At 43.5% G+C, this 288,358-nt stretch overlaps 2 protein-coding genes across 4 annotated transcripts; one reads left to right on the top strand and one right to left on the bottom strand.

Annotated features, from left to right (window-relative positions):
- The first annotated feature begins 53,208 nt into the window (after window positions 1-53,208).
- Window positions 53,209-106,168, top strand: RGMA (repulsive guidance molecule BMP co-receptor a). 2 transcript variants are annotated; one of them, XM_049905964.1, is made up of 4 exons: window positions 53,209-53,483; window positions 77,118-77,233; window positions 96,456-96,961; window positions 103,799-106,168. In XM_049905964.1, the coding sequence occupies exons 1-4, from the start codon at window positions 53,470-53,472 to the stop codon at window positions 104,513-104,515; spliced, it is 1,353 nt and encodes a 450-aa protein (XP_049761921.1). In that variant the 5' UTR covers window positions 53,209-53,469; the 3' UTR covers window positions 104,516-106,168. The 2 variants fall into 2 exon arrangements, with proteins under 2 accessions (XP_049761921.1, XP_049761922.1); XM_049905965.1 differs by lacking the exon at window positions 53,209-53,483 and adding an exon at window positions 53,839-54,002.
- A 9,593-nt stretch (window positions 106,169-115,761) lies between these two features.
- On the bottom strand, window positions 115,762-253,354 carry CHD2 (chromodomain helicase DNA binding protein 2). 2 transcript variants are annotated; one of them, XM_049852651.1, is made up of 39 exons: window positions 252,769-253,353; window positions 252,294-252,424; window positions 230,756-230,987; window positions 227,995-228,081; window positions 226,255-226,316; window positions 219,104-219,211; window positions 216,658-216,798; window positions 214,423-214,556; window positions 213,313-213,538; window positions 211,701-211,801; window positions 210,662-210,706; window positions 210,310-210,488; window positions 207,936-208,060; window positions 204,541-204,757; window positions 202,612-202,701; window positions 201,583-201,773; window positions 190,836-191,024; window positions 186,315-186,477; window positions 185,674-185,826; window positions 183,550-183,621; window positions 177,535-177,684; window positions 176,705-176,853; window positions 175,587-175,683; window positions 174,598-174,690; window positions 170,072-170,242; window positions 168,913-169,088; window positions 160,584-160,625; window positions 159,079-159,218; window positions 152,457-152,595; window positions 152,107-152,257; window positions 150,890-151,012; window positions 149,545-149,673; window positions 148,320-148,460; window positions 146,264-146,398; window positions 141,637-141,815; window positions 139,234-139,333; window positions 136,331-136,544; window positions 132,441-132,687; window positions 115,762-119,433 (listed from the first exon to the last, which is right to left on the bottom strand). In XM_049852651.1, the coding sequence occupies exons 2-39, from the start codon at window positions 252,353-252,355 to the stop codon at window positions 119,100-119,102; spliced, it is 5,487 nt and encodes a 1,828-aa protein (XP_049708608.1). In that variant the 5' UTR covers window positions 252,356-252,424; window positions 252,769-253,353; the 3' UTR covers window positions 115,762-119,099. The 2 variants fall into 2 exon arrangements, with proteins under 2 accessions (XP_049708608.1, XP_049708609.1); XM_049852652.1 differs by lacking the exon at window positions 219,104-219,211 and having other exon boundaries at window positions 252,769-253,354.
- Window positions 253,355-288,358: the final 35,004 nt, after the last annotated feature.

Genomic DNA, 288,358 nt, shown 5'->3' with positions numbered 1-288,358 from the left:
GGATTTTCCCACTAAACCACAGTCTTACTTATTCAGCTTCCTAACCCCAGTGCCTCTTGTGTTTCCTGGCTCCTCAGTGTTCGTGGAAGGAATGAATTGCTCCCCATGGAAGACACACACAATTTGAAGACACTTTCCCATTATGTACATTAACAATTGAGGAGGTCTGTTTATCCATGATGTCATATATTCCTTCCTTAGAAGTATCCAGCTTGGGAATGATGAGTAAGCTGTTCCTTTAACGAAAAACTCAGGAAAGCCAAGCCATAGAAGGGGAGATGTGAAGGGGAAGTAAAACTCTTCCTATACTCAAACTGGTTCTTAGAGAATTTTCTTGCGTGTCCAGTTTGGAGAGTTTTGCATACCTGCAAGCTTTTCTTCTCAAGGACTATCCAACACCTCTTCTTACAAGATTTAAATCTTGGAGTTTTAAGATTCACCCAGAAAGAGCAGGGAGCAAATTTCTCCTTTGTCTCACCCACCGCAATTAGGCTCGCTCTAAGAGCTGGGCTGTGTGAGTCCAGTGACTTTTGGTTTGCCTGGAATTCAATGTGTATTAGATGTCCCCGCTCCACGTGGCTGACTTCTCGACTTTGGAGTTCGGCAAAACATCCTTAATAATCAAAATAAACACAGGCCTCTGTGCTTTTCTCCCTGAAAAGCCTGATGTGTCACAGAGGGAAGTGGGAAGGTCTGAACGTGTCTGCCCCCCAAAGTAGAGGGCATGAGAAGGGGCATGATTTTCCTGTGACTTTTTTCAAACTGTAGGTAAGAAATTCATTTTTAATTGTGCCCCAGTATATACAAACACATATGGTGATAGTCAGTTTTATGTATCAACTTGGCTAGGCTATTAAAAAAAAAAAAACTCGTTGCCGTCGGGTTGATAACCACTCATAGCGACCCTGTAGGACAGAGTAGAACTGCCCCATAGAGTTTCCAAGGAGTACCTGGTGGATTTGAACTGCCATCCTTTTTGTCAGCTGCTGTAGGCTATAGTCCCCAGTTATTCAAACACTAATCTAGATTTTGCTGTGAAGGTATTTTGTAGATGTGATTAAAGTCTATAATCGGTAAGGAATATTATCCCAGATGAGCTGGCGGGCCTGATTTAATCAGATCAAAGGCTGTAAGAACAGAGTTGAGGCTTCCCTGAAGCAGAAGAAATTCCACCTATGGACGCAGCTTCAGCTTATGCCTGAGAGCTTCCAGCCTGCCCTACCCGACAGCCTGCCTTATGGATTTCCAACTTGCCTAGCCAGTCCTCACAATCACAATAGGCAATTCTTTGTTATAGATATCTCCTACTGGTTCTGTTTCTCTGGTGAAATCTTAATACACATGTACACAAGCACACACACACACATACACAACTAAAACAAAAGATTCAGAGGACAAGACTTACCCTTTGCCATTTACAATGGACTTGTGTTAAGAGCTACTGCTGCTAACCAAAAGGTGGGCAGTTTAAATCCACAAGCTGCTCCTTGGAAACCCTACGGGGCAATCCTATAGGGTCACTATGAGTCGAAATCGACTCAACAGCAATGGGTTTGGTTTTTTGCTTGTTTGCTATTCTTCATATGCAACGTTGACCCAACCCTCTAAATCAATTTCTTATACTAATGTGGGGTCATAAGCTGCAGTTCGAAAAAACTATACAATAGTAGTAAAACTTCCCCCACTCCAACTCCACTTGGAGGTCTGGGGATTAGAAAAGTACAGATGGACACTCTTCTAAGGGGAATTCTGGAAGGGAAATGCACTCAGACTATACCTAGTGGTCCCACCCACATAGCACTGAGCAAGCTCTCCAGGCCAGCTTCTGCAGAAATTTGGACTCTGGACCCCAAGAAAGGGGGAGGGGATGGGTTCAAGGAAACCAAGGTCAATAACCCTAAGTCACCTAAGAGACTCAGAGAAGAAGGTAGACACTGATGGGTTCCCTGGAGAACTGAACACTAGAGGGATCGGTTTGTTCCTTTTTAGAAGCAGAGAGCAAGCCAAGAAAACCCTTGGCAGCAACCCCGGTTGGAGACAGCAGCACAGAGCCGTGAGACAGCATTCCGGCAGTGGGAGCAGCGTGGCTCTCAGGGGCAGGGCTTCCCAGAGAGACATGCAAAAAGGCCTCACCTGGCTGGCTGGGCCAAATGCAGATGAGTTCAACTGATCGCACACACACAGAATGGAGACTTTCCCTAAGAACATTCATGGGAAAAGAAGTCTGTTAGCAGCTTACTATGCACCCAATCTGAACCAATTGTGTTTTTAAAAAACTTCTTTCTAAATATCAGTAACAACAGAAAAACAGCTATGCCTAATTATGTCACCAGGATTCATTTGCAGGTAACATGAAACACTGTCTTAGTCATCCAGTGCTGCTATAACAGAAATACCACAAGTGGATGGCTTTAACAAAGAGAAATTTATTCTCTCATAATAAAGTAGGCTAGAAGTCCAAATTCAGGGAACCAGCTCCAGGGGAAGGCTTTCTTTCTCTGTCAGCTCTGGAGGAAGGTCCCCGTCATCAGTCTTTTCTTGGTCTGGGAGCATCTCAGCGCAGAAACCTCAAGTCCAAATGCCAAGCTCTGCTCCCAGCACTGCTTTCTTGGTGGATGAGGTCCCCATGTCTCTCTGCTCACTTCTTTTATATCTCAAAAGAGATTGACTTATAACACTACCTAATCTTGTAGACCTCATCAATACAGCTGCCGCTAATCCATTTTATGGAAACCCTGGTGGCGTAGTGGTTAAGTGCTACTGCTGCTAACCAAGAGGTCAGCAGTTTGAATCCACCAGGTGCTCCTTGGAAACTCTATAGGGCAGTTCTACTCTGTCCTATAGGGTCACTACGAGTCGGAATCGACTCGACGCCAGTGGGCTGGAATCCATTTTATTTCATCGTAGTGATGGGATTTACAACATTTAGGGAAATCACATCAGAAAATAGAATGACAGACAATTACACAATCATACAAGAGAATCATGACCTAGCCAAGTTAACACATATTTTTGGGGGACCCAATTCAATTCATGACAAACACCCTACCTAGTTTACGTAGAAAGGTATTTAATACAGAGAACTGTGTCCTTACAAAACTGATGGAGGGGCTGGAGAAGCAGGCTGGGAGCTCAGCTTCCAGGAGAGACTCTCAGATGACAAGCTACTGCCTTGGCCATCACCAAAAAGCCAGGTAAGAAGGAATCCACTGTCTCCGCCACTGGCTCCAGGGCCATGCCACACCCTGCTGTGACTCCCATGCCTCACCGACACTGGGGCCTCTGCTACAGATGCTGCAGGAAAACCTAGCACCTCCACAACCACGCTAGCAGCCGAAGCAGTGGAAGTGCACCTGCTTGGGGGAAGCCAGGCTTCAGGAGGGAGTCAAGCTGCAAGGGAATGTGGAAAACGTCTGCACTCTTCTGCCTCTAATAGAGGGCCCGGCAGGTCCCTCTTCAGAAGCCACCCTACCCCACTCCCCATTTATATACCTAGGAACACTGTTATGAATTAAATTGTGCCCCCAAAAATATATGTTGAAGGCCTAACACCTGTACCTGTGAATGTGACCAAATTTGGAAACGGGGTCTTTGAAGATGTTATCTGTTAACATGAGGTCTTTCTGGAGTAGAATGGGCCCTAATCCAATATAGGTGGTCTCCTTATAAAAGAGAAGAGACACAAAAGGAAGACAGTAGTCGTGTGACGATAGAGATGGATTTGGAGTGATGAACTACAAGCCAAGGAATACCAAGGATTGCCAGGAGCCACCAGAAGTTAGGAGAGAGACACGGAACAGATTCTCCGGAAGGATTCGACACAGCCAACACCCTGATTTTGGACTTCTGGCCTCCAGAATTGTGAGAAATGAATTTCTGTTCTTAGAAGCCACCCAGTTTGTGGTTCTTTGTCATGGCAGACCTAGGAAACTAGGACACCACTCCCCCGTCCCCTCAATTCCCTCCCTCCCTCAGTAAGAGGACACACCCAAGGTTGTGGGAGAGTTGATGAGGGGATAAAAGAGGTCAAGTTAAACCAGAACCTTATGTCCTATGTCAGGAACCGTGCCATGGGGAGCTCCACGTGTTTCCCCAAATAACTCCTCTACACGCCCCACCAGATCACCAGCATGTCATGCCCACCACACAGCCCAAAGGGAAAGAGTCACAGAGACCAGGTAAGTAAAAGCAAGCCACTTTCCTCAACCTTCTCCCTGTTCCAAATCCCAACAAACCGGGAGGGGCTGGCCTTGAAAAGGAGGAACAAGTCGGGGAGTCTAAGCCCCAGAGCTGGCCTCCTCCACCTCCTCCTCTCTCAAGCCTGTGCTGCAGAGAGGGTAGTGGGGAAGAGATGGGATTTAAACTGAATTTGAGATGGGAGTGTTACACTGGGCTGAATTCTCATAACTCAGAGGAGCCTGAACATTGCAGAACCTGCCCAAGACACCACTGCGATTTTCCTATGCTACGTAGCAGGAGAGGTAACCTAGAGCAAACCTGGTGAAAACAAGACAGCGTCACGCACGTGCCCTGCTCAGGGGAGGCTGCCCAATACACTGATTCTATTTTTCATCTTTTAATTTTCTGTAAGTTCCTAAGTTTCTGTAAGTATATATGACTTTTATAGAGAGAAAAAAAACGTGTAAGCTTGAAATTGACATTCTGGAGTATATGGAAAAGTGTTCCATATGATGACTGGAGGAGGCTGCGATATGTCACCTAGAGAAAACTTAGAGGAAACATCATCACATGGAGTCCCTGGGTGGTACAAACAGTTACCACACTCCGCTACTAACCAAAGGGTTGGAGGTTCAAGTCCACCCAGAGGCTTCTTGGAAGAAAGGCCTGGTGAGCTGCTTCCGCAATGGTCACAGCCATTGAAAACTCTATGGAGCGCAGTTCTACTCTGACACGCATGGGTTGCCATGAGTCGGAGTCAACTCAGCAGCAACTGGTTAGTTGGTTGGTATCACGTATCTAAAGAGCTGTCCTCTATAACCACCAACTCCATAGAAGCACAAGCTATAAGTAACGATCCTACTCAGAAGAAAAGATAACCTGATTCCGTGGTCTTGCAGGGGCCAGAAGAAAGGCCACTGACTCAAACCTCAGGGAGACAGTTGTCTGTGCTATGTGAGGACAGCCTTTCTGGCCACCGGGGCAGGCCAGTGTGGATAAGCTGTCTGCACGCATCCGACACTGGCTATGTTACCAACTTCCCGAGAGTTGCTTCAGTGGCCCAATGGATCCCAGCGTTCTAGGATATCGAGCCTGCTAGGGCTGACCCAGAGCTTTCTGTTGAAGGCAAAGTCCAGCAGAGAAGGGAAGAACCTCTGCACCTGGAAGTGGTCTCATCAATAAATAGTGTGAACCTTGAGATGGTCTCAAACTCAGGTGCCTGGGGCTGTGTACTCAGATGGCTCACTACAGATACGCTCTCCCAAAAAGCTCACAGGGTGTTGGGGCAGCTGAAGGTGTCTAGCGAAAAGGCAATGAAAACCAGGCTTCGTAGAGCAAACTTTCTCTTCTTTCCAGGGTTGTTGTTGTTGTTAGCCACCGTCAAGTTAGCTCCCACCTCATGGAGACCCCATGCTAAATGGAACGAAACACTAATAGGACCTGCACCATCCCCATGATTTGTTTCAGGTCATCGGATCATTGTAACCCACAGTGTTTTCATTGGCTGATTTTCAGAAGTACATTGCCAGGCCTTTCTTCCTAGTCCCTCTTACTCTGGAAGCTCTGTGAAAACCTGTTCAGCACCATAGCAACATGCAAGCCTCCACTGACACATGGGTAGTGGCTGAACTTGAGGGAAATTGGCTGGGAATTGAATCCAGGTCTCACTCACGGAAGGTTAGAATTCTACCATTGAACCCGCACTAGCCCCTCTCAAAGCCAGCCAATGTGCCTGTGACCAGAGACCCGCCCAAGCCCAGTGGGGCTGGGAGCCCTCCCTTCTGAAGCGATGCTGAGGTCAGCATGCCCCAGTGAGTAGTCCCTTGGTCAAGTCAGAAACCTGGCTCAAGGAGGCCCAGGAATCCTTCCTTTATCAGCACTCAGAAGATGAGAGTCCTAAGTCAGGCCTCAAAGAGCGTTTGGCCAGAGCCGGGCCCCCTTCCAATGAAAAGGTAAGAGAATGGCCCTAAGCACACCTTACCGCAAGCCCCATATCCTCAGGCTTTCAGCTTTCCAACTTTCCCAAGTAAGTACTTCACCGAGGTCACATTTGCACAGGAGACACTTGATTACAAGAGTGTGTAGAGAGGGTAGCACAATTCTCTCTCTCTCTGCTCTTTAAAATAAAATGAGATCATTTCAGGAAGCCAGAGAGGCTGGGGGGAAGTCAGGCTTCACATTTGCCTTAAAAGCAATGGGTTTGGTTGACAACAGTAGAGCCTGATATTGCTAGAACACTCCAACACACCAGCTGACATTAGTTCTATGCATTTTCAGCAACATAAATTTCCTAAAGTAGTAAAAGCATTATGTACATGTTAGAAGGTCAAGTCGCCAGGTTCTCCAAGTTAGAGAGGTACAAATAGATGACCCATTAAGACAGTGATTAGGAAAATGGGCAGAGTCCTTGGCAGCAGGACAGACTCTGCAGGAGCCCCTGCCCAGCTGGCCCACCTCTGCCTCGCCACCCTCTCTCCCCACCATTCTTCCAACCACTCATATTGCCAGTCCTCCAACAAACCCACGTCTATACTTGTGCCCTGAGGTCCCTCCCCTTGCTCTTGTCATCCCACAAGAATAGGCTCAATTCTCCTGAACTTCCCCTTCCCCGCTGTTCTGGAATGAAGCGTGTCCTCCAAAAATAGGCAGGTTAAAGTCCTAATGCCCGGTATCTGTGAATGTGCCTCTGTTTGGAAATAAGGTCTCTGAAGATGTTATCAGGTAACATGACATCATACTGGCATAGGGAGGGACCTAATCCCATATGAGTGGTGTCTTCTAAAAGAGAAGGGGCACAGAGACAGAAAGACGCCGAGGGAAGGATGCCACATGACAATGGAGGGAGAAGTGGAGTTATGCTGCCACAAGCCAAGGAGCACTGGCGGCTTCCAGAAGCTGGAGAGACAGGAACGATTCCTTCTGGGGAGCCTTCAGAGAGAGCACCACCCTGTTGACAGCCGGAATATAGACTTCTAGCCTCCAGAACTGTGAGACCATAAATTTCTGTTCTTATAAGCCACCCAGTTTGTAGCACTCTGTTACAGCAGTCATCGGAGACTGAGACCCCACCCAAGTCAAATTTTGCTGCTCCTTCTCTGCTCTCTTACAACGTCCTCCGCCTGCCTCTATTACAGCGCTTGCCACACTTTAATCGTAATCGCCGGCCTGCCTGCGGGCCCCTGGGGCAGAAGCTCGATCTTCTCAACTCTGCATCTTCGGCTTCTCACACCAGGCCTGGTACACAGCAGGTGCTCGGTGAGGCTGGCTGAATGCTTGAATAAAGGAACCACAACATCCTAGCTGTAGTCTCTTTTTTATACAGGCAATTCTTGTTATTCACAGTACTTATGTTCCATGACCACCACCCATCCGTCATTTTGTCGTACTATGGCGCTCGCATAGGAGCCCTGGTGGCACAGTGGTAAAGCACTCAACTGCGAAAGAAAGGTCGGTGGCTCAAACTCACCAGCCACTCTGTGGGAGAAAGATGTGGCAGTCGGCTTCCATAAAGATTTACAGCCTTGCAAACCCTCTGGGTCAGCTCTACTCAGTCCTACAGGGTCTCTATGATTCGGAACCAACTTGATGGCAACGGGTTTGATTTGGTTTTGGATGGAGCTTGCATGTTGCTGTAATCCTGGAAGCTACGCCACCATTATTTCAAGTAACAGCCAGACCATCCCACAAGGGAAAGGTTTCCGCATAGCTTCCACAATAAGAAAGACTAGGAAGAAAGCCCTGGCAATCTAATTCTAAAAATCAGCCAATGAAAACCCTATGGTTCACTACAGAATGTTGTCATAAATAGCACCGGAAGATGAGCCCTCGAGGTTAAAAGGCACTCAAAACACCCAGTAGCCACAACAGTGGACTTGAGCAAACCAACTATCACAAAGAAGGCTCAGGACTGGGCAACATTTCTTTCTGTTGTATGTGGGGTCACCATGAGTCAGAGCCAAGTGGACGGCAACTAACAACAACAATGTTCTATAAAGTCACTGCGAGCACTGAATTAGTGAACACTGAACCATCGCTCCCAGGAGAAACACGGGGTTGGATTCCTACAAGCCCGTGCTCACAACACTTTCATGAACAGATCAATACACAACCTTACTTTATGTGTGTTTCTGTTTAAAGGCACCTTATTTAATATGTGTTATTGATTCACTAACATCAGACTCACAGCCAACAGCGTTATAACTCATGCGTGAACAAAGCTCATCCAACACACGTTATTTTCTCCGTGAGGTACATCACAGCCTTCTTTTGCACAGGGACGCTAGACAAGAAGCACTTCACCACTACACCTGAGACCATTTTAAACAGCAAAATCACCAACAAAAAGCACAAGAGTGCAAAAACCACGGCTCTCCATAGACTGCAAAAGGACACTTGCTTACAGTATGAGAGCTGAAATAAGAAGGCAGAGCATCGCCTCGTTCAGCGTCAGCTGGGAATCTACGTGTCAGGTACTCAAAGTTTTTGAGGTTCCGTGCATGCCTGTGAAAGACCACAAAAGCACCACGAGTGTTGATATCAATACAAATAACCAAAAACCAAATCATCTGCTGTCGAATCGATTCTGACTCATGGCAACACTGTGTGTGTTGGCATAGAACTTTGCTCCATAAGGTTTTCAATGGCTGCTCTCTTGGAACTAGATCGCCAGGCCTTTCTTATGCTGCACCACTGGGTGGATTTGAACCACCAACCTTTTGGTTGTTAGCTGCAAACAAACCACTTGTGCCCCAGGGGCCTTAAATCCATGAATAATAAGAATCAACTGTGCTTTCAGTGGACCATATTCTAAACCAAACGTGACTGCATTTGGACAGTGCTTAAACCCCTGATCACTCTCTATCCCTTTTGTAATTCTCTACAGCACACGCTATGCCCCATAAATCAATTGAAGTGGACATGAGTATTGTGCACTTTGGTTCATTGCAAACCCAATCAGTTCCAATTAAAAAAACTGGCACTTTCCATAAAATCAAAGCAGGCTGCTTGTTTTTAAAGCACATGTGATGTGGTTTGCCGATGGGCAAGGGAACTTCAGGAAAATATTCGTGGTGCTCACAAATCACATTTTAGCTATCGTCCATGTTCCCATTTACGGCGTCATAAAGATTGCTTTTTACGGCCAGGCTGGCTGACATCTTCATCAAGCCCCCTAATGTGCGTATTCACTGTAGGATCATTTGTGCCAACGAGTAACATTCAACAACATTCAACAAAGGTTTATGGAGTCCTGCTCACCGAGTAATGGGATTTGTCTCCAAAGCTTTCAAATCTGCTAAAAATGTTCTCAATTCCGTGAGCTGTCAGGACAGAAAGTATTTTGCTCCAGTCTCTCCTCTGGGGCCCACTGGGTGAAAACGCACCTAGAGTTGCCCAGGAAAATAAAACCTCTCTTCATGGGCCTTGCAGATCTCCTGAAAGGCTTCAGATCCAGCTGGCTCTGGAGAACTTGCTCATTAAATTCCACGCACAAACTGTGTCTCTAAGTAGCGGAGTGTCTGGGCACACTGCAATCCATCAACCCAAGGAACTTGCCTTAGTCAAGTCCCAGCGACTGGGGGAAGGGCAGATCACCACTACCGCTCCCTCCTTGGGTCAAAATGAAGAGGAAACTTCAGACCTGAGGGAACAAGAACCTCTCTGAGCATCAGTTTCTTCATCTGCAAATGGAGATAATACTGTCTTCTCCTTGTTAGTTGTCGCCAAGCCAGCTCCTAGTCATGGCGACCCCATGTACAATCAAGGAAAATATTGCCTGCATCATCTTCACCACCGTTGGTGTGCTCACTTCCATTGTTGTGGCCAGTGTGTATTTTGAGTGCCTTCCCACCACAGTACAACAAATACTACCTTACCTCTCAGGAATATTACAAAAATTAAAGATAAAATATTTTACCTAGATAGCATAGTACACGTGTCTGTCAGTTTGTTGTACTGTGGGGGTTCGTGTGTTGCTGTGATGCTGGAAGCTATGCCACCAGTATTCAGATACCAGCAGGGTCACCCATGGAGGACAGGTTTCAGCTGAGCTTCCAGACTAAGACAGACTAGGAAGAAGGACCCGGCAGTCTACTTCTGAAAAGCATTAGCCAGTGAATACCTTATGAACAGCAGCGGAACATTGTCTGATATAGTGCTGGAAGATGAGGCCCCCAGGTTAGAAGGCACTCAAAAGATGACTGGGGAAGAGCTGCCTCCTCAAAGTAGAGTCGACCTTAATGACATGGGTGGAGTAAAGCTTTCAGGACCTTCATTTGCTGATGTGGCATGACTCAAAAAGAGAAGAAACAGCTACAAACATCCATTAATAATTGGAGCCTAGAATGTACAAAGTATGAATCTGGGAAAATTGGAAATTGTCAAAAATGAAATGGAATGCATAAACATCGATATCCTAGGCATTAGTGAGCTGAAATGGACTGGTATTTGCCATATTGAATCAGACAATCATATAGTCTACTATGCTGGGAATGACAACTCAGAGAGGAATGGTGTTGCATTCATCGTCAAAAAGATCTATCCTGAAGTACAACGCTGTCAGTGACAGGATAATATCCATACACCTACAAGGAAGATCAGTTAATATGACTATTATTCAAATTTATGCACCAACCACTAGGGCCAAAGATGAAGAAATAGATTTATATCAGCTGCTGAAGTCTGAAATTGATCAAACATGCAATCAAGATGCAGTGATAATTACTGGTGACTGGAATGTGAAAGATGGAAACAAAGAAGGACCAGTAGTTGGAAAATATGGCCTTGGTTATAGAAACAATGCCGGAGACCGAATGATGGAATTTTGCAAGACCAATGACTTCTTCACTGCAAATACCTTCTTTCACCAACATAAACAGCGACTATACACGTGGACCTCGCCAGACAGAACACACAGAAATCAAATTGACAACATCTGTGGAAAGAGACGATGGAAAAGCTCAATATCATCAGTCAGAACAAGGCCAGGGGCCGACTGTGGAACAGACCATCAATTGCTCATATGCAAGTTCAAGCTGAAACTGAAGAAAATCAGAGCAAGTCCATGAGAGCCAAAATATGACCTTCAGTATATCCCACCTGAATTTAGAGACTGTCTCAAGTATAGATTTGACACATTGAACACCAGTGACCGAAGACCAGACGAGTTGTGGAATGACATCAAGGACATCATCCATGAAGAAAGCAAGAGGTCATTGAAGAGACAGAAAAGAAAGAAAAGACCAAGATGGATGTCAGAGGAGACTCTGAAACTTGCTCTTGAGCGTCGAGCAGCTAAAGCAAAAGGAAGAATTGATGAAGTAAAAGAACTGAACAGAAGATTTCAAAGGGCCTCTCAAGAAGACAAAGTAAAGTATTATAATGACATGTGCAAAGAACTGGAGATGGAAAACCAAAAGGGAGGAACACGTTTGGCGTTTCTCAAGTTGAAAGAACTGAAGAAAAAATTCAAGCCTCGAGTTGCAATAGTGAAGGATTCTATGGGGAAAATATTAAATGACACAGGAAGCATCAAAAGAAGATGGAAGGAGTATACAGAGTCATTATACCAAAAAGAATCAGTCGATATTCAGCCGTTTCAAGAGGTGGCACATGAGCAGGAACTGACGGTACTGAAGGAAGAAGTCCAAGCTACTCTGAAGGCATTGGCAAAAAACAAGGCTCCAGGAATTGATGGAATATCAGTTGAGATGTTTCAACAAACAGATGCAGCGCTGGAGGTGCTCACTTATCTATGCCAAGAAATATGGAAGACGGCTTCCTGGCCAAATGACTGGAAGAGATCCATATTTATACCTATTCCTGAGAAAGGTGATCCAACCGCATGTGGAAATTATAAAACAATACCATTAATATCACACTCAAGCAAAATTTTGCTGAAGATCATTCAAAAACGGCTGCAGCAGTATATTGACAGGGAACTCCCAGAAATTCAGGCCAGTTTCAGAAGAGGACATGGAACCAGGGATATCATTGCTAATGTCAGATGGATCCTGGCTGAAAGCAGAGAATACCAGAAGGATGTTTACCTGTGTTTTATTGATTATGCAAAGGCATTCGGCTGTGTGGATCATAACAAACTATGGATAACACTGTGAAGAATGGGAATTCCAGAGCACTTAACTGTGCTCATGAAAAGCCTTTACATGGATCAAGAGGCAGTTGTTCGGACAGAACAAGGGGGTACTGATTGGTTTAAAGTCAGGAAAGGTGTGCGTCAGGGTTGTATTCTTTCACCATACCTATTTAACCTGTATGCTGAACAAATAATACGAGAAGCTGGACTATATGAAGAAGAATGGGGCATCAGGATTGGAGGAAGACTCATTAACAACCTGCATTATGCAGATGACACAATCTTGCTTGCTGAAAGTGAAAAGGACTTGAAGCACTTACTAATGAAGATCAAAGACCACAGCCTTCAGTATGGATTACACCTCAACATAAAGAAAACAAAAATCCTCACAATTGGACCAATGAGCAACATCATGATAAATGGAGAAAAGATTGAAATTGTCAAAGATTTCGTTTTACTTGGATCCACAATCAACAGCCATGGAAGCAGCAGTCAAGAAATCAAAAGACGTATTGCATTGGACAAATCTGCTGCAAAGGACCTCTTCAAAGTGTCGAAGAGCAAAGATGTCACCCTGAAGACTAAGGTGCGCCTGACGTAAGCCATGGTATTTTCAATCACATCATATGCATGTGAAAGCTGGACCATGAATAAGGAAGAACGAAGAAGAGTTGACACCTTTGAATTGTGGTGTTGGTGAAGAATATTGAATATACCATGGACTGCCAAAAGAACGAACAAATCTGTCTCGGAAGAAGTGCAGCCAGAATGCTCCTTAGAGGCAAGGATGGCGAGACTGCATCTTACATACTTTGGACATATTCTCAGGAGGGATCAGTCCCTGGAGAAGGACATCATGCTTGGCAGAGTACAGGGTCAGCGGAAAAGAGGAAGACCCTCAACGAGGTGGATTGACACAGTGGCTGCAACAATGAGCTCAAGCATAACAACAATTGTGAGGATGGAGCAGGACCGGGCAGTGTTTTGTTCTGTTGTGCATAGGGTCGCTATGAGTTGGAACCAATTCGATGGCACCTAACAACAACAACAAGCATGGTACAAAGCATCTAGCCAAAAAGCCCAGCTCCTAGCTACACTATAGGACAGAGTACAACTGCCCCATAGAGTCTCTAAGGAGCACCTGGTGGGTTTTGATTAGCAGACATAGCTCTTAACCAGTATGCCACCAGAGTTCCCAAAGCATCTAGTAGATGTCCCAAAGATGGCAGCTTTGACTGAGGAGAAAGGTGGAGCTCAAACATCCTTCTCCCCCTTCATCTTCCCATGGGCTCAGAGCAATGCAGAAGTTGGAGGCCATCTCTTGCATTTCTTCTGGCTGTGCTGCTATGAGGACCTGGCAGGGGAGACGGATAAGAAGAGACAGCAAGGAGAGTGTCAGATGGGGACTCAACCAGCCTCAGTGCCCAGCCATGCATGGAGAGAAAGAAGAAAGGGGTTGACAATGGTGCCAAAGCTTCTAGCCTGGTGACCATGTGGATGGCGAGGTCATGGACAGCGGCCCAGGAAGACCCAGACTTCACTGTGGCTTTCGCTATCACCTCTGCCCCACTCCACCTCCTTCTTCATTCACCAGCCCCCACTCTCCCCTCCAGCCCCAGTGTTTCCTCCTCTAGGAGGCCTTCCCTGTGAGTAGAGGGCAAGCAATGCCTCTGTCCTTTAGTGGTTTGTTTGTCACATAGATCCAAAACGATGGATCCCATCCCTCACCAAGGGTTTTAAAAAAATCAATATTCATTTGAAAGAGAGGTCAAAACCAAACATCACCATGGACAATGAACCTCTGAAATCTAAAACTAAAAATCAAAGTGTATCAAAAATTAATCCTAATACCTTTTACATTATTAAAATTTTGATAGTCCAATTGTAACGGTTTGATATTACAGGTGAAGAGTTATTAATATGTGTATGTGTACATATATGTTTTTGTGTGTGCATGCATGTACACACACACTGAAGTACATTCAGTTTACTTTCACTGAGGCTAGTAGAAGGGCAAGGTCATTTTCGTCCAGTCCCACCAGAACTGGGTATTACTGATGGTGAGGTCATCATCAAGTTATTGAGTCTTCTTTTCTCTCCCAGTAGCTGACCACATGAAAGGTGTATCTCTTCCTTTCAGAAGTAGATCACCAGGCTTTTCTTCCTCTGTATAGAGAAGAGGAAGGAAGGGTAGGGGAGAAGATGGAGGGCCAGTGGGCATGGAGGGCTCAGTGGAGCTGGGCAACCATGAGCAGAAGAGGAGCCAGCACCCAGGTTATGAAGTTCTGCCACTGCACACAGCAGCCAGTTGCGGAGCACAGGAGGCACAGAGGGCTGCAGGGTGGGGTCCCAGAAGTCCAGGAGCGGAGATGCTTACGACACCAGCAGGAGGAGGATGGTCCTGGAGAAGAGAATGCTGGACGTGGTAGACAGGCACTAGTTTAAACTAGTTGCAGATGTATTTGTCCAGCCTAGGCAAAGCCTGGAGTAACTTGGACACCTTCTGCACACAAGTGCCACTGGACACTGAGCAAGCACTCATGGATCCAGTCAAAGCATGGCGTCCAATTTTTTCCTTAAAATTTATTCAGCGAGGGGTAGTCTCCTCTCACCTGGAAACCAAAATCTGGGTAAAGCCCTTGACTCTTCCACCACTTTTTATAGACAGTTGTGCTCACACATAAAACCACAAACACAGCCTGGATTCAGAAATGTCAATGTCCAGTCCCAACATTGTAACATCAACTCTTCTCCCCAGTCCCAGCTAGGCTGGCTGCTTGGGAGAAAGGAGAGACAGGGTCCTTCTTATCTCTTTCTCATGTCCAGTGTTTCTCTCCTGCCTCCAAGTCATAACTGGGTTAGTGACCTAAATCAGCGAATTTTTAGGGGCTTTTTTTTTTAAACAACTGAATCTTTTCTTCAATTTTGCCTTTTATGCAAAATTCATACAACGTGCGCTCTGGGTGCGGCTGGGTTGGGTGGCCCTGATTCCCCCTGCTCAGAGGCCAGCCCCAGCCTGAGACATATCCACCAGGCTGCCATGACTCTGCGTGTACAGCTAAGTTCACTGCCCTCGAACCAAGTCAAGGTCCACCTTGACTTCCACCTACTCACTGGAAATGCTCAGGCATATCTTCCTGCTGTCCCAGAACCCGTCCAAGGCCAGTGTCCTACACTGAACCCTAATAACTTGGCTGGGGCCCCAAGTCCCACCTCACCCCTGCCAGCTCCTTTCCTAAGACACTAGAGCCCTGCTGTGAACAGAGACCTCACCCAGAATTACATGCTCCTTGAAGCTTGCGCTACCAAGCCCTTCCCTGCCTCGCTGGAAAACATCTGCTGTTTTGCATTCACTGATTCAATTCCTCCAGAACCCTGATATTCCTTGGGGAAACATCCCTCTTCATTCCCATTCCACGTTATCTGAGTGGGGATAAGTCCATCTCTCCCGACCTCAACAGGCGGACACCAACCAAGCCATATCAGTCATCGCATCCACCCTTGTGGTCATAGCAACTGGTTCAGAGAAAGGCAAGTGGTCCAAATGACACCAAGAAATTCAGTCCTGGGGCTTTGCCTGGACTTTCTTTCAACTGACGTTGCTAAGCTATAAGAAAGAAGCCAGAGCTGCTGGTCGCCGCTGTGTGGGAAAAGCCACAACGGACACAAAGTGGCAAAGGAACCACATAACAGAAAGCCAGAAAGAGATGGAGAAAGACATAGCCTGGTATCATCTGAGCATCTGAATCCCATCGTGCCTGATACCAGCCTACTGCTGACTTCCTCAGTAGTGTGAGCCAATAAATATCATTTCCCTTTACTTAAACCAGTTTGATTTGAGGTCTAACATTCGCCCTTGATTTGCCTCTGATTCATGGCAACCCCACGTATGTCAGAGTAGAACTGTGCTTCACAGGGTTTTCGATGGCTGAGTTTTTGAAAGTAGACCACCAGGCCTGTCCTCTGTGGAGCCTCTGGGTGGACTTGAACCACCAAGCTTTAGCTAGCAGCTGAGCACATTAAACATTTTCACCACCCCGGGACTCCAAGTTGGGGTTTATGACAACCAAAAACTAACGAATACAGTTCTTCTAGCTCTGCCGTGGCAGGTAACTATCCCTGACTGTGCTTTGCTCCACACAGTATCAACTGGGCTGCTGCCCGTCCTTGCCCAGGCAGCTGCAGCTGCTTGGTGTCCCCAGCACTGTGCCTCCTGGGCCTCTGTCTCTTGGGGCATTGGAGCGTCTCCTCTGTCCTTTTATCTCCCAAGGGCCATTGTCTCCAGGGAGCTGATGTCTTCCTTCTGCCCAGGCTCCCCTTGCAGTCACCAACACCACCTCTTTTAGCTCGTAACTCAGCGTTATTTGCCTTTGATGAATAAAAAAAAAAAATGAAACTATCAACTAAAAAGCCAATACCAAAGTCCTTTCAACGTGCTTCTTTCTTCTCAATGCCTAACGCACGACCTATCATTCAAATGTAAAAGCATTGTCAGAGCTGAAGGGGCATTTCAGCTGGTGAGAAAAGCTATCGATTGTTGATATACTGCTGGCTCCTTGGGTGTAGGATGTCAACAGCTCATCAATGCCTCCTCCTGTGTGTTTGTGTGTTTAACAACTTGCCTCGTCCCCACTCCAGGTGGAATGAGTGCCGTTCTTACAAAGGGGAAAGAAGAGCTTAGCTACATGAAGTGTGGGAAAGATTTTCACCTAAATACACTCTTTTCAGTTTTTTTCCCTCCAAATACATTTCTTTGTTTTAGATGTCCAGGGTCCCACTGGCTCCAGATTTACCCACCGTGATCTCCTAGCTCAGGTGTTCATTCATACTGCAAATACCCACAATACTAATGGCACTGGATTCAAACCCCTTCCATCCAGCAAGAAGCTGGGCTCCTGCTGACACAGGCATCCTGGAGCATCAGGAGCAGGTGTTCACGCAGGGCCAGAGGCTGACACTTAAAATGAAACAGTGTCTTACCAGGTCACAGGGAATTCTACTGCCTCGCAACATCATCGGGGCACCGGATAAGAGAAACATTAAATGAAATTCTGTCTATTTCTCAAGCCCAGTATCCATTTAGCAATCATCTCCATGGGCAATTTCATTCACTAAGAAGTCCATTTCTACTCAACAGCTAGTATTTCCCAGGCCTGTGTCCATGTCCAATGTGATGATGTCTCTGAGCTCCAAACTGGAATTTTCTACCTACAGGCCATCCTCAGATGGCCTGTAGACACGTCAGACTCAATATGTCCAAAATTTAACTCAGTATCTTCCCCCAAAACCTGGTCCTCTGACTGTACCTCTTATCTCAGTCTACTGAACTACCCATACGCTCGAGCCATCCTTATGAAAATTATTCTCAACGCCTCCTATAACCAACTGCCACCAAAAGCCAGTTGATATGACATGCTTGATATCTTTACCACTCCCTTCACTCCATCTCCACCGCAGCCTTGGCTGGGCCAGAACAAGAGCCGTCTACGTGATCCCCCACCACCCTCAAGTCCGTTTTTCACCCAGTACCCAGAGCAATCTTCTCTAAAACACAAATGTAACCGTGAGCCGCCAGTCTGATCTTCTAGTGCCAACTCTGCTTCAAAGCCTGGTGCTCCAGCCAGAAAGCTGTCTGCCTATAGTGACCCAAAGGCATTTCTGCCACCTCCAGCCCCCTGTTCAGGCCATCCGCTCTGCTAGAAATCCTTCTCCTGTGACACCCTACTGACACCTTTCTGTCTTCTGTGTCCCCTGTGATTACGAACATTCCTCTCACATTGCTCTAGCACATGCCTTGAGGTTCTTCACTTCTGGGTCAGTCACCCCTATTAGGAATGTGAGCTCCATGTTTTACCCCCAGCTGAATCCCCAACAATTCATCAACACTCAGAAAACCCCTTCGTACAAAGGCTTCGAAGGAGAGCTTCTGACTCATTATCATGTTTCCCTTACTTATAGGATGCCACTCAAACTTACCACAGGCCCCTGTGAACAAAGAACCCCATAGGGCAGTTCAGATTGCTGGGCTAGAGGAAGGACGCCCCAAAGCTTGCAGCCAGGGAGCCTACCATTTGGGGGAAAAGATGATGCAAACACCGGCTACCCTCAGCAAGCCCAGCCTGCCCTTGGAAATTCCCCCCCTAGTCACATGCCCAGGCATTTTCTCGGTCACCTAGGAGCACAGCTTGGTATTTATGACAGTAGGGAATGCTGCCATCGCAGGCCATTTAACCTACGAAGGCGGCACTCTGCTATTATTGAGAATAGCTTTTTTCCGTCTATTGCATTAGCCAGGAACAATTTATGGTTAGTGCTTGCTCTTCTTCTCAAATGCAGAAGTGGTAGTGACTCCTTACTGTGCAGACCATTTTTATTCCCAGAGGGTCATTTCACCTGGAAGTAATCTACAGAACAGCGCATTCAACAGCCTTAGCCTGACCTCTGGAACAAACACCAGGACATGGGCCCTCAGACCCCAGAGGCCCCAACCTCAAAGACAAATTAGGTTCCAGATGAAAATAAGAGAGTAAAGGGAAGAGTCAACCCTTTGCAACAAATTCCCAATCGCTTTGTACTGTTTTAGCCTAAGGCATCACAGCACCCATATCGTATCTTTAAATGAATAATTTAGTCACAGAAATCATTGCGCAGCCCTCAGCCTTGACTCTCAGCACTGAAATTCCCTGGGCAGCCAGAGGTCTGCATCCAAGTGGTCAGGAAAGTTAGCAAGGAGTCCAAGGCTGAAGTAGAATCATTTAGTCAGTCAGACAACCAATAGTTACTGATTTCTACTGCGTGCCAGGCACTGCAGGCCCAGTGGCAAACAGGATACAAGGCTCCCTGCCGAAAGAGTTGTTGTTGTGCTGTAAGGAGACAGATAGGCAGACAAGACTGTGAAGTGCCTCGAGACCAAGTAGAGTCAGGATTTCATTCTACAGGCAACCAGAAGTTATCAAGGACTTTCAAGCTGGAAAGTGACATTCTCTGACCTACATTTTGTAAAGAGCATTCTAGCAGTTACGAAGGAACAAGTGGTTGGAGGACAACAGTAGAAGTGGAGAGATCAGTTCAAAGTTATTGTAGTTGTACCAGTTAGTTACCTAGGGATGCAGTAACAAAATACCGCAAACTGAATGGCTTATAAAACAGGAATTTATTGTCTGGCAGCTCTGAAGGCTGAGAGTACAAGATCTTGTTGTTGGCCATGTCAATTCCTTTTGAGATTTGGAGAGAGAATCTGTGGTATGCCTTTGTCCTAGCTTCTGGTGCCTAGGGGTTCCTTGGCTTTCAGCTACAGCTTCACATGAGGTCCTTCCTCTGTCTTCCTGTCTCTGTGTATTTTCTCCTCTTTTGTAAGGACACCATTCACCTTGGATTAAGACCCACACTATTCTAGTACGACCTCATGTTAGCCTGATAACATTTTCAAAGACCTTATTTCCAAATAGGGTCATATTTACAAGTACAGGGGTTAGGACTTCAACGTATCTCTTTGAGGGGACACAACTTAATCCATAGCAGGAGGAGAGTCAGCAACTAAAGAAGAGAATTAGCCTGGGCTGGCTTTGGAGATGGTGGTTTGGGAATGGGTTCCAGGCATACGTTAGTGGTATATCAATGAACGGAATGGTGGGGGAGGGCAAAAGGAAGAGAAGTATCAAGGATGACTCCTCAGTCTTTCCCTTGAACACCTGGATTAATTCTACTTATATGAAGACGGGATGGTGGGAGAATGGTGGTGCCATTTATGAGATGGGCAAGACTGAGTGGCAGGAGGAACCATTTTCGAGGAGGGGAGAATCAGTGTTTTGTTTTGGATATTTTAAGTCTGAGGCAACCATGTGGTGATGTCAAGGAAGCAGTTGAACACACAAGCCTAGAGCTCGGATGAAAAGGTTTGCTGGAAACAGGAAGAGCCTTAGAGACTGTAGAACAGACATAACATGGCATCTTACATTCCAGGAGGAAATACAAGCAGTGGAAGCTTCCAGCTTAGGAGACAGGGTTGTTTCAGAGTAAAAATAAGTAAGAGTTTTGAAGAGAAGGCATCACCCTCTGCAACAAATTCCAGATTTCTTGTGCTTTGGGAGGTGGGCAAAAAATCCATCAGTGAACCTGTCCTTAGCCCTGGTCCAGCACCCTTCTGTGACCTCAGACAAGCCTCTGCACCTCTTTGAAAGGAAAGGACAATATTTCTTTAGGATGAGGGAACTGAGAGTCACGAATCACTGTCATGTGTGCTATCGTCTGTGTTTTGGGCATCACAGAGTTTAAGGGGGATTGAGAGGTTAAAAAAATTAGCCAGTAGGTCCTGGTTCCTTAAGCTCAGAGCTTGACAATAAGATTCAAACTGCTTGTCAATCAGAGTCTGATGCCCACCATCAGGAGGGAAAGGAAGAGAGAAGGGAAGGCGGGAAAAGAGGGAGAGGATGCAGATGCTGAACTAATTGTAATAACTACTGACTGTAAAAATATAGGTATGTATATATGTGTGTGTGTACATGTAGACGTGTATATAAATGTGTATGTACATAAAAAAACACACACATATATATACACACACAGTCTGGGACTCAGCTCCAACTTGAGAAGTGTCAGGGTGAAGAAGAAGGAGTAGGGAGGTAAAAGCCTGCTGAGATGGACCATAAAAAAAGAGTGAAGTACTGATTCATGCTGCAGCTTGGACGGACCTCCAAAACAGCACGCTGAGCCAAAGAAGCCAGAAGCGAAAGGACAAATACGATGTCATTCGATATATATGCAAAGTCTAGAAGAAGCGAATCTATAGAGGCAGAAAGGTTTGTGGCTGCCAGGGGCTAGGAGGGCAAGGGCGTTGGAGAAGGACGGCTAAAGAGCACAAGATTTCTTTTGAAGATGATGAAAACGTTCTGTCATTGATCGTGATGATGGTTTCACAACTTTGTGAATATACTAAAAACCATTGACTTGTCCGCTTTAAATGCGTAAATTATGTGCTGTGTGGATTCTATCCCAATAAAGCTGTTTTATCTACATATTACATAGATATACATTTAAAAGTGCAGTAAGGCTCATGTTCCTATTGTGTGTGTTGGGGAAGGGGCTGCAAAAAAAAGAAAAAATACTGATTAATTCTAAATGATGACAGACGGTTAAGAGCTAGGGCTGCTCACCAAAAGGTCGGCAGTTTGAATCCATCAGGTGCTCCTTGGAAGCCCTATGGCGCATTTCCACTCTTTACTGTAGGGTGGCTATGAGTGGGAATCAACTCAATGGCAACGGGTTTTTTTTTTAATTAATTCACTTACTGAAACACTGACTATTAATTCAGTTACTGAAGTCAGAGCCACTCCTGTGTCACAGAGAGCAGAGACTAATCAAGAAATGCTCCTTTTGAACACCGCTTCCGGGACTCAGTGGGCTAGGAGATTTATCTGGGAGTGGGAAGGAATGTCGCGGTTGGTCGTTTGGGAAATGGGATAGAAGGAAATCCATGTTTTATAATAAATGTCACTTCTGTCAATTCTGACAGTTGCAGTATGTGCAAAAACAGAACTCTCCCCACAGAGTGTGAAAGCGAGGGCTGTGTTGGGTGTGAGGAGGAGCTGTGGAGCAAAGCCAGAGGGACGCGAGCACCGTGGTGCAGAGGGGGCTGGAGGGACACACGAGGAAGCAGCTAGCCAGGGTGCCGGGACTGAACGGGCTCACAACTTGCTATCATGATTTCTGTGCATCACAATAAAGCGGACTGATAGATATTAAAACAGAACTCCGCTTGCACTTTCTGTCATGACCTTTACACTAGGTTTCATCCTACTCCATTGAGTCTCAAACTTGAGCCAGCATCAGAATCACCTGGAGGGTTTGTTGGAACCCAGTTTGCTGGGCTGCAACCCCAGAAATTCTGATTCAGTAGGTCTGGGGTGGGGCCTGAGAATTTGCCTTTCTAACAAGATCCAGATAACACGGACGCTGGCGCTGAAGCTGGCGTTGGCGTTGATGAAGCTGAAGTTGATGTTGATAATGACACCGAAGTTGCTGGCGAAGCACCCAATCCATGGACCACACTTTGAGTAACAACAGGAAGGAAATCTTCCAAATTCACTCCAGGGCTGCTACCACACAGAGAACTCCTCAACAGGCATTGCTTAAGACCGCTCTTGAGATCTTCCCAGAGCAGAAAGAGCTAAAATGGGGAAGGGGGTGGCTCTGCCCCAGGAAGACACAAGGGCTGGGGCCATCTGCAGTACAGATTGGATTCTCGGCTTCTTGCTTGCAATCAGTCGAGTTACCCCTGTGGCAAATTGCCTTAAATTATTGAAATAGTAATAGGCACAGCTGAGTAAACAATGCCCAGGATGGTGCAAGTCTATATGCATTAAGAGGTTGCCCACACCGCATGCGCCCCACTGGATCTGGCTCCAAATGACTTGTTCCCACCAATCTGATATTCCTAGGTGCTTGCCCATCTGCAAACTTTCCACCTGAGGTGATCAAAATCCTTTATACATTTTGCACAGGTCTCCTAACATAGTCTTCAAGGTGTCTCTGCATGTGTCCCCGAAGCGGCCACTCAGGGACATGCATCTTCAGCGTCTTTAAGCTGCTTAGCAGCCTGTATGCTAAGAATGTGCAATATCTTCAGATGATAATGAAACTCATAATTAGGAACAAGTTGCCATCAATTACAGTAACTGCATCAGAGACAAATTAATAAATTGGAACCCAAAATCTTTTGTTTTTAAAATGCAAAAAAAAAAATATTTCTTTTTTTTTTTCCAGTTAAGATTGTGATATTTTGCCCCTGGTAAAACAAACATTAAGAAATACAATCTTTCTTATGAAAACTTTCCCTGAAATGAGATATGGCAGAGACTAGCCATGGTGGGGCTGATGAGGATTAAGATAGGCTCCAGGAAAACATCATGAGACAGAACATGTAAATCACCATGGAAACCGAGTCATGTAATTATTGTATAATAGCTTTGCTAATTATCCTAAAAAGGTAAGACAATCCACTGCCGAAGGGGGACTCAGAGTGGGTATTAATGAGGCATACAGCAAGAAAATGGAGGGATGAGGCAGCCAAGAAAGTCCATCTCTCGCTGACCTTCCAGGCAGGGGTGACATGTGGGACGTGGCAGTAGGTCTCTTGCCATCCTGTTGGATGCAGTAACATAAGGATCCACCTCAGGCGAATGTCCAGCTTCCTGCAGCCTCTGAGGCTTGCTACTGCCTCTCTGATGTTTCCAGTGCTCACGGAGTCTGCCAGATTCTCAGTTTGCAGGCCCCAGACCAGTGACAGCAGATTGCTCTTCGACTGTAGTATCCTGGAAGTCAGCCTGGCACTGTGGTAGTAAACCTGCAGATACGAGGTTGGACCAGTGCACAAAGAAGGAAAATGCCAACCCTCCTAGGCATCTGCGGCAAGCTAGGCCCTGTCCTGGGAACCTTCCACTCACATTAGCTCATTTAATGCTCCCGTAAAACCTGGTCAAGTCAGAACTTAGTCTTTGTCATACACCAATTATGTGCCAACACTAAGCCCTTTTCCTTTTCAGTTTTAACGATCTCAAGCTTAAAGGAATATGAGGTTAAGTTAGATAGCAAGCCTCCAGGTAAATGCAAGCTAGATTCAACATATACGAACTAAAAACTAGCCACATTCATTTCAGACCTTTTTATTTTTTAAATACAACATTTGTGATATAATTGAAGTAAATTTTGAAACACCTGTAGTTGGGTCCATCCTTCTTTCTGTGTTTTTATGCTTTTCCTTTCTGAGAGTATTTCCTTTGTGAAGGTTAAGTTTGTGTTTCAACTTGCCTGGGCTATGATTCTCTGTGGTTTGGCAGTTATGTAATGGTAGAGTTTGGCAGTTATGTAATGACATAGTCATCCTCTCTGATGTGATCAGCCAATCAGTTATAAGGGGAGTTCCTTCCAAAGCGTGGCCTACACTCAATATATTTGTGGATGTTCTGGAGAAGCTCACTTGCTGGCTCTGGATCCTGCATCTGGCTCGTTATCATCTGACCTCTTATTCCTGGGACTTGAGCCAGTTGCCTGCAGTATTGCCTGCTGATCTTGGGATTTGTCAGCCACACAACCTGTGAGCCGGCAGCCTGCTGTCTGACCTGCCAGTCTTGAATTTGTCAGCCTCCCCAGCCCGTGAGCCAGTGCGCGGCCATCTGAGCAGCCAATCTTGAGTTCATCAGCCCCTGCAGCTACATGAGTCAGGAAAAACCTCTAGCTTAACACCTAGTGGCTGCAACAATGGACTGGAGTATACCAACAATTGTGAAGGTGGCATGAGACCAGGCAACATTTCATTCTGTTGTACGTGAGTCAAAGCTGACCCAACAGCAGCTAAAAACAATAACTCTGAACTCGACATTTTAGTTGACCTGATCTCACCCTGCTTTCTTGCAATTTGCCTCACTGGCTTTGGGCTGCTATTACTTTCCCCAGTGTGTGCTACTTCCATGGATGTCCCTCACTCACCAGGCCCTCTAGGCCTTATGTCTACCCTGTCCTACCTGTCAGCACCCGCTGGCCATCAGGTGGCCTAGTACTGGCAGGTTCATAGACTAACAATGAAAACCCAATCCAAAATGGTCTCCCAGCTTTTATGTCTGATTTTGTGCCTGCAACAGTGAATTTACCATGACATTAAAGTAATTTAAGCCCCTTCCAAGGCGCTGGACTTAATTTTGTATCTGCAATTTTGTCTTCCCAATGAGGAATCCAAAAAGTGTATAAATTTCAGGCTGCCCAAAACTTGGATCCACCCCTGCAGAAATGACTTCTTTGTTTTGGAGACTGCCTAGTCAAGTAGTGACGAGTTTTGGGGGAGCTGATAGGTTATAATCCTGGATTAAAGCTGCGATCAGAGGGGCAGGCTGAAGTCTTCTACAGCATCCCCTTCCACTTGTGCCTCAGGCTCAGCGCCTTTCGCCCGCCCCACATGGGATGCGCTGGCCTTGACCAGCCATGCTCCATGGTGGCCTTCAGGCAGGAGGGAAGGCCACAGCTCCCAGCTCAGCAGTCTGCAGGGGCCCCGCCCTGTTCCAGCTGTGTCCACTGGGCTCTTGGGGAAGGGCCAGGCCCAAGCCAGATGATCTGAGATGATGAAAAGGGAAATTCTCAGCATTCTTTCTGCAGAAAACATTTGCCAAATGAAATGCAGTGAGAAGAAGCAGGCTGGGGTTTTCTTGAGTGGCCAGATACATCTGCAACCCTAACGGAGTTCAATGTGAAGAAACTGGGTCACCTCTAATGAAGTCGAGTTCCACGGGGAGCTGAGGTCTGCTGTGGGGCAGGGGCCAGGGAGGGGGGCTACTGGGGAGAACAAAGGAGGGTGCAGAACCAAGCCCTGAGACACTCTCCCAATGCACACGGACTTCCAGTTTTAGAAAAATGTCTTCATTTTCCCAGAAATGACCCAAATGGAACATTCAGATTACATTATTTTCTCCAGTCATCAATGCACAGTGGTGGTTTCAGATGCAAAGGGCCAAAGCCCTGTGTTTAACTCTATCTTGACTCTCAGGCTAACTGGTTATCCCAAAGAGTCTCACAAAGGAAGCTGGCTGGGGAAAATGTCAGTCTGAACCTCCCAAGCCAGCTTTAGCTGGTCAGCTGCCACCAGGGAATTTGAGGACTGTCCAAAAGGCTGGCCGGGAACCTCATTTCCCCCACGGCCAGCAGGACAAGCCATTGCACTTAACGGACCCTGTGCTGTGAGAAGCCTGTGCACTTTAATTAGGTAGAAGTATTAGATGATCTGGTCCTTTAGCAAAGCTAAATTTTCCTTCAGGACTCAGCTCATCACCTCCTCCGTGAAGCCCTGATAGACCACCACCCAACCCAAGGCTGAACGAAGCACCTGCCTCCAAAATCCCTCAACAATAACCATCAGGAACCAATTGCCATAGAATAGACTCCAGCTCATGGTGGCCTCAGGTGTATCGGAGTAGAACGGAGCTCCAGAGGGTTTTCAATGGCTGAGCTTTTGGAAGTAGATCACCAGGCCTTTCTTCCAAGTTGCCGCTGGGTAAACTTAAACATCCAACATTTTTGAGGACTCCTTTCTCAAAATAGCACTTATTATTTTATATAATTTTTTCCAACGATTCTCATGGATCTTCCCTTTGGATCTGGAGGCATCTCATTCCCACATCCCCATCTGTGGTTCCTTGTACTGCTACCATTCCTTATGGTTTACAAAGATGGTTTATTTAGTGTTCATTTCATCCTTGTGATTATGAGCCGCCATTTTACAAACAAAGAAGCTGAGACTTGGAAAGATGAAGTGTTTGTCCAAAGCTCCAGTGCTAGTTATACTTAAACCCAACCTTCTGAGTCTGAGCCTGGTGTCCCTTTCACTGTTCAATGGCTACTGATAACAAGGCCTTAAGGAAATGAAGATATCATTGTTGTTGTTAGATGTGGTGGAGTCGGTTTGGACTCACGGACTTGTACTGACTTTATATACAACAAATACAACAGAGGGTCACAATCCTCACAATCATTGCTATCTTTGAGCCCATTGTTGCAGCTACTACATTAATCCATCTCATTAAGGGTCTTTCTCTTTTTTCGATGATCCCTCTACCTTACAAAGCATGATGTCTTTCTCCAGGGACTGGTCCCTCCTGATAACATGTCCAAAGTACGAGACGAAGTCTCACCACTTTCACTTCTAAGGAGGACTCTGGCTCTATTTCCTTCGAGACAAACTTGTTACTTCCTTGACTACTTCAATATTTTCTCAATTTATCATGATGTTGCTTAGTGGTCCAGTTATGAGGACTTTTGTCCTCTTTATGCTGAGGTGTAATCCATACTGAAGGCTGTAGTATTCATCAGTAAGCCTTTCAAGTCCTCTTAGATTTCAGCAAGCCAGGTAGTGTCATCTGCATATCACAGGTTGTTAATGAGTCTACCTCCAAATCTGAGGCCACGTTCTTCTTCATGTAGTCCAGCTTCTCAGATTATTTGCTCAGCATACAGATCGAATAAGTATGGTGAAATGATACAACCTGACACACACCTTTCCTGATTTTAAACTGCTTCTTTTCGAACAACTGCCCCGTGATCTATGTACAGGTTTCTCGTGAGCACAATAAACTGTTCTGGAATTCCCATTCTTTGCAATGCTATCCATAATTTGTTATGATCCACTCAGTCGAATGCCTTTGCACAGTCAATAAAACACAGGTAAACATCTTTTTTCATATTCTCTGCATTCAGCCAAGATCCATCTAACATCAGCAATGATATTCCTCGTTCCACATCCTCTTCTGAATCTGGCTTGAATTTCTGGCAGCTCCCTGTCCATGTACTCCTGCAACTGTTATTGAATTATCTTCAGCAAAATTTTACTTGCGTGTGATATTAATAATATTGTTCGGTAATTCCCGCACTCTATTGGATCACCTTTCTTTGGAATCAGCACTAATGTGAATCTCTTCCAGTCAGTTCGCCGGGTTTCTGTATTCCAAATTTCTTGAGGTAGACAAGTGCCACATCTATTTGTTGAAACATCTCAATTGATAGTCCATCGATTCCTGGAGCCTTGGTTTTCACCAATGCCTTCATTGCAGCTTGGACTTCCTCCTTCAATACCACCAGTTCTTGATCATATGCTACTTCTTGAAATGGTTGAACATCAAGCAATCCTTTTTGGTACAGTGACTCTGTGTATTCCTTCCATCTTCTTTTGATGCTTCCTGTGTTGTTCAATATTTTGCCCATAGAATCCTTCAAAATTGCAACTAGAGGCTTGAATTTTTCCTTCAATTTTTCCACCTTGAGAAATGCCAAGCATTTTCTTCCCTTTTAGTTTCCTAACCCCAGGCCTTTGCACGTTTCATGATAATACTTCTCTTTGTCTTCTCAAGCCACCCTTTGAAATCTGTTCAGCTCTTTTACTTCATCATTTCTTCCATTCGGTTTAACTGCTCTGCATTCAAGAGAAAGTTTCAGAGCCTCTTCTGATGGATGTCAGAAGAGATGAAGATATTAGGGGGCAAAAATCTGGAACATAGCTTCCCTGCCCTCAAATACAAGATTGAATGACAAATCATGGACATGGGTATAGAAGACATAACATAGTCACAAACTAAAATATCTGAAAAGACCAAGTACCAAAAAGAAAAACCAGTTACCATCAAGTTGACTCCAATTCATGGTGACCCCATGTGTTTCAGAGTAAACTGTGCTCCGTAGCCTTTTCAATGGCTGACCTTTCAGAAGTACATCACCAGGCTTTCTTCTAAGGAATTTCTGGGTGGACTCAAACCTCCTACCCTTCAGTCAGCAGCTGAGTAGGTCAACAGTTTGCACCACTCAGCAACTCCACAGGGTCCAGGCATTGACTATGAATCACTGCAGCAGGCCATGCAGGACCGTGACCACTGGAGAATGCTTGCCCACCATAAGGCCCTGCCTCTATTCAGAGCTAGCAAATAATGCCACACAGGAACACAGGCCCAGAATTCCTTATTTTCTTTTTATAGTTAGAAATCTGGGCTTTAATATAAAATCTTGCATATTTTTAATGTCGGCAATTAATCCAGAAGTTTAAAAAAAAAACCTGAGGGTCACACAAAATATATTCGCAAGCTGAACATGGCCCACAGGCCTCCAGTTTATAACCTCTGATTTGGATCCGCTCTGTGAACATCAGACCAACCAAGGCAGATTAATCCAGCTCAAAGACACAGCTGTCCCTAGAGAACGGCAGGAGGAGAAGCTCTGCCCCAAGAGTCAGGCATCCTCCTACCAGCTCCAACACCCCCACCCACTGCACGTGGTGCCATCTTGCATATAAAAAACGGGGTGGAACATTGTACTTCCTGGCGTGCTGCCTATGCCACCCTGGTTGCAACCTCTTCCTGAAAGGACTTCAGTTTCTAAGGCTTCACATACAGAAATGGCAGCTGACACTGTTACAGACTAAATTGTATTTCCCCAGAATATGTGTTGGAATCCAAATCCCTATACCCATAGATGTAATCTTGTTTGGAAATACGGCTCTCTTTTTTATGTTAATTAGATCATACCCAAGCAGGGTGGGTTCTAAATCTAATCACTTCTGAGTTATAAAAAGAATAGATTAGACATAGCAGACAGGGGAAGACAGATGCCATGTGAGGACCATCTATAAGCCAAGTAACCAAGGAACGCCCGGGGCTACCAGCAAGGAAGGAGTTAACAAGGCCTAGACCCTGGTTTGGACTTTCAGCCTCCAGAAATGTGAGAAAATAAATTTCTGTTCTTTAAAGCTACCTACTTGTGGTATTTGTGTTACAGCAGCACTAGGTAACTGAGACAGTCACCAACAAGACTGCCTGCTTCAACTTCTTGCTCTCCCGTAGGCCCTTCATCCTCACAGCTCAGAGTGGAATAACCTCATTATCTTGGTCAACCAATGGACCATCCTAACATCCTAGCAGTCAGTGGGCTCCAGGGATGGATTAAGCAATAAGCAAGGCACACACGGGTTTACTCGTGCTTAATTACTGATCTGTAGTGCAGACTTTCACTGTTTTTCACCACATTAAAGATGTGGTGAAACGCATGCGAAATTGTGTACTACAGATTAGTAAGTAAACACAAGTAAACCCCTGCGTACCTTGCTTACTGGTGAATCCACACCTAGGTCATTCTCCCAGATGGCAACGATTTTTTAATTTGTGTTTGATTTGGCATTTATGTTGCTTCAGCCAGAACTATAAACCACTTTCTTATAGGCTTCCCTTTAAGATTTTTCTTCCGGTGCCCTGCAGAGCCTCACACAGTCTTTGCACAAGGGTGAACACTCAGCATATGTGAAATAGAAGAACAGACCTTCAAGCCTTCAGTGAACTCTCTTCTTCTGGGCACTTGGCAGGCACTTCCATCTTAAACCAGCTGGAAGGAAAGCTGGCTTTCCCGGGCTGATAGCCCTCTGCTACCCCTCCCATTTCTGAGCCCCTGCCTTATACCAGGCCCTAGGTCTCCTCAAATCCTCACACTAGCCTCTAAAACAGGTCCCAGCTGGGTGCCCATACTACAGATGAGGGCATGGAGGCCCAGAAAAGGAAAAAAATTGCTCAAACTGGCAAGGCCGGGATTTGAATGCCAGTCGATGCAATTCTAGAGTCTATTCTCTTGATAAGAGCAGCAGTATAACGTCGGTGGATGCTGTCATAGCCCCATTTACAGATGGAGAAAGAGGCTCAGAGAGATTACATAACCCTCCCAAAGGTCACGCCGAGCTGGTGAAAAAGCAGAGCTTATATATTTTTTTTTTTTATGATTGCATCAGGCCAACAGTAAGCTGGGATCCTGAGGAACAGTTCTCGTTCCACTCCTGAATTTTAAAATAGGCCTGATTGAAATTAAAAATGATAATAATAAACAGAAGAACAAAGGTTAATGCCGACTTTGCCCTAATTCCTGTTAATCATGCCTTTAATTAAAAAGCTAAAAAAAAGTATACCTGAGCCTAACATTTTATATCTTCCCAGTCATTTGTAAATCTGATTTCGTTCCTGTTCCTTTGTCTCCGAGCCCCACACTCCTCCGAAGCGTGGTCCGTGTACCAGCAGCAGCGGCTGGAAGTTCCTCAGAAACGCAGCATCTCAGGCCTCCCTCCTGCCAGACTGACTGAATCGGAACCTGTGTGTTAACACAGTAACACAGTAAGGCTGGAGAAGAGAAATCTCAAATATCAGCAATTTTATGACCAATTCTTTTTAGCGTACCTATTTTTTTTTTTTAAACACAAAATGGGTTTGGGTTTTTTTTAAAAAAAAAAAAAAACCACAAAATTGAGGCAGTGGTGGTCCAGTCCAGAATTTTTGCCTTCCATGTGAAGGCCTGGATTTAGCTCCCAGCCAGTGCTCCTCAGGCGCAGCCACCAGCCGTCTGTCAGTGGACGCGTAGGGGTTGCTACACTGCTGAACAGGTTGCAGTGGAGCTTCCAGGCTAAGACGGACTAGGAAGAAAGACCTGGGTATCTACTTCCAAATATCTGCAAATAAAAACCCTATGGATCACAATGGTCTGATTCAGTTGATCATAGGGAGGGTGCAGGACCGGGCAGTGTTTCGTTCTGGTGTGCATGGGGTCTCCATGAATTGGGGCCCGACTCTGGCAGATAACAACAAAGACAACAATGACCAGCGAATGCTGGGTCTTCAATACAAAAACTGCACCTAGCACCACTGCCCACCGAGAACAATCTGCATGGCCCACGGTGGGGTGTCTCCAAAACCTCTGAGACCTCAGTTTACGGGTGAATGAGCCTGCTTTCCCGGATTCAGCCTGACACCTGAGCCCTCAGCTCCCTCTGTACCCAGTCGCCAGTGCTGTCTGCCCGGCAACTCTGCCTCTTCACCCTAGAAGCCCACTCACTCTTTTCTAGGGCTATAGGTATCTTATTCCCAGACTCTGACCACTGCAGGGCGGTGTCATGGGTTTATTAAAAAAAAAAAAAATTTTTTTTTAAAGTGGTGCTCAAACTTTGCTAAATGACTAGAGAGTAAAACTGATCCTTTGCCACAGGGAAAAACGCACCCAATGAGGTAATAGGGGAATAACTAGGAACCTTAGGGGCTGTCCAGAAAGCAAACCTAGGAAGGATTTGAAAATGTCCTTATAAAGCCATAGTGGACATGCGTCTGGCGGTTCCTCAGTGACCGAGCTGTGTGGTGTGGGGCTGAGACCAGAATCGTGGAATCCCGGGTTACAGGAAGGTCGGGGCTGTCTCAGTCATCGGCTAAATCTACCATGAGTCCTGTAGGGAGATACACGGAGAAGGACCCAAGCTGGAGCAAGAACCCAGGAAAACCCAGTCCCAGGAAAGCCAGAAGCCTTCTTCAGCAGGCAGTGTTTAGCTTGTCCCAGGGCCTGCTGGAATTTCATTATCCTGTTCAGATGGGAATTTAATAATTAATCAGGAAACAGCTCACCCCAGAGCTCCGTGCAAAGGGGATTTATGCAAATCAACCGAGATTGTGGCAGGGGGCTGAATATTTTATAGTGTGTTTAATTTGCAAATACGACCCCACCGAGAAGGCCCAGGCAGGAAACCTGTCATCGTAATAATTACTATTGCTAACACACAACTGCCTGAGTTTCCATAAAACCTTCTTTCCTTCAGCTACTTTCACCAAACACTTCCCCCAAGAAATTCAGTATTAAGAAAAAATGAAAAAAAAAGAGAAAGACAATGAAGTGCAAAAGAAAATTAGGAATGAAAAGAACCTGTTTGGAAAAAGTAAAAACTAACCTGGACCCTGCCTTTGGCTAGGCCTAAACCTCTTTTAACACTGGAATATCTTCCGTACAGAGAGTTTTCTCTCACGTTCCCTCTGGGTTCCAGCTGAGCTGGGAAGCTGAACCCGTGTGTCTCTTCTTTGTGCGCCTTACACACTACTTAACGTATTAACTAAGCCACCCACTGATTCTGTGAGCACCCCTAATATTCTTCCTGTAAGTTCTCCTTTGCTTAAACAATCCAGAGGAGTTTTCATTGGAGCCCCTGGGTTGGGGGAAATCGTTAAGCGCTTGGCTTCTAAGTGAAAAGTTGGAGGTTCGAGTCCACCCAGAGACATCTCAGAAGAAAGGCCTGGAATCTACTTCTGAAAAATCAACCTCTGAAAACCTGTGAAGTACAATTCTCCTCTGATACGGAGGGGATTGCCAGGAGTCAAAATCAACTCCACAGCTGAAAAATGTAGAACAAAATTCTAACTCAAAGAGAAAGACCAGACTTCTTGGCCTGGCAGAGACTGGAGACACCCTGAGTGTATGGCCCCTGGACACCCTTTCAGCTCAGTAATGAAGTCACTCCCTGAGGTTTACCCTTCGACAAATGATTGGACAGGCCCATAAAACAAAACGAGACTAAAGGGGCACACCAGCTCAGGGGCAGGGACTAGGAGGCAGGAGGGAACAAGAAAGCCGGTAATAGGCAGCCCACGGTTGAAAAGGGAGAGTGTTGACGTGTTGTGGGGTTGTTCATCAAAGTCACAGAACAACGTGTGTACTGCCTTTTTAATGAGAAACTAGTTGTTCTGTAAACCTTCACCTAAAGTGCAGTAAAAAAAAAAATTTTTTTTAAATCCACTGCACAGCAAGTGGTAAACTGGTAGTTTTCCGTTTCCTCCCAGTAAGAACCCTATCTGCTCTAGCTAGCTTGTATGGATAACAGAGGCTGAAGAACCACACACCCAAGGGGCTTCTCCTAATTCCACTCCACCCCACCCTATTCCACCACCACCAGCACCACAGGTAGAAAACTTAATCATCTAGAACAAAGGTCAACAAACTTTTTCTGTAAAGGGTCAGATAATAAATATTTTCAGCTTTGTAGACCATACGGTCTCTGGAGCAACTATTCTGCTCTGTTGTTGCAGCGTGAAAGCAGCAATAGGCAATAGGTAAACAAATGAACGTGGCTGTGTTCTGATAAAACTTTATTTAAAAAAAACAGATGGTGGGCCAGGTTTGGCTGCCAGCCAAACCTTCTGGTGGTTGACATTCTGCTGTAGCATGTTTTTTGAAGACTTTGTTCAATTTTATTCTTTAAAAAAAGAGGTGGGCTCTTTCTGATTCTAAGCATGTATATATGCAGACCTATGTGTACCAGGTTAAACCATTTGTTTTCAGCGAGGAGCTGGTTTCAAGGTGTGTAAGTTGTACAGTCAAGCAGGACACCGTGCTTAGAAGGGCTCCACACTTGGTTTAATGCTCTGAAGTGGCTGTCCGGAAATTCTTAACTTTTAAACAAGAGGCTCTGCATTTTCATTTTGTATTGGGCCCTTCAAATTATGTAGCTGGTCCTGCAGGGGACATAAAAAATAGAGATTGTCATGACTGAGGAGGTACTACTCGCATCTAGTGGGTAGAGGCCAGGGATGCTGCAGACACACTGCAGAGCACAGAGAGACTCGTACAATATTATAAAGAAGTACACAAATGTCAGTGGTGCCACGATGCAGGAACCCTGGGTTAAACTCTATGAAATTGTTGATAATCTACCATTTTTGGTTTACAAATACAGCAATTTTATATAATTCAGTCTTATATCTCTGTAAGACTTATATTTAAGGAGCCCTGGTGGCACAGTGATTAAAGCACTCAGCTGCTACCTAGAGGTGGGTGGTTCGAACCCACCAACCCCTTTGAGGAGAAAGATGTGACAGTCTGTTTCTGTAAAGATTACAACCTTGGAAACCCTATGGGGCAGTTCTGCTCTCTCCTGTAGGGTTGCTGTAAGTCGGAATTTACTGGTCGACAACAGGTTTGGATTTTTTTGGTTTTAAGACTTATATTTACAAACAAAGAGGGGAAGATCCTTTTTGAATCTATGCATCTCAGATTTCTTTTTGTTCACCACAAATATACCCTGCTTAATGTGTCCCCAGTTTGTGTACTCATGTTCTTATCTGTTTACTGGATTGTTTTGTTTGTTTGTTTGTTTGTTTGTGCTTTTGTTTTGTTTTTGGAGATAAGCAATATATGCAAGCAACACAAATGTTTGTGATTCAGGAATATCTTCAGTAAAAGGGGATTTCAGCTCTCCCTGTTCCCCATCTGTGTTCCCCTTCTGAGAGCAATCCCATTATCATTTTCTCATGTGTCTTCCCACAGATGTTTTATGACAGAATTCCCGGCACACTATTACTCTTCTGTTTTCTTTGTTGCTCATGTCAGCTGTCATCAAGTTGACTCCCAACTCGTGGCAACCCACCGCACAACAAAGGAACGCCGCCCAGTCATGTGCCATGCCCGTGATTGGCTGTGGATCAGACCATTGTGATCTTAGGGTTTTCACTGGCTGATTTTCAAAAACAGACAATCATTAGACCTTTCTTCCTAGTCCATCTTAGTCCGGACGCTCCAATGAAACCTGTTCAGCAACACAGCAACATGTAAGCCTCCACTGTCAGACGGGTGGTGGCTGTGCACGAGATATATTGGCCGAGGATCAAATCCGGTCTCACACATGGAAGGCAAGAATCCTACCACTAAACCACCACTGCCCGCCTATTTTCCTCTGGGATGTCCTTTATCTGCTCTCCTGAGATATTTCCAAAAATTCCCTGACCCTGGCCCACCTCTGTTTTCCTTCCCATTTTAGCGGGGCTGTCTTCTTCAGTAACAAGGGCTCCAGTCATTCCAGGGCCTTCTCCTCCAGCAACCCTGTCTTATGGAATTGACTCATTAGATGTCCCCGCTCTTTTGAAGTGCTGGCTGAACAAAAAGTAGTATTCCATTTTCCATTTCCTAATTCCTCTCCCTCAGTGCTCTTTGTCACAGGATGCGTTATTTCTCTGTATAAAGTCTGCTGGGACCCAGCTCCTGTCAAAGTTGTTGAGCAAAATAAAAAGCTATTGCACTTGATTCAGGCCAAACCTCTATACGTAGACTTGACCCTTATTTCAGCTCCAAAAAGAGCAGGAAAGAGACAGTTGGATGTTGGAGGTTTTTACTTCCCAGTATTGATTTTGGCATAAAGAGTGAAGGAGGGGCCCTCCCTCTTTCTTAGTGTCAGCATGGGTGTACATGACCACATATATGCTCATAAATTATGAATATTACCTTTGAATTAAAAAGAGAAAAAGACAAGCAAGAGCAACCAGAAAAACACAAGCAGGCAGAGAACACCTATTCAAAAGAAGGATTAATTATTCAGAGGTATTTAACCACTCTCTTAGTTCAAGGACAACATTCCCAGTCAGGACAAGGGAAAAGCCTACAGGCTCTGACCCCAGGCAGCAGCAGATGGCTGCTGGGAACCCAGCAAGTCTTGAGAGATTGGCCTTCTCTTCCTCTTGACCTTTTGACTCCCACGGCCACCATGCTTCATCTCTCGGGAAGAAGGCTGCAGGCTCCAGTTTTCCCAGCCCTCCAAGGTGGTGGGCATTGAGGTACCAGGGCTGCTGTCCTGGCTACTTGCTTGGTGCCAGGGGGTGAGCTCAGTGCTGAAGAGAAGGCTGGGCCATGTAACTGATGGGGAGGCATGGGCTCAGAAACCTGAGCCTGTCTGGCTTTCATCTCTCCACAGACCCCTGTTGTTACCCTTTAAAGTGACACTGATCGGTAGGGAGGATGCGAGAGGCCAGGTGTAAAATGGCGATAGTTGTAGCATCAGAAGCTGCCAAACACTTCAGGAGGAATAATGAGAATCAAGATCAGCCCAAGGCCGATCTCTGTGAGGTGGAGTGGAAGTCAGACATACCTCCACCCTCCAACCTTTTTACCAGTTCTGACACCAGCCATCCCTCCCACGGCACTCTCTACTTCTCTGCTGGTTTAGATAATCCATTGCGATGGCCACACAGAACTCACAGACCATACTTACAGTTAAGTGATTTATTAAGGAAATAACAGAGAACAGAGCCCTGGTTGCATAGTGGTTAAGAGATTTGGCTGCTAACCAAAAGGTCAGCAGTTCAAATCCAACAGCTGTTCCTTGGAAACCCTATGGGGCAGTTCTACCCTGTCCTATAGGGCTGCTATGAGTCAGAATTGACTCAAAGGCAATGGGTTTGTTTTTCTTTCTTTTTCTTTTTTTTTGTAACAAGTTACCACTTGGGATCAAGATCAGTAGGCTACAACTCAGGATCAGAATCAGAAAGCATGTAGGCAAAGTCTGACAGGCTTCCCCAAAGTATAGAGCACACCCCTCCCTTCTTCAGTGCAGGAGAGCTCTCTTAGTTCCTCCCAACCACGCAAGCAAGCAGGCCATTCTCTTTGCTGTGCTCGCCCCTTCTCGGCCATGCAGGCCCCCTTCTCGGCCGTGCAGGCCTCCCCTCAGCACCATGAGGACAGGCCTCCTCTCAGCCCCCTGACGGCAGGCTTCTCTCAACCCCCTCAGAACAGGCCTCTCAGTTTTCAGCCTCCCTGACATCACCACTTGCTGCAGGGCCCATTCTGGGCCTCTCATTGTCTTCAGTGTTACAGCTGTGGGCTCATGATATAGCTCTCTTAGGAGGTTCCTCCCCTCCTCTCTCTCTCTCTGCTTTTTCTCTCTTCTTGCCTTTTCTCCTTTCTGCTTTTTTCTTATTGCCATCTGCCTCTGTCTTTTTCTTCCTTTGTTTGCCAGCCTCTGTAGGATTGGTTGCATATATGAGCAAACTCATCAATTTCAAGACTTATCCCTCCCACCAGGGCCACGAACTGACCAATGCCCTCTTGGTAGGACACATACACTTCATTTGTATAGTCTATAGTCATTAATTTGCAGGGTATATTGACCAGTGTCTGCAAGGTAGGTACCAATCGCAGGGCAGGCTGCAGCCCAGGGGCAGACAAAAAGTGTCAGACCATAGGTTGTCCTATAGCTTTCCCAGGAAATGTCATCCATCTGGACAAAAGTAACAATCCCTCTGGGGCAGAAAACTAGGGCAAAGGTAACTCCTCAGGGCTTAGGGGAAAAACTTCTTAAATTGTTTTTCCAAATTACCAAGGCAAAAGGCCACATAAAGAAACTCATTTCACCACAAGGGGCAAAAAAAAATAAAAAACAGTACCATGGAGTTGACTCTGACTCACGGTGACCCCATGTGCGTCAGAGCAGAACTGCATTACACAGGGGTTTCAATGGATGACTTTTCAGAAGTAGGTCACCCGGCCTTTCTTCAGAGGCACCTCTGGGTGGACTCAAACCTTCAACACTTTGGTAAACAGCTAAGCATGTTAACCATTTGCACCACCTAGGGACTCTTGAAAGACAGGGTGGGAGTGGGGGCGTGCTATGGCTTGTGAGCAACCCCCTCTGCCCCCCTGCCTGCTCTAGCTGAACCTTTCTGCCTCCCAGTGCTGCTGCTTGTGGTCGCTGTCCTTAGGGAATGTTAGGTCCTCCCTCCCAATTTCAGCCACAATCCCGTCCAAATGGAAGTGCCAGGAAGGGTACAGGATAAGCTAGGGACAAAAGAATAGAAAATAAGTATTTGGCATGAAAGAGGAGTCTCAGTTTTAAGTTCCCAGACTCATTGCGTTAGAATAGCCTGTCGGGCATTTAATAAATCCGTATTCCCAAATCTTACCTTGTGAGACCTGGGAAACAATTTTTAACAAGACCCCAAGGTGATTCTAATTCTGGACCAGGTTTGGGGAGCAAGGATTTAGATCCCTGAACAAGTGAGTGCTAATTGCAGTAGCTGGCCATTTTTGCTGTATCTTTGTATTCAGGTGGTGATAGTTTCCTCTAAGCAAAGAGGGTTTAGGCTCAAGCCACACTTTGTTTTCTAAATTCTTCCCCCAAATCCCACCCCTGATGATAAGAGTAAAAACAGCTTCCATTTTCTGAAAGTCAGCTCTGACAACTTGAACAAGACAGGTTTGCTTATTCTATTTATAATAAGGGAACTGAGACTTAGACACAAGCTCACCTCTCTGCCCCTAAAGACCTTGCTTGTTCTCTCACTGGCTCTATTGCTTAGACTCCACTAAGCAGAAATGGCACTTTGATGACTGAGATGCACTTGACCTAAGCCATGGTCTTTTCAATCGCCTCACGTTCTGTGAAAGCTGCACAATGAAAACAGGAGATAGAAGAAGAACTGGCGCATTTTGAACTGTGTTGTCTGCAAAAAAATACTGAATATACCATGCACTACCAGAAGAGGACACATATGGTATATTACATGTCAGTATTGGAAGAAATACAACTGGAATGCTTCTTAGAAGCGAGGACGTCCAGACTTTGGCTTGCCTACACCCTTTTCAGGATTCGCGGGACATATGATGTCCACCTACATTTTCCTCCTCTCAGATTTGTTGGGAAGCAGAGACCTGTATAACTGTTTGAGATGGGAGAAACAGGCATGTGCAGCAAGTTAGTGTTTTTACAGGGTGTCATACGAGGTGGTGCATCCCAGAGGTGTGATTGCGCAAAACGTTTGTCTCTTTTGGTTTTTGTACAACAAGATAAACCTTGTAAGCATATTTTCGGGTTCCTGTGTGTTGGCTGGGAGTTGTGTTTCTCATGACGATTTCATGCTCACATGAATAGCTCGTTTTCAGGTGCCTTATGCACCTGTCAGGCAACCCTGGTGGCATAGTGGTCAAGTGCTACGGCTGCTAACCAAAAGGTGGGCAGTTCAAATCCACCAGGCACTCCTTGGAAACTCTATGGGGAAGTTCTAGTCTGTCCTATAGGGTTGTTATGAGTCGTCATCCACTCGACGGCAGTGGGTTTTGGGTGGGTACGCACCTGTCAAGGGGTCTAGAAGGTGATACAGAGAATGCATCACTAAGAAGATGAAGACTTGAACCACAATTACGTGCAGCCGTTGCAAGGGGCATTCATGTGTTACCCCAGGTTTTGAAAAGTTTCACCAAATAAAATAAAATTGCTAAGGTAACATGATTTTTTTCTTGCCTTATCCCACCAATCCTACCCCCAAAGTCCAGAGGGACACATATGTCCCACATAATATGTATCAAAACCTACCAAAAGCTCAACACACCCAAAGATTCAACATGCATTTCATTAATGAAAAAACATCACATCAACAAAAAAGTAAAGCAGGAAATAATTCAGTCATGGAAGGGACATGTCATCAGGAAAGACCAATTGCTAGAAAACGATATCGTGTTTGGTAAAGTAGAGGGTCAGAGAAAACAAGGAAAACCCTTAATGATTTTGGGTTCACACAATGGGCTCAAACATATCAAAGATCACGAAGATGGCACAGGACTGGGCAATGTTTCTTTCTGTTTATATATAAGGTCACCGTGAGTCTGATCACCTCCATAGCAAATAACAAGAAGCCTGTGGCAAGTCTCCTGGGTAACCTCTGGGTGATATCAGATGCCAAGGGATACCAGGTAAAAGGAGAGAAAAGGGCAGTGAGCCCCCGGGGCTGCTAGAAGGGTGGGCTTTCCGAGTGGAAACTACAGTGTGTCAGAAGCAGACTTGTGTCTTCGCTACTAAAAAAAGTGCCATTCACAACTTGGAACCAGTGACCATGGCTTGTGCGTTTCTTTTAAAAATGGCACATCAGCATCTTCCTGTCTTTAAGTCAAGGACTAATGCATGGAAGACAAGGGGAAACCTGGAAATGGTCGTTGATGTGTATTACACCGCCATTGCTTGACTTCAAGGCCCTGTTCTTGGTATTTTATCTGCATGAATTTATTTAATCCTCACACCAACCCTTCAGGGAAAGATTCTCTCCACTTTACAAATAAGAAAATGAGAGCTCAGAGAAGTTGTGTAAATTGCTCATGGTCACACAGCTAATGCCAGAGCCAAGATTTAAAAACAAATCTTCTAGTCTGGCAACACGTGTTCTCTCCTCCTCACTCCTCATTTCTCACGCCTCTTTTCCCACCTTCCCTCTCCAAAGCAACCCTGAGGCCTTTGACCTCATCAAGGCAATTCACAGATTTAAAGGGTTTAAAACCACAGGACTTAAAGATATGGTGCCATTAAGTATCCAGAGAAGGAGAAAGTTCTAGTTTTTTAGGACATTCTGCCAACCTCTCATCTTCTAGCTATTGGAGTTGAGACTCTGGAGTTCTCAGAAAAGACTTTTTCATCTAGCCAGACATACAGCGTGCCTCTGAGCTTTTACAACCCTTAAAGCTTTATTGATTAATAATCTTCTACTGGGCATTTTCAGAAAGCCACAGTATGAGTCCACCATGCTCCCCAATTATATTGTGAGTTCCAGGGGAATGAGAGCCACATTTTGTATTTTACAAATTGTGCTGTTCTAGTTGGGTGCCAGCAAGTCGATTCTGGCTCATATTGACCCCACGCAACTACACCCTAATGTTTTCTTGGCTGTAATCTTCATGCAAGGGGATTGCCAGGTCTTTCCCCCTTGGAACAGGTGAGTGGGTTAGAATATTTCAGTTAGAAGCCAAGCACTTAACCATTACACCACCAGGGCTGGATCCATATTAATCTCAATAAATTATTACTGACTAGATGAATAAATGAACACATACATACTACGTATATATGTATACATAGTACTCTTCATATGTCTCAAGTTGACCTGTTTGATAAAGATTTATAAAAATACAAGATACTATGGATACTGCTAAGGGGGAGGAAAATAAAAATTCTCAAGACTGACAATTATTAATGATGAGATGTCTATGAATTTGTAATCACGAAGTCTAGAGTTGGGTCGTTGTTGCTATTTATATTGTGCTTGTTTAAAGAAAATATTTAAAGAATCAGAGAGTCAAGAGCAAAAATCCAAAAATTGTCAAGGGAAATGCAATTATTGAGCTTCACCAAATGTTCCCTCTAGAGGGTAAAAAAATTACGTATTACTTTATCTCTGTCAAGTCATAGAATTTTAGATTATGAGGAAATTCATTTGGAGTCCATTGCTTTATGTAAAAGAAACCCAGGACCAGAGAAACCAGGCCACAAACTCAAAAAAATCCAACCTTTTTTATTGAGTCCCTACCATATGCCACCACCACCCATCTGTCAGTTTATTGTACTGTGGGGGCCTGCATGTTGCTATGATCCTGGAAGCTGTGCCACCGGTATTTCAGATACCAACAGGGTCACCTATGGTAGACAGGTTCCAGTGGAGCTTCCATGCTAACATGACTAGGAAGAAAGGCCTGCTGGTCTACCTTTTTAAAATTAGCCAATGAAAATCTTGTAAATCTCAATAGAACATTGTCCAACGTGTTTGCTTTGGACAGTGTTCTTGGTTTGCTTCTCTCCTCCCCACCAGCCCCCAAGTCTGAGAAAGTGCTAAAATGACTAATATGCCCCCTTTATCAGCTTACCTGAGAGGAAGAGCTGACCACAAGGAGACCCCTTCCTGTCAAACAACCATTGGCCATGCAGTTTTCTCTCTCCGCCTCATCTGACCAACTTCCCCTTGACTGTTCAGCCCTTCTTATCCTATAGAAGGAAAGCCTTTTTCTTTTGGATTTTGAGCTGCTTGGAGATTTCTGAAATCAGAGATTCTGCCTGCTGCAGTAGACTTTTTGAATAAGTGTCCTCCCTACCTAAGTCTGGATTTGTTTTTATTTGACAGTTCTAAGCCCTGGTGGCGCAGTGGTTAAGAGCTCAGGCTGCTAACCAAAAGGTCAGTGGTTCAAATCCACATGCTGATCCTCGGAAACCCTATAGTTCTACTCTGTTCTACTCGGTCCTATAGGGTCACTAGGAGTCGGAATCAACTTGACAGCAATCAGTTTCGTAATGGCTACTGAAAGGAGCCCTGATGGCTCACCAGTTACGTACTCGGCTGCTAACAGAAAGGTTGGCAGTTAGAACTTACCCAGCAGTGCCGCAGGAGAAAGACTTAATAATCTATTCCCATAAAGCCAAGAGAACCCTATGGGGAGTTCTACTCTGTCACATGGGTCACTACGTGACACTATGAGTTGAAATTGACTTCATGGCACCCAACAGCAACAAAAACAATGACTACTGATATTGGACAATTTTTTCATTAGGAGGGGTTTTAAGCAGGGAGTGGCACAGCACGATGGGCGCTTCAGAAAGGTCTTTCATGGGAGGATGGGTTGGAGTGGGACACGACTGGGATGGTTTTAATAGTCCCTGAAATGGACATTGACGTCTCCAACCAGGCTGTGGCACGGAAGCAATGAAGGTGAGGGAGTGGGGAATTCCTGAAATGCTTTAGAAATGTTGGCCAAACATGGTGACCAGTAGGACAGGGAAAGGCACCGCTGAGGGACAGGGAGGAATCCAGGATGACCTCCACGTTTCTAACTGAGATGGAGAAGAATTCAGTTCTGGAAAGTTGGGTTTTTGCCTGCAAGACATCCATGTCACCCACGAGCATTTGGATATAAATGCCCTGGTGGCATAATAGTTAAGCACTTAGCTGCTACCAAAAGGTCCATGGTTGGAATACAGCTTCCGTAAAGATTTACCACCTTGGAAATCCTATGGGACAGTTCTATCCTGTCCTATAGGGTCACAAGGTGTTGGAACAGACTTGATGGCAAGGGTTTAGTTTGGGGGGCTCACAACCCAGGTTGCATCTGAGCTGAAGATATGGATTTGAAAGCTCAGCAATTTCAATCATAAAAGTAGGAGGGAAAGGAGAATGAAGAACATCAAAGTCACACGACAACTAAGAGCCCAAGAGACAGAAAGGGCCACATGAACCAGAGACGTACATCACCCTGAGACCAGAAAAACTAGTTGGTGCCCGGCCACAATCGATGACTGCCCTGACAGGGAGCACAACAGAGAACCCCTGAGGGAGCAGGAGATCAGTGGGATGCAGACCCCAAATTCTCATAAAAAGAGCATACTTAATGGTCTGACTGAGACTAGAGGAATCCCGGCGGTCATGGTCCCCAAACCTTCTGTTGGCACAGGACAGGAACCATCCTCAAAGACAACTCATCAGACATGAAAGGGACTGGACAGTGGGTAGGAGAGAGATGCTGATGAAGAGCGAGCTAATTATATCAGGCTGACACTTGAGACTGTGTTGGCATCTCCTGTCTGGAGGGGGGATTGGAGGATAGAGAGAGTTGGAAGCTGGCAAAAATGTCACGAAAGGAGAGACTGGAAGGGCTGACTCATTAGGGGGAGAGCAAGTGGGTGTACGGAGTAAGATGTATATAAACTTATATGTGACAGTCTGACTTGACAGTCTGACTTGATTTGTAAACGTTCACTTGAAGCTCAATAAAAGTTAATAAAAAAAAAAGTAGGAGGGAAAACTGATTTTTTTTTTTCCTCTTGACATTGTTTACCAACCCCACGACATGTCAATACTCTCCCTTCTCGACCCTGGGTTCCTTATTACCAGCTTTCCTGTCCCCTTCTGCTTTCTAGGCCTTGTCCCTGGCTGGTGTGCCCATTTAGTCTCGTTTTGTTTTATGGGCCTGTCTAATCTTTGGCTGAAGAGTGAACTTCAGGACTGACTTCATTACTGAGCTAAAAGGGTGTCCAGGGGCCATACTCCCGGGGTATCTCCAGTGTCTGGCAGAACAGTAGGCCTGGTTCTTTCTTTTGAGTTAGAATTTCGTTCTACAATTTTTTTTTCCAGCTTTGTTGGGGACCCTCTATTGTGATCCCTGTCAGAGCAGTCAGTGGTGGTAGCTGGGTACCATCTTGTTGTACTGGATTGTGTCCTGTAGCTGTGGTTCATTAGTCCTTTGGACTAATCTTTCCCTTGTGTCTTTGGTTTTCTTCATTCTCTCTTGCTCCAGACAGGGTGAGACCAGTGGAGTATCTTAGATGGCTGCTCACAAGCTTTTAAACCCCAGATGGTACTCACCAAAGTAGAATGTAGAACATTTTCTTTATAAACTATGTTATGCCTATTGAGCTAGATGTTCCCCGAGACCATAGTCCCCACAGTCCCCAGCCCAAAAATTCGGTCCCTCAGGGAGTTTGGGTGTGTCTATGGAGCTTCCATGACCATGCCTTGGACAAGTTGTGCTGGCTTCCCCAGTATTATGTCTTACCCTTCACAAAGTTACCACTTATCTGTTGTCTAGTTGGTGTTTTTCCATCCCCACCTTTACCCTATTGGTTCCGACTTGCAGGCTACGGACCCCTGTCCACACACAGACCAGACATTTTCCAGGGCAGATGCTACACCTCACACACATAAGTGCCATTGTTTAATTGCACACACATTCAGTTATGATTTCACAAATTCTTTTTTTTAATTTCAAGTACAGACTTATCACTATTGTGAATTCCTTAATCAGATAATAACAGTACTGAAACTAGTGTGGAAGTATGCGAAATGTTTCCTCCTTTAAAAGTGGCCGTGACTTCCAGCTAGTCGGTTCTTCCCAGGGACCAGGAGCCTTCACCTTCTAAAGTGCAGGCTCTGGGGACCTCTGGTCTTTTGCAGACAGCCCGTGTCACTCCTGCTCTCCTTCCGGGAGTGTCCTCGCCCTGTCCCCGTAAAAGCCTTCTGCATTCCTTCCCTCTGAACCCGGGAATGCCTTTCCCCCACCCACCCCGTTCGCAGAAATCCACCGGCCCCTCGGGAGTGGGGGCCTCTGCGGAGAGCTGACTGCAGGCCCGCCCCTCCTGGGTCCCTAGGCCCGCGCGCTATCTCCTGTCCCAGCACTTCCAGCGCAGCCCTGGGATTGGGTTTGCAACCTTTCAGATTTTCAAATCACGTTTCCTAAACCCTTCCCAGCTCTAAGTGTACAACGCTCACCCCCCACCGCCAGGTCCCCCGGTATGTGGCAGGAAAACCAGTGCAGCCACGGGGATGGGCAGAAATGCAGACCGCCGGGGGCTGCATGGGGGGCTCTGTGCAGAGTGAGTGCTGCCAGCCCAGCCGCACCCTCACCCCGGGAGCAGCGGCCAAAAAAACGCCCAGGTCTCTGAAGCATGGGCTACGGATTCCAATCTTGCCTCTAATTCATAAGGTTGCTGCTTAAATATAAGGCCAAAGAAATGCAGGTTATTCTTTGAAGACAGGGGAGAGGGAATAAGGGAGAAGGGTAAAGAGAGAGAAAGAAAAGAAAGGCAAAGCTAGCTTGGCCTGTTCTTTTACCAAACTGCAGTCGCTGATCCCTTGAGACATAGAAGTCGTAGGTCAAATGCAAGATCTTACTGCAAATCGGGGGTATTGTTCTCCCAGAAATATGAACCTGGCCGCTAATCTCCTAATAATACTTCTGAACTCTCCTGCACTCAGAATTAGCAGGGAGGAGGACACTGAGACTCCATAATGGGTACTATGCCTTCCCCATGCATCCATTTGATTCTTTAGGCATGGTTTTCAGCTCTGAGCTCCAAAAGCACCAAGCATTTCCCCTACTACAGGGAAAATTGTGAAGTTTCTTTTTACTTAAATTTTTACCTTGTTTTTGGAGTTTTCTAAAACTAAAAATCCAACGTCCAGTCCTTGGTTATTTAAAAACAGGCAAATTCACTTCCGCAACATAAACTGGCCCCTTAAATCATTTCCCTGGAGACCCCGAGATTCCTAAAATGAATCCAGCCTGAGGCAGCTGGGAGATGGGGAGGAAGAGGGAGAGCTAGTAATGGAGGAAACACTGCCTTCACTTTTTCTTCTGGAATTGTCTCCAGCGGATGGGTCACAGGACTTGCCAAGGTGGCTTCTCCAGTAAACTGAGTGGTGCCAGCCATCCACAGTCTACACCCCTGGCCTGGGGAAGGCAGAACCAAGCTGACAGCACTGCCTCCTCCTTGGGGGTGCTGCCAGAGGAGCCCCGGTCCCCACTGTGGGCAAGGAAAAGGCCTTCCAGAATTTGAACTGATTTGGGGGTCAGTCTTTTGGGGCTCACTGCGAAAAATGCCTCAAGCTCCCATCAAACGAGAACATCACAGCCAAAGTTACATGAGACCCTGACATTTAAAGCAATGGATCTAGTGATTTGGGGATTTCACAGAGAAGAATACTAAAATCAGAGAGACAAACATGCATTTGCCAGCTTTTTATTGTGCCAAGAAAGGGCATTTTTAAAGCAACAACTTTCTATCATCACCGTTGTAGCTTTTACGAAAGAATGCTTTAACTCAAGCGCATACATGCACACACAGAAAGATGAAACCTCAGAATAAAGAACAGTCCTTTAGTCGACAACTTGGAGCTTTCTAGAAAACTGACCCCTGTTTGAGATGCCCTGATTTGAAGCATCTATCCCCTCCCTCAGAAACCCTGGTGGCATAGTGGTTAAGAGCTATGGCTGCAAACCTAAAGGCTGGCAGTTCGAATCCACCAGGTGCTCCTTGGAAACTCTGTGGGGCAGTTCTACTCTGTCCTGTAGGGTTGCTATGAGTCGAAGCCGACTCAACGGCAACGGGTTATCCCCTCCCTTTGCAGCATGGAGTGACCTCAGCAGCATCTGCATCTTCTCAAGGCGAAGACTGAAGGGTCTAAGAGCCCCAATTGCCTGTCGTGAACTTCTCTAGCAAGAGTACATGAGAATGAGTCAATCCCCCTGAAAGTTGCCTTCTCCCTGGAGAAAGGAGAGCAGAAAAACAAAGACTAACAACAAAAATATTGTTCCTATTATTTAACCATTGTTAAAATCAAAATCCAAACTGGTGGTTTAGTCACCTTCTAAATAGATGTCTACAATCAGTTTTGTCTGTAGCTTTGATCACATTGCAGTGGTGATGGAGACTTGGCCAGAGCCTAGTATGGCCTGTCCCACAGCAGCTGTAGAAAGAAACGCTGTTTGCCTTAGATTTTAGGATAAGGTGGAGACCCAGGAAGGCAACTCTAGATCCCAACTAGTCTGCAAGGCTTCGAGGCTTGACAACTACTCATCGAATTGAAATTTGGTTAGTTCCAGACAGACCTGTGAATGGAGAAATTGAAACCTTCATTCTGATAAAGTCGCTGATGCCACCGTGGCTTTGCTCCAGGCCAGAGACCCCCACTTTGTCATTCAGAAGCAATTTGTAAGGGATTGGAAGCCTTTGAAACAGTGATGTATATTACCCAGCCTCTTAGTCACACTTGACTTTTCTTCACACATATGTTTCCAAACGTTGCACTGTGCAATTTATATTCTAATGCCGAGAAAGGAGAGGGCCTCTTGGGAGCTTGGAGCGCATGGGAAAAATTAATCTCCCTCATTCCTGCAAATGTCCTCCCACCTGAATTTGGGCCTCTGAGGATAAAAGAAAAAACCATCAACCAAGTGAGAACACATGGAAAGGAACCACTCACTTTGTAAGGGGGCCACGGATATGAACAGGCGATGCGAAAAAGAAGAAAGACATAAATACAGATGGCCAGTAAATAGAAAAAAAAGTTGAACACCACTGGTAATTTTTGTTAATTTCAACTGATACAGTGAAATACCATTTTTAGTCCAGCAAACTGGCAAAATAGAACAAATTATAATATTCCTTGTTTGCTAGAGTCTGGGGAAACTGCACTCTCGCATGCCATAGCAGGGAGTAGGAACGATTACAATTTTCCTGGAAATCAATTTTGTTGTACATATCAAAGCTCAAACACACGCAGATCCTTTGATTTATTTTACCTCTGGACATGTATTCTAGGAAATAATGAAGAACGTGCAAAGATGTCCCTATTTAAGGAGGTCCACTAAATTTTCTTTTTTTTTTTACTAAATACCCAATGTCTACCTGAGTGCCCCTATGGTTCATGAGACTGACCAGAAGCCCCCTAGAAAGACGACCTACCAACAGAGCCTGATCTGTTGACACTGGGTGCCTTTAACTGGCGGTGACAGCGTTACTTACTACTCCACTAGCTTTGGCAGTGCTGCAGAAAGTGAGGCCCAATCCTACTCCCCAGAGTGAGGGGTTAGGGGTGTCTGGCTTAAGCCTAGCAGGAGAGGTGGGGAGAAGGATGGTAAGGAAAACGAGCCCCATGCTTACTGGAAAATGCACTGGTTTTGGACTCAGCTGGACATGTTCCAATCCTGATTCTACCACTTACTAGTCACTCAATTTCTTTGAACCTCAGTTTCCTATAAAATGAGAATACTCACACCTACCTCACAGGTGGTGGTGAGGACTGAGGAAGCAGCTACAGCCTATATAGTACGTGCTGGCAGGAGAGAAGCTCAGTAAATGCTAAGAAAACAAAACCCCAACTGATCCTGCCTCGAGACGAAGAAGTCAATGAGCCTCCCCGCGGCAGCCTCACCCTCTCCGCCAAGTCACCACGAGGGAGTGTGGCGTGCCAGCTGGCCCCAAAGCTTCTAAATTGTCAAGTTTGGGGTTTCTGTGGGTGCTGTTGTGGGGCCTGTGAATGTGCGCACGGACCACATCCCAGCTGTTCTGCAACTGTGGTTGCTCAAGGCCTCCAACTATCTCACGTCTAAGCCAGCCAACAAATCTCTGTCAAAGCCTCACAGAAAAGTCAGCTCTCTGGGCACCGTATTCTATAGTCCAAAGTCATGAAGCAACAGTGAAGAAATGTGTTCTCTGCTTTCGGTTCCTGAGGTGGGTAGTGTTCCTATTTAGCAAACAAAGAACAACCTGCTTACCTTTTGTCTTGATCATGGTCCTTACCATTAGATAGTAAACAACTGGCATTTGTGAAAGAAGGTCAAAGAGAAATAATGAATTGATTTTTACTAGTTGCTATGGGGTTGACTCCAACTTACGGCGACCTCATGTGTGTCAGAGTAGATTCATGCTCCGTAGAGTTTTCAACAGCTGATTTTTCAGAAGTAGATCATCAGGCCTTTCTTATGAGGCATCTCTGGGTTAACAGCCGAATGTGTTAACTGTTTGCTCCACCCAGGGACTCCCATTCATTAATTAGGTCATTCTTTTCTTACGATGGGCACAGTCATTGGGTTTTTAGCTTAAGCTTGTGTACATACTATCAAACACAGTGATCTGCTCAGGACGGTTTCCAGGCTTCCAGCCATGCTGAGACCATACCGGTTGATCTGATAGCCATCCAAGCCCCTTCCAAGCTTCTCGTGCCTCCCCAGTCTCTGTAATGAGCATTGACCACCTCCAACACTTTGATGCTCCTCCCTCTTCTGCAAAGCATTTGGGTCTTCTCTCAGCTTTACACTTCCCCATGTACTCTTAGCACCCCGGGTCATGCTCTCGGTACTATCTTGCCAAGATGAATAGAAGAATCTTCTAGCTGGCCTCCTGCCTCCTGTCTCTCCAAACCATCCTCCACTAACCTACCTGAAGTTACAGTTTCTCTTACATTATTCCTCTGCTTCATAACTTTCTATGGTTCCCTGTTGCTCACTTTGTAACCAAGGTGCTCCACAACATGGCCCTAACTTCCCTTCTCTATCACGTACCTCTTCTCCAGTGCACACGTTGCAACTACTAGACTTAATCACTCCTATTCCACATGCCTGCCTTTCCCAGTCTCTGAGCCTTTGTTCTTGGGATTCCCCTACCTGGAATATTCTCCTTCCCTCCCTATCATCCACACACTAAAATCAACAATGTTGTTATTGTTTAATATCCCTGGGAGGCATTCAACCTGGAGACAAACACAGCTTCTTCCAGTCTGTGCAAAACAAGCATGTCCCCAGCATCCACTCCCACCCAAAACAGTGAAGCCGAGGGTGGGACACCCAGTCCCTCCTTTATTAATAGGCTCCTGTGAGATTTCCTGGCCTGTTTTCTCCTTTAAGCTGCCCTTGAGTTTTACCCAGAATTTACCCAGAAAGATGTAATGGGGGTGGCGCCCAGTGTGAGTTGTTCTGGAACCCCAGCCTGAAAGGACAGCCCTGAATGCCGACCCTACAGAGTCACACCAGTTCCCTCTTGCATTATTTTGTCAGCTGGGAAGAAGTTCTCCTAGATATCACCATGGACCCACCTACTGAGGGTGCACTTGCCTGCGGGCACCATCCCTCATTTGATACAGAGCACATTGCTCCATACCCCGTAACACCGGCTTTCCCTGGGAGGGGCATGGCGCATCAGGAGAGCCTCCTTACACCAGGTTGCAGCCTCACCAGCTCCACCAACACAACACCCCTCTCTGTGATGCTAAAGCTCTTCCCATTAACTGAAGGTTTCTGGAAGTGGCAACAAGGGTGCGTCAGGCAAGCGAGGAGAAAGGACATTTCCCTGCAAAAAGGGAGGAAAGGAAAGAATGGCCAAGGAAAGGTAAAAACTCAGCTCTCCTCCTGCTTTCCTCTATACACATGAGGGCAGATTTTCAACTCTCCCTTGGCAACTCTGCACACTGGACAGGAGAGACACTGATGTAGATACAAGTCTCGAACTACTCTAGACCCTCACTCCCCCACGTTGCTTCTTAATAACCAGGCTCCTTTTTTTTTTTTTTTTTAAGTCTTGTACCAAGGTTAGCCTACTTCTTGTTCATATTCTTAAGGAATTGAGGCCCTTTTTCAGTTTTAAAAAAAAAAAAAAGACAAATATTCCTTGGCGTGTTTTATTATGAATGTTTCTAGGTTGTTGGCTCAAAGCATGCACATTTGCTAATTTGCACCCTAAACACACCCCACGGCCCCATTTAACTCTGAGTGCTCACGTGCGTGTTCCAACTGCCTGTGCATGGTTCCAACTTAATCAAGTACCTAATGAGTGGCATTAATATTCCTTGTCTTCCCTGTGGTCGTCTTCACTCATCAAGGTAAATAGCTGCTGGTCCCCTCCACAGCCCTGTGGTGGAGCTAAGAGTTGTCTGAACTCATCCTAGACAGTGGGCTGTTTGTCCCCCAAAATGGAATAACTCTGCTGGGTACTTTCCAAAGTCTTCATATTAAAATGAGGTGTTTCCACTTAAAGACCTTTTGAAAATGCCCAGTTGTTTGGAAGGACGATAAGAAATCTAGCTTGTGGAGATCATCACTCAGGGATTCTTGTGGAATGCCAGGCACTGTGCTAAGGGCGGGATGCAATGGTGACACCAAGAGGCTCTAGTTCCTGCCCTTGTGGCGCTTACAGTCTAGTGGGACAGGCCAAAACTGAAGGAAGGGTCACCCTAATGAATGCATCATTAGAGTGAGATCCTTGTCAGGAAGGAAAGGCTTCTAGGTTTCTAGGAGAGTCATACTGGAAGGAGTTTCCCTATGGAAATGATGTTGGAGCTGAGCCAGAAAAGATGAATAAGGGAAGAATGGGTTATTCAGTGAAGGTTAGGGCTGGAACACACACACACACACACACACACACACACGACAGCTAGTACAACTCCTCTATCTATAGGTGAGGAAACTGAGGCCCAGCAAAGCTAAATGACTTGTCAAAGGTCAGAGCTAAATATAGACAAAACCACAACCAGAAACCAGTGATCCCAGTACCCTTCCTGCTAAATCACATGGATTTTATTTATATCCCAGCTAAAGCTTATCACAATACACTTGGCCAATAAGCCCAGAATATTCAGTTGAAACCACATCTCTCAAGACAACAAGCACAAATAATGATCATGTTTTAAGGTGGGTAATACCTCTCCATTTTTCAAATCCAAAGAGTTAGCATCATATCAAAATTCAAGGCAGTTTGTTCTCTAAGAATGGGAAGGTCATAGCCCTGTCTAAAATATCCTGGCAAGTTTCTCTACCCGTACAATGCTAATTTGGGCGTAAGCTGTGTCCAAGCTGACTTCATGCCCCAGCTGGGGTTTCAGATCCGTACTTGGCGATTGGGTGTCTGTTTGCTGTCTCACAGATTCTAACAACCAGGGGTCCTTCCCTGGGCTCCGGGAGCCTCCGGGGATTTACCGCCGCGGATGTGGCCCTGTTCTCGCCCCTGGGTGCAAGCGCTGCATGCTGAAACGTTCTTTTGAGAAGTCGGTGGAATCCACTTGCAGTAAGTGCGTGTGCACGTTAATGCGCAGAGCAAGGGCTGGAAAAAACAGCGAGGGAGCACACCCTGACCCGAGGTTACCCCTGGGGAGAGAAAGCCATGCGGGGAGAGTGAGGTATGTCCTCTCCTTTTTACTCTAGATATTCCTGTGTTGTGTAAAATTATACGCAAGAACGCATTGGTGTATTATACATTTAATACACATGTATTAATTTTTAAAAGGAAATTCTTAAACAAAAATAACATCTCAATAGAACAAAGGTGCATTTCTGCAGATCGCAGCACCATTTCCCCTGGATGTAGCTGCCTTCTCCAGAAACCTCAGAGGAGCTCCCCTTCGGGCGCTAAGGAGTCGAAGGCGAAAATCTAGCTCTCACGGCGTTCCAGCGGGGGATTCGGAAAGTTGGAGGCGCCCCGAGGTTGGCCGCACTTGCCGCCCGTACCCCCGTAACCCGTGCGCTTAGGGAAAGTCTTGCCGGTTTATGCACCCTTTCCCGGATCCAAACAACTGGTGCTGATGCGGGAGGGTGGGGCCGCGGCGGGGCGGGGCAACTCGAGCCCGCACCCTATCCCCCCTCTCCCGCCCCCTCCCACCGGCCCCGCCCGCGCTCGCCCCCCGCCCGCGCCCGGGGCGCCCTGCCCGCCCCCTCCCCTCGGCGCGCAAACGAACCTCCCCACGCGGCGCTCGGCGGCTGCGGGCGGGGCCCGGGCGAGGGAGGGGGCCTGCCCGGGCCGCCCCGCTCAGCAGTTGTCTCCCGAGCGCGGGCTGCGCCGCCCGAGCCTTTGGGCCGGGGAAGGCTCCTCCAGGCGCTCGCAGACATGCAGCCCGGGAGCAGCCGACTTGCCCCGGGCAGCTGCTGAGCCGGCCGGGGCGGCGGGGGCGAGTGCTAGCCGAGCCCCTCCCACCTTGCCCCGGGGCAGACGAGCAGCGCCCCGGCACCCCCTCTTAGCCTGCAGCCCCGCCAGCGCCACCCCCCGCGGGCTGCAGGAGCTCATGCAGCCGCCAAGGTAAGCGCGGGTCGGCCGCGGGGCGGACCGGGCAGCTGACATCCCCTAGGCGCGGCGACACTTGCCGGCGCTGTGGCAATGGTTTGGTGCTCCTCTACTTCACTCCGGTTTTACCCCCTGCTTATCGGAATCGACTCGACAGCAATGTGTTTGGGTTTTGCGTGGGTTTGGAGCTTTACTGCACCGCAGTCGCTTTAGCGCTTGGCAGGAAACTTTGTGTGATTTGGCATTTGCGCTTTTTTTTTTTTTTTTTTACCTAAAATGCTCTCCCCCGACAGCCGGCAGCGCGCGAAGTTGGGGAAACCCGGCGCACGTCCCTTCCACTGTGTACTAGCCGGGCGCCCCCTTTCTCCGGCCCTGCCACCTCCTCTTCGGGCGGCCGCTCCGCCCGGGCCGCGGAGCCGCCGACGGAGCCGGCCACCTGTGCTGTCCCGCCGTGAACCGCCATTGGCCTGCGTCGCCCGGGCCCCCGCCTCCTGCTCTGCGCCCGGCCGCGCGGACCAGCTGCGGAGCTGCGGGGTGAGCGCCTGCCCCCGGGGGCGTCGGCTCAGCGCGCGGCGCGGCGCCAAGTCCCAGCGGCCCTCTGCCTGGGCGCTCTGGCGCACGGGGAGGTGCGGGACTTGGGTTGAGCGCTAACGGTTGGGATCCCCGAGAAAGGCTGACGTCCCTAAGGGGACGGGGGTACAGGGCACGGCGACGACTCGGTGCCTGGCTTGCACCGTCGCGCATCCCAGGGAGCCGGCTGGGACACGGGGACAGGTGTATTTAGGGGGAGGTCTGACGTGGGGGAACGCTTGGATGTAATCCCTGATTGCAGCCTGTTAATGTAATTGCATTAGATTTGCTCGGAGGTAGAATCAATTCCCCCAAATTGAGATTTTAATGGGTGCCTGCGAGCTGCTATTATGTGGTGTGGTTTCAGAAGGCGTTGGACTGTATTTATTTTATAAATTGGGTGTATTGAGGACGGATTAGGGGACAGAGCGCCATCTAGCGGAAATGGTGAGCTGCGAATTCCTTTTAAGCAAAGAAGTTGGGTGTTCTCAAAGTAGAAGGCTCCTGAACACGCCGGCTGGGGAGGTGGGGAACTAGCCCCTGCGGCCAGGAAAGAGCTGTTTTCCGTGTATCCACGGCCCCGCCGAGCTCAGCACGCCAGGCTCCAGGGCCAGAATTGTGGGTCCCACTGAGTGGCGGGCTGTCAATCCACGGAGCGCCGTCACTTTCCACATTGGGCTTTCTGTTCCTCGGGCAAAAAACACGTTAGTTGCCATCAGATGATGTCCCTTTTTTGGGTGTCTATGTTAGAGATCCCTCAAAACCTATGCACAGCTCTTGCTCTTCTCCTGCGTGTCACAGAGAGGTGATTTTTCAGTTGGCTCTTGAGCTGTGAACCCTTAGAAAGAGCTTGTCTGTAATCTGGAGGACAGCTGAAGGAGAGCTTGCCAGTTGCTGCAAGGAGAGAATGTATTGTAGAAGGGCTGACTGAAAATGGTATTTTTGCACAAAGAAAGGAAGGATTTCCAGCTGTGCCGCTCCCACACCAGGTGACAAGCAAGCCCCCTTTATAAGGTAAAACCAAAACCCAAACCTACTGCCCTCGAGGCCATTCTGATTCAAAGCGACCCTATAGGACAGAGTAGAACTGTCCCATAGGATTTCCAGTGACCCTATAGGACAGAATAGAAGCAGAGTGGCACATCTTTCTCCTGCAGGGCAGCTGGTGCGTTCGAACCACCAGCCTTTCTGTTAGCAGCCGAGCACTTTAACCACTGTGCCACCAGGGCTCCTTTTTACAGGGAGAGTGATCTCCAATTAACAACTGGGCCAAACTTTGCCGGCGACAAGCAGAAAGGACAAAGGCTCTGTCTGGGTGGGGCGCCCTGTCATTCACTGGGCTCCACGTTTTCTGTAGCTGGTTTTTGCTGCCACCTCTCAGGTCAGAGGATATTAGCAAGGAGCTGAGTTCTTCCTATTCGGAAGGGCACGTTGGTTCCTTGTGTAGGGCAGCATGGTGTTCTCTTGTAATAAAGACCTTTTGCCCCTTAAGATGCTCTGAGCTGTGGGGATTGCTGAGTGGGGTTCCTGCCTCCTTTTCTCAAGTGCTCTGCTCCTATCATTTCCCTACCAGGTGACTGACAGGTGCTTACACTCAGAATAGATACATTGGACGGCGGACAGCTTTTGCCCTTACCACCCACGCTGCCTCACGATCTCCCCATTCACAGGGGTTTATTAAATAACCAGACTTGGGTCGAAAGGGCTCTTACGGTAATCTGGCATCTTCGGCAGGAAGGATGTCTCTGACTTTTGCTAAGAAACCTGTCTGCTTTCTCCCCTTAAACACCCTCCCAATGCATGAACTGCTTAGCGTGTATGATAATATGAAATGGAAGTGTGGGGACCTCCTGTTTAACATCACCCCTTGACTGACTCTCCAGCAGCCCTGCGTGGGGCAAATACAGGAATTCTTAGATGAGGAGGTGCAGAGTGCAGTGACTAGGTACTGAGCATATTAGCATAAATTTTCAAGCCGCCCTCACGGTGAGCCTCGCTGCTCCAGGAAGCGGGCAAGAACATGAGCTATTATTTCCACTTCACAGAAGAGACGGATGACCAGCGAAGCCAGGCATAGGATGCCCGTAGCCAGGGTCCTGCTGGTCTGCAGTGTTTCGCCCCCTACAACCTCACTACCAAATGAATTAAACCCAAGTACTTGCTTTTACCAAGTATAGTGGCAAAATGTGGTCACGCCTTAAAGCATGCAGTGTATGGTGTGTGAGGAGACAGTCACCGATGCATCCAGAAGTCAGGACATACAGAAGGGAAATCAAGCAAAAACAAGCAGTGGGGACTGGAGACTCTCAGAAACCAGTGCAGGCTAATTGGAATCTGTTAGTTAGGTGAAATGAAAAGGCATTACCCCTTAAAGTTAACTGTTCATAACTTGATTTATAATATCTCAAAGATAAGTTCAAATAACTTGTATCTGAGGTGTTCTTGTGGCCTTTAGGAGAACAGCTTTGCTATTTAAACAGCCATTGTTTATTCGTTCGACAGACTTAACTGAACATTAGTTTAACCTGAAGAAGGGAGGCGCCAAGCTTTCCTGCCTATCTTGTATCCAGCCCCATTGAAATGACAAACCAAGACACAAACCAGTTGTTGAGTTGATTCTGAGTCGTGGCAACCCCACGTGTTGCAGAGTAGAACTGCGTTCCATAGGGTTTTCAAGGCTGTGACCTTTGGGAAGCAGATTGCTAGGCCTCTTCCGAATCCAAATGACAGGTGCCTCTTTTTCTTATTTTGACAGAGTGACGGCTCAGTTTCAATGGCTCTTCCCTTAGCAACAGAACTTGGAGGGAGCAATAAACAGGGCAGTGGAAAAATTTTAAGGACTGGCTTAACCAACACACAAGTATACGTACAAGGTCAGACAGAAGTTGTTTTCCTCGGTGACAGATGAATAAGACTTCTTTAAAAAGGATGCCTGGTTTCTTAGCCAGGTCTGTCCTATACATAGAAAATGCTGTATTGTATTAGAACCTAGGAGTCAGGAGGTAAGAATGCCAAAGGAGTGTGAAACTTTAAAATCCTAAGGGCAGGGGAAAGACGAAGAAATTTTGAAATTTGAGCAGGAATAGACAAAGTATACGTAAATATATTTTACAGCCCCATTAAAAATTTTTTTTTGTCACTGCTAATTGACAAACATAAAAATGTGCACTGTACCTACCTGATTTAATAAAATTGTTACATCCAGATTACTGCAGTGAAGAACGAAAGAATACCAAACACAGTTTATATGCAGGGAGTAATTACAGAATTGCCGGTTGAGTTTCTGTCTTGGTTTTCAATTGTTTAAAGCAATGCTATGAGATGCAGAGCTCGCAGGGATCAAGACTCCCTGGATTTGCCAGAGTCTGAAAAGCAGGCCAAAACTTAAAAACAAAAGATCCTGTCAAGAATCTGGTAAGGCAAAACCAAGTCCAGTGGATTCTGTGTCCTTCACGGGACAAAGCAGGTATCAGCACAGCCTCTGAGTAAAAATGCCTCAAAACGTATTGACTTGAGTCATTAGAACATCACTTAGCACTAATCTGTTGTAGTTCTCCTTATTTTTTATTTTTTCATCTTCCTAGGCTGTCACCAGTAACAAACACATGCCTTGCTATCAGGTAGCACCCCAGACCTCTCAAAGAACAGATACAATTTTTGAATTACCTTTCTTACATCAAGTCCTGTTTGGTAACCCAGGGCTCTCTTCAGTTAGGTGTTTAATGCTGAATCTTAGATCCAAGGCCTTGGCAAGAACTTGCCCTGGCTGATGTTGTTGTTAGTGCCGTCAGTTGGATTCCAACTCACGGCAACCCCATGTGTTCAGAGTGGAACTGCACTCCATAGGGTTTTCAGTGCTGACCTTTTGGAAGCAGATCACCAAGCCTTACTTCCAAGGCACTTCTAAGTAGAATTGAACCACCAACCTGTCTGTTAGTAGTCCAGTGCTTAACCATTGGAGCCAGCCAGGGACTCCACCCTGGCAACAATTTGTCCTTTTTCCTAACAGTACTCTGTTCTTCTTCCCTTGTAAACAGAGGTATTCTGCCTAAGTCTTTAGCGTTTCAATTCCGTTACTTTATTCTTAGCGTATTTTTCTTTTTGAGGATGGTGTTAACAATTTTTCTTCTGTATAAGTGTTTTGAATACTGACTTCCTTCCTGATGTGTTTAATTTGTGGGACAAATTAGATCAGGAGATGCAAAATGCAGTGAATAGGTACTCAGCATCCTTGACATCGACATGGAGTTTTAAAGCTGCCCTCACAGTGAGCCTCGCTGCTTCCAGCCAGGTTAGTTAGAAACATACAAACCTATAAAGACCTACCCACTGGGGTGGTTAATTTTGTGTCACCTTGGCTTTTTTTTCTTTTTGGCTAGGCTATGATTCTTAGTGGTTTGGCAGACACTGGACTGGTTGCTTTTCAGTAATGTAATGTAATCACGTTCCACGATGTGATCTGAGGTGATCAACCAGTCAGTTGAAAGGGGAGTTTCCATGGAGATGTGGTCTGCCTCCAGAATATAAATGGATATTGTGGCAAATCTTGCTCTCATTCTCAACCCCACGTTTTTCTCATCTCCTGACTTCTGGATCTTGAGATGTGAGCCTGCAGACGTCTCCAGCCTGCCACCTGACCTGCAGATTTTGAATTCACCAAACCCCGCAATCCCGTGAGCCTGCAGAGGTCTCCAGCCTGCAGCCTGACCTATGGATTTGGGACATGCCATCCCCCACAATTGTGAGAGCCATTCCCTTGAAGTAGATCTCTAGTCTGTGTAGTGTCTGTGTGTGTGTGTGGGTGGGTGTGTGTGTATGCGATTCTAGAGGGTCTGCATTGTGGCCAATGATGTTTATAACATGTTATATATATAACAATGTCTATTGACCAAGAGTGCTTATAATATGGTGTGTGTGTGTATACATATATATAGTTATATATACACAACATAGTATATATATTATATATATACAACGTGGTGTATATGTATACTATGTCAGCCACAATGCAGACCCTCTAGAATTCTCTCTTCCATTAAACTTTATGCATTTCCTGACTTTCTTAGTTTACTAGTGTTGGCATAACAAAATATGCCACAAGTGGATGGCTTTAAAGAACAGGAATTTATTTTCTCCCTGTTTGGGGAACTAGAAGTCCAAACCAGGGCATCAGCTCTAGGGGAGGATTCTTTCTCGTTGGTTGCCCGGAGAGTCCCTTGGTCCTCCTTGGCATCTGTCTTTCCCCTGTGTGTGTATTTGTATCTAGTCTGCTCTTTTTATGACTCAGAAGTGACCCACCCCTAATGAGCATAATAAAGAAAATCCTATTTCCAAACAGGATCATAGATATAGGAAGCAGGACTTTAGCATATATTCTGGGAGGACACAATTCAGTCAGTAACACTAACTGATGTGTACCATGGTGTCTCTCCCCTCCAGACTGTCTATTTAGAAACCATGAAATCAGGTCGTTTAAGGTGCTTTCACAAAGTTTGATTCTCTTCCACGTAAAAGCTTACCCACTTGTAAGGCCCTAAGACCTTGCTGGTTGATTTTCCCTTGCAAGAATTTCATTACCTGTTCAAATTCTGGCTGTCAAAGAGGCTTGATCAAAACACATCTGCTGGACAAATGCTCTTAGTTCCTTGAAAACTTGCCACCCGTGTGCATTTTCAGCTCCTCACAGTGGCACCCTGAAGAATAAATTGTCCTTGCTAGAACATGTCTGTGGGATACTTGCTTCTCCCACACAGGCTTGTGTCTGATCATCTCAAGAGCACTCAGAAATGCATATTTCATTCACCAAAAACCAAATCCGTTGCCGTCAAGTTGATTCCGACTTACAGCAACCCTAAAGGACAGAGTAGAACTGCCCACAGGGCTTCTGAGGAGTGGCTGGTGGATTCGAACTGCAGATCTTTTGGTTCGCAGGCTAGCTCTTAACCACTGTGTCACCAGGGCTCAGTTTCATTCACAGACTCATATAAAAATTACAGGATTTCCTCAAAACAATTGGTAACTTGAAAAGAATAATTAACATTTGTTTGGAAGTTTTTGGTGTATAATGTCCTTTCATTTAAATTTAATTTAATATCCTTTATGGAAGGAGGTGAAGTATAAATAATAAATAGGTTTTTTAAGGCTATTGCATTTTCTCAGATGGGCTTCCATTTATACACAGTAAGCAGAGCAAAAAGCAACGCAGAGCTTAGAGGCCAGACTCCCCTGGAAACATTTGCAGGTTCATGATAACCACTCACTGCTAAGTTTAAAAACAAAACAAAACAAAACAAAACAGACCTGTTGCCATCGAGTCAATTCCAACTCGTAGCAACGATCCTATAGGAAGGACAGAGTAGATCCACCCCATAGGATTTACAAGGAGCGACTGATTCAAACTGCCGACCTTTTGGTTAGCAGCTGAGCCCTTAATCACTGCACCACCAGGGGTCCACTTAGGCAGGTCATTTTTGCCCCAGAACTTGCACTTTGTGAGAATTTCATTTTGTTTGTTATACAACAGTCAGTGTCACTAATATAAGTTTGATACTGAGATGAGATAAAACGCTGACTTCAGACTGCTTCCCTTATATCCTGGAGCATGCCTGGTTTTGCACCTTTGAGTAACTCAAGATCACATGGCAAGGAAGAGTTAAATGCCAGCTTTTTCCATGCTATGAGGGTTTTACATTACTTTTATTTTTCACTGTGGGGGTATTTTGAGAAAGGAGATCCCTAAACTCTAGGTTTCTGATTTTCTCATGAGAAAATGGATTCTATTGACAGGCTCAACTAACTCCAAGCCTGGTAGGAAATATATTGCCCCCATGAGCCTGGGCCAAGAGTCAACCAGGGCAAGACAAGCCCAAGCCAAAATGGTGCTCCAGCCTTCCCTTCCCTGGCCTGTGGTGAACCTCAGGGGTAGAAGCCCACCTGGCCTTGAATTTGACCCATGCTGAGAATGGCTTGTGGACTGCAGCGACTGCAGCGATCTTATACGATAGGTAGATTTACCTAACCATCTTCATGTTGGGTAATACTGAGCTATCATTAAGAGGCTGTCAAGGCCAGATAAGTCCTAAATGAATACTTTGACCTAAAAAATTCTCATTTACCATTAAGATAAAGAAGAATTCTATAATTATTTCAACTTCCTAAGTTTTTAGAAGGAAAGGAGCATCAGGGAAATTTTTTCTTAAGATATTTTTACTTTTTTTTGTTTGTTTCTGGGAAATAGTAGATCTCTAAACATACTCCCTTTCTTAAAGCATGATCAATGATTGTATACATATGGGGCATATTATTTGACTGACAGAAAAATATAAGCCCTGAGTAAAGATAAGAAGCAGCTGTGATTTGGTGGGAAAAGCACTGACTTTGGTATCGCAAAGCCTGGGTTGGAGCCTCTGCGCTGCTGTTTACATTCTTGATGACGTTGGACAAGTCATTTGACCTCCCTGAGTTTCAGTCTCCTCGTTTATGAAATGGAGAGGACCGTTCCCACCATGTGAGCTTGTTGAGAGGACTCTACAGTTACTTGGGAGAACTTTTCACAGAAAGGGGGCTCGACAGGTTTTGAGAATAACTCATAAAGCACTTCGAACCCACCTGGAAGTCAAAATTACCTAGGAGCCCTTGGGGAGTTCTGAAAACGACTCCCCATATCCCACACAGAGACTCTCGATCATATTGACACTGTATTACTATTCAAACAAGTAGTTCTTATCCGTGATAAAATCAAAACCAGTTGCCCTCAAGTCTGCTCCAGCCCATGGCAACTCCAGGTGTGTGTCAAAGTAGAACTGTGCTCCACAGGGTTTCCAGAAGTAGATCACCAAGCCTTTCCTTCGAGGCACCTGTGGGTGGACTGCAACCTCCAACATTTCGGTTAGCAGCCCAGTACGTGAACCATTTGCATTACCCAGGACCTCCTTAACCAGGATATAAAATAAATACTAGCAACAACATATCTTAATGTGTACATTTACTCTGTGCCAGGCATCTGTTCTAAATGATTTATTATTGTATTAACCCGTTTAATACAACAATCCTCTGAGGGGGGTACAAGTATGTTCCCATTTTACAGATGAGGTAACTGAGGTCTTGAGAGTCCATGCTCAGAGTACATGTTTTTAGCCATTGTGCTGTATTGCCTCTAATGCAGAAGTGAAGAAATTCCCTCAGCCTCCCACAAATTTAAAATAAATGATGACGGTAGAGGAGAATGTTGCATAAATTGACACGTTTGTTCTTTCTGGATTGGCGTTCTTCCCCACCTCCCATCGTCTGGAGATCTTCTCTATTTCAGCGTTGTATTAGCCATTCTAAACAATTTTGAACTTGATGAATAACTTGGTTATCTGTTCCTGTTGCTAAATGTCCTTGGTATTTGCACTTGGCACCAGAATTGTTCACTAGTCCCAATGCTCCAGCCTTTGGAACATACTTGAGAGAAAGACACAGACTCGCTGTCAGTTCAGACAGTTGCCATTTGGTGGATAAATGGGTCCAAGCTGGTTCTTCTCCCAAGAACTTACTGGACTGGTGAGAGGTAAAGGCTACACGGTCTTTTGTCTTTCACAAAGAGCTGGTGTCTATTGTGTGGGTATCAAGCTGCTTGAAAATGACAGGACATTACCAAATGCTTTTAAGGTGTGGTTTCAGGTACACAGTAGTATTGTTTGGGGATGATTACTGAGGAATTTCATGCTGACATTCTAAAACATAAAGATATCACTCCTCAAATAATATTTCATACTTGCTCAGCAACATTTTCTCTTGGGGAATCCAGAAACATCACAGATGAGGCCCCAGAATGGGTCCTCCAAGTGAGGTGTGGGCAAGGCCAGTTAAATACAGAGCCAACACCCGTTCTCTGGATCCCTGAAAACATGAGACTGTGCAGTGAGAAGATCCCCAAGGCAGCCAGGCCCATGATTTTGCAGGTTGAGAAGCTGAGGATCCAGAGATAGGACAAGACCACAAAGCTGGAGGCAGAACCAACACCAAATCCCAGGTCTCTTTCTCTGTATTCCCTGCAATGTCTTGAAAGTCTCAACACTGACAATTGAGCGATTCACAAATGCTTATTCCTTTCCTACTGTGTACCCAGAAGAGTAGCGGGCTTTATATGCAGAAGAATTGCAACCTTGTAGACCAGATAGTAGGCCCCTGGATGGTGCAGCAGTTAACCTACTAACTGAAAGGTTGGCTGTTCTAATCTACCCTGCAGCGCAGTGATAGAAAGACTTGGATGTCTTCTTCCATAAGATTACGCCGCTGAAAAACCCTATGGAGCACCGTTTTACTCTGAGACACGTGGGGTCACCATGAATTGGAATTGACTCAACGGCAACAGATTTTGTTTTATTCTGGGGTTTAGACCAGGTGATAAGTGTGATTGGAGTCTAATACAGGAGGCTCACAGGGAGTTGGGGGAAGAGAGACTTTCATACATGAAACTCCGGTTACATGTTCGCCTGTCCTCCCAGTAGGAAGAAACGGGGAAAATATCTAAAGAAAAAACGTGGCTGCTGCAGATGCTTACCGAGCAGCCCAGAGGTCCAGAAGGACAGGTGCAAAAAAGATGGAAAGAGGAGCATAAATCCAAGCACCATAGAAAAGCAGGCCCAGGAGCTAGCAGATCATCTGGGAGGCTCAAGCCCAGCCTGGGCTGCAGCTCACCACCGCCACCACTCACTGCCATCGAGTTGGTTCGCAGTGACCCGATAGGACAGAACAGAACTGCCCCATAGAGTTGCCAAGGAGTGACTGGTGGATTCGAACTGCTACCCTTTGGTTAGCAGACGCAGCATCGAAGCACTACGCCACTGGGCTTTCCAGGCTGCAGCTCAGGGGAATGGAAAGCAAGAAGAGCAGAAAGGGCATCCTTGCATCTGTTCTGAGCAAGAGGATGAGTGTGTACAATGGAGAAGAGTTAGAGTTAACAGAGGCAGAGAGAAAGCCAGAAAACTGCATGCCTGGGAAGGAGCTCGTGGGCTCATTAGAGGTGGCGTGGCAGCAGGTGTCACCCAGACTCGGCCAAAAGCTGCTCCACCCCAAGCCAGCTGGGTGACCAGGCAGATCACTTACCTCCTGCAGTGTAAGTTAGAGTTAAATGTGAGTTGTCTGACTTCCTAACATGAAGGGACAGGATACATGTCTCTAGCCAGGAGTTGACGTCCGAGAAGAGGAGCACACGCAGCTGTTGAAAAGCATCCCTCCCGTGGAATCTCCTGTGTCTGATTCTGTCCGTTCATACGTCTGTACATGCCCTTGGCTGGTGAACTCTGCTCTTCTCTGACTACTTAGGTCCAGCCATGGTGGAGGGTTCACAGGACTATTATCACCCCATGAGAAAATAAAGTGGAAAGTGCTCGCTGGGGAGGGAGCAGTCGCAAACCAGCAAAGGAAGTGGCTCATGGTTTTTGGTGAAATTATCCACTGCTAGATAGAGAGAGGGATACCCTGGTGGCTTAGTGGTTAAGAGCTGTGGCTGCAAACCAAAAGGTCAGCAGTTGATGTCTACCAGGCGCTCCTTGGAAACTCTATGGGGCAGTTCTACTCTGTCCTATAGGGTCGCTATGAGTCGGAATTGACTGTATGGCAACGACTTTGGTTTAGTTTTGGAGATAGGCAGACACATTTTATGTGTGATTATATACACATGGAAATGTCTGGAAAGATGCACCAGAAGCTGTTAGTAGTCTCCCCAGTGACCTGGTTTCATATAACAGGAAACTGATTTTTTAGCGTGTGCCTATAGTACTGTTTGAATTTTTTTAAATAAATTTGAAGCTAGATTGAAGGAAACTGAGAGTCTAGAAAGATTTGTTCTCGTGTTTTCTTTAAAAAAAAAAAAAAAATCCCTTTCTCAGTACCATGAATATATCTGTGCCTGTCAGCAGGGGTGTGCTTCCAGAAGGTTAAGAGGACCACTCCATAATGATGTCCCACACCAAGCTGATCCCCAGCCCTGAAAGTTCTCAGACTCAGTTTCTGAATGTGGACTCATTAGCATGATAGCTAACCCAGGGGGCAGTCTGACGTGGAATGTCCAAGAGGTGAAATTGTGACTGAGGTTGTTTCAGATGATATGAAGCTAATGCCAATAAAGAAGAGCACTGTGGATCACGTAGACGTCACCAAACCAAACCCTGCACGTCTGGTGCTGGTGAGGTCAGGCTTGGCAGTGGTTCAGTTTGCTAAAGAAGTCACCAACAGAGACTTGCGAATTTCGTAAAGGCCTGTGGTGGTGTGTAGTAAATGGAGGATCAGGAGTAAACATGGGGGTGCCCGAGACACCCCATAAACACTCCTCTCAGGGTACTCACTGCACTGCGCTGAGATTATTTGTCTCCATATCTGACTACCCCACTGGCCTTCCCAGAGGGGACTTGGCTGTGGGCCACTCAACCCACAATCCCCAGGACCCATCTCCGAGCCTGGCCCAGAGCAAGTACTCAGCAAGTGCTTGTTCAGTGAGTAGAACAGAAAAAGGATAAATGAAAATAATTTGGCTTGTGTGGGAAAAAATATTACTAATCTTGTAACATACATTTAAAGACATATCCAGGAGCAAACAAAATCTACTAATGTGTTTTAAATCCATTTGAACAAATTCAAATAGAAGGTGAGATACTTCTTCAGTTTCTAGATAGACCAGAACTATGAGAATATCAGGAAATGCGTGTTTCTCAATATGGTTCAAATGTCAGAATAAGGTCTGTATATCCCTCATGGTGGGAGGGAGCACCTAAGAAGCAAAGGAAATCTTCCTCACACACAGAGAAAAAGGAAGCTCTCAGGAAAAAGCTAAGAAAGTGAGATAGGCCAAAAAGGATTCAAAGAACGCTTTGTAAGAATCTCCTAAATCGACAGTGTTGTTGTTGTTGTTAGCAGCCCTCAGGTCACCACAATTCATGGCAACCCCATATAAAATGGGATTGAACCATTATGATCCCTAGGGAGTTCATCGGCGAATTTTCAGGAGTCGATGACCAGCCCTTTCTTCCTAGCCCGACTTTGTCTGAAAGCTCCACTGAAACCCGTTCAGCATCATAGCAACACGAAAGCCTCCACTGACAGACGGGTGGGAGCTGCGTATGAGGTACATTGGCCAAGAACTCGACCTCGGTCTCCCACGTGGAAGATGAGAATCCTACCACTGAACTACCACTGCCCCCCAAATCAACAATAAAGAAGCTCTTAATGGCAGAGTAGGACAGCAAGACTCACAATGCTTTGGAAGAAAACCAGGAAGTTGTCTCCAAATGGTTGTGGAAACAGACAGATCAGGGAAGTTCTATGGACGGCTCTTCCTGGAGCCCCCTGGAGGGGAGTGGTGATACTTAAGGATTGGCAGTGATGTCCTGGTGGCTGAAAGGTACAGCTGTCCTTCCACACACAGGGCCTGTGTCCACAGGCTCGTACACCGTTCTTCCTACCCACGAAAGGAATCGGATGCGTTTCCCGGGTGCCATAACAAAGTTCCACTAACCAGTTGGCTTAAAACAACAGGAATTTATTCTCTGACAGTTCTGGAGGCCAGAAGTCCCAAATCAAGGTGTCAGCAGAATTGGTTCCTTCTGGAAACTCTGAGGGAGAATCTGTTCCATGCCTCTCTCCTAGCTTCTGGTGGTTGCCAGCAATCCTTGGTGCTCCTTGGCTTGCAGCTGTTTGGTTGTTTGGTGCCGTCAAGTCGGATCCGACTCATAGCAACCCTGTGTACAACAGAACGAAACATTGCCCGCTCCTGCGCCATCCTCACAATCGCTGCTATTTTTGAGCCCATTGTTGCGGCCACTGTATCAGTCCATCTCCTTCAGGGTCTTCTTCTTTTTTGCTGACCCTCCACTTTACCAAGCTGACCCTCCACTTTACTGTTCTTCTCCAGGGCTGGTCCCTCCTGATAACAAGTCCACAGTATGTGAGACGAAGTCTTGCCATACTCGCCTCTAAGGAGCATTCTGGTGTACTTCTTCCAAGACAGATTTTGTTCATTCTTCTGGCAGGCCATGGTATGTTTGGTATTCTTTGCCAACATCATAATTCACGTGCATCATTTCTTCTTCAGTCTTCATTATTCCTTGTTCGGCTTTCGCATGCATATGAGGCAATTGAAAATACCATGGCTTGGGTCAGGCGCACCTTAGTCCCCAAAGTGACGTCTTTGCTTTTTAACACTTTGAAGAGGTCTTTTGCAGCAGATTTGCCCAGTGTATTACATTGTTTGATTTCTTGACTGCTGCTTCCATGGGCATTGATTGTGGATCCAAGTAAAATGAAGTCCTTCAGAACTTCGATCTTTTCTCCATTTATCATGATGTTGCTCATTGGTCTAGTTGCTACAGCTGCATCACTCCAGTCTCTGTCTTCATCTTCCTGTGGCATCTCCCTGTGTGTCCCTGTGTCTTCACGTGACCTTCTTAAAAGGACACCAGTCATTGGATTTAGGGCGCATCCTAATCATAATTTGATTATATCTGCAAAGATCCTATGTCCAAATAAGGTCACATTCATAGGTACCAGGGGTTACGACTGAGACATATCATTTTGAGAGACACGATTCAGTGCATAACAGGAACCACCACCACCACCTACCTAGGAAGTATCACTTCCAGTGCCATTTGGGGGGAATGTATAATGAAAAGTCATATCACTGAGCACTTTTTAAAATCCCAGTGATCTGGACGAAGCACAACATACTTTCTGAAAAAAAGAGAACATGAAATCGGACCATCTATTAGCATTCTTTGAGGAGGCAGAAACAAGCCTGGAGACAAGGGAGAAACCCAAGGATGAATTATGTTTAGACTTTCAAAATTCCTTCTAACAAACTTCCACCCCAAAGGTCATTTGCAACATTAAGTCGCCCCAGAATGTGGAGGGAAATCATCACGGAGGAAACAAAATATAGGATAAACAGGTACTTTTCTGGATGAAGAATTATAAACAATGGAGTTCCCCTAGGATGGCCTGTGCGCCTGGACTTAGTTTAAATTTACATAGATTATCTAAAGGAGAGAATGCTCAGATGGTTGCAGGCCTGCGGACGAAATGTAGGCTCTGCAGAGAGATGGCAAACAAACAGCGATTAACTGCAGGATGCACGTGTGAGTTAGCAAGAAAATGCATATTAAGCTTTCACAGGGGCAAGCTTCAGTTAATGCAGTTAAGAGAACAGAATCCAAGTTACAAGCAAATAGACTCTGCCCAGTCTGTTTACAGCCACAAAATGGGATCTTGGGGTCTTTACAGAATGTTTGTTTGCCAAAGGCTATGCAGGACCAAGTGTTCAGAAAAGGCTAAAATGCTTTCAGAAATGGTGTTGGAAACCAAGCCCAAAATAGTATTCCACCCAGGCACTACCCAAACCTGGGAGTTTATTGCCTTCACCTTGAAAAAAAGACCTGAGAACTGCAGAAAGGTGAGCAGGGTAACCACCCAGATAGACGATTCCACAGGAGGCTGGGCTGCCTTGTCCTCAAGGGCTTTAGTGTGGAAAGATGAAGCCAGAAAGTGATAACATCAACCTCTGTAGAACCTGGAAGGTTATGGAGAAGATGAACAGGTCTGGTTCATCAAATCTGAGACAACCAGATCCCAGGAAGGGTCGCTCTTAAAGTCTGAAAGAAGAATTCAAGGGATAAATTAAAAAGAAGGACTAGTTCCCACTCTGGCTTGTAAATTTAAGTAACTCAGTTCCTCAAGACAAAGGATAGGCAAACGTCTTTTAAAAGTGGGTGGCGGGGCGGGGGGAGAGCTATTCAAGAAGCCTTGCCAAATTCTTGGCCAATTAACGAATAATGGATTAAAAGCCATTTGGCAGCATATCCCTGCACTCCCAACGTTGGCAGAAATACCTCTTGGGATCAGGGTTGGGCCATTTGCTTCCTCTGTATTAGTCAGGGGTCTGTTAGTGCAAGGGAGAGAAACCTAAGTCAAACTAGTTTAAGCAAAACAAGGGACTTTGTTGGCTCACATAGCAGGAACAGGTATTATTGTGGCTCAGAGCGTGGAAAGGCTCTTTGGGGAGGGCTAACCCGTAAAACCTCCATCTTCCCCTCCAAGCTCACCAAATAAAATACCAAAACAAACAAACAAAAAAATCCATTGCTGTCGAGTAGATTCCAACTCAAGGCAACCCCGTGTCTTACAGAGTAGAACTGCTCCTTTTCTTTTTTTATTGTGCTTTAGGTAAAAGTCTATAACTCAAGTTAATTTCTCATACAAAAATTTATACACATATTGTTTTGTGACCTTAGTTGCAATCCCCACAACGTGACAACACATTCCCTCGTTCCACTACAGGTTCCGTGTGTCTACTCGACCAGTTCCTCCCCCTTCCTGCCGCCTTATCCTGCTTTTGGACAGGAACTTCCTGTTTGGTCCCGTATATCTGATTGAACTAAGAAGCCCATTCTTCATGTGTATTATTTTTTGTTTTATAGTCCTGTCTAATCTTTGTCTGAAGAGTGGGCTTCGGGAATGGTTTCAGCTCTGGGTTAACAGTACATCTGGGGCCGTTGGGTTTTCTTGGCTGTAATCTTAACAGAAGCAGATCTCCAAGCCTTTCCTCCCTGGCTGGGTTTGAACCGCCAATCTTTAGGTTAATAAATAGTCTAGCACAAACCGTTTGTGTTCCCCAGAGACCCTAGATAAAATACAAACTAAGTAAAAAGTACTGTGCTACAAAAGGACAAATGTTGTTTGACCTCACTTATATGAAAAGAAAAGGCAGATATGTGGAGACCAGGTTTATTAGTGGTTACCAGGGGAAGGAGGGAGGGGGAAAACGGTGATGGAAATAGCGCATTGATTAAAGGTAGGGTTGCTCAGCCAGTTATTGTAGTTGTTGTCAGTAAGTCGTACACCTGTAAAAAGCTGAACTGGCAAACATTGTGTGATGAATGTATTTATAGTAATGACAAAATAAAAAGAGTAGCTCCTGCGGCTGCTTATGCACAACCAAAAACCTCACGCAATTTTGTTTCTTGGTTTGGAGGTTTTGGGTCATGGTCTCATGGGACATCCCAGTTAATTGGCCTAATAACATAGTTAGTGCCTCTGTTCTACCTCCTAGTTTTTTTGCGTAGTGCCTGGGGTCTTAAAAGCTTGCAAGCAGCCATCCAAGTCATGCCATTTGTTCTCAGTTTGCCTGGAACAATCAATGGAGGGAGAAGGAGAGTCAGGAATAGGAGGAAGATTTGGAGTGTGTGGCTCATTGCCTCTATGGACAATTGTCTCCTTTGCCACAAGACCAGAAGAAAGGGATGGTGCCCCGCTACCATTCCTGAACACTTTGTTCAAAGATTCTATAGAAGAATCCTGAGCAAAAGGGGAGAAATACAGAACAGAATTTTAAATTCTCATGGACTCCAGGCTTTCTAGAGCCAAGGAGGCTTGATGAACTCCTGAAACTATCACCCTGAGGTAATCTTTAAAAGTTAAACCAAAAATATCTTATGAAGTCTTCTTAAAACCAAATAGTAACATTCACTTAAAGCTCAATAAATAAAAAGTTTAGCTTAGCTAGTAAAGAAGACCTCCCTTGAGCGTTATGCTCCTTTAAGAACTATATGGGATCAAAGTGACAATAGCAAATCAAAAGATTAGATAGGAAACTTAGGGGACAGTGAGTTTATGTTAATGAGGGAGGAACAACTGAGAAAAGGAGGGTGAGAATGGTTGCACAACTTGAAGAATGTAATCAGTGTCACTGAATTATACCTGTAAAAATGGCTGAATTGGTGATATTTTGCTGTATATATTCTCAATAACAACAACAAAATTAAAAAAAAAAAGTGTGCTACAAAACATCTCATAACATGGATGAATCTGGAAGGCATTATGCGAAGTGAAATTAGTCAATCACAAAAGGACAGATATTGTATGAGACCGCTATTATAAGAACTCAAGAAAAGGTTTAAACACAGAAGAAAACATTCTTTGATGGCTACGAGAGTCGGGAGGGAGCGGGAGGGGAATTCACTAAAAAAAAAAAAAAAACGAGATAGCAGACAAGAATTATCTTAGGTGAAGGGAAGGACAACACACAATACAGGGGAAGTCAGCACCACTGGACTAAATGAAATTCTAAGAAGTTTCTTGAACACTACCAAATACTTCAAGGGACAGTGTAGCTGGGGCGGGGGTCTGGGGATCATGGTTTCGGGGGACATCTAGGTCAATTGGCATAACAAAGTTTATTAAGAAAATGTTCTGCATCCCACTTTGGTGAGTGGCATCTGGGGTCTTAAAACCTAGCGAGCAGCCATCTAAGATGCATCAATTGGTCCCAACCCACCTGGAGCAAAGGAGAATGCAGAACACTAAAGACACAAGGAAGATATTAGCCCAAGAGACAATCATGGGGCCACATAAACCAGAGACTCCATCAGCCTGAGGCCAGAAGAACTAGATGGTACCCAGCTACCACCAATGATCGCCCTAACACAGAACCCAACAGAGAGTCCCTGACAGAGCAGAAGAGTCGGGTGCAGAACTCTAATTCTAGTGAAAAGACCAGAGTTAATGGTCTGACTGAGACTAGAGGAACCCCAGAAGACATGGCCCCCAGACTCGCTGTTAACCCAGAACTAAAACCACTCCCAAAGCCAATTCTTCAGACAAAGAATAAACTGGATTATAAGATAGAAAATGGTACTCGTAAAGAGTGTGCTTCTTAGTTCAAGTAGATACATGAGACTAAAAGGGCAGCTCCTGTCCGGAGGCGAGATGAGAAAGCAGAAAGGGACAGGAGCTGGTTGAAAGGACACTGGAAATCCGGGGTGGGAAGGAGGAATGTTCAGTCACATTATAGGGACAGCAACAAGGGTCACGTCACAATGTGTGTATAAATTTTTGTATGAGAAACTAACTTGAGCTGTAAACTTTCACCTAAAGCACAATTAAAAAAAAAAAAAAAGTGCTAGCTCTACAGATACCTCTTCACACCCCAGAAACACTTACCTCCTCCCCGCAAACTGCTACCCTTAAATTCATCCAACGTAGGAATCAGAGACCAGACTTGCGTCAGCCTCTCCTATAGCAACAGTTTCAGGAAAGATTCTGATTGGTCTATCTTGGGTCACGTGATAGTCACTGCATTCCTGAAAGTTATTGTCTGTTTTGCTGATGAGGGGAGGAGGGCATGGGCCAGATATTGATAGGATTTAGAAACCTAGCAATTCTCTATCTAGGTGGTATTGGTGATTCAGTGGCAAAATTCTCACCTTCCATACAGGAGACTCATGTTCGATTCCTGGCCGTTGTACCTTGTGCACAACCACACCCGACTGTCAGTGGAGGTTTGCGTGTTGCCATGATGCTGAACAGGCTTTAGCGGAGCTTCCAGGCTAAGACAGACTAGGAAGAAAGACCTGGCAATCTACTTCTGAAAAATCAGCCAATGAAAACCCTCTGGATCACAGCGGTGCATGGGGTCGCCGTGAGTCGGGGTCTGACTCGACAGCAGCTGACAACAGCGGTTCTGTACACATTAGTCATCTGAGGGAACTCATAAAAAAATACTGATGGCTAGCCCCCAACCCCAGAGATTCAAACTCAGCTCCACAGTGGTCCCTCAAAAGAATAAATGCCTCCCCTTCTTGAGGCCTTGGGTAGGGCTCCCAGGTGCTAAGTCCCACAGACGTGCAGAGCCTGCCCTGGCGCCCCCCCTCCGGCCCTGCCACACAGGCTTTCCCAGGCTCCTTCTCCCTCCAGCCGCACCTCCCTCTCCTGTCACCATCCTCAAGCTTTTGTAGATCCCCAGCAGGCCGCACCTTTCTTTGTATACGCTATACTCACTGTGCCTTCGACCTGGAATCCTTTCCCGGCTCCCCCGCCCCTGCCCACCGTCTGCCCCTGGCACGCTCCCACACTGGGAACACATCCCTCCCCGGCCCTCAACCCAGACTGGGCTGGCGGCCCTGGCACCTGTGCGTTATGCTTTATTGAAGGCGATTGTTAAGGTATGTGTTGTGCCTTGACTTTAAGCCCCGTGTGGACTTGCTCACTGTCATTGGAGTGACAGGCACGTAGCACGCCAAGCATGGGGCCTGCAGAGCTCAGCTCTGCCGTTTATTAGCCAGCAAATTGGGTGAGTCCTTAAGTGCTCTCAGCCTCAACTTCCTCATCTGGAAAATGAGGATGATAATAGAAGCTACCTTAGCATAAAGAATCTAGAAGTGTAAAGTGCTTGGCCAGCACCTGACATAACGTAAAAGCTCATCAAATCATTAGCCATGATTACCATTCTTACTATAAATGAATCCTCAAGGCACCTCACGAAGATGGCGTTGTCGGTCACGGCTTTCCCAGGCTTAACTACCTGCCTGTCTTTTGCCACCATCTTCCTCTGTTTGTTTCTACCAGTCAGGTGAAGAGAAGGATTGGCTAGTTTACTTCTTTATCCCCCAGGGACTAGTGCAATGCCTGGCACACAGTAAAACCAAAAAAAGAAAACCGAACCCATTGCTGTCGAGTTGATGCCGACTCATAGTGACTCTATAGGACAGAGTAGAACTGCCCCCAGAGGGTTTCCAAGGAGCGCCTGGTGGATTCAAACTGCCGACCTTTAGGTTAGCAGCTGTAGAGCTTAGCCACTACGCCACCAGGGTTTCCGGCACACAGTAGGTGCTGAATAAATGTTGACTGATGACTTGGGCCTTGCCTTTGGGGACACCCTGGGCATACCCAGAGGCAAGCTGGAGACCCTGCCGAGCACTGCCACTCGGGGGGGGGCTTCAGACTCACACAGAACCTTTCCTTTCCAAGGCTTTGACTGTGGAAGTTCTCCCCTGACCGGCCAGCACCTCCATCAGCAGTGGGGCCTCCACAGCCGGGACTGAGGGAAAGGGAGCAGGGACCATACGTGAGAAAAGCTGTCCCAGCGGCCTAGGTGACAACTTCGGGGAGAAAGGGCAGGTGGTCAGACTCTGTGAGGTGATGTGTTTGACATCAACTATCAAAGTAGTTGTCCTTGAGTCATTTCCAATGCACGGCGAGTCTGTGTGTGTCAGAGGAGAACTGTGCACCATAGGATTTTTAATGGCTGAGTTTTTGGAAGTAGATTGTCAGGACTTTCTTCCAAGGGTGGACTCTAATCTCCAGCCCTTCAGTTAGCAGCTGAGTACATTAACCATTTGCTCTACCCAGGGATTCCAAAATCGCCCTACACTTTGAGTTAATGAGTTCCTATGGCAAGTGGATTACTGACTTCCAAAAACCCAACATTATAAGAATTTCTTATCCCTGCAGAAAGTTGGGGAGTTGTCAATAAGCTGGTTGGTTTGGCCAGTATAGACAAGATTCATCGAGGTCAGCACAACCCCATACTGCTCTATTTTAGGCTGGATTGCTCCTGATAGTCTAAACTGTGTCGTGGCCAAATCCCCACTTTGTGAGGTCCAAATTCAGCCTTAGCCAACACACATTTCTCCTCCTGAGAAAAAGTGGCTTTCTATCCTTTTCCCAAATTATTTGCTTATGCCATAAAACTCGATCTCCCCCCAAAATGGTGGCCATTCCCCTAGCAGGAACACTGGGTAATCCCCATGGCAGGCGGCCCCTCCCAAGTTGTATTCGGTTACAGGCCTGGGGTGATGGCTTATCATCCTGCCCCTTACAGATCTGAAGAAACTGAGGTACAGATGTTAAAAAGTCCTGCTCCCCAAGTTTCCCTCTGGTGCAAGGGCAGCTCCGGAGGGGCTTGATTCCAGTTCTTCCGAAGCACGCACCGCCGTGGTGCCTGACCCGGAGATGCTGTGGCTCTGGTAGGTGCTTCATTCACTGTCCACTGTCCTGGTTGGTGGGAATGCTAATGGATCTGTTCTCTCTCATTAGCAAGAGGCTTTTGAACTAGCTTGCGAAAGGCAGAGCCTAGCAAATGGTGTTTATTGGTGGATCTCAGAGATGGAAAGGCCACTGGGTGCCTTAATGCTGGCTGGCTTTGTGCCTGAGTCAGTGTCCCAGGGTTGCAACTGGAATGAATGCTATCTGTCCTGTGAGTCTGCAGAATAAATTGTTGTGAGTCTGCCCAAGGACTGCCAAGCTTCACACAAATGACCACTGGAGACCTGGATTTTGAATTGCTGGCCTTTCACTGGGCAAACCCGTAGCACTTTGATAACTGGTGCCCAAAATGAACACCAGTTTGCGAGAATGATTATTAGAGCCTGTTGATCTTTGTTGTTGTTAGTAGAGTCGGCCCCTGACTCATGGTGACCCGGTGCACAATGGAATGAAACTCTGCCCCACCCTGCGCTGTCCCTGTGATTGGTGGATCGGACCGTTGTGACCCACAGGGTTGTCGTTGGCTGATTTTTGGAAGTAGTCACCAGGCCTTTCTTCCTAGTCCATCTTAGTTTGGAAACTCCGCTGAAACCTGCTCAGCATCATAGCAACACACAGACCACTAACAGACAGGTAGTGGCTCTGCATGAGCTGCACTCAAACCTGGGAATCAAAGCTGGGGCTCCCACACAGAGGCAGGAATTCTGTCACTGAACCATCCCTGGCCACCAGTCAGTCTGAGACCTAAGTATTTGAGGGGAATACAGTGCAAGCCCAGCTGTAACTATTTCCTTCCGTGCATTCTGACCTTTGGACACAACAGCTTCCTGCTGCTCCATTGTACAGGTGTGAGTCCCCCTTTCTCCATTTTGTGGAGGTCAGATCCAGAAGTCTCCACTGGTCTTTAGCTTCACAGACATAGCCCTCTTGCCCTTCTCAACAGCCCGCTCCTCCCTCCACACCCCTCCTGGAAGGCAGAGTTCCTCACACAGGCCCAGCCCGGCTGCCTGTGTGGCCTTCAACAAGTGAGGGCTGCCATAGCGCTTAAATGAAACATCTAAATTGGATACAAACCCAGATTTTTTTTTACCCCAAAGAACCAGATGGTTAGGCTTCGGAGTGGGGGGAGGGGAGCTGAGCGAGGAATTGGTTTGACTGAAAACACTTGCTCTGGCCTATTTGTGTTTCAACTAAAGGTGGTTTCTTGGGGGAAGTTACCACCAGTCCCTGAAACATCCCAATGAGGGCAGATGAGCTGCAGGGTCTAGGGAATCTTGGGGAACAGACATTTTTCAGTTGGAAAAATAGGCGGCCAAGTTGGGGGAGGTCACCATCCCGATCCTCTCCCAGGAAGGGCCTTGTGGGTCTCTTCCAGACAGCGCCAGGCAGCCAGGTCCTGCGCGCCTCAGGGACCGCTGCGTCCACACCTCCGGGGTGTCAGCTGTGCCCTCCGGCAGCCGCCATCAAGCCCGCAGGCCTTCTGCTCGGGAGGATGCAGCCGAGGCAAGTCCTCGGAAAGCAGCTACGGATTTGACAGGGATGCTGGAGGCCGCCCCAGCCCAGGAGGGACAGAAGGCCAGGGGCAGCCCCGAGGTACGTTAGTGGCAGCGATCCAGATTCAGCGAGCCATCCCGCCCAACCCCAGACAACTCGGAAGCGGACTTTTCAGCGTTTGTCACCTCCTGCACGGGGGACATATCTGAGTGCAAGAAGGAGACAGGGCATGTCGGTGGCAGCTTCGAGAATGCAGCCTGGAAAGGGGGCTGAGGCTGCCTCCAAGCACAGCTTCTACTTGGATTGCGGATTTATGGCGAGGATTGGGGGCGCGCTGCCGCCCTTGCTCTCTACGGGGGTTGGCCGACCCGGGAGCCGGGCCTTTCCCGTGTGGGCCGCCTAGGGCTCGGAGAAGGCGCGGGGGTCGAGGAGCCGGGGCGCGCCCTCCGCTCCGGGGCCGGGGCTCCCCAGGTCCAGCGGCAAGCGCAGCCGCCAGGCCGCGTCGGTCCCCGCCGGGCCGCCTCCCCCCGCGGGCGGCGCTGAAACCCGAGCGCACTGGGGTGGGGCGGGGCGCGGCGGCGGGGGCGGCGGGCCGCGTCGACATTGGAAGGGGACCGAGTGATGGATGGCGAGGGAGGGGCGCCGGGCCGGGCGCGGGGGGGCGTCGGGCGCCCGCCGCCGAGGTGGACCGAGCCGCCCGGCTCGCTGCTCCCGCCGGCGGCGCGAGGCGGCCCTTTCTCCGCAGCGTGATTGATTTTCGTCTTCTTTCCTTCTCAACTCTTCTTCCAGGGAGAGGCTAGTGGTAACAGGCCGAGCTGGATGGATGGGTATGGGGAGAGGGGCAGGACGTTCAGCCCTGGGATTCTGGCCGACCCTCGCCTTCCTTCTCTGCAGCTTCCCCGCAGGTAAGTCACTAACCTTGGCCAGCGGGGACAGCCGGCCGGGCGGCTTCCCCGGGCCGTGTGTCCGCGAGTGAGTCGGGGCTGAAGTTTGCTGACCCCCCCGCTCTGGTCCCCACCCCCCATTTGCATGGGTCTTTGTTTCTCCTGCGCCCTGCTGACGGAGCGATGGATGCCTGTGGGGACCCGGGGAGGGACCCCGCTTGGACTGCAGCGAGAAGGAGCCGGGCGGGTTGCTTGCAGGGCCGGGGGCGCCTCCCTTCCTCTCTGCTTTTGAGAATGGGGTCCCGGGGACGCGCCCCGTACGGGCCCCGGAGGAGGGAGAGGAGGGGAGGCACGGACTCGGGGCTGGAGGTACTTGCTCCGGCTCCTCGCCCACCAGTTTGCAAACCCGCCCCATGCCCAGGGGTGGAGCGGGGACGCCCTGAGGTCCCCGAGGCGTCCCTGACCGCCCCTCCTCGGGGACCCCGTCCCGCCCCCACGCGCTTGTCCACGCGGGGAAACCCACGGCCCTGGCTCAAGTGAGTCCAAATTGCTGTTTGATAACATTCCGCGTCGCCCCCTGTTTGTTTTTATTGTGTCAGAAAGGGAGAGAATTTCAGAATTAAAGCTGAAAAAGCCCATCTGTTTCCAATGAATCCCCCATAGTTTTTCACAATGTTTTTGGCAGATCACTGCTTTCAAATTCCTCCGAGCCCGGACCTCTTGTTTTTGTTGGGGGAAGGGAGACCAACTCCACAGAGAAGCATTTGTTCCTTCCCAAACGCTCCAGTTTCTTTACTTTTTTCCCCCCTTTCGCGGAGAGGGGGGAGGCACGAAACTTAAATCCCTGGTCTGTTTTCTTTATAATGTTTCGTAAAACTTTATTTCATTTTTGCCATATGCTGCTCACAGCCGGGAAGCGCCAGTTAAACTTTTTATACCCATCTTTGTCTTGCCAAAAATACAAATAAACAGTGTCATAGGCCACATTGCCCCCCATTGCAAGGCAGGATCTCCTGGCCATTTCCATTGTGTTGCGAGGCTCGGAGGTGTCTTTTTTGCAAAAATGAAGGCTTGCGCGGGGCGCGGCTGTTGCACCGCCAAGTGACGCCAATCTGCCGCCCCAGCGCACAACCGAGTTTTGCAAGAAAGGACTTGAGTTAGACTCGGATTAGGTTTTCTTCTGGTCTTCAGCAACTGGGTTTCAAAGAACTAGCACAACTGGGCAGTCCGAGCTCTCCCTGGCTGAGAGTTGGGGCTCCCGGCGGGCAGACCGCGAAGGCAGTGGTTAGGGGGTAAGGGATCAGTTTACCCGCTCGTCCCAGCCCAGCCCTGGAGACCCCCAGTCGCCTGCCCGGCTCGGCGCGCCGGCTCACTCGGCAGCTGCACGCCCCAGGAGTAGCAACCTGCTCTTCAGCCTGGATTCCACTGGGGAGGCCCCGCCAAGGACAAGTCGAGCGGAGGGTGCCAGTGCACCAATGAGGCTTCGGCCGCTGTGCTCCCTCTTAATAAAACCTCCGCCGAGGGTCAGAGGGCAGTGTGTCCTCCCCCGTCCACCTACTCCTTTTAAAAGGCCCTTTCCACACTTCTGGAAGGGTCTGGTCAAAGGCTGATTTGGTTCCCTCCTCTAAAGTATTAAAAATAAAATACGCATTACAAATTATCCCCTTCTTGATAAAGGAGTGCCCCTTTCAGGGAGGCAGACGCTTGCAATTTGTGTTCATCTTGGTTGGCTAGATAAAGATCCAGCCCATTGGAAGTTTTATCAGATGGGTTGATAAATGGCTTTTGTCCCTGTCCGTGGTGGGGGATGTGATCTCAGCTCCAAGCTGAAATTGAGAAGGGGGCTTAGAGGCCCTTAAAACAACACCTTCCCGCTCTTAAAGTGGCAGCACTTGCTAACTTCTGGGGCCGCAGAGTGAGGAAAGCAAGGGCTGGTGGAAGGCGTTAGGACCTAGGAGGGAGCTGGAAGGGCTGGGTGCTGTTTTCTTGGTTGTTAATTCATTTCTCTGTCTTAAAATCTATATGTATGTGTAGATAGATAGGAATTGACTCTATGGCAACACGTTTAGAGCTATAGATAAATGTGTGTGTGTGAGTGTGTGAGTATACAGGAACCCTGGTGGCATAGTGGTTAACAGCTACTGTTCCTAACCAAAAGGCTGACAGTTCGGATCTACCAAGAGCTCCTTGGAAACTCAGTGGGGCAGTTCTACTCTGTCGTATAGGGTCACTGTGAGTCATAATCAACTCAACAGCAGTGGGTTGGGTTTGGTTTTTTTGTTTTATATATATGTGTATATATATATATACACATTTTTTTAAAAAGTATCCCAGCATAGCCTGAGGAAAACTCGTGGGTTATATAATTCACAACCAGAATTCCATCACTTTTGTTTCCAAGGAACCCATTTCTTGTTGGCCTCGAGACTGGTAACTCAAGCCTGGCAGATAGAACAGATAGCTGCTCTGCTGTCTTGCCAGATGGCTAAGGTTTCTTTTAATTTGAGCCCTTGACAGCTGCCTTTAGTCAAAATTGCCCACCCTACTGAAAACTGAGATTCTAATATCCCAAAACTAAATAAAGGGGTGGGGGGGGGGCCTCCGAACCTTGTGTGCTCAAGAACCCTGGGTCAAAAGACAGTTTCTTAAGGAAGAGAGATGAAATGGGTGATTTCTACCACAAAAAAGCAGACTGTCATATATATGCTCTGACTCCTTGGCCAGGGAGAGGAGCCACTTTGGAATCATGTCAGAGAACCTGCAGGCCCCTAGTGGGGGCAAGGAGAGCGGGTGGGAGCTAGAGCTAGAGAAAAAAAGAGACAAAAAAGGAAATGCGCAGCGCAGAAGATACACTCACGCCCTGGCTTCTCCCAGTGAAGACAGCTGGGACGTGTCTAGAGGGGCTGCGTGAAAGCACAGGTTTGTTCAGTGCTGGTAAACTTGGGAGGCTGCCAAGAGTAAGCCCATAGGGGTACAAATTAAATTAGACATACTCCTGTGAGAAAGATGCCTTAGGCTCTGCGAGACTGAGAGCATGTGTGCTTTCTGAGAGCGTTTGCATCCTCATTCAAGGTGGACGTAAGGTGTATCCAGTAGGTTCCTGACTCAGTGACAGCATGCAGTCCCCATCTGCCTGAGGGCCAGCATCTGCCCTTGGGCAGCTGACAGCCTGGTAAAGAGAAGAGGGCTCTCTGCAGTGCCCCACGGGCTCTGGGGGTGTCTGCTTGGGCAATGAGGGTTCAGAGAAGGGGCAGCCAGAAGTGGTCCCATCTACCTTGGAAGGGGAGGCCCAAAAAGGCTTCTTAGAAGAGTGTTCTACAAACAGCATCAAAACACAATGAATAGCTATTCTTTAAACTTTTAAACCATTGTGACTTATTAAATCAGGCTTCTAAGGAAACTCCATCAAAGGCATGTTATTTTGGACATGTTGCCATGCTTACTGTTCACTGTATATTGATGCTGAACTCCGGCATACTGGTTCTCAAAGTGGGGTTCCTGGGCCGGCAATATCACCATCACCTGGGAACTGATTCGAAATGCAAACTCTGGCTGCACCCCAGGCCTACTGAAGCAGATACCTCGGGGTGGGGCCCGAAGTCTGTTTTAACAGGCCCTCTGGGGGGCTTCTGATTCTGTTCAGGGACCACCACTCTAAGAACTATTGCACTGTGGCCTTTTTTGTTTCCTTGTGTCTTTCCCTTTGCTTTGAAAATGCCGCTGTTTTAGGAATGTTAGTCCTCAGGGGGGAAACTGAGGCTTAGGAAGATCAGCTCTCTCTGCAGTGTCCAAATCCATCTGTGTCATTAGAAATGAGACTATTTCAATCAGAGCTGCTGTCCAAAAATGTGCCAGCAAGTCACCCTGCTCATCCCCACCCCTGCTCCTGCAGTTGGACTTTGTGTCGCAAAAAAAAAACAAAAAACTAAACCCATTGCCATCAAGTCGATTCTGACTCATATAGAAACCCTAGAGGACAGAGTAGAACTGCCCCATAGAGTTTCCAAGGAGCAGCTGGTGGATTTGAACTGCCGACCTCTTGGTTAGCAGCCGAGCTCTTAACCACTGTGCCACCAGGGCTGAAACGATGGCCAGTTGGCAGAGCCAGGCAGCAGCAGAGCCAGCTATCGGATCAGTTGTGTGACAGGCCAGGGGGTCCACAGGGAGCTGGCTGGGCAGAGCTTTAGCTCCCTGGAGAGCAGGGATGTGCAGTTCCCTCAGCTGGAAGGCCCCTTCTACCCTGAGGGTGAGGTCTGAGTAAGGAGAGAATCTCCCCATCTTCCGGTTTGAAGACGGTAAAGCCTGCGCTGTGAGGCTGGAGAAGTTGCTAGCAGTCACCTAGCGCTCAGAGGAGGAGAGTTGGGGACAAGAGGAATGTGGGGAGAGGTGATTAGTAAGTTACTGGTTACAGGTAAGGACACTGTATGAGATGAAGAAAGAGTCTCTGGGTGGGACAAACGCTTAATAACTGAAAGGTTGGTGGTTCAAACCCAGCCAGAGGCAGTTCAGGAGACCTGGTGATCTGCTTCACAAAGATCAGAGCCTTGGAAACTCTATGGAGTGCAGTTCTACTCTGACGCACATGGGATCGCCATGAGGCAGTATCAACTTGACAACAGCTGGTTTAGTTTTTTGTTTTTGGTATGAGATGGGGAAGAGGTGGTCCTGGGATCCTGTGGAGCTGAGAGAATGGGGCTGAGGAGCAGTTTACATGTTGGCAGGAGGAATAAAACCAGTTGCTATCAAGTCAGTTCTGACTCATGGCGACCTCGTGTGTCAGAGTAGAACTGTGATCCCATAGAGTTTTGAATGACCGATTATTCCAAAACAGATCACCAGTCCTTTCTTCCAAGGTACCTCTGGGTGAACTCGACCGCCATCCTTTTGGTTAGCAGCTAAACATGTTAACCATTTGAACCACTCAGGGAGCTGCAGGAGGGGGTAAAAAAAAAAAAAAAACCTTATTCCCATCGAGTCGATTTTGACTTACGGCAACCCTATAGAACAGAGTAGAACTGCCCTGTAAGGTTTCTAAGGAGCATCTGGTGAATTAGAACTACTGACGTCTTAACCAGTGCGCCACCAGGGCTCCTCTCTTGGGTAGAATATGCAAGCTCTAGAATTGGGCAGAGAACCCCGACTCTGTGAATTTGGTTGAGTGCCAGCCAGGTTTTAACGACTAGCTAAATTCAGTCTGTCTCAAACTGAAGACACTGTTTCTTCTAGGGTGACCCACTTGCTTAGTTTGCCTGGGACTTTCCTATTTTTAACACTGAAAGTGCCATGTCCTGAGAACCCGCCCCACCCCTTCCCCCAAGTCCTGGGCACACCAGGATGGTGATCACCTTAGTTTCTCTCCCTGCTTTCCCCTCCACAAGGGCTTCAGCCATGCCCGTTAGAGGCCGCAATGCCCAGAACAAGCAAGTCCTGGGTGTGAAGTGGGCCTCTCGGTGCAGTGCAGTCATCTGGGGCTGGTGTCCTTCCCTCTGTCCTTTCCTGCCTGCCTCCATGGTCACCTTTGTACAGCTGCAACAACAAACCAGTCCTAGGACCTGTCCCCACAGACCCCACCCCCATTGCCAAATGAAGCACTCCAAAACTCCTGTTAGGAAATCCTGGCTCCTCTTGGCCAGCCCTCTTTGGAGCATCTAGAATGGAAAGGCCCCACCCTCCTCTCGTTCCCATGGCTTTCGGCACATGCCCCAGGCCCTAGGTCACCCCTTGCCTCCCCATGTTCCACCACCCGCCGCAAACACGCCACACCAAGCCTTATTGGTGAGCAGCCCCCAGGCCTGGCTCATGGATTCCCCAGCTTGAAATGAAATGCCTGCCACTCTGACTCTCCATCAAGGCCCAAGCTCAGTGCTGTTTCCTGGGGTCCATTGCAGACCCTCAACCAGCAGCCCCAGTGATGCCCTTGGCATGTGTTGCCCCAGCGGCTCCCGTTTGCACTTCCTTCCGGCTTCATTGCTTTGTGGGTTTGGATATTTGTCTCCTAAATTGCTAGTTCTATTCTTGAGAGCAGGAGCCCCATTTTCAGCTTCTTTATGTCCATCTCCACCCCACCCAGCACAGGCGCACCCAAAGCATTCCTGGCACCAACAGGACCCTTCGATTTGGGTGTGTGTCTTTGTTTTGATTCTTCTCAATGTACAGAGACCATAACATTTTTTTCCCCAGATACTTCTATTTTTTTCCAAAATAATTTTTTCTGATTATAAAAACAATACCTCATTTTAAATCTAAAGACCAAAAAGGGATAAATAAGAAAATAAAAATCAGCCTCTGAAGGCTGTCAATGATTAACATTTTCATGAACACGCTTCAAGACGTAATACCGTTACATTGTTCTCTCCAAAGTATGACATTTTGAAGGAGATTATTCTGAGTCCCTCCATTTATTAGTATCAGTGTATCAGGTGCCCCAGTAACTGAACATACCACCTCATAAAATCACCCCATCTCCATGAAAATTATCATTTCCATTTTACCGATGAAGAAAGACAGGGTCAGAGAGGTTCTCCGACATCACACATGGCAGAGTCAGCAGTCGAACCCAGACCCCTCTTCTCTTATAACAGATTTTGAATAAACACAGGCATTAAGTTTGCTTTGCAGTATATCTAAGATTTTATCCATTGCATTCAGGTCAACCCTGACTCATAGCGACCCCGTGGGACAGAGTCTGTAGGGTTTCCAGGGCTGTAATCTTTACTGAAGCAGACTGCCACATCTTTCTCCCACAGAGCGGCTAACTTGCAGTTAGCAGCCGGGCACTTAACCACCATGCCACCAGGCTCTTCCTCAAAGACTTTAAGGAGGGGTGGGGGGAAGAAGAAGAAATGAACTTTGGAGTTACGATTGGATAGTGGAATGAAGCGGAACCATATCTTCCATGGATCTAGCCTTTTTGCTCCTTTGAGAGGTCCTCTCTGCTCCCTAGCCATCCTTTGGCTTAGCATTCCAAAGAGGAAGACGCCACCCAGCCACAGGTTGAGAAGACAAGTTGGTAGGACTGTAATGGTGCAAATTTTCCTAAGTCAGATTTATGTCCGTTGGGTTTTGCTTATTTATTCATTTTGTGCACCATTTCCCCCCAAGCAGTCAGAATACCAAGACGCCTATTAAAGTGCTCCGCGGCTCCCAGGTCCCTGCAGAAAGGAGCCCATTATTGCTCCCTGTGCTGAGGAATGTCCTGTGAGCACAGGCTCCTACACGTGTGTGCGCCAGCCGGGCGTGTGCCCAGCTGGCCTGCGTTTGCCCTGCCACCGCGGGAGGAAGGTGGAGGAGGAAGGCCAGCCTGGGGACGGCGGGTGAGGGAGGAAAGCCACTTCAAAGGGGTTCTGACTTGAAGCAGCCAGGCAGATGAGCCCAGGGTTGCTGGAGGCAGAGCCAGGGTGGAAAATTAGCATCTCTAGAGCTGCCTCAGAGGAAAAGGCCAGGCCTCAGAGCAGGACGCTGAATGGGCCCACCTGCAAGCTTCATTTACATTGAAGAGTGGTGTCGTTGCCCACAACCGTCCGGGGTTCTCTACCCTGAAACAGCCTGCGTGGCAACACAGAATCCTGTGCCTGGCCATTGCCATCCATGGCCCACCCCTCTCAGCCGAAGAGACTCTCGGCCCCCTGACTGGCAGTCCGGCTTGCATCCTTGGGCCTGAGGCTGAAGACACGTGCTTTCCAGCAGTCGTCCTGTCCAGCCTGCCATGGATTTGGCCCTCAGTGTTGGGAGCTGGGGGAGGGTGGCCTGTTTGGAAAGCCGAGGTGTGCCCTCTCCCTTGGCACACTGTGTGGTTTCTTGCAGTGACTTGGTGTGTGTGGAGGCTAGAGCGGGCAGCACCCAGGAATCCTGTACAGGAGAGCAGCTTCCCGGAGTGCGGAGCAGGGCCATGCCTCCTGATGTGGCATTTGCTCTCCTCTGCCACACTGGAGGCAGCAGTGACTTAATCTTCTGCTGCCCCAGCCTCCCCAAAACCCATCCTCCGCTTCTTAGATCAACTAAGATTCTCTGAGAAGCATCCTCCTTCTCCTGTAGCCAGTTCCTGGAGGAAACCTCTTAGAAAATTCCAGTGGATTCAAGGGGTGGGAGGCACAATGAGTCATGGACCGGGTCAGTTCTCTGGTGCATTCCTTGGCCAGACCTGGGGGAGAAGTGCCTTTTAGGAAAGGTGATCAGTTCTGGCTGTGGGTAGGTTAAGTAAGGTAGGGTCTGTTGCACCTGGTGAAAAATCCCATCAGTCACCTGGGTGTGTTCCTATCGGTATCTGCCACCAAGCACCTGGATGTTGACACCAAGATGATGGAGTGAGATTCCTGCTGAAGTGATAGAAGCAGGCAGTCTCAGGCACCTCCCCACTCCCAGAGCTTCCAGAGCCACATTTGTCAAGTACTGGCGCTGGGTCCCTTCCCTGCCCTCGCCTAGTTTCAGCGCTAAGGAACAAGGGACAGGAAAGAGGGATGTCACAGCGTGGGTCCATGCTGACTAAGAGCAGGTTGGCCCCCTAGCCTGATGCCCCCTTCCCCCACCTCCCAGGACCCATAGCGTGGCATGTCACTAGGAGGAGAGTATCAGGGCTCTGCTGCCCGGGGGAGGTGGGCCCTACGTGGTTTCAGGTTGCAGCCTGGTATATTCGCAGAGCCAGTCTTTCTTCCTCCCTTCTTCCACCTGCCTTCGCCCTCACTGAAGCCTCTTCCTCCTTTAAGTGACTCCACTTCCTAAAACGGTGTTCTGATCATGCTGTGTACTAACCAAAAAATAGCCAGGGATTCCCCATGATCGACTGGATAAAGTCTCAGTCCCTTAGGCTGGCTTATCAGTTAGGGTCTGGTCAGAAAAACCAGAACCACATGGGGTATTCCCATAGAGGGAAATTAATAGAGGGGGTTGTTAAATGGGAGTTTAAAAAAAAGTTGCCATGGAAGCAACTTTGATGCATGATGACCCCAAATGTGTCAGAGTTAGAACTGAGCTTCATAGGGTTTTCAATGAATGATATTTTAGAAGTAGATGACCACACCTTTCTTCCCACGTGCCTCTGGGTGGACTCCAACCTCTGACCTTTCAGTTAGCAGCTGAGCATGTTAACGTTTGCACCAAGGATTGAAAAGGCAAAGAGGGACCAGTGAGGCACACAGATAACTAAAGCAACTTCCACCATTGGGGCTGGGTGAGCATGGGGAGGAGGAGCTTGAGGAGGGCCCTGTAAGGTGGGGAGGCAGGCTAGTATAGGTACTTCCGAGGGCATGCTGTGCAGAGATGCTGGAGGCTGACACCAAATGCTGCTTTGGACAACGAGGGCCATTGATGGGATAAAAACAGCCATCAGACAGAGGGTGATCTGGTCTCCCTCCTCCAGCCTGGCATTCTCTGCCTAGTGCCCCCTGGTGGTGGAATCTTAACAGGGCACCAGAGACAAAGAAGAAGTGTGGTTTTCTGAGGCCAAGCCCCACAGAGCATAGGAAAGTGGCTTGAAGCTGAGGGACAATTGCTTCATAATGGGCACAGCTGGCATTCAAGGCCTTCATGTCTGGCCCCAAACTCTTGGCCACACCCTCTAAACCAGCACTTCCCGCGACCAGCCCATTTCATTTGTTCTGGAGGCCCCTTGTGCATCCCTGTCCCTGCACCTCTGCCTCATGGCCACACTTCCTGCCCCTGCCATGTCACCTGTCAAATCCTACCTGTCCTTTAAGGCCGGTTGAAATACTACTTCCTGGGTACCCTCCCATCACCTCATTCTTATATGTCTATTATTGTTGTTTACAATTGTTTTGCATTCTAGAAGTTTGTAGACTGACTTGCCGTTAGCTGCCGTCTGGTTGGTCCTCGGCTCGTGGTGATCCCGTATGTTACAGAGCAGAACTGTGCCATAGGGTCTTCTTGGCTGTAATCTTTATGAAAGCAGATCGCCAGGGCTTTATTCCGCAGAGCTACTGGAAGGATTCGAACCTTTGGGTCGGCAGCCGATTGTAAACCACCTGCACCACCCAGGCTCCTCTGGGCTGACTCGACCGGAGCACAAAGACTAACTGGGGCTTGATCTAGGGACAGCCTCAAGCATAGTACCCATCATGTAGTAGAGAGTCCAGAACTTTCTACGAATGACTAAATGCAGGCAGTTACTATGCAAGCCACAGAGCTGCACAAAAACAATGTGGCCCTGGGCCTTGTACTCAAAATGAGCCTTACCCCTTTAAGAGGAGGCAGGTTTGTCTCCCTCCTGGCATACCCCCACCTCTTACCTCCACTCTCTCCCACAAGGCAACCGAAACCTGATCTAATCCCTTTGCACATGGGTAATTTATTGGTCTATTGGGCTTTTCTTGGTGGCAAATTGCATTGTCTTTATTCCAGGGTTCAGGCTCTGGAGCGGCTCACTGCATTCCTAAGACTCCTTTCTCTGGCCGACCGTTCACACCCCCTCGGAGAACATCAAAATAAGTTTTATTGGGCTTCTTTGTTATGCAAACAGGGCGGTGATAATCAGGCTATTATTTGGAAAGATTGGGCTTGATTAACAATTTAAAGGAGGTCTGCAAAAGCAGCAAATGCTGTTCTGGTGCATAAATATTCTCCCCCTGCCTGGGTTGGTGGCGTAGTGGTTAAGTGCTACTAGGGCTGCCAGCCAAGAGGTCGGCAGTTCGAATCCACCAGGCGCTCCTTGGAAACTCTATGGGGCGGTTCTGCTCATAGCAGGTGGTTAACTGGTATGGCCTGGGAGAAGAGCCAAGGCCCAGGCTGTGTGTGGGGCGCGGGGAGTGGGGAGTCCCTGGGAGGTGCAGAGGTGGGGGTACTTAGGACTGAGCTGCCTGAATTGGGAGGGGCCAGCCCTGCCCTGGCAGAGTTTCCGTGCAGTGAAGGCTGGACACCTACCTGTCAGGAGTGCTACAGGGATATGTCCTGCCAGGGGGCCATCCAGAGGTGGATATTGGTGACCTCCTGTGTCCCTCAGTGCTGAGGTTCTAAAATTCCGTGGCACGCTTTGAGAAGGGAAGGTTGTATAGTCGCAGAGTCTAGGGGCCTTGGTGAAGGGGGTTACACAGAGAAGCAGCAAGGTCTGGCCCTCCTTCCACGAGTCAGGAGCAAATGGGGGCATGATTGCCAGGGGCCCCATCTGAACACGGGCACCTTTCACCCTGTGAGGCCTGGGAGCCCCTCCTGTCCTGTAGCCATCGCTAGGACCCCACCTCATGAGCCAGGGCTGGACAGCCCCCAAGAGGCAGTGATCAGAGGGGCCCGCGACCCCCACAGGGTCATCCCACCCCCTCCATGTCCACTCCACTAAATCTCTTGTGGATTTAGAGGGAAGGAGACTCTGGAGGAAGTTCAGAGGTTCCTATTAGTGAGTCCGGGGCCAGGCCACTGTCTGTGTGGGCCTCTGGATTCTCTGTTTCACAGCAGCTCGTCCTGAAAGTGGTAGGCCCCAAGAGGCCTTGGTCAATCCAAACCATGCAGGGACACAGTACCTCATCTCAGCTCTGTTCTAAGGAACATAAAGCTCTCTGCAGACACCTTTGCGCTTTCCTGGGGTGCCTGTGAGGAGAGTGCCTGTGTGATACAGTTAATGCACTTGGATGCTAACAGAAAGGTTGGAGATTCCAGACGTGTCTCGGAAGAAAGGCCTGGTGGTCTGCTTCAGAAGGGTCGCAGCCCTTAAATTCCTGTGGAGCTGTCTGCTCTGAAGCGTGGGGCTGCCATGTGTCAGAATCGACTCGATGGCAGCTGTTTTTTTTCTGTGAAGTGGCGCTCTGGGCAGAGGCAGATTATCCAATAAGCAAGGTAAACACAGGCTTATTGTGCTTACTTACTAATCACATCAAAGTGAAACCCATGTGAAATTTTTCACTACAGATTAGTAAGCAAGCACAGGTAAGCCCGTGTTTACCTTACTTATTGGATAATCCACCCCTGGCTCCAGGTGGCAAGAGTGAGCAGAGGCTGAGAGGCACCTGGCCCAAGGACGTGATCAGTGGGTGAGGTGGAAATGGAAGTTCAAGAGAGCTCAGATTCTCATCAGGTTCTTCAGTCCCTGGGCTCCAAGCACACTGGCTGTCTTGAATCAATCCGGAGGTGGCTGAGGGGCTAGAAGGGGCCTATTTCCCGTCTGCGGTAACCAGGCAGGAGTCATCAGTGTCCACCTGGCAGGGAGGTTGGCTGCCTTTCCGCAAGTCACGTCCCAGCTGACAGGGTGGCTCCCTGTGGGAGGCTGGCTTCCTCTTCCTGCTTGCATGAGGGCCGTGAGATCTATTTCACCTCTCAAACTTTCCTCTTCTTTCTTCCTTGGACACTTGCATCAGAACAGTCCAAGGTTTACTGCCAGGAATTCAAGTCGCATGTTTTTTTTTTAAGGCAATGGCACATAAAAACAAGCCCCTCTGGGATCTCTTTGGCAGGTGACACCACGGCCAACGGGCTTTTCCTTTTGATGCAGGACCAGGTTACATTCAGGTCCCTGACCTCAGGGGGGACTGGGGCCAGTGATTTAGTGGAATGGGTATGGAGGGGACAGGATAACTCTGCGGGGGCCATGAGCCCCTCGGTTCACTGCCCCTTGGGGACTGTCCAGCTCTGGACCCTGAGACCGCTCCCTGTGGTCCCTGAGAAATGACTTTAGGCCAACAGGGCTGGGAGAGCCACATTAGCTCTAAAGAGATGACAGTGGGGACAGGCACACTCAGTTCTGTTTCTCGCTCTGCCCACAGTCCTTGCCTCTTGCAAGCCATCCACCACCCCCACCCCATGATGGGCATCCCTGGGCTTCCTCTTTAACTTTTAGAAAGATTTGAAAGGCCGGGTGGCTGCAAAGTCCCCAAGTGTTTTGGTCAGCTGGGGATACCTGCTGGGTGGGCGGGAAATCGGGGTGGGCCAGTTAGCAGCCTCACCTGCTCTTGGTGGGCTCCAGGCCGGAGGGCTGGGAAGGGATTTGGCGTGTGTGCGTTGCTGAGACCACTGCTGCATCCCTGGAACTGGGCATGGGAAGAGAAACCTCATTAAGCCTTTGGGGGTTGTGGGAGCTGGGTCCTTCTCAGCTGGTGTCCTGGGAGAAAAGCTTGTTGTAAGCACTTTGAGAAGTACAAAAGCAGCCCCAAGGCTGGCGCATTTGAGCCCCAGCTCTGTGGTGGAGGGATCCGGGCTGGCCGCCCCCTCTCAGGGCCTCTGTTTTTGCATCTGTAAAGATGAAGATGAAAATTTCTGCCAGTCCACTCTGGGTAGTTGGTGGGGATCCAATGTTAAAGCAGTTAGTAACCCGCGCAGGGCTCGGCGAGTGCGGGGTGTTGTTCCTGTTATCGTTATTTCTTCTTTGGAGGCCAGGCCGGGCCCATGTGCCTGCTGCCCATGTCGCCTCCACTCCACTCCCCAGACCCGTGTCCCAGTGCAGTCGGGGTTGGAACCCCCTTCCACCATAAGCCCTCGAGGGCAGAGCTCTTGTCTTTGTCCAACTTAGTGTCCCCCGAGAACACCCGGGCTGGGCCTGGTGTGGAGTATGTGGAACCATAGCGAAGGGAGAGGAGAAAACAGCTTGGGGTTGGAGAGCTGGGGTTTGCATCCTGCCTCTATCAGGGCACCGGGGGGTGCTATTGAGTGCCTCTAGGCCTTAGTTCCCCCGTCTGTTGAATGGGAATAACAAGTCGTAAGGCTGTCACAGGGGCTGAAGGAGACACATGTGAAATGTCTGGCCCATAGTAAGTACTTAGCCCACATACCCCCCCAGCCCCACGACTACCAGTTGCTGCTGTGAGTCAACTGTAGCTCACAGCGACCCCGTGTGTCAGTAGAACTGTGCTCCACAGGGTTCTCAATGGCTGATTTCTTGAAAGTAGATCACCTGGCCTTTCTTCAGAGGCACCTCTGAGTGGACTCAAACCTCCAACCTTTTAGTTGGCAGCTGAGCACTTGAACTGTTGGCAGCACCCCGGACCTCCAAGATGGGAAATGGAGTTCATGAAGTTGAGTAAACCTGGCTCTTTGGCCTCCAGCCAAATGAACCTCTCCTTGGAGGCTGTCAGCTTTTGTAGAGGAGACTTGGGAGGGCCCTGAGCGGGGAGAGGCAAAGCTTTTCCCTCCCATGAAAGTGAGGTGGAGGGTGAGATGGTGGGGTGAAACCATCCTGGGTGCCCCAGACAGGTCCTGACCCTGATCTCCAGTGAGCTGCATGTAGGGACAGGGCATGTGCCTGTGGTGGTCAGTGGATTGAAGGAGCTGCCCATAAGCCACTGATCAGGGAGGCAGAGGGGGACTTCCTGGGCTGGAGCTCCCACCCACACTCTCTTCCCACCCTTATCTGTGACATCTAACCTCGGAACTCACAGGGGCTGGTGAGCACTTGTTTCCCTTTGAGACCTTTGTCAGGGACCCCATTTGTTGAGGGCCCACTGGGCCTCAGGCCTGCTGCATACTTATCCTCAGCAACCCTAGGAGGTGGAGCTTCTGTCTCTACGGATAAGGAAACTGAATGACGCCAGGTGGGCAAGCGATTTGCCCAAGTACCTACAGCTATTAGTTGGTGACAGAGTGAGACTTGGAACCAGATCCCTCCCTTTAGTGCCCACTCCACCCACCACCCCATGCAGTGGCCCTCTCCATGGTCAATGTCTTCTTTGAACCTCTTTGTTTTTGACCCGGTCCTGAATGATAACATCAGAACATTCTCCAGACAGCTGAGAATGGGATCAGCAGACCTTAGGAGACATAGGTGGAGAAAGGAGGTCACCTCTTGGCTGGAGGCTGGGGAGGGAAGGCCCTGGTCTCAGAGTACAAGGGAGCCAGAAGGGTGGCCTCTGTTGCCCCCTGTGGCTGGTGGGCGGAGCTGCCATGCCTGGCCTGGTGCATGGCCTTCTTCCTACCTGTGGACTCTGACGGAGGGGAGATCGGTGGAAAAGCCTTGTCCCTGAGCATTGGCCGTAAGGCAGCTGTGTCCCCGCAGGGTTTGCTCCTGGGGAGAGCTGTCTCCTCTCACCATCCATTCCACCTGCAGCCCCCTCCTCCTCTGACCCATCACCACCAGCCTCCTTCCCACCCCAGAGGGAATTTCTGTCTATCTGCCAGGGATGTACACACTCCAGACTGGCTGGGCTCCAGGAGATCCTAACTTGTGACTACTGAAAAGAAATGACTTGAACTCGAAAGCTTCACTACTCAAAGTGTGGTCTGTGGGCCGTACAGGGGCCTCCCCTGGGAGCTTGATAGAAACACAGACTCTCAGGCCCACCAGGACTGGCTGAGTCAGAACCACCTGCCTTTTAATAAGATCACAGGAAACATTGACGCTGAGAAGTGCTGAGTGTTAACAGCCACGTCTGTGTGCGGGCAGATCCTGCTCATGACCCCAGGGCATGGGAAGGACCCCTTTGGGCACCTGGGTGTGATTTCAGTTGTGCCCTTCAGACTCATGGGCTGCAGAAGCTGGGGCGCTGCTGCGAGCCAGTTTTCAAGGCCTTGAAGATAGAAATCGCAGCTATGCCTCCCCCGTGAAAGTGTAAGGACCTGTGGAGTCGCCCACTTGGGGGATACAGCCACACACGGGGTCAGGAGTGGGACACCCCGTATATCCTATATCCTGTGTGTAGGCTGACCCTGTCCTGCACACCACTGCAGACCCTGGCTTTCAAGTCTTCTCTCCACCCTGTGAGCTCCACCTGGAGAGATGACTGCTGGGAACCAGGCCCCTGGAGTCTAAGCCAGAGGGACGGTGTGTGTGCACACCACAGGCCTCCTGGGTGATAGGGGCTCTCAGTGTTGCTGGGTTGAGGGGGGCAGTCTGCAGGGAAAGGTTGAGCTCACCTGTCATGGAGTCTGCCCTGGAACCAAGCACAGGATGGCCAGCAGAGGGAACCGGAAATGCTGTAGATTGGTCTTGCTGGCTCTTGGGTCCCAGGGGCTGGATTTGAATCCTGCCTGAGCTCCTTCCTAGCAGTGAGGCCTTGGGCAAGGAAGTTAGCTCTTCTGAGCCTGGCTGCCCTCCTCTGAGATGTGGGAACGGCAGTAGTGTCTGCCCACTGGGTACTGGGAGGATTGCATGCCCGTAGCACGGTGCCTGGAACAGAGTGAGCGAGCCGTGATGCAGGTACGGTGACCCCACATTGGCACCAGGGGAGTTGGAAGGCCAGTGCAGCTTGGGCTTGTGTTGCACAGAGTTCAGTGTACATGGACAGGAAAGTCCTCTCTCTTCATATGGCCCTCGTGGGGGCTGGAGGTAGGCCAGAGCCAGGGTACAAACAGGGTTCCCCCTGCTGGTGGGCCAGGGGCAGAGCAGAGGAGGCCGGCCAATTAGCACAAGGCCTGTGTTCCTTCTGGGCGATTCTCTTTGATATCCATTATCTCCATAATCCTAAGAAAGCTGAATCGCAGGTCAGCACATACCGCTCCCAGCGTTAATGGGGCTGCCAGAATGGGCATTGTGTGAAGGCCGCTGGCCCCAGAGAGGAGGGGTGGATAGCCACAGCCGCGAGTCCCTTAGTACTTTGTTCTTGCTGTTGTTGGGTGCCGTCGAGTGGATTTTTGACTCATAGTGACCCCATGTGACAGAGTAGAAGTGCCTCATAGGGCCTTTCTAGGCTGTAATCTTTATGGAAGCAGATGGCCTACAAGAGTTTATTCAGCACAGTGCCCCCTCACGTCATGTACACCACCTCCCCCCGAGGGGCTTCCTTCCTCACCCAGACCACACTCACCATTTGGTAGCCCACAGGCAAGTAGGGCTCTTGGGTGTCTTCTTTCAGTTGGGGAACCTGAAGACCCAGGGCAAGAGGAGCTTGTAGCTGCCTTGTGAGGGAGACGTGTACTCGAGAGCAGCCTCTGGGTGAGGCGGCCTCAAGGCACTCCCCCCACAGCCACACGAGTGACCTGCAGAACTGTCACCCTCTGACTCTTCTTCACGTGCTCCAGTTCTTTAAGTCACACACGGCTTCACTTTGAAAAAACGTATGAAAAGGGAACATGTGTGACACTTCTATCCCATCTGTTTTCTTCTAATACACGTTTTCATTGTTGGGAGCTAATAAGTGCTCACAAGTGATACCACAAGCCAAATACTTGTTTGGGCTTTTTTTGTTTTTTACTTACGAAGAATTTGAAAAGCAAGCAGAATGGTCTGATCAACCTCCAAGTAGCTGTCACCCAGACCCAGCAGTTATCAGCTCAGCTAGTTGATAATTATCAACTAGTCTTGTCTCATTCACACCCCCACAACCCCATTTTGTTTAACAGCTTTATAGAAGTATAGTTGTTTTTTTTTTAAATTGTGGTAAAATACATAAAACAAAAAAATCTAACCATTTCTAAGTATACAATTCACTGATATTAATTACATTCTGGAAACCCTGGCAGTATAGTGGTTAAGAGCTACGGCTGCTAACCAAAACGTCGGCAGTCCAAATCCACCAGGTGCTCCTTGGAAACCCTATGGGGCAATTCTGCTCCATCGTATAGGGTTACTATGAGTCGGAATCGACTCAACAACAGTGGGGTAATGGGTAATTACATTCTTCATTTTGTGCAGCCATCACCTCTGTCCCTTTCCAAATGGTTTTCACCACCTGGAACTCAGCGCCCCTTAAACAATAACTCCATTCCCCCACCCCTCAGCCCCTGGTAACCGCTGATCGACTTTTGCCTCTCTGCACATTTGCCTATTCTAGCTATTTTCTAATACACATTTAAATAAATAACTTCTTAAATTAAAATATATATATATATATTCACCAGTTACCACCTGAAATGACCGTGTTTGCTCACAGTGTTACAAACACAAGTTGTGTTTCAGGAAGTGCAGCCATAGGGGAAAAGCCTGGATTTCAGAACAAGGCCAGCCTAAGGCCTGGCTTCCCTAGACATGGTGTGGACTCAGGCAGGCATTTCAGCTCCCTCAGGTGTATTCAGGAGAGCGCTGCCTGCCCACCTGTGGAGGCAGGAGAGCACCATGAGACTACCCAGCACAGACCCCACAGCCCCCAGCAGGGCTTCCACAGGGCAGCCGTTGGATGGTGAAGTGCTCTAGTGCTCTTTTGTTGGCCTGCCCTCAAATGGTTCTCTCTGGCTTTACTTTTAACTCAGTTTTATAGATAAAAAGCCAGTGCCAGAGAAACAGTTTGGTTTGTCCAAGGTCACAAGCCTTCTGGCCCAGCCAATAGCAGCAGGGGTTGCGGCCTCAGAGCCTGGGCCTCCCAGCGGGTCCTCCAGCCCCTTTGCTCCTCAACCTGTACAAAAACCTGCTTCTCCTGCCCATCTGCCTGCCTAGCCACTTGTGGTCATTATGGGCTGTGCCGAAGAATCCAGAAGGCCAGGAAAGGGTAGGCTCCACGTGCCTAGGTACAAGATTTGGGTTGTGTTACAGCCCAGTGTTCTCCGTCACAGTCATTTTGGCTAATTATCATGAAGGTTTCAAAGCTTGTGAATGGCTTTTTGAAAAAACACAATTTAAAGGAGATCTGAGGTTGCTTCCCAGTTTGCTTTCCTGAACAGGTTAGAGAGCTACAGGAACGAAGAGAGAAGCCAGCCACACTCCACAGACGAGGTGACTGGAGCCAGGCCCTTGTGACGAGTGCTAATATAATAATCATAGCAGCCAGCATTCATTGAGCTGTCGCTGTGTGCCAGGTGCTGTCCTCAGTCCCTTAGATGTGATAACTAATTTAACACTCAACCACCTTGTATGGTAAAAATGGTAGGTACCATTAAAAAAAAAAAAACCCAGTGCCGTCGAGTCGATTCCGACTCATAGTGACCCTATAGGACAGACTAGAACTGTACTATTACCATCCGATTTTCCAGATGAGTACAGTGTGGCACAGACGAGTTTAAGTAATTTACACAGGGTCACACAGTGGCAGAGCTATGGACACACACATAAAAATGGGGCTTGGCTTCAGTGCCAGAGGTTTGTTGGTTTTGCCAAAATTCTCAAGGGTGGCCCCAAAAGTGTCAACAGACATAGAAAGCCTGAGAGTGGCCTGTCAGATCCCTCAGCCGAGCTTCCCTGAAGCACTGACCCGCACCTCTTCCTCGCAGGTGGGGAGCTGCTGGAGGGCCCACGGCTAGCCCTTTCAGCACCTTTGATTAGAGAAGGGCGCCCTGTCCGCAGTTCACCTGCAGGAAACGTCTCACATCCAATATGCAGACATGTGGCTGGGGCCACCTTAGATGAGGGGCCCTGTTGTCACGCACGCCTGCAACCCTGGTCCGTGGAGGGGCACAAGAGCTCTGGGGTGACGCTGTCGTGACGCTGTGTCTGTGCCTCTCTCCACAGCCACCTTGCCGTGCAAGATCCTCAAGTGCAACTCTGATTTCTGGAGTGCCACATCAGGCGGCCACTCGGAGGACGCCCCCGAGTTCTGCACGGCCCTGCGCGCGTACGCCTACTGCACGCGGCGCACGGCCCGCACCTGCCGGGGCGACCTGGCCTACCACTCGGCAGTCCATGGCATAGAGGACCTCATGAGCCAGCACAACTGCTCCAAGGATGGCCCGACCTCGCAGCCGCGCCTGCGCACGCTCCCGCCGGCGGGGGACAGCCAGGAGCGCTCTGACAGCCCCGAGATCTGCCACTATGAGAAGAGCTTCCACAAGCACTCAGCTGCCCCCAACTACACGCACTGTGGCCTCTTCGGGGATCCGCACCTCAGGACTTTCACAGACCGCTTCCAGACCTGCAAGGTGCAGGGCGCCTGGCCGCTCATCGACAACAATTACCTGAACGTGCAGGTTACCAACACACCCGTGCTGCCCGGTTCCGCCGCCACCGCCACCAGCAAGGTAAGCGTGAGGGTGACGCTGGGCAGCCCTGCAGGTCACAGCACCCAGGCGTTGCTGTCACAAGGGCCCAGTCACAGCCCCCGGGTGCCTTCTGCACCTACTATGTTTGTATTTCTCAGTAAATAGGAAAATTATTCAGAAAGGAATGTTCTGGAAATTCTGCCATGGGATAAACCAACCTGGAGCCACCTCTACATGTTGGGTGTTTTTCAATTTACTGGACACAGCCAACTAAAGGATTATGAAATCAATATTCTGGTGCCAGAAACGTGCATGTGTATGTGTGTTTATGTGTATGTGTATATTCCTTTGTTTTTTGTTTGTTATAGTAGGACAAGATAGCATAGGAGTCCCTGGGTGGATTTAGCACTCAGCTACTAACCGAAAGTTTGTGGTTTGAATCTACCCAGAGGTGCCTCAGAAGAAAGGCCTGGCCATCTGCTTCTGAAAGGTCACAGCCACGAAAACCTTAAGTCGTGCAGTTCTACTCTGAAACACATGGGGTCACCACAGGTTGGGATGCTTCGATCATTGCCCTCGAAGACCTTACTGTCTAGTTGGAGCGAATGCCATGCTTGGAAGTGGCCCAGCCTTCCTGCTGGGTACTGTAGTGCTGCCTGGTAGCTCTTACTTTTGGCTGCACATTTAAAAACCGAAGGAGGTTTTAGAGTATAGTGATTCTGGGTCCTACCCCCCAGACTGTTTGAAACCAAATCTCGGGGGGGGGGGGGGTCAGCCTTGTGTTATCTAAGCCCCCAGTGGTTCTGCTGCTTTGTGGGTTGGGAAAGACCAGTCCAAGGCCCAGGCTGCAGGGACCAGTCTGATTCTTCGTCTCTTTGATGTGCACAGGCACTTGAGAGGAGGCAGCCCCAAAGCAGAGAGGGCTGTGGGTGTCTGGGGATGGGGGAAGATGGAATGGAGGAGAGACGGAGAAGCACCTTGACTGAGCACCTCCAGGGCCGCCCACGCACCTCCCTCCTTCTCCCTCGGAGCAGCCTGGCCTGGCTCAGGCAGCACCATTTGTGACAGATGCAGAGCCTGAGGCTCCGAGGGGCGCAGCAACCTGCCCAAGGTGCAGTCAGCCAGCAGCGTTGAGCTAGGGCTCAGCCTGGGGCTCTGTGAGTCCAAGCCCGGTGCCTTCTCATGCATCACCTGGCAGTTCAGTTCTGGAGCCCTAGGTGCTGCTGAGAGCCTGCCATTTTGTAATCCCAGAGGCTTCAGCGTCTGGGCAGCAGGAATCAAGTCCTCACGGGGCCACAGCAGGAGGCAGCCGTGGCCCGCAACCCAGGCAGTGGGGCCTCTCCAGGCCTTTGCCCATCCACTTCTGAGGAAGGGTCCCCACTGACCTCATATTCAGACCCACCCAGAGGAGGCTGGTGGGCTCCAGAGTCCAGGCGATGAGGACACGTCTCCCTCCTCAGTGCACCCCTAGCCCTGCCCACCACAGTCCATGGGTTCCAGGCTGGCAAGAGGGAAGGTGCAGCCCATCCACAGCCACTAGTGGCCCTGGGCTTATTTTCCACGGACCAGCGTGTTAGAAGGCAGTGTGTCACCAGTGCCAGTCTGGTCCACGAGGGTGTTTCCATCTCTTCCTGACCCTCCACACCTCAAAGTACACTGTGAAATGGACCTGCCAGCAAGGAAAATGCTCAAGTCCCTGCTGCTTCTCTCTGTTCCGATGGCCCTCACATACACCCAGGGGGTCTCTCTCCTAGGCCGCCCAGCTTGGGAGAAAATAAGCAGGCTCTTTGTCCAGTGGACGCCCTCACAGGCCCTCAGCGCCCGGCTGCATGTGGGGCCTGCCCAGGGCAGCAGACGTGTGGCCAGCACCTCTCCACCTGCTGCCCCTCCTAGCCCTCCACAGTCCAAGGGGCCTGCTACAAGGACCCAGCCTCCTTCCCTGAGGGTCCTGCACCTACCTACCCTCCCCCCCTAGAGCCAAGGTAAATGAATATAGGGAGCCTGAGGCTGCAGCTTCTAAAGCCAGCAGCAGACTCTGCTTGGGAAGTGCCCTGGCCTCCCGTGACATCCTGAGGGCTGGCAAGGGAGGGGAGTCTGAGGGCGGGAGAGGGACCTGGACCCCAGGTGGCCTGCCCCTCCCAACCCAGGGCGGCATGGGCACCTAATGTGCCCAAAGAGCCAGGCCACGTGTCTGTGTGGAGTTGCGATTTGCTGGTCAGCAAGGCAGGGCTGCTGCCCGTTGACTGGGGGTCACAGGTCGAGCGGGAGCCTCCCCACTTCCTGGGCAGCACAGTGTTGGGCCCTGCAGCTTGCGCCTGCACTTAGGACACCTGCCATACCCCAGCCCCCCGCAGACCACACCAGGCCCATAAGCCCAGGGATGCTGTCAAAAATCCAAGTGAATTAACCATTCACTCATTGACTCGGGTGTGTCACTCATTTCACTTGGCCAGCATTTTTGGAACACCTGCTCTGTTCAGCTCACTGCTGGGTACTGTGGGAGGCAGAGGATGGCAGAACCTGCCCTCTGAGCAGGGTGGCCGGCAGGGAGTGGGTTCCAGAAGGATGCAGGGTGCATAGCAGAGCCTGGCTGGCCCAATCCCTCTCAGCGCAGACCGTGGACGACCTCTGCTGCTCTTTGCTGAGAGCTCAGTGGCCTGCCATCATCCGATCAACCAGGAGGCAGGTGCGGCCCTACCAGAGGCCAGAACTGAGGCCAGACGCGGGGCCCATGGTACACCCTTGGCCTGCCCCTGCCTGTTCTTTCAGGCCATACTCAGGTGTCTCTGTTGGTTCAGCAACTTACACACGTGTCCATCTCTGTGCTGGCCATTGTGCTCCCTTCCCGCAGCCCTCGGGCAAATGGACAACAAAGACCAGCTAAGGGGTGTGCTGTGAGTCACATCAAAGATGTGCTGAAACCCGTGTGAAATTGTGCACTACAGATAGTAAATAAACACCCACCAGTGAGCTCATGCATACCTTGCTTACTGGTTGATCTGCCCCTGGCTGTGACAGGTGCTGTTTGACAGATGCTGAGATCCTTCCGGGGCCCCAGTTCTGCCAGGGCACTGGGGAAGGCTCCTAGGAGTTCTTCATGGAGCTCGGCCCTGAAGGACATGGGCCAGCAGGGGCCCCAGGTAGAAGAGATGGGAGGAGGCAGCAGGGAGCCAGGCAGGGCGTTAGAGAGCAGCCCAGAGCCTCGGGGAGCAAGGAGCTGGTGTGCCTGGGGCAGTGGGCCCAGGACCCACAGGCAGGGCCCAGGAAGCCAAGGGGCTTTTATCTCCAAGGTGATAGTGCTGCTATGGCTTTTGTCACCCCCACGGGGTGCCCAGACTCCTGTGCTCACCTGACTGCCCCCCGCTTCATTCCCGTCAGCTGGGCAGACCCCACCTCCACCCTGCCTGCAGGGCTCCACTGCATGCCGGCCCCTTCCCGGCTGCCCAGAGCATGTCCACCCTGCCTGACCCTTACCCTTGACCTCACAGCCCTGCAGCCATGAGCTTGGCCTTCTCAGATGGACGCTCTGTGTGGATGAGGCCTGACCCACACACCTGGAGTCTTCCCCTCCCCTGCCCCATAAGGCCTCACCCAGGGCCCTCTGCTCATTTCCCGTGAGACTGGCATTATCCAGCTCGCTGGCCACTCTGTCCTGGTGGACAGTCAAGGGTCAGCACTTTCCAGCTTCCCGCCCCCTAGGCCTGGCTTCTGTTGGTGCTTGTCCAGATGGAGCGGGAAGGTGCCAGGATCACCCCCTGCTGAGTGCCCAGCCCCCATGCTTACACCTGAGCGTCTCCCTCTTCCCAGCCGTGCTACTTACACTTTACAGGAGAGGAGCCTAAGGTGCAGGAGGTCTCTCAGCCTCCAGGCCCTGTCCCCCCTTTTCCTCTTTGCCCAAGCCCTTCCCAGGCTGTCACACTACGTAAATCCTCTCCTTCCCCAGGCCTCTCCTGGGCTGGGAGCTCCAGCTTTTGAACTGCCCTGTTCCCTTGTGTCCCCAGCTTCTAGCATGGGGCCTGGCCTAGTGGTGGGCTCAGTACATAGCTGTAGATGAGGCCTGGGCCCTGCCTCGTGCCCAGCCCCGTGCCCAGCCCAGTGGAGAGAGCTGCAGCCTGGCGGATGGTGGTGAGCCCCTGGGGGCAGTGCAGGCAGGGGTGGCAGCCACGCCTGTGGACGCGTTGGCAGCACGCCGCCTGGCTTTCGACAGGCCCCCTTCATGCTGTTACTTGTGGTTGACTCCCTGGCACTGGTGCCAAGAACAGTCAGGCAGCCTGTCAGCCTTCCAGAAGGCTGTCTCCACTAGCGATGGCGGTTAGAGTCAAAACCAGCCTTTCCTGTTCCAGGGAGACGGATGGGACTTGGAAAGCAGGGCTCCCCTCTCACCCCGTGTCTGTGTGGCCCTGCACAGCAGGGCAGGGACACCAGAGTCTGTCTTCCCTCTCCCTCTCCCCAAATGGCAGGACCACCCACTACCCAGACCACCCTGGCTGGGCCCACCTCCCAGCCCCCGCCACAGGCAGCCCCCACATCAGGGGCTGGGGGAGCAGCTGGATGGAGAGGAGAAGGAAGCCTGAGGCTGAACCATATGAAGCTGCCATTTTTTATCTGTCAGAGATGGCAGAATAGCAGCAATTTCACGTGGTCCAGTACTTAGGGCTCCAAGCTGGAGGGAGAGGCTGTAGCCACCTGAGACAGCCCACAGCCAGCCGGGACCAGGTCTGTGCAGGGGTGGCTCAGCCCTCCCTGGGAGGGAGACAAGGAAATGGAGTCTGTGCCCCAGGCATGGCAGGGCCCCCCAGTTTAGTGCTTGGTCCACCCCAACAGCACCTCCACGGCCCCCGGCTTAAGAGGCAGTCCCCCCTCCCTGCAAGAAGGTTGGTCCCCTTCAGCAAGCAGAACGTGCCCCTCGCAGGCTGGCGCACCCGCCCGGCTCCCAGCATCACAAGACTTCTGGGGTTATAATGTCTTTTGAAATCTGAAGGAAAAAAAACTAATATAATCCAACCTGGATTGGATTGGTCTTTATATCAACACAGTTGTCAAATATAATTTATGATATTTCCGTTGGAGGAAAGGGCCCATGAAGGCAAAAGTGCTTGAAGCCCTGAAAAGTCATACTGCAGCCCTGCCCCCTTGCTGAGTTCCTCCCACCCCTGCCTCTCCAACTAACTGGGTTGTCATGGGGGACTTTCCTCAGAAGCTCTGGCTCAGGGTCTTCTTGCCTTCTTGGCTTTTCTGATGGTCCCTGGCCCCTCATGCACTGGGCACCCCCTGGCCTGCCAGCACTCACCACCTCGTCACCCCTAAGTTTTACGCTGATGTGGAGACCCCCAGAGCAGAGACGACAGAGCCGGGACACCTCCAGCCAGGCTCTCATTACCCTATCGGGTTGCTCACACTAGACCTTTATGCAGCCCTTTCCTTGTCCTTGGATCTGTCCTTTAGTACCTCCTCCTGAGGCCACTCCCTGCCAGGCCTTGCCCTCAGCCTCCTGAGTCGCTGGAGGACAGCAGAGTTCATATCTCTGCCCTCAGTCATGCCTGAATTGCGGCCAGACACACTCCCCAGCCTGCAACTGTGCCTCAGACTCTGCTCTCAGCCTCTCTTGGCCGACTTCTCCCTTGACTCTCAGGCCTGACCTGAGCTCTTCTGCGGCTCTCCCTGCTGTCCCTTCCCCCACCAGAGCTGGGTTTTGTTTCCTCCTGATTTTTAGCACCTGGTGCCCTGCTAAAAATTGCCAGACACTGCTGTTACCCCAGAAAGTCCTTTAGCTCCCCCTATTGCTGCTATAACCCATTGCCACAAACTTAAAACAACAGAAATTTATCCTCTTACAGTTCTGGAGGAGGGCGCTCGTGGTTCAGTGGTAGAACACCCCCCTTCTGTGCAGGAGACCCAGGTTCCGTTCCCAGCCAGCGCACCTCATATGCTGCCACCATTCACCTGCCAGTGGAAGTTTGCATGTTGCTATGATACTGACCAGGTTTCAGCACAGCTTCCAAACTAAGACGAGGACGAAAGGCCTGAGGACCTATTTCTGTAAATCAGCCAGTGAAAATCTGGTGGATCACAATGGTCCAGTCCACAGCCAATCGCGGGGATGGCACAGGACCAGGCAGCATTTTGTTCCGTGGCTGTGAGCAGGGGACTGACTCAGCGGCAGCTAATAACAACAACAAATAGTTCTGGAGAAGAGAAGTCTGAAATGAGCCTTAAATCAAGGTGTCAGCAGGTCTGGTTCCATCTGGAAGCTCTAGGGGAAAATCCTTCCTTTCCTCTTCTAGCTTCTGGTGGCTCCAGGCGTCCTTGGCTTGTGGGCCCATCACTTCAGTCTCTACCTCTGTGGTCATGTTGCTCCAACTTAAGACCTTTACCTTAATCGTATCTGCAAGGCCCCTTTTGCCACATAAGGAAATGTTCACAGGTTCAAGTATTTTTTTTTAAGTATAAAAGGCAAGTTTTAAAGAACAAGATTAAAAACAAATCAAACCAGTTACCATCCAGTAAGTTCGGACTCATGGCATTCCCGTTTGTGTCAGAGTAGAACTGTGCTCTCTAGGGTTTTCAAGGCTGTGACCTTTCAGAAGCAGGTAACCAGGCCTTTCTTCCAAGGAGCCTCTGGGTGGGTTTGAACCACCAACCTTTCAGTTCGTAGTCGAGTGGTTAATTGTTTGCACCACTCAGGGACTCCTTGAAGTCCATAATAGTGCAGAACCGTGACCAAAATTGTGATGGGAAGGTCTGGGACTTCCTGGGGCCTCTAGTGCAGAGCATCCTGAGGGGAGGTGAGCTGGGCCTTCTCTCTCCACAGTGAACATCTGCTGACCTGAAGTTGCTGGCACCACCTAACACCCCTCCTCTGCCCCCTCCCCACAGCTCACCATCATCTTCAAGAACTTCCAGGAGTGCGTGGACCAGAAGGTGTACCAGGCTGAGATGGACGAGCTCCCAGCTGCCTTCGCTGACGGCTCCAAGAATGGTGGGGACAAGCACGGGGCCAACAGCCTGAAGATCACGGAGAAGGTGTCCGGCCAGCATGTGGAGATCCAGGCCAAATACATCGGCACCACCATCGTGGTGCGCCAAGTAGGCCGCTATCTGACCTTCGCCATCCGCATGCCTGAGGAGGTAGTCAACGCAGTGGAGGACCGGGACAGCCAGGGCCTCTACCTCTGCCTTCGGGGCTGCCCCCTCAACCAGCAGATTGACTTCCAGGCCATCCATGCTGCTGCCACTGAGGGCCATGGCACCCGCAGGCCGGCAGCTGCCAGTCCCATGCCCACAACCCCCGAGACCTTTCCCTACGAGACGGCGGTGGCTAAGTGCAAGGAGAAGCTGCCCGTGGAGGACCTCTACTACCAGGCCTGTGTGTTCGATCTGCTCACCACGGGTGACATGAACTTCACGCTGGCTGCCTACTACGCCTTGGAGGACGTCAAGATGCTGCACTCCAACAAAGACAAGCTGCACCTGTACGAAAGGACTCGGGAGCTGCCCGGCCAGGCAGCCGCCGCACCACTACCCCTGGGCCCCAGGTCCCTCCTCAGCGCCCTCCTCCTCCTCCTCCTTGCCCTGCTCCCTGTGTTTTTGTAGGACGCAGAGGAGGTGAGAGATCTGTCCCCAGGCACGCGGGCTCCTGCACCCTGGTTTCTCCATCTAAGGTGCCGGCCAGCAGGTGCAGAGAATGGCAGGCCATTTCCTGCAGCCCAGCAGTCTCCGCAGGACTTGGGGAGCAGAGGAGGCCACTAGACCAGGGCCTGTGGGACAGTTACCTCAGAGCTGCTTCGGCCTGCCTGCCAGCAAGGGCTCAGGGGCTTGGGACGCTCCCTTGGCCCCCTCACTAGTGCACGTGACAAGGTTGTGGTGACTGGTGCTGTGATGTTTGTGACAGTAGAGTTGTGTGAGAGGGGAGCCAGCTCCCCTCGACCCTACCCCGCAGCGTGAATGTGCAAACCAGAGCCCCAGGTGAGCCCCTCCCCACCCACCAGAGAGACACTGGGACCCGTCAGAGTCAGCCCCCCTACTCCCCTGAAGTGCACTGAAACAGTCTAGGCCGACTGCCACAAGCTGGTCCGCGGGGCGCCCTGTGCCTGCCACACGCACACACCCCACACGAGCACACTCACCCTCGTGCCCCAAGCCAGAGGAGGGTGCCCCAGCTATCCTGCCCACCGTGGGCTGAGTGGGGCTGAGGCATCAGTGAGGACCCATCCCCAGGCAGGGCTGTCAGCCTCTTTAGCAAACTGATGACATCTGTTGGCCACAAGGTCGTGCCCTCCTGGTATCTTCCTGCCCTTGACCGCTCTGTGAGACCCCACGTCAGCCCACCCACCTAGAGAGCGGCGCTGGAGGGATGGTGACTGTGCCACTTGTGGGCTCGGATACCTTTCTCTGGCCCCTCCCCCCCCCACCCCCACTGTGCATTGGAAGCCGGTCCTTGGTTCTAAACGTTTAAACATAGAAGAGACCCTGTTGACTTCTGTTCCTCTCCAGTAAAGGGCAGAGCCCCTGGGCAGGGCACTTGGGCCGCAGGGTGTGAGCAGGAGACAGTGGCCAGGGCCAGCTGGCCTGCCCTGACCCTCTGCTCTCTCTCCTCACCTGTTAGATGCTGCCTCACTCCCTGCCCCGTCTACCATGTCTGGAGTCTGGGGAGAGGAGCAGGGGACAGAAGGCCTGTGGCCCTGAGCCTCCCTGGCAGGGTCTCCTCTCTCCCTGTCTTCACTAAAGTCATCCCTTCCCATAAGTTCTGTGGCCACGCAGCCAGGAGAGATGCCCCCCCCCCCAGGAGCCCTGGCCTTGCTGCTGTTCCGAGAACCCCAGGCCAGCATGGGCCTGGGCTCTGCCCCCCAGAGGCGTGACCAGCCCCGGAAGGCCATCATCCCGGACACCCTGCAGCCCCCGCACTGTGTCCGCCCGTCCGTCTGTCTGCTCTTCCCCAGGGACCTCTCATACACTGGCCCCGGAGGCTGCAGAACGTGCGTCTCCCCACCCCTTCAGAGAGGTCCTGTTCTCTCTGCCAAAACCGCGTGGTCAGCGGGAGGGGACCCAGCCTCGGCCCTTCCTGCTGGTTGTCATACTGCCCCTATGTTGGAAGTAGAAAGTGAAGCACTTTATTTTGGTTGTGTTTGATCGAGTTCTGCTTGGAAGTGAGGACCCCTCACTGCGCCCATGCGTCTAAGACCCGTGTGGAGTGTCACCGCGTGTACATACTGTAAATTATTTATTAACGGCTAAATGCAAGTAAAGTTTGGTTTTTTTGTTTTGTTATTTTCTTTTGGACAATGTCCTTGAGTTTCTTTTCTGAGCAGACTTTGGGTCCCTTGGAGGGTGGAGGGTCAGCTTTGGTGGTACATGTGGACTTGGGGGTGGGTGGGCTGTGTGTGTGTGTGAAGAGTGTTGTGTGTGTGGAGGATGCAATAATTTAACAACTAAAGCCCTCTCTTGACAACAAGCTGTCTTTGGGGCTTGGTGGGTCCAGGTTCGTCTCTTGCCCTGGCCAAGTTAGAATATTGTGGTGGAGCCCAGTGGCCACACAGTGGGGGAGCATAAAGTGCCCTCTGGGACAAGGCTGGGTGGACTGGCCGGAGATCCCAATGACCCCATCTCAGCAGCTATTGTCAGTCTGATGAGTTCCAGATGTGAGATGGCTGCTGTCACTCTCCTGCCGGCTCCCCTCCCCAAAGGCATGACCGGCCCCAGAAGGCCCCTCACCGTGTCCACCCATCCATCCACATCCCAGGGCCAAGTCCCCTCCCTGCGAAATCTGGAGGCAGAGAGATGGACCTGCCAGGAGGACCGCCATCCACGTCAGTATGAGAAGGGCCACAGCACTCATGGAGCAAGGTTCATTGCTGGGCCAGGTCACATTTCACATTTAAAAGCTATTCAGAGTCAGGAACGAATTCCTTCCCATCTGAAAAATGAAGACACATACTTGGAGAGACAACTTGCCTAGGTTTCCCAGGAAGGGGAGGGTCAAGGTGTCCCCCTAGATCTGTTTTGCCTGAAGTTCCTGCTCTTAGCACTGAATGCCATGAGGCAGACTAACAGTGCAGTTAAGTCAGGCCACATCCCAGCTCCTTCACCTTCTACCTGTGCGACTTTGGGCAGGTTAGCCTCTCTGAACCTCCATTCCCACCTCTAAAATAAGAAGTGCCTATCACATAGGGTTGTTTGGAGAGTCAATGAGTTAATTCCTGTGACATACTTGGAATAGGGCCTAGCACACAGTGTCCAGTGGTGGTACTGTCATTATTATACCAAAGGAAGAGTGAGAGAGTGGGTGGGAGGGGAGAGGAGAGGGCCACACCAGCCTTGGAAGCTTGTGAGGGAAGTGAACGAAAAGGCTGGCGAGGTGAGGAATCCAAAGAGTGAGCATTTACACCAATACCAGGCAGAACAGGAAGGCTAAAAACAGGATGGGGGAACTTTCTGGAGCCCTGACATTACACAGGCTCCCAGTGAGAACATAGGAGTTTAGGGGATGGGGGCAAGGAACCAGGTTGGAAAAGACAAAATGAGGCCAGAACAAACCCACACCTCTTACCCAGTTGCCCAAACTGTTAGTACTGTCAGTACCTACTGATACAACGCTCATCCTCAGGAGCACCTGACGTGACATAAATAACTTCAATGGGGGAGGCATCACTGAGGCGGCAGAGCCACTGGCACATGGCCAGCGCAGAAGAAGAGATTATCGAGGAGGCAGGGCACGATGGAGGAAGAAATATCTCTAGTCCACCATCAGATGAAAATACAGCGGGCATTTGCCAGAAAATGGTTTGGAATTTTTTCAGGACCCTAAAATTAACCAGCTGCAATTCTCTCCCAAGCACCAGGCTACCAGTTGCCCTTATGAACATGGAAATTTGAGTTTCACCACGAATATGGAACACAGCATCTTTTTTAGCTAAACGATTCCCAAGAAGCAGCTTCATCTTGCACTGCCGGCTGGGTCTGGAGCAAAGACCCCCCTCAGTGCCAACTTAGTCCAGGCCAGCCAGCCAGGAGGTAAATGCATTAGCAGATGGTCCAGGCACACCTCACTCCGTCCCAATTTACTTGCTGCTATGTGACGAGAACTCTTGGAATTATTGTTTGGCAAAGCAGAATGAGTAAGGATAGAAGAAAACAGGAGAGAAGGGGCTATTAAAAGGAATGAGAATCATTTATAATGAAGGGGCACTTTCTGGGATGACAATAATTACCAGAAAACTTAAGCAGAGGCCTGTTAGAGCATCCAAGTCAGGCCAGAGAGCGTCCCGGGCTGCGGGTGGCGCTTGGGCTCGGGCAGCACAGACTTGGCGTCCAAACTGGCTCTGCCCATTGCTAGCTGTGTGGTCTCCCTTGGATTTTTTGAGCGTTAGAGTCATCCTTATTTGTAAAATGGAATTATGAGTACCTACCTCCCGAGGTCATTATGGAAACCCAGGGAGCTAAGGCTCATAAATTGCCTCCACATACAGGCCCTGGCAGAGCGTCGTGATGCCACCGAAAATGGTCATCCCCTGTCTTTGCCTGTGTACGTATTCATTTATCTATTGAACAAATATGGAATAATAAGTTATATGTCCCAGGCACTGTGCCGGGGGAACACAGCAGTGAACCAAACAGACTACCTTGCGTTCTCATGGCGGAGGCAGTTACATCAGCACACAGGTATGTAATTGAACGCCCTATGGTGACAATGCAGGTTAAAGGTTCTGAGAGGGATGCAGCTTGGAATGGGAAAGGATAGGTAGAGATTTTCCTTTTTAGTGTAGTCAGGAAGGGTCTGATGGAATCACCTGCACGGATTTAGGGAATAAGTCGTGCAAAGATCAAGGGGAGAATATTCTAGAAAGACAATGGTAAGTGGAAAGGCAGTGGCACCAGGGCAGGCCTGGAAAGTTCAAGGAACAGCAGGAAGTCAATGTGACTGGAAGGTCTGAGTGAACAGAGCAGGAAGGTATGAGTGATACTGGGGGGTCTGAGTGAACAGAGCAGGTCCAAGGCAGGGCTGCAGAGAGTGACCAGATCACTGTGGCCTTGTAGGTGGGGGGAGGACCTGGTGTTTTATTCCCATTGCCATGGGAAGCCACTAGCAGACTTTGAGCATGGGAGTGTTGTATCTGACTTGGTCTTAAAGTAATTATTTCAGCTGCTGAATAGAGGAAAGATAAGAGCCCTGGTGGTACAGTGGTTAAGTGCTTGGCTACTAACCAAAAGATCAGTGGTTCAAACCCACCAGCCGCTCCACGGAGAAAGATGTGGCAGTCTGCTTCCATAAAGATTTACAGCCTTGGAAACCTCATAGGGCAATTCTACTATGTCCTATACCGTTGCTATGAGTCTGAATCAACTCGATGGCAATGGGTTTGTAGAGGAAAGACAGGGGAGACCCAGGAAGTCAAAGGAGAAACAGGAAGTCAGGGGAGACCCAGGAAGGCAAAGGAGAAACAGGAAGTCAGGGCCTATTGCGTGAGTCCAAGCAGAGGGAGTGGTACCATGAGAAATGATTGTCATTAGAGTTTAATAAGAAGATAGAGCTGAAATGTTTGCTGAGAGTGTGGGGAATGAGAGGGCTTAAAAACAGACCAAAATAGCGCCCAGGGTGCGGAGCCTGAGCCCCTGGGTAGATGGCGGTACCACTTCCTAACACTGGGAAGATCACAGGGGAGCAGGCTTGGCATGCTGGAATCAAATTTTTGTCTTGGGACACATTAGAAAGCATGAGCAGCTTGATTGTTTTTAATTTTAAAATTTAAATGATGCAAACGTGGCAGAGCAAATTTTTAAGAAGTGCTGTGTTCACAGAATAAACCCAAACCAAACCAAACCGGTTGCTGTCGAGTTGATTCTGACTCATGGTGACCTCATGTGTTACAGTGTAAAACCACTCCATAGGGTTTTCTTGGCTGTAATATTTACAGAAGGAGATCGCCAGGCCTTTCTTCCATGGCACGGCTAGGCGGGTCCAACCCACCAACCTTGAGGTTAGTAGTTGAGTATAATCCATTTGCACCACCCAGGGACCTTTGCTCATAGAATGCATTTCCCAAATAAAGGAAATGTGTTATTTATTGTTTAACAAGCTGATTGCAAAGATGCAGTTGATAAGACTGGTTCGGGGTCTGTTGGCTGTAACTCTGGGGCTAAAGATTTCAGAAGGCTGAGTTCCTACAGAGAATCCTGGGAGGCCCTGGGGTCGGGCCAGCCGATACACTTGGAAAAGGACAGCTGTGCTCTCTTAAGGTTGGGCTTTACAGAGAATTCTAAATTATGTGTGGACTCAAGTTCTCATTGTGATGAGAAAAACGATGCTAACATTTAAAAAAAGAAAGGAGAAAACAAAAAGGATAGTAGGGGTCCTTGGGAAGGGGTATGATCAATGCCCCTCAGCTACTGGATGCAGCATGAGGTGGTGGAGACCCTGGGGACTAGAAAGATTTGGATTCAACTCCTGGCCTTACCGCTTGCTAGCTGGATGACCTGGAACCTCAGTCTCCACATCTCCAAAATGAAGGTGGTGGTTCCTACTGGAAGGGTGGTTGAGAAGACTAGAGAAATGATAAGAAGGAATACAAAAATAATATATAAAAGAAAGCCCTGAGCAAACCACAGACACTCAACAAGGGCTGACTAGCTCCCTTTTCTCCCCACATCTCACCGGTCCCACTGAATGGGGGCCATCCAAAGTCATCAGCCCATTCATTGAACTAACCTCCACAGGCAGCTCCTACGCCAGGAACAAGGCAACAAATGAAACACAGTGTTCGGCGCCCAGCCCACTCACAGGATGATTGATGCGAGCTGGACAAAGGGCACCTTGAAGGAAAGGCCCATCTCCAGCCTCACATATGTGTGTATCCCACCAGGCCCTCATGGCACACAAGGGCAGGATCCCTATTTTGTTCAATGTCGTTTTCCTTAGGCAGGTCTCTTAGGTTATGGCTTAGTTATCACATGTCTTTGGTCTGATTGGTTACTTGTCAGACTCTTGGAACAGTTGAAGAGTTCTTTATTCAGCTCCTGTTTCGGCCAAAGAAGCTGGGTGTTCTGGCCAGGGGTCAGTGGGAAGACCATACCCCAAGCCCCCATCAGGAGTCTAGGGGCCCCTGATTCCATGGAAGGTCCGATTGTCTCTCTGGGAAACCTTCATCTTCCTACTCTGTAAGGCCAAGGACCCCGTCAGTTTAACAGCATCTCTTAGCTACCTACCCCATCCTTCTAGACTTTTCAACATTTTTGGCCATTTAACTTTTTCCTGCTTATAACTTGGAGTTAGTATAAGAGCACTGAAAGCAGAGGAACAGAAATTAACACTCTCAGAGGTGAGACACTGTCCCCCAGATCTGAAGCCTAAAAGGCCCAGGGTCTGAGGAGGAGATGGTTCTGGGGTGCCAGTGGCAGTTCAAATCCATCCAGAGGCACCTTGGAAGAAAGGCCTAGTGATTTGCTTCTGAAAGGCCAAAGCCTTGAAAACCCTATGGTGTACAGTCCTACTCTGCAACATATGGGGTCACCATGAGTCAGAATCCACTCAGTGGCAACTGGTTTCTGGTTTTTCAGTCCCTAAGGCTCCACCCTCGTGGCACAGTGGCTAAGGGCTCGGCTGCTAACTGAAAGGTTGGTGGTTCAAATTCTGCAGCTGCTCCACAGAAGAAAAATATGGCAGCCTGCTTCCGTAAATATTTACAGCCTTGGAAACCCTATGGGGCAGCTCCACTCTATCCTACAGGGTTGCTATGAGTCGGAATCGACTCAAAGGCAATGGATTTTTTAAAGCTCCACCACAATTCTAGGTCTTTCCCTGAGACCCCCTTGACCTTCCCACATTCCAGCAAAGACGTTAACACCTGGCACACAGGGACCCTTGAGAACCCTGCTCCACAACTGAGAATCACATGGTGCTGGCTACTAAGTGCTTTAAATACACCCCCACCCCACCCCACCCCCGCCGCCAGGTCTGGGAGGCCAGGGATTAGAGATGTGACTCTGGCCTGAGCCCCCACCTGCCCTCTCTCATACCCCCTCCCTGGGCACCTCACCAAATGCAGCAGCCCCCTACGGCAGGGCCACTGTCAGGCCAGGGACCAGCACAGCCAAGGACCAAGTAGGAAGGAGGCATAGTAGACCGCCCTGCCTTCATTCCACACCCCCCAGCACCTACAAGGCCTCGGGCTGATGCAGAGATGAGGAAATCAGGTCCCTGTCTGGTATGGGGTGTCAGTGGGCACCAGGGACTCCAATGGTGTCAGGGAAGGGACAGAGAGGAATGGGGACAGGAACAGCCGGACCAGGGAAGGCTGCTCAGAGGAAACCAGCCTGAATTGAATCATGACGATGAACAGGTGTTCACCAGACAGATAGAGGAGGAAGTGGGGGCAATGGAGAGGCACAGTGGCCTAGAGGTCCTCAAATATCTGAGGTTGCAAGAGGCAGTGGGGCTGGCTGCAGTGCCGGCTTCCAGGATTCAGAGTGGAACCGCCTGGTAGGGTTTCCAAGGCTGTAAATTTTTATGGAAGCAGGCTGCTCAAGAACAGAGGGAAGTTTGGAGTGATCAGCTGGAGCAGCTTGTAGAGGGCCTGGAGGCAAACCAAGGGGCTTCAGGGTTAAAGTAGGGTCTCATGAAGCAGCAGAGGGGTGTGAGGGGACTCGTGGCTAACACAGGAGGGTGGGAGGGAAGAGTCGCTACACTGGGGGGAGCAGGATCCCTTGCGACCCTGAGCTGTGGCTGGAGGTGAGGACAGAGAAGGGGCTAGCCGGGCCTGGCTGCTTAGGCCCCCAGGGCCCTCGGGGCTCCCACTCGCAGCCTCCACCCCACCCCTCGGTCCTCTGGCACATGCCCGCGTCTCCTCGTGTGTGGAGGCGGCTCCATCGTGGGATCCACCGCCCTGGAGAGCAGCACGTCGGGCAGGGGAAGGACGGCAGGCCCGTTGTTTGTGAAGATCTGCTGCCCTCTGCAGGACAGTCCTAGAAACACAGTCACCCGGGCCCCTCGTCTCAGCTTCTGGGGCTGGCTCCGCGCCCCAAAGCACACGCAGGGCCCGCCTCCAGTGGTCTCCGACCGCCCAGCAGCCTCCTCCCCGGGCTCTCGCAACTTCGCCTTCTGGTAATATTGGCCAAGCCCATCATGTGCGCCATCTCAACGACCTCAGTCCCTCCTGCCACAGCCTGGCGAGGGGCTACCGTTATCTGCATTTTGTAATCAGGGCTTGGAGAGGTGAAGACCGGGCCAAGAACACCAGCCAATAAGGGGCAGAGCCAGAGTTTCAGCCAACGTCTGTCCACCTTCCAGCCCCCACCTCACCCCCCATTGCTCCACGCCCCTCCCCTGGTTTTCTCCACCAGGGTGACGCCAGCACCCCGTCCCTCTCCCCATCTCCCGGCTGTTTCCTCCAGAGCACTTACCTGACATTTTGTTCTCTTATGATGTCCTTGCCTGGTGCCTGGCTACCCCCCTCCACATCTAGAACGTCGCCTCCAAGGGGGCGGGGGCCTCATCCTTCCCGTTTACCACTGTGTCCCCCGCTCCCAGGACGGGGTCTGGCCCACAGCACGGGCTTAAGATCGCAGTCCAGGTAAGTCTTCTCTCTGCTGGCTTTCTAGTCCCAGCTGCGTCTCACCCACCAGACTGCGCTCCTTGAATAGGGCCTGTCTCTCGCCTCCGTGTTCAGATGGTTCCGGTCCCTGCTGGCCTTCCTCCCGGGATTCAATCTCCCCCCAGAGCAAGTTGCGCCTTGCCGAAGCCCCCTGCCCTCTTCCTTTGGCGAGCTGGGCAGCTCCATGCATTTCGGGCAGGCTCTGCGGGAGGGCTGCTCAGGCACTATCTAAGCCGGAGCGCGGCCCTCCAGGCCAGGCAAGACCCACCCCAGGTTTCCCCTGACCTCTGCCAGGTGCTTGCTGGCTCCCACCCCCTCCCCAGCCTAGGATGCTGCCACCATCTAGGTAGCCCTCAAGTTTGCAAACCTTTTCCTTTTCCACGGTGCACACTGGCACTCACAAGCTGCAGGAACCCAAGAAGCTGTCTCCTCCCTTTGCAAATGAAGATGGAAAGGTCACCAGCCCAGTGGCACGCAGGGGGGCCACACAGCTAGCCCTGCCTTTCCTGCCCTAGGAGCCCTGTAGACCAGCCTTGAAACCGGTGCAGAACCCGGGTTGGCGAGCACTGCACTCCAAAAAAACCCCTTCGTAGGTCGTGGAGGAAATTAATGAAGAGAAGATGCGTGCGAACCCTGCACACAGCAGCTGGCGTGAGGACTGGCAGCGAGAAGCCTGCAGGTCAACCATGTCCATGTCCCCAAGATGCCAGATAAGCGTGGTCAGACGCAAACCAGGTGTACTGGCCACACTTGTGATCTCAGCACGTCCCTTGGCCACAATATGGACTGGGAAGTCATCAAGATGTCCAGCGTACAGGATAGTGTCATCAGTCATGCTGTGTCCTTCCCCCACTTCAACAAAACGGAACCCGAGGGCAGCAGGTGACACTGGGTGGGACTCCAGGCTTCTGGTGGGCAGGGAGGCCTGGCACAGAGCTGTAATTTAGACAAAGCACCCAGGGGAAGCTGGGTACAGTTCCTTTAAGAGCCGAAGGCTGGGACCCGGAGCGCTGGCAAATGGCAGCAGCGCCTTGTGTCTCATTCACTAAGTGACCTTTCTGCTGGCACTAATTGAGGAAGACTTGCCTCCACGCCAGGCATGCGAGGTCCAGGCCAGCGAGGAGGCCCACTTCTTCCAGTAAAAGGCAGCGTTTGGCAGCCGTCAGTGTAAAAGCCTTGCTGCTATTGTAAGTCATAAGCTGATTACTGCAGCGCTTGTTCTTAAAATAAAATTTCCCCAAGTCCTTCCAGCCTAGTGTCGAGTTGGAACGTGATTAGGATGAGTTGCTTTATCGGCAGGAATAGCCCTCGGCTCTTCTCGTCTTTCTCTCAGCGCTTCATGCCCTCGGACCCTGGTTCCCCTCCCTGCACACACTCGGGTTAGCAAGGTCCAAGTCTGGACTGATCACTTGGCTCTCTCCATGGAGCAGAGTCACAGGGGTTAACTGAGCAGACACCTGGGTTTATTTGATACCAACAATGAAGATTTGTTTGGTTTCATGTATGTATTCGTCAAAATCCGTGGGTGTGGGCACGTTTCTCCTACTCCTATTCGGATGGGGACCTCCACCCGCAGGCTGCTGCCACCCTTCCTCTGTCTGGGCCTCGCAGGAGCTGGGCCTGCCCCCGTGCCAAATTGCTAGAGTTAACATTTGTGTCAGTGTTTCCATTCTAAAATGCTTTTTTCCCCTCCAAGAATATATAACCAACAAGAATATATAACCAACTGTTAAATTACCCTCCAGGCTGCAGGCTGGCAGACAAGGTGTTTTTTATTCCTTCTGAACAGAGTGGGCTGCAGGACCCCATTTGGGTGCCCACAAGACTTCAAATACACCCTTCCCAGTCTTCCTGGAGCCTCCTGGGCAGGACATGCACTGAGAGAAATTAAGGTAAGTCCTGCTCCACTCCTGGTTTCAGCTGCCTGAGGTCAGCTCACGGGGTGCAGGGCTGTGGGGTCTGCCCTGGCACTGTTCAGGCCAGGGCACCGAGTAGCCTCAGCAATGGCTGCTAAGGCACGTGACCTCTTAGAAACCTCTGGAGTACAACCCGTGACCCATCAGCACACCTGGAGTTGAGAAGGGAAAAAAAAACTTTAAAAGGCTCCGTTTCACAAGCAGTCAAAAAAACCTGGGTGCCCCAGCCACCCCAAGGGAAGGGAGGGGACAAGGAGTCTCCAGCCACGCAGTCCACACCAAATGCAATGCAACGTGTCAGCCCAGTTCTAGAAATCCTTAGTAACACTTTTTAATATACAAGAATCAAAAGTACAGCAGTTTTACAATGTAGGAAAATTTAATACATACTATATAAACAACAGTATTTACAGCAGAAATCACTAGGACAGTGGCATTTTTCACAAATATAAATTAATTACTGTTTAGTCAACAGGTTTTAAAAGTCCACAATTTTACAATAAAGAAAGGCCATCTGTCCCCAGGCGCGTGGGGAGCAGACGGACGGAAGCAGCCTGGACCCTTGGCATGGCCCCCCTTCACCCGACCAGTAGCCCTCAGCCTGCCAGGCAGCCGCTGTGCTGGGCCGGCCTCCGCTCCCGCTGACATGTGGGTTTTGGTCTGTAGGGTTGCAGTGTCATAGTGTGAGTTCGTAACTGAATCATGTTTGCACCACACGTCCTGATGCGACTGTCAGACATCAGGCTCGAACGTCTGCCGCAGCTGTGCGAAGCGTCCATGTTTCCCGTCGAGGGGCCTGGGGAATGGCTAATGGGAGAGCGAGCCAAGGGGAGAAGCCAAGCTGTGGAGGGCCTGGCTGTTTGCTCCACACGGCCCTGCAGGGCTACCGTGGTCAGTGGGGGCGTCACATTTTCCCTTCTAAGGGCTACAGTATATCATATTAATCCCTGTTTACATTCAGGGCTTCTGTGATGTTAGCTCCCCTCTTCCTCACCCCCTGCTATTTCTACCCCACAATTAAATCTTGCAAAGCTAGGCTCTACAGAATATCATCTTCAAAAATTCCTGTGGCAGCTCTCCCATTCACAAGTGGGAGAATTTCTACCTGTGCAAACTTCTGGTTTTAAGCATACAATTTTCATACTGATTTAAATCAATGAGGAAATGCCTCCTTTCTCCCTATGTACTCTTCAGACATACTTCAACACCTAAAACAGCTGTTTTGATGGGGATACTGTAATTTTAGGATCAATTTAACACTGATCTGGCCGATACTGCCTTTTGCTACATCATATGGCACTAAAAGTCCTGAATGTGAACAAAAGGAAGTTCCTTTTCCTCATGACGAGGCACCTTTGAGTGTAACTTACATCTCCTATCGAACAGCATCAGAGAAAAAAACCTTGGTAAGTATGGAAATGCATGGCCTCCCTCTACCATCTCTGCCTACAGGAACGCCACCTCCAGGATGGCACAGTACGACTTCCCACAGGGCCAGGGCCAGGGCAAGGGCACTGGGCCCCCATCTCCCATCAGTCAAGGACTGAGTAAGCCAACTTAACCTTCATCTTTGACTTGGACAAGACGAGCATGGGATAGTGTCAGTATTATCAGCAAAATACTAAATTTGTGGTTTCCTTATCAATTACTTTGTGGCTAAAGCAGAGCCATGACCTCCTACCTCCTTCCACTGGGCATTCACGGCAAGTCCTCGGTGAGGTGACTTTGCTCAGGTGGCTCCTCTGCAGTCACTTGGGCTCCAGAACACATGTGCACAACCCAAGTACCAGCGAAGTTAAACACGAAGGTAGTGGGCCCACTGAGCCTCCATCACAAGCCACGAGAACCAGCTCTCGCCTAGCAACTCCACCCTGGCCAGTCCCATTACATTTTGTGTGACAAGGAGCCCATCAAAGCCCCATCTACTTCACTAAGGTGATTCAACTCAGGGGTTTCTTGCTAAAGACATGGATGGTGCTGCTCAGCACACTAATAAGTGATAATGATGTTATGAAGTCCCCACGAGTTAGTTCGGGGAGTTTAACCCTGTATATGCCCAGTGGAAGGGCTTTTCACCAGCTCTGAACCTGGACACTTACACTTGGCAGGCATAAATTCAAGACACAAGCAAACCGTATATTCAAGCCAGTTATTCTGCCTCCATCTAGAAAGGTCTTTGGATACTCTTTAAAAAATACTGGCAAAGCTATAATTTAAAATGAATCAAACTGAAGGCCCCAGCATTCATAAACTGAAAGGAGCTCTTTAGGAAAACTCTACTCTGCCTGCTTAATTGATGTAACCAGATTGCCTCCTCGTCTAGACTCAATTCAACTTTAGTATGACTCTTACCATCTATATAGCTTAGTCACCCTGTCCTTGGACGCTTCCTATCTTAGAAAAAAATTAACTTGGGTTTATGCTTTACTTGATCTTATTCTTCAAAAAAAATTGAGTACAACTCTAATAATCTTCACCTCGCAGTAGAAACCCATCCATCACAAGTTAACTTATTTTCATCTGACCATATGACTCTTAGGAGATGTGTGATTCTGTATAATCTACTTCAAGTTGTGCAAAGGGAACTAAAACGCAGCTGCAAATGCTGCCCTACACAATACTGAACGCTTCCCCACTTGCTGGCATTCTCACTGGAAAACCTGGTCACATCTGCACAAGTACCGCCATCTTGGTGCTTGCTGGCTACAAGGCGGTCAGCAGGCCTGCCTCTGCTTGCCCCTCCTCTCCAGGCCCTGGAGTTTCACATCTCACCACAGGAATTAGAAATCCACCAGGGATTCCAGTTCCCTGGCCACACAATGGTTACCCTCCCCACCCCCTGCCCTATACCCTCATTCTGCCCACTCCCCACCAAGTTAACACCCATGCTGACTTCAATGTTGCCTAACTCACAGTACTCAAAAGTCAGCCAGAGGGACCCTATCTTCCCTGACATAGGGAAAAAGGAGGCCTACTCAGGAGACCAATCTTTGAAACGTACAAAGATGGTGTGGGAAAAATTAGTGTTGGTAAGGAAGAGGCCATTGCGGTATTTCCCTCTCTTTATGCCCTCCCCCCACCCCAGGATTTCACATAATGAGGACCGAGTGTATCATTTCTCCCAAGAACACATTTGAGGGGCATACCTGCTCCCCTTCAAGTCCTATAACGCAAGAACCCAACTACTTGCCCCACACCCCACTCCCCCTCAGCAGCAATTATCATATACTAGTGAATGAAATCGTGCACTGCCCAGCAGGTCCTGGCAGCCTTCGCTCATGCACTCATTCCCTCCCTGACCATCACGCCAAGGTCCAGGGAACACTGCCCCGGCAATAAAACATTCATATCTCTAGGATCCCTTCTTCCTTCACTGGGGAGCTACCGCCCCATAAAGCTGGTACAAAGTCACCTCTTCCTCCTAGCACCCATCAAAGTGGGAGGCCAGAACTAGGCTGGAATGGGATGGGATGCCAAAGTGCAGGAGTGGGGACCCAAATTCAATCTGGACCAGATAAAAGCCCCCTACTCCTTGAAGTGCTCCTTCAGCCGGTGAGTTGACAGCAGCAGCATGTCCAGAAACTCCAGTCACTGGTCGAGATAACTGGCTACTGTTGGATTAGACCAAAAATATCCAGGTGCTTGATGACTCTTGCTCTTCCCTTTCCAAGCTGTCCTCTATGTTTTCCGAACATTCCAGTTATAATCTGGGTTGTTTTTCTGTTCTAGTGATCTCTCCAAAGGAGACCTATGATCCAGGGGCGACTTGGAGTCGTGAGGAGACTTCTGAGATGGGGGTGAGCGAGGATCTGAGACCACAGGGTGCAATGGGGGCAGGGGCTGTTTATATTCCCCCAATTTGTCTGTGTGGAAAGAGCGGTAATGGTCTGAAGGTCCCTGGCCATGGTAGCCCATAGGCGGGCGGTGATCAGACATTCGTCGGAAATCCTGCTGGTGGTAATTTTGAGGCCTAAATTCATCGGATCTCCGTCGTTTAGAGTCATGATGATGCCTGAAACAGAGATCCCAGGATTAGCTGAGAGACTAGAAGCCAGATCCCTATCCACGTCTTCACTGTCCATTGACTCTTCCTCACGTGTTCATATTCAAGGACACTTCCAATGGACTCAAGGGCAAATGTTTACGTTACTAGGAACCAAAAAACAGAACTAAAGTAATAACAAAGGGCCATTTTACACTTACTGGCAAAACACACCCTACAAAATGACATAAGTTAAGTCTGCAATAAAACGAGTATGCTCTTGAACCCACTAATGGCTTTGTAAAATCATACTCCCTTCAGGAAAAGTCTGGCAAGATCTATAAACATGTTCATATCGCACGACCCAGCCCAGACCAAGAGAAAAAAAGCCATAGAAATTATTTTATAAGTTATTAGTAACAGCAAAAGCCATGATCAACCTAAATATTCAACAGTAAGGGAAGGTTTAACTCATTTTAAAAATCAACTCAATGTGAGGAATATTAAAATTTTTAGTTAGGACCACGGTAAACTGCTCATTATGCTGTTAAAAGAGAACTGAGCAACAAATAATCCAATTAAAAAACTGGCAAAGAACTTGAATAGACATTTCTCCGAAGAATATATACAAATGGCCAACAAGCACATGAAAAGATGCTCAACGTCATTAGTCACCAGGGAAATGCCAATCAAAATTACAATGGCATACCACTATACATGCTCTAGGAGAGCTATAATAAAAAATAAAAAAAACTGAAAATAAGTACTGGTGAAAATGTGGAAATATTGAAACACTTGTCCATTGCTGGTGGGAATGTAAGATGGTGCAGTTGCTATGGAAAACAGTTGGGTGAGTCCTCAAAAGGCTAAACATAGGATTATCATGTTGTTATTGGGTGCCACTGAGTCAGTTCCAACTCATAGAGAATCTAGAGGATAGAGCAGAACTGCCATAGGGTTTCCAAGGCTATTATCTTTACACAGAAGCCAACTGCCACATCTTTCTATCCATAGAGAGGCTGGTGGGTTCAAACCGCCAACCTTTCAGTTAAGTAGCTGAGCACTTAACCACTGTGCCACCAGGGCTCCTTAGAATTACCATAAAAAACCCTTACCATATGACTTAGCAATTCCATTTCCAAAAGAATTGAAAGCAGGGACTCAAACAGATACTTGTACACCAGTGTTCACTGCGGCATTATTCACAATAGCCAAAAGATGGAAATAACCTAAAGGCCCACCAACTGAGGAATGGAGAAACATCCATACAATGGAATATTATTCAGCCATAAAGAGGAATAAAGTACGGATATATGCTACAATGTTGATGAACCAGAAAAACACTATGCTAAGTGGAAGACAGACACAAAATGTTACATATTGTATGATTCCACTTACATGAAATAGCCAGAAGAGACCACAGAGACAGGACACAGATAGGGGCTGGAATAGAATACAGCGGGTGGAGGGGGGGAGAGGGAGAATGGGGAGAAACTGCTTAATGGATAGGGGGTTTTCTTTTAGAGGGATGAAAATGTTTTGGAAGTTGATATAGATGATAGTTGGACAACACTGTGAATGTACTAAATTGTATGCTTCAAAATTTTTTATGTTATAGGAATTTCACCTCGATTTAAAAAAAAAAAAATTAAAGAGAGCGAATTGGTGACTTCAGGTTCCATTCAAGATGGACTAACAGAGACTGTATTTACCCACCACCTGAAACAACCAAAACTGGGCAAAATATATGGAACGATGGTTTTCAACATACCAGGCAATGAAGAACAGTGATCCCTGAGGGATGGAAAACAAATAAGATGAGCCTTTCTTTGGATTGCCCCAGCTCACTGCCTTGAGATGGTTTCCAGGCCACAGCACAGGGAGGAAGTAACCCAGATGGAGCCTAGCAGACTCCCCGCAGCTGGAGTGCACAGGATACAGTGCACGAGAAGGTAATCTGCCCAGAGGAAGAAGTTCAAAGATCTGCAGAGGGGTCTCCTCAAGCATTCGGTTGAATACTGATCAGGGTGTGCACGTGAGGTACCCTCTCAAGGCCAGGGGAAGAACCCAAAATGAACAGTGCCCTGGGCTCACACAGGGCCAAACATAGTGCCTGTTATCACCAGCCAGATTAAAAAATCTCAAGATTCAAGGAGCACTAAGTAGAAGTACAATGAGGGTCCTTCCCCGAGTGGCAGAGAATAATTAGCCATTGACTGAGCAATGCTCCAGTCCCACCCAAAAATCTTAACAGCAAGACCTGAAAGAATCAAAGTATTCCCAAGTAACCTGTGTCTCCTAACAAAGCTGAAGAATATTTACAGGAATACAAAAATATCTAGCACTCAATAAATTTTATAACAACTGGCATCTAGTGAAAAAAAAAGACTAGTCATGGAAACACCCAAGAAAATAAAACCCATAATGAGGAGATAAACCAGTCAACTGAAATGGACCCAAATAACAATTAAAAGACAAGGACTCAGAACAATTTGTACAACTGTACTCCACATTTCAAAAGGTTAGGTGGAGACATGGGAGATTTAAAACAATAACAACAGAAAGACCAAAGTAGAGCTTCTAGAGATAAAACAACAATGTGTGAGATATAAACTATACCAGGTGAGTTTCACAGACGATTGAACACTGAAGAAGCATTAGTGAACCAGATGACACAGCAATGGAAACTATCCAAATACAGACAGAAAGCATAATTTTCAAAATAAACAGAACATCAGTGAGCATACACAACTGGAAGCGGCCCTAATACAGGTGTAACTGGGCTTGCTGAAGGAGAGAAGAGAGTGGGAGAACAGAAAAAAATATCTGAAGAAAATAATGGTCAAAAAATGTCTAAATCTGATGAAAATTATAAACCCACAGATCTAAGAAGCTCAACGATTCTCGAGCACAAGAAACACGAGGAAAAACACACTAAGGCACATCATAAACAACTTACTAAAAACCAGTGATAAGGAAAAAAAGATATAATGTAAAAATACGGACGGAAGTCTTGTCAGATGCTAGCAGACAGTAGAGACATCTTTAAATTACTGAAGGAAAAAACTGTCGATCTAGAAATGTACACTCAGTAAAAATACCTCTCAATAATGAAGGCAAAATACAGACTTTTCCAGACATACAAATGCTGAAAGAATTCATCACAGCAGACCCACACTGAGACAAAAGTCCCTCAGGCAGAAGAAAAATGATACCATATGAAATGGCTATCTACACAAAAAGCCCCGGGAAGTAACTACATAGGTAAATATATTTAAGATTTTCTTTTCTTATTTAAAATTATGTACAAGGTAAATTGTTTAAACAAAATCAGTAACAAAGTATTATGAAATTTTTAACATTTAAAAAATGTATGATAACATGAGCAGAAAATTCAGGTGGGGAGAGATGAAAGTGTACTGATGTGGGGTTCGTATATATACAACAAGGAGTACTGTAATACGATGTAGTAGCAAATAAGCTAAGTATGTATACTATAAAACCCTAAAGCAACCAATGAAACAACACAGAGGATTGTGGCTAATAAGTCCACAACAGGGCTCAAATTAAATCATGAAAAATATCCAATTAAACAAGAGGGGAAAAAAATGAAGGCACAAACAGCAAGATGATAGATTTAAGCCTAACCATATCAATAATCTCATTAAACATAAATAGTCTAAATGCCCCAATTAAAAGACAGCAATTGCCAGACTGTATAAAAAAGAAAGATCTAGGTGGGGCCAAGATGGCTAACTAGTCAAAAGCTTCACCTGAATCCTCCTGCAAACCATGATTGCTTCTACAAACTCCCAAAACAGAGAATCAAGGTCTCTCCCGGATGAAGATATATTTCCTGGAATTGCCAGATGTAGAATACAAAAGATTAATATACAGAACGCTTCAAGACATCAGGAACAAAATCAAGCAATGTACAGAAAAGGCCAAGGACACACAGATAAAACAGTTGAAGAAATTAAAAAGATTATTCAAAAACATAATGAAAAATTTAACAAGCTGCAAAAATCCAGAGAGACAGCATTCAGAAATTCAAAAGATTAACAATAAAATTACAGAATTAGACAACTCAATAGGAAGTTAGAGGAACAGAATTCAGGAATTGGAATGCAGAACAGGGGACATGGAGGATAAGGTACTTGGCACCAATATATTTGAAGAAAAATCAGATAAAAGAATTTAAAAAAATGAAGAAACCCTAAAAATCATGTGGGACTCTATCAGTAACTTGAGAGTGATTGGAATTCCAGAACAGGGAGGGATAACAGAAAATACAGAGAGAATTGCTTAAGATTTGTTGGCAGAAAACTTCCCTGACATCGTGAAAGATGAAAGGATACCTATCCAAGATGCTCACTGAACTCCATACAAGGTAGATCCCAAAAGAAAGTCACCGAGACATATTATCATCAAACTTGCCAAAACCAAAGAGAAAGAGAAAATTTTAAGAGTAGCCAGGGATAAGTTAAAAGTCACCTACAAAGTAGAATCAATTAAGTTTGGACTACTCAGCAGAAACCATGCAGACAAGAACGCAATGGGATGACAGAGATAGAGCACTGAAGGAAAAACAATGCTGGCCAAGAATCATATATCCAGCAAAACTCTCTCTCAAATATGAAGGTGAAATTAAGTCATTTACAGATAAACACAAGCTTAGAGAATTTGCAAAAACCAAACCAAAACTACAAGAAATACTAAAGGGAATTCTCTGGTTAGAAAATTAATGATATCAGATATCAACATAACACAAGGACACAGAACAGGGCATTCTGATACCAACTCAGATAAGGAAATCACAAAAATAAATTAAGATTAAAAAAGAAAAAAAAAACACTCAAAACAGGGAATCACTGATGTCATTATGTAAAAGATGACAAGCATCAATAATCAATAAAGAGGGACTAAAAACAATAGGCACAGATCTTGCATATGAAGAGGAAATCAAGGCAATATAGGGAGATACAACTTAGGTTTATACTTAGAAAAATAGGAGTAAATATTAAGGTAACCCCAAGAAGACTAACAATCCCATACTTCAAAATAAAAACCAAGATAAACATAGATTCAGCAAAAACAAATTCAACTACAATGAAAAAAAAGGAACATACAATTTACAAAGAAAAACTCAGCACAAAAAACTAAGAGGAAAAATCAAACTGTCAATAACACACAAAAAAAGGCATCAGAATGATAGCGCTAAACTCATAAAAAAATTGTGCTGAATGTAAATGGATTAAATGCACCAATAAAGAGACAAGAGTTGCAGATTGGATAGAAAAGCATAATCCGGCTATATGCTGCCTACAAGAGACACAGCTTAGACTTAGAGACACAGACTAAAACTCAAAGGATGGAAAAAAATATATCAAGCAAACAACAATCAAAAAAAGAGCAGGAGTGGCAGTATTAACTTCTGACAAAATAGACTTTAAAAGTTAAATCCAGCACAAAGGATAAAGAAGGACACTATGTAATGATTAAAGGGACAATTTACCAGGAAGACATAACCATATTAAATATTTATGCACCCAATGACAGGGCTGCAAGATACATAAAACAAACTCTAACAGCATTGAAAAGTGCTCCACAATTACAGTAGGAGACTTCAACACACCACTTTTGGTGAAGGACAAAACATCCAGAAAAAAAGCTCAATAAAGACACAGAAGATCTAAATGCCACAATCAACCAACTTGACCTCACAGACATACGCAGAACACTCCACCCAACAGCAGCCAAGTATACTTTCTTTACCAACGCACATAGAACGTTCTCCAGAATACACCACATATTAGGTCATAAAGCAAGCCTTAGCAGAATCCAAAACACTGAAATACTACAAAACATCTTCTCTGACTATAAGGCCATACAAGTAGAAATCAATAACAGCCAAAAAGCAGAGAAAAGAAATCAAATACTTGGAAACTGAACAATACCCTGCTCAAAAAAGACTGGGTTATAGAAGACATTAAGGATGGAATAAAGAAATTCAGAGAATCCAATGAGAATGAGAACATTTCCTATCAGAACCTTTGGGACACAGCGAAAGCAGTGCGCAGAGGTCAATTTATGTCAATAAATGCACACATACAAAACGAAGAACGGGCCAAAATCAAAGAATTATCCCCACAGCTTGAACAAATAGAAAGAGAGCAACAAAGAAACCCTCAGGCACCAGAAGAAAACAAATAATAAAAATTAGAGCAGAACTAAATGAAATAGAAAACAGAAAAACAACTGAAAGAATTAACAAGACCAAAAGCTGGTTCTTTGAAAAAATTAGCAAAATTGATAAACTATTGGCCAAAGTAACAAAAGAAAAACAGGAGAGGAAGCACATAACCCAAATAAGAAATGAGATGGGCAATGCTACAACAGACCCAATTGAAATTAAAAGAATCAAATCAGATTACTCTCTAAAACTGTACTCTAACAAATTTGAAAACCTAGAAATGGATGAATTCCTAGAAACACACTACCTACCTAAACTAACACAAACAGGGGTAGAAAAACTAAATAGACCCATAACAAAGATTGAAAAGGTAATCAAAAAACTCCCAACAACAACAAAAAAAAAAAGCCCTGGCCTTGATGGCTTCACTGGAGAGTTCTACCAGACTTTCAGAGAAGAGGTAACATCACTACTACTAAAGGTATTTCAGAGCATAGAAAAGGACAGAATACTCCCTAAATCATTCTATGAAGCCAGCATAACCCTGATAACAAAACCAGCTAAAGACACCACAAATCCCTCATGAACTTAGATGCAAAAATCCTCAATAAAATTCTAGCCAATAGAATTCAACAACATATCAAAAAAATAATTCACCATGACCAGCTGGTATGCAGGGATGGCTCAACACTAGAAAAAAAAAACAATTAATGCAATCCACCACATACATAAAAGACAAGAACCACAGGATTTTATCAATTGATGCAGAAAAGGCATTTGACAAAGTTCAACACCCATTCATATACAAACTCTCAGCAAAATAGGAATAGAAGGAAAACTCCTCAACATAATAAAGGGCATTTATACAAAGCCAACAGCCAACATCATCCTAAATGAAGAGAGTCTGAAAGCATTCCCCCTTGAGAACGGGAACCAGACAAGGATGCCCTTTATCACCACTCTTATACAACATTATGCTGGAGGTCCTAGCCAGAGCAATTAGGCTAAATAAAGAAATAAAGGGCATCCAGATTGGTAAGGAAGAAGTAAAAGTAACTATTTGCAGATGACATGATCTTATACACAGAAAACCCTAAAGAATCCTCAAAAAAAACTACTGAAACTAATAGAAGAATTCAGCAGAGTATCAGGATACAAGATAAAGATACAAAAATCAGTGGGATTCCTCTATACCAACAAAAAGAACATGAAAGAGGAAATCACCAAATCAATACCATTTACAGTAGCCCCCAAGAAGATGAAATACTTAGGAATAAATCTTACCAGAGATGTAAAAGACCTATACAAAGAAAACTACAAGACACTACTGCAAGAAACCGAGAGACATACATAAGTGGGAAAACATACCTTGCTCGTGGATAGAAGACTTAACTTTATAAAAAAGTCTATTCTACCAAAAGCCATCTATAGATGCAATGCAATCCTGATCCAAATTCCAATGACATTTTTTAATGAGATGGAGAAACAAATCACCAACTTCATATGGAAGGGCGAGAGACCTCAGATAAGTAAAGAACAAAGTGGGAGGCCTCACTCTACCTGATTTTAGAACCTATTATACCACCACAGTAGCCAAAACAGCATGGCACTGGTACAACAGATACATAGACCAATGGAACAGAATTGAGAATCCAGACATAAATCTACCCACATATGAGCAGTTGATATTTGACAAAGGCCCAAACTCAGTTAATTGGGGAAAAGACAGAATTTTTAACAAATGGTGCCAACATAACTGGATATCCATCTGCAAAAAAAAAAAAATGAAACAAGACCCATACCTCACACCATGCACAAAAACTAACTCAAAATGGATCAAAAACCTAAACATAAAATCTAAAACGATAAAGACTGTGGAAGAAAAAATAGGGACAATGTTTGGAGCCCTAATACATGGCATAAACAGTACACAAAACATTACTAAAAATGCAGAAGAGAAACTAGATAACTGGGAGCTCCTAAAAATCAAACACCTATGCTCATCCAAAGGCTTCACCGAAAGAGTAAAAAGATTACCTACAGACTGGGACAAAGTTTTCAGCTATGACATTTCCACTCAGTGCCTGATCTCTTAAATCTACATGATACTGCAAAAACTCAACTACAAAAGGACAAATAACCCTATTAAAAAATGGGCAAAGGATATGAACAGGCACATCACTAAAGAAGACATTCAGGTAGCTAACAGATACAAGAGGAAATGCTCACAATCATTAGCCATTAGAGAAATGCAAATCAAAACTACAATGAGATTCCATCTCACTCCAACAAGGCTGGCACTAATCTAAAAAACAGAGTAATAAATGTTGAAGAGGTTGTGGAAAGACTGGCACTTACACGCTGCTGGTGGGAATGTATAATAGTACAAACCACTTTGGAAATGGATTTGGCTCTTCCTTAAAAAACTAGAAATAGAACTACCATACGATCTAGCAATCCCACTCCTTGGAATATATCCTAGAGTAGAGAAATAAGAGCCTTTACACGAACAGATACATGCACACCCATGTTCACTGCAGCACTGTTTACAACAGCAAAAAGATGGAAGCAACCAAGGTGCCCACCAACGGATGAATGGATAAATAAATTGCGGTATATTCACACAATGGAATACTACTCATTGATAAAGAACAATGAGGAACCCATGAAACATTTCCTAACATGGAGGAATCTGGAAGACATTATGCTGAATGAAATTAGTCAGTTGCAAAAGGACAGATATTGTATAAGACCACTATTATAAGAACTGGAAAAACAGTTTAAACAGAGAAGAAAATATTCTTTGATGGTGCGAGGGGGTAGAGGAGGGAGGGAGAGGGATTTTCACTAATTAGACAGTAGGTAAGTTTTATTTTAGGTGAAGAAAAGACAACACACAATACAGGAGACGTCAACACAACTGGACTAAACCAAAAGCAAAGAAGTTTCCTGAATAAACTGAACACTTCCAAGGCCAGTGTAGCAGGGATGGGGTTTTGGGGACCATGGTTTCAGGGGACATCTAAGTCAATTGGCATAATAAAATCTATTAAGTAAACATCCTACATCCCACTTTCGAGAGTGGCTTCTGGGGTCTTAAAAGCTAGCAAGCAGACATCTAAGATGCATCAATTGGTCTCAACCCACCTGGAGCAAGGAAGAATGAAGAACACCAAAGACACAAGGTAATTATGAGCCTAAGAGACAGGAATGACCACATAAACCAGAGACTACATCAGTCTGAGACCAGAAGAATTAGATGGTGCCTAGCTACAACCGATGACTGCCCTGACAGGGAACACAACAGAGAACCCCTGAGGGAACAGGAGAGCAGTGGGATGCAGACCCCAAATTCTCATAAAAAGACCAGACTTAATGGTCAGACTGAGACTAGAAGGACCTCGGAGGCCATGGTCCCCAGACCTGTTAGCCCAAGACAGGAACCATTCCCAAAGCCAACTCTTCAGACAGGGATTGGACTGGAATATGAGATGGAAAATGATACTGGTGAAGAACAAGTTTCTTAGGTCAAGTAGACACATGAGACTATGTTGGCATCTCCTGTCTGGAGGGGAGATGAGAGGGCAGAGGGGACCAGAAGCTGCCCGAATGGACACGAGGAGAGACAGTGGAGGGAAGGGCTGCGCTGTCTCATTAGGGGGAGAGCAATTAGGAGTGTACAGCAGGATGTATGTAAATTTTTATATGATAGACTAACCTGATTTGTAAACTTTCACTTAAAGCACAATAAAAATTAATTTAAAAAAAGATCCAATGATTTGCTATTGACAAGAAATCTATTTTAAATACAAAGACACAGATTCAAAGTAAAGGGTGGAAAAAGATATGTCATGATAACATTCATCAAAAGAAAGCTGGAGTGGCTATATTAATGTCATACAAAGCAGATTTCCGAGCAAAGAATATTACTAGAGATAATGAAAGTCATTTCATAATGATACAGGTATCAATTTATTTACAGCACCTAAATGATTATGCACCTAAAAACAGAGTTTCAAGACATATGAAACAAAACCAAAGAGAACTACAGGGAGAAATAAACGAATCTACAGTTACAGCTGGAAAGAGCAATGCTCCTCTTCCAATAATTGATAAAACAAGTAAACAGAAAATCAACCGAGATACACAAGAATGAAGAAATACTTCTCAACTCCTTCTATGAGGCCAGCACGACCCTGATACCAAAACCAGACAAAGATATCACAAGAAAGGAAAACTACAGATGAATATCCTTTAGGAACATAGACGTAAAAATCATAAAGAAAATTAAAGCAAATCAAATCCTCCTTACATAATGTTTGATAATGTATCGACCCTGTATTCTGGGTTTATGCCCAGAATACAAGGTCAATTTAACATCAAGCAATGTAATTCACCATAGTAACTAAGAGATAATCACAGAATCATCTCAACAGACACAGGAAAAGCATTTGACAAAATCCAATACCATTCCTGATAAAAAAAAGTCTCAGTAAAAAGGCATCTACAATAAAAGAAAGAAAAACCCTACAGCAAACATCACACGTAATGGTCACGGACTGAATGCCTTCTCCCTAGAGGAGAAACAATACAAAGATGTCTGCTCTCACTACTTCTATTCAACCTCAACTGGAGGTTCTAGCCAGTGTAATATCACAAGAAAAAAGAATTACTGCCTCTCCCCCAGAGCCCATTTCCAGGGATTCTCGTGTGGAGGAGGAAAAGTACGTGTGCTTTTAAAAAACACACTCAGTGTGTTGTAATTTGTTTCATTTGTTTTTAGTCATGATATAGATTTGTTAAATATTCCAAACGACATAAAGGAGGAGACGTGAGTTTTACTTTGAACAAAAGCGAGGACATGAGTACAAAAGGTTAGGAAACATGGTTCCTATGAATGAAATATGATTCTAGACACGTCACTTAGGTCTGTTTCTTCTGAGACTTTCTTAATTTGCTTTCGAAATCTCCAGGGTCAGTTCTGGGTCCTACAAGCCCAAAGTAACTCATTACAGTCTTCTGTTATCTGAAGGGAGGCTGAAGACACCCAGAAAAGGCAATGACAGACAGTGCTTTCCCTAATATCGGGAACAATACGACTATTACGAGCATTTGGTTAGTACCCATAAAAAAAAAAAAATTTTTTTTTTTTTTTTTTGGGAGTACTTTTCACACACGTTTCTTCTTTCAATTCTTCAACCACCAGGTATGCAAAGTTTAACTACTCTCAGTCAACAGATGAGAAAACTGAGTCTCGGAGGATAATTTTGCACAAATCATACAAATAAGTAGTGGGACACTGGACTAAGGTTTGATTAGTTTTTAAAAAGAGGACTAGGAGTATATTGTAGGCCAGACACAAAATGAACCACACTTAACATGAATGTTCAAATCGGACTTAAATCTATTATCCGAAGTCTTTCCTTTTTCCTTTGGCCTAAAGAACAAAACTTGATATTGCCATACATTTTAGAGCTTGACGGGACTGCTTTTAGTCAAATATTTTTATTAGGTACTACGGTGTACCCAACACTGTGCTGGGGAAGCAGCTGTGAAGACAGTGGTTCCTGGCTTTATTTGCAAGCCCCTGTAGCAAGGTTGCCACCGTATTTATGTCAGGGCAAGTCCAATTGGGTCATGAGCAGCCGAGCAACCCTGCTGTGAAGAGCAGCCGTGTTTGCCTCACGCCATTTCAAGAGCCTGAGCCAACTGAGCCCAAGGCAGGGGTCAAAAACGCAAATGCCTGCTGGAGCCAGATGAGACAAGAGAGAAAGGCAGGGAGTGAGGGATATAGGCCCCCTCTGAAGGAGGCGGCTGCTACTCAGTCAGCTACAGCTATTGTGCTAACGCAGCCTGGTGTGGCCAGATCTTCTGAAAAGGATGCAGGACACTGAAATTATGTGAAATTTCCCCATTTTAACATCAACAACAATCCAAACAAAACATGTCTTTAGCCTGGGGGAAACCAAAGTTACTATGAGTTGAAAACACAGCCAAGTCCTGAAATTAGGAAATATAGGCAAAACACCTTTAGCCTGGTGTACTTGCTAACAACCTTTCTGTCTTGCAGTTCAAAACCACGGTTCATCATACAGTTGGTGGTCCTATACAGCTATAGAAAGGGTACAACTTCGAAAGGCTTTGACCCCTAAATCGTGGGCTACTGGTAGGCAGAGGCCATGGGCTGGTACCCATGGCAGCGTCCCTGCTACTTAGACTGGCTAAGCGTCTAGCAGAGAGCTTAGTAATGGTGGCTGTTGACTTTAATATTTTATGACTACCCCTTCTCTAGATTTCCTCAGCGGATGGCAGAAAGAGAACTCTTTTACTGCACAGGTGAAACAATATGACCACAAATGCTCCCTATGATCCAGAGGATAAATGTTAAAACCTGGTATTCAAGGTCACCCATCATCCAGCCTATTAACTTTTGGCCACCCCTTCCTGGGTACCTATTCTTGGCTTGGGCCTGGGATACCTGTTCCATTCCCCTCTGCTCAGCTGACTTTTCTTCAGGGCCCAGATCAAGAATCATCAGCTCCCCGTCTTCCTTCCTTAGCCCTCAAAAAAATCTCAAAAATTCCTACCCTCGACCATCCACTCAGCACCCAGGGCCAGCTGCCTGGTATCATGATTCCTCTCCAACAGCCTGTAGACCCTGGTAGCAGGGACGTCTGATCTGACTTGGTATCCCTAACTCCAAGGACTGTGCCTGGCACATAAGATATGTTCCACATACATCTCATAGATACGTACATAAATGCATACGTCACTTCTTTCTCTCCTCATGAACAGTAAGCTCCTGGCTGAGTCAGCACCTGTTATCTTGGGGCCTTCAACATACCTGTCATAATAATCTCTGTGTCCCCGGTGGTCTCGGTCACTGCTGTACTGGTCGTAAGGTCTCTTTCTGGACAGGTTGTTGGGTCGATAGCTCCCAGAACGGTGGGTATCCATGTGTCGCCGGTCCCCATAATGGTGGTCCTTGTACCAGTGCTGCTCATACTGATGGTGCCTGTCACTTCCCCACGGCGGATTGTTGTTGCCACCACCATAGCTGAACTTCCTTTCCCTCTGCCAGTCTCCTCGATCTGCAGGGAAATAAATAACAATCTCATGACTGCCAGAAACAGCCAGATTTTGCTTCCGCCAAAGCTTACAATGAAAGGCTGACACATTGTACAGACAGACATTAAATTTCCTCCTCCACGGCCTTGCTGCTGCTGGTTAACACCCCAATAATATAAGTCCCAACATTCTTTCTTCCCTAAATTTTAAGGCGAAAGAAATTTCATCCCCTCTCTCCTTCTGAAACATTAATTAAGAACTTCTCATTTTCCATATCAGCTCACCTTCCTATCTGAAGCAGACCCTTAAACGAGTAGCTCAGAAAATGGCACTGCTGAGTTTTACAGCTGCAAGACAATAGCCTCCATTTACACACCTCAAGTTTATTGACCTGCTGCCATCATAAGCTGTGCCTGGTCTCTGAAAAGCTCTCCTGATGATATTTGTTGATTCTACTGTTCTTTCCCAGTTCACACCAAAAAAAAAAAAATCTAATTGCTCACACCAGATCTGGGGCGTGACTCTAACTCTCACACTTAAGGCCAAAGTGAAATCCATTTCAGCTTCTATAGTCTCTTTGCTCCCGAGGAGAAAACCAAACCAAAAACCTGCTGTCATCAACTCAATTCCCAGTCCTAGCAACCCTACAGGACAGAGTAAAACTGCCCCATAGGATTTCCAAGGCTATAATCTTCATGGAAGTAGACTGCCACACCTTTCTCCCATGGAGTAGCTGGTAGATTTGAACCACCAACATTTTGGTTAGGACCTGAGTGCTTAACCACTGCATCACCAGGGCTCCCTTCCTGAGAAGAATTAACACCCATTTCGATCAGAAAAGACAGCGAAAACACAGAAGTCCAGGAATGGAGGCTGCAGTGAGTTAAATTATGACCCCACACCCCCCTCAAATAAATGTCCACTGGGAACCTGTCAATGTGACCTTATTCAAAGTAGGGTCTTTGCAGATACAATCATGTTATGGATCTCAAAAGATGAGATCATTCTGGTCTTAGTGTGGGCCCCAAATCCATGAAGGTGACCTCTTAAGACAAAGGCAGAAAGAGATCTTAGCCGTGGAGACATAGAGAAGGCGGCCATGAGAAGACAGAGGCAGCAATTGGAGCTATGCAGCTAAAGCCAAAAAATACCAAGGATTGTAGGTAGCCACCAGAAGCTGGAAGAGGAGAGAAATGGATTCTCCTAGAGCCTCTGGAAGGAACCTACCCTGGCAACACCTTGATTTTAGACTTCTGGCCTCCAGAATGGGGGAGAATAAAGTTCTGCTGTTTTAAGTTACCCAGTTTGTGGTAATTTGTTATGGCAGGCCTAGGAAACTAACACCGAGGCTTAACCAGAAGGAAATCCATCTTCTATCTACAATTACATTAAAACCAAAGACATGTCACCAAATAAATGTCTCTCCACTCATTTTGCTGGTCGTCTGCGTTTTTACAGAGACCCAAATCAAAGAACAACATCATCAAGGAATCTGGGCCGTTCAGAAACTGGTGTCATTGACATGACATGCACTCCATCAGCGGCGAAGTTCATTGCTGATCTACGGTGGGTATGACCAGAGGACCAAGAAGTAAAAACCTTTTCGCTACTCAACCTAAAAATTCACCAACAACCAAAAAAAAAGGCGCCTGCAAAACGAAAAGGTCATTTGAAGACAGCTTCAAACCAAATGGAAAGCTAGATTTCAAACTGGGTGTCAAAATCTATGGTATAGTAAAGATGCTTAAAACTCAAGCCAAGTAGTTTATTTCCAGACTAAATCAAGCTGCTTTTCTTTCTCCTTGAGCCTTCCACCGGAAACCCTGGTGGTGTAGTGGTTAAGTGTTACTGCTGTTAACCAAGAGGTTGGCAGTTCAAATTCGCCAGGCGCTCCTTGGAAACTCTATGGGGCAGTTTTACTCTGTCCTACAGGGTCGCTATGAGGCAGAATCGACTGGACAGCAAGGGGTTTGGTTTTGGTTTCGTATGAGGCTTCCATCAGGTAAGTCACAGGTTAGAAGTACTGGGCAATTAAAGTGAGAAGCCAGGTTTAAGGAAGACTGCAGTTAGCTTCAGAAGAAGAAGAGTTCTTTCAAAGGATTTAGAATATACTATCAGTGAAATCACATGAGGAACACAAAACCAGCCAAATATCAGGAAAAAGGGCAACTAATACACCCAAATCTACTGTGAACATAAAGACACTTGCCAGTCACCTTGTACAGTCATTAGCTTCTTCCCCCAATAAAACGATGATCAATTAATTTTGAACTACTTCGATTTTTAAGATCTTAGGACATGGATCTTCTGCTTCTAGGCAGCTTAGACTAGCTCTTGCCAAACCCAAGGCCAGATTAAAAAGAAAACAAACTAATCTGTTTGAAGGCATCAAAAAGCAGCAGAAGCAACCATGACCAGAAGGCCTTAGATTCCGAAGAGGAGAAAACCTCAAAGAGGTACGCTGACTTCTGCAGCCACTGGGGCCATCTCTCTACGAGAATGGGGAGAAACTGCTTAATTGGTACATGGTTTTATTTTGGAGTGACGAAAGTGTTAAATTAGACGGAGGTCGTGGCTGCCTAACACTGTGAATTTACTAAATGCCACTAAATGGCTAGTCTGTGTTATGTAAACTTAACCTCAATAAATTACACACACACACACACACGGATTTTGTCACTGGTGCTGTTGCTTCCTTTTCCTTCCATTTTTTAATCTCTACAGCTAATTCACTCTTTTTAATAAGTGATAACAACATTATGGCGTATAAGCGTGCTATTTATTTATTTAACCATTCCTCTATTAATGGACTTGTCAGGTCATATCCAACTTTTTGCCAACACACGGTTGGAACAGCATCCTCACACATAGATGTGTTTTTACTTCTACAGGACAAACTCCCAGCAATGGGATTATAGTGTCAAACGGCATATATACTTAGATATTTCAGGTTATTTTCTCAGAAGATTGTAGTGATTCATACTCTTAGCAATTTGTGTATATTGCTGCTTTTAATTTTTGCTAATCAGAATGGGTAAAAAATTGATTTATTATTATTGTTATTATTATTACTGGTTGATCTATTATTTCCCCTGTAGCAAGGTTGGTCATCTTGTCATACTGGCCATTTGAATTTCCTCTTTTGTATGAATTCCCTATTCCTAATCTTTGTCTGTCTTTTTATCTGGTTATTCCTTTTGTTAACGACTTCCAAGGGCTCTTTTATCAGTTTTAACCATGCAATTGATATGCAATGTAAACTTTTCCCCTCAGTTTATCATTGGTTTTTTTGTTTCTGGTGGCTGTATTTTTCCTAATCTAAAGTTGAAATAAGTCTTTTGGATCTTTATTTAATACTTTATCTCAATAAAAAGAAAAAGGATAACAAAGTGTTAGAAAAGAATGAAGCACAGAGGTCCAGTGCCATCTTTGGAAAATGAAATGATCCTTCCTTTGGCACCTCGTATAATACTCCACAGGAGCTGGTTGAACGGACACAGGGAAAACAGGGCAGAGAGGAGAAATGTGCTGTCTCATTAGGGGGAGAGCAGCTAGGAGTACATAGCAAGGTATATATAACTTTTTGTATGAGAGACTGACTTGATTTGTAAACTTTCACTTAAAGCACAAAAAAAAAAAAAAAAAAGACTCCACAGATTGGCCTACCTGCGTTACTGAAGTGTCTCTTGTTGGGGTGATTATAATTATCTCTGGGGTGTCCATGCATCTGTGGGCCATGGGAGGCAGGCAAGTGAGGCTTCTGAGAGTGAAGGTTGTGGGGTGTATGAGGCTGAGACATCAGGGAATCCCGGCTTGAGCCGGAGGCCTCTGGTCGAAACGGTTTTTTACCACCAATCACATCATCTTTCTTCTTTTGCTCCTGCAGAGTAAAAAGAAACCAAAGAATCTCAACATCCCAGGCCTACTTCCCAGGAGCAAAGATGAGGGGGAAAAAAAAAACCCCACTGCCAGCAAGTCAATTCCGACTCATAGTGGCCCTATAGGACAGAGGAGAATTGCCCCAGAGGGCTTCCAAGGCTGTAAATCTTTACGGAAGCAGATTGCCACATCTTTCTCCCGTGGAACAGCTGATGGGTCTAAACCGCCAACCTTTCAGTTAGCAGCGGAGCACTTTTCTCCTACTGTACTAACAGTGCTCCTGAAGATAAAAACACGTTCCCATTGAGTCAACTCCGACTCATAGCAACCCTATAGGACAGAGTTAGAACTGTCCCATAGAGTTTCCAAGGAGCACCTGGTGGATTCGAACCGCTGATCTTTCGGTTAGCAGCCATAGCACTTAACCACTACACCACCAGGGTTTCCAGAATAAAGACAATCACCTTTAAATCTTTCCCTCCTATCCCTCCCGACTTCTGGCCTGCCATTTACTACCTTCTTAGCAGAAAATGCCCATAAATTCCATTGAGCTCACACAGCATGACCAAGCTAACAGACATACCTGCTTTTGACCTACCACGCCACTATAAGAAAACCTCCACTGGTAACTATCTCCAAGAACCCACTCATGGACAGGGGACGGGCCATCAGTATTCCAGAGAATCATCTTGGACCATGCAAAACCAGAACTACTAACTTCCTTGTGCCAACTAGAACAACTCCCGACTAGTTCAGTGGGAACTAGTTCCCACACTAAGGTCATCAAGCTAAACATCTCAAAATAAGTACTTTACTATACGAGTATGATGTTTGGTCAGAAAACACAGCAAGTAAAAAACCAAGAAACAGAGTGAGCTAGAATCTCATCACCAAGGGATAACTGCTGGTAAAATCCATCCATGCTTTTTTGAACGTTTATACATACATAAATTTTCAAAAACAAAAATATTACTTGGTAGTCTTTTTTCACTTAATATACTGTGAAAATCTTCCCATGTAAATATTTATTTCTACTTATTTCTTTAATGGTTGAACAGTATTCTCTGATACAGACACAAGGCCACATCACAATCTATTTATTTCTTATTGTTGGATATCCAATTCACTTGCATTATAAACATTTCAAAATCTTTTAACCAGCTCCTTAAAATAAATTCTTAGAATCAAAATCCTATGTTTTAGTCTTTTGATAAATCTTGTGGAAATATCACATTTTACACAAACAACATGCGCCTTCTGCATTTGCAGGCTGCACCCACCCTCCACAAGATATTTTCGTAAGTGTGCTATGCTAATTATTTTTTTACAGCAAAATGTAGAAGAGGTTTGGCATGGCAGCACTTGTGAGGGCGTCTCATGGTGGGAGGGCACAGGTGGCAAACAAATGCAGAGGATGTGTGTTATCTGTGTAAAACTGTGGTATCCTCCGGAAAGGCTGTGACAATGCACACCTCCAGCAGGAGGATCACTATTTTTGTTATTCAACTTATGCTAACTTGTGATATCTAGAGTAAAGTCCTTTACCATTATGTGTCCAATTTCAAACCCTCACCCTAACTTTCACTCCTTGCTAATAAGAGCCTTCCCTAACTATTTCATTCCCTCCTGGGGACCTTTCCTGGCTAGTCTTAAAAAGTTTTCATAATGCTTAAACTTAAACTAACAGTTAGTGATATCAGTATATTATTGCTGTCTGTTATTGCTATACCATATTTTTTCATGTAAAATTAAATTATGAACTACTTGTGGGTATTACTCCACAGCCCAACACAGTGCTGGGCACAGCATACTTCAGACAACAAATGCCTACTGAGCGCTTCCAGTGCCATTCTAAGCACTGAGGATACATGTACAGCAGTGAATGAGACTCAAAATCCCTGCCTTCATGCAGCTGACATGTTAGTGGGAAAAGTTTTTTGTAAACATTCATAGATTGGCCCACAGTGGCTGATTTGGGCAGAGCCCTGGTGAGAAGTCAGCAGATCTGCAAACAGGCAGGCTTAGACAAGATCATCACCCTAAGGCAGCAGCCAAGTCACTTCCATCCCCGTCCCCCTGCGCCAAAGAAGGGGAAGCAACTTCTGGGCACCTTTTCATGCTTGCTCTTTTATGTGAGCAGGTGGGACCCTACGTACAAAAGCTGGAAGGACACTAAGTACATGGCCAAGGAAATAACAGAAAAAGGGAGTTTCTGCCCACAACCCTGTTACCTATCAGAAGCGACATTACTAAGCTACCGTAAGACCTGTGTACATGGAGAAAGGAAAGATGTGATGAATAAATGATTCCAGAACCCAAGAACACAGGGTAACACTCCCTTGTCAGAACTGTAGCAATTTGGTTCTAATACACTGACTATTTTAACCACTGATGACCAGTGGGGCATGTTGAGAAACTCACTGTACAAGTAACACAGGGGAAGGACACACCACACAAGAGGCTGGACTGCAGCCTTGAGCCTACTGTCCACACATCGCGACCTGTGCTGGGTTCCTTGACTCCCTTGGACCTGTGCCTCCATGTAACATAATGACAGAGACCCAGTCACCTTTTCAGAACCAACAACCTGTGAGTTTATGACCACCTCCCCAGGCAAAAAAAACAATTAAGGATTTTTTCTGTGGAACTGGCTTTTATCTGTTTTAACTGGGATTAAATGTGTATTTTACCTCCTCTTCTTGAGATCTTTTCTTATGAGCCATCTTGTATAACTTATGTAGTTTTCGAGCATCAAATTCTGTAAACTTGGAAACAAAAATCCATAGGTTCCTTAAAAAAAAAAAAGTTCTGATAAATTATGGAGTTAAGAAAATAATTTCATTTATTCTTTTTATAAATGGCAAGCTATTGAATTTTGATGTGAAATGCTCTCTGAGAATTTAAGTTACAGAAATATTCTTTTGGGTCTCTGTACCAACAATACACCTCTACATGCTACCGAGTTTGACTGAGGGGTTCAGAGACTAGAGTTCTGTCTCACAGACAAGAACAAAACAAAACCTGATACCATCAAGTCGATTCCGACTCACAGTGACCCTACAGGACAGAGTAGAAATGCCCCATAGGGTTTCCAAGGAGCAGCTGTAGGACCTTTTGGGTAGCAGCCAAGCTCTTAACCATATGCCACTAGGGCTCCCTCATAGCTAAAAGCCCCTCTAATTTTTATCAACAGCACCCAGAGTCATACTCTCTCTGAAACTCAAGTCCTGTAACTCCACCTTCCCCGCTTTCTGGATTCTGCCACATATTCCCATCATTATCACCATCTCCCAGTCTGGGATCTCCACATAGCTGGTCACCTCGGCACTGCTGCCCCTTCTTCCCTCCCAGTCATCGCTACCACCAAGTGACTCCTTCCTCCCAATTCTACTGCTCTCACCCTAGCACGGCATTACTAAAACAGGGGAATAACATGATAAAACAAACATTTGGAAAGAGGAGGCAAAGTGGGTTGCAAAAAGTGTCTCATACCTTCTAAAGAGTTGCTTCTCCATGCCATGCCAAAACTGAACACCTATGCTGGCTCCCTAACTGTTAAACCTGCTGCGTCAGGTGGGAAACCATTTATCTTCCTTTCTAGGACCTTCTATATTAAAGCTTCAGTTTCTTAACAAACTGCCTGTTAAACTCTAGACACCTACCGGTCTCCTCCTCACTGTCCCACTTTCAAGCCTTTGCAGAAGCCTGAAACCTGTGCATGTAAGCACTTCTGCTCTGCCTTTCCACGTCCAGTGTAAGCCCCCTGCCTCTGAGACAGCATCCCTCCCTGACTACCCTCCTGCATGAGCTTCCTCCTTCTTGGACCTTCTACTACATTTGGCCTTGCATTTACTACTTCATGAGGGATGGTTTCTCAGGAGTCTTACTATACTCTAAACTCCTAAAGGAAAAGAGCCCTCTTACGGGCTGCTGCTAGCCAAGAGCGCATGCCTGGCACACTGCAACACAGACAGCTCTGAGTGCCACGATCTGTGGATCTGTGTACGAGGATGACTTTTGTTATCTTCCAACTGGGATTAAGTCAAGTAAAGAGAAGGCCAGACCAGCTAGGTAGAGAAAGCATTTGGTAACAGTGTTAAGGGAAATTAAATCTTTTTTTTCCATGGGTATGAAGCATGCTACGGATAACATCATGGACAGAATGGGTTTTTTTTTAATCCAATTCTCTCTCAAAAATGAATCCAGTGAAAAAGGATCTATTATACAAAGATAATGACACTAACCACTAAGTATATCAGTTCAAAATAACCAAGAGACTTAATATTATCATCTTCTTCTCAAAATTCCAGTCGTATTTTCTTAAAATCTCAAAAGTGAACATATAAATAAATACACATAAGCCATACTGTCTTAGAAACTAATGTTCTGAATTAACTGCCTTAATTCAAATTACTACTAGAACTCTTAATTAGTACAGACCTCACTCGCTGCTGTTGAGTCGATTCTGACTCATAGTGACCATGGAGGGTTTTTCCAAGGCTGTAAATCTCTACAGAAGCAGACTGCCACGTCTTTCTCCCACAGAGCCACTGGTAGTTTCGAACCGCCAACCTTTTGGTTAGCAGTCCATCACTTTAACCACGGTGCCACCAGGGCTCCTTAATTAGTACAGAAGGAGATGAAAAGAGAGAACTCACAGTTCTGGGGGATTTAAGTTTCGTTTCACCTTAGGGTTGGCAGAGAACTAAGAACCATTCCCATATTGTGTCTGAATATCAACCTGGGATGGGTGAAGTAGGAAGACCAGATGATTTCTATCCCTTCCAGTTTTAAAGAGTGAGTCTTTATTCTGAGAATAGGCTGACAAATCCAGTATTGCTATCTTCCCCTTATAAAGTAAATTAATGACATCATCCTACCCACTCAACAAGGCTGATCTCAGTGGCCTGGCCTATGTTCAAGAAAAGGAAGTTGAAGCCTGCAGGTATATTGCCAAAAGCTGGCTTTTGTTGGGGAAAAAAAAAATTCTTTTTTCATTAGGTGGCTATGCCACCTTTTAAAGACAAAAACAGAACCCACCCACACACTCCATCAAAACAGGAACAGGCAAACTCTAGGCCATGGTCAGTTACCTCCTCCACAGTTTGATGTGCTCCTGGTCTGAGTAGGCTTTAAGGCACTCAGCTATCCGGTCCCCGATTTTCAGGAGGCAGTTCCGGGTGTGCTCCAGCTGCTCCTGCACACTGAGTCCCTTGTCAGGTTTATCCAGCTGTTTCAATGCCTTTTTCACAGGCCTCATTCTCTCCTTACACTGGAACAGGGCAACAGAGCAGAGAGATAAAACAGACACAGCAAAGAAATCTTCAGTCGTCGTCTTCTAAATTCCCACTTCAGAGAAAACACGGCCTACCCTCATGGCACATAATCCCTAGAGGCGGAGGGGGTAAAACCTGAGGTACAAGTCCCAGCACCGTCACTTACAGCTCCATGAATGACCTCTGCACCTTACTTAGCCACATACAATAGAGGGGTATAATGCCTCACAAGGCCAATATGAAGATCAGAGAAGCAAAATTACAGACCTAACCTGAGAACCTCCCACTACAAACTATTTGAAAGCACCATAAAATATTCACATGTCCTTTGTTGTTGTTGTTATTTTTAGGTGCCGTCAAGTTGGTTCCAACTCATAGTAACCCTATGTACGGCATAACCCTAAGTACAACATAAGGAGACTCTGCCTGGTCCTGTGTCATCCTCACAATCATTGCTACGTTAGAGCCCATTGTTGCAGCCACTGTGTCAATACATCTCATAAGAAAGTAAGGGAAAGACTTCCAGATAAAAGTAGCAGACTGAACACAAGAATCTTCTTTTCTCCCTCCCTAAGCCCCACTAAAACATTAAAGGGAAATGTCTTAAAAATGGATAAACCCATAAAGACAGAGAAAACAATAGCAACAAAATATTGGCAGCATCGGAAATGACTTAACAGACATGAGAAAACTGAACCCTAAGCCAGCAGTGGAGAGACCTGAGAACCAACCTGATTCATACTGCAAAATTCCCCAAAGGCCAGGTAGCTCTGGAAAGAAGGGGGAGAACTAAAATACAATTGGTTTAAAGACTGCTTAAGAAGTAACAGATCCCCAGATTCCTAGCTGATCCCCAGGTCTCCAACTCAGCCCAGAAAAAGATACAGAGAAGATAAAAGAAAAGGTCTCTGAACTGGGCTACACAGGCAGAGTTGAGGGGCAAGGCTCAAACCCAAACCCAGTGCCGTCGAGTCGATTCCGATTCATAGCGACCCTACAGGACAGAGTAGAACTGCCCCATAGAGTTTCTACTGCACTGAAAAGAGTGTTATATGAACATGTAACATATAATGGCACACTGGAGAGCGACTGCTTAGTCTTCTGGCTTTCAAATTTAAGAATGAAGAGCGCCAAGCCCTCACCCTCCAGTAAGGGGACAGGGGGATACTTCTCCACAAAATCTGACCACCCAAGAAGAAGAACCAAAAGATGCTGACTATCCACTGGAAGCTTCCCAATGATGCAACCCATCCAGATCACCCTACAGTGAAAACTCGTAGATCAAGCCCCACCCACGTATACATCGCTTTCGGTAAGATTTTTAGTCCTCCACTCTTAAACATGAGCAGACACACATGGTGGTTCATTAGTAGAATTCTTGCCCTCCATGCTGAACACAAGGGTTCAATTCCTGACCACAACAACTCATGTGCAGCTCCTGAAAACTCTGTAGATCACACCGTGCAGGGTCCACTTGACAACAGTAATGAAATACGAGGAGACAATCAGAGATTGCCAAGCCATTTGAGGAAAGTATCTAATATGAACAACAGAAAACAAATTAATGAGAAGTATAAAAACTATTCAGACAACCAAAGGGGTAAAAGATCTTGGAAATAAAACATGACCCAAAAAGAAAAACTCAAAAGAAATAACGAGAGATAAAGTTGAGGGAAACCCCTGGAAGTAGAGTAAAAGGCAGAAATGGAAAATGAACAAAGATAATAAAACGAGAGGACCATTCCCAGAGTCCAATAACCAAAAACAAGGAGTTCCATAAACACAGAAGTAAGAACTTAGAAAGGAGAGAATTATCACAATTCAAGACACCTTCTCAGAACTGTAGGACATGGTTGCCACCCACTAGGTACCCAGCACAATGAGCTAAGATACAGTGTCATGAAATTTCAGAATAAGGGAAACTCAACAAATTTCCATTCATTTAGCTACACTTTTATGATATATGCATTTTTCAGTGTTTAATTCAACACAAAATAAAAAAGGATACACTACAGACTGGAAGCTATTTGTAAGGAATGTAACAGCAGAAAGATTTGTATGAAGAACATATGAAAAATTCCTATTAAAAAGGTAAGAAAAGACAAATTGCCCAATTTAGGAAAAGTATGTGAACAGGCAAATTCACGAGAAACATGAATGTCTAATAAATATGAAAATACATGTCCAACTACGCTCCCAGCCAGTATTCCACACCCCGCAGACTGGCAAAAACTGAGAAGTCAGAAACGACCAAGTATTTGTGAGAAGCATCCAGAACTAATGTTCACTGCAAGAAGGAATGCAAATCCCTCCAATCCCCTTGAAGAGGAAGTCAACACTAGCTAAGGAAGGGGTAGATGTGCACGGCCAGCGATGAGCCAGCATTTCTGCTCAAGCTACACACCCTAGAGACGCTCTTACACATGCGTACAAAACACATTGACAGTTTCACTGCTGCGTATTGCTAGTAGCAAACATTTAGAAAAGAAAGTTCATCAATAGGAGGAAGAGTAAATTATGAAAGTCATAAACAGCAAAAAAAAAAAAAAAAAAAACCATCAAGAGTCATGTTTAAATCAGGCTCACAATTATCAAATGAGGAAATCTCAAAAATGTACATACTGAGGAAGGAAAAACAAGTTGTAGGATATACACAGTACATCATTTATATAAAGTTTTAAAACATGGAAAAACTATATTACTTATTGTTTATGGAGACACGGGAGGCTGTGTGGCATAACAGTTGAAGAACCCAAGCTGTCATGCCAAATTGCCTGGGTCACATCTTTGCTGTAAGTCTTAGCTATACGACATAGGACAAATTATTTAACCTCTCTTTGCCTTATTTTTTAATATGCAAAGTGGAGATAATTCCCTGCCTCACAGGATTGTTGCAGAGAAAATACATGTAAAGCTCACAAGCAGTGCTGGCTGATTATATGAGGGCTATTATTATATCTTTACAGACATAAGTAGGAAAACTCCAAAATCACACATGGCAATAATCAAATACAGAATGGTGGTTACTTATGGAAAGGAAAGAAACGAAAGTAAAGCAACTTTATTTTTTGAGGCTTAAAAAGAAATTCTCAGATTTCGCAAATCTTTATGCTATCTATATCAGTGTCTATTTTATTCCCGAAAATCTTCTGTATTTTTTAAAGATTTTATAATATAAAAACAAGATTAAATGAGCCTGTGTATGAAAGCATTTTTAAAAAATGGTATGAGGTTATAGAAGCATTAGTTAGTATTTTCTCTTCTAGGCACTGGGCTAAAGAACAACCAGGTGGCAGACTGGATAGCTGGCTGTATAATGAATTTGTTCATTTACTCCATTTACTCATTTATTTATATACTTCTTGCATGAAAATATACTTTATATAAGACATTCAGGGAACTCTGAGACTGCATTAGCTATTGAAGTGAACTATGATTTCAGATGGCTGGGGAAAGGAAGAGAGAAAGAGTGGGGTTAAGTGTGCGGTATGGAAGGGAATCATTGAATGTATCCCAATGCAGTTCCAGTAAGGAGCTAAGGAGCCCTGAAGACCCACTGGCCTATATCTGATCTCATGCAAGGCGTAGTCCACGCACTCCCATCCGATCGTCTTCCCTGTCCTATATGAAGAAACAGCCATGCCCTAGCTCTCAGAACCACAGCACAGCATGAAAGCACGTAAGGTCCTGATGTGGTACATTCACCACTGCTCTAATTCAGCCAGACTGCCTGGGCTTCTACAGGGGAGACCCCTGGTTCATCTCACGCCATGCTGCCCCTTTGTTCTTGGTTCTCTAGCCACAGCGGTCTCTGTTACCTCCTCAAAAGTACCACACTCAGTTCTGCCACGTGACCTTTGTGTATAATGTTGTCTTGGCTTGGCATATTCTACCCCCATCTTCCCTTGTTACCTTCTACTATTCTTCAGAACCCAACTCAAACATCACATCCTTAAGAATCTTCCGTAAGCGTGCCTTCTCTGATGGCTCCTTACTAGACTGACTCCCTTCATAGTACCAGATCTTTCTCCTCCACAGACATAACAGTATTGCAAACACAATTTGTGTAGTTAACTATCTCCTTCACTCCAGTGTAAATTTCTATGATAGAGACAGTATCTATTCAACACAGTAACCCCAAGGGCCGGCACACAGAAAAAGTATTCAGAGAGGTTAGTGAAATGAACACTTAGGTTTCTCAACTGGAAAAATGGCCCTAAGGGGTCTAACTGGGAATACAAGACATGAATCCATTCCCTAAGCTTCTTCCTCACTAGACATCAAGTAAAGAACATCTCTTCCTGCCAGCCTGTTCAAGAGGGCAAGGTCTTCAGATGTTACAAGCAATGTGTTTCTGAAGTAATGTACGAATTCTTGGGTCAGCTGGGGCTGTGTGGTAAGCACTGTGGCTGCAGCCACTGGCACCCTCAGTTTCAGGACTTACTATGCCGAACGTCTCCTGATCCAGGTCGTCATCCTCATCCTCTCCAATGGGGACTGGCTCACTTCCTGCTGTAATATGGACAGGCCCCTGAGATCGCTTGGATTTACTCGAGGATTTGGCATCACCACCTTTAGGCTTTTTTAAAAAAAAGGAGTTAGAAGTAGTCATTGTCATTTGTGCAATCCTGCCGTGTAATCTGGGCTTCTTAACCACAGCACACCATCTCAGTGGCCTCAGTTTATAAAAAGGATTTTATAAAGTCCACTGAGACATCATGAGGCCAAATCGACACGATCAATAGTTGAATCATACCTCACTCCTATTTCTGTCTTTCAACATAATTATAATTTCAGCTTCATCAATGCTATTTTTGGGCTTCAGGAGGTTACGACTGTAAATAGGTAGAACGTATCTGGCGTATCATATAGCAACTTTTATTAATGGCTTACAAATGGACATACCCTTTGATCTAGAAATCTGTATTAACTATATTATGCGTGACTGAGATCTACGTGATTCAAGAGGAATAAATCTCAAACATAAATTGAATGAAGGGCTGCAGAAGGATACATACATTATGACTTCACGTATGAACATTAAAAAACACATAAAACAATACCATGCTTTTTTATGGGTACATAATATGTAGTAGAAGTAGAAAAGCATGGACGGGAAGGCCTCAAACCAACTAGAGAGCAGTGGTTATCTCTAGGAAGAGAAAAGTGGGAGGGAGAGTAATCCAACTCAGCAGAGGTAACAGAGACGAGCTTCAGCAGTATCAGTAAGGTGGTCATGACACACAAACTGCCCCAGACAAAATGAAAACAAAAAAGCCACTTGAAGTAAACATGAAAAGATGTTAACAACTGTAATATCTGAGAAGTGGATAAAATAAATGTTTAATTGTTCTTTGTGCTTTTATTTTTTCAAAATTTCACTTAAAAAAAGACAGTCATTTTTTGATGGCACAAATGCAAAGATATTTGTCAAAGTATGATTTATAACATCAAAAACTTAAAAGCTATTTCAATATAACCAAACCCACTGCCGTCAAGTCAATTCCAACTCATAGCGACCCTACAGGACAGAGTGGAACTGCCCCATAGGGTTTCCCAGGAGCGCCTGGCGGATTCGAACTGCCGACCTTTTGGTTAGCAGATGTATGTCTTAACCACTACACCGCCAGGGTTTCTGAATTTCAATGTAGGAGATTCAAATTGCTTTTAATACGTTAAAAACCAAACAAACCCCTTTCCATATATAAAAATGACCTTAACAGTTATTTATTTGCTTGTAAAGTGAATATATTGCTTTTCAATATATTGCTCACAATATATTGCTCCAAGGGAAAAAGAACACTACTCTCACAGGCTGATCTGATTTTTATTTTAAATATGTACTCATATGTGTAAGACAAAAGATCCAAAAGATGCTCATTAAGAATTGTACTAGAGCCATCACTGGGTAGTGGAAGTATGGGCAGGTTTTATTTGTTTGCTTATACATTTTAACAATGACAAAGCATGACTTGAAAACATTATCTCCAGAGGTCAGTAAGTGCGCAATTCAATGCTGCACTGAAATTCTGTAGTTTGAAATGAACGTTCTAGAACTCCCAATGGGAAGCTTTTTATAATAGCAGGGTTTTTAATCCATTTATACTCCAAAAGCTTTAACTGTTTAGAATCCTAAACCCTTTAAATATTCTAATAGCTCTGTGGATTGTGTTCTTCTACCATGAATATGAGAACACTTCAGGCAGTGACATGTAAATGCAGACTTCTCTTACCTGTCCTACCTCATTCCCATGGGTCCCCATGAAATATGAAATAAAAGATCAAGGAAAGGCCTTCTGTATTAAAGAACACCCCAAACTTGCAGGACCCTCTCCCTCTGCAAGGAGGGGTGTAGGCATCCCTTCTACAACCCCATCTTCCTTCTTGGATAAATCCACAAGAGGACAATTGTTTCAGGGCCCTCCAGCGCCATTCTAGTTCTAAATCTTACAATTTTCAAAAGCTGTGGATATCTTAATAAGTAAAATGACATCAAATACCTTCTCTTTCTTCTCTTTCGACTTCTTCCTTTCCTTGTCCCCATCTTTGTCTTTCTTCAAACTCGTTTGTTTCTCTTTGTTCTCCTTGTTCTCTTTTTTCTTCTGTTTCTTTTTCGTTGGACTTTTTTCTAAGCCATCATCCTAGGAAACAAATAGGTCCCCAGAGCTATGAGCTTTTGCCACCGAGTTTATTTACTTTCTAGAGAAAGACACACTGTCCCAGATGGTTCATCACTGCGTCCCTGCACACTCAATTCTACCAACAACCAGCTCACGATGCAAAGTCAAATTGCTCTTAATTTATATCTCCTCATTTAATTCTCACAGCAACCCCTCAACAACATAAAAAAAGGCACTATCATTTCCATTTCACAGATGGAAGAAACTGAGAACCAAAGAGATTACAGACCTGTCCAAAGTCAGCTAACAATTGCTTTAAGAAGACCACTGCCCTCAAGTCAATTCCAACTAACAGCAACCCTACAGGACAGAGTAGAACTGCCCCATAGGGTTTCCAAGGAGTGCCTGGTGGATTCGAACTGCTAACCTTTTGGTTAGCAGCCAAATGCTTAACACCACTGTGCCACCAGGGCTCATTAATTGGTAAGCTTGCTAGTATTTGAATTCATGTCTTTATGCCTCAAATCCATGCCATTTCCTGTACCCTGTGCTGGTCCTCTTGGAGCTAGTCTCAAAGTACAATTAAACTCTAAGAGCAACAGAATAAAATCCCATAGTTATCACTCACCGAAACAGACACCACACTGAATGATAACAATTTTACTTTTTACTTTGCTTAGATCAGACATTGCAAACTGGGAGTCATTGGGCCAAACTCGACAGATGAGTTTTGTGTGACTCAACAATTAACTGAGCTGCAAAACAGCTGCCCCTGTGACATGAGGCATAAACTCTCTGGATAACCACAGTCCCCACCACTCCCTTTTGTTCCCAACAATGAGGCTGACAGTTAAGTGCCATTTATCATTAAAATTTGTTATCCTTCTTGTCATTTACTTACATTATCTATGAATCTGCAATTGTTAACTTAAAACAACTGTATTCCTTCCTGATGAGTTAAACAAAGACATATATATGTTTTATTTTCATTTTATCTACTCCCCATGTACACCAAACACATACTGAATGGTTCTACCATACCAGCTAGCACATTAAATGTAGCCAAAAAAAAAAAAAAACCCTCAACTGAAATCCAGCCCCATACCTTTACTTCCCCCTCTTCTGACGGATTATCTGAGTGTCTAGGGGATGAAAACTCAATTCCCTGCTCATCTTTCAGCCTGGGTGCTTTGTTCTCTTTTTTTACTCGAGGCTTCCGCTTCTTTAATTTGGCCTGGAAAGGGAGAGAAAATGATGACAAAACTATAAATCAAAAGCATGACCAAACACTGTTACGACTTTTTCAAGCAGCGGCAGCCACGTAATTCAAACAAGAGAATTCAGAAAAAATCAAAAGAGTGCAGTTATACCTGAAAAAAAATTTCACAAAAACTCTGTGGTCCTTATACATATCACACGCTATATAAACATATCCATACCCTTAAACCTATTGATTCCATTTTTTTAGAATTCATCCTAAAGGTATAATTCAAAAGAAGGAAAAACGCCTTATGTACAAAGATAGACATATAGTAATGCCAATAATAATGCAACAATAGAAAACACGTAGCAAGCTATACGTGAAAATTTTAAAAAAGGATTAAAATATTGTTTATCTACTCAAACACGATATCAGTAATCTAAAATACACACAAGCAGAATCTAATCTGTCTCTCCAGAGCCTAGCACACAGTACATACACATTCTATTATCTGGAAAACGACATTACTATCCAAAGATGTTTTTCCTAAAACTTCTTTTGTTTATAATAAAGGGAAATTCATACAAATGGCACGGCTCTAAAAACACTTCAAGAACATGCTCACACAAGGCCTGCAGGTGCAGAATGTAACTTACAGTGTCTCCTAACTGTGACTGCCCATCTTTCTAGCCCGGAATTAAAAGTTAGGGAAATCAAAGGAGATAAAGCTCAGATGAGTTAATTAGCAACCTAGCTGGTAGTTTTCACTGAGCAAGTAAGGCAATTATAACTGAAATGCAGCTTCTGAATTATCTGAGTTCCAATTATACATTCTGTCTCTGGGGTCCATTATTACAAGTAGCCCAGAGTTGGAGATAACAAGAGGCAAATCCACTGGTATTCAACCCAGTAACCAGAACTATGTCCCAAAACTGAGAAAGCAGTACAAATCATCAGCAACAGGATGTCTGGAGAGCAGCCCTGGGGACAAATGAGGACTATTTTGAAACAGTGTTACGCTTGTAAGCATCTGTAAGAAAGCTGCCAAGACTTCTGGGTCTATTATTAAATGAAAATTTCTATCATTTCCAACCAAAACAATTATTACTGGAACCTCAAAAGCCAACACCTGACCAGGAGAAGATGGACAGCATTCTGTGCCATGCCCGAAGTGGGCATCTCTTGCCCTACCTAACTGCTGCATTAGAGCCTCAGCCCCTGACGAGCACCACCTGGTGGCCACACTCACCTCTTCCCCACCTTTCACGACCCCCTTCTTCTCCAGACCCTTCCTGAGCAACTTCAGCAAGTAGTCCGCTCGGGTCTGCAGCTGCTTTCCCTGAGGCTTTTTATCGCTCTCCACGGGCAGAATCTTCAACAGGAAAGAAGAGAAGCACCCACCACCACCCCACATCCAGGTTAGTGGATCAGGATAAACAGAGACCACAAGTCCTGAGCACAATCCTTTCCCTCCCCAACCACCCGAGATATAAAGCCTCAGATCCTATCTCATGTCCATGGCTCCCAATCACCGACAATCCCTCATGAGCCGTTCTCGTTTTACAAAATGGGATGGAGAAATCCAGCTCTCCCACTGGCTCCTACCTGTGCTGTTAACAGGGTAGAACAACTCAGGTAGGAGGGGCTTGTTGGCTTCATCTGCTAGAGCATCCCAGCCGTCGTGGATTTCCTCCTTCCAGGAGCAGGGACTCCCTGGAGCTAGGTTAAAGCTTCATTTTAGATTTAAAATGCTTCTTAGAGCATTGCCGGAGAGCACTAGGCTATGCCAGGACATGATCCGTTCCCTGCTACCACAGTTGGACCTCTCGGTCCAGACTGGATTTGACCTCATTGCTTTTGGCCGGGTGCTGTCACCTTCTTAAAACCTACATGGGATGAGCATTGCTTACGTGCCAGGCAAAGCCCTGCCAGGAGCACAGCATGGAGCAAATCCTACTGAAGTCTGAGCCTGTCAGCTTTCCTTCCTTCCACTCTAACGTGGCCTTGCCACTCGGTAGCCTGACTCACACTCAACAGGTTGGGTGGCTCAATTCTGTGGGAGCAGTGCGGCCAAAGTTTAATTCCATTACAAAAAATACCAAGGTGTGGCTCGTTCTTTGTGTGGAGAACTGAAAAACATGGTTGTTTAGAACATAGTTTTAAACAGAGGCCAAGGCCAAGAAATGCTTTTATTATTGAGATTCTTACCCTGGTATTTGTTGCAATGAGACGTGACCTATAATAAAATCAGGATTTTAAGATTCCTCCTCCAACTGCCCAAAACTTTTACCTGGCTACTGTCTTCCCCTTGATCTTCGTCTATGGAACAGTACCAGAGTTCACTAAAGACGGTAACATCTCCAAGGATAAAGACATCCCAGGAATTTACTACTGCATTAATTTCATTTTGTAAAAATATTATACAGCCAGTCGTCTAGAAATCTCCAGCGTCACAGAGCTACTTACTTTGTCAGTTAATTTCAGCTCTGGATCCGTTTTAATAAGCTCCCAGTTTCCATAGCCATGTTCATAAATGCCCAGCAATAGCCGTGAATCGTCCTCCACTCCCCACTCCACGTCAAAATGCGCAGCTTTGACACGGCAGGTTAAGCAGTACCTAAAGGGATTTTAAAGCCAGGAGGACGTTATAAGAGAAGCCTTTCTGACTCAGGAAATGAACACAAAGTTCCTTAACATGACAAAGTATTTTGACACATTAAAGGAAAAAAAAAACAAAGACACCACCACATAACTGTAATTTCCAATCTATCTTCTCACGGCACAAGCATTCATATGTATGCACACAATACACTCACTTTTTTTTTTCTTCAGGGTCCACAGGGATAGATTTATGCAGCATCTCAAACTCTTCTTCATGTTGGATAATAGATTTCACATTAACCTGGACCCCAGATATCTTGATAGTTGGGCCTCTCCTTTTCCCTGGTCCTTTCCCTAAAGTATACCAGTTTTACATTAGATCAAATGATAGGTCACCGAAGTTTCACCGAAAACATGTTTCTGCAAGTCCTCAACTCTCTTATTCCCTCAGTGTGTATCTCCAGCTTATTGTTAGTTCAAAAATATAACCTATAGAACAAAAAACCTTCAATTAATATTTGTAAAGTAACCTCTGAACAATTAGGTTCTTTACGGATTTAGGATTTTTTTTAAATCCACTGACATTTATAACTGTATTTAAATCTCACTGTTTCATCACATTTCGCTTGTAAAATTAATGGACTAAAGAAGCTTCTGATGATACAGTATTAATGCTCAAGTTTTTTTCTTACGTTTTCCTAAACCATCACATTCACAGTTACAAAAAAAAGAATAACTCAAGGGTTTTACACATGAATCGTCACTTGATCTTCACAGTATCTCTACTAGAAAAATATGAGATCAAGTTAACACTTTATACATGTGAAATGATACACAGAGGCTGGCATGAAGAGGTTATACCAGCCTAAGTTTCAAATTAAAATAATCCTAGAAATAGCTGTGGGGACCATGGTCTTGGGGAACATCCAGCTCGACTGATATAACATAGTTTACAAAGAAAATGTTCTACATCCTGCTTCGGTGAGTAGTGTCTGGGGTCTTAAAAGCTTGTGAGCGGCCATCTAAGACACTCCACTGGTCTCACCCCGTTGGCATCAAGGGAGAATGAAGAAAACTGAAGACACAAGGGAAAGGTTAGTCCAAAGGACTAATGGACCACAACTATCATGGCCTCCACCAAACTGAGTCCAGTACAACTAGATGGTGCCTGGCTACCACCACCAACTGCTGTGACAGGGATCACAACAGAAGGTCCTGGGCAGAGCTGGAAAAAAATGTAGAACTAAATTCTAACTCCCCAAAAAAAGATGAGATTTACTGGGCTGACAGACACTGGAGAAACTTGGAAAGTATGGCCACTGGACACCTTTTTAGCTCAGTGATAAAGCCCCTCCTGAGGTTCCCCCTTCAGCCAACGATTAGAGAGGCCCATAAAACAAAATGAGACTAAAGGGGCACACCAGCCCAGGGGCAAAGACTAGAAGGCAGGAGGGGACAGGAAAGCTGGTAACAAGAAGCCCAAGGTTGATAAGGGAGAGTGTTGACATGTCATGGGGTTGTTAATCAATGTCACAAAACAATATGTGTACTAACTGTTTAATGAGAAGCTAGTTTGTCCTGTAAACCTTCATCTAAAGTACAATAACAAAAAAAGGAAAAAATAATGATCCTAGAAATAGAAATAAAACCCTGTCATTCTAATCAAAAAGTCAAGGTTGAAATCCAGGAGATAATGCCACTAGTTTTTTGGTTTTTTTTTTTCATTCAGGTCAATAAAATGGTACTACTTCATAAACCAGCATGAGCAGTTATTTAGGAATTCTGATCTAATTCACTAGAGTTTCACTTGTAAATGTTCCTCCCAACAACACTGAAGAAGTCTGGATCAAAATATGGTAAAAGGGAAAAAGCACTATCTGAAAATCAGAAATTTGGGATTTATTCCAAAATCTGCACGAACTATCCTCCTCCCCCTCCTTTTTTCCCCTACTTCCAGTGATTAACCTCTCTAGGACTCAGTCTCCTCATCTATAAACAGTTCCAACAGAAAAACAGGCAAAGGACAGATGATTCACCAAAAAGGAAAAACAAATGATTCCTAACATGAAAGGCACTGGACCTCACTCACGATAAGAGAAACGCATATATTAGACACATATCATTTTTAACCTATCAGGTTGAGAAAGTTCAGCAATTTGAAAACATGCTATTGATGAGACTAAAAAGAAACAGACATTCTTATACATTGCTGGTAGGAGTATAAATTGTAAATTTAGACAGGATGTTGATTCTAAGTATTCCTACAGATACACTCGCACATGTGTGAAATGGCATACATACAAGATTACTTACTACAACACTGTAAAGCAAAAGACTAAAAAGTTAAACGTCTACCCATAGGAGTCTAATTAATTATAATATACCCGTAATTATAATATATCCATAATTACAATATATCCATAATTATAATACATCCGTAATAGGTTATGCAGCTTTTTTAAAAAAAAAAAAAACAGGCAGTGGATGAACCTTTGAAACTACTGCCCTGAGATAATCTTTAAACCTTAAACCAAAAATGTCTCCTGAAGTCTTCTTAAAACCAAACACTAGTTTAGCTTAACTGGTAAAGACTTCCTTGAGCATTGTGCTCTTTTAAGATTTATGTACATGGGATCGAACTGACACCAGCAACTCGAAAGATTAGATAGGAAACTTAGGCTGATTCCTACAAGGCCGAGGTCAGATAAGCCTCCTCTCTCCACCATCTTTACCAATTCTGACACTAACCATCCCTCCCATAGCACTCACGACTGGCTTCAATAATTTGTAGCAATGGCCACAAAGAACTCACAGACCATACTCACGATTATGGGGTTTATTAGGAAGTACCAGGTTAGGATTCAGGCTCAGGAACATTCAGTTTGTCCATCAGGACAGACTCTTCCCAACTGTGTTCGCAGTCACACCTCTCTTTGGCCCTCGGCCTCTGCCCAAAGGCACTCAGCTTTCTTTCTCCATGGGCCGGGAAGCCAACCATGCCATCTCCTGCTGCCAGGTCTCTGCTGTCGGGTCTTTTCTGCCACTGCTTCTCACTTTCTTCCAGGTTACAGCTCGCTCTCTGTCTCCTGGGTTCAGACGCTTCTCAGTGCAAGGATCCCAAGTCCAAAGGATGTGCTGGCTTCTGGCTGCTCTTCCTTGGTGGTGCTGGGATTCTCCTTTCTGGTCTGGAATTGGCTCTCTTTTAAGGCAAAAGTGACCAATGCCCTTGGTGGGCTACAATTACCCTATCACACAGTCCCGCCCAATCACCTGAGTAGGAGTTATAAGACCTTGGCTAGAAGGCCACACAAAAGTAATCAATCCCACTGCACTGCCTCTTCAGTTTCTGCTTCCTGGTTCCTTGGAAATCTCCATGTGCCTTGACGTCTATTTTACCCCATCTCTCCTCTGCTTGCTTGTTTAATCTCTTTGATATCTCAGAAGAGATTGACTTAAGACACACCCTACACTAATCCTGTGCCATTAACACAACAAAGGCAACCCACCCCCAAACGGGATTATAACCACAGGCATAGAGGCTAAAATTTACAACACATATTTTTGGGGGACACAATTCAATCTGTAACATTCTACCCTCTGGCCCCCAGAGATTCATGTCCCTGCCACATGCGAAACACATTCACCCCATCACATCACCACCGAAGTATTAAATCAACCCCACATCCAAATCTCATCTTCTGAATTATCTAAATCAAATATGAGTGAGACTTTAAGCATATTCCATCCTGGGGCAAAATCCCTCTTCATCTGTGAGCCTGTGAAATCTGGATTACAAGTTATCCGTTTCCAGGGTGCCACAGTGGAACATTACAAAGCTGAGAAACTGGAGGAAAAGAGCGGGTAACAGGCACCAAGCAAGTCCAAAACCCAGCAGAACAATTTACAGTAGCTCTCAAGGCTTGAAAATAATCCCATTCTCTGAGACAATCTGGGCAATGGCCCCATCCTCTAAACTCTAGGTGTTGGCCACGCCCTCTGGATTCTGGAAGGAGGCCCCTCGGCCCTGGGCTTCAGCTCTGCCTTCTAGGCCCTATGGGGCAGCAACTCTGCTTGCTCAGCTCTAGGCGCCCCACTCTCCTAGTCCACCTGAGTGGTGAATCCACACCCTCAGCCCCAGCAGACCCCATTCTTCTGCCCCTAGGGCATGGCAACACCACCCCCTCAGCTTTGGGCAGCAGCTCTATCCCTCAACACACCTTAATGACAGCCCCACACTCCAGAACTGAATTGGCAAAGATCCGACTCCGAAACCTAGGAGGCTGTGGCCCCACCCTTTGAGATCCTCAAGACCATGCCTCACCCTTTGAAACCAAGAAGGCCCTGCTTCCTGTGCCCCTTCCAACAGTTCTGCTGATCTCTAAGGTGCTCTAGAGATGGTTGTTTTCTTTTCTTGGAGGACAACAGGTGTAGCTCCTTTGGCCTGCTTCTTGCCTGTAGAATTCTAAGAGGCAAATAAGCGTTCTTTCACTCTTTCTCTGTCCCCTTCAGTCTAAGCTGAAAGGTTTTCTGCTGTGGTAGCTGGTTAAATCCATCAGCCACAGGCTTAATCTTTAACAAAAGATTGTGTTGCCACATCTTTGGTGAACATTCTAGGACACGTGTCCTTTGTCTGTACAAAATTTTCCAAATCTTTAAGTTCTGTTTTCATTGTGCACAGTTCATTTTTAAGTCCATCTCCTTCCTCTCACGTTCTGCTATAAGCAGCAAGGAGAAACCACGCGGCCCCATGAAGATCTTGCTTAGCAATTTCAGCAGCCAGATATCCAAGTTCTTCATTTATCAGCTCTACCTTCCACCAAACATTTGAACATAATTCAAACAAGTTCTTTGCCACTGCATAAAAAACATCGCCCTTCCTCCATTATCCATTATCGTATATCCATCATTTTCTTTTAAAGCCTCACCGGAAGCATATTTAATGACCACGTTTCTAGCAACATTCTGTTGCTGGTGCCCCCTCTAAAAGATGACAGAGACTTTCTCTATAGCTCTCCTCACTTCCTTCTGAGCCCTTCCCAGAACTGCCTTTGATATTCATAATTCTACCAAGAGTCTCTTCAGGGCAATCTAGGCTCTTACTATTAGGCACCTTAAAACTCTTCCAGCCTCTATCCATTACCCACCCCACTCTTCTGGTACCAAATAATTCTGTCTTAGTTATCTAGTGCTGCTATAACAAAAATACCACAAATGGATGACTTTAACAAACAGAAATTTATTTTCGCATAGTTTAGGAGACTAGGAGTCTGAATTCAGGGTGCTGGCTCTAGGGTGCAAGGCTTTCTCTCTCTGTTGGCTCTAGGGGAAGGTCTTTATTCCTTGGTGCCTTGATGATCATCACGTAGCTTGGTATCTCTCTTCCCCCATCTCTGCTTTTTTCACTTTCTTATTTAATGTCTTTTATATCTCAAAAGAGACAGACGTAAAACACACCCTACACTAATTCTGTCTCGTTAATGTAACAAAGACAACCCATTCCCAAATGGGATTATAACCACAGGTATAGAGGTTAGAATTTACAACACGTATTTTGGGGGGACACAATTCAATCCATAACATAAATTATCTGTTTTTCCTTTTTCAGCCATGTGAATGTACTACTTATTCAAAACAATTACAAAAAACTTTAAAAAATGTAAAACTTTAAAAGATTACTTTGGGTTTATTCTGAGTGTTTAAAACAACATATCCAGATCCTTGTCCAAACTACTCAAGTTACTTAGATTTCTTTCACAAAGGAAGAACATGTATTTTCAAAAGTTTTGACTAGATCTAAGATTTTTTTGTACTATAAACTTCAATCATATTCTGAAAAGGAAAATTCCAGAGCATAACTACTTCATTACTTAATAATAATAGCTAACACTGTAACCCATACACTATGCTAAGCACTTCACATGCATAGTCTTATTCAATTAATCGTCCAAACCCTCTGTAAGTGTACAGACACTATTACTCCACTTGGCAAAAGGTTAGAGTTGCTGGGATATAACTTGCACCAGGCCTTGTAGATAGGCAATGGCAGAAGCAAGATTCCAGGTAACTAGTGGCCTCCAGAGTCTGGACCCTTAATGGTAACTTGAGAGCACCTCCCTAGCCTTACTCAGCATAGTGAAGGGTGGCGAAAGAATAAAGGAAATGGCACACGCCACAGTCTGGTGAAATGGAATGACAAAACCCTCATTTCTTTGCTTGAGGTTTGCTACGAGAGTACCCTATGAGACCAATCTCCTCACAAACATCCCCACACCTCCCACTTTCAGAGAGGTACCACTTGGGACAGGCAAAAACTTTCTGGTCCCTAAGAAAAAGCACACTACAGGTTAAACCAATTACAACAAATTCTAGCCATATCAAAACTCTCTCCGACATTCATCCAATAGTCTGCATATTTCTGTTAACTCTCTAACTCCTTTCAGTTTGTCACAACACAATGTATATGTATATCCAAGATTATTAACAACGCCTCTGGTCTAGAATTCCTTCATTTGGAGCCAAATATTGGATGTGTCCATTCAGCTTTGTCCACTCAGCTCTTAACATCTTTGAACCCAATTTCAACTTTCTATCACAAAATAAAAATGAACCATTTCACCTTGTTCATTACTCCACGCCCTTCCTGCAAATCACCTTCCTCTGTGAGTAGATCTTTGGGATCTTACAACATTGAGCTCACATAAAGGCAGGTAAGAATACGCACCTCAGAGCATTAGAAAAGCGTGACATACAACTCTGTTCTGAAAAAGCCCTTTAGCAACAGAAATCCCGGTATACAGATGGCAGGTTCTGGAGACTCTCTGTAACTGACTGACTTACCCTCGCTGGCATTTTCTTTCAGCTGTTCTTCATATTCCTGCATTGCTGAGGCACAGCTGTTGTGAATTAGTTCTCCCAGGCGTTTCAGATCCGCCACGGACTTATCTACCAACTCAGCATCCCGCGCTATGCACTCCAGCCTGAGGAAGGACAAATACAGGGATACTTCAAGACCCTGTGCCCACTTCTCTAACATCGCATTTACCACCAGGTTTTACGTAAGTTTGCTCCCACAAAGACACTTTTCTCTGCTTCCCTTTATTAGCCGTTTCAAGGCGCATGTCTAGAAATCTGGCTGCCAAAAGGTGCCATGCCCACTCTTCTACACCCTGTTCATTTTTACTATAACTTGCTCACAGACAGGCATTCTACCCCTGGGTAGTCAGCAACAGTCCCACAAAGATGAACCTCACCTTCCTGGTTTCTGTGTGGCTTACTGTTACACAGCACCATTTCCTCTCCAAATGAGAGGGCAAAACAAAATAAACAGGCTTGGAATTTTCATCCACTCTAGAAGTTTATCAGTAGTAGAATAAGGGAACCTGATATTTCCTTTAAACCACTACTAATATTTAAAGGTGGAATTGGTGACTTTGTACAAAGCAAAATACCAACCTAACTGAAATGAGTTCTGTTAAAATGAAACTTCCAAATTTCATTTGCTGAATGCTGGTAGAATAGTAACAACAGCTAACCCTTGTGGAAGTTACTATTAGCAAGGTGGAGCCCTGCTGGCATAGTGGTTAAGAGCTCAGCTGCTAACCAAAAGGTTGGGAGTTCAAATCTACCAACCGCTCCTTAGAAACCCTATGGGGCAGTTCTGTTCTGTCCTACAGGGTCACTATGAACTGACTCAACGGCACCCAACAACCATTAACCAAACCAAACCCAGTGCTGTCGAGTTGATTCTGACTCATAGCGGTCCTACAGGACAGAGTAGAACTGCCCCCATAGAGTTTCCAAAGAGTGCCTGGCAGATTCAAACTGCCGCCCCTTTGGTTAGCAGCCATAGCACTTAACCACCACACCACCACAACCATTAGTAAGGCATTATAAGCTCTTTGCACTTAATCCCCAAAACAGCCCTACTTAGTAGAAGATGATTACAAAATCACTAAGAGCCTTTTATCTTTGGCATTACTAAATCTAAGAACTAGAATAAAAATAACAACTACATATATTCTTCTCAACAGAAGTAATCTGAACATACCTTCTGGAAATTAGTTCTTTGTACTACAATGCTGAATGTATTTGCTTCATCTTCCTCACTAAGGTAAAATCTCTGCAGGATGATATGTCATTTCCATTTTTGTTATTACCCTTCCCCAGAGGCTAGCACAGTGACATACATGCACAAATGGTGCACCCAATTAATGTTTGTGTAAAAAAAAAAGTTTTTCCATTAAAAAAATGTTCCCAGCATTAGAATGGAAAAAAAAAAAAAATTAAGGACCTATTATAAAATAAAACTGAAAAAGAGACTGATAAACTATTAGCAAGCTTACCGTTCAAGAGGGAGACCAAACTTCTTATAAGCCTTGATGAACCTGAGAATATGATAAATAATAGTAATGATAATAATAATATATTAAAAAACAAAGACAGACCTTATGTTAATGCCAACATATTCTATGAGGAAATGTGTCATGTAAACTGTCAAAAATAGATTAGGCTCAACCCTTTCAGTTGCCACTAAATAAATATTAAATGTCTTTGAAACTAGTCAATTTAAAATAATGAGTGCTAAAACTCTACTCAAATTAAAGATCAATTTTATCCTCAGTGACTAATCATACCCCATGAAACTGCTTAGAGACATGCTATAGAACTGTGTCTTAACCCTAATATTATCCTGTTCAGAAAGTACAAGTTTAAGGAGTTTAATGTATAACAGATAACTGAATCACCGTAATTCTCTTGTGATAAAAATCTGACAGTTTATTCAATCCCCTGTTAGTTTTAATCCTTTACTGCAATATTTTTTCATTATTTTCTAGCCAATAAGACAGCTATATGATTTTTAGGATGGCCTCAAATTCTTTTGGGAATGAGGCAAAGTAAAATAAACATATGATTTATAAACTCTTAATACTGTTTTCGGAAACACCTCTAACTCCTCCCACCCAACTTTGTCTCCAACCAAAATTCAATCTAGACTTCCACAAGTCGCTACCCTAAACCATGCTAAAACCAACCCACGTTATCTTCTCCCCATCCCTACAACCTAATCACTTAGCACCTTCACTAACAAGCAGGATGCTACATCAACAGCATCACTGTAATATGCAAAATTACTATAATAATCTGGTGAGGTAACAGAATAAGGAAAGATACTATGGAGAAAAACGAAAATAAGAGTACACAGACCGAAGGAAGCAGCACTGGATATGACAATTGCTGAGAAATAATATTAAACTAACAGCCTGGATACAAGAATTAGGAAAATGTTAAAAATGAAAGTGAACCTGAGGATGATCCCTCATCTCTACCCTTCTCCTTCCTGCTGAAATAGTCAATGTCTGAAATACAATGTCTGATGTTTTCATCAAAACAATACTGAGGAGGAGGAGGACTTCTGCAGTAGAGGAAAATGGATCTCCAAAAACCTGTTCCTCCATAAAAGCAACACAGGCAAAAATTATCAAAATCAACTTCGTCAGAATTCTGAAAATCAACCAATGACCTGTAGCATTCCAAGAAGCATTTATTAAAAAAAAAAAAAATTGAATCCAGCTAAGAATAGTAAGCTTTCTGGAATTTTAACTTGCCCTATTCCCATCCCCTTTCCCCAACTCAGTGACAGCCTTGAAAACCAACATATTCTTAACTACAGAACTGTGAAAACTACTAGTGTAGCAGCCACTGGAGGGGGCAAAACGAGTTTGGAACTCCCTAAAAGTCCCGTCTCCAGAGGACTATGACTCTGACTCATCCAGGAGCTCACTGAAAAGCTCCGTTCTCAGGGCTTGTCATCTACTTGACCTGACTCAGCACTTGCTGTGTCAACAGCTCTACCCACATTCCCTATCTACAGTTCAAAGGTCAAAAATAATCAGCAGCAAATGTTTAAAACCGCAGCTGCCTGAGGCAATGTTTCTAGTCGGAACTAGGAAGAGGCTGGCCCATAAATGAAAAGGGAAAACTGGGGAATAAGGCATCTATGTAAAACTCTGAAAAGCTCTGGCATATTCCAAGGAATCTAGAAGGCCAAACATATGCAGGCTTGTGTGCACGTTCAGAGAAGACCTGAGAAGCTCCTAATCTCTCACCTCTGGCTGATCTTGAGGCTCTGCAGAAGCAGGAACTGACGGTTAAGGCAGAGTGGTAAACTGCCTGCCAAAGCATTTGAAAACACACCCCGACATTCACACACAGCCCCTCAGCAAAGGCTGGCAGACTTACTGGTTCGAAGCATTTAAGGGAATCTCTATCCAATCATTAGCTAACCACTAAGCTAACTGAGAAAAGACTTCAAATGACATGACAAAAATTACAGACTTTATTTTTTTACAAAATTACTCCAGGAAAGCCACTAAACAAACACATTGCAACAGTAACAATGGCCAGCGAACAAAACAAACTCAGGCTGGGCAGTGGGCAAGGGGGGCGGGGGGGCGTCTGATTTCTACAACTGTCACATATATTCTTTAAAATGTCTAGTGTTCAACAAAAAAATTCCAAGACACACAAAGAAACAAGTAAGTATGGCCCATACCAAAAAACCAAAACCAAGCCCACTGTCCCTGAGTCAATTCCGACTCACAACAACCCTACAGATCATAATAGAACCAGCCTGTGCCACATCTTTCTCCCACAGAGTGGCTGGTGGGTTCAAATCCTCGACCTTTTGGTTGGCAGACGAGTGTTTTCACTACCGTGCCACCAGGGCTCACGTATAGTCCACACAAGGGAAAAAACCAGTCAACAGAAACTGTCCCTGAGAAAGCCCAGGAGTTTGACTAATCAGACAGATCAGCTATTTTATATATATATACACACACACACATACATATATACACATATTTTCAAAGAACTACAGAAATCCATATCTAAAGAATCAACAAAGTATGAGATTAATATATACACATATATATTCAAAGAACTATAGAAATCCATATCTAAAGAATCAAAAGAGTATGAGATTAATATCTCACCAAACAGAGAATATCAATAAATCAGAGAAGAACCAAACAGAAATTGTGGAGTTGAAAATTACACAAACTAAAATGAAAAATTCACTAGAGCGGCTTAATTTGAACTGGCAGAAAAAAGAATCAGCACACTTGAAGACAGGTTAATTGAGATTACCCAGTCTATGAAATGGAAAAAGAAAAGAATGAGTAAAAATAAAGAGAGGCTCAGAGACCTATGGGATACAAACATACACACAATGGGAGTCTCAGAAAAAGAAGAGAGAAAGAATATTGAAAAATAATGGTCAAAATCTTCCCAAATCTGATGAAAAAACATTAATCTGCACATGGAAGAAGTTCACTGAAGAACTCCAAATAGGATAAACTGAAAGAGGGCTGCACCTATTGACATCGCAGGCAAAATGTCAAAATCCAAAGACAAAGAGCAGCAAGAGAAGAAGCAACTCTTCATGTCAATGACATTCTCAGTGATTAACAGCTGATTTCTCATCAGAAACCTGAGAGGCCTGAAGGCAGTGAGATGACATATTCAAGATACTGAAAGAAAAATATCATCAAATCAAAAATTCTATATCCAGCAAAACTATCCTTCAAAAACTAAGGAGACATTAAGAGATTCCCAGATAAGAAAACCAGAGATAATTCACTGCTAGCATATTGTTGTTGTAGTTATTGTATTTTTACACAAATAATGCGTACATTCTAAGTTTGTCAACCGCGCCCCTACCTTTGTGAGCTATTTTCATAAGCATGCTATGCTATTTTTTTACAGCAACACGGAAAAAAAAATTGGCTTAGCACACTTGCAAAAATACCTCACGGTGGAGAGGGCGCAGCTGGCAGACAGACGTAGAATATTCAAGTGATTTATGTAAAAATGCAGTAGTCATCAACAAGTTGATGCCAATTCATAGCAACCTGCCCTAAAAGAAATACTGAGTCCTTCAAGCAGAAATGAAAAGAGGTGATGATAACTCAAATTCACCTGAAGAAACAAAGAGCATCAGTAAAGGTAACTGCATAATATGTTGTTAATTGTTGTTAGGAGCAGTCGAGTTGGTTCTGAGTCATAGCGATCCCATGCGCAACAGAACAAAACACTGCCCAGTCCTGCACCATCCTCACAATTGTTGCTATGCTTGAGCCCACTGTTGCAGCCACTGTGTCAATCCATCTCATTGAGGGTTTTCCTCTTTTTCTGTGACCCTCTACTTTACCAAGCATGATGTCCTTCTCCAGGGACTGATCCCTCCTGATAACGTGTCCAAAGTATGTGAGAAAAAGTCTCGCCATTCTTGCTTCTATGGAGCATTCTGGCTGTACTTCTTCCAAGACAGATTGTTCATTCTTCTGGTAGTCCATAGTATATTCAATATTCTTCACCAACAACACAATTCAAAGGCATCAATCCTTCCTCGGTCTTCCTTATTTGTTGTCCAGCTATCACACGCATATGAGGTGACTGAAAACACAATGGCCTGGGTCAGGCGCATCTTAGTCCTCGAAAATGACATCTTTGCTTTTCAACGCTTTAAAAAGGTCTTTTGCAGCCGATATGCCCAATGCAATGTGTCTTTTGATTTCTTGACTGCTGCTTCCATGGGTGTTGATTGTGGCTCCAAGTAAAATGAAATCCATGACAATCTCCATCTTTTCTCCATTTATCATGATGTTGCTTATTGGCACAGTTGTGAGGATTTTTGTTTTATGTTGAGATGTAATCCACACTGAATGCTGTGGTCTTTGATCTTCATCAGTAAGCACTTCAAGTCTTCACTTTCAGCAAGCAAGGTTGTGTCACCCGCATAACGCACATTTTTGATGAGCCCTCCTCCAATCCTGACACCCCGTTCTTCACATAGTCCAGCTTTTCGGATTATTTGCTTAGCATATGAAGTAAATATAGAGACAATATAAACGTATTTTTGTTTGTAACTCTTTTCTTCTATGATTTGATTTAAAAGATAACTGTGTAAAGCAATAATTATAAATCCGTGTTGATGGGCTTACCATGGCTAAAGATGCAATTTGTCTATCAATAATAGCACAAAGAAGGGTTAGGGAACAGAGCTACACTAGATCAAAGATTTTGTATACTATTGAAATTATCTTGGTATTAATCCAAACTTAAGTGTTTTAGGTTAAAATGTTAATTTTAGTCTCAGGGCCATCCACTAAGAAAACTAAAAATATAGTAAAGGAAACAACACGGGAATTAAAATGGTATACTAGAAAATATTTACTTAACACAAAATACAGTACTAGAGAAATAAAAAAGACATAAGACATAGAAAAAATAGCAGAATGCAGATGTTAATCTTACCTTACGGATTTTTTACATTAAATGTTAATGTAACCATCCAATTAAAGAAACCATGGTCCAACTACTGTATTTTTATATAAATAATGCACACCTTCTGCGTTTGTCTGCAGATCGCACCCTCCTCCCATGAGGTATTTTCCTAAGTGCATTATGCTAATTTTTTTTTTTTTTACAGCAACACGTGGAGGAGGATTGTCATGGCAGCATTTCTGAGGGCGCCTCGTGGCGGGGGGGGGGCGCAGTCAGCAAACAAATGCAGAGGGTGCATGTCATTTGTACAGAGATACGATATATGCTGCCTACAAGGAATATAAGTTAGATTCAAAGGTACAAATAAGTTGAGAGAAAGAATGCAAAAAAATACCATGCATACAGTACCTAAAAGAGAGTTGGCGTGGCTATACTAATATCAGACCGAATAAATTTTAAGACAAAAAATGTTACTAGAGAAAAAGGACATTTTATAATGATAAAAGGTCCAGTCAATCTGGAAGACATAACAATTAGAAAATGTACGTACCTAACAATACAGCCTTAAAATACATACAGCTAAAACTGACAGAATTGAAGGGAGAAACAGACAATTCGACAATCATAGTTGGAAATTTCAACACCCCACTTTCAGTAATGGATAGGACAATTAGACAGAACACTAATAAGGAGATATGGAGCTTGAACAATATTAAAACAACTAGACCTAACAAACATCTAAAGAACACTCCATCCACAACGAGTTGTGGGAGTGGTGAGAGTAACTTTATGTATCACAATTAACTCTGTTGTATATAGATATATACATACATTTATATGTAAGTATGCACGTGTGCGTGTGTGTGTGTATGTTGTCAAAGTCTTAAATAAAAACAAAAAAAGTTTAAGCCCAAGTAGAGGGAGTCCCCGACTTACAATGGATGCCGTTCCAACAACTCCATTATATGCTGGTTCTGACACAAGTCCACACACTTTTTTTTTTTTTCTTTTTAGTTTTCATTATTACTGCCTTTTATTATCAGTATTTTTACAAGTCTGACCTTTATTTGCCTTTGGAGGCTGGAAACATTACATATAAACTTACAGATAGTATTTTAATATAAACATATATAAAAGAATACACATATTATAAAAATTTACTCTGACGATGAAGAATTAGACAATGCTGGCATTTTGTCAGTTGCGGTAATAATTCTACTTGTGGAAAGTTCTGGGTCATCTGGCTTATCCCTGGGAATGGTGATGGTATTTCTAGTCAGAAAACCAGTGACAGTTGTCTGTATGGTCCTTTTCCTTCTTTCTTAATATATTTCATGGTAACATCTCACTGCCTTGTCCAGCTCATCCTTTAATTTTTCAGCAGCTTCAACATCGGCACTTCCTGCTTCTCCAGTTACATGCATATTACGTAAGCCGCATCTGCATTTTAAGTGGCGAAACCAGCCCTTGCTGGCATTAAAGTACTCACATTACTGTTCCTTCAGGTTTTCAAAAAGGCTGCATGCTTTCCTTTGCATCATCAGTAAACTCACAGAAATCCTCTTCTGGGTTTGGTCTTCTACCCAAATCGTCAACAGCTTCTTCATCTTGTAGACTGGCCCTTGCTATTTTTTGTCAATTGTCGATTTTACACCAATCACTCCTTTAACTGCCTCCAAATTCCTATTCTTATCCATAATGACCATCGAAATGGTCAAATACAAGTCTTTTCTCAAGTAGCTATTTCACCAACTTCCGTTCCAGTATCATAGGCCTTCATGATCTTCATCTCTACACCCATGTCTAGACACTTCTTCACCTTCTTTCTTGGATTACAACTTTTGGTGGCACGACTCGTCACATATATTGCTGGGGTTATAAGCAGCACAAGTGTTAGAGAAAACCTGAATAACTCTGCTTCAAATTAACAACTGATGCTTTTATAGTAGGAAACGCTGAATAAGATCACGTTATAGGCCTGGTATGGAGCCCTGGTGGTGCACTGGTTAATAGCTTGGCTGCTAACCAAAGGTTGGCAGTTCAAATCCACCAGCCGCTCCTTGGAAATTCTATGGGGCATTTTCTACTCTGTCCTATAGGGTTGCTATGAGTCGGAATCTACTCAACGGCTATGGGTTTTTTTTAAAATAGGTCTAGTATACAATGAAGTCAGAGTCAGCGTCCTAATAATGAAGCTGGAGCTGTTGATGTGTGAGCAGTTCAACTGTCATATATCCTTAGAGTTGAACACTGCCCAACTTTCTATGCATTATGACTCCCAACACTGACTTCACTCTGGACCAGGCCATAGCCTGCTATACAGGAGTGTTTTGGTAAGTGTGATAGTTAATGTTATGTGTTAACTTGACTAGGCCATGATTCTCAGTATTATGTAATTATCCTCCATTTTGCAATCTGATGTAATTGCCATCCACGTTGTGATCTCCCATCAGTAATCACTTTCATGCGATCTGATGCAATCAGCTAAATCAGTTGTAAGGAGAGTTTCCTCAGGTGTGAGGCCTACATCAAATATATATAAGGATGTTCTGGCAAAGCTCTCTTGCTTGCTCTGGATCCTCCTTCTGGCTCGTCATTATCTGACCTGTGGTTCTTGGAGCTTGAGCCAGCAGCTTGTCATCTCACCTGCTGACTTTGGGATTTGCCAGCTCTGCGGCCCTGTGAGCCAGCACTGCCTGTTGTCTGATTTGCCAACTTCAGCCTTTGCTGGCTTCCACAGCTTTGTGAAACCCTGCCAACTGACGTGACAATTCTGGGTTTGTCAGCCCCTGCAACCATGTGAGTCAAGGGAAGCCTCCAGTCAACATGTGAGTCAAGGGAAGCCTCCACAACTGTGTGAACCATTTCACTGGGATAAATCTTTCTCTCTCTCTCTCTCTCCACACATTTCACTAGTTTTGCTTCTCTATAGAACCCAGCCTAAGACAATCACTGAATCATAAAATTGAACATCTGCAAGTGAACATCTGAGAATGATAACATCAACTATATGTAATACATATTACTAATGATATGATATGAAAAAAAATACTGATGGTCATAAATGCATTTCATTGTAACTCGAAAATGTTTAAGTCGGAATTGCTTCTTTTCCCCTGGTTAGACTTCCTTTGTGAAACTGTTCTGAATAACCAAATAATAAGGGGAACACAAAAAGATGAGTAAAAAGCAAGAGATCTGAACTGAGGAAAACCTTGGAGAAGGAAGAAGAATCCCAGAGATTTGGGGGCAGACTCAACTTCACTTGCATTTTTAGTGGATGTTCGCCTCTGCCTACCCTGCCACAAATGTCAGTGATCCAATCAGCCTAAGCCTTACAGGACGCCCTTCCGAATAAGCTCAAGCAAGAACAGAGCCTCCACCCACCTTCGGATCTCTGCATCAGTAAATCCTTCTACGAGGTCCTTCCGCACGCTTCGTGGGCGCCCTCTGCGCTTTGGTTTCTTGTCATCATCGGAGTCGTCTGTCTCACTTTCAGAGGCAGAGGATCTCTGGGCCTGCCTCTTAGACTCAGTATCAGAGTCACTGTCATTTGTCTGAGCCTGAAGAAGAGTCAGGAAAGATCACACTGTAGCAAATGCCAGGCCCAAGAGGCCTAGGGACTAAGATCGGCCCATCTTTCGTATACAGAGCTTCCTATCCTAACAGACACACTCATTTTCCTTTAACAAACAAAAGGGCAGATGTCATGTAATGAAGGAAAACCTGCTTGGGATATTTTCAAAGACATAATATAGGGATAAGTAAGCTGGAATAAAAATATTTGGATTCTAGATTCCTGTCTGTTTCTTTGGGCAAGTTACTTTACGTCTTGGGCTTTTGCTTTCTCATTGAAAAATGAGAATAACCGTTACCTACAACACGGGTTTTTCACAAGGATTAAATGAATCAATAAATGTAGAATTATGCCTGGAGCACAGTAAGTACTGAGTACACAGTAGCGAGCATCAGCTAATACTGATTTACTATGATCTTGGACAAATCTGAGTCTGTTATCTCCAGAAAACTGGGTTTAAAAAAAAAACAAAAACTTGTTCCATTATTTCAAAGTTGTTGCAAAAATCAAATTAGCGCATGTAATGTTCTCTAAGCTGTGAAGCCTGTGTTTGTTCTTTATTTATAGCTGTTATGTAGTGTTGTTTATTTATAGCTGTTATGTAATCTTTTAGTAAGCATTTATTTCAGTGCTATGAACACTTCAGGAAAAAAAACAGTTGACTCTCTAAAAGTAGATGGCAATGCCAATTAGATACAAATTGCTAAGATTACTGGTTCTCATCTCAAAGGCAAAATACAAACTTGTGTCAAGCTCAGAACCAATCCAGCCATTTCACAAAGAGCCAGTTTGCAAAAACCAAATGTCTCACGGGTGTGCTCATGAGCCCTGTGCAATTTTCTCTTCTCCTCTGCGAGGTATCCCACAGAGTAACTCTGCCCTGCAGCCCTCTCCCTTAAATAATGCACACACGTCTGTAGCCCTGACAGCATAAGAAGTATTTTCATATCTTTAATCTCACTTGATCACCTTTTTAGTAGAACTTCGAATTCGAGGCAGCATATAAATTTCTTCCAGCTCCTTCTGCCGCTCTTCCTCCTCCACTTTCTTCCTTTGTTCTTCTGGAATTATCTCATCCCAGTCCTTGTGAGGACGCTCCTCCAGTTCTTCCTCATCTTCCATTGTTGCAAAGTTGGCAACCTTAAAATGAATGGACAACCCATTTCCTCACTGACATCGCCCCATTTCCTAAAACACCACCAACAAAAACACCAACCCATCTAATGTTACTTATCCAAGTGCAAATATTAAGATGTTTTGAATAATAACAGGACCCCTGTGACAGAACATAAGCAGATAAATTAATTTTCTATAAATCTCTCCCATAGCCCCCCAAATCAACTTGTCAAATCCTCAAGTTTATCAGAAATTTTATGAAAAATAGGGAAACAGACACAAAGATATAATTTGTCTCAAAAGTCCTACTGTACAATAAATCATATCTATTTTTTGATAAAATGATACTATCAGGAAAACTTAGGTTTAGGTTACTAAAATACTGAATACCTAATGCCAATCCATAATGAACATTTCTATGCACCAGAAACTGCTGTTGAATAGAGCTCATTTCAAACAACGCGTAACTCAAAGTACTTGCTGTCGTCTACCTAGCTGCCTTACTCATTTTTACCAAAATACGAAAGTTATGTAATGATTCCATATGCTCGACAGTATACTCTAGTGTTAGGAATAAAAATAATAAAAATGAGAACAGAAAATGAAGAAAACTAAAAAAAGTTGGAAGAATATTCTGTCATATCAAATATTACTTAATACCTTGATACGTATTTGTACTAAAAAAAATGTCTCCCAAAAGAAAACCCTCAAAGTGTACATACTTCAAAGTTCTTAACCCTGGCTGTACAGAAACATAAACCAGCCCTGAACAACCTCTGAGAAGTGGTGGGCAGGCTGAGGCCTGGGCTCCACGTTCTTTTCTCTTCCTTTCCTCCTAGCCTTTAACACTATGAGAAGCAGCAAAAGAGCTTTTAGGGGTCCCATTCCTCTAGTCATTTGGAGCTGACAGTGAAGTCAAGTCACAAGTTGGTAACTTCCAATGAAGTTACAGACATCTTCACAATTCAATTTTTAAAGTTTCAAGAGGAAACAGAGTTACAATTTCTAAGCTTAAAAATTTATCATTTTTTGTTATTAAAATGAATCATCTGACCAATCTCTCAAATTACGCACTACTTATAATTACCTTAAGATTTGACTTTTAAAACAACCAGATGAGAACTGATACCAATGTGCAAATACGCTAGTGGTACATACACCTGGACGTGTAACTTTTCCAAAGGCAGTGTACCGGTTAAAGGCTAGACTCCAGAGACCAGATCATCTGCCTAGGACATAGTCACACCTCCTCCACTTATGTGTGATCTTAGGAAATTTACTTAACCTCTCTGTGCCTCAGTTTCTTCATCTACAGATGAAAATTCTAATATCTACTACATCATAGGACTGTTGTATGGAAATAAAGGAGTTAATATATGTAAAGCACTGAAAACAGTGCTTGGAACAGTTAAGTGTTGGTTATTATTATTAGTTAAGAAAAATCTTAGTCTTAAATTATCTCAACATGTTTGTTGTAATGATGAATCTGGAAAGCATCTTACAACATAGGTGAATCTGGACAGCATTATACTGAGTGAAGTAAGTCAATCACGAAAGGACAAATACTGTATGAGCGTACTACTATAAAAACTTATAAAAAGGTTTACACACAAAAAGAAACAATCTTTGATGGTTATGAGGGAGGGGAGGGGTGGGGATGGAAAAACACTAAATGGGCAATATATTAATGGTAACTTTGGTGAAGGGTAAGACAGTATACAGTACTGGGGAAACCAGCACAACTTGTGCAAGGCAAAGCCATGGAAGCTCCATGGACACATCCCAACTCCCTGAGGGATAGAATTACTGGGCTGAGGGCTGGGGACCATGGTCTTGGAGAACATCTAGCTCAACTGGCATAATACAGTTTATAAAGACAATGTTCTACATTCTTCTTTGGTGAGTAGTGTCTGGGATCTTAAAAGCTTGTGAGCAGTCATCTAAAATATTCCACTGGTCTCACTCCTTGGGGAGCAAGGGAGAGGGAAGATAACCTAAGACACAAGGGAAAGATTAGTCCAAAGGGGCTAATGGACCACAACTATCACAGCCTCCACCAAACTGAGTCCAGCACAACTAGATGGTGCCCGGCTACCACCACTGACTGCTCTGACAGGGATCACAATAGAGGTTCCCAGACAGTGCTGGATAAAAATGTAGAACAAAATTCTAACTCACAAAAATAACAGACTTACTGGCCTGAAAGAGACTGGAGAAACCCCAAGAGTATGGCCTCCAGACACCGTTTTAGCTCAGTAATGAAATCACTCCTGAGGTTCACCATTCAGCAAAAGATTAAACAGGCCCATAAAATAAAACAAGACTAAAGGGACACACAAGCCCAGGTGCAAGGACTAGAAGGCAGGAGGGCACAGGAAAGCTAGTAATAAGGAACCCAAGGTCGGAAACGGAGAGCGTTGACACGCTGTGGGGTTGGTAACCCACGTCACAAAATGAGTACTAATTATTTAATAAGAAGCTAGTTTGTTCTGTCAACCTTCACCTAAAGTATAATTTAAAAATAAATAAATAAATAAAATCAGACTAAGTAAAGGGAAAAAAAAAGGTTGTCTTCCCAATACGTTAAGTTAGGATTAAAAAAAAAAAAAATTATCAGGAAAGATAAAGATGATTTACCTCAAGCACTCCACACCTAGCCTCTAGGACTCCTACTCTTAATTAAATCACTTGACCAGGTGTTAAAACATAATGGCCAAAAGGGCTTTAGAAAGGCAAGAGTAACCAGTAATGTGCTGACCACTTTTGATTAACTGATATCTGAAAGTTTTCTACCTAAATAATCATATAATATCCTGACCGAGACAACATTATGTTTAAAAAGGGAGCAGTAATCACAGAAATGGTAACCAGGTGAAGCACTTTTGTCCTTCTCCACCCCATTCTCTGCATCCTCAGATACATCAACTCTGGGCCTGGAGCTTTCTGACCCACTCAACTCCTTCGTTGTCCTTACGTTTACACAAATGTGGCCAACCTTGGCCCTCATCACGTAGTTCTGCTTCCTTCCAAATACTTCACCCGCTTCTCCCTCATTCCTAATGGGTTCACTGCACTTGACCACCATTGTAACTTTCCAGGTCTGTCCTGCTTCTTTGCCCTGCATGGAACCAAGCCATGGCCAATCCTTTCAACTACGTTCTCGCTGAAATCTTGAAATTCCTTGCCTCTGATCTTCCTGTATCTTCAAACTAATCTCCCAGTTTGGGGTTGCCAACTGATCATATTTCTCTGACATCAAATACTGCTGAAGAAAGCCATATAATGCTGCTGACTGGTTCCACTTCAAAGCCAGTTTATCTAAATTCAGCTGACTCCCTAACAAGTTCCTTCCCGCAACTTCCACTCCCACCCATGGTCGCCCCAAGCCTTTTCCACTTCTCAGCAAACACCTCGATTACTTTGCTGGTAAGTAATTGGGACTCCCACATCTTCTCTCTCCTCTTCTTGTGTACTTTCCTTTTTCTTTCAAAGGCCAACTTCATCTATGCTTTGGCCTGCATTGCTTCCAGTATCCTCTGGGACAATGTGCCATCAAATTTTCCTCCTTTCCTTTTAAAAAACCAAAAACCAAACCCACTGCTGTCAAGTCAATTCTGACTCATAGCGACCCTATAGGACACAGTAGAACTGCCCCATAGGGTTTCCAAGGACTGCCTGGTGGATTTGAACTGCCAACCCTTTGGTTAGCAGCGGCAGCACTTAACCACTCCGCTACCAGGGTTTCCATTCTTTCCTTAGAACCTTCAAAATATCTCCCTACTCTCAAGTTCTTTCCTCAGCCTAGAAACACAGTAACACCTTTCAAAAGCCTTGTCTTGTTTGACCCTTCTATCCCCATAAATTACCATCCCTGTACTCTTCACTAAGCTTTTTAGTCATGTCTATACTCATTGTTGCCACTTCAAGTCACCCGGTTCCCAGCTCCTGATTTCTGCCCTGATCCCATTTAATTTTCTGTCACATCAGACACTGTTAACCACTCCTCCATTTCCCTAAAAAAGAAAATAATAAAGTCATTTCTACCAAGTCACCAAGAGTCGCCTAATTGTCACCTTCTGTTCTCATACCTTGGACCTCTCTTTGGCATCTGATTCTATTAGTGTCTCCTACATACCCGTCCACACTTCCCAGAGCTCCACGTTACTGTGGTTCTCCACTTACTCCACTGACTTCCTCTACACACTGACTCTGGGCAGGATGGACAACTGAGCGGTTTACCTTCATGAGGAGGACTATAGAGTCTTACAACTTACAACTCAAAGATAGTGATAACAAGGTTCTGTATTCATTAAGATAAAGGGAAAAGCAGGAAGTACTCGTAGAGATTAATTATGAGTTTATGAATTACACTGAAATACCTTAAACTGTGACAGAAGCTCATCTGTCGCACTTGTTGATACTTCATTCTCTCTGGTTTCTGCCAAGCGCAAAATTTCATCTATATCCATTTCCTAAAACGTCAACAGCAACACAAATACGGTGAAACGGCAACAGTGATCAGCACTCACTGCAAATGCTGGGTACAAAGAGACCAACCATCCTTTCTGATAAAACCGAAAAAACCAAACCCGCTGCCATCGGGTCAATTCCGACTCACAGTGAGCCTACAGGACAGGGCAGAACCGCCCCGTACGGGTCCCAAGGAGTGCCCGACTCACAGTGAGCCTACAGGACAGGGCAGAACCGCCCCGTACGGGTCCCAAGGAGTGCCCGACTCACAGTGAGCCTACAGGACAGGGCAGAACCGCCCCGTACGGGTCCCAAGGAGTGCCCGGTGGGTTCGGGTCAATTCCGACTCACAGTGAGCCTACAGGACAGGGCAGAACCGCCCCGTACGGGTCCCAAGGAGTGCCCGACTCACAGTGAGCCTACAGGACAGGGCAGAACCGCCCCGTACGGGTCCCAAGGAGTGCCCGGTGGGTTCAAACCGCTGCCCTTCGGTTACCAGCTGCAGCGCTTAAGCACTGTGCCATCAGGGTTTCCTCCTTTCTCATAGTCCACTTAATTTTAGTCTCAGCTCTGTCTCTTTTACTTCTGGAGTTCCAGATCATTATATTACTTATAGAAATCACGATGTAGAACTTCAGAAATGACAGGAGAAGTGGAATAAAAAAAAAAAAAAAACCCAAGACAGAATCTTCAAATATTTTTCATGTTCTTTCCTATGTTATTTAATAAGAGCTTTATTTTTTTTTTTTTTTATGTTCCATAAGGAAAAAAAAAAAAAGAAGAATTACTCTTTCTTTACAGATGCCTCTAACACAGACTCAGAATTCACATCCGGGAAAAACTGAGACTCTCACAGACAATCGTTCTCAAAAACACTGTTTTTCTCATTATTAATTACCTGAGGCTCTGACTCCTCCCCTTCAAGTTCTTTGAAGAGATCTTCGGCTCCAAATTTCAAAATTGCTGTCAGCTCTTCTTTATTAAAAGGATTTGAGCTGTAGAAGGAAAATGTAGCTGTAACCTGAGGACTGTCGAATCATCTCTGAGAGGTTCTACTGCAGAATATCTACCCCTTATAAAGGCATCAAATTACTGATGAAAATATAAATTCTGCCTCAAGAAAAACCATCTCTCAAATAATTTTTTTTTTTTAATCCAGAGGATGAGTCTGTGGAGGTAAACTGAACCTAGCAAAACACAAAGTAAAAATAATTATTTCCCTGTGGGCTCATCTATTACCCAGTTAACCAAGAAAGATTAACCAACATGAAAGAACAGAGTTCTGATCTTCATTCTCTTCGTCCTTTGATTCAGAAAGTTAAGATTCACTAGAATTTTCAATCTCCTCACCTCTGATGCAAAGCAAAAGAGCCAAGTTTTTCTAATCTAGGCTCTTCTTGAATGGAAAATGACCTGAAAATAATTCTACTGAGGAAACAGGCTGCAGGGCTACCACAGTAGAAATACTCAACAATCTGGTCAAAATTTAAATTCAGTAAGAGAAAAATAGTTGTCCTTCTGAAATTTAATTGAAAGTTCACTACTTTCCTTTTATGCATTTTTCTGTTTTCAATAAGAAGTAAATAATAATACCCATACAAGCATTTTTACAAACAGTAAGAAAACAGTTGCCAACTCAATCTGGTGATTGTCACTACTGAAAAGTCAAAAGCATCACTGTGCCCAAGGGAAGTCTAAGGGGGAACACACAGCTGCCACCGCTGCCGCTGTGTCACAGGCCACACGTAGAGTGAAAAGCAGAAAGCAAGGGAAAGGTGCAAAAAAGGAAGAAAGGGGGAGAAAGAGACAGCCAGAGATTCATGCATGCTTAAGTGGGAAAACAGAGAAAGCCAATTAAAGTGAAAATGCCATTTCCTTGTCGTTATGACCTGGCCTTTTCCAGGTAATTAAGAGGCTAATGTCTGTGGTAGAGAATCCTTCTGGAAGAATAAATTACACCAAATACGGACGCAAAATCGGTTTGATTCTGCCCACCTCCATCTTTCCGACACTTACTTGGACCTTCCTGAGTTGTTTTCCAGGACCGTCCGGCCAGTGGTGTCCATGCGCTGAATCACCAGATGGTCCAATACCATCTTCTTTTTGGCTCGTTCTATGATCTCCTCCTCCACAGTCCCCTTCGTAACCAAGCGGTAAATATTTACCTGCAGAAGAAGAACTGTTACGCTGATGCCTCATTTTTTTTTTTTTCTTTTTTCCTCTGCCCAGAAGAAAATAAAAAAGACTTGCTCTCTACAGCTGTAAATGACTGTAAGCTATCTACCCGGGCAAGTACCTTATGTAGACACAATTTATTTTACTATCTACAGCAGGTTATATTCTTAAACTGTCTCTAACGAATTATTATCCTATAGCTTTACTCTAATAAAAAACACTTGCTAAAGAATAATCAGTTTCATTGATGGAGAATTTCACCAAAACTGAACCTTTGGTCAAGTGTGAAACTTACAAGCTAACCAGTGCTAGAGCAAACTTAAGAACCATATATGAAGAAAGCAAACATGACTTTTCTAACATACTTCAGAGCTAACACTGTCAAAAATAGATCATCTTGAGCAATATTAGAATATTTAACAACTTCTCCATATTAAAGTTAAAAAAAAAAGTTTAGTCTATTCATCAAGTATCCATCTTGGGGTAAACTCACAGAAAGTTACTAGTGATGTACTTTTCATTTAAAAACATCAAAGAAGAGAAACTTAACGAAGAGAAATCCACCCTTAGGGAAATAAGGGTAAAATGGGGAAAAAGCATTTTACAAGCACCCTGAAAGGACTGAATTCTCCCCCAGGTTGAGCCACATCCAGAAGCTTCTCCCCACTGACCTGTTTCTTCTGGCCAATTCTGTGAGCTCGGGCTTGTGCCTGCAAGTCATTCTGGGGGTTCCAATCAGAGTCAAAGATGACAACTGTGTCCGCTGAAGCCAAATTGATTCCCAGGCCACCAGCCCTTGTCGAGAGCAGGAAACAGAAGTCCTGTACACAATGCAATACACTACTTTATGCAGTGGCCTTCTCAGAAACAGTTTCACAGTCCAATAAGCCCTTAAACCTGGAAACCCCTGCAGGTATGAAGAAAAGTGAGATATGATGGACACACTTTATGGAGGCTAAAAGAATGTCAGGGACTTGATGGCAGACTCAACTTTGATCAAAGAGGAAAGAATCAGTGCAATAAACTAAGGAATAGAGTAGAATCTAATAAAGCAACGGGAGAGAGGAAATTAGTGTTATCTCTAGCTGAATCTAGTATGCAAGAAGTTAAAAAAAAAAAAAACAGACAAACCTAATTATCAAGGGGATCATTCCAGCAAGCTACCTAGACATTTATTTTCTGCGTGAAGGCAGTCAGTATAAACAAGGATACTGTTCCATGTAAACGTCCAACCATTTGTCAGGCTGGTAAGAAATACAGAAACACTACACTACACTGAACAGGTGACATGTGGGCACTGCTGAGAAGCACAGGCTCCTTAGTCACCGCAGAACACGCAAAAAGAAAACCAGAGCAGGTTTATGCTAAAGAGCCATGGGCGTAAAAGACTCAGGCACTGACTCATTCTAACTGAGACTGGGCAGGCACCATATACCTGCCTGTGTCTAAGTGTGCAGAAAAATATGAGGTGGAGCAAGAGAATAAGCTATGTGAGACAGAAAGAAAAACACGAGAAGCAAAAAAAGGCAAGATTTCTAATTACAGAGAATTTGATAATGTATGTTAAGGGCCTGACACCATTCTGGAACAGAAGTGGCACTCAAAAACTGGCAGTTCAGTGTTACAGCTTGATAAGAGGTATACTTAACATACATATATAAACGGAATGAAAAGGTCTCCACGTCAGTCACATTCCAAAGCATCAAGCCATAGAAATAAAAATGGAGATAGCTATTGCAAGGGCTTCAAACAATTCCAATAAAGAACTGATCAGCAGGTGGACCTAGGCACACACACTGCCATCCTTTTGGAAGAAACACCAACCGACAACACTCTCTCAAGATGACCCTGGAGAAGCCTGCAGGTAAGTAGTAACCGCTTTTGGATACCTAAATCTTAAATAATACCTGGAGACTGAAAGACAATATAAACAATTTTTAATGTCACTCTTTATTAAAGATAATATGAATTGTTATTTTTGTCTATTATCAAAACTGTAAAAATTATGAAACTCAATGTTACTAAGGGTGAAGTGAAATGGAAATCTTTGTTCATAAACTGAATGAAGATAAATTGGGGAAAGTAATTTAGCTAAATGTATCAAAAATCACTAAAAAATGCTCATACCCTCTTAAGTAGACATCCATCAATAATACAATGGTTAAATACATAATAAATACAGGCTGAGAAAATATTAGAAATTAAAATTCTGAAAAATCTTTCATGATGTGGAGAAAATGCTCGGCATATAATTTTGACTGAAAGGAGATAACAAAGCTCTATGCGGCATGATTCCAATTATGTAAACATACACAGAAATAAACAGTTCCACCCACTCTGAATGGAAATATACCCAAATGATGCGACAGCAAGTTGTCTCTGGGGTGGGGATTACATACAACTTCTCTTTGTTGTACTTTCACCATCCTCCATATTCTCTGAATGAGCATATATTTTTTTTCCCAATGATAAAGTATCTTTTAATTAATTAACAAATGACTTGAATTTGCAGAAAATAGTAGAAAACCTGTATTCTATATATAGTCAACATGGTAGAAGAGGGTGATCAATCAGAGCTAGACAAAATGCAACTTTAGGTTTTTCAGGGAACACAAAACCAATTTCAACAAATACCAAAAAATTAAAATAGGTAACATTTACTGACTGCTTACTATGTGCTCTGCCATTCTTCCGTCAGTCTATCCTACTGTGGTGGCTTGCGTGTTGCTCTGATGCTGGAAGCTATGCCACCAGTATTTCAGATACCTGCAGGGTCACCCATGGTCCACAGGTTTCAATGGAGCTTCCAGACTAAGGCAGACTACAAAGAAGGACATGGCAATCTACTTCAAAAAAAAAAAATTGACCTGTGAAAAGCTTTCTGAATAGGGCAATCATATGGTCTACTATGTCGGGAAGAACAAACTGAGGAACAGCATTGCATACACTGTCAAAAAGAATCAAGACCTATCCTGGTGTACAACACTGTCAGTGATAGGATAATATCCATACGCCTGCAAGAAACACCCATTAATACAACTATTATTCAAATTCACACATTAACCACTAATGCCAAAGATAAATTAAAGATTTTTACCAACTTCTGCAGCCTGAAATTTATCAAACATGCAATCAAGATGCATTGATTATTACTGGTGATTGGAATATCAAAGCTGGAAACAAAGAAAAAGGATCAGTAGTTAGAAAATCTGACCTTGATGACAGAAACAATGCCAGAGATCACATGACAGAATTCTGCAAGACCAATGAACTATTCGTTAGAAATACATTTTTTCAACAAATAAACAGTGACTATACACATGGACCTCACCAGATGGAATACACAGGCATCAAATAGACTATATCTGTGGAAAGAGATGATGCAGAAGCTCAATATCATCAGTCAGAATAAGGCCAGGGACCGGTTACAGAACAGACCATCAGTTGCTCATATGCAAGTTCAAGTTGAAGCTGAAGGATATGAGAACAAGTTCACAAGAGCCAAAGTATGACCTTGAGTATATCCCACAAATTTAAAGACCATCTCAAGAATTCAACAAGTACTGAACACTAATGACTGAAGATCAGACCAGTTGTGGAATGACATGAAGGATATCATACATGAAGAAAGCAAAAAGTCATTAAAAAGACAGAAAAGAAAGCACTACACTGGATATCAGAAGAGACTCTTTTTCTTTAAAGTAGCTAAAAGGAATGGAAAAAATGATGAAGTAAAAGAGCTGAACAGAAGATTTCAAAGGGAGGCTCCACAAGACAAAGTATTTATAAGGACATATGCAAAGAGCGAGAGTTAGAAAACCAAAACGGAAGAACACGCTTGGCATTTCTCAAGCTGAAAAAACTAAAGAAAAAATTCAAGCTTTGAGTTGCAATACTGAAGGAATTCTACAGGGAAAATATTAAACAACGCTGGAAGCATCAAAAAAAGATGGAAGGAATACACAGAATCACTATACCAAAAAGAATTGGTCAACATTCATCCATTTCAGGAGGTAGCATATGGTCAAGAACCAATGGTATTAAAAGAAGTCCAAGCTGTACTGAAGGCATTGGCAAAAAACAAGGCTCCAGGAACTAAGGGGATACCAATCAAGATGTTCCGACAAACAGATGCAATGCTGGAAACGCTCACTTATCTATGCCAAGAAATTTGGAAGGCAGCTACCTGGCCAAGCAACTGGAAGAGATCCATATCTATACCCATTCCAAAGAAAGGTGATCCAACAGAAGGAAATTATCAAACAATTCCCATTAATATCACACACAAGTCAAATTTTGCTGAAGTTAATTCAAAAACGGTTGCAGCAGTACGTCAACAGGGAACTGCCAGAAATTCAGCCAGGATTCAGAAGAGGGCTTGGAACCAGGGATATCACTGCTGATGTCAGATGAATATTGGCTGGAAGCAGAGGCTACCAGAAAGATGTTTACCTATGTTTTACTGACTATGCAAAGTCATTTGACTGTATAGATCCTAACAAATTATGGGTAACATTGCAAGAATGGGGATTCCAGAACACTTAATTGTGCTTACGGGGAACCTGCACATAGACCAAGAGGCAGTCATTCAAACAGAACAAGGAGGTACTATGTAGTTTAAAGTCAGGAAAGGTGTCCATCAGGGTTGTATCCTTTCACCATACTTATTCAACCTGTACACTTAGCAAATAAACCAAGAAACTGGACTACCTGAAGAAGAACTAGGCATCAGGATTGAAGGAAGGCTCATTAACAACCTGCAATATGCAGATGACACAACCTGGCTTGCTAAAGTGAAAAGGACTTAAAACACTGATCAAAGACTACAACCGTCAGTACAGATTACACTGATTACATAAATTACATTAAGAAAACAAAAATCCTCACAACTGGATCAATAAGCAATATCATGATAAACTGAAAAAAAGACTGAAGCGGTCAAGGATTTCATTTTACTTGGATCCACAATCAACACCCCTGGAAGCAGCAGTCAAGAAATCAAACAATGAATTGCATTAGGCAAATCTGCTGCAAAAGACCTCTTTAAAGTGTTAAAAAACAAAAATATCACTTTCAGGACTAAGGTACGCTGAGGCTTGGGTCACAGCCGTGGTATTTTCAATCGCCTCATATGCATGCAAAAGCTGGACAATGAATGAAGAAGACCAAAGAAGAAGTGATGCGTTTGAATTATGGCGCTGGAGAAGAATACTGAATGGACTGACGTTAAGAATGAACAAATCTGTCTGGGAAGAAGTACAGCCAGAATGCTCCTTAGAAGCGAAGATGGCGATTTGTTTCACATACTTTAGGCATGTTATCAGGAGGGACCATCACTCCCTGAAGAAGGACATCATGCTTGGTAAAATAGAGGGTGAGCAAAAAAGACGAAAACCCTCAGTGAGATGAACTGACACAGTGGATACAACCATGGGCTTAAACATGGCAAAAACTGTGAGGGTGGCACAGGACCAGGCAGCGCTTCATTCCGTTGTGCATGGGGCTGCTGTGAGTCAGAACTGACTGGACAGCACCTGACAACAGCATGTGCTCAGTGCTTTACGTTGATTATCGCATTCAGTCCTCACAGAAATATTCTGAAGTACGTACTAGAATTATTGTGATTTTATAGTTGAAAAAACATAGAGGAGGAAAAGGAGGGATGGGAATTAGATGATCGTTAACATTTTTAGTAATTTAATTACTCTTATCCTTAACCATTCAGAACCTTGGTTCTCAACAGCCTTGTGCCCAAAGCCCCTAAAGCAGAACTAAAATTTTAGGCTACAGAAGTAGCCAGGATATTACAGTTTAAGTAATACTATCTGTGAGTCTAGAAGCAGAAGGGATACCATTCTTGAGCATTCTTGAGCAACAGACACAGACACTAAAAGTTGTTAGAAGTCTTAAGAAAGCAGGAAGCAAAGTCTGTTTTAAATACACAAAACAGTGGCCCAAGCTCCAGAAATTCTAACATTCTCTTGGAAACACTTCTAGCTCTCTCTACATTGCTACAGCTTTACTGACATTAAACCTCTTCTCCCCCACTTCTCTCAAATCCTATGGCATTTAATAGTTTGATATGCACAAACTATAATGTTACCATAGTTTCTAATTTGTCCTTGTCCTTAGTAGCTCTATAGATGCTTCAAAACCAAAATACTTTACAAGGCCAAATCTAAGCTGGACGCTTACTGGTTGAAAAATGTAGCTGTTAGCTAAAGCAAGAACGTTACGCCACATGGGACCAGGAGTCCAACAAATGAGATGTGGTAGATGTTGTTCTCTACCCTCAGTCACCAAAAAAATACAGATCAGAACCTTCTGTGTTACATACATGTCAAGTTAATGCTACTGGTCAGCCCTCCCCCACCTCCCATCCTTGCCTTGCCGCTCTCCCAAGCCCGAAATTTGGTATCTGGAAGCCATCAGAGAGAATACTCAGTTGATACCAGAACTATCATTTCATTAATAAAGACCAGAGAGATAAAGAAGCACGCACCTGCCTCCTGGGGTGACAAACTAAACTAACAGGCATGTTCTATGGTAGGGATTTCTCATTCCATTCTCAAGGCAGAAAAACTGCCCTGTAAATTGTTCCTTCAACAGAATGCATTAAGCTGGAAAGACTTTCCCCTTGATCCAGAGCTCAAACTGCCCAAAGAACAAAGCCATGCATGGTGTACCTCAGACCCGTCTGCATTGAAGTGATCCAGTGCCTGTTTTCGGATTTCTCCCTTGATGGAACCATCCAGGCGCTGTAAAAATACACCACAAGAAAATCATAAGGCAGAAAGGTCAGCTACACCAGAATAGAACACCAGGCTTGCAACCTTTTATCACTCCCAACATGGAGTAAAAATAACCAGAAAGCACTGGCAAAGGGCTGCCAAAGGGCTGTCCTTAAGCAGCACACCCTACTTGACCCAAGCTCTCCACTTATAGACTCAAGGTCATTAGCTTCTGATTCAAAGGGCTCTTAGGTTTACCCAAGGATCAGATGGCTGCAAGGACCTGTAAGGGGAAAGACGCCAGCCCAACTTTTGCTTAGAGGCTTTGTTTGCTTCTACATCTGTAAATACCTAATAGTTAGCTCCTGAGAAAAATGATATTCTTACCTAATGTGGCTAAGAGCTTCAGGATTATTAAGTGCTATACACACAAAAAAAATTATTTACATAATTTTGTTTAGAAAACATTTTGCCACAATATTTTTAAAAAGTTAAAATTGATTATACATCCCAGCTTTCCCAAAGATTACACTGTGAAATCAGTGCAAATTGTACTGGGGAATTCTATTCAACCAGCCAAGCTATATCTTTAAGAGAGCCTCTGGTATTTAGTAGTGGAATAGAGTTCTTTTCTTAGAGCACATGTCAGTTCTAGGTGCAAAACAATGTCACCATAGCTAAAACATATAATATGTAAGACAAATCCTGAGTAGTTATTGCCCACATACTGTACATACAAAGGATTTCTCACTCTTTGGAATCTTTTGCACATTTCTTCCCTCACATTTCCAAGCAAAATACCTCACTTTATAGAAGGCAGAACTGACTTGAGAGGTGACGTCAGCTGCCCAAGGCCCAGTGACTGGCTGGCAGCAGAGTCTGGAAGGACCTGTTATCTTCCCACCCCAGAGATCTGCCTACCAGACCCATAGCTGTGTAAAAACAAGGTCAATCACATATGGGAATCTGCTTTCCTCTTCTCACTGACTATCAGAGCCTTTAAACCAGAGATATGCCTAAATGGCAGTTTGATAGTCTATATTTGACAACAGAAAACTTATATGTCTTCCTTTAAGCACAGATTAAGTCTATTACCTAAAAGTCCCTGATTAGACAAGATAAATCTGAATGGACTCCAGCTCAGTTATTCCCTAGAGAGTAATGTAGTCTTGTTTCAGTTGGTATCAAATGATTAGCTAGAACTAAAAGTTCACGGGGGCCAATACACTGAGAAATAATTGTCTTTTTACAGTGTTGTATTTTTTTAATAATAACCACAATGTTAAACTATATTCTAAGACAGCTGCTGAAAGACCACGTAAGGTATTGTGGATATAACAATGCCTCTTAGGATATTTTGAAAGACGCTGTTACTGAGTCTTAAAGCTTGGCCTTCCTAGAAGACAGTAACTGCCTCCAAATTTCTTCAATATCAGCAAATTATGAGTTGATCATAGCGTCACAAAAATATTACTGCAAGACTCAAGGTAAAGTGCATACATATTCGTAAATGGATCAGAGATAAATTTCCCAAAATCTAACAGAAAAATATCATTATGCTGAAGACATTCTCTTTCCCTATAGAGATAACCAAATGAACAGGAAATCCTGGGAGAAGGGAAGCCATGACCACTTGCTTCAGAGATCAGCAGGTGCCCCTGTTCTGCTTCTTCCCAGGCTCACAGGCAGGGCCAGCTTCCGCTGGGATGCGTGTACAACACCGTCACCTCTTGTTTTCTTTCTTCCTAGGATTCGGGCTTCTAAAACCAGGTTCACACTTCTGTCTTCTATTTTTACCACAGACTTGGAGATTAAGACATTATCTACTCTAACATTCTTTTCTCTTGCCCAATTTTCCTTTCTCTAATTAAAAAGAAAAGAAAAAAAAAAAAGAATGATCCCCACATGACCATTTTCATTATATAGGGTAGCCTAAAGGCAAAGGAGTAAAAACTAAGATCCTCTCAGGAAACCTAATCTCAATTTAAGATTGTTTTCTACTTTAGGACAGTGCTGCAAGCAAGGCACACAACCCAAGTTGAGAGAGAGAGAGAGTGCACAATTACTGATCATTCTTACCTGGAAAGGATAGTGCTTAATAGTCAGGTATTCTGCCAAGATATCCAACATTCTCACCATCTGGGAGAAGATAAGGACCCTGTTCCCCCTTTCTCGAAGTCTTGTCAACAGCTTATCTAATAGAATCAGCTTCCCACTGCTCCTGATCAGGGACTAAAAACACAAAAGACACTCTCATCATCATGTTCAAACCCACACTTCAGCCTGCCCTTCATCTCAAAGAACTCACATTTTTAAAATCCTCTTTAAGCTTTCAGAAGCCCTCGGCAATCTGACTGACCAACAATTCCTGAAATGCTCTGTGACACTGTGGAAACGCTGGTGGCGTAGTGGTTAAGTGCTACAGCTGCTAACCAAGAGGTCAGCAGTTCAAATCCACCAGGCGCTCCTCGGAAACTCTATGGGGTAGTTCTCCTCTGTCCTATAGGGTCGCTATGAGTCGGAATCAACTCGACGGCGGTGGCGGGGTGACACTGGAGTTTCTACACTTTTCCCTAGTTATTTAACTTCTCTCACCTGTTCTTACAGCTTCTTTTTGGTGCTTCTTGAAGAACCAGTAAGGAGGAAAAGGACCGTTATTATCAAAAGTGCCTTACAGAGAATAAACGGTTTTTGAGAGAGTAATTAGAACCAGAACACACCAGAAGAATCTCCTGGCCGTTTTCCCTCTCGTTCTCTTCAGGGGGTTTAATCAGATAACAGTGGTTGCAGCATTTTTTCAGCTCCATCACAATATTAAGGAAACCTGACGTGCTGCCTCTTGTTCCTTTGGCAAGAGCCTTGTAATTCCTGGTCAGAATCCACCTGCAAGTGAAGATGATACTGATGTCATTACATTCCAAGAAGCAGAGGGTGCCACGAGATTGTAAGAAACAGCAGTGTTACTGAAAAACACACCAAAAAAAAAAAAAAAAAAAAGCCTACAGAAAGTTTAAACAGAGGAAGAGATTTTATTTTGCATCTCCTCCCACCAAACCAGGCCTCGTGTCTCCAGTCACATTCAGCACGTTGATCATTCCACTTAATATTCCAATGTCACTGAATACCACGGCTCACAGGAGTATTAAAAAGAAACAATAAACGTATGCGTATACATACACACACGAATTGTCCCTTAAGTACTCTCTACTGCAAAATGAAATAAGCTGCCCAAAAGGTGTAACTTAATATAGAAGATATGTGCCCATTTTAACTGTTGTATCTGAAACAACCCAAATGTCCTACAATAGGGGACCAGTAGAATAAACAGTGAAATACCACGCAGTTTGTCTGTGTGTGTGTGTTTGTGTGTGTCTTTTAGGTGAAAGTTTATATAGCATGTTAGGTTCTCATTTAACAATTTTTATACAACTTGTTCCATACACTGGTTACATTTTTCACCATGTGTCAACATTCTCATTATTTCCACTCTTTTAGTTCAGTTTCCATTAATCTAGCTTCCCCATGTCTCCTTAGCTTCTCATCTTTTTTACAGGGTAAATGTTGACCATTTGGTCTCATATGGTTGATTAATTTAAGGGAACAGAGTATTCACAGTTGACACTGATTATTTTATAAGCCAATCTCCTATTTTAATAAAAGGTGACCACCATGAGTGGGAAGACTATGCAGTTTTAGAAAGAAATAAGGAGCATCTTCAGCACACTTCATTAAGTAAAAAAAAGTTAGGGTACAGAAACATTTATATAGTATGTGACCATTTATCTAAGAGGAGGCAGACAAAAAAAGGCAAAATGTATTTGCTTATAATTAAAAAGAAGATTATAATTTTTAAAATAAACTACCATTACCTATGGAGAAAGAGGAACCAGAATGGAGGAGACAGGGACTAGACATCTTGGAACATACCAGGTTTTGTAGTTTTGACTTTGAAATTTAAAGACTTATATAACAAAATTAAACAAAGCAGTCCCAGAAAATGAAAAATAAAATGAAATGAACATATATATCCAGTTGGTGGTCTAACCACCTAGAACAGAAACTATCTCAAGTGCTTTAAGACTCTTGTCCATTTCTAGTGGGATACATCTTAACAATTAAATTAAAAAAAAAATACTACAATAAAAAAATCAATCTGTTTCTGCTATTCATATTGTTGATGGTAGTTCTGGCACCGTTACTCTAAGACTGTTGCGTGTACAATATGAATTAGGTTGGTATGGTTAAAGAACTGGGATTTATGATGAACAAAGTCAAATAAAAGCTCTGTAATCCTGTATCTTTAAAACCAAGGAAAGAGATTTCCTAACTCTGTCCACTAAAAAGGCCTGCAAACACATCTATCCCAGTAATACGGTATCTAGAGTTTCTTGGATAAATGGCTGGCTCTAGTTCTGGGGCAGAAAACGTACAAGATGAATCTGGAACGTATTATCATTTCCAAAAAGCAAAGAAGCAATCAAATGCTACTAGGACTATGTCAAAAGGACACATAACCAACTTGAATAAGCTCCCGCTGGCTAAAAATAAGACAATTAGAGAATAAGTATGGGTAATAACTGCAATGGAATGAAATGCAAATTATATTTAAATCTACAAGCTCATAATCATGTCAAAATAAATCTCACTGGTCAAAATCTTTGAAGGAAGCTCGATAACCCATTTTTTTTGCTTTTGAAAATGGTAAAAGTAAAAATTAAAAATCAGGCATTTATCCTGCTTTTCCTATATGCACTACTCCTTAGTTGACATGGGGAAATTTCTTTTTATAGATGTATTCCAGCTAATAAATGAAGGAGTGGTAAAATTTAACTATTACCATTTTACAACCACTAATGAATTAACAGAAGCCCTGGTGGCATAGTGGTTAAACGCTCGGCTGCTAACCAGAAGGTAGGCTGTCCAAACCCACCACCCACTCCACAGGAGAAAGACGTGGCAGTCTGCTTCTATGACGTTTACAGCCTTGGAAACCCTGTTGGGCAGTTTTACTCTTTCCTATAGGGTTGCTGTGAGTCGGAATCGACACGATGGCAACAGCTTTGGTTTTAATGAATTAATGATTTAGGCAATGTTCAATAATAGCTGCTAACATCCCAAAAAGAAAGACAAAATTCTGTGAAAGAATACATCTTTGAATTGTTGAATCAAAGTCGAATCAAGTCTCTAAACTTATGAATGTAAAGGAAATATACAGTTCAGAGAAAAATGTTAAATGATGTTGTGGAACTGAAATCAGCCAAGTATGGGCTGCGAGAAAAATCAATAAAACATAGACTCAGTTTCTTCACTCAAAAAATTTACAAAGACAGGAAAAAAAAGGATGGTGAATAATAAAAATAAACTTGAGACATAGCAACTAATCATAGCATATGGACCTTATTTAATTCAAACAAGCGAAATTGTGTGTGTATGTATATGCATGCACGTACATATGTATATATACCTGTTGCCGTCAAGTCCAATTCATAGTGACCTTATAAGACAGAGTATATATACGCATATATACGTCTGTGTATATACATGGTGGTGGTGGCTGTCAGGTGCCATGGAGTCGGTTCCAACTCATAGTGACCCTATGTACTACAGAACAAAACACTGCCCACTCCCCTTCGCCATCCTCACGATCATTGTTACACAGGAGCCCACTGTTGCAGCCACTACATCATCCACTTTGTTGAGGGTCTTCCTCTTTTTCACTGACCCTCTACTTTACCAAGCATGACGTCCTTCTCCAGGGACTCATCCCTCCTGACATCATGTTCAAAGTACATAAGACAAAGTCTCGCCATCTTCGCTTCTAAGGGGCATTCTGGTTGTACTTATTCCACGACAGATTTGTTTGTTCTTTTGGCAGTCCATGGTACATTCAATATTCTTTGCCAACACCATAAATCAAAGGCATCCATTCTTCTTTGGTCTTCCTTATTCACTGTCCAGCTTTCACATGCATACGAGGCGACTGAAAACACTATGGCTTGGGTCAGGTGCACCTTAGTCCTTTAAGTGACATCTTTGTTTTATACACACACACACACACACAGAGTGCAACCAAGAAAACATAAACACTCACTGGATACTACAGAAACGTTAAGGAATTATTGGTTTGTTTACGCATGATAACAGTACTGAAATTATGCTTACCAACAACAAAAAGAGTCCTTAACCTTTCAAAGATCTATACTGAAACATTTATGATATGTACCTGGGATATGCGTCAAAACAACTGGGGGAAAGGGTAGATACAAGGGAACATACAGATGAAAGAAGGTCAGCCATGATCATTGCTAAAGCTGGATTACATGTGCATGGGTATATCCTATTTTTGTATGTATTTGAAATTTGCCATAATAAAAAGTTTTTTAAAAATTCAGGTAGTGTTAGGCAAAATGACCAGGTGGCCATTTTGGAAATTAAAATCTTATTTTTTATTTAGTTGTATTAATTAATAACAAGCAGGGAAGATTATCAGAAAGATTACCAGGCTTCTAACTTAAAAGACCATGACCATGACTTTTATGGCAACACTGTTAGTTCCAATTATTCCAGTTCCAACTTTAAATCATCAAAACTAAAGTTCATGACAAGCACATTATGTATGGCTTTCTATCCCAAACCCAGTTTTTTAGCTTTAACATAATATAACCTAAATCAAGTACGCCACCTGCCTGTCCACCTGGAGCCCTAATGAAGGGAAAAATATTCACTCTGGCGTACAGAGTTGAGTACTTCTTCTGAACTTCCCCAACCACCCCACGCATGCCTCAGCTACTGAACAGCACACTGCTTCAATTACTTGTCTGCAGCCTGTCTTCCCCATCACACAACAGGGAATATAAACATTCACCTTTAAATGCCCAGTATTTAGCAGAAGGCCTGACACATTGCAGAGGCTTAATAAATGATCAAATAAATGGTAGAGAAGAAATATGTGAGTAAGTGAAATATACCTGTTCAGTGGTAGAAGCATTAACACTGAGTTAATGGATACTGCAGACCATTTAAAAAAAAAAAAAAAAAAAGTCCTGTGCGGCTAGCTTCTCGTTCACCCAAATAAAAAAAGCAAGAATAATAAAACTTCCTCTTTCTGAATAAAGTAGTACTTAATTCTAAATGGAGACTTCGTTGGAAAAAGCAGTTTATTTGTCAAATATCTACCTAATATGTATCTAATGGTACTAATCTCAACCCTATTCAGGCCTAACCGAGGTAAAAGAACTTACTTGTAATACTGTTTCTGAAGGGCTGACATTTCCACCCTGAGAATCTGTTCCACTTTGGCAGGAAGGGATTTCTCCACATCTTTCTTGACTCTTCGGAGAAGAAAAGGTTCTAGCACTTTATGAAGACTCTGGTAACCGTTCTCTCTCCCTTTGCCGTGGTCTTCTTCGAAATCTTCCCAGAACTCAAACCTAAGGATAAAATAGTATATGATTACTTACACAGAGAAGAAAAAAGCATGTTACAATGAAAATTTCTTTGAAAATAAATTTAATAAAAGTAAAAAAACCTGTGAAAACTTCGTCTTTCCGACAAGGAAAGCAGAATAAATTACACAGTCACTAGCTCTTGAATACAAGAGAAGGGAAAACAAAAAGGGAAGGTAATAGCAAACTCAATCCACTCTGCCAGTTTACACTGGACAACAGCAGGTTTCCATTTCTAAGACTGGGTCTAGAGTTTATAAAATATTTCGGTATATCATGCAATTAGTATATAAAAAAACATAACAAGTTTGCCTTATGAAATAGTGTAATTTCTTGGGAAAGTTAAATTCAGAGGTGACAGAATAACTAGTGACAATAGTATTACAGCTGTCACCACTTAAGGACAAAAGTTAGTCACATAATTTCCATCAATAAACATCACTGTTCATAAATTAAAAAGTTAATGGATTATAATCACAGTAAACAAAATTAGAGACAAGAAGGTCAATAAAAGTTATCCAAATTTTATAGTAATAGAATTTGGGTACACAAATCTTATTAACTTTAAAGCTTGCCACCCATAATAATTCTGCCTAAGCTCTAGACATAAAACTTTCTAGTGTACAAATCTCATTTGACCATCTTTGGTGGACAAAAGGATCTGTGGCAGAAATCCAAAATGGGATATCATGATTAAATTACTCTCAAAAATAAAAAAAGAAGGGAATTTATTTCATGAGGATTAAGAAAAATGTACACGTCTTGCCTCTGGGAAACCAGTGAAGAGCTGAAGACCTAGCTTAGTTTTGTGTGCAGACTGAAGCTCAGGAAGCGAGGGCATGACAGTCACTGAGGCCAGAACTGGAAACTCAATCACTGCCCCACAGTCTGCTCTGTGACACCAACAGGCCCTACCCTGATAAGGCCTGTGGAGTTCAGGACTAACAAACCCAAGTGACTCAATGTTATCTACAGCTCTGTAAGACTCAAAGTATACATGTAAATGCTCTCTGGTAAGACGAAGGTCACAGACAGCACTGCCAACGGCACGACTGCATCCACAGAGCCAGCTGTCATTTCTGAACTCAGGGGCTGCTAAGCATTTCATCAAGTACTGCTAGGAAGATCAACATCAGCCTTAGTAACACTTGTTAATGCCTAGAATAATCACCTTCAGGACAGACAAAATACTCTTTTGGGGGAGAGTTCTAAAAACATTATTAATGCCTGATAAACCTGAGGTAAGTTGTATTTTGCCACACTGTTAGGCCTATGAAGCAAATACTCCAAAAACAAAGAATAAAATAAACGAGGAATTAAAACCAAGAACTAGTACGAGGATTAATAGGAACAACGTAAACTATGCTGTCTCAATGCCGGGGATGGCAGCTCACACACGAAATGTGTGAAGCAACTGGAAACCAGCAAGGACTATTACTATACAAGGCTTTTTTTTCTGAATACTTAGGAGACAATTTCAATAGACTTTTAATTTACTTAACACGTACTAGAATTTATTAAAACTATACTAATCTAGGAGTACCTGGGTGGTACACAAATGGTTAACATGCTCAGCTACTAACCAAAACGTTGGATGTTGGAGTCCACCCAGAGTCCATCTGAAATGTTTGAAAATGACAATGTTAAAAAAAAACAGTTTTCAAAGAGAAAAAAAAGCTTTCTTCCACAGAAAAACACTGCATCTCTAACTCCAACCCATCATTCCACAGGAACTCAACTGGCCCTAAGGAAAATTCTGGATGACACTACCCAAATGATCATCTCTACTAGCAAAAATAATTCAAAGTTCCCCTCCTCAGTCATGAAAGTGAGAGGAATCCATAATTATTTTGAAAACATAGCCCATGCTGGGTGGAATGTCAGTTGCTTAACAGCAGCAAAAAAATTAATTATGACCATTTAGGAGAAGAAAATGCAGGGGCACCGCTGTCAGGCCTAGCTTTCAACAATGGATTATCTCATATAACAAAAGCAAAATAGCAAAAGACAAAATAGATCAATGAGACCTCATAAAAATTAAAGACTTTTATCCAAAAGCCTTTATTTACCAAAAAAGTAAAAAGCCAAGCTACTGACTGGGAGAGTATCTTTGGAAACCGTATATCCAACAATAATCTAATAACCAAAATATACATAAAACTTGACAACAAAAAGACAAATAACCCAATCATAAAATGGGCAAAGGACTTGAATAGACATTACACCAAAGAAGACTTTCAAATGGCCACAAAGCACACGAAAAGATGTTCAGCATCACTACAACCTACTGGCGTCGAGTCGTTTCTGACTCATAGCGACCCTACAGGACAGAGTAAAACTGCCCCACAGAGTTTCCAAGGAGTGCCTGGTGGATTCGAACTGCCGACCTTCTGGTTAGCAGCCCTAACTCTAAACCACTACACCACCAGGGTTTCCTTCACCATCACTAGAGAGATGCAAATCAAAACTACAATGAGATACCACCATTTCACTCCCACTAGGATGGCTAAGATAAAAAAACAGAAAACAACAAATGTTGTTGGTGAGGCTGTGGGGAACCCTTATCCATTGCTGGTAGAAACATAAGATAGTACAGCTGTTGTGGAAACCAGTGCGGTGGTCCTAGAGCCATGAAGATTGCATGAATCCCTGCAACTATTCCCTGAGTTAAGCTTTAAACCTTAAACCAAAAATATCTCCTGAAGTCTTCTTAAGAACAAACAATAATTTAGCTTGACTAGTAAAAAATGTCTGCCTCGAACATTACGCTTTTTAAGAACTATCTCTATAGAATCAAATTAACAACAATAACTTGAAAAATTAGATAGGAACCTTAGGTGGCAGTGAATTTATGTTAACGCAGGAAGACAACTCAGAAAAAGAGGGTGAAAATGGCTGCACAACTTGAAGAATGTAATCAGTGTCACTAAATAGTACAAGTAGAAACATGTAGAATTAGTGTATGTTTTCTGGTATATGTACTCAACAACAAATAAAATTTTTTAAAAATTATAACAGAGGCCTTGAAATGGCACATATAAAATATTTGCTTAAATTTAAACAAAAGCAACGAAATGAGTGACTGAAGAACCAAAAACAGATGACATAGAAAATAGCAAAATGGCAGACATAAATCCAACGATAGGAATAATGATATTAAATGTGTGATTGTGCTAAATACTCTAATCACAAGGCAGAGATTGTCAGGTTGCATAAAAAACAAAGACCCAACTACACTCACTTCTGACTTATCAACATGGATAGGTCCCAAAGACCAAGTCGTTATGTGAAAATCAGCGTTACGTTAAATATTCATGATTTCCTGCCCTAGCCTCCCCTCCTTCTCGGCCCCAGCCCTCAAAGTTGGGCAGCCACAGCCCCTCTGTACTGCACTGGTCACAAGCTTGCCCTCACTCTGCTTGCCAGAGTCCAAATCCATGCTGTGGGCTGCTGGCTGGGCATCCTCGGCTGCCCAGCATCCCAGCTCAGGTCCCACAGTGCACTTGGTATGGGAAGCAGGGCGGTGCGCGCCAGCCTCGGCCAGGGGCGGCTCCAAAAGCACGAGAGCAGTAGTGCAGCCCACTGCCTGTGCCTTGCTCCTGGTGCCTGCCTCACGGTGTCTGTGCTCAAGGCAAGCACAGGTCAAAGGGTGCAGCGCACTGGGAGACAGCTGGGAGGAGGGTGGCGAGGCACAACCCGGGAGAACCTCGAGTGTCAGCACCCCACAGGTTCAAGACTCAGCTTACATATCCCGAGGGTGGTGTCACTCCTCCCTCTACGTGCCCTGGACGCAGTGGGTATGGCAAGGGTGTTTGGGTCATTAATGCACAAAGTAGTCAGAGAGTAGATTTTTTACTATTGTCCTAAATGCGTAGTGTTGGATAACAAGATAGTCGATAAGTAAGCAGTAGGTGTATATACCGTCTACAAAGACACATTTTAGAAGCAAAGAAAGAAATATGTTGAAAGCAAAGGCTGGGAAAAAGTATATCATGCAACCAGTAACCAGAAGAGAGTTAACAGCTGTAGTAATATCACACAAAATAGCCTTAAAGAACAAGAAATATTACTGGAGGTAAAAGGGGGCACTTCGTAATGATAAAAAGGATCAATACATCAGGAAAATACAGCAATTACAAATGTATATGCACTAACATCAGGACCCCCAAATTCATGAAGCAAAAACCGACAAAACTGAAAAGAGAAGTAAACCATTCAACAACTGTAATTATAAATTAAAATACCTCACTCTCAGTAACTGACAGAACGGCTAGACAGAAAGTCAGCAAGGATACACACTATTTGAACAACACTATCTTATTTAAAAAAAGAAAAAAAATTTTTTTTTTTAATTTTTTTAATCAACCATGCTGACTTAGTGGAGATTTACTGAAAACTAAACTACAGCAGCAGAATACACATTCTTTTCAAGTGTACATGGAACATTCTTCAAGACAGACGACACACTAGATATAACAAGTCACAATAAATTCATTCAAAGCATGTTTTCAAACTAAGACACAGTTATATTAGAAATCATCTGGGAAATTTCCAAGTATTTGGAAATTAAACAACACACTTCTAAAAAACTATACATAATCAAAACAAAAATCACAGAAGAAATTAGAAAATATATAAGAATGTATGAAAGCAAAAACACAGCATTATCAACACTCACGCAGGTAAAGCAGTGCATAGATAGAAATTTATACCTTTAAACATCTATACTAGAAAAAGAAAGGGTCTCAGATCAATAATCAATGCTTCTACCTGAAGAAAACAATAACTGAAAAAAAAAAAAAGAACCTATTAAATTAAAAGTAAAGGAAGGAAACAAGATGAAAGCAAAAATAAATGAAATAAAAAACAAAAAAAGTAAGAAAAACCAATGGAGTCAAAAGTTGGTTCTTTGAAAACAAAAAAAAATGGACAAACCTGCAGCTAGACCGATGGTCAAGACAAAGAGGCAAGACACAAATTATCAAAATCGAAAATGATTTTTGATCTCTATCCATCCTATAAAACTTAAAAGGATTACGAGAGAATGTAACGAATAATTTTCCGCCCGTAAATTAGGCAGCTTAGATGAAACGCACAAACTTCTAGAAAGATATAAATGAACAAAACTGAGTGAAGAAGAAAGAAATCAAATTAGTCATTTAAAATTTCCCTACAAAGAAAAGCCAAAGCCCACATGGTATACTACATGTAAAGGAGAAATAATACTGATCTTACACAAATACTTTGCTCAGAAAATAAATGAGGAAATACTTTCCAATTCATTCTATGATACTGATACCAAGGCCAGACAAAGATATTACCAAAAAGGAAGAACAAAAGTCAGATCGATATCCATCAAAAACACAAATGTAAAAATCTTTAACAAAATATTAGCCAACCAAATTCAGCAACATTGAACTTCATGACCAAATCAGACTTATCCCAGGAGTTTACGTTTGGTTTAGCATCCAAAAGCGATTAATGTAAAATGCCATTATCAGTAGAATAAAGGACAAAAAACACATGATTATCTCAACAAAAAAAGAAAAAAAGCATTTGACGGATCTAATACCCATTCATAATAAAAGCTCCCAAGAACTAGGAATAGAAAAGAACTTTCTCAACCTGATAAAGAGCATCTACAAAATATCTGTAAGTTAACATTCTACTTAATGCTGAAAGACTGGTTTCCCTAACGAAGACAGGAAACAAGTCAAGGATGACTGCTCCAGCCAATTCTATTTAACATCATAAACCAAAAAAAGCAAATCCACTGCCATCGGTTCCGACTCATAGGGACCCTATAGGACAGCATAGAATTGCCTCATAGGGTTTCCAAGACTATATATCTTTACATAAGACTGCCACATCTTTCTCCTGCGGAGCAGCTGATGGGTTCAAACCACTAAGACCTTCTGGCTAGCATCTGAGTGCTTTAACCACTGCACCACCAGGGCTCCTACTTAACATTATACTGGAGGTTATAGCCAGTACAATAAGGCACGAAAAGAAACAAAAAGGATTCACATTCAAAAACAAGTAAAATCACCTTTATTTACAGAAGACATCATCCTATATGTAGAAAACACCTAAGGAACATAAAAAAGAAGCACCGCCCATCAACCCACTGCCGTTGAGTCAATTCTGAGTCATAGAGACCCTACAGGGCAGAGTAGAACTGCCCCATAGAGTTTCCAAGGATCACCTACCAACCACTTGGTTAGCAGCCATAGCACTTGGGTTTCAGGAAGTTAATAAATAAGTTAAGTTCACAAGATACAAAATCAGCGTACAAAACTCAAATGTAGTTCTATATTCTAGTATAATCTGAAAATCAGATCAACAATTCCACTCATAATGTAACCAAAAATACTAAAATTAGTAGTAAATTTAATAAAGGAAGTGCAAGACTTTGTATACTGAAAACTACTATATATTAAGGAGAAACATTATAGAGGATTTAGTAAAGCACAGAGGAAGTTTAGAGGGCAGGAAGTCTAAAGTAATGGTGGTGAAATAATCTGGAAAGAGAAAGCAAGAACGGTGCCATAACATGCCCATGTCACTGAACTGTACATGTAAAAACTGCTGAATGAGTTTATGTCTTACTGTATTTCCATGCCTACCCCCAAAAAACTACAGAAGATCTAAATAGAGAAAAATTTCCATTACCATGGATTAGAAGGCTCATTATCCCTAAAATGGCAACTCTTCCTAAGTTGAAATACAAGTTCGACACAACCCCTATCAAAACTTCCACAAGTTTTTTTGGTACAAATTAATAAACTGATCCTAAAATGTACACGAAAATGCAAAGATCTAGAATAACCAAAACAATTTCGGAAAACAACAAAACTGGAAATTATACTTCCCCATTTTAAAACATAGTATAAAACTACACTAATCAAGACGGTGTAGTATTGGCCTAAGGACAGAAATATACAGCAGTGGAACAGAATTCCAAGTCAAGAAACAGATCTTCACATTTATGGTCTTAAGCGATTTTCGATAAAGGTGCCAAGGTAATTCAATGGAGAAAGACTAATCTTTTCAATAAATGGTGCTGCAACCGTTTCCAAAATACCCCTGCAAAAGATAAACTTAGACCCTCACCTCACACGAGGAACAAAAACTAACTCAAACTGGAACAAAGACTTACATGCAAGCGCTAAAACTATAAAACTTCTAGAAGAAAGTTTCCTCGTGACCTCAGGTTAGACAATGATGTCTCAGGAATGGCACCTGAAGCACAATCCATTAAAAAAAAAAAAAAATTGATAAATTATACTTCATCAAAATATGAAAGCTTTGCTCTTCAGAAGAACATAAAGAAAATGAAGACAAGCCACAGATTAGGACAAAATATTTACAAATCATATACTTATAAAGCACTTGTATCCAGAATATTTTTAAAGACTTTCAAAAAAACTCTTTTCAATTCAATAATAAGACAAACAATCCAAGTAAAGAATAAAGCAACAGATCTGAACAGACATTTCACCAAAGATATACAAAATAAATAAAAAGGCTAACAAATCCTAAGTGTTGGTGGGTATACAGAGAAACTAGAGCCTTAAAAATCATTTTTGGCAGAAACGTAAAATGGTACAGCCACTTTGGAAAAAGCCTGGTTTTCCAAACTACCAGCTTGGTAGTTTCTCAAAAAGTGAAATATAAACTTTCCGAACAGCTCACTAAGTATCTCATCAAGAGAAACGAAAACATATATCCACACACAGACTTGTATGCCAATATACACAGCAGCCTTATTCACTGAAGCAATTCAAATACCCATCAACTGGTGATCGCATATCCATACAATGAAATATTCTTGCAGTTCTCCACAGTAAAACAGAACAACTACTGACACCCTATGACATGGATGAAACCCAAAAACATGCTAAGTTTAAAAAGCCAGAGGCACAAAAGACTACATAAGATGACTCCATTTGTAAGAAATTTCTAGAAAAGGTGTATCTTTAAAACAGGAAGCTAATTAGTGGTTGCCTGGGGCTGGAGACAGAAGCAGAGATGAACTGCAAATAGGTAATGGGGAACTTTTTGGGGTGAGGGAGAAATTCTAAAACTGGATTATGGAAATGGTTGCACAACTCTCTACAATACTAAAAAGTATCCAACTGTACACTTCGATGGTGCATTTTATGATATGTAAATTATCTCTATAAAACTATTTTTAAAAAAAAGTTAACAATCTACGGGGGAAGGAGCCACTTTTATGTTTTTCATTAGGGTATCCAGTGTGCAGCACAAAGCTACTCAAATGTTTTCTGAATTAAAAAACAACAATAATTGGTTATGAAGCATTATCTGTCGATTCAAGAGACTTTAGTGACATTGTCTACTGTGTGCCAAGTACTTTTCTTTCTAGGCAATGTGGATCCAGAGATGAAAACAAGTTTCCTGCTATTTTTGAATGTATAGCTTAATGACAGGAGACGAGGAAATAAATGAATAGGTGCTAGACAGAAAGTAAAGGAAGAAGAGCCTGTCTAATGGGATACTTCAGATTAGTAGTCTGAGAAAATCTCTTAAAAGGAGGTGGTCAGAAAAGGTGAGGGAAGCATACTAAGCAGCAGCTAGCCGTGTGACGATAAGGAGAAAGCACTTCCGACACAAAGAACACCAATGTCCTGGCGTGTCAAGGAACAGGAAGATGCCAGGATGACTGAAGCACAAGTGATGGAGAGGAATGAACGAGATGACGCAGAACACCGTCAAGGGGTAAACTGAGTAGGGTCTTCCAAATCAGGGTAACAAATTAAAGCTTTATTCTAAGTATCATGGAATACCAATGAATGATTTTAAGTTTAAGAAATGTGGGTAGCAATAAAAAAAAAATACAATCCCCCAATATTCTTCTGGGAATTAGCGTATTTGTCAATCTCTAGAAGCGCTCAGCTGCTAACCAAAAGGTCAGCACTTCGAACACACCCAGCAGTTCTGCCAGAGAAAAGACCTGGTGATCTGCTTCCATAGAGACTACAGCCTGGGAAACCCTAGGGGCAATTCTACTCTGTCATATGGGGTCACCATGAGTCCAAACCAACTCGATGGCACACAACAACAACAGACCAATCTAGTCACTGGGTCCCATATCTTCACAGATCAGGGACATCAGCAAGTTAAAGACAGAGGTGAGGTGGGACCCTCCTCTAGGCTGACTATCAGGGTGCTGAAGAGGATATCCAGATTGCTATCCAATAACAGCATTCACTTTGAAGAGCTGCTTCCATAGGATGTGTTACTTGGATCTCACAAAGTGAATATAGTGTCTTCATCCAAAGTCCCTCAAGGACTGAACTGCTGGGCTGAGGTCTGTGGGGACCATGATCTCAGGAACATCTAGCTCAACTGGCATACCATAGTTTACAAAGAAAACGTTCTACATTCTACTTTGGTTGAGTAGTGTCTGGGGTCTTAAAAGCCTATGAGACGCCATCTAGAACACTTCACTGGTCTCAGCCCTTCAGGAGCAAGGAAGAATGAAGAAAACTAAAGATACAAGGGAAATATTAGTCCAAAGGACTAATGGGCCACATCTACCGCAGTCTCTGCCAGGCTGAGTCCAGTACAATTACAGGGTGCCCAGCTACCACCACTGACAGATCGGACAGGGATCACAATAGAGGATCCTGGACAGAGCCAGAGAAAAATATAGAACACAATTCTAACTCAAAAAGAAAGACCAGAGTTGCTGCCCTGACAAGAGACTGGAGAAATCCTAAGAACATGGACCCTGGATACCCTTTCGGCTCAGTAATGAGGTCACTCCTGAGGTTCACCCTTCGGCCAAAGATTGAACTGGCCCATGGAACAAAACAAGACTAAAGGGGCACACCAGCCCTGGGGCAGGGACTGGAAGGCAGGAGGGAACAGGAAAGCTGGTAATGGGGAAACCAAGGTTGAGAAGGGAGAGTGTCGACACGTCCTGGGGTTGTTAACCAATGTCATACAACAATGTGTGTACTGTTTGATAAGAAACTAATTTGTTCTGTAAACCTTCATCTAAAGTACAATAAATTTAAAAAAAAAAAAATGTGCATATCATGTCTACCATAAAAATCTTTTCAAACAAAAAAGAACAACATTCTGCAGTTCTTTAATAAGTTAAAAGTAAAAATAAGACCTAAAGCTGGTGCTTTTGTAATCACTGATTCGGAGTTAAGATTTTTTTCAACGTTTGTCAAATTGTGTACCTTGTATACTTCGTTTCAATTATCCTGATTACCTTATAACAATAGTGAGAAGGTCTGCTATTTCCTATTTAAAAATTATTTCCCAAATACATTAACGGATTCCAACTTTTGGTCAACAATATGCTTCCCTCCTTAATGAGCTGGCTTTTGCACCGCCTATCATTTACTACGGAACACTTCACTTCTTTTATTCCTGCCTCAATTTAATGCTTTGCTTTCCCCCAAACCATGCCATCTGTTTGCCCTAAGGTCTAGCAAGAAAGTTAAAAAGCATTGGCATTTCAGACATTCTAGCATCTTTTGGAAATACACAGGAAGGAGCTTACTTCTCCGGCATAATAAAGTGCAGCAAGGACCAGAGCTCTTTGAGGGAATTCTGAAGAGGGGTCCCCGTAATCAGGAGCCTATGGTTGGACTTGAAATCAATCAGAGTTTTATACAATAAAGAGTCATCATTCTTCAACCGATGGGCTTCATCCACTCCCAGAAAGGCCCAGTTAATACTGCCCAGCACAGTCTAAAGTAAAAACAAAACAGAACGAGCCACCAGGTCAGAAGGGAACCCAAAAGCGCTTTTAAGTGTTAATTATCTCTGTACAAATACCATCGCAAAGGTATACACAGACACATTTCTTCTTCACTGACTTAAAGTACGTTAGGACTCTTCTGTTTATTCTGCTAGCTGTTGGAGTGGTGTCTACTCAAAAGAGCACAGCATCACCTAAAAGGTATAGGTGTGTCTCCTGTACCACGTATTGCTGCATGCCCCAAAACAAGAACAAAAAAAATTGGCATGCTGGGCAAAAAAAGAAAAAACACATTTCGTATTCTCCCCTTAATTAAGATTCTTCTCCAGCCTACTCTCTTACTATTCTTATATACTGCCTGTTCCCCCACCCTGCAGCATAGAAACACCAAGAGCCACCAAACTCAACTTGTTGGCACTTTTTATCAGCAATTAGCTCTACCTACCACATACATTTCTCAGTAACTGCAGAAAGGAGAAACTTCAATAGTATCATTTCTCTTTCTTCCTCACAGAGGCCATTCGCATCATCTGTTCTGTACCTTAATGATATGATGGGAAATGCCCTAGTTTTCAGTGACTGGCTAAAATATCACATAAGTTAGTGGCCTGAATACCCTTCCATCCTGTCATTGGATTAGGTGACTTAAGGTCCCCTTCAACTATAAGGTTCCGTTTTTAATTTATCACCTCAATATTCTTGATGGATTTTTTTTTGCTTGTTCGTTTGTTTTTTTAGATAAAGGAAGAAAAACATCATGGTACAGACACTATCATGTGGACAAGTCACACTGTACAATATTTGGCCTTTTAGCCACCAATTACACACCTTATCTTTTAGGAGAATTTCGTAGGTTGTTATAAGAGCGTTGAACCTCAGCCTTTTGGTTTGGGAATGAATCCATTCATATTCCCGTATCTATAAGAAAAAAACAGTAATTAAGATACAATTTCTACTTTTACCTTTCTTTATCACCACCAAGTCTACTGATAGATGCTACTGAAACACGCCAAACAAAAAATAAATTTGATTAGAATTTAATGAATATCTTATATATTCTAAATTGACCCAAGTAACCCAAGAACACAGTAGTAAAAGTTAAGACTCAAAAGTCGGATCACTAAGCAGCAACCACCTTATTGCCAGAATTCAAATAATCTGGCCCTGCGACACATTTCAGCAATTAAACTCTGGTGACCTGGACTAATTTAAAGATCTCCCAGAAGAGAATTTTCTTATGGAAATGTAACTTGATTACTTTTTAGGTAGGATAATAGTTATATTAATAAGTAAAACAAATTACAAGCCTGGCTCAGTCAGAAATTTCATTAACCCCAGAGAGGTGTTTCCCCAAGAAAAAGGAAGGGGAAGCTTCTAGGACGAAGGTTTTTATTTAATATGAATGAAAAAAAAGTTAATGTAAAGGAATGCAAAAATTAACACAGTCATGCGGCAGGAAAACCTAGCACCGGTGTGCACAAATGGCTCACGACAAAGCTCTTTCCATTTGGTTGTCAAGTTAGGAACTAAAGACCAGGACAATGAATGCCTGCAGGTTACCACCACCAAGTGGGAAGGAAAACAGTGTTAGGGACTGCAAAGAAAACATCCCTGACTCTGCCATTTTACACGGTTCACTTCCGTTGTCTTCACTTTTGGAAGCAGTCCTTGAAGCCATTTTGCATAATCTAGGGATTTTATTACGGTTTGTTTTTTGTTTTTGTTTTTAACGGTTATCAAATGAATTCACAAAGCTAGCAACGACTATGCTTAGAAACTCAAAATTAGGCAGTGAAATCTGCCAGGATTTAAGTTAGATAATTTTAATACATATATTTTTCATAAATAAATTTGAGTTAGCATAAAAACATAGGATCATTTAACATATAGCTCAAATGTTTAAGGATTCCAGAGGGCTCGCTCTTATTAAATGCAATCCCCCTGAAATGATCTACTCTAACATACAGCGGGAAAAGTGCAAAGCTCCTGTACCAAAAGACCTGTGTTCCAGTCTGTGTTCTGCTCTGCCACCTTCTAGCTGGCCTGGGGACAAGTGTCAGACTCACTGAGTCAACTTCTTTATCAGTCAGTTGGAAAGAATACCATTTACTATTATGAGGCCTATAGGTAATATACATAAAGCACTCAGCACAGGGCCTGACATACAGTAGGGGCTAAAGAAGTAAGTCGCTATCAAGAAAATATGTGTTAAGCAAAGATAAACTGAAGCCCTTGTGTTCAAAATTCATGATGTCCAAGATAAGTTTGACAGCAGACAAGTAATTCTCATTTCTGCAGCTCTGAAATGGCTAATTTCCTTTTACTTTTATTCCTTCAAGTTAAGAATCCTCACTGTTTTAAGAAATTGAGAAATAAATTCTAAGAACTTGATTATTTTCAATAACCTCTCTCTGCTCAAGTAGCAAAAATAATGTTAGTGTTCCACGAGGTATTAACTCCATCTTATAAGCCTTTACAACGTGGTCTTGAGTATGTAAGACAAACAGAAGGAAAACATACTACCGCAATCCAGCTAAGTGAGATTTCCACTCAACTGGTACTGTTGCTTTTCTTTAAGTAGTAAGCGAAGGTTTTAAAAGAACATCTGCACTGTATTTTTATAATATATACATTTCCAAATATCTGAGACATGGCAGTACGTCAGAATAGTAGTTTTACTAAAGACTGTAAGAGCTTTAGGTCAATTTCCAAAATACCTTTACAATATATATTCTATCCCAACTCTTGTTTACGCACCGTGTTTCTGCTCATCAGGTCACCTATGTAAACCACTACGTTAATCTCTGGTGCCCAGACTTCAAACTCCCTCTGCCACGAGGTGAGGGTGGATAAAGGGACGACGATAAGAAAGGGGCCATACAGCTGGTGCTGGTGGAACAGGTAGGAGAGGAATGATATGGTCTGGATGGTCTTTCCCAGGCCCATTTCATCAGCAAGGATTACACTGTTACTTCTGCAGAAAGAAAGCAATAAAGACAGAAAAATCATCAGTTCACCAAAAAAATAGGAAGTGCACAAGTAGCAATGACACCAATGCCTTACAATGTCAGCCAAGCAAGGCATCAGTTGTGAGCCTCAACTATACTTCTGCTCATCCTCGAATACCCGTAGGAAGCTACAAGAGGAAGAAAGTTGGGGCTATGAATAACAGAGAATCAAACGATCTGAGCATAATCAACACAGACTATGTTCCTCACCTTGCAATAGGCTTTTTACGTCAATCCCTTAGATCAGAGAATGCAGATTTGGTTCTGTTGCTGTATACAAGCACAAGACGTTGGGTTCCATCAGTGTAAAAAGCACAGGCAGACTGGCTAATCCCACTGCTGGTGAACCCTACAGCCTCACAGTCTCAAGCCTTTGTTTGAATTAATTACCAACCCCACTCTACTGCAAGCCACTGGGCTGTTTCATGCTTTATACACTACTCTCTAAACATAAGGCTTGTTTTAAACGCCAAACCAAAAAAAACTAAACCCACTGCTGTTCCATCAATTCCAGCTCAGGGCAACCCTACAGCACTACAGTCTAAAATGGTGGTAGACGCAGTACATGAGATTTCTGGGCCCCAGCCTCGACCTACTTAATCAGAGTATCTGGCTCAGGAATCTGTATTTTTAAGAAGCACATATGAAGAACCTGATACAGGTGGTCCTTGGACTACATTTTGAGAAACACTGATCTAGGAGATGGGCTGGATTTCAACAAGATATTAGGAGGAAAAGACTACGTGGATGCAAGAAAAAAATATGAGGAAATGGCCGGAGTTAGGAAAGTATGGTCGGGCAACAAAATAGTCTACCTGACAGGAATTCAGGGATACATATATAATGGATTGAATTATGTCCCCCCAAAAAATGTGTGTATCAATCTGGCGGGGCCGTGATTCCAGATATTGTGTGATTTTCCTGTATGTTGTAAATCCTGCCTCTACAACATTAATGAGGGAGTATGGGTAGCAGTTGTGTTAGTGAGGCAGGACTCAATCTACAACGCTGGATTGTGTCTTGCGGCAATCCCTTGAGATATAAAAGATAAAAGTGAGCAGAGAGACCAGGGGACCTCATACCGCCAAGAAAGCAGTGCCGGAAGCAGAGCACGTCCTTGGGACCCGGGGTTCCCTGCGCAGAGAAGCTCCTAGTCCAGGGAAAGATTGATGAGAAGGCCAACAGAGAGAGAAAGACTTCCCCTGGAGCTGACGTCCTGAGTTTGGACTTTTAGCCAACTTTATTGTGAGGAAATAAATTTCTCTTTGTTAAAGCCATCCACTTGCGGTATTTGTTATAGCAGCACCAGATGGCTAAGACAACATGTATGAGTGTAATGACCTAAGACTGCAAACATGTAATTCAACGAGTCTGGAAAACCAGGCCACTGAAGGCTTACACAGATATACGTGGCATGTACATGTTTATACATGTAGCATCACTGAACCAGAGAGAACTAAAAGACACAAGTTAAAGGCAATGTAACAATGTAAGTGATTCAAAAAATAAGACATTTAATTCACCAAGAAAGAAGAAAATTTTAAAAATGGATCCATGTTCCACAGAGTATCTAGTTAGAGGGAAGAGCACAGAAAAGAATAAAGGAGAACATCAGTGGGAGGAAGTGTGACGAGGCCATGGCTTCATACATCTCAGGAACACCTAACTGTGTTCAGATACAGTGGACTCCTTTGATTAATTTCCCTACCATTTCTCACCTTTCCACAGCACTGGGGAAGAGGCAGGGTTAACGTTCTCCAGTATTTCCCACCCCCCAGCAAGCCGCTACTGCCAACGTACACAGATTAAAATAGTTTTAAATAGATTTGCCATTTTTCCAAAGCCTGACCAAAAGAGCACGTTGCTTAACGTCATTGTCCTGTGACCAGGGCGTAACAACTGCTTAGGGCCCCTGTCAGTTGACTGTGAGTTGGCCATTTAAAGTAAAAAATGCTGGTCAAGGACTCTACACGAAACACAGTGTAACCCTGGACAGGGTACATGGCACCTTTGCTCCAAGGGGCCCTCAAATGTAAAATGAGAGGGTAAAGTTATACAATTTTTTAAGTTCCATTTGGCTTGATAACTCTCCTTTAGGAAGGTTAAGTCCCACTATCCTCTGAAAGAAAAACAGTTCTCAAACAATTTAGCACACTTGTATCAGATTCATGCTCTCAGTCACACGAACAGAAGCTTTTCAAGAATTCTGGTTTTCATGATAGAATGTTACACTGGATTTCACAGGACAAACTATTAGGTAGCTCACTTGGGAAACAGTCAAATGGATGTGTCATTAGAAACTGTCTTTTTTGCACTGAGAAAATAGCTCACAGGTTTTTATTTTTCGGGCTGTAGTTTATCTCCGAAATAAGGATTTTTGCTTTACTATAAAGCACTGACAAAACTAATACTACTCACGGGGACAAAGGAATTTGTAGTATGAAGGGTATTTCTTATACGAGGATAGGAAAATCATGTCCATCTTGGTTCATGGTCAAATTCTCAGGGCCTAGATGAGTCTCTAGCATATAGTCGTAGTTAAGGACTACTTGAATTTGCAGTTGAATTTGGTAAATGAAATATGATTACTACTCAAAAGTACCTTGAAAAGTCAAATCCTATCACTGTCTCATCTCTCTCTCTTTTTTCCCTCCAAGATCACAGTGGTCTCATCACTAAAAGTGAGGACACTTTTCACAGGTTCAACCTTCCTCTAAAAGGGATAGCCTGGACAGGAACCCCAGGTGGAAGAAAAATCCCACTCTATTCTATAACACTACTACAGGAAGGTTAGTTAAAGGCTTCCCTGGCCTATAAAGGAAAAGAAAAAAATTCTTCTTTCTTTCTTTGGTGGTAACTACTTTCACACAGAAATCTGGGCAAATTAACTTGCTATTACACTCAAAAGTAACAATATAACGCATGTTTCTTCCAGCTATGACAAATTACCCTAAAATTAACTAATTAATAAAGCACTCTTTACTTCAAATTAAAATAGCACGTTATACGTGCATAAAAATCCCAGAAGAGACTTTTCTCAATCACGATTTGTTTTTAATTTCTGTAATACATGGTAGAAATTTTTTGCATGTGAAAAGAATGCAGAAACAGTAAAGAAAATGTCAAGCATCTTTTTCCACCTACTTGCACCAGGAATGAGCAAGCCAGTTGAGACCTTCTAGCTGGTAATCTCGGAGCTCCAGGTTCTCCCCTCCTAAATAGGTCGGCTGTTTCTTTAAAGCCACGAATCGTGGCCTCTGCTTCAGGGCCTGAGAAACAACAATTAACATGAAGCCAAATCTGAACAAAATTTTCTACCTGCTCCTACACTAAAATGTCAGCCCACAGTTTATGTGCTCTACACCAAAGAAAATTGAAATTTCACATCTGAATCACTAACCCGTCCACACCACCACCTCCACCCTCTGCATCATGGTCTATATCCCAGAGCCAGATTTAGTCCTGAAATAAAATATTTTTTAGTTAATCTGCTCCTTTCCTGAAAGAAGTTTGCAAACATGATCCAACGGCACTTATTTTTACACATCATCTGTACCGTACGGCAGTGAACCCAAAAACCAAACCCATTGCCATCGGGTCGTTTCTGACTCACGGCAACCCTATACGTCAGAGTGGAACTGCTGCATAGGGTTTCCAAGGAGCAGCTGGTGGATATGAATTGCCACCCTACTGGTTAGCAGACAAATGCTTAACCACTACACCACCAGGGCTCTGTATGCCAGTGATTTCTGGGCAGGATTATCTTTGTTCTTACTCTATACAGTACAAACAATGCCTCTGGGGAAGTCTGTCAGGGGTTAAACGGGACTTGTAAAATCTCAAAAGCAGCCTACCTACTTTGAACCTCCAACTGTGTCAGTTTGGTTTTCATAGAAAAGGATGCTATTTTCATCTCCAAAGGTTTGAAGAATCCCAGTGGCACAATGGTTAGGCAAACAGCTGCTAACCAAGAGGTTGGTGGTTTGAACCCCCCAGACGCTTAACAGAAGAAAAGACCTGGCAATCTGCTGCTGTAAAGATTACAGCCTAGGAAACCTACCAGACAGTTCCACTCTGTCCTACTGCATCACTATGAGGCAGAATCAACTCAGTGGCACATGACAACAAAAACGAATGTGGATTGTGTAGCCAAATCAGTTTGGACAACAGTAGATTAACAAGTTACATAAATTTCTTTCTTCATGACTTCTCTAAGTCGTTAGATAATATACACGCTTGTATATACCGTGAATTTACAGGAAAAATTTATTCAGGATGCCTCCCGAAGTTATTTGGCCCCAGAATTCTTTTTTAAGGAACATTTCTATAGAGATTAGCACCCTACGGAACCTACTATGAGAAGTATCATTCTGAGGTGTATCTGAAAAGGCTGGTCTTTTGATGGTCTCCGCTCTCCTTGAGTCCAGCTAGCTGCGGACGGTGTCTGATTTCTCACTCTCACCCTCCAAAATCCAGCTGTCCACTCCTGCCAGATCTTCTCCATAACGGTTCTCCCACTGAATCCGTCCATCCCACTGCTACTTCCCTGGTCCTCGCACTAAATCTTCATTCATGAACGTTTATGACATCTTTACCGGCTGGGCCCTCTAGCTTTTATAATTGCTTACCCCAGGCACCTCCACACCACCATTAGATGAAGCTTTCTAAATAAAATACTGGTTTCATCCAGCTGCTCTGCCCAGTAGTGTAGACACCCCAATACGCAGATGATAAAGTCTAAATACCTTTCATGATATTCAAGACATACAACATTTTGACCTAAATGGACTCACCAACATCACCTCCCTTTCCAACCATGGAGTCTGGGAGTACTTCTGTACTATAAGAACATCTTCTTGACAGCTTTCACGGGAGGGCAATACCCTGGACCCCCTCTTGTCTGTCCAGCACCAATCCATTCTTCAAGGGCCAGGGCCAGTTCAAGGCTTCAGTGGCCACTGGAGCTCAGCGACTCCTACCTCTGCACTTTTCTTATCAGGTATTCTGACCCCCAGTCACACACTGTTTCCCACAGACGGTCTGGTGCCCCTAACTAGAATGTCAACTTCTCAAAGACAGAGCCCACATCTGATATGTACTTTCATTCACTCTGAGGACCCTAGCACACCACTTTACAGATGGGATAAATTCCAGAGAAGGGTAGGGATTTGTGCGATCACTCTAGCAAATAAAAGAGTCTTTATGTGCAGTTTGTAACTTAGAATTCAACAACAGCCCCCTTTCCCATTCCTTCTGTTTTATGGTGCTTAAATCCTCTCACGTATTCGCCACAATGTCTCTACTTCTAATTCTGTAAATTTTCAGATTAAAGAAGTCAGCAAAGCTGTGATACACCTCATCCTCTCCCTTTCCTTTAATTATTTTTCTTTCATGTTGAGGTTGAGTCATCTTCTTTCACTTCAGAATGTGCTATCTTCTCTTCCCGATACTGACATGACCCACCCTTTATATCAGTACATCTTTCCCCTGAAAAACCAAGAGGCAGCAATCCCCACACCTTGCATTCTCTTGTTGGGATGGTTTTTGAGTTGTTCCTGCTGTGGAAACTGTCGATGCAGCTCTGGAATTTCTTCCCAATCAGGGCTTCATCTTCCCAGCTACACTCTGAGTATGGCAGTCCCATCCATTTGCACAGATACTCAGGTTCATTTGAAGGTGCAGGCTTCCGACTGTGAGCTATTTCACACAGAAAAATGCACACATCAGGAACCCTTGGTTAAAGGAGGGGAGAGACATTCTGTTTCATGTAAAACCAATGAAATACCATGTGGTAAAACTGTAAATACTTGGCAAAAAATAAACTGCTCTTAAATGCTAAACAACATTTATAAACAGGATCTCTCGCTTACCTGGAAAGTCTGTTTGACCCAATGTAGATTTGCTTGTCTTCACAGCTATAGAAAAGCAAAGTAAGACAGAAAGATGCTATTAACATAACCACAAAAAAAAAGTCATGACTAAAAATACCAGATCACAGCCACCCAGCATGCAAGTACGCTCTACTATCTCACATCTTGAAAAAATAAAAAACTGCCTTTAACATCCCTCTCTAGCTACAAATCCATTTCTGGTCTCCTTTACAATGTAACTCCTCAGAAGAGTTGTTTCTTGCCACTGTCTCTATCGACTCCCTCTCATTCCCTCCTGCACCCACCCCAATCAGGCCTGCATCCACCAGGCCATGAATCTACCTCACCTGTGCCACGCCTACTGCCAAACTCAAGGGTAGTCTCAGTCCTCATGGCATTGACTATACAGCTTCTTCCTTCTCGAGCCATGCAAATGCTTGGCTTCCAGTACACTTCTCTCTTGGCTCTCCTCCTTCTCTCTCACTGGCTGCTCCTTCTCAGTCTCCTTTGCTGATTTCTCCTCCTCTTTCTGACTTCCGAAACCTGGAATGCCCTCAGACTTCCTTTCATACCATGCATACTCTATGTCTAGTGATGTCATGAAATCTTTGGCTTGAAATACCATCTATATATGGATAATTATCAATTTAAACCTCCAGTCCCAGACCAAGAGTTCTGAACTCCAGGCTCACATGTGCTACCACTCCACAATACTCTCCACTTAGATGACTAAGTAGTATATTGAACTTACAAATATCAAACTGAGTTCCTGATTGCCACTTCAGAATCAGCCTCTCCTTTAATCTGTCCATTTCAGTCAACGGAAAACCTGAGCAGCATCCTTGACGCCTCTTCCTCTCATCCCCCTTATCCAAACTTACCAGCAAATCTTGCTAGCTTTTCCTTCAAAATACATCTAGGCCATGTGTCTATTCTCAAGAAGTAAGCCTACAAAACACACTTATTTACATTACTCCCAAAAGCAAGAGCCATTATTCCTTGGCTCCAATACTGCTAAAATAAGTTTCCCTGTACTTACCTATTATTCTTTCTACTATCTGATACTGTTTGTTCAACTCTGAGGCCAGCTCTTGTTGGCAGTTGAAATATTCTACATCTTCAGGAGAAACTTTCTCTAACCTTGAGAGCAGAGAGAAAAATTACATACTAATTAGATTCAGGGGATCCATACACATATATCAAGGTGAAAGTCAAAGGTAGTAAATGAGATTTATTTTTTCTTCCTCCTGTCCCTTTAATAGTCTTTCACTAACTAGTAAGTGGGTCAGGGATTTTCCAGGCAACATTCACTTTCAGGAAACAATGAAAAACTTAGAATCACAGCAGGTCACACCAGCTGTTCACCTCTCTAATGTGACCTATCCATAAAGAAACCTAAAAATAACAATGTTGTGTGACAAACTCAGATATCTAAACAAATTAGGATAATGAAGTTGTCTTCCAGGTTTAAAAACAAAACATCCCTTTTCTCATATGTATATGGGTTGTAAAATTGATTTAATGTGGCTTTTTTGGAAAACCAGTTATTCTTAGTTCCAAAAACTTTTAAAAGCAAAATAGCATCAACTTGAAATTAGATTATTACTATTCTTCTGAAGAATTTTTAAATTTCTAATTGCTTTATAACCTGCCCCTAACTTCTTGTTGATAGCTGCCATCAAGTCAGTTCCAACTCATGGCAACTCCATGTGTTACAGGGTAGATCTGCTCCGTACGGCTTTCTTGTCCGTAAATTTAATGGAAGCTGATTGGCAGGCCTTTTCTTCCCCAATACCACTGGGTACTTTAAGTTAGCAGTCAAGGGCAAACTGTCTGTGCCACCTAGGGACCTCGTACCCCAATCGTAAGCATACATATTTTATGAGTAAATACGTGATTTTGCATAGCAGTACATGGGAGTTAGAGCCCATCTGTTCCTAACCCTAACACAAAATAACCTGAGAGGTAGGTCTTCAGGGCGGACTTGATACGTCTTATAACTCAATCTAGGTTTATGTGTCCTGTAGCTCCACATATTTCCCATATGCCATCTAACACACTCAAAGCTGCAAATAAACTAAAAACACAATGGTTGTAGATATTCTCTAGTTGTTTCCTTCATATCATTTTTGGAAGTTGTGTAAAACCAAGATTTCTTTTAAGTGTATCATGGCCCACAGAGTTCTAGGATACCAACTCCTCACATCTAAGCATAACTACGCAAATAACAAAGTGCTTAAGATTTAAGACCATGGGCTCCGGATTCGGGCCGCCAGAATTCAAATCCTGGCTCTACCTGCAGAGTTGTTCACTAGCAAACTCTGTGCCTCACTTTTCCCACGGTACAACACGGGTCGTGGCAGTACAATCTCATAGCTTTATTGTGAGGATTAAAGAGCTAATGGGTGAAAAACGCTCACTTAGCCCAGTTCGTACTATTAAACTCCAAAAACTTGGAGGCTGTATATAAAACTATATAATGTCTTCAGGTCACAATTTTATAAAAATAGAATTGCAAATAGCTCCATGTTCAGATGATCAAAACAGAATTTGAGATCCTAGATAGCCGTGTTCTGCATGCGTTATTTTAAAATCTTCCCTTCTCTCAGGCTGCAAATATATTTTTTTTAAATCCATGATGGAAAATGTACCATTGTTTGATTTCATCCTCTTTCTTCTTGAAGTTCTCTAGTTTTTTTAGGCCCTTCACTTTCTGCTGCTGTAAGGATTCTTCACTCTCCCACGTGCTGTGGATATATGACCAACCCTTCCACTTGATGAGGTACTGGACTTCACCTTCATCCTTTTCAGTGTTAAAGTCACCACTAGGGTCTCCATTAGCTTCAACTGCATATACAGTAGTAGAAGCTCCAGTTGCTGCAAAAGGATTCAGTTAAACTTTAAAGAGAGTTTATTAAACCAGACCTTGAAAAACTTCCCAAGTAAGCAATCTTCTAAAGAGTCTCTTTTTGGATGCGGCACCAAAATGCTTTGATTTGAAATGCACAGAAACTCAAAAATAACAAACGATGGACTAGGTCAATAATTTCAAGTATTTTCAAAAGGCAAACCTGACTTTTACATTTAATAAAATTTGCAGGTGAAATCAAAGAAATTCTTGTGTCCAAACACAGTAAAAATATACCAGGAACATCCTTTTGTTTTAGTCCCTAATAACTCAAAAAATAAATCCCTTTGTCCAAGAATATTGAGAATAGATAAAAATCAAAATATCTCCTCACCTACCAACCTATCCAAAGTTCTCTGTTAACTCTCTTAATCTCAAGTGAAGCCAGAATTTAAGGAAAAAAAAAAAGGAAAAGGCAGTAAGTATTATTCTGGTGTTTCCTTCATGAAAAGATTGCTTTAAAGCACTGAATTACAAGTTATTGCAATGGGATATTTTTAAAAAATTGCACTGTTGTCCAAATATGCATATGAACAGTTCGATACTTTCACAAAGATGATTTCGAAACACCTAATGAAAGCTGGATTTGCTTAATGTTAACGAGCAAGTAGCTCTGCTACGTTATGGCTTTTTAAAACAATACTTATCTTTAATATCTTAATTTTAAAATTCCAAAGACATACTGGACATGTCTCTCTGTCCTCAGCTCTGAAACACAGGACTGGTCCAGAAAGAGACTTCCACATTCCACAACAAACATGGGCACAGACTGAAATATTCACCACTTCAGAATGGAAAACCTGGGCCTTAATAAGTAGTTACAGAAAATAATCTGCTCCCCAAAGACACATACCTCCTTTCTTTCCTAGTCTCGAGTCTAAGACCTTTTCAATAGTTTCACTATTATCTTGCTGTTCATCAAGTCCTTCTCCAGTCATTTCAATAAGGTCATCTGAGTCGGTCTCGAAGTCATCATCTTCTTTATAACTGCATGAGGAATGATGATGATTTAATGAGAAACTGTATTTCCAGAACTAAGCACCACCATTAATAACAGACCAGAATAAGGAACCACATACACCCTTTTGATCCCAACATACTATTTTGTAGATCAGCCATTTAGTAGGTTCATTCCCTACTTAAAGTATTACTGCATATTCACAGATAACTGCAGGAAGGCTAACTCATATTTTAAAATACAAATTTTATTAGTAATACTTTGTGTAAACAAGATACAGAACACTACAAGGACACTTCTATTTTTTCTTGTTTTAAATATCAGATCATTACTATGTACACAAGGAAACAGCCATAAAGAAAATACATAATGAAAGAAAACAATATACTTCATTTGGCCAAAAAAAGAAGCAATATTTTTGTTTTGTTTTGTTTTTTTAATTGTGCCTTAGGTGAAAGTTACAGAGCAAATTAGTTTCTCATTCAAAAATTTATACACGAATTGCTTTGTGACACTGGTTGCAATCCCTGCAATGTGTCAGTACTCTACACCTTTATACCCCAGGTTCCTCGTGTCCATTTTTCCAGTTTTCCTGTCCCTTCCTACTTTCTCATCTTTGTTTTGGGAAGGTGTTACCCATTTGGAAAAGCAATATTTTTAATCTTAAGTTTTCAACCCTTTATTGTGTCTCCCAATTAAAAAAAAAAAGCCCATCGCCATCGAGTCAATTCTGACTCATAGCAACCCTATAGGATAGGGTAGAACTGCCCCATAGGGTTCCCAAAGAGTGCCTGGTGATCTGAACTGCCAACCTTTTGGTTAGAAGCTACAGCACTTAACCACTACGCCACCAGGGTCTCCCTCCCAATAATAAGAATATAAAATTTAAGTACTCCCAAATCGTTGAGAGCGTCAACAAACATACTTCCTCAGAGTCAAGTATTAAAATGTGATCTTCCACCATATATTAACTACAAATGGTTTGGGAGTCACACAAAAGAAAAATACATCCTGGATGCGATACAAGGAGCCCTGGCGGTCAAGTGCTTGGCTACTAACTGAAAGGTCGGCGTTTTGAACCCACCAGCCACTCTGCGGGGAGAAAGATGTAGCAGTCTGCTTCAATAAAGATTACAGCCTTGAAAACCCTATGGGGCAGTTCTACTCTGTCCTCTATAGGGTCAATATAAGTCAGAATCGACTCAACATAAAAAGATTTGGTGTTTTTTTTGGATATAGTACTGTTACAGTAAGAAAAAATGCTAAGCTATGTATCAGCATACTCAAAACCTAGTCCTAACTTTGGAATTATTACTTGGATGTCAGTGAACAAGTTATCAATATCTCTAGGACTCAGTTTCTCCATCTTTAAGCAGACCAAAAGAAACCTGCATATCCTAAAAGAAAATCAAATGCCCTTTAATTCCTGTAAAGTAAAATAGTAATGTCTGCGTGTATCTAATCCTTTATTTCACTTCCTATTAAGGCTTCACTATCCTATCGGTAAGCTCAAAAAATTTATACTCAGACATCAATACATAAGCTGAAACATAGAAGAATCTGTATGATTCACAGAGCAATTCAGAAAGATACGAATGGCTTTCCTGAAAAAACTCTATTATGAAATGAAGATACTGCCACTAAGCCACCACTGACAGAACATGAACTTCGAGCAGTTGTAAAAATGAAGGCTTGGCTTAGTGGGCAGCTCCTGTCTGGAGGGGGATGAGAAGGCAGAGGGGGACAGAAGCTGGCTGAACAGACAGGGGGAACACAGGGTGGAGAGAAGGAGTGTGCCATCTCATTAGGGGGAGAGCAGCTAGAAGTACACAGCAAGGCATATATAAATTTTTGTATCAGAGACTGACTAGATTTGTAAACTTTCACTTAAAGCACAAAACTTAAAAAAAAAAAAAAAAAAAATGAAGGCTTGGGCTGCTGCCACACTTTCCACATCCTCCCTGGCTCAATACCATTCTTTTTGAAAAAGGCTGACCAGATTTATAAATATAGCCTCAGGACACAGGTAATTATTTTTGCCTATCAACTACATTATCTTGGACCCAGCAGAAGCAATTCTGAACCTCCTATCACCTCACACCACTGAAAGACTTCTGGGGCACAATTTACCTAACATTTTTAGCCGCTCGGCGACGAGTCTGCCTCTTGGGGGCTTCATCATCTTCATCCTCGTCATCAGAAGAGTCTTGTTTTCTCCTTTTTCCACGCTGAGGTTTAGGCTGCTTCTTAACACAGGGTTTGGGCACTGGTCTAAAATGAGAAAAGAAAAAGTGGTGAAGTTTTTACTCTATCACTTGGTGTCTACTTCAAATCTACACAACAGTGTTTCTCAGAGCTGTAGTGCCTAGGCAGGATTCGCTCAGGGATTGTAAAAAAATGCACGGTCCTGCGTCCCGCTCACTAAGGTTCTCATTCACTATCAACCTGTGTCTTCAACATGAGCCCAAAGTGATCCCAACGCTTCTAATCCTTAATCATTGACCGGAGATCACTGACAGGGTTCTCAGACAATGGTTCTCCACTGTTTGTTTGGACCACCTGACGTAAAAACACACTTGCAGCTTGTTGCTGATGGTACCTCTTTGGAAGGTAATTTGGAAATATCTATCAGACTTATAAATACAGCAATTCTACTCCTAGCAGTGGATCCTACAGATATACACCCATACAGGCAGGCATAGTAGGTATTCACTGTAGTCAGAACTGCCTCGACAGCAATGGGTTTGGTTTTTGGTTTTGGTGGCATTATTTTCGATAATATAAAAACTAGAAAAACTCTAAATGTTCACCCACTAGAAACTACTTAAAAATAAATTAAATACTACTTAGCCATAAAAATAGCAAGTTTTCTGTGTGTTGATATGAAAAGATTAAGATAGTGAAGGAAAATGTAGAACAAGACACATACTACCTTACCATCTGTGTAAAGGGGGTCAAGAACAAGAAATAACTGCACATTTTTCTTATACATTCACAAAATATACCTGGAAGACTACTAAGAAAGTGTGCTACAGATGTACTGAGACAGACTCTGAGGAGATGGCTCTCTTGGTGATTCCAACACACAGTCAGGACTGAGAGCCACCGTACAGGGGCTTACATAAGGAAATCCCCAAGTAGTCTAGCAATGATGAAAAGGTAAAAGAAGTAGGTGAGAGGAAGGGAGGTGGAAATTCATGACCACATTTCTCTGTTATACCGGCTATAACCAATGCTAGATAGATGATCAGGGAGTCAAAAAAATAATGGATTAAAAAGGAGAAGGCAGAACTGGAGTGATATTCCTGTCCTGAAAGAGCTTAAACTCAGGCCAAAAAAAAGACAAAACTTAGATGAATTTCACTGCTGAGGTGGGAGGGGGTGAAGGAACAACATGCTAGGCCAAGGATCAGCAAACTTTTCCTGAAAATGGCCAGATACTAAAGATTTTAGATTGTAGGTGCTGAGAGGCAATATCAAGGACATTGTATCGATACTTAACTAGAGAATATAAATGTTCTAGAGAACATCTATAATAACTACAGAACACATATATTTTATTGATGAAATTCAATATAAAATAATAACCACTGAGTACTTTTGTTGTGATACACAGCTACTAATGAGAAGAACAGAATTTACTTTGGTTAGTAACATTTCACTTAATTGGCATTCAAATACAGTATCCTCTATCATCAAATCAATTATGAATTTTCATCTATAAAAATCATTCTTAGGTCACAAGCCATACAAAAACAGGTGGTGGGTGGGCAGGACGGATGTGGCCTATAGGCCATAGTTGGCCAACCTCATCCTAATTAACACTGCAAGAAGGTAAACTTCCTGGGGCTTATCTGCCTCCTCCCTCTGTCACACCAGTACCTTTGCGGCCATCTGTCTGATCCAAAGTTACCAAAATTTCCTGATAGCTCAGCCTACCTCCTTCTCTGCATCATCAAAATTCCCTGCTTACTGTTACACAGATTATAGGAACAAAGTAATTAACAGTGAAACAAATGCTTTAAACCTGCCAGTGTTTTAAACTTATGAATCAGTTCTCCTAAAAAGAACGTGGTGAAATATACAGGGAGATTTTTTTTTAAGCGAAGGATACATTTGCCCCTATTTATATCTAGTATGTCATGGAGTAAGACACAATAAATTCACTATCATAGCTACAGAGCCCTGGTGGCACAGTAGTTAAGAGTTCGGCTGCTAACCAGAAGGACGGCAGTTCAATCCACCAGCCCATACCTTGGAAACCCTATGGGGCAGTTCTACTCTATCCTATAGGGTTCTGATGAGTCAGAATCGACCTGATGGCAATGGGTTTGGTTTTTTAGTTTATCAGAGCTACACACCATTTGAACATCCACAATAACTTAGCCCTGTCATCTAATCACTTCCTGATCATGCAGGCTGGCACAACGTGAACCACAAACATTCAAAACCCAGGGTCACAACACACTGTATCCAATCCAATCAATTAAGGTTATCATTCCAGCACTGCGTCATCCCTCTCAACCTAACACAAATTACGCTCGTCCAGAGCAGAGATGCTCAGGCAAATATGTACCTTCTGGGGACGGATTTTCTGGGTTTCACTTTTTTTTGCTCTGGCTCACTCTCTGCACTGGTGCCTTGATCCTGTTCATCTTCTGAGGGCTCCCGTTTCCATTTTTCTCTGCAGTCAAAAAAAAAAAAAAGCAAAATGACCAAAAAAAAAAAATTCTTCCAGGTAAACGATGTCACAAAACCAATTTCAATCTGGCTATCCAAAAGGCAGAACACACATATTTTCAGTATTATGTTAAAAGACCAATTCTAGCTCCATTCAAATTTTGGCTGTGATCCTTCCTGGACTACATGATACCTATTCCTATTTTCTCTTTTTAATAAAAATACATAAAAATAGAAACCAGGATGTATTAAGTCCTTTTTCTGAAAAAAGAAACCGCTATTAAATTTTTCATATTCCATGCTAATTTCCTACTATCATTGACAAGATCAAAGACATAATATACATGAGATCACCGGTTCTTAAATTTTAATATGCATCAGAACCACCTAGAGAGCTTGTTAAAATAGGCTTTTGGGCCCTTGCCACAGAATTGCTGATTCAGTAGCCCTGGGGCAGGATCTTAGAATTTGAATTTTAACAAATTCGCAGATGATACTGATGCTGCTAGCTGGAAACTTCTTTGAGACCCACTGCACTAGATATTTCAACATCTTTATAGAGTATTTGAGGAAACAGTCCCTAAACTTATTTTTCAATGATAAACCTGCCATCTATCAAATAATCTGTTTAGTTAAGGATGTAGTTTCTACCAATTAGCAGGTAAGGTAGGTGATGTTCTTTGCTCCTCGAGATCTTAAAAGGCTTCAAAGAACCGTAACCTATAGGTGTTCTACCACCCCAGTTTTTCAAGCTTACTTGAAAATCAGACAAGTTTATCACAGGGACCTAGCTCAATTCTCGCCTGCTGAAAGAAGTCATAAAAGACCTAGGCAAAAACTTACGGACAAGTACCTAAGGTTTCTCTATAAACAAAAAACCCCTGTGCCTCTGGGTCTGTGCATAGGGAATAAGGTCATGCTAACGATAACTGTCTATAATTGTAAAGTCAAATCAAAACCCGCCATGGGAGAATAGGTCAAAGTAGTAAGTAACGGGAAACCCTGCTGGCATAGTGGTTAAGTGCTACGGCTGCTAACCAAGAAAGAGGTCAGCATCTCAAATCCACCAGGCACTCCTTGGAAACTCTACGGGCAGTTCTACTCTGTTCTGTAGGGTCGCTGTGAGTCGGAATTGACTCGACAGCAGTAGGTGGTAGTAAGTAACAGTGAGATCATGCTGCAGGAAGATGGCCGATCTACAGATTCCTGAGAATCTTCCTGAATGCTGCAGGAGTCACCCTGCACCTGAACTGGCAGAGAGAGACCTCAGGGAAAAACGAAGCCTTCCTTGATAAGGCAGAGCATTGCTCAAGCTCTACCAGCACCAGTGTTTACACAGCCATCTCTCGACCAGTAGTGGGCCTCCTTGCAGGGAGGGCCTTTTTTGTTCCTCTTTATACCAGAGCTTGGAAACCCTGGTGGTGTAGTGGTTAAGTGCTATGGCTGCTAACCAAAGGGTTGGCAGTTCAAATCCACCAGGTGCTCCCTGGAAACTCTATGGGGCAGTTCTACTCTGTCTTACAGGGTCGCCGTAAGTCGGAATCAACTCGATGGCACTTGGCTTGGTTTTTGGTTATACCAGAGCTTAGCACACAGGCATCAAATGGAGATGGTGCTTTGTTAAAGAAATCAATTAAGAAATGAGCCGTTTCCATCTATCAGCCAGACAGGTAGAGTGCTTTCAGAAGTGGACTCATCCTACTTAGCCTACTATCCTTCAATCTCTCTTTAAAACAAAGGCCTCCTTCTATCTAACTACACTCTGGGGACCTATCTTATTCTGTTTTCCTAGAGCCTAGTACAATAAATGTTTGCTAACGAATTTGAGGGATAGAAGGTCATTGCCAGGGAAAAAAGAAAGTAAGATGTCGCAGAACTGGCAGGCTGGCAGGAGTCTGCAGTCTACCCTGGAACACATCCACAACAGCTTACCCTTCAAAAGGGGCTCCCACAGTCAAACTTGAGAGAAGTAGTTTAACAGGTAACAAGCTTGAAAGAACATTACCAATTAAGACCCAAGGGAGAAGAGCTCAGATGGGAAGTATTAGTTCTAATTTCCGTAACTCCTCAGGAACTGAGACTGCTGAACCACCACGGCCAACGAGGTACACTTCTACAATTGCGGGAAATGAAAATGACAGCAAAAACTGAGAGAACAGATGTTGAAGCTAGGGCTTTCCAATGAAGTTACAGATCTACAGCCTTATGGACAATCAGAGGGACTTAACAAAACCAAACCCACTGCTGTCCAGTCGATTCCGATTCATAGCGACCCTATAGGACAGCGTAGAACTGCCCCATGGAGTTTCCAGGGAGCACCTGGTGGATTTGAACTGCCGACCTTTTTGGTTAGCAGCCATAGCACTTAACAACTACACCATCAGGGTTTCCCAGAGGAACTTAGAATCACCAAATATGAGTGGAAAAAAACCTTAGCAAATCAACTGGTTCCATGCCCTCATCCCTGAGAAGGAAACTGAAACCCAGTGAGAATAAGCTGCTTGCCCACGTGGTAAACCCCCCGCTACTGCCAACCATAACCACTGAGGACCAAAGAATCTGGAAAAACTAAAACCACCCTTTTACGATCTGAGAGAATCTGAACAACTGGCCCGATTTTTAAAAGGCCTCATTAAATTCGTGTGTATGTGTGTTTGAAATCTTGTTTCAACTTCCAAGAATGGGAAGGAAGAAAGCGAATTAGAATCAGAAGAAAGTAAATTACTAAATCACTTTGTAGCAGGGCTGTAGTGAGAAGATTAGTTATTCCGTACCTCCCAATTGTGAGGATTTACAGGGCTCTGTAGCATGTTAAATGGTGGCCCACTCCTAGATTGCTGACTTCTTACAAAATGTAAATTTTTATGAGGAAGACTCCTTCACTAAGGCGTACATTGTAAGTGGGGCTACAATGAAGAGGAGTCCAAGATATGAAAACCTGAGTAAAAAATGTTTCATATATCAAAGGAGACTGGAATTGCCAGAGCAAGCCCTAATAGGAGTTAGAAGGGAATCAACGGAATTTTTTCCAAAATTTTGGAAGCTGGGGAGGAAACACCCACATTTGGCCACTGAGGCCCCAAGGCAATGTAAACAAGCATGAAAAAGTCAGGATTCAAGTCAGCTGGGTATATAGTCTTCCTTTTTTGGGAAAAGTTGGTTGACAGGAACCTAGAGAGGCACATAAGGATCTGAACAACCGTTATGAGCAGCATGAACAAAAGCTACTTTTTAAACATAACAGACCTGAACTCTGGCCAAGAGTTGCTGGCCTGCCATTCACTGTCTCCAAGAGCCCAAAGAAGATAATTCCTTTCTCTTCCACTTTAGAAGGCAAACTGGGAAAAAGGGGGCAGTAGCTGCTTTAAAGCCTTCGATTATCAGCAGACTGCTGCAGAGAGGACGCCCTTCATGAACAGGCTCCAGTGAAGAAGGGAAAGCTGGGGCTAACAGGGATTCCCTTCCACTGCGTCACAGGTATGTGACAAAATCTTGATTTAAAACCAAAACCCACTGCCCTTGAGTCGATTCGATTCCGACTCATAGTGACCAGCAGGACAGAGTACAACTGCCCCATAGGGTTTCCACGGCTGTAACCTTTTAAAAAAACAGACTTCCACATCTTTCTCCTGTGGAGCGGCTGGTGGATTTGAACTGCCCCATCTTTTGGTTAGCAACCTAGCGCTTAACCACTGTGCCACCAGGGCTCCTTTGATGCGAAACAGTGAGAAAAAATAACTATGATCCCAGAAAAACAATTTCATGTGATTACGGCTAAGATATTTTAAAAACTCCAGTTGGAATAAAGGGTTTTGGAGCCATGATAGAGTGGTTTAAAGCACTACTAGGACCAAGACGAATCAGCAAAAATTCCATACGGCATTTGCCAAATTTGGATACGTTAATAGGTATTATATGAAAAAAGGGTTAAATGATCAAACAGCACAAGCGGGTTAAATAAAAGTTTTGTTTGTCTGACTGTAAGTCAGGGGTTGCAATGTCAAATGCCCACTGGGGCCAGCTAAGTCCTGTAAATGGGGCAGAATGTCACCTTTGTCCAAAGGTGACAAAGATTGTACAGTCCCAAGCTACTGTTATATTGGTCAATATTGACAAATTTTTTTTTTTTTAAGAGACTATAAATCTAGATTCTTATGTACCATCTCTCAATTTTCATGTTGGCAACTAGTAAAACTGTATTCTTCAAAAATATCAAAGTCATAAAAGCAAAGAAAGGCTGTCAAACTGCTACAGATTAAAGAAACATGACAACCAATGCAACACCTGTAGTGGAGACTAAGAAATGGTATAAAAGACATTACTGGAATTGAAACATAAAAATGTTTGAAATGGCACATGTTGTTATATATATTTTACTACGATAAAAAAATAAAAATTTTAATAAGTCATTATGAGGTCAAATGATAAAACTGGACTATGAATGAGACAAAAGTATTGTAGCAATGTTAAAACTACTGAAGTTGAAACTGCACCAGGTTTTTCAGAGAGACCATCCTTATTCTTAGGAAATACAAACTTAAGTGTTAGGAGTAAAAGGCCATGATGTACGAAACTTACTTTCAAATGGTTCAGAAAAATACATTATGTGTGGACACAGACGAACAGAGGCTGTACTCAGAACGATCAATGGGGTAAAACGTCAACCATAGGTGAATCTGGGTTAAGTACACAGGCTTTCTTTGTACTGCTTTTATTCTTGCAATGTTTCTAAAGTTTGGGATTCATTCAAAAAAAAAAAAAAAAAATCAAATTTCTTTAAAAAAAAAAAAAAAGCCTAAAATCTGGGAGTACAACCTCCAGGGTTTCAGCACGGCACGCATTTCCCCACGCTAACATTTCATATTTCCACTCCTTTGAGTGAATCTCTCTCTCAATTCTGAAGCTCACACCTGCTCAGATCACACACAGCCCCTGCAGTGCTGCACATTGCAACTGGATTATGTTAGCAGCTGGAGGGCCTCCTCTCAACAACCTTCTTTCAGGAATCAAAACTGCCTCAGAAGAGGTCCCTGTAAGGCCACAGTACTCACCCGCTGCCCAGAGGATGGCAGGAAGCCCAGTGCCCAAACACACAGCATGAAAACTACTTCAGTGCATGGCAAGTCCCTAAGAAAAAAACCCGGGTAGGGAAGCAGGATACAGAGGAGACATAAACCACCAAGCAAGTAATTACAAGGTTCTACTCAGCAGAAGGGTCCTGAAAGCTTCTGAGAGCTGTCCACTTTGGGGCACTTTTAGAATTGATAGGAGAGGAAGAACAAGTACAGGAGTTGGACACCAGAGACAGTCTGATATGTTATACAGAAAAACAATTTTAAATGCTGCCTTTTGTCCACACAGGTAAGGCCATTCAAATGGAACACGGAAGGCTTCAAGCAGAGCACCATTTAGATCCCACTCAGGAAATGAGCAGAATGCAACCAGATGGTCGAGGAAAAGAGAACGCGCATGGACTTCCCAGAGTGTGGCCAGGACTGACATTTCAGGAAAGGCCCCGATAACAGACTAATAAGCAGGGAAGGGTGTCTCCCAAGCAGCCCATGAGACTGGGATAGAACAAAAGCCTTGTAAGATACCAAGCAAGAAATGCAGGTTTGCTCACAGCTCCTACTCCTCCAACTCTAAGCAAATATTTAAAACACAAAGGAAAACTGGATGTAATCTAGGAAGGACAATATTAAATTCTTGACTTTTCTTTCAAGTACTTTAATAATCTACCTTGAGTGTCACAAAATCTCAGCCTAGTTTTTAATAACCCTGTTAAGTAGGCAGAATAAGTATTATTCTATTTTGGGAACGAGGAAATGGGTTTAGAAAACTCACATTGCTTGCCTTAGGCCAAATAAATTATTAAAGACTACTAACACTTTAGAACAGAGAATATTCAACAGGGGCTCTTAAGAGGGGCTACAGATAGTTGTTTAAGTTAAGAACCACTGGAATTTGTGTGTAAAGTTTTGAATATCTACAGTTTTCTAAGAAGGTCTGTAGAATTTAGATTACCAAAGAGATTCACACCCCCTCAAAAATATTTTAAAAATTATTTCTCAAAAAAAGTAATTTTTTCACTAAAAGTAGTATTTTTAAACAACATTAAGAAAATATTGAGGATATATAATCTATGTTACAAAGTAATGTCACCATCTACCTGAGACCAAAGGACAACAAATGCCCAACAGCAAAGATAAGAAAGCAGGAAGGGGCAAGAAAACCAGACAAATGGAAATGCGGAACCCAGGGTGATAATGGGGAGAGTGTTGACACACTGCAGGGATTCCAACCAATGTCATGGAACAATTTGTTTATAAACTATTGAATGGAAAACTAATTTGCTCTGTAAATCTTCACCTAAAGCACAATAAAAAAAGTAATTTCACATAAGCCCAAGAATAAAACCAAAACCAAACCCACTGCCGTCAAGTCGATTCCAACTCATAGTGACCCTACAAGGCAGGGTAGAACCGCTCCACAGGGTTCCCAAGGAGTGCCTGGTGGATTTGAACTGCCAAACTTTTGGTTAGCAGCCCAACACTTAACCACTACAGCATCAGCCCAAGAATAATATCCAGTTAATATAATTTTTCCACGCCAAGATAAAAATGAAAAATGACAAACTTAAAACTATGCCTTGATTAACCAGAATAGAGATAAGTGTTTGAACACTTACCTACATATTTGTATTTGTACACCTAATTATTTTTGCAAAGAAAATAGGTGGGCTAACTGGCCTAATCAAATGAAGATTCTGGGGTTTGCTTCAAGAAATAGTCCAAACACATGTGGACCCCCCCCACCCTTCCGTGTGTTAAACTGAGAATCTTGGACTTAAAATGCTGCTGCTGAAGCAGTCAAGGTGAACAGAAACCCAAGCTAGTGAGAGAGACAGAAGCAAACTCCCAGACCTGGGGTAGGCTAAAGACACAACGAAGGCAGTCCCCAAAATGCTGACCTGTCCCTACACAGGTTCATTGTAGGAAAAAAACTCAAGACTACTAGGTTAAGGAATTTCCCCCATGAAAGACTTACTGTTTTTTCAGCTGCCTCTGGCCTCTTCTTTTTGGGCTCCCACTCTCAGACCCGCTACTTGCCTTCAGTGTGTGAGGGGGAGAAAATGATTACAGACTTTAATTACAGTTCTTAGGGACAACACTCTGCCCCGGTTCAACAATCTACTCAACATAGCATTATTCAGTACAGGCTTTTAGATGGAAAAAAACCTAAGCACTTGTTCAGTGGTACTCACTCTTCTTTTGCATTGAAAATTAACATCTGTCATTCACGAGCTGTCTCTAAAGCCAGCAAATACTTGCCATAGCTTGACTTCCAGACCACCACTGTCTAATAAAATGTTCTGCAATGATGGAAATGTTCTATATCTGCACTGTCCAGTATGGTAGCCACCAGCCACACATGACTACTGATCATTTGAAACGAGGCTAGTATGGAACTGTTAATTTTATTTAATATAGATTCCAAAAACCACATGCGGCCAGTGGTGACCATACTGGATACCACAGGCCTAGAACAGCAAATGAAAATGCCACGATAGTTAGTTAGTGTGCCATTAAAGGCAGTAGATACTGAGGCATTTCATTTTAAACTCATGAAAGAATAGGTCCAATCATGAGCCAATAGTGCTCTGCCTACATCAATAGGTTAAGGGAAGTCTACAGACACAGGCACTGAACAGCTCTTTTAACCAAAATTAAACAAAATGGTAAACCACTCCTACTGCTGTCAGTCTCATGCCCTATAAAGAAAGTGTTTATTTATACAGAAAGAAAGAAAAGATTTCTACAACTGTGTAATTGCTGTAACAAATATGTCCCAGTAACTCAGTCCTGGACACTATGGAAAAAGCAAGTCAAAGAAAACCAGCTCAGAGATCACTCAAAATAAAACATCACAAACGCAATGCAGATGTCAGAGTGAATTAGATTTTTAAAGTACATTTACTAAAAACCCACCTGCAACTCACTAACCTATAGCTATCACTATTTAACTCTCACCAGAAGGATGTTACATAGCTAAGAACAGCACAGTCCTCCTAAGAATACAGAAAGGGGACGTTTTACTGAGAGACAAAAGAGCACCTATTCAGAATCTAGTCCATAAACCTAATTAATACATAGGTTAAGAATCCACAAATATCACACAAACTGAGAAAGGTGAGAGAAGCCTGAGTCTACAGAGAGACGAGAATCTAGTACCTAAAACCAACTTTAAAAATCAGCTCTATTCAATCTCTGACAGTAAGAGACTATATTTGAAACACATTTTATTTAAAAGAAACTGACTATGCCACACTAAAAATGAACCAGGAAACCAAATTTAAGGAAATTACTTAAATTAAGCACACTCTTTTTTTTTCCTTCCTCAGAAATAAATCTGAAACTATTTCCATTATTGTATTTGTTTACCAAGCAAACAATTCGTTTAACAAAATCTAGGAGATTTAGGGGCTAGAGGTTTTAAAAAGTTATGCTACAATTAACTATGAGAAACTTTAAATAAAAAAATAAATAACAAAAATAAGAATTTGAGGCCAGTTCTATATAATATTCTACTAAACGTTCGCTATTACATAATCTTTCTGGTAAGTTTCTTTTTCATTAAATTAACATCTTACCTCAGTAGATATATTCATAGAAAGCTCACATTAGAGTCACAAAACTCCCAAGCCTGAAGGTTACAGTCTTGTTAGTCAGAATGGATGGGTTAAGACGGAGTTTAAATGTATCCCCTTAAAACTTTTTTTTTCCTTACCTCTTCCTTAATGTTAAAACGTGATGGTTCTTGTCTGCTTCGGTTTGACCGCCTAACCCCATAAACATCAGGGTATTCTTCCCACATCTGTAAAATTAACAGACCATCAATGAATCACTTCCTTGACCTCCATTTACTATCTTCCTTACTCACATTGTTGTTACTATTCTCCTTACTGGAATATTTATTTTAAGAAAATTTAAGTGACTAAATATCAAGAGTTATTAGTTTTGTCCATGAGACAACAAACACCATCTTTAAAAAGCATAAGGTGTATTACCCTAGAACACGTTAAAGTTTAACAATGCCTCTTCCTTACTTAAATGGTTATTAAACTGCTTGGTACCCTGTTCACCCGTCATTAAAACACACACTTACAGTTAAATAATATGGCCGAGTAAGATAGCCATTGCTTCCCCTAAAGACAAACGCTGTTTCAATTTTGACTGCACACTGACTCATTTGAGGAACTCGAAAAACAAGATGCAGGGCCCCACCAAGTCTGATTAAATAAGAATCACGACATTTGTGTATTTAAGTTCCTCCAGTCATATAACATCTCACACACATAACAACTGGGTATTTCTAATACTTGGCTCAAAGTGCTCAGAATGAGAACCACTGCCACCCTCTCTCTAGCACATCTAATTTTATTCTCTAGCATGAATTAACCCTTTGCCTGTAAGTCTGGATTTTAGTAACAATCCTCACGAGTGATCCAAAAAGTAAAGTTTAGAGGAAGGGCCACCAAATCTATAGAAAATGCCTCTCCCCTAAAATGATCAGAGTCTAACTCCAATCTCCCTCCCCTTCCCATTGATAGCTAGTGCTAAGTGTGACGTGTCCTCTCTTAATGAAATCGTACAAAGATAAAATGAAATCCAACAGATTACAGGGACACTAACATGAAGATGTCTAGTAGGAACTAAACATGCAGAAGAGATGCCTGAAAGCCAAGATCAGACATATGGGTTTGTCATCAAAGCGCAGGTGACTGAAAAATGTTGACTTGGCAAATGTTGGCTGGATACATTTTCACAACAACAACAACAAAAAAAAACCCACAGACGACAGCTAATGTCTTGAAAGTATTTGTGAATGTGAGGCCCAAGGGGAGATACCACCAGCTGAGACTCACAAAATATTCAGTTAGAAGTGTGAAAAGTAAACCCCCCCAAAAAACCAAATTGATGGAAGAAGACCCAGAAAAACACAATGTCACTAAGCTAAGGAAGGATGTTATCAAGAGTCCTTTTAAATAAAAAATTTTAAATAAAATATAAATTAAAAATGCTGGCATGAGATGAAAACAAGGTCTCAAAACACAGCAAGCAGGATGACAAAGAAAGAGGGATTTCAGAACTAGAATCCAATGTAATCATGTAAGCCTGTGTCCTCAGTGTAGAGGTGCAAACAGCGTAATAACCTTAGAATAAGACCTTGGCGGCGAGCACAAAAGGCCCAACCGGAGGAGTTAAGAATAACCAAGTGGTAGGAAACATAGGGAAGAAGCAACAAACAGCACACTCTGAACAGTTCGGAGCTTCTGGACCTCTGCTAGAGCTGTATTTATTTCACTCAACACCGGTTTTTACGGAGCTTCTATCAAGTGGGGGACTAAGTCATTACAGTTTCACTGTACCAATTACAGTTTTATCATTTTAAAATACTAACTCGGCATTCTGGCTTAACTGCCAGGACTTACTATAATATACACTGTAATGCTTACATAGACCCTAAAAACACCTGGTGTTCTTACTTGTCCTTTTGAGGGCCAATGTCTAATTCAACTCTTCTGTGAAAAGCTACCATTGAAAAGCGAGTGTTTATAGAAAATAAAGAGCCTCTTTTAAAAGTTCTCGTTTTGGAAAAATGATCTTTAAAGGCACAGCCCATTCTGGCTCCCTAGTCTTCCAAAGAACCAGTAGATGGATCCGAGTATAAAAAATTAATTTAAATAAAAACCCGATGCTGTCGAGTCGATTCCGACTCTCAGGGACCCTACTGGACAGAGTAGAAGTTTCCCGTAGGGTTTCTAAGGAGCGGCTAGTAGATTCAAACTGCTGACCTTTGGGTTAGCAGGCAAGCTCTTAACCACTGTGCCACCAAGGCTCCAATATGTAGATGTTGCTATAAAAAAACTAGTATAGAACGCCTACAAAAATAACGCAGCGGGGAAGAAGGGCATGTTTGCCAAAGAAACATGGAAGGCACACGTTATTTTCATAAGAATACAGCACTCAATTTTTGCTTTTTGGAATCTTTGCTGTTAAGACTCTTCTGTTAAACAAAGAATATCTACCCTGCCCAGGTACAGGTAGATTTTTCTGAAAACAATTTCCCTTCCATCATTTAGAAAACAAGAACAATCTTTATTCTTGCATCGTGATTGTTTCAATAAACTTTACAACTGTATTCTATAAATCAAAGGACATTCGCTAATATCTAAATGTCAATGATTTTCTGATATTATCCAGCATGATATAAAAAATAACTATCTTTTTTATAAATTAAAAACCAAAACTATAAAAAATTTGTTTTTGCCCTACAATTTGACTGTTCATGTAACTATTTTCCTGACAGCCCTGAGTTATTAATCATATCTATCAGTAGAGTGGAAAGCAACCCCTATTTACATGATAAACAGCAAGTTACTAGAAAAGGTGGTTACTCTTTTCACTATATGAGTTTTCCATGGGAAATACAGGTCTGCTGGCTGGACCCAGCAGAGTACATTCATTCTCTACAGCAAAGCAGATACCTTCTTCACATCGGCTATCCGTTCCTTCTTAGAGGCTGGCTTCTCTTTGGCTTCTGGAAGGACTGGCTGGGATTTAGAACCTGCTGACTCACTCTCAGAGTCCGACTGACTCTCTGAAGATTCAGAACTGCTATTCGACTCGCTGCCATGTCCGCTTCCTGGGTCACTGCCCTGCTCACTTTCCGACTGGCTGCCTGATTCTGAACCCGATGCTTCTTCAGATGCCGAATGACTAAATTATTAAAAAATGGTTTAAAAATATTTAAGAATCTGTTGAGTATCGTCCCCCCCACACCAAATAAAAGGAAAACAAACAAAAACAGAATAAAACAAACCAAAGCAGAGTTACACAGTCAAGAATGTAATTTGGTTGTAATTAACTATCAGTGGTTCTCAAAAATAGATGCAAATTAGACTCATCTAGGGAACTTTTAAAAATATATACTCAGAAACCCCAATACAAAGGTCCTACCTTGGAATCTTGCACAGTAAAGCCCCAGACACAATACATTTGACATGAAAAATGAACAAAAAAGGTACTCTCGGTTCTAGTGTGAAGATTCAGTTAGGAACTTGAGTCAAATTATCCAATAAGGGCTGCGGTGAGCCTCCACACATCCCTGCCCCCTCCTCATTCCAAACAGCCCTGAGAGAAGAGCAACCCAGGTAGGTAGATTCTACCCCAAGCCCCTGCAATGCACTGCACTGTTTTTACATAGACCTTCAACAATGGTCTTGTAACTCCGACAAAATGACTGGCTGGGATTATGTAAAAAATGTAAAATCCTTCTGGGGTTGCATAGTTCACTATGACTATGCAAATATAATAACTATGGCCTATCAAGGGGACTGGTCAGTTTTGCCATTCTGTCAGGCTTAAAAGTGCTAATCAAACAGAGGGGGGCCTCACTACCATCAAGAAAGAGTCTGGGGCAGAGTGTGTCCTTTGGACCAAGGACCCAGGGTCTCCGAGCTGAAAGCCTCCTAGACTCAGAAGACAACACTGAAGACAGTGAGAGACAGCACGTGGAGCGAAAGTGGAGCTCCTTCAGACAGGATAGGATGCTTGCCTGCAGACCTAAAAGAACTGTGACACTTGCCCACGCAGGGCAGAGAACAAGTGTGCACCCTGAGAGGTTTGCCTCGGATAGATCCTATGCAAGGCTCTTCCTACAGCAGGGCCTGACATCTCCAGGCAGGAGGCTTGCCAGTGGAGTTAAGAGAACTGTTAATACTTGCTTGTGCAGGGCAACAGAGACCTCAGTGTGCCCTGTACAGGGATTGCACATCTCCCCCTCTTAGGCAGCAGAGGCCCAGGTAGCGTGGTGGCAAAAGAGCCCTGCAGGCCCAGGTGGCACGGCAGGAACCGACAGCTGAGGCTTAGAAGACCCAGTGGCAGAGGCTCAGGAGATCCTCTGCAGAGTCTTCCAGCCACAGCGAGGCCCAGCAAAGCCCACCAGCAGGGAAGCCTCTGGAGCCGGTCAGACCCCCGAGCAGCGTGATGGTAGCCGGAGACGGCAGTGAGGCGAACACGGCATCTGATCTGAACCACGGCGTGCTTGCCCCGCGACATAAGAATGGAAACGGGTAATTTGGGTAAGGGTAACAGTTCTCCTTTGAGAATCTGCTGTTTAATGTTTGCTTTCTACAAATACACCCACTCCTCACTTATCAACATGGTTGGTAGGTTCCGAAGACCAAGTGTTATGTGAAAATCGCACAATGGGAAATTGGAGAATTTTGGGGGTTTTTTTTCTATTCAGATCATTCATCTGTCTAATTTTTCTTTAGAAAATATGATCATAGAAATAACAACAGCTGAGATTTACTGATGTGCTCATCACTCTGACAAGTCCAGTCATGGATTATTCCTCTGCGGAGGAGGCGGCTTGGGGGAGACAAAGCCGGATAAGGCTGGGCTGTGTGACTGGAGGGTCCACAGAAACAAAACAAGTTTGGGGGATGAGAGAGTACCAAATGTGGCGACAAAGAAGGCAATACCCCCTTCACTCACAGTGAGAACACAACCCCTAGCCTAGGGCAACGGCTGCGCTGACAGGAATAAAAGTACTTCAAAGTGAAAAGGCCTAAAATAAAATGGATGCTGCAACAGAGGAGGTGGACAGCTCACTCAGCTCTTGCTTGAAAACTCTTTTCACTCAGTGAGGGAGACAAAGCAGAGGAAAGGAGGGGAAAGGGGCAACGCAGAACTTAGGGTAACATTAAGTTAATGTTAACGTTAACGTTAACATTAATGTTAATGGAAAGGTCCTCAAGTTCAGCAACCAGAACAAAAAGACACAGGGTGTGAAGCCTTAAAAGGTAAAGAAGGTTTCATGTTTACAGCCACCCTATCTTCCAAATTGGAAACAAGGTCATATCGCTTCACAAACAGGTCTACAGGATGACTAGGTCTGTACACTGGGAACTAGGATGGATGCAGCAAACCCCCCCTGATCCACAGTAAGCACACTACTGAATAGGGGACTTTCAGTTAGGATGAAGCCAGGAGAAGAAAATAAATGGGGGTGGGGGGCGGTGGGGTAGGGAGACATGAAGGGCTCTACCCGGGGAAGTGGAGAAAAATGAGGAAAAACCATTTATTAATTTTCTGATAACCGAATAGGTACTAGGCTTTATGCTAAGCACTTTATATGCATTATTTTATATATTTCTCATAACAACCTTATCAGGCATTATTATCGCCATTTCATCCGAAGGATAAGAAAACTGAGATGTTCTCAGTAACTTGGCCAATGACAAAACTAGTAAGCATGTGAGCCGGGGTGGAGGGCCCGGGATTCCAACCCAAGTCTGACTCTAAAGCCCATGTTCTGTTTTACCACAAAGGTCCAAAACTTTAGAGACTCAGTAAATAATACAATTATACAATACCCAAAAATATCATTCAGACATCCCCATAGCAAGCGACGTCAGAATTTAAAGATCTCATTATAATTAGCTTCCATAACCCTTTGCACAGTATCTTGCCATCACTTAATCAACACCTGTGACCAATCAGAAGGTGGTCACCAGGCAAGAGAAAAGAATGCAGAAGGCTGGGTGGTACAGTTAAAAAATGCAGGCTCTGGCATCCATGGCTTGAGTTCCAATCCTAGATCATCTCAGGCAAAATCTCAAACATCATTTAGCCTTTGCTATCATCTTTTTGGAGCCCTGGTGACACAGTGGTTACCAGCTCGGCTGCTAACCAAAAGGTTGGCAGTTCAAATCCACGAGCCACTCCACAGAAACCCTACGGGGCAGTTCTACTCTGTCCTACAGGGTCACCATGAGTCAAAGTGACTTGATGGCAACTGGCTTGGTTTGGTTCTTGGTTTTATCTCCTTATCTGCTTCTTTTTCTGTAGGGTCATGAGATTATCAAATGCCAGCTATGAAAGCAACACTTGACAAATGCGAAAGCTTACCCCAAAATCAAATTTCCCCGGAGCAAGACAGGAAGAAGGAATCAGAAATAGAAGGAGGAAATGGAATGTGTGGCTAACTGCCTCCATGAACAATTGCCCACTTTCCCAAGGGACCAGAACTAGGTGGTGCTGTCTACCATTACTGAACATTTTGATCAAAGATTCCATGGGAGAATCCTGATCAAAAGGGGGAAAATATAAAATAGAACTTCAAATTCTCATAGAATCCAGACTGGAGGCATGAAGATTGTTAGAACCCCTGAAACTACTGCCTTGAGTTTAAACTTTATACCAAAAATATCCCATGAGGCACAGTTATGGATACTTCCTAGATATATCCCAACACCTAGTGGGATTGATTTACTGAGTTTGAAGGCTCAGGACCATAGCCTCGTGTGACAACTGGGTCAACTGGCATAGTGTAGTTCATAATGTTCTACATCCTATTTGGGGAGTAGCACCTGGGGTGTTAAAAGCTTGCAAGCAGACACCTATCGGTCTCTTCCCAACTGTAACAAAGGAGAGTGAAGGAAACCAAAAGCCCAAGGAAGAAAGTAGTCCACAAGATTGATAGCTAACACAAGCCACAGCCTCTTCTAGCCTGAGACCAGAAAAACAAGATGGTTCCCGGCTACCACTACCAACTGTTATGACCAATGACATAGTAGACGGTCCTGGTTGGAATGGGAAAAAAAAATGTGGAACAAGACTCAAATTCATAAAAGAATACCAGACTTTATGGACTGATAGAGACTAGAGGGACCCCAGAGATTTCTTCCTAAAATAACCCTTTAACCTGGAAATGAAGCCACTCCCGGAGATCACCCTTCAGCCAAATAATAGATTGGCCTATGAAATAAACACCAATGAGGAATGTGCTCCTTTAAATAATCAACCACACAGGACCAAATAGTCAAGTTACACAAAAGCAAAGAACAGAAGGAAGGAAGGGCAGGGAAACTGACTGGGGGGAGGGGGTGTCGGGAAATGATGAGTGTGCTGACACTTTATGGGGATTGTAACCAATGTCACAGAACAATCTACATATGAATTGTTGAAAAGAAATCTAATCTGCTGTGTAAACTTTCACCTAAAATCCAATAAAATATTCAACAACAAAATACCCCCTGAACGCTTCTTAAAAACAAACAAGAGTTAAGCTTAACTAAAGATGAATGTCTGCCTTAAGCATTGTGTTTAAGATCTATGTGCATGGGATCAAACTGACAATAGCAACTTCAAAGATTAGACAGAAACCTTTAGGGACAGTGAATTTATGTTAATGGGGAGGAACAACTTGGAAGAGGAGGATGAGAATGATTGCTTGATTTGAAGAACGTAATGTCACTAAATTGTACATGAAAAATTGTTGAACTGGTGTATGTTTTTCTGAGTATATACTCAACAATATGATAAATTATTTAAAAAACATCAGATTTCCCTTCTGACACCAAACTCTCCCCAGATAACACCCATTAGTAAATTAATACTACACAGTTCACGACACTAGTTGGAACTTACTCTTTTGTCTCCATCATTATCTTATATACGTAAAGCTACAGGGGAAGCTCCAGAATTTCCTTGTAAGCCATTTAGAAAGGACAATCCATTGGAAGTGATGTTAGATGTATCTAGAAGCTACATTTACACAGAGACAGCTGCATGCTTGGAGAGACCTTAAAAATTAGGGAGCTAACACTGTCCCCTCCTCCCAGTCACTCTTGGCAAGGTCATTGGTAACATCCAATCTCAGCATGTCATATGAAACATGGACTCTTGACAATTCTTCTAGTCTCACCACTCAACCATTCCTTCCCCTCACACCCTTTGCGTTAGCCATACTGAACCAATCATAAAGCAGAGTAAAACCCAGTATTGCTCATCCCCAATCCCTGCACCACTACTAAGTGTCAACCTAATTACCTGATTTTTTTTTTTAATTGTGCTTTAAGTGAATGTCCACAGCTCAAGTTACTTTCTCATTCAAAACTTTATACACATATTGCTTTGTGACATTGGTTGCAATCCCCAAAACGTGACAGCATGCTCTCCCTTTCTACCCTGGTTGGGTTCCCTGTGCCCATTCGTCCAGTTGCTGTCCCTTCCTGCCTTCTCTTCTTGCTTTTGGACAGGAGTTGCCCATCTGGTCTTGTCATTTGATTGAACTAAGAAGCAAGTTCCTCATGTGTGTTGTTTTTTGTTTTATAGGCCTGCTTGATCTTTTTCTGAAAAGTAGGCTTCAAGAATGGTTTCAGTTCTGGGTTAGCAGAGTGTCCAGGGACCACAGTTTTAGGGCTTCCTCTAGTCTGTCAGACCAGTAAGTCTGGTCTTTTTTTTGTGAATCTGAATTCTGTTCTACATATTTCTCCCACTCTGTCCTGGACTTTCTGTTGCAATACCCGTGAAAGCCATTATTGGTGGTAGCTAGGTACCATCTAGTTCCTCTAGGCCTCAGGCTGGTGGGCTGTCTGGTTCCTGTGGTCCTTTAGTACTCTGGGTTATTATTTTCCTTTTGTGTTTGGTTTTCTTCATTCTGCTTCGCTCCAGATGGGATGGGAATCAATAGATATATCTTAGACAGCCGCTCGCAAGCTTTTAAGACCCATCCACTACTTGGCAAAGTGGAATACCAACCCTTTTATGAATAAATACCTAATTCTTGACGTCTTAGGAATCACCTTTTCTAGAAAAACATCCTTTGCATTTTCCTATCCTCTCTAAGCTCAGGACCTATTAAGCCAAAAAAAAAAAAAACCCACTGCCATCAAGTTGATTCCAACTCATAGTGGCCCTATAAGACAAAGTAGAACTGCTCCAGAGGGTTTTCAAGGCTGTAACACTTTACAGAAGCAGACTGCCACATCTTCCTCCCACTGAGCAGCTGGTGGGTTCCAACCACCAACCTTTTGCTTGGCCGCCGAGCACGTCAACCACTGCACCACCAGGCCCCATTCCAGCGCCTAGCCTATTAGGTACTCCTACTCGACGGCACTGGGATAATGCTGACATCTGTCTTAGCAGTTCATGACACTGGGCATTGACAACAGGCAGCCTAATTTCAGAGTCTGAGCTTCTAGCACCACGCTCCACTAGCTCTCCTCACACTTAGCAATGACACACTGGCCTAGAAGACTGAAGCCAAAGCCCCAGCTGTGAACACCTATATACTACGTCACCTCCCCTTTGTCCCACCCTATTATAATTGGGTCACTGATTGACCTCTTCCCAACAGACCTGAGATCCAAGCCTGTCTTCTTCCATGTTTCCTATGCCTGGTATACTAGAGAAGGATGTGGAAAATGAACAGGGATATATAGTTACTGACTTTGCAATGTCTACGTTTTGAAACGACGAGTTTCAAAACTAATTATAATGCTTAACTCCTGACAAGGGTTTAAAGGATGAATTTATATTTTGATAATCACCACCAACTAAAATTATCACAAGACCACAGCATTGCCTATATATTCCTATACAGTATAAAATATTCCAATTTTTAAAAAAGTCTCCAACTTCCAACTTAAAGAACCAGGAAGCCACAAAAGCACCATTAGTCTGCTGAAGATAACAACGGCTACTTAAACAGAAATCTTTAATGTTCTGTGCTGCAAAGCAATAGACACTGCAGATGTGATGATAACGTCACATGTCAATATACCACATATCAGGGTAAGGGTACTTGTATGAACACCTCATTCCCTTTGAATTGCTTCACAGTATGTATACTACACATTTTATTGAAACTTTCCCCACTAACGGGACACTTAGGTTATTCTGAAATTGTACACTATAACCAATAAGCTATAAACGTCCTTAATACATTCTCACACTTCTGTATCTCTGAGCAGAATATTTAGGTTATTTCCAAATCCTTCACTGTAACTGACAGAGTTGTAACAGAGTCTCCTTGTACCTGCCTTCTTGTGCAGCTGTGTATTTCTGTGTTTGTATCGGAGGGTGAACCCTAGAAACATAACGATGCCTACAGTAATACCTTTTACGGAAAAAGCACAGCCGTATTTCTATCAGCAGGGATCTGTGTATAAACGAATTTTTATGATCACATTACAAACAGTGGCTTACTCTAGAGAAATGGATAAGTTATCTGAAGTACTTCCATGGATTATTTGTATAACATCAAGAAAAAAAATTAGTAACTATGAGAATCAAACCCAAGAAAAAATAAGCACCAAATTCAAAATAGTATATCCCTCTGGGGGTTGAGTGAGGCAGGTACTATCAGGGAGGGTTACCAGTGACATTTTATGACTGAAGCTGGCTGTTGCGTTCATAAGTGCCCATTATATAAGTCTTAAATCTTTTTAATGTCTAAAATAGTTCACAATCAACCCAACCAAGACCGTCAAACCCAAAGCAAGGGATAAAAGTTCCCCCAATCCTATACAACAGGAGCTAAAGATCTGAATGAGTCTAACATAAAATAATACTGAATCATTTAATTCTTTTTGGACTCAGCAAGTTAAATTTAATAAACTCAATAAAAATATTCAGGGGGAAAAATGCTTTTAAAAAGAGCCTTAATAAAAGGCATTATTCGATTTGTATACTTCTCCAAGCAGGACAAGCTCTTGAATGCTGAAATGGAAAAGGAATGTTAGAAGGAAAAAAACTAAAAATTCCTCCACATTTAGGGCAACGGCAGTTTAGTTACTCCCTCAAAAGACTGGATATTTCCTGAAAAATTATGCAGACTTTCCATTAATATCTAATTATAATACTAAATGCCATCAGTATTAAAATGTAGTTTGAGATGCTGACTTAGAGCGGTAGAGACAGAAAAGCTCACGTCTCTGATAAACTGTCAAATCCAGTGAGTCAGGTAAGCGAGGAGTCCTTTAACTAGGCTTTTGCTTAAATAATAACGTAACAAAATCACCTAATTTCCAGTGGCAATAATAGTTATAAGGCTTGAAACAATCCTTATGAAAAACAAGTTTATATGAAACTTCTTCAAAATCTAAGTTGCAATAAGTTTACAACTTTTGATTGAACAACGGAAATACAATGAAAAAATAAAGATAAGGGACTCGAGTCTGAACTGGGAAATATAAAATTGCAATATAAAATAATTCTTTTGAGGAAAAAGAGTTTACATTTCATTTGTGGATAAAAAGGATTTGGTATCTCCTCAAAACTCCTAATGAAGCAGGAAGAAATAGAGTGATTACGTATTTCTTACAACTGGACTTTGAAGCAGCATTATAGTTATGGCTCCATTTTTATTTTTTAAATCACCATTCCCAAAGTCACCACAAGAGGGCAGCAGAGCAACATTTCAGTTAAAAGAGCAAGCTCCTGGGTACTCTGCCCAAGAGCCGCCATTTCAGTACTTGGATAGTGTTTAGTTTCCTAACAACTTACAAAATGGCTGAACTCCTTGGCAGAGCTTGGTATTTCTGTCTGTGAAAGCAAGATCTGGCAGAAACACAAGACCGTCTACACTGGGATTCCACAACACATATCCAAACTAAGCTTCTATTAACGATAAAGTAACAAATAACTATGTCAAGCATGTGCAAAAAAATCTTTAATAATTTTTATCTTCATTTAACGGAAGAGGCTTAGACCAAGTGTGCACATGTGATGTCAACTCACACACCCCCACTCCCATCCACAAAGTCTTTATTACAGAATCCACACTATAACCTCTATGTAATATTGTTGCCCTTCTCACACACAGATTCTTCAGTTAAACAGATTATTAAACCAACCAGGATTGACACATGATACTCCTTCTCATCTTCTCGTCACTTCTGTGTCTTAAAGAGGATGGAACAGCAAAGATAAGTCACATCCCCCCAGTGTCCCAAATTTCTTATTGGTCAAGAATATTGAGTACATGGAACTGAATCTTTAAGATCTCCTTCATCTTTGGTTCAAGTCCTATGATCCTGAAGAATAAGTTAAAAACAAGGTTAAAAAATAAGTAACAGACAGAAAAGAAACTTCACTGTACATATAACCAAGGATTTACACATGACGTATGAAGAATTACATATCAAAGAAAAATCCAACAGAAAACTGGGCAAAGAAAATGGACATGGAATTCACAGAAAAGAAACTGAAATGATCAATAAACTTAAGATGATAAACTTCACTGGTAAATTGGGAAATGTAGATTGTAACATTATTTTATACTCATTTTCCTTGGAAAAATTAAAAAGTCTGATGTTAAATTTGGCGAGATGGTAGGGAAAATAGCACTCATACAACAACCAAACCAGTTGCCATCAAGTTGATTCCGATTCATGGCAATCCCAAGAGGGTCAGAGTAGAGCTGTGCTCTGCAGGTTTTCAATGGCTGATCTTTCTTAAGTAGATCACCAGGCATTTCTTCCAAGGTGCCTGTGGGTGGACTGGAACCGCTAACCTTTCAGTTAACAGCCGAACACCTGTGAACACCTATTAACTGTCTGCACCACACCCAGAAACTCCAGTACTCACATATCACTATTAAAAAGTAACCAACCAGTAGACGTGGGAGAGGAACTTAGCATTATCCAGTAAACCTCAAAATATGCATATGAATCCTGTAATTCAATCTGTGGGTATGTACCCGAGGCAAAACTTATCAAACCTGTACAGCATACAAGTGTAAAAATGTCCAGAGCTTTATTCATTCAGATTGAAAAAAAAGGACATAATTTAGAAGTCCATTATGAATATTTTAAAGTAATATGTGAAATTCATACTCGAACACCTCTGTAAAACTAAAAATGAATTAGATCTATAAATATCAACATAACAATAAAAAAAAGAATGCTATATGGCGATAACCACTCACATAACTTTTAAAACACACAAAATATTACAGGAACTGAGTACGTTTTTAAAATGCCAACATTTATACATGCCAAGTCCATGAAAGTGCTAATAGAAAGAAGGGGGGAAACAGGATTTTATTCTAATTGATAAACCCTCTGGTAACACTACGAACCCTCTTTCCAGAAAAAGACACGAATGTAAGAAAAAACGCACACAAAACGCTGCTTGTGATTTCAGGGGGTACAAAGGCTAAAACCCATCAGTACCTCCAGATTAAGAAATCCAAGGGTAAAGAGAGAACAATCTACCTTTAAGCATGTTTCTAAAATTCTCAACTGGAGCCAGACTAAAGTCACCTTAGCTTTAGCATACTACTACAGTTCCTCAGTAACCAACTGACATTTGAGTCGCCCTAAATAACTTAGAAAACACCAAGCAAATAGTACCCAGGTACACATATGTCACCAGGAAAAAATGAATTACAGCAAGAAGTCTGGACAACCATTTCACAAACACCAATCAGACTCTACGAGCCGTTAAAGATTATACACAGGACAAGGTAAGCTTTCTACTCAGGTAAGAACAAAGAAGACTTTGTAAATCACCAAGCCGTGAAAAGCAGTTACAAGGGGCGGAGCTCTCTCTAGAATTCATTAACAAAGATACCACCAACCATCTCAAGAGTAAGAGACTAGATGGACTAGTTTTACCAGGGCTTTCTTCCAGCCCTTCTGAGTCTCAACTTTCAGTTTATGATCTCTAGACTTTTATAGGATACATGGTACTTTCAGCAACACCAAAGCTGACCTTAAAAGGCCTTGCTGCCAATCTCAACAGTAAATGTGGAATTTATGCCCACAGTACCCTAGGAAGTAAGTGGGGGTCCCTAGAGCTGGTCATAAAAAAAGACACAGGAAGCATGAGGGCCCTCAACTTTGTGGGACCAATGATTTCCTGCAGCTTTCTTAATAACAGCCAAAATTCACTGCGGCAAGCACTGTCCTAAGTGCTTTAAACCACAGTTTCTCAGTCATGCCACTATTGACATTTTGGGCCAGACACTACTTTGTTGTGGTATTTGTTGTGGGTGTGTGTGTTTTACTACTCTGTTGTGGGGGCCTGTCCTATGCATTACAGATTTTAGCAGCATCCTTGGTCTGCACCCACTAGATGCCGGTAGCTCCCCAGCTCCCAGTCATGACAACCAAAACTGTCTCCAGACATTGTCCAACGTCTCCTGAGAAGCAAAACTGCCCACACTTATAAATCATGCTTTAGGAGCATTATTTCCTATAACTCTAACTTTCTTAAAAAGCAACAAAACAAAGAGGCTGAGGTTCCTGCTGAAAAACAGAGAGACCCAAAGCCCTGACCCATACTGATACCCTACCCACTGATACCCCTACCCACTGCCATCAAGTCAATTCCAACTCATAGCTACCCTACAGGACACAATAGAACTGCCCCACAGGGTTTCCAGGGCTATAAATCTTTACGGAAGCAGACTGCCACATCTTTCTCCCATGCAGCCTTCAGTGGACTCAAACCATTGCCCTACTGGCCCTTAATTCCCAACTCAGCCTCATAAACACAATCAACTCATACTGTTGTTAATCAGATTCTCGGGCACTGCTACAGAACTACTGCACCCAAATTTCCAGGCAAAAGACCTGGGAATATGTTCAATGTAACATCATTTGGTAACCCAGGTGATTCTCAGCAAGTAAACTAAGGGCCTAAATGCCCGTGTTAAACGCCTATGGTAAAGCTAAATTCAAAGAGTACAGGTACTTTTTTTTTAATCAAGCAAGGGAAATGGAACACTCCAAGAATGTGACCTAACACCCCTTTCCGCAAAATTACAATTTACTAGCCATACACTGCCTCTACCTGAACGTTTAAAAACCTGTATCTGAACTGAAAAAGAGCTTTAGTCACTTAAGGTTTCCAAACACCCACCACATTCAATCATTCCCCACCCTGACTACATCACAGGCCACTTACGGCACTTCTGACAATTCCAATTTTCTCCCCTAACCCACCACATAATCCCTAAAATCCAAACAGGTATGGGGCCTGTTTTTTTTTTTAATTCACCAAGTGATTTGATGCACAGCTCAATATTTGGGGACTAAGTTTAGAGCAACAAGAACAAAAATTAAAAGCCAAGCACAATCTATTCATGAACTGTTGTCAAATACAAAGTGCCTGTGTAGCAATGGACACCAAACTGCGGTCAAAGGTCTTCTGAGGTCTCCAGTACCTCCCACCACCTACCTTAACTATCCCTGAGGGAACCCCTGAGGGAGTCTTTAAGTACAAAGGTGGCCTTTACAATGCAATCAGCAGGATGATGCTGGCATAAACCACACCTACAATTAAAAAAAACCCACCGTGTCCCACTCATAGCAACCCTATATGACAGAGTAGAACTGCCCGATAGAGTTTCCAAGGGGTGCCTGACGGATCTGAACTACCGCCCTCTTGGTTAGCAGCCATAGCACTTAACCACTATGCCACCAGCGTTTCCAAAAACTTGTTGCCATTGAGTTGATTCTGACTTACAGTAGTGACAATACATTGTGATTTCCAGTTTGGGTTTCTTTAAAATGCAAAGTTTTTAAAACACACCTATTACAGGGTTATTCTAGATTTTTATTATTTTCCTCAACCTTCTATATAGTTTCCTCTTATCCATCTAATTTGATGGCCTTTGATGATATGGTAAAGAATATCAATCCTGGAGTCAAACTGCCAATGACTGAATTCAAATTCTACCACTTACTCCTTTGTGCTTCGGTTTTCTCATCTACAAGATAAGGATGGTAACTGAACCTACCTCACAGAGTTGTTGTGAACATTACACAAATTAACATATCTAATGGACTTAAAACAAGTTCCAAGTTCTCTAAATATTTGCTATTATTGTACTGAATGTTTCCCAAGCATTCAACTTCATTTTCATTGAAAGGATCTCAATCATTGTATCTATTGACTTGCTATTCAGTTCAAGTGAAGTATTACTAGTAAAACCAGCATGAACAAATGTGAGGAGTATCTACTAGTCCTTGTTAAGTAAATAACCTATTGTGGAGACGGAGGGGTGTGCACGTACTAGAGCACTGTAGTCAGCCCACCAAGAGTTGAGGCAGACCAGGGATGGTCCACCCGCCTATCACAGAACAGAGCTCCATGATAGTTCATCTGTAAAGAGATTAAGAACATTTTTACTTTACTGACCTCCATATTAAATATAGATAAAATCCTTAAACAGTGACAGCCATAGAGTAAGCACTCTATGAACATAAACATATTTTTTCTATAAAGTGTTTTTCTATAAAATGCTCACAACCACTTAAAATTTCCCTTCATGATAAAATCCGAAGTTTACCAACGTTACAAGTACTGCTCAACAGAATCTACACAACTGGCATACGCCAAGATTTATTATCATATTCCATTCCTTTTTTTTTTTAAATGCTGGTAACAATTCACAACCACCCCCAGTGGGTGACAACCACTCCAAAGCTGCCCACAGCATAGCCCCGCGCACCGCTGTAGCGGTCCTTTTTTCAGTTACCTTTATCAATTAGAGGGAAAGGGGGTTCTGGATGGAATGGGAACTCCATTCGAAGCACTTCAAGAATCTAAACTTCTGGAGGTATCTGAAAGAAGAGCGAGCACTACAGAAGAGTGAATACTAGACCTTAAAGCGACTAAGGCAAGGACATGGAGAGGTCAGGAATTCCCAAACCTTGAGGTGAAGACATTCCATCGGTATACACATTTTAAAGGTATGCCTGGAGCTGGATCGGGCATGCCATTTAATATAGAACTCTTCCATCAAGCACCTACCCCATTTCTCCCTTCCACCCCCCACATTTGCTTCTAGAGCTCCAACCTCAAGCTGTTGTTAAAACTGACCTAAGAAGGGAAAGGAGAAAATGGGACATACAATGGGAAGACCAGACATTAGGAAAGGACGTAAGAACAAGCGCTCCATCGGAAGATTCTAAATACATTGAGACACACGCATACATGAAAACACACACACACAAATTAGCTCAGTCTCAGGGGTAGGGTTGGAATTGGTATTTTTAGATGCTGTCCACAATTAAAGAAACAAAACACTAGAACTAACCCATCAATCAAAAAGGAAAGGAAATGGAGGTAACCAAAAATACATAAATCTTGACACTCTAGTTCTAAAGGATAAAGGGACTTCAAGGCATCGCACGCCATCAAATGTGCTACCGTGAAGACTGGTTACTGATTCTAAGTATTATTACTATTCCATTTATATCCAAGCAGCACTGCACCTTGAAGAGGCATTCACTATTCACACTTGTACTCCAACAGCCTGAGAGGGGAAATGAGGTAGAGAGGGTACTCCAGGGCAATACGTCCAGAGGAGAGCTGTGACTCATACAACAGACTGCTCTAGTCCAGAAAGAGTCATGTGCTCCCCTAAAAGCCTGTCTTTGCAGAAAATAAAATTCCAGAAGAGGATAACTGCTTAACACACCCAAGTTTCATTCAATTAACCAAAAGGGGCCTTGTCTCCTAAAATCATTCTAACAAATCTCTCGAACTGGCCCACACAGACTCTCACAGGCCAGGACCGCAACCACTGCCCTCAGAAACAACCTAGCTTTTGAAGAGGGACTTAGAAAGTGCAGGAAGGGCAAGCAACATGACGGCATCACTAATAACTTACATTCTAGTTACAAAACAGTATCACTAATAATGTACATTCTAGTAACAAGACAGTATCACTAATAACTTATGTTCACTGAGCACTTTCAATGTGCCAAGCTCTCTGCTAAGCACTTCACAGTCATTACGTTATCTAATCTTCATCACCCAACGAAGTTAAATATTATTCTCACCCACATTTTACTAACGAGAAAACTGCAAGTCCAACAATGAATACTTACTCCACCTGGCCTAAACCGAGAACAAGAACTTGCAGTACTGAAGTCAAAGCTGACCTGGTGCCTATTACATAAACAGCTCTCCAGAGGCACCGAGTTAACAGTTAAACACATTACAGATAACAAAATAACTCATTAGAATTGAATCCAAAACATAAAATTAAGACTGTCCGTAAGGTGCTGCCTTAGCCTAGGCTTTTCTGCAACGTTCTCTCTCCATCGAGATCAGAGTGATCACCTTTTCCCCCAAATTATGGGGATACCTCCAATAGAGGGAACTGAAATACTTTTCATATGAAATACAATCCAGAAAATGTAGCGGAAATCCCAAAAAAGTTACCCTTAACATTTAAACAATAATTCTAGCATGAATGGCCTCCATACACCTAGGGTTCCCCATAATTACAGACCAGGGTCAGGATAAAGCGTTTATTTCACAGAAGAAAGCTTTGTCCTCCCACCTCATAAACTGCACTCAAACACACCCAGCCTTTTCGAATGGTCTCTGCCCCCAATCTTGCCACCATCACTTAAAATTTAGACTGATCAGGGGAAAGGTCATAGCAGTGTTTCCTATCAAGAGTGCTGAATTACTGTTCACAAATAAACATACATTAGACCCTGAGCATGTGATGACTGGTGTGATGTTGTTCTGGCTTTACACTAATAATCCAAAAGTCCTAAAACAAGTCATAATTTCCAATTTCACTGAGGTATAAATTTGAATTCAATGCTTCGTCAGGCTGGAATGCAGGAGGGAATGACCCAACTAATGACAAATACCCAGCATAAATATGTCAACAGTTATTTTTATATGTATACAAGATAACTCTTACGTGATTTAACAAAAAAAAAAGGGCAACCCCTCCCTCCCCCGCCAAGCCAATTGTGAGTTCTAATGTTTTCAGGAAAAAAAACAAAAAGATCTAAAACTTAAAAACAAAACTAATGGCTCATAGACAGAAAAGAAAAAGTTTGCTAAACAAGATGTCACATAAAAGTAGTCACTCAATTTTTACGCCAGGAACAACTTTTTTGTACCGAATTTTATAGGAGAAATTATGAGTCTGGAAATTCCAGGTGGTCTCAGGAGGTATTTCTCATGGTTATCAGGGATCGCGGGGGAGGGCCACGAGTGGCTGCCAGGCAGCAAACTGATTCTCAAATCCGTGCACTTCAGATACCGTCAGCAGGAAACAACACAACTTCCAAATTTACCCCTCAAGCAGTAACCTACTATCACTCTTAAAACAACTGAAATTCCTTAGCAAGTACCGCTTGCCCGCTTGCCCACCTGCCCACCTTCCACTTCTAACTTGCTGTTTATAAAAAGCACTCATCTCCCAAAAGCCAAACACCAAACGGAGGCTTCAGGTTTTCACGAAAGCTTAAATATCAAAAATCCACAAGGCCATTCTCCATCCGAGAGAAAAACCCAGAGAAAGCTTACTAAACAGACTTAATAAACACTGGTTCTTTAAAAAGTTAATTGGTTCCAAGTGGGTTGCAAGCAATTCACTGATAAATTGCTATATCATGATACAGCATTTTAACTCACCAAGTAAAGATATCTACTTTTAGCTACAATGCCTCTGCTGGAAGTTATATCATATCCTTCCTGAACAAGACTACAACGCTGATGACTTTTCCCCCCACTTTTAGCAAACTGAAGGGCTAAAATTTTAAGACAGTCAATCAGAATTCAATCTCAGAGAGGGATTACTTTTTTCTTGTGGTAGATGCACTTGAAAACCAAAATTAGTCATGACAGATTCTTTATCAAAGCTTAAGTTCTACACTACTTAAGTCTCCAAGAACGTTAATATATTTTACATCCAATAAAAAAAAAAAACTTAATATACATTTACAGAATCTCTCATGAACCCTTCCATAAAACAAACTATGAAAACTCAGCTATACTTCACCTAGTTTCCATAAACCATCCAAACAAATATTACCAAAAAACCAAGACTGTATTAACCTACAAAACCAACCACTGCAATTTATCTTCTTTTTTTTTTTTTTATTTTATTCAGAAAACTCAAACATGCCCAAGTAAACATCTCTATCAACACTTGGGAGAGGTCCACATCTCCTTTAAGGTAGCATCTTTTACTCAATAAACTTAAGAATTCTGAACTAAGACCTACTTCATGACAGCTTACCCATTTCTGTTACTGCTTAAAAATACTCTCGAATTAATGTAGAAAAACGTTTTTCAACATACAACAGAAAAATCCACTAATACAACCCTTCCTTCATATTTTGATGCAAGGCTTTCATGTTTGATTCATTACTGTGAATGAATTACAAAATAGTAGTTGGTAAACTATGTTTTTTTCTTTTTTAAATCAGAGATCCTGTTGAGATTTCCAAACCAGGCAGACCATGAGCATCACCCCAGAAGCGTTTTAACAGGTTTTCCAGAATGGGGGCTCTGATAAGATGTTTCCCAACATTTTGCCAAGTGATTTCACTATAAGCCAAGTTTAGGAATCACTGTTCTTTAGCACGTGCTGTTAAAACTGAGTTGTTCTCTGACGCTTGTTTACATCGTGCCTAATGCTTTATTCTTTAATTGCTCTAATGTTATGTAGAAACGTGGTAAGTGAAAAATCCTAAGTATTTTCTACTTAGGATTTTTCCACTGTGTTCCACTGTGAATCATAAATCACTTAGCACATACTGACCTGGGGTTTTTTTTTCCGTCAAATGTCAACTCAGAAAATGTATGTTAGCAAGTAAAAATGCACGGGGAAGTTCAAATAATCTTCGCTTTGCTTATGAGTCATGTATGAAACAGCAGCTGTAAGATCTATTTCGATGTTTCAATTAAAATAAAAATATCCCTTCTGGCAGTAAAACATTTTTGATTACTGGTTATGAAATCAATTAAATTAACTAATCTCTTCACAACGGAAAGAAAAAAAAATTGAATATCAGAAAACGAAAAATGTAAAATCTGGCATGTCTATTTGAAGGTTTCCGATTAAGGCCTTTTTCCTTTTCCCCCAAAAGCGGAAGCCGCTTCTAAATGAGGAAAAACATTCCCAGAAACGCGCAAAGTAAAACAGACAGAGTACAGGGTGTGGACTGCAAAACAAGGGCGGACAGCACTGCCGAGAGCGACATCGGTCATGAAAGCTGCCGCCCATCGGAAAGCCCCAAGCAGCGTTCCCGGCCTCCCGCCTTCTCCCCTCCCACGCCCCACCCTGGCCCGCCCCCTCCCCCCCAGGGCCGCCCACTAAGTCAAGGGAAAGAGGAAGCTCCCGAGCCGCGCACGCGGCCGAACGTCACTGCGCTCACCCCTCCCCACGACGAGCCGCCTGACGTCACGGGGCGGGCCTGCCGGAGAGCCGCCGCCGCTGACCCTGCTGTTACCAAGCTCGCGCACAGCCAATCAGCGCGCGGCGCCGGCGCCGGCCGGCCTTTGAACTCCGCACGGCAACTTCCTGCTGTTTGGCGAGTACACAGTGCAATGCAGTATGTCTGTCAGCGCTGCGGCACAAAGGAACAGCCATTTTGTGACTGAGCTGGACCTGCACCAAGATGCCAGGGGCTCACAGAGCTGCTGCCTGCGCTAACTACCGACCTGTCCTTTATTTCTGCACCAGAGTGCCAAAGAAGGGGTGAGAAAGTAAAAAAAGAGGTTCTTGGTATGGCAGGTTTCCACTCCTTTTCAGTCTTCCCCAAAATCCCGGTTTTTAAGGTTTAGGAGTCATAAAATGGCTGCCACATAAACTGCCTGTTCCAGTCCAAAAGCAACTGCATATGCCATTTCTAATCATCCCCAGGCTTTCAGAATAACTGCTAAATGCCTAATAAAAAGCAGATTTTGCCAGCACTTCAGGTTATCAAAATAACTGGCTCCAAGGCAGACGACTTGCGGGCAGATTTAATAAACTGTTTCATTTCTTAGGATAAATCGTAAATGTAGCGCCCCAGAACACACAGCAGTCTTTGTGCGCACAGTTCCATCAACATTCTTATCTCCTGTTACCATTCTTTGACATTACAGATGTTATCCCCAAACTGCACATTATTTAGATCATGTATATGTGGTATAGACTTCTCTACATCTACCTCCCTTTGAGATACTTAGAAATTTTACAGGTAACAGATATTTTTAAAATATTCTTGAAAGTGAGCTTTTAATCTTCAAAGTGTAACATTAAGTATTGACTACAAGAGCACAGGAATACAAACTTACATAATCACCATTAAGTACTGCACTATTTCCAAAAACAGGAATATAACCAGATTTACACGAACTTACACTCGATTCTTCCAGACCCTAAAGTAATTCTCAGACCAAAGTTTCTGTGACCTACAAACTCCTTTTCTCTCCTGTGGCTCAGGCTGCAAACATCATTTCTGTAGTATTCCCTAAGCACTATACTCTCTTCCACAGAAACTAGGTCCTTGTGGAAACTGATAGGGAACCAAGTACTAGTTACCAGTACTGTCCTCTTCATCTCACTGGAAATCTCTACTGTATTCACCTTTACAATTTTGAAAGGAAGTTATGTCATAATTATGTGCTTGTATTAAAGAATGCAATTTAGGGTAATAGTAATTTAAAAGTAACTCCATCTTCTCTTCAAGGAGTCTCATTTTTTGTACATTCATCAGGTATATGATTCAAAGTATAACTGACAAAACTTAAAGTACAGTTCATGCTTCTTTTTCAGTTGTTATCCCATTGCCAGAAGGCAAATGCATGACATCTTCCACATATTTTTCCAGGTGAGAGTAAAAGTATTGAAAGAAAAAAAAAACCTAAAACAGCTTGACTTTTAGAATTAGAAAGCATAGTCTGATCAGTGATGTTAACCACAACCTTGCATAAGAAAGCCAAAACCCATGTGAGACTATGCAAATCATATACTCAAGGGAGTAAGAGTTTTAGTTACTGAGTCTTTAATAATGTGTCTAATATACCTATGGTTTCCTAGTTCTTCAAATGGTCCTTACTTTCCAGAGAAATCAGTTTAGGATTAGTACAGAAGTTTTCTGTCCTAAATATAACCTAGGAAATTACATGAGCTCAGATCAAAAGGTTATCAGTCCAAACTGTGACAAGTCGATTTGCAAAAGAATTTGGGAATATATTTTTAAAAGAACCAAAATATCCTGAAATATAATAAATCATAAATAAAATTTGACATTTGTAATAAACGAACCATGTCCAAAAGTTTCAAATTCACTAGCCTAGTAGTAAAAGTCTATTACCTATAGAAAATTATAAAGTAAAAGCAAAATTGGTAAGAAAAATCACATAACCAATCACATCCTCATTAACTGCATGATTTAAAATTTGTAACACTACATAAAAACATACATCAAGAAATTCATTCGTGTATTTTTTTAATTATTATACAGGGAACAAACAACATCTTAGTGGCTTTTTTGTTTATTCACTAACAAGGTACTGCAAGGAATGTGAAACAAATCATGATTTAAACAAACAGTACATTTATAAGCTTCATAAGATAAAGCATTCCAGACGACTGTCGAAATAAATCAATTAATTTTAAAGCACCTACAACTAATACGTAAGGGTAAAATATATCTACCAACCAGCAAGCACTGCCAGAATATAAGCATACAAATGCAAACCTTAAAACATCTTAAATGTAAAAATATACAACTGTAAGCATAATCACAGTAACCAACACAAAACAGTGTATTAACAGTATTCCAGAATGTCTGTGATCACAGGTTTGATTTTGATTTCATAAATACAGAAACTGTAACCATCAAGTAAACGTTTTGATAAATCATATCAAAATACCTTAAAATGTCAAGTGTATCCGAAGAAATATAGAGTCAAATAAAAATGTAAACTGAGAGGCATCAGTCAAAGGGTCCTTTTTGCAATTTCACTTTAAAATGTATATTTTTTCATTCATATAACTTTCTCAAATGTCTATTTACTATAATTTACTACTACAAGGCTTCTCTATGGCCCTCACTTACAAGTTTGGGTATCCTGATTCTTCAAAGAAAAAATCTGCCTTGTATGTAAAATGGTGCAATGCAGCAATGGCTAAACCGACAAGGTCATTTTTCAGCAGCACAAAAAGCCTAAAAACTGAAATTTATTGACAGAAAAACGGTAGTTTACAGGAAAGGCCCCTTTGGATAAAGGTACCTTACCTTTTGACTGCTGTGAGAGGCCTTAAGTCACAACTCAACTTTCATAAATTGCTACCAAAAAATTAGGGTGTGGCATATTAGCAATCTCAAGGTCACGCTTTAAAAAACGAATCCAAATTAGTGAAATACTTAAAATAAAACAGACAGCAATCGTGTCTGTCAAGGTAAACAGTGAAAGCTGAGGTTTCCCCAAAAAAAATAAAAAAGGAAGAAAGTTGATAGTTCATACCTCGATACATTGCTGTGTAGCGAACTGTCCTCCTCTTGGCTTTTGTCCTTATTTCTCATCATCTTTTAATTCTTAAATATTAAGGGGGAGGGGGAATCTGTTTGCTTTGAAGTCCTGTGCCCAGGTATTTACTGTCAAAAGTTGAAAGAAAGGTAAGGTCCCGGCTTCTATCGTTGGTTTTTATTACCAGGAACAAAGTCCTGACGATGTAAGGATATTGTTATAACATAACAACGGCAAGCACCAAAAAATAAAGTATTTCAATTTTTTCCTTTAAAAAAAAATATATATATATAAAAGCCGAACAGGGGCAGCATCAGTATCGATAAAGAAAGTTTCTCAAAGTAACACACTGGATACAAATAACAATCTCTGTATCTTATTGCGTCATCCAGGAATTTCTCATATTTACAGAAAATAAGGCAAACTTAAACATTTAAATCTTTAAAATTATCACTAATGGTCATGAACTTACCTGATCCATGTAGTAGGTCCAATGCGAGAGTCCTATCTAGTAGAAAAATATCTGATCCCAAATAATTAAAAATAAAGGCAAAATCCTCCGTTAAAAAACGAAAAATAAATAAAATAGTACTCAAATATGTTAACAGGTCAAAAAAAAACACGCAAGAATTAATACTAAAACGGGTCCGGAAGAAAAAAAACCTCATTAGGAGAGCGCACAAAAATGGAGGTGCGCCATGGCTTCTAAGCTGGAAAAAACAACGACCTGGGCTCTCAGTACGGCTGCTTCTTTCCAACAAGGCACGAAAAGAAAGCTCCTAAAAGCTGCTTTTCTCCCTAAAAAAGGTCGGAATTGACCCCAGTAAGTCACTAGGAGAGGCAGGGGGCTGCGGGGGCCCCCTGAGGCTGCCCGAAAGTTAGGGAAAGTTGCGTAAAGTGAGACGAAGGCAGGGAGCAGAGCGCGCTCTCTCTAAGGCACAGCCGCCATCTAGAGCCTCCTTCCCAGCTCTGAGAGCTCTGCCTTTGATTGACACTCTCTACATTTACCCCACAACTCAGGTGATGTACCATAGACCCACCCCTTCATCTCCACCAAAAAAAAAAAAAAAGATCCTCCATCCCAAGGAGCCTAAGGACCCCCACCCCCACACCTCCTTGCCCCTCCAGACCACCCCATCAGAGGGAGGGGGAGGGCTTCTTAACCCCCTCTGGCTCAAACACCCTTTCTAAGCCAGAGAGAAATGTAATTTGTTCCTTTTGTTTAAAGATCTGCTAAATATTTCAGTCCTTGAGCTAAAATAACTTCCTTTCTGGACAGGAAGTGGTGTTTTATCAAGCCATTTTGAAAAAAGGATAATTCTTAGAGAACCCAAAGCTTAGCTTATGTACTAATCTTTTTAAAAATTGCCCCCCCATGGGTAAAATAGTTTCTAAACAAAAGCAAAACATCAATTTCATTAATTAAATTTAAGACTTGCCTTCTTTATGATGTATAAAAATCAAATAAAGACAAAACTTAGGGGGGAATTTTCCATCCCAACTGGAAGAAAGGGGTAACTTTTACAACTCAAGAGCGCCTCCCTAGTGTTCAGATGCATCAGAGCAAAAATTAATCCAACCAGTTTTTACTCCAAGAATCTCACCATTTTTCTTTTTACTTCCACAAAATTATTTAACCCATTATATAACCTTGGAAACTTTATCAAAAAAAAATTGTCATAACCACAATATATTTACTTCCCACCCGGATTCAGGCAAAACAAACTTATTCAAATTCAAGAATACAGACCTACCATGGTCACCTTTAAATCACAAACCCAAGAAACTCAACCCCCAAAACCAACATACATATCCCAAACTTTCCCTCAAATTTCAGCTTTCAATTCTAAGTATACGTCCGTTTCAACAATGGTAAATAGCTCAGATCAGGTGGCAAGTTATCAAAGTAAGTATCACAGAGCAAATTCTACTTAAAATCAAAACCATGAGATCTATGGAAACAAAATTATGCCAAAAGCAAGCATTCAATACCCTTTCCTTCACCAAATACTTCAAACAGGTAAACGAACACACCCCAAAAAAATCCAATCTTTCTTTCTTATTCAACATATAATCTGCCATACTATGTCCTTCCCTCACTGAGGAACTCCATGCTAGATTAAACCCAACGAAAACAACCATGTTAAAACTAGGTAAATATAAAACCCGTAATCAAACCTCCAACTCAATTCTGTACACTCTGCATCAAGATAGTTTTTGTATCAAAATCAGAATCCAGAATTCCACTTCTGAATCCATACAAAGACCAAACAGTTCAACTGAGTCAATGAGAACAAATACTGCACACGTATTGATCATGGATGTGTACGCTACGGTATTTGACATTTATCACAAACACAGTATGATTAAATATTTCTAACAAAAAAAAATTGAAGCTTAACTATAACCTTGGTCTCTATATAATGAGGCCACATAATCAAACTTTCATTTGGTCTATGGACATAAAGGGCTACCCTTTTTTACAATGGTTATTGAAACTGATTCAAGATTAGCAATAAATGAAATCTGGTATTCACCTGGTGTTTGAAATTATAACAAATAATCTATGGCATGATGTCATTCACTTAATCTGAATTCTCAACTGTACAGAATAAGAAACATGTAAGAAAATAATTGTATTTCATATTTACTTAATAAATTTATAAATGTTACCACCACCAATATTTTAAGTCCTTTTATGCATATTCTAAGGACTCTTCCCTATAAATCCAACACATCTCCTAAGGTTAACCATTAAGACAAGAGAAGGCATCAGTTTAAATATTCAGATCAACACACCCCATTGCAAAGTATTTATTTATAAAATTAAAGAGCATTGGTAACAGGAACCTTTTCTATCAATGCAAAAATAACTCAAGAGAAATATTGTATCACTCGTCCTAAACTGTGGGGCAAAAGGCATTTGGTATTAAGAGTTCATTGAAATCTCATGACATACTGAAGATTCTATTATTACCCATTGGTTAAGTTGTTTTGCCAAGGTGTTTCAAGAAAACACAAATGAAATAACATTTCAGCCAAATGACTATCTCAAAGCACAAATAAATCTTCACAACTTTGTGAACGAAGACAAAACATCTTTCCAGTACACCACTTCCATTTTACCAGCTTTATTCAATATACTTTACTGTTAGGCAACTGTAAAGGTCGAAGTGTTATTAAGGCCATAATTGAACGTTTAATGAAATGGATTTTTAAAAAAAACAGCCCAAACTGAGAAATTTTAAAGTGTTAGAAATTTTATTAAAGGTAACAATCCATAAGGTCATACTCATACAAAAACTGCAAAAAAAATTCCAGGCATACAAACTGTTATGTATATTAATATGCCATCTTTCTTCTCCAAATGTCAAAAATGTCCTTGTAAATGGTACAAAAGTCTTTAGAAAGTCAAATCCATTGTCCATTTGTGTTGGGTAAGAAACCTATTATCTTCATTCATTTCATGGAATCCATGTTAAAAGAACCCTGTCTTGGTTGTGTATTATCACAGCACTCTTGTATTAATCCATTTTTCCTCAATTCCCCATAGTAGACTGCCATCTTGATTTCTGAGAGGGAGGGTCCATTTGAGACTCTTCAAGCTGACTGGGTGCTTGATGAAAAAATCAGAAGAAAAAAAAATGCTGTTGGAATACCAATGATCCTTCAAACAGAGAACATCCACCCACCTTGAAGATACCCTTACCATGCACAAAGCTTTAAATTTGCAGCAGCTTTAGTCTACAAAACTTTGTATTCTAGAAAAGTTGTATGCACTGAACTCAAGGGCTGACTTAGTTATAACTTCTCAATAGTAAGAATCAAGGAAAGACTATACAGTAGCAAAGTTCAGTCACAGACACATTTGTATCCATAAAAAAAGTGGCAGTCAGGAGTCAAATTTTTAGTCTTTAACACTAACATTGTTATATCGTCTATATGAAAAGTAAAAACAAAAATCAAAGTTCAAAACTTCTCCAAAGCTAAATCACAGCAACCGTGAAGACTCGAAATCTCAGTGCAGAAAGAATCGCCAAGCTTCTTCAAAGAAAACTAAATATAGAAAAGAATCTTAAGGGATAAAAAAAACTCAAGCAGTGGATCATAGCATAGTTTTCCAGTCTAACAGATGTTAATTAACTTTACTTAAAAAATGCAAATAGCCAATATAGATACCATCATTTTTAAGGATACATCTGAGAATGCAGGAAATATGCAGCCACCAGGAAAAAAAAAAAACATCAAAAATACAAACTATCCGCCCAGCTTATTGAAGATTTGCCATAAAACGCTGTTTTCAAATAAGACTCTCACTGCAAAATTATCAAGTGATCCTCACCAAAAAAAAAAAAAAAAACTTTACTTAAATAATTTAAATTGAACAGAGAAGTGGGAAGTTGGGTAATTTTATTGAAATAAATGATCCTGATTCATCATGACCAAATGTTAACTGCAAGAACAGGTCTTAAACTTTGGTCTTCACTAGATATTTTGCAGCTCTCCAACTAAATTTATGTAAATACAGTCAGGGTGACTGACTTGGAAGAAATTAAATATAAGGGTATTTTTGGTTATTAGGTAATTTCCTTGTCTCCTAGACTGTAATTAAGATACGCTGTCTATTACTCACAATACAAAAATCTATTTAAACTATTTGGTTAACCAAGAGACACTGCCACCCATACAAAAAAAAGTTGACCAGAAAGGAGTGTCACATCAATGTCAAAAAACAAGGTATTTCTCCTTTGTAAATGCGCCTATTTCTCTACAATCTTAAAAGAGGAATTGAATACCTCATTCACTTCTATCAGTAAAATATCTCCCATTTGAATTCATTCTTTAAAATTAAGAGCCTTACATTTCTAGATGCATGAAAGAAAAAGCCCTTCATTCTACTCTTGAACCGTTGATTAGAAGACAATCTCTCCCCATACTGTTAAAATGCAACTAAAATAAAGCTTTAAAGCTTAATCTCTAAATGTAGTTGGTCATGAAAACACTATTATGATGAACACTAACACTAAAAAATGCACTGATATAAAGTCACAATCAATTCAATAGCTAGAAATACAATTTATCCAATTTGGCATATTAAATGATAAACTCAATGCTTTATACTCTTCTGCAATGGGTCCAGAGGTAAAATTTATCCAGGGCATTCTTTTTTTAACCATAATTTTAAAAAATTTAAAGAAAATCTAACATTATTTAAATTATTTCAAAATTACTCAATAAAATGCACTAGTTTTAAAACAAATGCATTAGTTTATGTGACAATGGAGATTAGAAAATATTACAGCAAGTTGGTTATGCTATCATATTCACTCAGCACATACTTCAAATGTTTTTAAACAGTAATAAAGAATGCCACAAGAGAAAGATTAAAAAGTCATGATAAATCTGTACTCCTTCAAAGCTAAAGGTGAGAACTTAAAGGTCATGTATCAAAGCACCTTAAAGAGAAAAAGGTAAGGGGGTTAGGAGTTTATTGTCATGGAATTCTGAAGTCTTATAAAGCTAAATTCACAAATAAGTTATATTAAAAAATAAAACAAATCAGACATGCATTTTGAGTCTAAAGGTTTTCTTGATGAAACGAAATCTCCCTACTAGTTCCTCATCTATACAATGGAAACACTAGTAGTACCTACCTCTTGGGGTTGCATTGAGGACTAAGTGAGTTAGTACATTTACAGTACTCACAATAGCACCACCTTGTATATAAAGACCTCAACAACTATTATTCCAATATAACACAGAGGAACGTAACCAAAGTATTTGGGGACCTAGAAGCTACCCTTACACAACCAAGATAATTTATATTCCAACAGTAAGGAAATCTCTGAAGAACACATAGGGTCAATTATTTAAATTATTAAACACTTTCTGGTTTGAAAACAAATTAGTCTTGCATCAAAATAAAACCAGTATCTAATACCTAATGGGGTAGGGTTTAGATGTCAAAACTCCACTCCTCTCTTTACTAACTTGTGAGTTACTGTACACATACTGAAGAGATGATGCTTTTGATCTAGGATTCCATCGTCAGAAAGACTAACTACATCATTTACATATTTCACATATAAGTTTCAAGCTCATAATATGGAGGCTAAGAGAATTTTTCCACTGTAACAATCGCTAGTTTATACTTCCTTTTTAATGAAAATGGCTTGCTCTAAATAACCAATTCCCAAAGGCAATGTTAAAGCTTCTATGAAAACATGATGAGTAACAGCTACCTCTTAAAATCTCCCAAAACTGTACACCCAGAAGTTAAGAACATAAAATTGAACTTGGAGGTCTTTAAATTCTACTTCGGTAAATTTGTTCCAAAACACTGGAACATTATAAATTTACTCGTTCATTGAAATGCAAGCGATTTCATCATATGGATTCGGTTTAAGAAAGATTCCTCTAAGTAAACAAGGTCACTGCCTCTACTTCTCTGCAAGTTTGTCCCATTTTTAATAAACAAAAAAAGCCCACTGCTGTCGAGTCGATTCTGACTCATAACAACCCTCTATAGGGCAGAGAAGAACTGCCCTGTAGAGTTTCCAAGGAGCGCCTGGTGGATTCGAACTGCCAATCTTTTGGTTAGCAGCCATAGCATTCAACCACTACACCACCAGGGTTTCCATTTTTAATAGCAAAGAAAAATGTGGGGAATGGGAGAGAGTAAACGAAAAAGGAATTATTAATGATTCTTAATTTCAAAAATGAGTGGCTCTAATACAGCTACTATCATTATCGATGTCATTTATATTATTTTAAAACTCAAACACTTGTTAGAAAACCAAAGTGACAAAAAAAGTACAAAACTACAATCTAGAGAACAAGTTAATTCTTCCCATCATGTATTTAAGGCTCTTAGTGTTTATAACTTGATTTCCATCTTCTTTGTATTGCTCTTTAAATTTTATAACATTTATGCAAGAAAGTTCTAAAAAGTAAATTCATGTATTTTGCCTTATTACCAAAAAAAGCTTGAATCCTGAATAAAATGTGCATTAACAAATCTGGGTCCTAAATAAAGATGGTCCTAAAAACTAACTACATGATTATTTGAAAACAATCAGCCAGCTCTTAATCGCCAAGAACAAGGTCAACTGCAGTAACTAAGAAATCATCTTCTTTAAGGTTTTACAAATCCAATCATCCCAATTGTTCTTATTCATTTAAAACTTAACTACATGTGCATGTTAAGAGATTGAGAGTTATAGTTTATCACCTTTAATTTTTATTGAGTCAAAGTTTTGGCTTTCAGGCATACCTAAAAATTAATATTTAAAGCATTAAAACTTATGTTTTAATAATCAACTTCACTATTTTTTTCAATTAAATCTAAATACCAGATTTACATTTAATGCATTTATACAACAAATCAAAAATTATTTATTGAGCACCCATTATGTGCAACGCAATTAGTCTCTTCAAAAAAGAATCAATTAGACACGAGGCTAATAATTGTACTATATTAGGAAAGTTGTCATCTCTGCCCTCACGTACCCCCCACTAAAAAACAAACACAAAAAGAATTTCACTATTTTGTAGGCCCTATTAGCCTACGGGCATTATTATTATGCCTTTTATACATGGAAGCTGAAAATGTAGTAAAAAATAAAAAATTATCCTCTAGAATTGAGATTCCCAAATGTAATTCAAAAGAATTATTCTTATAAAACAGCTAGCATGTAATTCTATACCATACCTAAAAAGTTACATTAATAAATGCTTTTGGAGAATTCGTCCAAATTCATTTACATAGCCTTCTCATCAACTGTCTTCCACAATTTCAGTCGAAAGTTAGAAAAATTAGTCCACAGTAGTGGTAACCAAGTCTTCTAATATCAAAGCCCAGCCCTCATGTCAATCAGGCTGAAGGATTTTTTGTTAGGGTTTTAAGTTTAAGAAAACTTCACAATTACTTAATTAAAAGAAATGACTAATTACTACACTAAAATTCACTAAAAAGTATGTTCAATTACCAAAAGAGAAAGCAAGGGCTTCTGAGTTCTACAAAGGTAGGGAAAAGTTGACAAGAAGGGTGGATATAAGACAAAGGTTGGCAAGCTTTCCTTAAAGGACCAGACAGTAAATATTTTAGTCTTTGTGGCCATTTGGTACAACTCCTCTCAACTCTGCCACTGTAATGGCAAAGTAGCCACAGACAACACCTAAGCAAATAGGCATGGCTGTATTCCAATAAAACTTTATTTACAAAAATAGGAAGTAGTTTGCCAACACCCAGTTAGATCTAGGATCAAGTGTTAGGAGCATGTTCACATGTGGGTTTATCTGCATTTCAACTTTGCCAGAGTTTAAAAATGAAGGCAGAAAATAACAAGTTAAAGTAAACTAATAAGCAAAATTTTAATAATAAGCTTTACAACCAAACTAATGTTGATTTATCTTTGTACTGTTTGAGCTTTACTAAATTCCTTTGTATTTTTACAATTTTGACTCAATTACTCAGAATGTTCAGTCATATCTGAAACTAAAAAACATTAAAAAAGTAAATTAAACTTACTAAATGCTTCCAACGTCTACTAGTTTGTACAGGTCCTTTAGAGAATTCAGTCCCAGGATTCACGTTTCTGTAGACAGCAAAAATATAATTTTATGTATAGAAAAAGACAAAAATAGATTAAATGCCATGATTTATACCAAAATATCTTATATTGACCACTCACTGGCAGACCAAGATATATTTATAAACAATAGTCCAAACAGAAGATCACTGTATATCACTCCTAACAATTCACAACTACTTCGTCTATTAGTCTTTCATCTAATCTACTTTCAAGACTTCTAAAGAAAACTCCTATTACTTGCCTTCAAGACATTTTTTCCCCATTCCTTAATTCTGCACTATTTCACATTACCCAGTGCTGTATCTCACATTATTTGTACTTTAATCAAGTTTTCTAAAATAAGATACCATAAAGGAACCTTAGGCAACATTTCAAACTATTTTTACTGATTATTGTATTGATCTATAAAACTAAAGCATGAATCAGTTCCAATCCTTCCAGAAATACATACCTGTTACTAAAAATAATATATCCACACTTTTCAATACTAGGGCTTAAATACTCCATAAACTAAACATGGAAAGTAGTGTTTCCTACATCCTTCATTCAAATACAGGTATTTACTTTATCAGTAACCCCTGCTCCCAAGAATGATACAACATTGACAGTAATATGCAGACTTACCAAAAAAAAGCTGCTTAAAAGTTCAATGAAAATGTACTGATTGAAGGTTTTTAAGAGGCTAAAGAGCACAACAAATTTAGAATTTATTAAAATTATGCCACCCAAATGCTATTCCTCGACTGGGTTTCAAATTATAGAGCAATTCCCTGATTATCTCACCATATCTAAATTCCTTTAAGCATTCTGATAATCATAATCAAGAAATGGCAAAGATATGCTTCAAAACTGCCTGTAAGAATATAGTAAGGTGCTAAAATATCTTCCCAGCAAGTTAGCAAACCAAACAATTTTAAAAGAAACATAGATTTTTTTAATTTATTTTTATACTTCCATATTAAATCTGACCATATGAGAGAATTTTGTGAACAAAGACAAATCTTACATCAACCAAGTAAAATAAACGGATTTAGTCCCTAAGAGCAGAGAACGGTGGAACTGACTTGTGAAATTTTCATGAAGAAAATGTCTAAGGTAATCCCTCACACTGATGTAACAATATGATACTTATTAATAACGTGGCACAATCAGTTCAAACCCACCTAGAGGCACCTGGGAAGAAAGGCCTAGAGGTCTGCTCCTGAAAGAACTCTATGGAGTGTAGTTGTCCAATGACATACACGGGTCGTCGTTAAGTCAGATCTACCTGACAGTAACTGGTTTGGTTTTTGGTAGCAATGTAAGTACGTGCCTCTGGGTTCTGACTCCACCAGGAAGAGAAAAAGGACTTGAATCTCACTTTGCACCACCACAGAAATTACTGACACCAATATCATCTATCATTTCATAGCCTCTCCTTCCCAAAAGGTGACAGTTTGAAACAGTACTTTGGCTTCACTGGGAGGGGGGTGTACGAAGGGGACTAATTTTCAGCTTAAACTGTCAACAAAAATGAGTATTTTGCTCATATTCCTACCTATACATAATCTTTGGCAAAACTGCTTTCTGACTTAATAATAAACTGTAGAAATAACCATCTTTCTTGCTGGTCCATTTACAATAAAAAAAACCAAGAAGCACTTCAGTCAATTCTTGTATTATCATTACTGGCCTGTTTGCTTTTTAGCGTACTTGGTTTTGTTATGTTTTAAAATCCTTATAACAGTATTTTTATTAAAAATAAAATCTGAGAGCATTATGAAATATAAATCTACAAAAATAAGGTAGTGAAAAAGTCATTGACATTAATAAGAAACCTAAGCTATACTCACAAACCATTAAAGTTACACAAAATGTAACTAGTTTGATATTCTAAAATGATTACTATGTCATAAATAGTAAAGATATAATTGCTTCTTTGGGAGATACTCATCTCAAACAAATGACTTAGTTTCAAAGGATAAAGGAATGTTTTCCAAAGCACAGACCTCCCTAGCTTTACATTATGTGTAAACCAAAACTTAATCAAATTATTGTAGAAAACATACTATTTGCATGTTATCCACGCAATTAAGTCACATACATTATCCTTCATTTGTAATAAGAGGTTCAAATGTATTGAAAGTTAAATTGTAAAAGTCACTTCATTCAAAAGTTTGCACTGAACCACTCAATCTAGAAGGGGAAGGTAGCTGATAAAATGAGGACATTTATCTTTAAATGTAGAAATTTCCTAAAGGAAACTGAATACATCAGGCTTGCAAAATATAAAACCACTTGTTTACAAATCTTGATGGACAACTGCAAATGTTAGATAAAAATACTTTAAACTTTTTTTAGATTTTTTTTTTTATTGGTTAGAAAAAATGCAAACAATGCTTTTATTGCAATTTCTGTATCTTAATTTTTGTTTAAAGTCTATTTCGTACTTTAACTGCTTTATTAAGATAAATTTTGTAACATGTGAATTTATATTATCTTTTACTATTTTGGAATGCCTAAGAATCCGTAAGTCTGGTATAATACCTTGATCCGTCTTATATTATTTCAAGAGTTTCACCATAGAAACATATCTGAATTGTGATGCAAAAATTACACAGACCACTCTCCAGTTCATATAAAAGAATCAGGTACCCCTTAGAATTTTTTTCCTCCCAATTTAAGAGCTGAAAGGGATTTAAGACATTGGAAATCCCTTACACAAATTAGGAGACTAAAGTCTAAAAAAAAAAAAAAAAAAGTCTAGAGAGCATAAAATGTCATGATTACTAATTTAAATCAGAACCTAGGTCTCCTGACTTTCTATTATATCACACATCTCTCATTCAGGTAGAAGATGGAGCTATCCTCAATTTCTCCCCTTAAACCTCTCTTCATGAATGAGGAGAACAAGTATGTTAATTGGTTATTTATACCCCAAATTTCAAAATAATCAAGAAACAATTCTGTACAAACTCAACTTGAAAGAAAATTTATATTTGAAATTATTTATTTCATACTCTGGACTGTGTCATAGATTATTTAAACCTTTTCATTAACTGTGGGAATAGCTTCTTTCATTTCTTCAGCACTTCGGGCAATTTTTTAAAAAACATGTAGCTACTACCAGAATGACAAAATGCAATCCAAACCAATTACCAACTCGGTCACGTGATTTTCATAATTCAAGAATTAGCTCAAAATTTTAAAAAAACTTAAGTATTTGTGACTTTGGTTCTTAAGCATAAAAATGTGAGGTAAACTAAGTAATAATTAACCTTTCTCATGAAACTGTCATCTAAAATAACATGGTATCTACATTTACGTTTGTCCTCATTTGCTAGCCAATCAATTTTGTCCATTAGAACTTTTGTCCATTACACAAGTTTGGCTCAAGTAGTATTTTAAATATCATATATCAGGAATGCTGTATTCTATTAAGAGTGTGGATTAATATAGAAGTGATTATATATCATTCAGAAGATTTTTACTAAAATTACTCATTCTGGGGTAAAAAAGAAAAATCTTCACGTAACATTTCTAACCTTCTTTAGCCTTTTATTTTTCCTTTTTCATGAATCATATACCTTTGGTAGGCCACTATAAATTCATTGCCAATGTATACTTACACTTATATTACGCACCACATAGATTTGTTTTAAGGGCCTCAATTCTCAATTTTTATGACAGTGCCACCCCAAACACACCCGAATGCCAACCTGATACGCTATCATTTGTATACCCAAACCCATTGCCGTCGAGTTGATTTTGACTCAGAGCAACCCTATGGGACAGAACAGTACTGCCCCATAGGGTTTCGTACAGGAAACCCTAATCTTGGCATTTTGAAAAGCATGGGATGATGGATGTTTCGACTTTGCGTATCTTTAAAACACTATAGATAGCTGAAAAGCCTAACATTTAATTTTCTTTTGCACACTAAAACACAATTTGATCACACTGTAAAAGGGTTAAAAAGAAAAATATAAGCCAAATCAAAGGCGAAAAAATATTCCCTTTTTCACCTATTTAATCAATGCAATAAGCCAACACAGATTGATGAGATTTTCACTTTAGTTTCCACATAAATTTAAAGAAAGAAGGTAAACTTGTCCTCCTCTTAATTAGTTGTTTGGCTATTTTTTAAATTTCCCAATATATTCCTTATTACATATTTCCTCTGCCCAAACAGTAAATACAGCTTGAAGTAAATTTCTACATTCAGCGTTAAGAATAAAGAGTATTTCTTTAAAAATATCTATGAACATATTTTCTTATTCACGTTATCTAGCTTTAAGAAATCAAAAAATTGTATAGTAGGCATATTGGGCACAAGTCCTATTTTCCTTTTATGCTTTACAATTACGAAGCTATAGTCTTTTTAGACGCATTATTCTGGTTTCCAGAAAGATAGCTCATTTTTGTACCTGTTTGAAAACAAACTCATGAAAACCGATAAAATGAATATTCTGAACCTATTAAATTACTACGACATAAATGTTTTAAGATTTTGAAATCCAAGTCTTTTAGGAAGTTTTAATGCAAAACTTCTAGGCCCATTTTCTCTACCATCAAAAAAAAAAAGGCTAACAAAGTGTATTTCGGGTTGTAAAGACATGATTCTAACATCTACTACAGATTTAACCATAATCCTGATGCACCATTTTATGAGGAAGTATGGGATGCCTGTTTCGATAAAAATGGCATACACTGACTGTTTTAATACAGAGGTGTTTTGACGTAAAGTAGAAGCATCTGATAGGCTTTTTCTCATTTTTATAACTAAAGAGTCTACAGTTTACGTCTCTTTTGTAAACTTTAGTGATATTTTCCTATACAAATGTTGGTTAAAAATATTTACTTACCCGCTAAATAAAATATAGACTTTTCCAAATACTTCCTTTTCCTCAAAGATACAACTCTCCATCTGTTTTCAAAATGGCATACCTATTGGAAAAAAACATTACTCTAAACAATCGATGAGGCAATCAATAACAAGCAGGGATAAGTGTTTTAAAACTTTGTTATATGAAAAAAAAAACTCTTAAAATGTTCTTCTCTAAAATCTATTAGTTTGAACAGCAATTAGTGCAAAATTTCCAATAAATATTGAAATGACTAAAATCGTTTGTATGGTATATCAGAGCTGAAAGAAAGCGTACCTTTGGTTCACAATTTTCCTCAAAATATAATTGGTCTTTTCTTATTCCCAAAATTAAACAAAAGCTTAAAGGACCTTCAGTATTTTAAACTGTTCAAAGGGTATATTAAGTTACAATGACTATGTACATATACTTTCATTCAATGAAAAGGTATAAAGGCTTTGTAAAATTACTTCAGGTATTTACTCGTACTATTTTATAAAAATCAGAGAAAAATGTTCATTGGCTGAGAAACAAATTATCAAAGAACAAAATAAAAAGTTGATAAGCTTATTTTTATATCAAAGTAATAAAAAATTACTCAATCTTACCTCAAAAGAGCAGTACTTGTTCAGAACCATCCACATCCAAGTTAGTTTTAATCTTGTAAGTTACCTTAAAAAAAAGAAAAGATGATATCAATGTTGTGATTTTTAAGCATCTCTTGGCCAAAGTTCCAGTGTGATTAAACAATGATATTCCAAACACAAGATCTGTGGACAAATTTTTAAGTGGTAGCTAATCAACACTCTACTTCAGGTTGCAGTTATTTCTTAATATCAGTCTTTTGTTTCCCTCATCTTTTGGATGCATGGACAAACACTAGAGATTAAAGCTCTGAGATAAAAAAGAATTACAGTAAATTCAAATCTCTGGAGAGACTTGAGATTATGACCTTGTTTTTATTTTCTTTCCTCTTTTGATGCTGGACAATACATAAAAACAAAGGGATAATTTAACCATTTTTAAAGACTGAAACAACCTCAGGATTTCCTTCACCATCTAGAAATACCTTTTACAATTAGGAGCAATCAAAAATTAACTCCTCCAAGAGAAAAGACTGAAGTTAAAATGGCCACTGGTTACTTTAAATTTTAAACCACAAGTTATTTGATCTCACCAAATAGGATATTAGCTTTGTCTTTAAAGCAAGCCTAAAACTTGTAGTATCTGTGACCTTTATTCAATTTCAAACCAGGGTCTGGCACATCTTCAGTCTCTCCCCTCCCCCATTTACCATGTAAAAAGACCTTATGAGGTTAAACTGTGAGCAATTATTATGCATTTCACTATTCAAAAAGATCTGCGAAAAACCTAGATTCAAAATATGCATTTAAAACCACTTTCAGTGTTCAAATTTTCAAAAATGTTGACTTGAAAAACCAAAATTGACCAACAACAGAATCTGAAAAATCAAGATATGCGCAACTGATGTATCATGTAGTACTATGCGAAAAGCCATTCGGAAAATAAAACAATTTTACTGTCAAAAAATACCCTCAGAAACATGGTGGAATAAACCAGCATCTTTGGTTTTAGAAATACTACCTAAGCATGCTCAGTACTATTTTTACGTAGATCTGCACAACATAAGAGCTACCACAGAATGAAGACAAATATATTCTAAAATACACAATGGTTTCCGGATTTCTGGTTTGTTCTTCATTAAACTTTAACTCTTCCTCAATTTTTTGACTCCACAGACTATAAATACAGAACGCTGCCCATTTTTTGAAACCAATATGTATTTTTAAAATATTGCTCCGTTTTAAGCACATCTACCTCAATTTTTACACATGCAACAAATGCAACAAACATGGCTCCTCTTCATCGCCCATGACCGAGATCAGCCCGACTTTAGTATTTACACTACAAGTAAGTAACTTCACCGAGACATTGGACGTCAGAATGATTTCTTTGTAGAAGTTCTGACGACTACGGCTTCTGATAATATACAATATTTAAAAATAAAACAGAAAGATCAACTTAAACTTTTAGAAGTCTGGAAACTGACCTAAGTACGCTCGAACATTTAGGTGTGAAGTTACAGATAACGGCTCCTTATGCTCTTTAAAAAAGTACCAAACAGTATAGTCAATCGTTATTCAAAAAACAGGATGGCAAACGGTCTCGTCGTAATTGCTCGGTAGGATAAACTATCTTAATCAAACGTCATCGTCTAGCACCGTAATTATCAAATCCATTTCCATTAAACAGCCTTGACAATATAGCAAACTTGTCTTCGGAATTTCTGAAATACCAGAGGCACTCCTTCAACTTGCATTTTTAAAAGGTAACCTTAACGTCACGAAGGTTTAATAATAAACACAAACACCTTCGTATCTGTAACACCGCAGCCCGTCAAAATTGGTTTTGAAAGAGTTAAAAGCCAACACCCAAAAGGGGAAAAAAAAAAGCCAAGTTTTATTTTTGTTTAAACGTATTCAGGGTTCCATTGTTCTTTTAAATTCGACCATGAAGATAAGTTCCCACCTCACCGGAAAGAGCTTAAAAAGCTCCCCCACTGGAGAACCTGGAGGCGAATTTTTCCCCCTGAATATCAAAATAACTCACCCGGACAGAGAGGGGCTCTCCTCGCGCGGTTCCCTGCGGTCTCCCGCCTGCCATCGCCCGCCGCCGCCCCTCTCCCCGCGCGGGTCCCGATCCCCGCACCGAGGCCGCCCACCGCCCACCCCGACCGCGGGCTCGGCAGCCAGGCCCCGCGCGCCCCCCGCCCCCGAGGCCGGCGACCCCCGCCTGCGGTGCTGAGGAGCAGCCCGCCCGGCGAAGCCGCCGCGCGAGGCCCGGCCCGCCGCCCCCTCCTGCTCGCGCGCTCAAGGACATCTTGTTTTTCCTCCCAAGGACAAAGGACAATAAAAGGCGCCGAGGAGCCACTCACCAGTTCCGAACGCGGCCGACGGCCCCTCCTTGCCACCTGCACCCGAGTGTCCGGCCCGGGCTGCCCCCCCGAGCCTTCCGCCCGCCCCGGGCCGAGAGGACGAGGCCCCGGGGAGCCTCCGCGGCCGCTGCCGCAGCGAGACTTTCGGCTTCGCTGGCCCGGCCGCCCCGGGAAGCCCTACCGCGGGATCCGCCGCCGGCGTGCGGCCCGCCTCGTCTCAGCCGAGCCCGCCCTCTTCACGAGGGCCTGCGAGCGGCCCGGGGGCAGCTCCCCGCCGGTCAGCGGACCCCACGGCCGCGGCGGAGCGCCTGACAGCTCGAGGTGCTGCTGCCTCTCCGGCCATCTTGTGCCGTGTGTGTGGTGTCTCTCTCCCGTCTCCTCTCTCGGCTTTACTCCCTCCTCCTCCTCCCCCCGCCCCACACACCACACAACATGGCCTCTTCGCTGCAGCGGTGGCTGCGGCGGCGGCAGGAGCTCGGGCGCGCTCCAGCCCGGTCCCCTCCCCCACCGTCCCCGCCTCCCGCCCGCATCCACGGGCCCCCAGAGCGCACGCGCGCCACCGCCCGCCCGCCGCGGCTATTGGGTCTGCGAGCTTCCTCCCATACCTTCCCGAAAGTGGCCTCACGCATCCTCGCTGGCGTCTTCCTCCCGCCCAACAACAGATATTTCAACGCTATTGGCTAATTCTGATCCCGCCCCTAACTCCTCCACAACGACAGGTTGTCCTTAATGTCAGTCACCACCCGTGGGTGTTTCTGGTTTTCTTGCCTGGCCCCGGCCTGCGATTGGCGGGTGGGGGAACGTTTGCGTTTGGAGCAGAGGTGTTGCTTTGCGCCCCGCAGTGCGGACCCTTCTGGGCAGGCAGCGAGGGCCCCAACGGTTGCTAGGCCAGGCCGGAATTAGCATAGTGCCCGAGAGGTTAGGGCTTCGCCTTTGGAAAAAGCTCAGTGTTGGGTGTTTCTGAGTTAAAATATTTGTCTTCTTTGGGGAAAAAAAAAAGGGAAATTGACAGGATGATGGGGAAACAAGATGCAGGTCCATACACATCAGGCAAGCAGCCATATCTACTCAGCTGTCATACTCCTCAAATTTTTTCTTTTAAAACACCAGGCCTTAACTTCAAGGTTACAGAGTCAGGGCCAGTGGTTTCACTACCAACGCATCCCCGTAGCCCAGTATCCGAATTGTGATACCATTTATTTGAGGGTTTGTCTAAGTTGCCCGTTGCCCTTTTATGTGACACAGTGTGTTCAGTGTTCAATGCCCTGGAGCCTTAATGATTCAGTATTTCAGAATCCTGGTTGGCCCGGATTCCACTCTCTTAGGGCAGTGTTTGTTAAAATTGTAATTTGAACCTGAACAATCAGCTTCTACCTGACAATCAGGCCGAACAAACTTCATTTCCTTTAAGCAAATCTCACTTCTTTTCATTACCTCTTCCTACTTCCAGGAAACCCTGGTGTAGTGGTTAAGTGTTACGGCTGCTAACCAAAGGGTCAGGGTCGGCAGTTCAAATCTGCCAGGCACTCCTTGGAATATCTATCGGGCAGTTCTACTCTGTCCTGTAGGGTCGCTATGAGTCGGCATCGACTCGACGGCACTGGGTTTTTTGTTTTGTTTTGTTTTGTTTTGTTTCTACTTCCATGTGGAAGTAACTCTAGGCAGAATACAGGAATAAATGAAGCCTAAACTTCACTGAAATGAATGAAAAAAGCAAAAAAGGAAGTTCTTTCCCACTACTAGTACTCTAGAAATCTTTCCTCTTGGCAAGGGATTGATGTGGGGCTAGGGCGAGGGAAAGGAGCACCAGATGTTCTCAGGGTTTTTTTGTTTGTTTGTTTTTCTTGTGTACAAGTTTTTATTTGAACACCTCTTTTCGATTCTCTGGGGTACACCTAGGAGAGGAATTGCTGGGTCATGTGGTAATTCCATGTTTAACTTTTTTGTTTGTTTTTTGCTTCTTTTATTCTTTTAATTGTGTTTTAGGTGAAAGTTGACAGAGCAAGTTAGTTTCTCATTAAACAATACATACAGTGTTTTGTGACATTGGTTGCCAACCCTTCGATGTGGCAACACTCTCCCCTTCTCCAACCCAGGTTCCCCATTTCCCTTCATCCAGCTTTCATCTCCCCTCCTGCCTTCTTGTCCTTGCCCCTGGCCTGGTGTGCCCATTTCCTCTTGTTTATACATGGTTGAACTACGTGTGTTTTTGTTTTATAAAAACAAAAAAAAAAACAAAATCATTGCCATCAAGGCGATTCCAACTCTCAGGGACCCTACAGGACAGGGTAGAACTGCCCCATAGGACTTGCCAAGGAGCGCGTGGTGGATTTGAACTGCCAGCCTTTTAGGTTAGCAGCCATAGCTCTTAACCACTGTGCCAGCAGGGTTTCCATCTGTTTTATAGACCTGTCTTTGGTTGGAAACGTTGGTGGCGTAGTAGTTAAGAACTACAGCTGCTAATCAAAATATCAGCAGTTTAAATCTGCCAAGCCCTCCTTGGAAACTCTACAGAGCAGTTCTACTCTGTCCTATAGGGTCGCTATGAGTCAGAATTGACTTGATGGCAACGGGTTTTGTTTTTTGTTTTATTATAAGTCAGAATAGACTCCAAGGCACTGGGTTAGGGTTTTTTTTGTTGTTGTTGTTGTTGTTATCTTTGCTTGAAGGGTGAACTTCAAGAATGACTTCAGTACTGAGTTAAAAGGGTGTCTGGGGACCATACTCTCTGTGTTTCGCCAGTCCGTGTCAGACTAGTAAGTCTGGTCTTTTTTGTGAGTTTGAATTTTGTTCTACATTTTTCTCCCGCTCAGTCTGGGACCCTCTATTATGATCTCCGTCAGAGCAGTCAGTGATGGTAACCAGGCACCGTCTTGTTGTTCTGGACTCAGTCCGGTGGAGGCTGTGGTAGTTGTGGTCCATTAATCCTTTGGACTAATCTTTCCCTTATATCTTTGGTTTTCTTTATGTTCCTTTGCTCCAACAATATTCTTACTTTTAACTGATTTTTTAATTTGTTTTAATAAGGTAAGGGACTTGAGAGGGAGGTGAGCCACTCTTAAGGTCTGTTGAGACTCTGCACCTGGGATAAATCAGGTATTGGATATATCTGGGGCGTAGGAACTAGTTCAAAGTCCCTGGATGGTGCAAAGGGTTAATGTATTTGCTGCTAACCAAAGGTTGGAGGTTTGAGTCTTCGCAGAGGCACTTCGAAGCCCTAGTGGTACAGTGAATAAGAGCTTGGCTGTTAACCAAAATGTCAGCAGTTCAAACCCACCAGCCACGCCTTGGAAACCCTATGGGGCAGTTCTACTCTCTTTAGAGGCACCTTGGAAAAAAGTTCTGGTAATCTACTTCTAAAAAATCAGCCACTGAAAATGCTATGGAGCACGGTTCTAGTCTGACACTCTAGTTGCCGTGAGTCAGAATCAACTGCATGGCAACCGGTTGGTTAGTTGGTTGGTTGGAGGAACTGGTTCTGGTGGTTTCTTTTCAAAATGACACGATTGTTAATCAACTTGGCTCAATATGGAATTAGCTACCTAGGGCGGAGCTAGAACTAGAACCTCAGTCTCTTGACTTTTTATAGTTTCCATTGGACTCCTCCCTTGGGATCTTATTATGCAACCCGGCCACCTTCCTAATTTGAGCTTAAAATGGGCACACAAAAAGAATGCTTCTTTAACAGAAATTGAATTTTCTCTGTTTGATTTCCAAGCGACCGTCCCCCACACAGTCTAGCTTTGAACAATGCGGATATGCAACAAGGCTGTTTTCTCTGAAATAACCCCACCCAGAAGCCTTTCCTCATTCTTCCTGGTATGTTCTTGCTGTGCTGTTGTTCACTCCCTTTTCCCTTTCCTCTCCTTCCACTACCTGAAATTCACATGATTCTGCCTTTCCGGATTCATCACCAAGTACTTCTGTGCCAGAAAAACAGGCCTGAACAGGCCTTTATTAATGATAAAATAATGGCTGGCTCAGATTTTAGAGGCATTTACAGACATCGTTCTAAATCCTCAATGTGGATTAACTCAATTGATCACACAGCATCCCAAGAGCAACTATTATTATCCCTATGTTGCAAATTAGGAAACTAAGGAACAAGGAGTTAGGTAACTTGCTGGAAGTCACGCTGCTACAAAGTATTGGAGCCAGAAATGAGTCCAGATCTGGAGCCTTGGTGGCTCATGGAAACTCTCGTTGGCACAATGGTTAAGAGCTACGGCTGCTAACCATAAGGTTGGCAGTTCGAATCCACCAGGAGCTCCTTGGAAACTCTATGAGGCAGTTCTACTCTGTCCTATAGGGTCACGAGTTGGAATCGACTCGATGGCAACAGGTTTGGTTTTTTCATTCGGTGGTCCAGTGGTTAGGCATTCAGCTGCTAACCAAATGGTCAGCAGTTCCAGTCCATCAGCTGCTCCTTGGAAACCATATGGGGCAGTTCTTCCCTGTCCTATAGGGTCATTCTGAGTCAGAATCAACCCGATGACAATGGGTTTGGTTTGGTTTTTTGGAATCTGGCTCTAAGGCTCATCTATGTACGTGCAGTCATGAAGTCTGCCCCCTTCCTGAGTAGGTTCAATTAGATCTTGTGCTGTGTGGAGCAGCCAGATTCGCCAACTCCTACTTCCCCCACTTCATTGAAATGCTCCACCTTCAGAATCAGGCCTCCCTCCAATGGAGAAATGTCTGACTCAATTCCCAGACCTGGGCCCTACTCAACCCCTTTGCTATTAATGTCCTGGCACACCACCTGGTAGCTGTCTAACTCTCTTGCATCACTCCCTCTTTGTGTTGTGGTTTTTCTGTGCTGTCAAGTCAATTCAGACTCATAGCGACCCAATATGACAGATTAGAGCCACCCCATAGGGTTTCCTAGGCTGTAAGTCTTTATGGGAACAGATCACTAGCCCTTTTTTCCCATAGAGCCACTGGTGGGTTCGAACTTCTGACCTTTTGGTTAACAGCCAAGCATTTGACCATTGCACCACCAGGGGTCCTCTCTCTTTGATTGTACCCAACTCATAGAGACCCTATAGGATGGAGTAGAACTGCACATAGCGTTTCCAAGGCTGTAACTTTGCAGAAGCAGAAACCAAAAAAAAAAAAAAAACCCATTGCCATGGAGTCAATTCTGACTCATAGTGACCCTACAGGACAGAGCAGTACTGCCCCATAAAGTCTCCAAGGAACACCTGGTAGATTTGAACTGCCAACCTTTTGGTTAAGCAGCTGTAGCACATAACCACTACTCCACCAGGGTTTCCTACGGAAGCAGACTGCCACATTTTTCTCCCTCAGAGCAGCTGGTGGGTTCCAACCGCCAGCCTTTCAGTTGGCACCCAATGGCTTAACCACTGCGCCACCTGGGCTTCTTCACTTGTGTGGAGTGACTCCCTTTTATGAAGACATACCTCGGGCAGCTTATACGTAACAGCTCTTTTCTCCCAAGCTTACATCACAGGAAACCTCCTCTTCAGAGAAAGCCCTGTCTGCCACACTGAAACTTTGTTCTCTATCATAAATGACAGGCATGATTTCTTTTATCTTTTTTTTCTATAAAAACTATAGCATGTTTTTTTGGTTAAAAGCTCAGGCTACTAACCAAAAGGTCGGCAGTTTGAATCTACCAGCCGCTCCTTGGAAACCCTATGGAGCAGTTTTACTCTGTCCTATAAGGTCGCCGTGAGTCAGAAATCAATGCAACCAAAACCGGTTTGGTGTTTTTGGTATAGCATGTTTTTAGCCATGCCTCAAAACTAGACTAGCTCTTGGTCCTAAATTAAAAGCATCTGACACCTGGCAGACCACATCCTACCCCTGCCACGGTTCTTTTTCATGCTAAGCGACCTGCCAATTGAACCGAGAGGCAATCCCTCCCTCCCCCCAGTCACGGTTGGCTCCTCTTTCTGCTGTTTGTTCACAGGAGAAAATCAAGAGCCCAGTTCTTAGCTTTGGCTCACTTAGAGGAAAGGCCTCTCCGTGCTCCGTGTAGTTTTGTTCCTAGTTAATTGTGTCCAGAAGAAAACCTGGGTGGGCAGAGAATATTTTTGGAAGGATACAAGGACTTGTTCACACTAGACACCTCAGAGGAGGGGAACTGGGGAGCTGGAGAATAAGGGTAGAAACAGCACTTTTCACTCTATACCCCATCCTGACTTTTGAATTTTGAAACATGTGAATGTGTTTGCTTTTTTAATGAAGAAAATAAGTAAAGAAAAAACTGAACTCAAATAATCAGCTGCACTTAAAGCTTACACTATTGGAGAGAAAAAAAACCAAAGCCAAACTGATTGCTCACTCATAGTGACCCCTATAGGACAGAGTAGAACTGCCCCATAGTGTCTCCAAGGAGCTGCTGGTGGGTTCAAACCATGGACCTTTTGGTTAGCAGCCAAGCACTTTAACCACTGTGCCACCAGGACTCCTTGGTGATGTGGATACCTGGCATATAAATATCATGGGAGAAGGGCAGTGGGCAGCAGCTTCCATTCTAAATGCAATGAGTCTTCCTACAGCTCTGCAGAAGAGGCCTTCTCTGCCTCTGTGAAGCTTCACAGGTTTGTTTTCCCCCTTCTGCTGTCCTCTGCTCTGGTAGCAATTAAAAGAGAAGAAGAGATGCCAGCAGGGTCTGCTTTTCTCCCAGCTTCCCTTCCCCCATGCCCCCCTTTGCTCTGGGGAGTCTCCCTTATTTGGTCAGCCCCAGTTCATCTTGGAGGCTGAGTACGAACCCACGATGACAGTCCAAGTCAGAGACAGGGTTTCCAAGTCCGTGCTCCTCCAGGCTCCTGCAGTTCTGATCCTGCTCTTCGCAGTTCCTCCCGCTCCTCAGACTCTGCCTGACTTGCACACAGGCTGTCTTATTCTCGGTATACACCCTGCTCCTTCTTCACACGTGGCTGTCTTTCTCCTCAAGTACACCATGCAAAGCATTGAAGCTCATTTGATACTCACGGTAGTGTTTCCAAACACGTTTATTGAGCTTCTTGTTATGTGCCGGGCAGTGTTTTAGGGGCTGGGGCTACAGCATGGGTAAGAGAGTGTGGGTACTTGTCCTCATGGAGCTTACATTCTAAAAGAGTAAACAAATAAACACACACACACACAAAAAAACGTTGCCATCGAATCGATTTCAACTTACAGCAACCCTATAGGACAGAGTAGAACTGCCCCACAGGGTTTCCAAGGAGCCCCTAGTGGATTCGAACTGCTGACCTTTTGGTTAGCAGCCGTAGCTCTTAACCACTACACCACCAGAGTTTCCTCTAAAGAAGTAAAAACCATAAACGAACACATAAGTAAACAAGAAAATTCCAGGTAGTGATAAGTGCTATACTGATGGCAGCTTAATTTCGGTTGAGTGGTCAACCTCTCAAAGGGGGTGATATGTTTTAAATTGAGCAGGACACAAACAGGGCGGCCATGTGTATATCTGCAGGACGGTTCCAGGTAAAACAGCAGATGATAAACATGCAAATAATTGACCATTTTGCTCCCTCCCAAAACTCCACTAAACAGACTTTCTTTTCTATTTCTCTTCTCTCTTTTTAGTTTTACTTTTTTATAGAATGTTAACACACTGCTTGATAGAGATAACACTATAAAGATTCAATCTTGCAACTACCACTCTTTATTAGTTTTTACTTTATTGTAGTAAAATATATATAACATAAAAGTTGCCATTTTAACCATTTTTTAGTGTATAATCCAGTGGCATTAATTACATTCCCAATGCTGGGCAACCGTCACCATCTATGTCCAAAACTTTTTCATCACCCAGTCTTTCCTTTTTTGTTGTTTCTTTTTTTTTTTCTAAGTCATAAAGCCGTAAGGAAATGAGAAAAGGAGAGGAGACAAGAACATTTTAGAAGGCAAGAAATACATGAATGAGTGGTAACTTAACAGATCTGAGAAAACTGAGATTTACACTGGAGAATCTTCAAAAGGCTCAGGAACTGCCAGCACCAGGGACCACTGACAGTGAGGGTGGTGGAGGAGGCTAAAATAAGGAGGTTGGAGGGAAAGCATTTGGGAAGCAGTCAGATCCGTGATTCCAGCAAAAGACTGTAGGCTTATCCTCCTCAGATAGCTCTGGTCTGGGGGATGCCAGGCACATTGAGGGCATAGTACCACACTGAAAATAGGGGTATCAGAGGCCATAGGCACAGTAAATGTGGAGACTCTGACCATCTTGCCCCATTTGGCTCTCAGATGGCTGGCAGAGTGACCTTCACCTTCCAGGTAGGAGAGTGGAATGGAAAACTCTTCTCTGTGGAATCTGATCAGCCTAAGAGGAGAAACCCAAAGAGTCTGACACTGGTGAGTGGAGAGGGAGGTCTCCCAAAAAATAGCCCAATCAGATCACCCTTCAGTGAAGCTCAAGATCAATGAATCAGAAACCGTTTGTGTACCACTTCGAATCTTCTCAGTCTCACCTCTAATTGCACCCACATTATGTCCCCCCCAAAAATGTGTGTACAAATTTGACTGGGCCATGATTCCCGGTATTGTGCAATTTTCCTATACGTTGTAAATCCTCCATGATGTTAATGAGGGAGAATGGGTAGCAGTTGTGTTAGTAAGGCAGGACTCAATCTAGAAGGTTGGATTGTGTCTTGAGGCAATCTCTTCAGATAATGAAAGAGAGAAACAAGCAGAGAGACAGGGTGACCTCATACCACCACAAAAGCAGTGCTGGCAACAGAGCACGTCCTTTGGACCCAGGGTCCCTGCACAGAGAAGCTTCTAGTCCAGGGGAAGACTGATGAGAAAACTGACGGAGAGAGAAAGACTTCCCTTGGAGCCGATGCCCTGAATTTGAACTTTTAGCCTACCTTACTCTGAGGAAATAAACTTTTCTTTGTTGAAGCCATCCACATGTGTTTTTTTTATAGCACCACTAGATGACTAAGACAAGAGGGTCTCTCAAAAAATAGCCCAATCAGATCACCCTTCGGTGAAGCTCAAGGTCAATGAATCAGAAACCTTTTGTGTACTGCTTCTAATCCTCTCAGTGTTACCTCTTACCGCACGCACAGCAGCAGCCACCTGCCTCATAGAGTTCCATACAGCTTTGCAGGGTGAATGAAGTCTCGCCTCAGGCCTGAAAGTTGAGTTCTGTCCCCAAACTTCTCTAACATCAGCTGGGTCTGCCAAACTGCTCAGTATCTAGGCATGCAACCCAAAAATTCAGGGAAGATGATGTCTCTGAGTTACCCGTGACCAATGGTAGATAAAGCCAATGGATGAATGCTTCCCTCTTTCATCCCCTGAGAGGGCAGTTTTGAGACACATTTTGTGAGACTCCTCAGAATATTCCACAGGATGGAGCACCAGTTACCTATGGTAACTGGCGGACTCGTTAACACATCCTTGTATTGCCTTTCTCTCCTTCCTTTTTCACTCCCCCTGTCCCTCACTCCTGCTTCCTTGGATCACTCCTTAAATAAACTACCTCCATGCAAGTCTGTCTTGGGCTCTGCCTTTGGGGAAAACTCAGTTAAGACACCCAACCAGGCCCAATCTTACACATAGAGCTTCTAACCAGCTTTTTGGAAACTCTTAATAATGAGCAAACTAAGGCTGCAGACATCTAAAGAAAGCCTTTCTGGAGAACAGTGGGGAGGTGGAGCCAAAATGGCAGAATAGGCAGACACTTCTGGCGAATCCTCTTACAATAAAGACCCGAAAAAAACAACTGAAATGAGTATATTTATGACAAGCTAGGAGCCCTGAACATCAAAGGCAAGCTTAGAAAACTAACTGAGGGGCTAGGGGAGAAAGAGACTGTTCAGAAACAGAGAGGAGTTACCGGATCTGAATCACGGGGAGCCCTCAGGCACCATTGCCAGGAACGGTGGCAGCGGGCTGGTACTAGCGATCAGTCCCAGTTTCCTCAGGCAGAGGCAGCCAGCCACACAGCCTTCTCACACCTCCAGAACCAGAGAAGAGCGGCACTCTGCAAAAGCTAAGTACTTGCGTATATTTTACTGTGCCCCCCACCCCCAAGCCAGCTTCAGTGGCTGAATTCCCTGGGCCTGAGATAGGCTCTGTTGAGCACCTAGAGCCACCTTCCTGGCCTTGGAGAAGGAATAAATTTGCAATTGGGGGAAAAGATAATTTGCCAGCTCCACTAACCAGGGGAGCTCAGGACAGAAGCGGCTTCTGTCCAGGCATAGATGGTCCGTGGACTTTGAGTACCTTTCCACTATGCATGGGCCTGTGTGGGCCTATTTTCAGGAGAATAGGCCCTTGTTGGCAGACTCCAACCATTTCAGCTACACAGCAGAGAGGCGGGTATTTGATGTTTGACATTGCTTTGCCTATTAAATAGGGTCCTCACCTACCCACATCAGGGTCCTAAGGACTGGTGGCTCCACTCAGGTCACCCAGGCACCCGCGACGGGGTCCAAGGATAACTTGTACCTCCCAGTCCTTACAATCAAAAACATTGGGTGCCCATGGTCTGTCTGCAGAACTCGCCCACCTGTACACTCTAGGGAACAGGACACGTTTTCTTCAGAGACATGTGGGGGACGATTCTCAGCCCCCTGCCTTGTTCAGAGCATGACCAGATACTGGTACCTACCCCAGTCACCCCTGACCCTCTAAGACTGTAAGACAGAGCCTGTACCACACACTTGATGATCAGCTACCTAGACACCTCAGCTGCATTCATACAAGAAAAATGGATGGACTCCTAGACTGATATACCTGATAACAGCTCTAGCCAAGTGGGGACAGGACGTCAGAGCTCCAAAGATGAAAATAATCAAGCCAGCTCACTCAAGCAACCCATTTGGGCATATCAGAACAAAACAAAGCAAGAAGCTATGACACAGTAAGCAAACATAAAATAAACTAATACAATAACTTATAGATAACTTGGAAACAATAGTCAGTATCAAGTCACATAGAGAAACAGACCATGATCGCCTCAACAAGCTCTCAAAACAAAGAATCAAGGGATCTTCCAGGTGAAAGTGCATTCCTGGAATTACCAGAGGCAGAATACAAAAGATTAATATACAGAACCCTTCAAGACATCAGGAAGGAAATGAGGCAATATGCAGAACAAGCAAAGGAACACACAGATAAAGCAATTGAAGAAATTAAAAAGCTTATTCAGGAACATAATGAAAAATTCAATAAGCTGGAAAAATCCATAGACAGACAGCAATCAGAAATTCAGAAGACTAACGATAAAATTACAGAAGCAGAAAACTCATAGAAAGTCAAAGGAGCAGAATTGAGCAAGTGGAAGGCCGAATTTCTGAACTTGAAGATAAAGCACTTGGCACTAATATATTTGAAGAAAAATTGGATAAAAGAATTAAAAAAACTAAAGAAGTCTTCAGAATCACGTGGGACTCTATCAAGAGAAATAACCTACAAGTGATTGGAATACCAGAACAGGGAGGGATAACAGAAAGTACAGAGAGAATTGTCAAAGATTTGTTGGCAGAAAACTTCCATGATATCGTGAAAGATGAGAAGATATCTATCGAAGATGCTCATCGAACGCCACATAAGGCAGATTTTAAAAGAAAGTCACCAAGACATATTATAATCAAACTTGCCAAAATCAAAAATAAAGAGAACAGTGGAATGCAGACCACAAATTCTCGTAAAAAGACCAAACTTAGTGGTCTGAGACTAGAAGGACCCAGGAGGTCATGGTCCCCAGACCTTCTGTTAGCCCAAGACAGGAACCATTCCCAAAGACAACTCTTCAGACAGAGATTGGACTGGACTATAAGATAGAAAATGATACTGGTGAGAAGTGAGCCTCTTGGATCAAGTAGACACATGAGATTATGTGGGCAGCTTCTGTCTGGAGGGGAGATGTAAAGGCTGAGGGGGACAGAAGCTGGCTGAATGGACATGAAAATACAGGGTGGAGAGAAGGAGTGTGCTGTCTCATTAGGGGGAGAGCAACTAGGAGTATATAGCAAGGTGTATATAAGGTTTTGTATGAGAGACTGGCTTGATTTGTAAACTTTCACTTAAAGCACAATAAAAATTTTAAAAAGAAGGATACCCTTTCACTTAGAAGATAAGGACCAAAACAGAGAAAAAGGTAACTTAGTTGGAGGAAACAGAGATCATGCAGAGAGAGGACATTAAAAAAAAATTTTTTTTTAATTACCATTAGTGTTTTCAAAAGGAAAAAAGATGATGTAACAAGAAAGGAGTGCTGTAAAAAAGAAACTGTTTGAAGAATCAAAAAGAACCCCTGAGGAGTAAAACATTATGGCAGAAATGGAAAACTCAGCAGAAGGACTGATAAACTTGGAGAAAACTCACAGAAAACAAAGCAAAAAAAGACAGAGATGGACAATCAGGGAGAAAAATAGAGAAAAAGCCATATAGGTTAAACATCTGAATTATAGGAGCTCTGAAAAAAGAAAACAAAGATAATAAATGGGAAAGAATCATCAACTGAACAATTCAAGAAAATTTCACAGAATTGAAAGACATTACTTACAAGTTTAAAAAGCTAATCAGGTAATGAGACCAAACCAAACCTGTTGCCACTGAGTTAATTTCGACTCATAGTGACCCTATAGGACTGAGAAGAACTGCTCTACAGGGCTTCCAGAGACTGGTGGATTGGAACTTCCAACCTTTTGGTTAACAGCCAAGCTCTTAACCACTGCGTCACCAGGGCTCCAGTTGATGACAAGACCAGCAGATGAATATAGAGGCACACCAAGGACCATCATTGATCTACTCCTAGGCCATGGTAAGATTAGAAGCAGATAAAAACAGGGCAGCATACTCCCCTGGCCATATTCCTGCCAGTTGTTCAGTGCCTGCCTCATGCTATAGTCCTGCCAATGCCATAAATGTGCTGCACCCATGATTCACTCATGGCATTACCTAGAAGAGGTTCTGGTAAGTTCTCAGGAAAACCAAAGTCAGACTATAACTCAGAGGCTATTCTCTTTGTCTTCTCCTTGGAGCCTTCATCTAACTGTGGCCATGTTACCCTTACCTGATTCAGCTAGGTATGTGTTTACTACTCTGTTTGTCAAAATTAATAACAGTTTAGACATACCTATATAAGTGATTTAAAAAAAAGTTATAAAGAAAAGCAAGGGAGTGATTAACTCAAAGATCAGGAGAGTGGAAACCTCAAGAAGTAGGGGCACAATCATGGAGGGGCGCCCCAGGGGCATCAAATATTCTGTTAACAGTTTCTTTCTTAAGCTTCTGGTTTCTTTATTATTCTTTACGTATATATTTACCTTATATATTCTTCAGTATGTAAGATCATTTCATATTCAAAAGTTCTTAAATGTTAAAGTGATCATTTAAAAATTAATAATCCAAAGAGGAAGGAAAAGTTAGTACAAAGAACCAAACCAAAGCAAGGTAGGAACAAACCTGTCATATGAAATAGTCTCTAAGGAAGAACAGTCCTATGAGGTAGGTAAACTAGGAATTGTTGCAAGTGTGAAAATCCCCAATTTTGCACAAGGTGACTTTCTGTTCATTGTTCTTCCCTTCTTCTCACATTAGTCCAAAGCAGTTCACCATACAATATTAAGGTGAAAGTCAGGAGGGTCAATTGGAGGACGAAGAAGGAAGAGAGCACCATGAGCAATAAAGGACTCAGGCTTGTAAGAAGTTGCAGTGGCACCAAGTGAAGGATCCCAGGATTTAATTCCTTCTGTAGGTTCTCTCCGTTAAAGAATATAGAAAAAAAAAAAAATAGGTATTAATTAGCAATGTTCCCATTGCAAATGATAGAAACTATGTTGTATTAGTTATATACTGCTATGTAACAAGCCACCTCAAAACTTAATGGCTTAAAACAATAATGAACATTTATTATCTCACACAGTTTCTATGGATCAGGAATTCTGACTCAGGCAGCGGCAGATTATGCAATATGCAAAGTAAGCACTGCTTTACATTTTTTCACCATGTCTTAGTCATATAGTGCTGCTATAACAGAAATACAAGTGGATGGCTTTAACAAAAAGAAATTTATTTTCTTACAGTCTAGTTGGCTAGAAGTCCAAATTTAGGGTGTCAGCTCCAGAGGAAGGCTTTCTCTCTCTGTCAGCTATAGCGGAAGGTCCTTGTCATCCATCTGCCTTTGGTCTGGGAGCATCTCAGCACAGGAACCTCAGGTCCAAAGGACGTGCTCTGCTCCCGGCGCTGCTTTCTTGGTGGTATGAGGTCCCCCTGTCTCCCTGCTCCCTTCTCACTTTTACATCTCAAAGAGATTGGCTTAAGACACTATCTAATCCTGTATAGCTCATCAGTACAACTGCCGCTAAACCATCTCATTTCATCGTAGTGATAGGATTTACAATACATAGGGGAATCATATAAAATTGTGGACAATCACACAATACTGGGACTCATGGCTGAGCTAAGTTGACCGATATTTTTGGGGGACACAATTCAATCCATTACACACTACATCAAATATTCTGCTTCTAGGTATGGCTGGCAACTGTCTCCCTCCCAAACCCACAGTGCCTTCTTATAGAATCAAAGCCTTTTTTCAAATCTACAATCGCTGATGGGGATGGTTGTCCCAATAAGCAAGGTAAGCACAGGCTTACCTTGTGCTTACATACTAGTCTGTAGTGAACAATTTTTCAAGGGTTTCTCTACACCAAAAATGTAAGACTTTTCACCACAGATGATCTGGTAAACAAGCAAGTACCACGCTTACCTTGCCTATTGGATAATCAGCCCCTGATCAGGGTTTCTCATGTTTCAGTAAAGATGTCAGCCAGGACTTCGGTCATCTGAAGGCTTGACTGGAGCTGAAGGATCCACTTCCAAGATGGCTCACTCGCACAGCTGTTGGCAGAAGGCCTTAGTTCCTTGCCACATGGGCTTCTCCATAGGGCTGTTTGAGTGTCCTCACATCTGGCTTCTCCCCAAGTGAGCAATCCAAGAAAGAGCAAAGGTGGAAGTGGGAAGCCACAATGTCTTTTATGACCTTACCTCAGAAGTCACACACCATCATTTCCTCAATATCCTATTGGTTGCACAGGTTAAGTATTCAGATAAGGGCATGAATACCAGAAGGGAAGCACAATTGGCGGTATCTTGAAGATTGGCTACCACACCAACCCAAAAGGCCTTGAGAACTAAAGGGAACCAATTGGTTCATCTCAGTGAAAAGTCCCAGAATAAAGCAGGCTTCCAGGCTTGGCTGGATCCAAAGGCACAGATAAGTCATCAAGACTCTCTCTCCATCTCTCAGTCCTGCACTCTTCTCTGTTGGCTTCTTACAGGAAAACCTCTCACATTTGGTGGGCTGATGGCAACCGGGAACTCAAGGCTTGTTCCTAAACCTTCCATTCACCACAGCACAAAAAAAGCCTTCATTGTTTTGAATGATTGTCTCAACCTAAGTCACATGCCCATGCCTGCAGCAGTCACCGGCTAGCTAAGCCTCTCATCACCTGATGTTCTGATATGGGCTAACCCCACACAAACCACACAACCTGATAGGGAGGAAAGAGGGTGCCCCAAAAGAAAATCAAGTAGGTGTTACCAAAAGAAGGAGTGGATTTGGGGCAAGCAATCCAAGAGATGTTCATTATATAAGACATTGTACACACACTGTCTTACTTCCCTAATTTGCGTGGCCAAAATGACAGGGAACAGAGACCATTGGGCCATGTATTTTGAATGTTGTGAACACTAAGCTAATCTGTCCAAGTTTACTTGCCCACAGTTATAAGTTTTATCGAGAGTTTTACTACCATCTTTTTACTACCATCTTTCTTAGTTCTGTGGCAGCATGTGAAAAGCTGACTTAAATCTCCATATAATTTGGAATTTGATTTTCTTAGAGCACTAGCGCATGATTATTTTTGTGCCACACATGCCTTTGAGATTCTAATGAAATTTTCAGAAAAATGCACATTCTACATACGCAGTTTTTCATATAATGTAGGGGGTTCATGGGCCCCCTTGCAATCTATTCAGACACTTCAGGCAAAAGTACATGTCTTCCTGTGTACAGTCTTAGCAATTGAACTCCATCTTGAAGCTAGACTACTTTTCACTAGCACACCTGTTCTCAGAAACACCCTTTCTCTTTTACTCAGAAAAGTCTAATTTTATTAAACTTGCAAGCAGAGTGTAAGGGAACTTGTGCTTCCAACCAAGATGGGGTATCAGGGACAAGATTTACACTTCCACCTGGATCAAATTTAAAAATGGGAAAATACAAGAAACATGCATTTTAAGACATTTGACATCATTTCTTGAGAAACAGGAAATAAATGAAGTAAGCACTAGTACTGCCCCAGCTCATTGCCTGGGGGGTGTGTCCATGCTTTAGTGCTGGGATGGTGAACCTAGGCAGAGCCCAGTGAGATCCCTGAACTGAGGAACTGGATCTGGAAGTCCAGGAAGGGCAAGGTGGATAGAGTTACCAGGGCAGTGTACTGGAGAGGAAAGAGCATGAGTTATAAAAGAAAAAAAAAAGATAAATTCACTTAAAAACTAAAGAAATTAATAATTTCAACAAAAATTAAAACTCTGTTTCTTCAAAACTGTTAAGAAAATGAAAAGATTAGCCACATTTGATTGGGACAAAATATTTGCAAATCATGTACCTGATAAAGGGCTTGTATTTAGAATACATCAAAAACTTTCAACACTGAATAATAAGTAAAGAGCCCAATTTTTCTTAAGGGTGCAAAAGATCAAAAAGAAGATATACAGATGGCAAGTAAGCTCATAAAAGATGCTTAACACCATTGGTGATTAGGGAATTGCAAATTTAAACCACACTGAGATACCTCCTCATACATATTAGAATGTTGAGAATTTAAATGGCAATACCAAGTGTTGGTGAGGATGTGGAGTAACTGGAATGCTCAGACCTTGTTGGTAAGAATGCAAAATGGTACACCACTTTGGAAAGTATGGCAGTCTCTTACAGTTAAACATAATTACCGTATGACTCAGTAATCCCACTCCTAGACATTTACACAAACTGGAATACTACTCAGCAATAATAATAATATATTTTCAAAGTAAAGAATATCACCCCTGAGTACTGTGCTCCTTTAAAAGAAATCACCTATATGAGGAAAGATTAGCCCAAAGAACTAATGGACTGCAACTACCACGGCCTCCACCAAACTGAGTCCAGTACAACTAGATGGTGCCCAGGAACCACCACTAACTGCTCTGACAAGGATCACATTAGAGGGTCCCAGACAGAGCTGGAGAAAAATGTAGAACAAAATTCTAACTCACAAAAAAAGACCAGACTTACCAGCCTGACAGAGACTGGAGAAACCCCGAGAGTACGACCCCCGGGCACGCTTTAAGCTCAGTAATAAAGTCACTCCTCAAGTTCACCCTTCATCCAAAGATTAGACAGGCCCATGAAACAAAACGAGACTAAAGGAGCACACCAGCCCAGGGGCAAGGACTAAAAGGCAGGAGGGGATACAAAAGCTGGTGATAGGGAACCCAAGGTTGAGAAGGGAGAGTGGTGACGTGTTGTGTGGTTGTTAACCAGTGTCGTACAACAATATGTGTACTGATTAATGAGGAGCTCATTTGTTCTGTAAACCATCATCTAAAGTACAATTAAAAACAAAAAATCTATATGAGGCCAAATGGTCAGCAATTACTTTACACAAAGATGTGAATGTTCATGCATTGTGAAGGATGTAACCAATGTCACTGAACAATTGGTGTAGAAATTGTTGAATAGGAACCTAAACTACTGTGTTTCACAGAAAACAAAATATTAAAAAAAGAAAAGAATGAACTATTAATACACACAACATGGATGAATTTGAAAATAATTTTTCTGAGTGAAAGGAGATAGACAAAAGAGTATATACCATATGATTCAGTTTATATAAAATTCTAGAAAATGCAAACTTATAGAAAACACATCAGTACTTTGGTTGCCTGGGGGTTGGGTGGGAAGTGGTTGCCTAAGGATGGAAAGGAGAGGTGGATTCCAAGGGGCATGAGAAATCTTGGGGGTAATGAATATGCTATCTTAATTACAGTGATGATTTCACAGATGTATAAGTATGGCAAAACTCGCCATATTAAACACTTTACACAAGTGTAGTTTATTGTGTCAGTTTGTGTTGTTGGTAGCGGCCATCAATCCTGACTCACGGCGACACCATGTGTTGCAGAGTAGAACTGTTCCATAAGGCTTTCAAGGCACCTCTGGGTGGGTTTGGACTGCCAGGCTTTCTGCCAGTAGTAGAGTACTTAACAGTTTGTGCCACAAGCTGTTGCTGTTTTTTGTTTGTTTTTGTTTTTAATCCTATTAGGTTTGCTTATTTTTTTGATTGCGCATCCTGATAAGGCTGTACCCTGAAAGCATTTATTCTTATTTCATTCAGTTTTTTCAGCACACATATATTTTATTTTTAAATATTTTCAATTTTTTAATCATAAGCACCCGGCTCAAAATTCAAAAGGCACAAAAGGGTACACAGTGAAAAGTCTCCCACCTCTCTTCCCATCTACCAAGTACCCCTCCCTGAAGGTAATTAATGTAACTAGTTTCCTAAGTGTCCTTCCTGAGATACTCCATATTTTATTTTAAGGCACACAGTGTGAAGATTCAGTAGAATGTGGTTGTAGTTTATCTATTAGCCCAAAGACCTCAAGATCAAGGGCACGTCCAGTATCAGACAAACAGTACAATCCTTGGAAAGCCATGCCATTAGGCAGCACACCCCTTCACCTGCAACTGATTAACTGTCAATCTCAGTGTTTCTCTCCTTGACCTTTCCACTGCACCTAACGCTGGCTACTCACCTCTTGTAGTACCTGGGCCTTCCTGCCATTGAACAGTCCTTGCCTTCTTCTGACCTCTCCAACCATTTCTTATTCAGTGATCTTGCTGGTTGCCAATTTATTCCAGGGCTTCGAACCAGTTCAAACTGATTCAATCATGGCCAGTGAGGTGAAGCCAGAACAGACTCAAATTTTTACAATTTGGGTGATCCAGAACAATAACCAAAATGGTCAAAATTATGGGTAGAAGCCCTGAAATGGGAGACTCACAAGGGGCATAGCGAACCCTTTCAGGAACCTGATGTGTGAAATTAGATTACTGGCAGGACTATGGAGACCGACACACATTCAAAGCAGGCACTCAGCCGCCATCTTTGAGCAGGGCACTGCTGTTTCCGAATCTGCTCAAGATCTGACAGCAAGAGATTTGGTTGCTATGCAACTGTTAAGCTGCCCTTGTTTTCTAAAAGGGAGATTAGGTTTCTAGCAGGCCTTCTACTCGTAATTTTTCCCGTTCTGGTTATCATTCCAGTTCATCCAAATTTTAAAAATTTGGGTCTGCTCAGGTTTTCGCTTCCTTGGCCATGACTGAACTGGGAAGAACCAGTTGGAAGCCCTAATTTATTCTCCGACTCTCTAAATGAAAATAGCCCCGAAGCACTGTCCTTGATGGGCCCCCTGGAAAGGCTTACCCATTTACAACAAAAGCATCCTCGCTAAGGACACTTTCAAGTCCTAAGACTGATGCTCTGCTGGCTTAATGCAGTAGCAACTCTGGCCTCAGCAAGACTGACGTGATCCCTCTCCTCTGACCCTGTCTGGCACCTGACTGCCTCCCACTTTTACAAAGCCCTCTCCATTCCCATCAATTGTGCCCTGCAAGCAATAAAA

This window comes from Elephas maximus, chromosome 13, assembly GCF_024166365.1.
Source record: "Elephas maximus indicus isolate mEleMax1 chromosome 13, mEleMax1 primary haplotype, whole genome shotgun sequence".
NCBI lineage: Eukaryota > Metazoa > Chordata > Mammalia > Proboscidea > Elephantidae > Elephas > Elephas maximus.
The sequence above is the reverse complement of the archived record's forward strand: the minus strand, read 5'-3'. Positions and strand labels throughout refer to the sequence as shown.

What these genes read in the sequence shown, in the direction of transcription:
- RGMA (XM_049905964.1), top strand. An exon ending in TCTCTGCAGCTTCCCCGCAG is followed by an intron (nt 77,234 to 96,455) that starts GTAAGTCACTAA and finishes CTCTCTCCACAG; the next exon opens with CCACCTTGCCGTGCAAGATC. An exon ending in CCGCCACCGCCACCAGCAAG is followed by an intron (nt 96,962 to 103,798) that starts GTAAGCGTGAGG and finishes CCCTCCCCACAG; the next exon opens with CTCACCATCATCTTCAAGAA.
- CHD2 (XM_049852651.1), bottom strand. Translation starts at nt 252,355, where the DNA reads ATGATGAGAAATAAGGACAAAAGCCAAGAGGAGGACAGTTCGCTACAC. An exon ending in GACCCTGAAGAAAAAAAAAA is followed by an intron (nt 152,258 to 152,456) that starts GTGAGTGTATTG and finishes AAATCCCTTTAG; the next exon opens with GTACTGCTTAACCTGCCGTG. An exon ending in AGCTGAAATTAACTGACAAA is followed by an intron (nt 151,013 to 152,106) that starts GTAAGTAGCTCT and finishes TTCCTGTTGAAG; the next exon opens with ATTCTGCCCGTGGAGAGCGA.